The following is a 288,358-nucleotide window of genomic DNA, read 5'->3' on the forward strand; positions in this document are numbered from 1 at the left end:
GCGCTTATTCCATTTAAAATTTACTACATTCCTGAGAAACACCATTTTTCCTGCTCATACTTTCTACCATATAGCATCTTTCTGGGTGTGAGATACCAATATATTTTTATATGTATATATAAAACATTTAGAAAGTTCATGCTCAATATCACTGTGTACTAGTCGATGCTAAAGAAGCAACTTCCAACTTTTCAATGCAAAATAAATGAGGATTTTCTGCTGTAAGTAGTATTTTCTGAACTGTAAACATTGTAAAGCAATGGTGTTAGCATTTGCCAGAGTCCCTATAAGGGACTTTTTAATTGAAGAATGTCCCTTATTTCAGGAAATACACATTAAAAGTCACTTCAACTATTTATTTTAATCCTGGTAAAACCTGTGTTACCCACCCCCACCTCACCCTACTTAGGAAGGTTAAAAAAAGGAGGGTTTTCTCTAACACTACAGTCACTGCAGTTGCAGCCCTGTCTTTGAAGTTTTACCAAGGTGGTCACTCCCTGCTGCCTACCCCTCAACTCCCTACCGAGAAGCCAAGAGATTGACTTAATGTCGATAACTCAAAAACAGGTCCATGGGACAAAAAGGCATAAATCAGTCATGTTTCAGATCATGCTCTTTCACATTATTAACCATGAGTCCTCCACTCATGTTGAAAAGCTCCACAGAAACAAATCATGTTTCAAGGTAAAAATAAAGCTTCCAGTTTTCTTAAGTCAGAAAATTCAGTTTTATTACACTCATCACATTTTTATATTAAAATTATGGAGAAGGATGTCACCTGTGAGGTGAGGGGAAATGGAAGCAGCCCTTTTCTGGAACTGCTATTAAGTGTTTCTCCCGACGGATGTACTTCATTCTTCTTTTTTTAAAAAAAAAACACCTTTATTCCTTTCCCTTGATTCTTGTTTTCCATTTTTTTTGTGGTGTGACTTCACCTGTCATCAGGGAGGCCCAGATGCGCTGAACAGCCATTCAGTAAGAAACACTGTGACGTCTGAATTTTGAAGATGATCTTAGACTCTTAGGCCTGCGGTCTTGCATATCTGAATTCATGCTTTTCTTAATCTGAACTCCGAATGGAAAGGGTGTGGAGAGTGAAGTATGTCACATTCTTAACCCTTTTAAATTCAAATTATGTATGTCATAACCTCTCTTATTTGCAGAAAGTGTGGGAGGCATACGTGTAACTAAAGAGCTAAAAGTTCAGAGAAGGAAATAATATATAGACTAAAATTTTAAATCTAGATTGAGAAAAAGGGTGAAAAAGATGTGAAATGATTAAACTCAAGGAGTGATCTGAAAATCACCTCTCTCCTTAATTGTAATTGACTTTTTTTTTTAAAGAGGAAGTTCTATCTGTTTTGCTGGTAAGTCCACTTAAAGGCAAACAGGCTTTTGAATACAAGGCAAAAAGTTTGCTTCAATCTCTGAAATGTATCTGAAAGCTAGAATTTTTTTTATTTCTACATGAAAGCATTATGTTAAAAATAGCGTAGAAAACTGGTTGTGGTTTTTAAACAGCCCCTTCTCCATTAGTTGTTGGCATAGCAAAATAGGCATTTTCAGGAGATATCTTGGAAATGCTGAAACAATTAAATTGAATCTATATTTTAAAGAATATTAACAAAATCTACTCATGATGAACAGAGTTCTTTGTAAAGTTACAGGCTTGAATAAGATAGGTGTTTTTAAAACGGGAGGAAAGTACTACTTATTTGTTCCAATTAGCAGCATGTGACTAATTTTGGGAGCTGCTTGACAAGTGAACTGTTAAGCTATTCTTGGTTGTAAGTTCAGGGCAGTCACCTTAACCTGGGGCGTGCCATCAAGGACAACAGGCATCTGGAATGGGCACTACTAGGGAAAACCAAAACACAGGACAAAAAGCTGAGCCTACAGATGTTACAAAAGCCCAGGCATTTATCTGACATGGTTTTTCAAACACCTCGACAGAAGTATTGGAAATCTCACATAAACACTTACGTACATTTTTCTTAAAAAAAAAAAAAAAGAAAACTCAAAGACAAAATGACATCACTTAATCTACAGCAGAAGCCAGGTTGTAAGAAAAATCTCCATGATGATGAAACCTCATTAGAAAGGACGGAGACAGAAGTACAGTTTTAAAAATCAGTATTGTAACGACAGTTACATAACCACTTGTGCACTTCCACTTGAACAAATAGACAAGACAAATGAGAAAGAAGCATTTGTAAGGCCAAAGGTGCAACATCACAGATATTAGTAGCAAATGCCTTGAAATACTCGTTTTTACAAATCACTCTTAGATTTGAAAAGTCAGGCATGCAGATCTTACAGCAGAACTGGAGGTAAACTTTCTTGTAAATTTCTGGGCAAATGACTACTGAAGGAGAGATAGTAATACATTTATTGGACTTCTTTGGCAGACATTTATCAAGCCAATTTTTGACACAAACACTTATTATTAATGTCTTGTTTAGAAATTTTGCTCAGTAAGTTGCTTCCTTAAGAAGGCTGTTTTTCCCCCTGCCCCCCAACATGTTCTGAAATCTAAATTTGGATATCAAGAGTCCCTCTAATTTACTACCATTTTACAGATTTTTAATGGTGAATAGCCTTGTGGTGTATCCAAGACACTGATAGTTACAGCTCCAGAGAAACAGCAAAAGAATACTGACCTTTTCTCAGCTGGAAAAAACACTCTGGCAAGATGCAAGGTCATTTTCAATGTCTGTTTACAAAGACTTAGCAAATACTTTAGAAAATCTGGAAGAGATGGTGTTACAGTATAGCTGCACAGTGCTTCCGTCTATAATATACATGAATCTGAATGTCAGTCAATGAGATGAGCTCAGATCCATTTCCCCTCCTTGGACCAGACTGGCATTGGTCAGCAGATTCTGGTGAAGACCTGGGACTCCCCTTAGAGATGTAGCTGAGCTGGCCTTGCAGCCCCTCAACCCGTCACCACTCATCAGGTCTCTGCTTTGTGGTATCATATGCTCTAATCACTTCAGACTGTGAGACGATTCCATTTTCATCTTGAGAGAAGGCATACCCATCTGTAAATTAAAATAGAAACGGTGAGCTTGAAATCACAGGAAGTCTCTGTTATTCTGAGTTTTGAGTGTTCATTTTCTAACTTGGGGAGCTAATGCATCCTTCCCTGCCTTTAAAAGCATAAAGACACTAATTTTACAACCCAAAACCTGTGGGACACTATAAAAGCAGTGCTAAGGGGAAAGTTCACAGCATTACAGGCATACCTCAAGAAATAAGAAAAAAGTCAAATAAATAACCTAAGTACACCTAAAGCGACTGGAAAAGGAAGAAATGGAGAACCCCAGGGTTAGTAGAAGGAAAGAAATCTTAAAAATTAGGGCAGAAATAAATGCAAAAGAAACAAAAGAGACCATAGCAAAAATCAACAAAGCCAAAAGCTGGTTCTTTGAAAGGATAAATAAAATTGACAAACCATTAGCCAGACTCATCAAGAAACAAAGGGAGAAAAATCAAATCAATAAAATTAGAAATGAAAATGGAAAGATCACAACAGACAACAGAGAAATACAAAAGATCATAAGAGACTACTATCAGCAATTATATGCCAATAAAATGGACAATGTGGAAGAAATGGACAGATTCTTAGAAAAGTACAACTTTCCAAAACTGAACCAGGAAGAAATAGAAAATCTTAATAGACCAATCACAAGCACAGAAATTGAAACTGTAATCAGAAATCTTCCAGCAAACAAAAGCCCAGGTCCAGACGGCTTCACAGTTGAATTCTACCAAAAATTTAGAGAAGAGCTAACACTGATCCTACTCAAACTCTTCCAGAAAATTGCAGAGAAAGGTAAACTTCCAAACTCATTCTATGAGGCCACCATCACCCTAATACCAAAACCTGACAAAGATGCCACACACACACAAAAAGACTAATTTTTAATGTCTGGAAATGATATGGGTTCAACTGCAAAATGAAGAGTGAGACGATGGTGGCTTAGATCCTCGGCATTCTGCTCCCTGCATGAACAGATGCTGTAGCCCTCCTCCATTCTTCCTTCAGCACATCATGTCCAAGTCCTCTAAGGTCTGCTTCCTGCTAGCAGAGGGGTGGGGGTGGTGCAGTCAAGTGGGAGCATGTATTCCAGATAGATCAGGCGGATGAGAGTGAAGGAAGAATAAGAGCGAGGAGATAAACACACACAGCTTCCCTTAGAAGACATGGTTCTGGACTCTCAGCACCTACAATAAACTCACTCATGCCCTAGCCTGGTCACAGGGGGCCTGGGGATAAGAAATGACCCCCGAGGGGATCACATCTTTAGAAAAGGCCTCCTGAAGCATAAAGAGCAAAGCATTAAACATGAGTATATATACATGAAAATAAATTACATGTGGAGATAACATGAAACAAAAGACATGTTACCAACACAAATGCATTTACTACAGGGCTTTATATATTATATTCTTTTTGAGATCCTTCAAATGTTAAGAGGGCATGATACCTAATAATTTCTTACAACTCTAAATATTCATAAATATTTTTGAAGGGGAAAATATATGTTTCATTGTGTGCTGTTTCACACACATGTCATTGTGTATGAAAGCTGAAAAGGCTCTTGCAAAGTTATTCAAGTAGAAAAGATAACAATACCGAGTAAGCTTTTAAGAGTTAAGATTTATTTCACTGGTTCTTTTTTAAGATTTAAGGAGGTAAGGGGCATGCAGAAATATTTTTTTGTGAAGTGAAAGCAGCAAGATTTTCAAATGCTCTATCTTTTCTGATGAAAGTGAGATGGCTGTGGTCAAAAGACTCTCTAAACATTTGTTATTAATATTTATATAATGTGTTGCAAGCGCACAAAATTTGTTTTAGGTGTTAATTGTAAATAGTTAAATATCCTTCAAGTCAAAATACTGCTCTTATAAACGCTATGAGGTAATGGCGGGGAATGTGTTTAAAAATCAGAACTCAAATACTTACGGAGCAGGTTTTGTTGCAGTGATTCTGACCGGTACAAGTTCACGTGGTTCTTCTTAAAGACGTTCTTGAGCAGTTGCGCCCTCTCTGTGAGGCTGCAGAGCAGGTGCAAACGTGTGAAATGAATTATCAACTCGGCGGAGACCCCAGCATGCCCACAAGACCACCAGACAGAGTCAGACTTAAACAAAAGACTATTTGAGAAATCTGTAGTCTACTGATTCTTTTTTACCCTCTTTTCTCAGACAGCAAATGGGGTTTCAAGTATTTAGACAGATACTTTAGAGGCCATTTTCCCCTACAGCTCAGAAGAGTTCTGTCCCCCATAGTGCAGTCAAAAGATGTCCCCAACCCTAGTTTTTAAGTCAAACAGAGATACAGAACCTGCACAATACAATTAACAAAAACCACAAAATCCACCAGTAGTGATAGTACCTTCTAAAATCTTAGCTGACTTACTACATATAGCAAGTATGGCATTTGAGAATTTTTTAAAAAATGAACCATTACTATACCTTTTTCCTACTTTGCATATATTCTGGTATAAATTAATTTTTTTATACAGAAAAATCCAAAAAATTATGTAAAGAAATTTCATAGACTTTTTAATTAGAAAAATTCCATTACCACTCTAATATGGCATGAAATGTGTTCCTTAATCTCATTTTAAAATAAAAAAAGCATTTTCAGAAAAGAATTTACTAGGTAAAGTGACAAGGAAAAACACTTATTTTTCAATAAACATTTAGAATAATCTTTTCTGTAGAAAGGAATCCATGTAATTATGTAAACTTCTAAAAGCAGAGTGCAAGAAATACTGCGTCTGTTTTTCTCTCCTGCTCATAGAACAGTGTTTCACACAGTGGGAAGTCAAATATCTGTCAAATAAATAAATTTGAATAATAATTCTGAAATGCACTTTTAAACATCATCAATCCTCCTAGTCATGCCATTTCTCCACTGGTTGATTTATAAAACTTTGCTTTGATATTAAACCACATAACAAGCATGAAGAGCTAATAAGTAATCCACATGTGTTGCAGCAAATGTTTATGCAATTTTGTTTTAATCACTGGAACTGACTCAGTGGACAAATTTCCATCTTTTAGCTTCCCCATTTTAAGCTTTGGTTAAACTGTTGTAAGTTATGTTGGTTCTGTATATTGCCAATTTTTTTTAGACCTTGAAATGGAACAATATTTATCATACACACAAAAATAGGATCATCTGCAAAATGAACTCATCGTAATTACAGAAACATTTAGGCTTTTGCTGAAGTAAAATATTTGGAAATGTTGACATCTGTAGTAATCTTCCACAGATATTTTTTAAAAGTCTAGGGGTGTTAACTGGTACTTATTAGACATACTTTATTGTCATTGGGAATTAAGGCAAGAAAGCTAATTAATCTTAAAACTCTAGTGGTTTTGCAAAAACTTGTAAAACTTGTTTCTGCCAGTGAAATAAACAGATATGGGGAATGAGAAAGAGCCATTTTTACAGACTTTTCTTACTCTACTCTTAAAATGATCTACCATTACAGACCTGGGGACTCAGAGGGACACTAAAACATCTAACTGCTTTGAGGAAGTCAGCAGCTTTAGCAGCAGGTGGTCTGACTTTGTTAGCAGAGCACTGTGGATGGGGTGCTGGGAAGTCTCTGGTGTTTAAAATTGAAATGACTACAGAAGACGAGAGGACAGCAATGTATCATGACGGAGCTTCTTCTTCTTAAAATATGTTTTCCAGGTTTTAGGCTGGACTTCTTAAATGCATGATCCTTTAATATAGAAGTGCCCCTTTCATATTATGGTGACCAAAATATATGAGACAATGTAATTTTGTTTTGTAATGGCCATTTAAGGCTATATTTTCACTCAGCTGTCATGTCACATTAACGTCTAGTGTTTATTTAAAGAAAAAAGTTTCTTTCTGGGGAAAGAAGCACACTACTGTGGAAAGAGCCTGGGCTCTGCAGTCTTTGATTTAATTCTGTTATTTGTTAGCTGGATTGCCGTAGGCAGCCGTTCTCAGACATCTCATGGAGTTTAGGAGGACAGTCCCTAACCTCGGGCTGATGGAGGATTCAGGAAGACGGCACTTAGGAACCACTCAGCCACTTAGAAACACTAGTTCTTCCCACCCTTACCATCCCCTAGATCCTAAGAAAACAATAACCAACCAACTAGAACAGAGATCATCACAAGACAAAGATACTTTGTGAGGATCATTTCTGATGCCTGGGTTTATATTCAACATGGACTCAACAAGAGAAGTCTATTGCTAAACATGAGTTTTAACTTATAATGCCCCCCCACTCCATTCTTTAGGAAAGCTACTAGATTTTGTTTTTTGCCTTAGCTATATCAAACCTCTTGTTTCTCATTAAGATAAACAACACAGAGAAAAGCTAGGAGAGACCACCATCACTGTCTCCAAGACCAAATTATCTGACATCTATACTTCCCGACTTTAAAAAGTTCGGGCTTTGGGCCAAACAGTGGTGATGAACAAATTAATGAGGACTGACCTGAAGATCCTGGGCTAAAATACTATTTAGTAGAGGCTGATGATGTTATACTGGCTAATGTCTATAGATATGTGTAAAAAATTATGACTCTCATTATTCATACTTGGCCTTACCATAAGATGCATTGCTTCACACACACAGGAAAGATGCCCAGTAATAACTGCCTGTCTCCAATGAGCCCAGTGTCCGCAATCCATTACTTAAACACTTTGGGGTTCTCAATTCATATTTTTGTTTTGTTTTAGGAAAGTAATATGTTACACACAATTTATGTATGTAATACTCCCAAGTGAGACCTTAGAGACCAATATCCCCCAAATTAATATTTCTGCTATAAAACACAGACATATTTACACTGCAGAAAAATAAACACTATCAATGTTCTTATATTTTGAGAACAAATTGTTTTGAAAATCCAGCAAATTTCACTATAAGCTTGTGGAAAAATTGAATTTCAAAGCTTTTTGGATTTTGGAAATGTAGATGCTTCTGCTCCCTAGTGTTGGAGCATGTCCATAGAAAGTAACAGCAAAGGACAGTTTCATAGCTTATGAGTTAGTTTCTTTACCCAAAATAATCAGCCATGGCTACACAGTGATCTGGAGGAGGAAATGGCAACTCACTCCAGTATTTTCGCCTGGGAAATCCAGGATCTTCTTGACTCAGAGATTGAACCCAGGTCTCCTGCACTGCAGGCAGATATTTTTTTACCATCTGAGCCACCAGGGAAGTCAGGATGATAATATGATAAATGGCATACTTTTTTCTATTAAAAAAAGACTAGTTCTTTTAACCAAGATGTTTTAATTTTTGAAAATGAGTAGAGATGAGAAATGAATTATTGTAAATGCTAATCTGGATACAGTGCTTACACATTAGTTTCTCTGACACAGAGAAGCTGTGTGTTTACACCTAGCTTGACTTCACAGTAGTGCTTAGTGAAGATTAAAAAACTGGGGTGATCCACTTATAAGGTCGTTCTTAAGAACTGCATCCTTCTATGACAAAAAAATAAACAATCATTACACGGGAGCTTGCTAGTTTGGGAAGTGTAACCTAGATAGTTTTATGTTCTTGTGTTATCACATTTTCCTTTACCCCAAGGTTAGCCCACTACTCAACTATCCTTTCACCTACCCTTCCATTAATGCATTTATTCTTTGGTTCATTCTCCTAACCATTCATTTATCCATTCAGTAAACGTTAACTGAGCGTTACTATGTTCCTGGCTCTGTGGTTGGTGCTGGGTTGCCATGAAGACTGAGACAGGCCTCTCCTACAAGGAGCTCCATCTAGTTGGGGACACGAGCAGACACAGGTTGAAAGACACACACTCTGGAATACTGCGGTAAATGCAGAAGCAGGAGAACACACCAAATGCAGAGACAGCGGGTGGGAATTGGTTTTATCTGTGGAATGCTGAGGTGATTGCGTTTGGACTGGGTTCTGAAGGCCAGGAACTGGATTACCCGTCTGTAAGAGGGTCTCAGCTTCTAGACAAGGGATCAGCACAGGCCGAGGCCAGGAAGCATAAAATACTGTGTGTGTTTCAGCCCTCAAGGAAGCCTGCTGTCACTCGAATACACAGAAATCACCGTTTCTCCCTCTTTGAAAAATGCAGATGGAATCAGCTCATGTTCGAAAATTTGACATGAATCTCACTCTCCAAGGTTCTGAAAACAATTCTGTCAATAAAATCAATCTGACAATTGCTAAGCTGCCTTAGAACGCAGTATGATGTGACGGCTTTGCCAACCAGTTGCTACTTTTCCCCTCTCACAGATCTTCCTCTCTAGCTGCCACTCAGCAGGGAGACACCATGGCCAGGCTGACCATCACCATCATTTTGCTCAGCGATCAGCAGCAATGGCAACATGGGGTCCATACCATACCAAACTAGGGGTTTTCGACTGGGCTATTCAGCTAACAACTAACTTAGTCCTGAGTCCCTGAAATAAACTGAACCACTATTTTAGGCAAATGAGCTGAGCAGCAGCAGGAAATTTATCAGATGCATTTTCTATGGAGAAGTTGGTGGTCATTTACATGGAATTCATTTCTTTTTAGGCTCTCTGATTTATTTAATGTAAGGGACTATACATATCACAGACTCATTGACTCTTTAGGACCCAGAGACCAGAGGTCATCACATCGAACCAGTCAGTCTGACTTATGAATTATTGAAGTCACTGATATACTATAAATGATGAAAAAGAGTATTACATGAAGGGGCTTAATGTAAGTTTTATTAACATACAAATAGAAATTTATTAAGGGCAGTAACAGTACTATCAGTGGACTTTCCCTAATAATTGTGAATATTTTTATTCATGATTCTGTGAACTATTAATATAACCCTTTTTAAAAAAAATAAACATTTTTATACTGGAGTACAGCTGATTAACAATGCTTTGATAGTTTCAGATGCACAACAAAGGGACTTGGTCATACATATATATGCACCCATTCTTTCCTAAGAGCTAGAACTCTTGGTATATCCTTTTTATAGCTAGAGGGAAAGCGAGAGTAAACATTTACTGAGGGATGGTTTATGAAAAACAGTGGGGTTGGTGCAGAGTTGGAGGTGAAGGGAAAAGATGAGGGGAAAGCGCGGGGAAGAGGCGCTACTCCTGTCATCTGAAGGTAGGTGTCACCAGCTCATCATGTGCACAGGGACGCTGACACGGAAGGGTCAGAACTGTCGTGTTACAGGCAGGCTATGTCTGGTGCCACGCCACTACACTCCTGAGTAGCAGTGAAAGGAGGCAGCCTAGTGCTTGCTTAGGGTTTCTAGACTCAACTGACATGGGCTCAAGGCCCAGCACGGTCACTTCTGACCTGGAGAGCTTGGGTCTCTCTAAGCCCCAGTTTCCTCATCTGGAAAAACCGGGGATGATGGATTTGTCCATGAATGTCACGGCGGTTCAATGCCACAGTAGCTATGAAGTGAGGGGTGCAGTGCCTTGCCCGTGGTGCCCGCCACACAGATAGATGCCAGCGCTGTTAATTTTAGGAGAGAGGCGCAGACTGGTGTATGATGTGCCCCTTTGGCCTAATGAGAGCAAGAGCAGGCTAGAAGCCAAGGTCTCAGCCCGAGTCCCCAGTCTGACACTTACTCCATTGTGTCAAACTGAGTAATGACAGTGAATCACGATGAAGGAGACAGAGACCAGGGCAAAACGTTTCCTAGGGTCGAGACAAAACGCTAGCTGACTTTGGTGTGATGAGAGAGAGGGAGAATAAATTCCTGGTATTTTCATCATAATTGTGGATTATTATAGAGTGCTTTCGAATAATTTTAGTTTCTTTTTTGTAATGCTTTGTAAAGTTTAGTAAATTCGATTAGCTTTCTAACCTTGCTTTTTTTTGGGGGGGGGGTTTGGGGGTGGGTGGGTGGTGGTGATGAAGAGGATTTGGAAGACATAACTCACTTCATATTTGACCCTCAGCTCAGTTCCCAATAAAGTACTGAACCATGAAGGTAACTGAGGGAGAGTTGACTCTATGTCAGCCTCTGACTTCGATTGTATTCTATTGCATTATGAATACTGAAGTTTCTTTTTCAGTTTAACAATAAACACTATTTGTAGCCACCATTCATTTAGTGCTCATGAAGCCCCAAGCCACCTGCTTTACTGACATTATTTTCAATTCTCATGACTGGCTGTGAGGGAGATACGTAGATGAGGAAATTGCTGGGAGGGATTGGGGGCAGGAGGAGAAGGGGACGACAGAGGATGAGATGGCTGGATGGCATCACGGACTCGATGGACGTGAGTCTGAGTGAACTCCGGGAGTTGGTGATGGACAGGGAGGCCTGGTGTGCTGCGATTCATGGGGTTGCAAAGAGTCGGACACGACTGAGCGACTGACCTGAACTGAACTGAACTGAGCACCAAGCAACCTGGCTGAGGTCACAGGCAGCTCAGTGAAGAGAGATTTGATTTGAATCTGCATCTCTCTGATTCTAAAATCTGTCAGTGACACTGCCAGCTCCACGTTAACAGATAAAAACAAGTTTAACTGCTTATTTCCAACTGCTAGCAAAAGAAAAATGTAAAGCTCACTGAGAAAAGAACATAGTGTGTATTTTACCTTTTTCCAAGCACAACTGCTCCTGGGTCTTGAGATTTTGCCTCCAGCTCCTGAACTTCATCTACTAATGTTTTAAATGCGGTCCTCTTGATACTGCAAAAACATAAAAGGGAAAGAAAAGAAAAAGTATAGAAGTATTTGTATGAAGACTTAAAACATTATAAAACAAGTTGTTACCATGCTGCTTCCAAGTACAATAGTAATCAGAGTACAAGGAATTTTTTCTTAGAATCTAAAAAATTATAGTAATTTTGGGCATTAATATAATTATAGAAACAATAGTCATAAATGGTTTAGGCTGACAGTAATAAAACTTTCATAGTTATTAAACAAGCATCACATTAACTAATGATATCTTTTTTGTGGGAAGAGAGAACATTTTAAAACTTATAGTCCTTGAGAAGGATTAATAAGATTGTGGATTCTTCTAGTCTCTATTTTATATATGTTTAGAATCAGGTAAGCAAAAATTTCCTTTCACAACTATTGTTCACTAAAAATTTATGTGTGTGTGTGTGTGTGTGTGTGCGTGCGTGTGTTTGGAGATAACAGAACTTTTTCTTCTACCTTGAAGGGGTTTTTCAGGCTGATTAATAAAAATGTTAATTGAAAGACACTGCTTTACTTCTGCTGGCTCTTTTAAACTAATATAGTTTTCTAGTTCCTCAGTTGGTCCTTTCTCCTTTACTTACATAGAATTAATTAATATTTCTAATTCCTATCTTGTAAGCTCTATATTAGAGTTGACGTTACAACTAGAGAAATCCGAGGATTAATATGCCATCTATGTTGTTATGTACATAACTGAGTATTATACTTACACCTTATACACCACATCAAGGAGCAAGGAGGCCACAGGGATAAATAACAGGCCCGTCCAAAAGACTCCAGAACTGAACAACATGGCTGCCTGAGTATCAGAAACAGTATAACTTTAAAAACCATAAAAATACATCAGTAAACACAAATTAAGTTTTTATATGATTTCAAGTAAAATAATTTTAAGAATCTCATTCTGCAAGAGGGCATAAAATAACTCTGAATTCAAACTTGTGAAATATTTGGAATTAAAAGTCTAATTTATGAAAACATGCCTTTCTATTTTTCCCTCAGTAGCTAATACAGCAAAGTTTTATCATGAACCAAATCTTTTCATATTTTTATATGAATTTTTTATTATTGTGACCAAAACATGGAGTAATAAACTTTGACCTTCTTTTATGGTGGATTCATGTCAATGTATGGCAAAACCAATACAGTATTATAAAGTAAAATAAAGTAAAAATAAAAATAAAAATAAAAAAAAAGGAAAAAAAAACAGAATATAAAAAATCATCTTTTTGAGCAAACTTCAAACATATACTGGATTAAATTCTCTTACAATACAATACATAAAATCAGTCCTAATTAGAAACTAAATTTACTATTTCTAAAATATTATACTATGCTAAAACATCATCCAGATACATCATGGATACAGTATAAACAAGTTAGGGTATCTATGAAAAATAACAATTTGATATTATATAGGAATAATACTAATTTTTGTTCAAAGATTTACATAACTTGTTTCAGTGTATTCTGAAAAATTATTTTAACACCCTTTCATTTGTATTAAATCCCAAATTGCTATATCAGAGCCTTTGGGGTTGCAAAGAAACTGATTCTATAATAAAAATTAATAAATTGTTTGTTGTTTGTGATTATAATAAAAACCCCTTTATAATGTAATTAGATTACCTAGAGCTTAAAGTGGATAGTGTCATATAAATAAATAAAACCAAAAGTAACATTTTATTTCACTTTGAGTCTATTTGTTTATCAAGAACAAATTTGCAGTACCTATTTAAATCCATAAACGTATTGTTATAACTCCGTTATATAGTAGCCAACTAATGCACACCCATTTACATCCTACTAAGCATCACACAAGAAACTTGTTTTTAAATAGTTGTGGGTCAGGAATTAAAAATGATCTAGAGTTTAATTTATATAGGTGGTTTCACAATTATACATAAACAAACAGTCCTAATCAATCCATCTGTATCAAATATAAAGACTGCTAATTTTAAGTTGTGCTTCAGATTACCTATTCATTTTGACTCTCATTTGGAAACTGGGAGCTGCTATTTAAAATTTTTCTACATTAACAGAAGCTTATTGACACCGACTCTTTGGTGCAGAATACTTCAGTATCTAGGATGAAAGAGGTCTGAACACATTAAAAATAAGAACATGCTATTACCCCAAATTTCAGAAAATAAACGTCGCCACGTGGATTCAGTGGAACAGCACCCACTTTCTGGACACCACCAAGACGAAAGATATTCACATAAAAGTCATTTTATTTTATAAGCAAAACATGATCTTCGACATGCTTGCTGACATCTTCAATAGTGAAAACCAACAATAACTGTGTAATAGGAAATGTCCATCAAGTCAGTGGGTTTTGTTTAGTTGGAAGGAAGCTTTTGAGTTAGGTAATGACTGCAAAATGCCACATTTCTTTTTCCTTTTGCAGGAAAAAGGTAAGATAAGTCTAAGTCATGTAACTGAAAATAACCTCGTTTCTTTGGTTTAATTTTAATCTCTTTTAATTTGGGGGGCAAGAGAAGAGAGGTTTATTCTCGCCTTTGCCACCTTGTATTAAATGTCCCCTGGTGGGGACAGAGGCTGCTAATTCTGACTATTGTGATGTTAACTATGATGGGGAGACTGGCGCCCACTATTCAGTCCACCAGCCTTTGGCTTTGCAAATGCACACCATGAATTGAGGGGAAAAAAGTTTTTCTGCGTCATATCTGAAAGCCTGTCAGATTTTTTTTTCTTTTGCAGAGTTAATCCAAACCTAAGAGATTTAAAGCCGACATTCGCATTAAAGACAGAGTCTCTTTGTATTTTTTGGATGAAGAGGGGGGGAAAAATAAAATCCCACAGAGGTATTTCCTTCCTTTCTGTACAAGAAAGCTCTCTCTCACTCTGTAGAGACCATTTTTGTCTCTAACTTTTCACATCTCTCCACTTGCAGGCAGGTCAGCTGGGAAAAGACGCCCGATCCACAGACAATGGGGGAACAGGGGCAGCCTGTTTGGGGCTGGGCTCAGGCTCCCGCCAGGGCAGCTTGCAAGTCACTCTTAATGTGGGAGATTGGGGCGATCACGCCAAGTGGCCCCGCCGCCCCTCTCAAGGCCCTTTGAAACCAAATGGAATCTGCCACAAAAGTGGCTCCCGGGGGACTTGAGAGGATCAGCCCAGGGAGCTGCAAAGCCGGCAAAGCGGAGGGCACAGGCCCTGCTCTGGGAACAAACAACTGCGTGTCTGCAGAGCAATGCTGCCTCGGCATCGGCCTCAGGCTTCAAAAGTGAACTGTCGCTGCCTAAAGACACAGAAGACCAGGGAATTGTTCTGAAATTTCCCTACGAACTTGCGGAGAAAGAACATTTGAGAAAAGCCTAGCTCCTGTGCAGTGAGCGGCTGGGAAGGCTTACCTTCTGACCCACAGTGAGGTGACCCCTTGGTACCCATGTTCTCACACAGACAGGAACACTTACTCTTTCACCTGCAGGGTCCTCCAAGTTCAGGCTCGGAAGAGAGAGGATTTCGATGTGCTTACCTGCCTACAAACTTTCAGCAATGCACTTCTTAAGTCTGTCCCCCCTTTTGCCCTATAAATGTCGAATAGGATGCTGATTCTTTCCTAAAGTACAGATGCTATAAGAAGGCCCCTTGGGGAGTGCTAAAACTATATCCGCAGACCCCAACTGGACCAGGGCTGGTGATAAACAGCCCTGGAAGCGGTCCTGGCTCTGTCTGTCCCGGCTCTCAGGGCCAGAGGAAGTCACTTCTGGGTCTCTGCTTCCTCAGCTGTAAAGTGGATTATAAGAATTAAACCAATAATGTTTATAAAGTGGCTGCTTTTATTACTAACATTGATTATCAACAAATGTTCTTTTCTTTAATTTTCAAATTCCTCTAAGCTCTCTAGACTTGTGTTCCTTTTAGTGATCTCTCCCATGAGCTTCAAGGAAGGAAGTGTTTTTTTATCACAACATCAAATTAAACGCAAGTTTATAAATGTCATAGTTTTCATCACATTAACATCTACTCCTCTCCAGACTGAAACTGGCCAAGTAACTGAATCTTAATAAATTGCCATTCATCTCAATTTGCTAATTTAATAAATGGAGATAAATGTTTTTTATTTCATAAAAATGTTCAAGATTGTATGGGTACTATATATTAATTTGGAAGGGAAAATTATTCAGAGAATAGTGCTGTAAAACTTGGTTAGTTTTCTGGGAGGGGGAAGGGTATAAGATAAATTAATATATTAATAAATACCAGAGGGGTTAAGAATTAATGTTAACAACAACAAAAAACAAGAAGTGATGACTAAGTGTCTAGATAAAACTTTATAAAAGGATTTTCTAAGCCTTAAAATGGTGAAAAAAACTATAGAAACCACTACAATAATGTAAAGTAATTAGCCTCCAATTACAATGAATAAATTAAAAAAAAAGGAACCTATTCAAAAGAAAAAAAAACTATAGAAAGAAATGCTTTAAAGAACTGATTCATGAACATGTAGAAGCACCACAGGTTCAAAAATAACCTAACTGAAAAATAAACGATACATAAGAACTTGGAAAACGGCTGTCAGAAGTATATGAAATTCTGCATTAATATCTGATATAAAAATAGACCACTTATTTTCATAAGAGTAGCTAAGATCCCAATAGACAGGCAAAGGATCTGAGAAGGTATTCACAAAAGCAGCAGCAAGTAATCAATAACATGGGAAAATGTTGAGCCTCTCTACAGTTGCAAAAACATTACCAAATTAGATCAGATTTGAACAATTCACAATCACACCTGGGGGAGTGGGAAGGCATGGTGAAACAGGTCTGAGTAGTAATTTACACTTCCATAAGCAACGCACTCACTTTGGGAAAGGCAACTGACATGTGTATCAAGAACACAAACATTCATTCCTGTTAACTTGGTAATTCAATTTCTGAAACTATGTGTTGAAATTTGGTACAGTTTTTGGGTAGAGGTTACTATCCCATTAAACTGTTTGTGGTTACTAGTCCTGAAAGCACTTTGTCCAAAAGCTTGTCATGGCTCAAACAAACCACAGCAGCCTCCAGTCCTGGTGAGTCACAGGATAGAGTAGCTTATTTAAGTCTTTGAGAAATCATAATAAAGAACCTACTAAATAGTGTTTTAAACCAAGGTTTCCAAGATGTATTTATTGACCAAGGAACACTTTTCCCTGTATATTGCTTACTAATATCTCAAGGAACTAATTTTGGGAATTGCAAATATTCACTGTGAGTTTTTTAAAAACAGTAGAACACCAGTGAAACTCATAGGAAAAACTACATGGACATTCCACAAGAGGTGGTGACCAAACCCATTCACAAGAAAAAGAAACGCAAGAAGGCAAAGTGGTTGTCTGAGGAGGACTTACAAATAGCTGCGAAAAGAAGTAAAAGCAAAGGAGAAAGGGAAAGATATACCCATCTGAATGCAGAATTCCAGAGAATAGCAAGGAGAAATAAGAAAGCCTTCTCAAGTGAACAATGCAAAGAAATAAAGGAAAACCAAAGAATGGGAAAGACCAGAGATCTCTTTAAGAAAATTGGAGATACCAAGGGAACATTTCATGCAGAGATAGGCACAATAAAGGACAAAAACGGCAAGGACATAACAGAAGTAGAAGAGAATAAGAGGACTTGGCAAGAATACACAGAAGAGCTATACAAAAAAAGTCTTAATGACCCAGATAACCAAGCGGTGTCATCACTCAGCTAGAGCCAGACATCCTGGAGTGTGAAGTCAAGTGGGACTTAGGGAGCATCACTACAAACAAAGCTAGTGAAGGTGATGGAATTCCACCTGAGCTACTTAAAATCCCCAAAGATGATGCTGTTAAAGTGCTGCACTCAATATGCCAGCAAATTTGGAAAAGGAAAAGTCAGCAGTGGCCACAGGACTGGAAAAGGTCAGTTTTCATTCCAATCCCAAAGAAAGGCAATGCCAAAGAACGCTCAAATTACTGTACAGTTGCATTGATTTCACATGATAGCAAAATTATGCCAAAATCCTTCAAGTTAGCTGAGAGCTTCCAGATGTACAAGCTAGATTTAGAAAAGGCAGAGGAACCAGAGATCAAATTGCCAACATTCGCTGGATCATAGATAAAGCAAGGGAATTCCAAAAAAAATCTACCTCTGCTTCACTGACTATACTAAAACCTTTGACTTTATGGATCACAAAAACTGTGGAATATTCCTAAAGAGATGGGAATTCCAGACTACCTTATCTGCCTCCTGAGAAATCCGTATGCAGGTCAAGACGCAACAGTTAGAACTTGATATGGAACAACAGACTGATTTCCAAATCAGGAAAGGAGTATGTCAAGGCTGTATACTGCCACCCTGCTTATTTAACGTTTATGCAGAGTACATCATGCGAAATGCTGGGCTTGATGAAGCACAAGCTGGAATCAAGATTCCTGGGAGAAATATCAACAACCTCATGTATGCAGATGATACCACTTTAATGGCAGAAAGTGAAGAGGAACTAAAGAGCCTCTTGATGAAAGTGAAAGAGGAGAGTGAAAAAGCTGGATGGAAGCTCAACATTCAAAAAACTAAGATCATGGCACCTGATCCCATCACTTCATGCCAAATAGATGGGAAAAATGTGGAAACAGTGTTGGATTTCATTTTCTTGGGCTCCAAAATCACTGTGGACGGTGACTGCAGCCATGAAACTAAGACACTTATTCCTTGGAAGAAAAGCAATGACAAATCTAGACAGTACTAAAAAGCATAGTCACAGCTATGGTTTTTCCAGTGGTCACGTATGGATGTGAGGGATGGACCATAAAGAAGGCTGAGCACTGAACAATTGATGCTTCTGAACTGTGGTGCTGGAGAAGATTCTTGAGAGTCCGTTGGACTGCAAGGAGATCAAACCAGTCAATCCTAAAGGAAATCAACCCTAAAATAAGTCATTGGAAAGACTGATGCTGAAGCTGAAGCTCCAATACTTTGGGCACTTCCTGTGAAGAGCTAACTCATCAGAGAAGACCCTGATGCTGGGAAAGCTTGAGGGCAAGAGGAGAAGAGGGTGCCAGAGCATGAGATATTGAGTTGGATGGCATCACTGACTCAATGGATGTGAGTTTGAGCAAACTCAGGGAGATAGTGAAGGACAGGGAAGCCTAGTACATGTGTGACTGAACAACAAGATAATATTGTCCAAGCTATTCACAGAATGTAATTATTAGGAAGCTGATTGTTTGGATGATCCCTGAATAAACAGAGAAGTGGATTATCCTGGCATTCTCTCAGGAGTCTTCTGTTATCACATATATACCCTCCCTGGGAAGGTTGACAGTTTCTATTATCTACAAGGGGATCAGTTATGGTCCCTCCCTGTGGCTCACATCTCTTGCTTCTGCTTCCAACACAGATTATCCAGTTCTGAACTTGAATGTTACATATGGTAGTTTATTCTCTAAAGTCGTGTCTGACTCATGTGATCCCATGGGCTGGGGCCCTTCAGGCTCTTCTGTCCATGGGATTTTCCAGGCAAGAATACTGGAGTGGGTTGCCATTTCCTTCTCCAGAGGATCTCCCTGACCCAGGGATTGAACTGTGGTCTCCTGCACTGCAGGCAGACTCTTTACCGACTGCACTACATAGGTACTTCAAACTTAATACATCCCCAGCACACACTGTCTACCTCCCAGACCTGCTCTTCCTTTGTGCAGTCTCTTCAGAGAACAGCTTCATTGCCACCTACCTGAGACAGACACCTGGACTGTATTCGTGAACTGTCTCTTGGTACCACATCCATCATATAGCCTGGTTCTCTTGTGTTCTAGTAACTTTGGATCTGTCTACTTCTTTCTCACCCACTGCCATTATTCCAGTCCAAACTTTGCCTGTCCTTATAGATGCATGGGTGGACTTGTCGACTCCAGTCCTGCTCTGCTTCTAGTCACTCCCCACACTGTAGCCAAAGGGATGCTTCCACAGTGTAAATTAGATTTGAGCAGTTCTTGGATGAAACCCTTTCAGTGGCTTCACACCACCCCCAGGATGGCATACAAAATTCCATAATATGATTTCATGACCTTTCCTATTTGACTTCTGATTACTTCCCCCATATCATCTCTCAAGACAGCCCTCATCTCTAGCTACACTACGTGTTTCAGATCCTGGAAGCTGCCCAAGCTGATTCTCGTCCTGAAGCCCCTGTGTCTATGATTCTTGTTGGCTTTTCAACTTTCACATTGGACATCACTTCTATCCTTAGATTTGGGTTAGCTGACTCTACTTTGTGCTTCCAATTTGGGTAACTATTCCAAAATGGGTAACTATTATCCATTTTCTAATTACCGACTATGATCCTTGTAAGAAGAGGAATACATCTTGATGAATTCTTACAATCCAAGTGCTTAACCACCAATCAGGTGTTAATAAATAATTGTTGAATAAGTAAGTTCTTACAACTTAGTGTTTAGAATGATTAAAAGCCAAACAACATCAGAGCTTTGGGACTATATTCCTGAGATGTTGCTTGGTTTTCTTGTTCTGGCATGGAGCTATTCTGGGAGCAATCACTGCTAGATATTTATGTAATTTGGGGAGAGAGCAGTAGGGCTTGATCCATCTTTTTTCAGTGGAAGTCCCCTCCCTCCCTGTTGTGCTTTCACACTCTGGCCTCATCAGTGTTTGCTCCTCCTGTCTGTGACTCTCTTCGTCCAGGGAGCCATAGGTCCTGCCCACTCCGCTCTGGTCTTTGCTCAGAGGTCATCTTCAGAGCTCTCCCACGGCCACGCCACCTGAAACAGCACCCCACCACCTCTGCAGGGCTTTCCATCCTCTTTCCTGCACTGGGGTTCTCCATAGCACTCACCATCCGTGTGCTGGAGAATGTACACTAAGTTCGCTACCTACAAACGAGTTCTGTTCTGCGAGCACATTTATAAGCCCAATTTGTTCATAAGTCCAATGAAATTAGCCTAGGTACTCAACTAACACCATCAGCTATATAGTACTGTACTAGGATAGGTTCACAATACTTTGAAAACTCCCAAAGCTTGTATTACATACAGCTTATATATCCTATCATGTGCTTCTTAGGATTTGGTCGAGTGTGGCTTCAGATCCAAGAATTTAAGTGTTTTTTTTCTGGCTACAGCTTCTCTGAAACAGTTGGGTAGAACAACTCTTCAGAGATGGTCTGTACTGTGATATGGTTTCGTGAGCCTCAAAGCCCACGACCTCCACTGTTCTCTTTTCAGAGCCATCTACCCAGTTAATAGATAGTTAAAATCCTCTTATCTCCCTGGGTTGGGAAGATCTCCTGGAGAAGGAAATGGCAACTCACTGCATTACTCTTGCCTGGAGAATCCCACGGATGGAGGAGCCTGGTGGGCTACAGTCCATGGGGTCACAAACAGTCGGACACAACTGAGCGACTTCACTTTCACTTTTCCATCTCCTCTTATGTCTCAGTTCACCCTTCCGATCTCCTCTGAGAGCATTTTCTCCATGAACTCATTTTCATTAAAAGAAAAACAGTCAGTGCTCAACTTCAGGTTTGCATTTATTGCTTCTTTTCATACAAACTTTCTAGATTTTTCCCACCGAGCTGTGGATCTTCCCTTCCTATTGCTCTTAAGTGTTTTGTCTCTGCTGTATGAGTTGAACGTTTCTTTGGAAAAGGTAGGTTTCTGTTGCTGTGTTTCACTTTCAGTCCCATCTCATTTAGCCTACCTGCATGGTTACATTCTCCTTGAGCTCCCTTTCTCAGGGGATGAGAGGAGCTAATTCACTGAACCTGAGATACAGTGATATCCTTTAGAGTCTTGAATGCTAAAGACCACACAGAAGAACTATACAAAAAAGATCTTAATGATCCAGATAACCACAGTGGTGTGATCACTCGCCTAGAGCCAGACATCCTGGAATGCGAAGTCAAGTGGACCTTAGAAAGCATCACTACGAACAATGCTAGTAAAGGTGATGGAATTCCAGTTGAGTTATTTCAAGTCCTAAAAGATCATGCTGTGAAAGTGCTGCACTCAATATGCCAGCAAATTTGGAAAACTCAGCAGTGGCCACAGGACTGGAAAAGGTCAGTTTTCACTCCAGTCCCAAAGAAAGGCAATGCCAAAGAATGTTCAAACTACTGCACAACTGCACTCATCTCATACACTAGCAAAGCAATGCTTAAAATTCTTCAAGCCAGGCTTCAACAGTATGTGAACCGTGAACTTCCAGATGTTCAAGTTGGATTTAGAAAAGGCAGAGGAACCAGAGATCAAATTGCCAACATCTATTGGATCACTGACAAAGCAAGAGAGTTCCAGTAAAACATCTACTTCTGCTTTATTGGCTACACCAAAGCCTTTGACTGTGTGGATCACAACAAACCGTGGAAAATTCTTCAAGAGATGGGAATACCAGACCACCTGACCTGCTTCCTGAGAAATCTGTATGCAGGTCAAGAAGTAATAGGGTATGGGGAGGGAGGTGGGAGGGGGGCTCAGGGGACACGTGTACACCCGTGGCGGATTCATGCTGATGTATGGCAAAACCAATACAATATTGTAAAGTAAAATAAAGTAAAATTAAAAAAAAAAGCAATAGTTAGAATTGGACATGGAACAACTGACTGATTTCAAGTCAGGAAAGGAGTATGTCAAGGCTCTATATTGCCACCCTGCTTATTTAACTTTTATGCAGAGTATATCGTGTGAAATGCCGGGCTGGATGGAGCACAGGCTGAAATCAAGATTGCCGAGAGAAATATCAATAACCTCAGATATGCAGATGACACCATCCTCATGACAGAAAGCGAAGAACTTAGGAGCCACTTGATGAAAGTAAAAGAGGAGAGTGAGAAAGTTGGCTTAAAGCTCAACATTCAGAAAACTAAGATCATGGCATCCAGTCCCACCACTTCACTGTAAATAGATGGGGAAACAATGGAAACAGTGACAGACTCTTTTTGACTCCAAAATCACTGCAGATGGTGACTGCAGCCATGAAATTAAAAGACGCTTGCTCCTTGGAAGAAAAGCTAAGACCAACCTAGACAGCATATTGAAAAGCAGACATTACTTTGCCAACAAAGGTCCATCTAGTCAAAGCTATGGTTTTTCCAGTAGTCATGTATGGATGTGAGAGTTGGACTATAAAGAAAGCTGAGCGCCAAAGGATTGATGCTTTTGAACTGTGGTGTTGGAGAAGACTCTTGAGAGTCCCTTAGACTGCAAGGAGATCCAACCAGTCTATCCTAAAGGAGATCAGTCCTGAATATTCATTGGAAGGACTGATGCTGTAGCTGAATCTCCAGTACTTTGGCCACCTGTTGTGAAGATCTGACTCAATTGAGAAGACCTTGATGCTGGAAAAGATTGAAGGCAGGAGGAGAAGGGAACGACAGAGGATGAGATGGTTGGATGGCATCACTGACTCAATGGACATGAGTTTGAGCAAGCTCTGAGAGTTGGTGATGGACAACTCTCAGAGAGTTGGTGAAGCCTGGTGTGCTATAGTCCATGGGGTCACGAAGAGTTGGACATGACTGAGTGACTGAACATCTATATTTTTAAGGCAAAATATAAATAGAATGCTTTTACTGCATCAAAATTGTGCCTTCTCCTGGCAACACTGCCCTTGATGTATGAAAACCTGATATGAGCTCATCAAAATCAAATCTGCTTTCAGGTAATACTGTGTTATTTGAATTTAAACTTGCAAAGGTTTCATATATAGGCCTGGGAAACACCATGGTGTGACAGAGGTCTCCAGGTTGTGGGAGCCTTTCTCTGAAACTTAACCCTTTCTGTCTGAATCTGTTATGGTACCTGGGCATGGGGTTGAACTCAGAGGTACATAACAAGCATCACTGGGTCAACACTAAATGGTGAATTCATCACTCTGCACTTTAATCAGAGACAAATTTCAAGCTCATGTGGACTTTGGCTTGAAGAGATGAACTTCCATGGAAGGTTTTCTGCTCATGTTGGGTAGTGAGGCTTGAAACTTCCCTCTGATAAAACCTGAAGACAGAGGAACGCACATGCCAAGTTCTATGCTCTGGTGGTTATCATTGAGATAGGTCTTTGATGTCTTATTTTAGCACAACAGCATTCTTACAAAATTTCAATTATGTGATACATATTCATGCCAAAATACAAAATTTTTAAATCACTCACTAGCTTATTACTAGCATTTATATGCCATGTCCTCTGACCCAATTTGTACTCTATGGCCTCGGGTACTTTCTAGAATACTATGAATTTCATAAAGAAAAACCATCTGCTGTGGGTTAAGAGAATGATGTAAATGATAATTGGGTAATTTTCTGTGACCTAGTCTTTGCTAAACTTTTCAGTTCTAGCTCCAACCATCCCCTCCCTTAGCAACTCCAACCTCCCTCTTTGTTTCGGGTGCTGTCTACTTTGAATGGTTTCCTTGTTTGCTCAGGTGCTAAAGAATCTGCCTGCAATGCAGGAGACCCAGGTTTGATCCCAGGGTGGGGAAGATCCCCTGGAGATGGGAATGGCTACCTACTCTGGTATTCTTGCCTGGAGAATCCCATAGACAGAGGTGCTTGGTGTGCTCTAGTCCATGGGGTCACAGAGTTGGACATGACTAACCACACACTACTTTGAAAGTCCTTCTTTCTCTTGCCTTCCTGAACAGTGTGGGGAACAGTAGTTCCAAGAAACTGTTCTAAACTCTCCAAGCTATAGCGTGCAGAGTGGCCTGTTCTGGGCCAGCCCCTGTGCATCCTGATCTTACATTCTAATGTTCTGTCGATTTGTTGGTTTGCTCACAACTCAGGCTCCATAGAAGGACTCTATTTTGTCAACTTTTGATCCACTGTCACCCAGTATAGGTCCTGATGCAGAGGTGCTCCATAAATCTCAGTTGCACTGAGCTGAATTGGGCTCTTATGCGGGATGAATTACTTTCTCCATAAAAATAGACAGGGCAGAACACCCAAAAAATAACTAAGGAGAAGGGTGTTTCGGATAAACCTCAATATGTTTGCAATTATTACCAGAAGCTCTTGATTACTCTGAGACAAAGAAAGCCCTTCGCTTGGATTATCCCAAACAAACAAAAATTTTAGAAAATATGCAAATTGTCTCAAGCAAAGAAAATCTGAGAAAACATGCAAATGAGATGCCAGTTCACAACGTTTCTGTGCTCCTTCCTCCTTGGACATTCCTGGGTGGTGGTGAGGAACTGAAGAAGGCATGATCACCCTGTGGGACTCAATATTCAATCCAGCTAAATAATGCGAGAAACAACCTTTGTATCTCCACTCTCTGCAAACAAATGATTAAAAAAGATTATCAGAGGAATAGGAGGAAGAGCTACTTGGGACCTAGATCAATCAGAAGCCAAGTGTTTTTTTAAGTAAAAGTTGACTGTGTGTCAATGTGCTGTGCTTGTGCCGTTGTGTCTGACTCTGCTACTCATGGACTGTAGTCTCCAGGCCCTCTGTCCATGGGGATTCTCCAGGCAAGAATACTGGAGTGGGTTGCCATGTTCTCCTCCAGGGGATCTTCCCGACCCAGGGATCAAACCCAGGTCTCCTGCATTGTAGGGAGATTCTTTAACCATCTGAGCCACCAGGATCAATCAGATCAATCAGAAGCCAACTTTATTTTTTTAAAGTAAAATTTGACCATGTATCAATATATACTGAGAAATGAACATGCAAAAATAGTCTTTTTTAAAAGAAATCAAGAGCATTAGAAACTGTACAGCTCTGAAACTTTTCTAGGGGTGTAGTTCCCAGAACAGTAAAAGTAATTAAGAACAGAATTTGTTTTGCTTTATTTTAATCTTCTTCACTGTGCTATTTAAAAAACTTAAAAGTACCAGAAAAATGACGACAAAATTAGTAACAAAATATTCTTCTTGCTATGAGAAATACAATTTAAAAATGTTCTGATGCTACTGGAGAAGTTATATTAAAGATAAGGTACCATATCTCAGTGCTCTATATTTTACCTGCTTAAAAGCCATCTCAAAAAAAAGGTAAAAAATCAATACCATGAGATAGGTACTATTTTATTCTCATTTTAAAGCCGAAAAAAATAAAGGAAAGTTCAAACAAGCAAAAATAAAAAAAACAAAAAACCATCTCATAAAGCATCAATTCTTTGATTACTAGTAACTCAATCTGTGAAACATATATGGCTTATGTTGCAGATGGCAAGAATTTTTTTTCTTTAAAACATTTATTTTCCTAATTTATTGAGATATAATTGACATATAACCTTATATAAGTTTAAGGAGTGCAATGTGTTGATTTTATACATTTATATATTGCAAAATCACCACCATCTAACATCTCCATTCATCTTCTAATTACCATCTGTTTTAGGAAATAATATTTTAAAAATTCAAAACTTCAAAAAAGATTTACCTATGGCAAGACATAAACTGACATATGGCTTATGTAGAAAAATTGTTGACTATCATGGCAGAGACTTCTAGTTGTCTCCTAATATGTTTCTGCTCACTTTCTTAGATGCAGCCACTTGAATCTTGAATCATCTTTTCCTCCAGCTCAGACTATATTCCTCTGGCTGTCTTATTGTAGCTAAGTATGACCATGTGACTAGCTTTGGTTAATGAGAGCTAAGTAGAAATACGGTGGGCAACGTCTAGGAAAGAACTTCAAAGAGAAAGGGTTAATTTTTTCATGCTGGCTGGAATGTTGATAAAATGGCTAGAGCTTAAGCGCCATTTTGGACTATGAGGAAGTACACTAAGGTTTACTATGCAGCAAGATAGAAGAAGTCTGGTCTTTGATGACTGTGCAGCTACCACAACAGTCTTGAACTATCTGGCTCCATTGGACTTTTTTTTTTCATATGAGAGAGAAATGTCTATCTTGTTTAATCAAGTTACTTTTTTTAACATCAAAAATATGCCATAAAATAACTTGCTTTGCATGATACACACTAGGGGGGCTAAGTGATAATTTGGAACCAACTAGCTTTCGAACTCATTGACTCATTCTTACCATATCACAGAATGCAAGAGTTGTGTCCAATTATGAGCTTTATTGAAGCAGATGGCACGGTGACATTCATGGTTTCTTTTATGAGCATTTCTGATTGTTCCCTGGCATGCAGCTCAAAAACAAGCTGTACCAGACTCATGAGCTAGAGCGCTAAGCTAGGAGTGGTGATCTACTTTCTGCCCATCTCACTGGCTCCTTTCATAGTGCTCTTTCCTACTTTTTCGACTCCAGTGACACTGACTTTTCAGTCTTCGAACACATTAGCCTCATTCCTGCCTCAGAGCCTGGGCATGAGTTGTTCCGTTAGCCCTGGAATGCTCTTCTTCACTTGAAGGTATCTCTGGGTCATTTAAACTTCAGCTTAATTGTCCCTTCTTCCAAAAGACCTTCTTGGAGCAGCCATTGCAATCCTGTCCCTTATCATATCACCCTGTTTTCTTCCTATCACTTTGTGAAATCATCTTTAATCATTCAACATTTAGCCATTTGTTAACTGATTTAGTGACTTTTCCCCTCTTATTCACTGGTCCCATCAACCTGAACACTCATGGGAATCTTGCCTAATTAATCCACTATTCAGACACCATGCCTAGAACCAACTACATACTTGATACATAATTATGGAATGAATGAATGCAAGAATGAAGTGACTCTAGAAAACAAAGAGCCAAAGTTCTGCCATACTAACAGTAGCTTTATTCTGCTTTCCATGCCTTGCTCACTATCATGGCACTTGGGGTGCACTGCCTCATCCCTCACATTTACGACATCCATATCCCATCATTAAAAACAAAATCCTTAAGGATCTTGACCAATTCCGTTCACCTGTGCATCATCCACTGCTTAACACAGAGTAGCACACTTACCCTAGACGCTCAATACATATGTGCTCCGTATTGTAGGAAAAGGCGCTGTGCCTACAAAAAGCAATGCCAGCTCTCACAGCAACTCTAAAGAGAACTCTATGCCCATGTGTGTGCCCGTGTCCTGATCTGCCGTTAGTCACATTGATGTCTCTGCTTCTCAGCATTTCTTCAAGACTTCTCTTTACAAAATGGGCTTGGAAGTGGCCACGTGGCCAGCTTCTTTAAGATCTGTGATAGTCTGCCTGTCTCATTCACTGTCAGGGCTCTGAGGATGGTGACCAATGGCACGTTTTATTGGATGGGATCCCAACTGTTGGTTGACTGAAGAACATTTGATAGAGTTTAGAGCAGTTGTTTTCCCCAGGCTACCTAAACCCAGTTATCTCGGATGAAACTCCTTCATATCAAAACACTGCCCCACCCTATCCACCAGGGCAGGTCTTGTGACCTATCAATTATTACATGCTATCTAGGTAATTAAAAGCTGAGAGATGAATAAGGACTATTTGAAACCAGGAAATTCCTCGTACGTAAAGTAACTCACTGTGTTGGTAAAATGGGCAACAGCACAATTTAGGAAAATCTTATCACTAATGTGGTTGATTAATACCTTTCCTACAGGGGTGACAGTAAAGGGTTCAACAAAGATTTTTATTGTTTTTCAGAGAGACTTTACAAACCTCAATCAAGAGATCTGAAATTCTGTAAAACACATCCTCGTTCCTTAACTCCAATTTCCTTCAGTAGTTTTATAGATCCCTCAGGCCAGGGAGAGCAGAACCAGATGGCGCTCGGGAAGACTTTACAGCGTGTGTCTGCGCGGCCGCGATGCACTGGAAAGCTCTGCCACTACTAACCTTCTGGTATTCATCGTGATATGAAATGATCCTTGATGGAACTTGCTTTTTATTTTGTAATCTGGTGTACTAATCAGAGTGCCTAAAACATTTCCTTCTGAAACTTCAAGAAATACTCAGTAACATCACTGAGACAAGTCAGAAAAAGCAGGCCAGCATATGTTTATATAACACAGCACTTCTCCCCAGGGTCTACCTTGCCCCATAAATTGTTGTACTGGTGTGAAAAAATACAAGTCAGGTCTGAAAAAAAAAAAAAGTCCTCCCCTTAAATCACAACCATATTTGTGAGAGGAGGGGAAGACAGTGACATATTTAAAGTCACAGTCAAACTTGTCATGCTATTTTTTTTCTTTCTTTTCCTTTTCTAAATAATTTCTTATTGTCTCATTCTCCACCTTTGCAGAACCCACTCTCCCCCTGCTGTGATGTCGTAATTCCTTCTTAATAGCTAAATATTTCAATATTTGTGGTACTGGAATGCTTGTTAATCATTATCATTTGAATCTTATTATGGGCAGAGATGTAGAATTACTGTAGTGGAAACAAAACTATAGGAAGGAATGTTTTCCAAATGGCAACACCCTGCCCACCAACTGAGAAGAGTCCTCTCTGGCCCTGGCTGGAGTGGCTCATGTCTGCCCTGAAGGCTCAGATATCTAGGGGATGGATTTCTGGTAAATTTCAAGCATGTAGAATGTGTTGAAGGAACGATGCCTGATTAGTGATACAGGCAGCTGAGCACAGCTGAAGATGGAAATATTATATGCAGATAATGGATGGCTTAGTTGACCAACCAGATGGAAGTAAGTACTTTGATTGGGGAACTGACATTAAAAGGCATTTATGCTAAGGGCCGGGAGAAAAATGTAGAGAAGTGAAAAGGCGAGAGAAAAAATGTTAAAGGGACAGAGAACAGTGTGTATAGTGGTAAAGGGGAAAGACTGGCTGCATTCCAAAGGCAGCTCAGAGATAACTTACAAGCTGTGTGACCTTGAGAAAATTATTTAACCACTCTCTGTCAGTGAAATGTGTGACAGGAACTACCTTACAGTGTCGCGTTAAATGTTCTCAGTGTTAAGCGAGTGAAGATATGAAAAGTACTTGTGACAATGACTGACCCTCAGTAAATGAGGTCCTACTATCATCTGAGTGGCAACTGTACATTCTCTGATGATGTGGGTTGATTGGGTTTTCAATTACATATATATATTATATATATATATTTAACGAGTGGGTATTAGACACGCTGATATTGCTAAGAGGACATGAGAAGTTGGGATACAAAGTGAGACAGAGTCTCTATATGTGTGTTGAGGGAGTTAGGTGGTGCTGAGAGGGGAGAATTAAAAATCTAGGCACTTTTAAAGAGAGATGGGAATGCTTTTATATCTGACAAACTAAGGGAAATTGATCAGGGCTCTGGGTATCCTGGGAAATAGCAGATATATCAGGGAAATCAATAGAATGCAAGGAAAACGGTTGCAAGAAGAAAAGAAAGCGTCCCTATCTGAGAGTAAGGAATAGGAATGGGCATTAAAGAGAAGGTATTTAGTTCCTCAGGATGTTAGAGCAACTGAAGGGATTTGAGAGGAAAACCTGGGGTGAATTCTCTGGGTGACTTGTATTGCTCTGCTTACTCCATAGGTTTGTGATATGGATTTAAATGAAACAGCCAAGGCCTGGGATCAAAACCAGTGCCTGGAGAATAAAATGGGTGCACAATAAATGCTAGTTCTCTTCCCTCGCCTTCTTCGTGAACAAGGATTTTCTTTTAACATATTGAGAGAAATGGCTCTGTCTCCAGATGGCTGAAAAGACACATCAAGAACACAGATTGGAAACAACTATAAAGCCCTGATCAGTGTATGAGTATGTGTCCAAGCTGAATGTAGACGCCTGAGACCCATACCTGTAAGTGGTCTAACTTGTGTATAGTTAGTTGCCTAATGTATATAATTTGCACCCTGTGCTCCAGTTAGTGCTAATTAGAGCAGAATAATCTGTGCCCTTCAACATGTACGATGTTTGTCTGAAGACAAAACACTGGAGAGAGGTCCACAGAGCACCCGAACCTTAGGAGCAGGAAGGAGCTTCACAGGTGCAGATGAGCGTGGCTCTGCGCTGATGAGTGGTTGGTTAAGAGAGGCCAGCATCCTGTTCTGCAGCCAGAAAATCTCTGGATGTCAGCACCAGGGTCTTATCTGAGCCGAGCTCTGTCTCTCTGTCAACTCTATGCCACTGTTTCTCGTGTGTTTGTTCAAAACAAACAAGCATGGAAAAAAGGAAGTTTTACTTTGCAATCATTTACTGAACACTAATGGGGCACTTGACATCATTATGTCAGAGCAGATCAGTAAAGACAAGAAGGGGCAGTGGACGCGTGAGGAGGAGGGGGCGCACAGCAGCTGGGATGCGGAGGGTGGATGGAGGAAGGCCAGGACGCCGCCATGCCCACAGGGAGAGAAGCACGGAGGAGCCACGGCTGTCAGGAAACCAGAACACAGAGATCTCCTCATCCACCCAGATCCTTGAAATAGCAACAAGGGGGAGTCCCCTCAGAATTCCTCTGAATAAACAGGATCAGAGCAGCAGCATGGGGCAGTGGGTAAGGCAGCTGACCATGGGCCACACGGCGAAGTCTGTCCTCTGTCGCTTCAGATTTGGGTATCAGACGAGGCACTTACTTAACTTCTCTAGGCCTCTGTGTTCTCATCTGTAAAATGGGTATGGTAACAGGTTTGCTGGGAGGATTTGGTGAGTTGAGGACAAGCACGTTCTAATGGTCGCGACCAACACGATGGTGCCCACCTCGACTTCTTTTCCTGTCACTTCTCACATCCAATCTGTCAGCAAATCCTACAGGGTCTACCTTCAGATTAGCTTCAGACTCTGACCCCTTTCACCACGGCTGCCCTCCTGGCCCAAACCACCGTTACTTTTGGCCTAGGTTCTTGCAATAATCTCCTAGGTGGTTCATAACACCGTGGTCACAGTCCTGGTGCTACAGCACACGTCAAGATCATGACACCCCTCTCCCAAGCCCCTCAAGAGCCTGTGACTGGACCATGACTGAAAGCCACAAGGTATGGGAAACAATGGAGTCATGGTTCTCAGTTTCTCTTGCCTGCTATGTTCTCTCCATAACACTTATATCCATCTATATTTCACTTATTTTGTCTCCTTCCAGTAGAAACATTGAGGAGGGCATGGATTTTTATTTATTTTATTCACTAATGAATCCATAGTGCCTGACCCACAGTAGAATCTCAACAAATAGCTGCTGAATCGATAGAATAAATGCATATAAAATACTCAAAGCATTCAATAGACCTTATGTATTTTTAGCATTGTTCTTCCCAGATCTTAGCTGTCTTTTTGAAGAACTTCTCTATTGTGTCAATTCCTTTTAAACCCCATAGTACCTCATCCTACAAAATACCACCTGAACCAGGATGGGGGGACTGGGGCTGCTGTTTTTAGTCTGCCTAACCATCTCTATTAATGCTTTACTATGCCGAATGGCCTTCTTATGCCTTTAAGACAATACACATGTATTTAATTATTTACTTTAGGGAGGAGCTGCCACCAAATCAAAACAGGAGAGATATGGAGTCCCAGGGGTAGGGTCCTTGGATTAGACACTCACGACCCTGTTGCTGGTGGTGACAGAAAGTTACCTTCATAGCACACCAGGAATCCTTTGGAACAGCATTATTATTTTCTGGAAAATGCCTGGGGTTGTGTTTCATTATATGGATTACGTAAAACATGTCAAGTCAGGGAATGCTAATATTTGTACTTATCCCTGTGTTATTTACAACACTATATTGCTACTTGCAATATACAAGTAAAATATTTGTAATATACACTGTAATAGTATATTGCTGTGAAAGTTAAAGGATGAACAAGTAAGTTTACTCAAGATAGTTGGCCAATGATATATGTGTGTGTGTATGTATATGTGTGTGTGTGTATATATATACATACATACAAGTATAATTCTTGGTACATAAATGAATTTTTCACATATATGCATTTGGCTACATTCTTGGTTGAAATATAGAATTTTAAGATTAAAAATGCAAATCTAAGGGTAGTTATTTCTTTTTGAAATTAACTGGATTGTAATAGAATTAGTGACTGTATACAATAAAAAGATTCAAATGCAGAGTACTGCTATAACATTTTGGGTTCTAAAACCCTTGTGCCTAGGAAACCGTGAGCATAGACTCTCTCTCCCAGAGAATGTGAGTGGTGCTCTTGTCATCTTCCTTTTCTGGAGTGGCCGTGAAGCTCATTAACACACATATGCACACCAGGACACTCTGCAAGCACCAAGTACTACATAATTTTAAAGTATTACTCTTTCCTTTAAATACATTAAACAAATTTACATCTTGGACAATTTAGCCAAGCCAACAGCTGAATTAATCCATTCTTTCTATTTTCCATAGGGCATTAGCTATTTAAACACTATATTCAAAGTATTAGTAGCAATAAAACAAGAAAAAGAAGCCCTGTTAGCACTTCCCACTGTATATGAAGTGAACAGAAATGTGATGGGGTACTGACATTCATTTCACTTTGAATTAAACACAGCATCACCGCAAATCTCAAGAGAAGATATTAAGTTTTGTGTTTGGGTAATACCAGGAATTCTATAGGCAAGGGTAGAATTATATTTGGTTGGCTAAAAGCCAGTCAAACTTCACACTTGTCCTAGAAGTAGGTGGTCAAAAACTCTGTTCTTGTCTTCAAAGCGACTGGCTACAGCTGCTCAAACTATCTCGATTTCAAAATCTTTTGTGTCATTCATTCTGAAAATAAAACATTCAGACATGAGGTAAAATGAGGTCTAATGAAAAAGGTATTAAGTTAGAATCGACCTTGGGGAAAAGCCGGTCCAATCAGACAGTGCACATCAAATAAAAACAGAGTAGGATTGGAATTTCCAGGTGGCATAAGTGGATATATGCAAGCTTTGATTTTATTCCTTCAAGAAAAAAGGATGCAAATCAAGGGAAGGAGACATATTCACAGTTATCTTTCTGTTCTCCTTAAAATACATGCTTGAGTTCACAGTCCACGTTTCAGAAGGAGCCTTCCCTTTGGTGGCAGGAAGTACATACTCCTCAATACGTCTGGTTTTGCTGTAATAGTATATAAAGCCTCTCTCTAATAAATTTAGCCACAAATTTTTTTTAATGTGTCTGCATTCTGCTAATTTATAAAAAGCAGGATGCTGTCAGATAAAATTTCATGAAAATGATCTATAAACCAGACTGTCAAAAGTGAAAGGTACTCAGGCAGTACTTAGGGAAACAAATAATAGAAGCCCCTGGAAAGGTTTCCTGTGACTGCGGGAAAACAATGTGCTGTAACGGAGCTCACGTTACCACGATTTGCAAGTTACTGTGAGGTCACAGGAAATCCTGAAATGTTTTCCACATTTTCTTTTATACATTTTATGTCAAATTTCCTGCAATTGAAATAATACACTCTCCTACTGCTGGAATCCCTTCTGTACGAAAGGCGATCTTATGACACTCCCCCACGAACACCTAATAACTCAGTTCCTACCAGTATAATGAGAAAGTGACAGATGGAATTGAAAGTGGACCATGATAAGGCTAAAATGTCAGATGGCCTAACTCTTTCAAAATGAAAACCAAACTGATGTCATTAAGGCAACTCTAAAAGTGCATTTAATACAGGACAGTAGCCTTTTTCTTTAGAACGAAAGATAACAGAAGAAAAGACAGACTGTCCCAAGACATAAACTCACCATTTCCCCAAACCTCTTATTCAAAAAGTATGTGTGGATTGATGGTCTAATTTTAAAATGGCATCTTCTGTAGGGATAGTCTTAACAGGATTCAAGCTCCTGACAACCATATTTTATTATCCCAGCAATGCTTATGAAAGGGTAAGTCAGATTTAAGTAAAATGTCCAAGTTTAAAATATTCTCTCAATTTTTATCACTCACAACTGTGGAGTTTAAAAATAGCTTTTTAAATTGGTCAATGCTGTTTTAATATAAACCCAAGCCAAGCAATTAAGGCTCATTAATGAATGACAATTTTTATGGTTTGCCAGATTATCTGTTATTAGGATACATTACCTCTCCTGACATATCAGGGGCCATCGGAACAGCAGGCCACAAAGATGAGTAGATTCCAAAAAACACCACCCAGAGTGCGATGCTGCCCCAGATGGCTATGTGGCTGAACTGTGGAGGGAGGGAATCTGTGTCAGAGACTTGCAGGTGGACAGAGGACTCACACATTGATGAAGCTTTCACAAATTTCCTTATTATTATTATTATTTTTACTGTATCCATAAATGTTATCTATGGCACTTATTAACTAAATATTTGCATGTTTTAACTGGATCTTGCATGAAATACATCTCTTCTATGATGATATAATACCTGTGGTATGTTCCTTTCCCACCCCCTTTGGTGGGTCTCACCTTTCACTCTTTTCAGTTTTATCTGCTACCATCTTTAAGCCTCCCTAGTTTTTGTCTGTATGCTCTGCCTGAAAGATGCTGACACTTGTGCAAATACTAATCTCTGTGCTAAGGACTGTCAAATCCAAATTTCTTGTGCCCACCTTTCCCTCGAACATCTAAGTTTCTTTTTGTTGACTGTGTCTCTTTACCTGGACATGAGTGTACTTCAACACTAATGTATCTAAAATGGAACTTCTTTTCTTCAGGCTGGAAATCTGCAAGTGTTTGAGGACAAATCTTCCACTAATATTAGCGGTCTTCAGAATCATTTTCCAATGGCTTTTCCAATGAGCATGTCTTGTGACATACTCTACCATGAAAAGATTCCTAGTCAATAGGTTTGAAGGCCTCCCACTTTCAGGCATATTTACACTGTACAACCATATATTAAGGGCTCTGAGAAGTCTTGTGATATATACGCTTATTTTTTACTCAGTGTTTCCAAACTAGAGTCCCCCGTTTTCCTCCCTCCAGTCCCGAACCCCCATAGAACCACCTGTGGAACTGGAGTAAAGGGACACATCAAGTTATAACGAAAAAACAACGAATATTAATGATAATGTGTAAATAAATGTGATATTCCTTGGTTGTGACGGAAGATCCTCTTACCCAGGTCCAATATGATGTCTCCAATCCAGCTTTCAAGCACACAGTTATCACCACAAACTAGAACAGAAGGGAGACGTTATTTTACTTCACAGATATGATAGGTTCATAAAATGGGCTGGTAGATTATTCACAGCTGGACTTGTACGTCCAACCAGCAAAGAAATGAGTGAGTTAGCTGATGGCTGAACATTATGACTGTGGCCGGCTGGAACTGCCACGCACAGCCTTACATTCCTGCCTCTTTTCCCTGCCTTCTCCTCATCGTCGTTGTCCGACAGTCCAGCCACAAGCCTTCTGAGCATGGGCCTGCGTGCTTCTCGTAAAATTCATGAGTAGTGATCGACAATCCTCTAAGGGGTACAGTAATCTTGGGTTCCTGAGATTGAGTTAAGTTTATCTTACATCATCTGTAGTAAAAGACTTCATTTTCTAACTTTTAAAGCTGAATTATAAAAGTCATAACACTGGCTATTTAGAAACCTGAACACTTATGCTGTAACTTGACTTCTTAGAAACTCTGCAGAGTAGCATGTAGGAGCGCGTTTACATCTCCACGCTGTATACAGCCACTGTCATCAGTGGCCATGCCATTAATCCTAAAGCAGGGCACCCAGACTTAATGAACTGCCCTGTGTCCCCCACAGGAGAGCATCACGTTTAAATGGAGTCAGACCATGTGTGCTCAAGACTCCATCACTTATTGGCTGTTCTGATAAGGAACAAGGCAGGTTACTTGAGCTCTCTGGGTCTCATCTCCTTCATCTATAAACTGGGATCTGATAAAACTTATCACTTTATAGGTAAAATACCAAGAATGGTGCTTAGCACTGCAGCATTATCTATGATTATCTATTTGGGATAAAAATAACACACTGAATACTGCTGGTAGTCAAAGGAAATCAGGGCACTTCCAATAGTTTGCCAGGATGGAAGTGCGGTGCTTGCCTAGCACTGGTGATTAGTGAGTGCTTAAGTGCACAGTTCTATTTTTGCTTACTGTAGGGTTTATACGCAGTATAGATGCTGCCCACTGGGTCATAAAGTCAGGATAAAGTGAAGCACTTGGGCTTTCTCAGCAGGATATCTAATAGCAATTCAGGATAAAGAGCTGTAGAAATAAAACATTTACTAAAATTTAAATATTTAATTTAGACTACATAAAAAAATTCCAAAATAAGAGAGAGATTTTGACACCAAATGAAGGAAATACTCCCTATTAAGACTTGGATACTTTAAAATGTCTCTGAGACATCCAATGACATCTACTGATTTATATGTAAACTTAGTCCAGCAAGTATTATTTGTTTTGCACTCATGTTGTACGAGAACAAACCACTAGGCTCCCAAATATGTTTTTCCTTTTTTTTTTTTCTTTCTTTTACTACTTGAGTGGATTGATGTCAATGGAAAGGAGAGCCGGGATTTGCCAAAACCGTTATCTCTCTGTTACTCAGTAGTCTTAACTTCCTATTAATCAGTTATTTAAGCATCACATTATAGTTTTTCCACCAACGGAATCAGCTGTATCAATGCCCGCTTAATATTTAGGACAGCACACGGTCCCCACTTGTGAAGCCGTGGACGGGGACACAGGAGAGGAGAGGACACTGGCTTGAGAATTCAGAGTTGAAGGTTGGAGGGCACATCTTTTGGAGACTAACTATATGACCTTCAGCATTAGTATCCCAGTGGAGCTTTTGACTTTAGATGAAAAAATGGTTGTAAAACATTTTTTAGCTCTTGAATGGCAGGGTGGGACTCACACTCATCTGTGCATCCCTCACAAGCGTTTATACAGTGATTTTATACAGTGGAGTCCATGTCTTGTGTGGCTTAAATATCTCAAAAAAATGGAGATTTTTTATTTTTAATTTTTTTGTCATTTTATTTTTAATGAGACTCTAGAATAATTAGCTATTAAACACCCAAGTCTAGTATGGTAGTATTTGCCATGAATTTAGGAAAGCAAGGAAATATGAGCAAGGGCAATATAACAAACCTGAGGAAAAAGGGACAAGGGAGACAAAAAGGGAAAGTGAGGCAATAAGAGTGAAGAAGGAATACTGAAAATAAGAACAACCAAAGGCCTATATAGTCAGTGAACCTAAATGACATTTTTATAACCTAATATAAGATAATCTCTTAGCAGTCAAAACATCTCATTTTAAAAGGGATGTGCGAACAACCCTTAAATACAGAAATGCACACATTTGAATTTGAAAATAAAATGAGCTCGTATGAAGTAATTCAATTTCATATGCAAACGAGGCAAATGTGCCGCACTCACTGTGTAAACAAAGTTTCCCAACAGCAGGTAATCAGAAGTCTTCCCGTTTTCAAATACAGTGCCTACATGAAAAGAAGAGAGGTTTGTGGGGAAAGGAAATAAATTCAGAATCCATTCAAAGATTAATCAATTTAGGAGTGTCGAACAAAAGGAAGAGAACCAGGGGTTACACAATGGAGCCACTGGAGTGAGTTGCCATTTCCTTTTCCAGGGGATCTTCCCGACCCAGGGATTCAACCCGGGTCTCCCGCATTGTAGGCAGATGCTTTACCGTCTGAGCCACCAGGGAAGTCCTCACATATGAGGGAAATCCCACTTCACAGAGACATGGAGTTATAAAGGAGAGAAGTATTTGATAACCTTTTCTAGTAACTGTGGCTATTTCCTGATACTACTTAAAAACTCAAGTCATTCCTTAAAGATGTGGAGATAGTTTCCTAAAGGTTAGTTGCAGTGGAATCTGAAACCGTTCTGCTGGTGAACACGCTGCAGCACATGCACAACTAGTAAAGATATACCGCTGTACACACGAAACCTACACAGTGCTCTAAACCCATGTTACAAGAGAAAATGCTCCCAACATCCCCACTCCCATACTCTTGCCTGAAGAATCCCATGGACAGAGAAGCTTGGTGGCCTACTGTCCATAGGGTCACAAAGAGTCAGACATGACTAAAGCGACTTGACACACAACCTTAAAAAAAATTCATTGGAAAAATTCATTCTGAATGGATCTTTTACTTATGCATGATTCTGTAACCTCATGGATGTAGTTGGTTCAGCTGATAACTCAAACAATCCCCCAGACACTCTAGCGGATAAAGCTGCTGCTTGTTGATGTGCGGCTGAAGTACTTTATGCATACTTCCTATTTTGTCATGCAGAATATTAGCAAGATGTGTATCAAGTTTCAGGATTTAATAAAAGTATTAGGTTTACAGCTTCTTCAAGGGTATTCTTAAGGGAAACATTTTTTTTTTTTTAATGTGGGTGTGTGGTAGTGAAGAATATAATGATTTCTAGTACAATTGTACCACTGTTTGTGTCAAGGTACCAGTAATTTTGCCCACTGCTGCTTTTGGAGCAGCAATGAAAAAGACAAATAATGTCTTCATAATATAAAAAATTTGAAACTATGAAATTTTGACCTCATTCATAGACCTCAAAAGGTCTTGAGTATTCTCAGGTGTCTATAGACCATACTTTGAGAAACACTGAAGCAAGTGAATGAATGTTTAGCCATATATTATACAACTATTTCTATCTCTTCTGTATCTCATCCTTTCAAAAGCTAAAGAAAACAAAAACTTCTTATTTAAAAACAAAAACAGGGCAAAACAAGTAGAATGTTAAAACACAATTTATGCTATATGTCATTTATCTCTTGAAAAGAGGAAGCACATGTTCTCTGGACTTGGCTAGGTTTGGGTTCCCCAGGCAGCACCCCTTGTGAATTTATTCTTCTGAGGCTGGAGGGCTTGGCAGTTCCCCAGACAAATGCAGAGAGAATCCTGGGATCTGTTTTTCTGAGGCTGGAATTAGTTGGGAATTCCTTTCAAACCTCTCATTGCTAACGTGTTTTGAAATGGCAAGGTGTTTTGGATGCTGTCTGCTTCGTGCTACTTTAAATTTTTTTTTCTAATTTAGAGTACCTAAATAGCTTCAATGATGGACATTGCTAGTTTTTCATGCCTACACTGATTTTGCATTAGGAAAATAAACTACCTAGAAAACTTACTTAAGTCCTACATTGTACCCTGGATTTCAACACCCCATGGCTCCGCAAAGTGGTAGGAATCCAAATGTTCATCAATGAATGAATGAATAAACAAAATGTGGTCTATCCATACAATGAAATAGTATTCACCCATAAAAAGGAATGAAGTCCTGATTTACGCCACAATAAGGATCACTTAAATTCTTGTATCACGACTCCATTTTATGAAATGCCCAGAACAGGCAAATCCACAGAGACAAAAATCAGTGGTTGCCAGGGGCTGGGGGAGAGGGATAGAAAAATGAGGAGTGACTGCTCATGCATAAGAGGTGATGAAACTGTTCTGGCATCAGAGAGTGGGGGCACTGGCACAGTTCTGTGACTATACTAGAAACACTGAATCATATAATTTAAAAGAGTGAATTTTATGGTATGTAAATTTTATCTAAAAAATGCTATTATGATTCTCCTGGCCCACTGGGTCAATATTTTATATTTAATTAGATTTTACTACAGCTATTTCCAGGGTCTAGTAATGAGAATCTATTCACTTTGTACTGGCAGAGCCGTGAATGTAGGAAGGAGATGAAAATCTCCGAGCAGGACACAAAGCTACTGCCTTGTCTGTGATACACATTCCCCGACTCAGGCCACAGGTTCTCATGAAGGCGTCTGTGATGGACTGGGTGCCCACAGTGAGCCAGGAGCTGTTCTAGGCACTACGGGAAACAACAGTGAACTGAACAGACAGTGCCCTGCCCTTCTGGAGCTTTGGTTCTAACAGAGCAGGATGGTAATTAAAAAAAAAAAAAAAGGCAAATATATCACACCCACTAGGCAAGCACCAAGAAGATACAAGAGGACAGGGAGAGAAGGTCAGGGGCAGAGGGCGTGGGGTTGGAGGGTCTCTGAGGCAGGGCGATCCGGGAGTGTTTCTCCAAGCACAGACCTGAGGGTGGGTGGAGGGAGCAGCTGGGACACCTGGTGAAGACGAGGAAGAGCGGATGGATGGCCTGTGGGCTGGAGCACAGCGAGAGCGGGAGGTGGCTGGGGTGGCAGAGGTGGGGTGGAAGGAGAGTCAGGTGGGGTTGGCCAAGGCTGGGGCTGTGGATTTGGTTCTAAATGTGATCGAGTCTGTGGGGTTCTGAGGAGGGAGGCACCTGGTCTGATTTACGTTTTAAGAGGATGCCTCTGGCAGCTTGGAGAGGAGACTGTTGGTGGGACAGAAGAGCTGGCCCTGCATCTTATGGGCCAGTGTTAACTCAGCCGCGAGGACAGCTAGTACCTCTGAAGGGCGCGCAGACCTAGGGTGGCCTGTGTGTCTCGTTTGAGGTACATGTCTGTGAGCTGAATGTTCAGCCGTCTTCCTCTGGATCCCAGGGCAAGGTCTGCTCCGGACATAGCAACGCCAGCTTAAGCATCCCAGGGACTTCTTCTCTAAAGTGACTACTTAATCATTTTTATGTGTATAGGAAATTCACCATGATCCCATCTCTCAAAACTGACACAATAACATCACCCCCTCAAAACAAGCAGAGATAAAAGCTTACACTCAAAGACGAACATAAAAACATACTGAAAATCTCATTCAAAGCTGCAGCTCAAGTACTTTAAAATACTAGCATGTCTGATTAGGTTCAGTATAAAGAGCTGATACAAGTCTCACAGGTATAATAAGTAGACCACATAAAATATCAGCACTATTGTCTTCTAACTATACATCAACAGAGGGGAAAAAAAATCCTAAAATTTCACTCTCTGCAAGTTTGAAAAACATGAGAAGTAGAGAAGAAAGGCTTTGCATATATTAAATCACTTTGCTCCCAAAGGAATAGTAAAAATCTTTAAAGTTGTACAACTTTTAGATGCATGTATTTAGGTTAAGGAAAAAATATCATAAAATGAAACACCGCTATAATTTTTAACATACATTGACAATGAATTATTTTTCTAAAAAAGTAAAAAGTCACCTCTTAGCATTCATATCCTTCCTACTTACCATATTGAAGGGCTTTTAGTGGAAACCAAAACAGAATAACTGAGTGGAAGAGGCCATTTAAACAATGAACCCAGAAAACCTGAGGGAAAACAAAAATCCATGAGAACCATTTGCGATAAACTAGCTCTGTGAACTCTGACCTTTCTTTTTATCTGTGAGCTAGATTCACAAAACGTGTTTCTGTCGGGCCACCACTGTGAATTAATAGAACTGACAGACACTTTCTGCCTCTTAGACCTTCATGGGTCATTTATTTATTTTTATGTTTCTCTAAATGTTTTTTCAGCTTCACTGAAATTTTTTCTACTTTCTAAAAACCAAGGATTAAAAGTTTAAATTTCTGCCTGAAAAAGAAAATAAAATTTAAAATTACTGTTAGATCATGAAATTCTTTAAGTGGGACTATTTTCATAATTCCAGACGAACAGACTTTTGAAAAGATTGTAATTTGGTGAGATCCCTACTTTTTCTTTTCCATGTGCAATAAAAGTGTAAACTTTTAAATGGTAAGGATATAGTGCATTCTCTTTTTCCATATACACCCACACGCACAACACTAAAAATAACAAGTGTAACATTTAAATTGCACAGTTCCTCAAAGCAAAGCCCTTTTACCAGGACTGACGTTATAAAACTTTCACAATTTGAAAACACCTGTCAACATCAAACTTCATACAATTATAATATCATTTAATAGTTATTGCTTTCTCATCTATTGTATTTTATTAACAAGAAAGCAAGTATCACTGGTCTTTCCTTTGTAACATGGATGTAAAAGATTAAGTTATAGAAAAACTGTTTAGAACTCTTACAGCCCTTTGAAGGGTTGCAGTTTTGTCATTCAGAAGTGCTTCTTGCAAACAAAATGTATGCTAAATAAAACTGGCATGTATTAAAATAGTTTTAAGCTGTTCAAACAACAGAAATTAAGTTGCCTGCCTCCCAAAATTTTCCACTGTGATCTCAACCTCCTTTGTTAGTTCACCCAGCCACACTGGATTGTATGATCCAATTTACGCTCCAATACATTACACATTTGAACTTATGTTACTCATTAACCTTTGTCTCTTCTCTTCACTATGTCATTACTGCAAGTTTTTATTTGACAGAAAGCACAGGTGGGTGCAAGAAAAATTAGTTCTACTTTTCCATTTTCCTGACCGATACTTATTGTCACATGTTAATCCTTTAACCCCTGTCACGACCTCAGCACCTCTGACCCTTTTTACCATAACAAACACAATCGTCATCATTCAGGGCAACAATGCTTCTACACTGGGGACCTGGAGCAACTGCTGTGTATACAACTGTGCATTCTGTAACCATTTGTTCCTGAATTTTAAAATGTTTATATGGGATTTATTCAAACAATTTTCACTGAAATCATTAGAAAACTCCATAAACCCTATAAAAATTGCTGGCAGCTTGTGTATCTATAAATATTTAAATGAATACAGAAGTTGTATACTCTATTTGGATTGATATGGTAACTTTTATAAATGCCAGGGCTTTGCAGACTATGAGATACTTTGTATGCAAGAACAGCAAAAAATACAAGGAAGGCTGCTCTCACTTTAAAACTATATATGACCAGTTACACTTTCTTACTGGCCACAAAACTTTCCAAGTTGCCATATACAAAGGGTACAAAACGATGTGACTTTCTAGGAATGGTTTTGGGTAATCCTGTGACGATTGGTTTATAAGCAACAGGAGCAAGGTCAAGGCAGTGGCTGGGAAGCTAACTCTCAAGAGACACCATGGAGCCTCAGCAATGGGAGATGGGGATGTGTGGCTGAGGTTGATGTAACTCTGGGCTGGTGAGGGTTATTGTTAGCCTGCCAGAAAGTCTGGAACCTTCCTAGCTCTCAGATTACATTTTCAAGGAAACAAGAGCTCATGGTCCATTGTATCTGCCCCAACAGTGGCTTTCTGTCACTTGAAAATACTCACCATAGGTAATGAAAAACTTTTTAGCAAGGCAGTAGAATTTAATACAAATTGGACATCAAAGGTAAATTTTTAAAAAAGCAAAAAATAAAACATTAAGAAATTAAAGCACAGACATTGCATATTATAAATAGCAACAGTTTTAAAAGACCACTAAAATACTTTATAGAACCAGTGGGTTCTATAAAAACCCATTTATTCTCCACTCTACAAAAAACCTTGTAGTTTTTTTATTTTTATTTTTAATTTAACCAAATTCAGTTATATCATTCCTCAAGTTGTATGCATCTGCACACTGGGACATGTATGCACAGTGCATTCATGAAGACCTCATCTCAGAAGATGAATAACATCCTGGCAATAAACTTAACACCATCATTTACTGTATGAGGCTAGAGGCGTTGACACACCTGTCTCACTCTATTCCCCTGGTATACTGAGAACAAATGTCATTTGACAGTTTTATGAAATAATAAAATTTAAAATATCCTACATTAGTTTCCTAAATTCAAAACACCAAATTAAGGTTACATATAATTATTGGTAACATAACATGCATGACATAACCAACATGTACCATAATAAATGAGAAAAAACTTCTGTGAAGGTGTATTTGATACTTTTATTATAGTTTCAAAATTACATCTACCTTGACTGTTAAAAAACTTAAACAAACAAACAAACAAAACTCCTCAGTTACACTGGATAGAAACCTGAATTACTAACAAACACTAGTGGAAACGCTTTAGAATACATAATTGCAGGAAAGTGAACCATGCAGGAAATAGGTATTTTTGTTGCTGGGATGAAGAAATACTGTGGATCACAAAGATGACAAAAGTCTGTGGCTTGCTATATAGGCTATAAACCGGGAATATGATTTTAGATAAAATGTTGGATATTTTATCTTATATTAAGTTTTGTGGCTTAGTAGTGATTGTAAATAATGATTATTATTGGTAAATGAGTTATCTACCAGAGATGGTATTTTTAATGCTTAATATAATCTAATATTCCAATGAAGATAAAGTTATTTCATAAAACAGAAAATGAGTAAAGAATGATATATCATCCCTCATCACTTTGTATGTGTAAATTCTGTCCATGCCAGTCTTGGATGACTGACTTCTGAGAAGAGGGAGCATTTCCCCACAAAACTGCAAAAACAGAAAGTCAGAGGGCCACTCCCTCTGCCTGCCAGGCCCACTTTACTGCTGCCTGGCAAACTCCAGTGAATTGTGGTTATAGTTTAAACTCACAGCAAAACCAAACACCTTCTCAGGTCATATCAGAACCTTAAGCAAATCTGGCCTGCCATGGTCAGGACCCTGGAGTTTCCTTGGCTTTAGAAGACCGATGCCCCAAGCAACTGGAGCAAAAAAGCAAGTCCCGCCCGGGCACTGGTTCCTACCTTGGTGTTGAAGTCCAGGGCATTCTGAGATGTTTTGTATAATTCAGGATACTTCAACATATTCTCCTTTCTGCATGATCTCTCAAATATTCCCAGAGTTAAGGGAGGCATTGCTGTAAACATCTAAGGTACACAAACTAGTCATTATACCAGGTAGCCAAACACAGGGTGAACTTCTATCTCAAAGTATTCAATAGAACAGGAGTAATTAAAAGTCCTAAACTTACCACATTATAAAGACCTATGCACCATCTCTCAAAGAGGATCTGTCCAGAAAAGCCATTCACGAAGGCAAACCAGATCTAGGAAGAAAACAATCCAAACCTCCCAAATTAGAATGCAGAAACCAGAAACTAAATGTTTAAAATCTGCTGTTATTCAACTAGTGCATAAGAGCTTCACTGACATAGTAATTTCATGATTCTCTTGAAAATGGCGTTTCTTTGCTTTACTTTTTAATTTGAAGGGATTCTTTCATAAGGTCTTTGCTATTTAGGTCAGGATTGGTTTCACTTGTTGAATCAAAGAAGAACTATACCAATAGGCAATCATAGATTAAAAAAAAATTAGGTATAATCTTGTTTCCTAAAAGACACTTTAGACAATATATTTTATGCCATTACAATTTTAGACCTTGAATTCCCCTTTAAAATATCTATTTTCTGATAGTTATTTAAAGATTTTTTAATCATAATTAAAAATTTTGTTTATTTAGAAAATAAAATAATTTCCTGTACTAATACCATCACCATTTATTGTCTTCTGCTTTGGTTATATTCATGTAGCTCATTTATATACAATCAATGATTTATCTTACTGGAAACCTTATGCAGCATCATGTCCTGTTCCTTTTCTTCTTAACATTATATAATACCTACTTTCTTAAGTTGTTACATACCCTTTAAAATGATGTTAATGGAAATGGATATATATATCCCCTACTATTTTGGATATTTAGCTTGCTTTTGTTTTTTTCTACTATACATAATTCAGAACTGAATATTCTTTCAGAAATCCTAAATATCTCAATTTCTTAGGATGAATTACTTTGAGTAAAACATAGCTTAACTGAGGTAAAATTGACATACAAAAATGACACACATTTAATGTATACAGCTTGGTGAATTTGGACATATGCATGAAACCATCTCCTAATCAAGGTAACAGACATATCCCATCATCTCCCAAAATTTCCTCCTGCTCTTTTTTGTTTTTCCTTTTAGAATGAATTCTTAGATGTAGAATTAATGTGTCAACGTATTTAACCTTTTAAAAAATTAGTTCTTGATAATTATAGCCATCACAATGCAAACTTTGAATTTATAATATTAAAAATATTTTGTAACTTAAATTTATACTTTGATTAAAAAAGTCTTTAACTAATAGAGTGACAAGTTCTTATATATTTTGCAGTTTCTTAAAAGCAGAAAACTGAACTTTGCCTACAAAATTAAGGGACAATAAAGTGAAACTTTCTCCAGCATATTTAAGACAAATGGAAAATTTAAGTGAATGTTAGTAAATCAATAATCCCTATGTTATTTAAAAAAAAGCAAGACTAAAACATAATTAAAAATCATATTGATCTGGAAGAGAAAAATGTCTGGCCCAACATGACATAAACACAAACACAAAGCCAAACTATTACAACAACAACCAAAAACCCGTTAGGGGACAGCAGTCTGGACGTACTGGTTAAGTGAATTTTTGAACTGGAGTTGCACGGACTTTGCCACACTTCACGTTTCATTTAACCTCATTATGGAAGCATGAATTGCTACAAATTCACCATTTATCAATATGTACCCAGGCTGGCCTCCCTATGAACAGTTTCTGTACACACACTGATCTTTTTCCTTTTTATAGGGAAAGGAATGACTGAGCATATATAAAAACCAATGTTGGCTTCATGAAATGGAAAAGAGAACAAAGCAGCAATAGCACATGAAAAATAAGTCCAGATTGTGTCAGGGTTGTAACATGCATTAACGGCAACAAGAACAAAAGCATAGAAATGGGAGGCAAATCTCAAATTCTCACTTGCTTGCCACATATATTTACAGAAAAGATTTGAACTTGTGCTCTCAACTAGAAGCCAGATCTTTCATTGCTACATGCAAAAGTACTTAGCATCTTCATGCGAAGTTAAATTTATTCCTTGGAGACTTCCTTTATTCCTTGCAGACTTTAAACTTTTTTTTTTTTTTTTGGAAAGCCTTAAGTAGACACAAATTGACAGGACAGACTTCAATGCTATCTATTGTGTTTTCACATTTGGCCCTTTTGAGATGTGGATTCTGTAAATACATATTTGTGATACTCTGGGTGATGGTAATGTTTTCCCTGTAGGTGACTGTGAAGCTCATTCAGATTTCTTATGGAGTGATGGTAATATAAGGAATTTTTAAACACAAACTTTCAGTTGTGGCCTGAATAGTCTATGAAGATGCAGCCTAATCTTTGTTGGTCTGAAGAAAGCTGAAGCTGCATACATACCAAATTCCTTTAATAGACATGATTTAGCTCAAAGGTTAGTTATAAATGCATTTGCAAACATCAATACTATATAATAGGAGACATTTATGGTAATAAATTTGTGTGTGAATAAACATTTGTAAATGTGAATGGTCTCCTGGCTTCTTTGCATGTAAATATGGTGATTAAAACACCACCAGGAGCTTGAAATTGAGGAATCTAAATTTGAAATTTAGGAATCTAAATCAATGGATATTTATATTCAGTTTCCAATTCAAAATAACTTGCAAATAAGCTAACATACTCGCAGTCCAAGTTTATTTTAAAATGTACTACTTAACTAATTGCTTTATGAGAAAAATGTAGACATTTTTAAGTTGAAAGCTATCAAAGCATTTTTGCCTTATTTTTCCTACTGAAAGGTATGTGAACATGTTTCTAGAGATTCTCTTCCTGTGCTTTAAAAAGTTAATATTTTAATTTTTTTTTAAAGGAGAAATGACTAGATAGGAATTGACTCTTCTAATACAGTACCCACATCTTCATATAAATATTTTGGCACTGAAGTTTACATATTTTAAAGGAAAGAGATTTTTAACAGTGAAGACATCTACCAGAAGGCTGATTCCAAGTTAGCCTGAGATTTGCAGTTTAAAGATACATTAGAAATGCATCCCATACTAAATAAATAAACAACACCTAAATTACTATTAACACATAAAAGTCCCTCCCTTGACTAAACAAAACCGTGGATGCAGAAAGAAAACATGAGTCCCTCTGGGGAGGTATCTAAATTATTTAAATTCACAGGAATCCACATCTCAGCACAACTTAGTGGGAAAGTATCACCTCATTGACTTCAATCAAAGCTTCTGGAAATCAGAAACGCTACACTGCCTTGGGATCTTACCGGAAAACCTGGATGTGACCAACTGTTTGAGAGAAAAAGTCCTACTTTGCTAGCAAGGAGTCAGGTGTTTCAGAGAAACTAAAATCTCTATAGCGAATGCCAGTCATTCCAATGAACACCTAGAGTCGCAGTTGAGTGGCCACCACAAGCAAGTGCTTTATACCGCCACCTGCCAAATCTGTTTTTATTTGTTTGGCTATATGGCAATGGAGTAGCTAGATGGTGACATTCCTGGTAGTACAGCAATGGGAAAAGCAGTTTTTACAGATAGTCTATAAAACCCATAGTGTTCCATATTATTTCTTTATTAGCAAAGAAACTTCAGACCTGCCTGTCCTGTCCTGTATTATTTTCTAACTTTCGCATCTCAGTAGAGGCGTGGCAGTTACAGCTTCACAGACATTTCCCTGACGGAGCATTTCTGCATATTAAACAGCAGCTTACAAACAGTCAATGAGCCCTCTGCTCCCACGCCTGATCAGCACAAAAAACTGAAAGAGGAGATTCGAGTCTGGCAGTTGTCCTCACTAGAGACATTCAATGATGTGTTTTCTGTCTATTCATTCACAGTATTGACATGAGCCATTAACATCTGCAGAACTTGTTTTAGCTGGCAAAAGTTGGGTATCTGGGAATTGATTTAAAAGGTCAATTCATTTCCAAGATAGTTGAATTATATTCAAAATAGATTTCCATAAACTGCTAAAAGAAAAATAACTTAAGAATGAGATTTCCAGTAAAGTTTAGGACTGACTGCCTTTCCAATGTGTAAAGAATTTGATCAGTGTTAGTTATCTCTCAGAGAGGCTTTAAATTCAAAGCCAAGTGAAATTTAGGGCTAATCAACCACAAATTGCATAACTCTGGATTTGAAACAGAGCGTGCAGATTTAGTTTTTCATTTGAGTTTGATATATTTTATGTCCCCCATTAGTACGTAATTTTGACCACTTCATTGTTGATTGTCAAATAATCTAGATTTAAAAAGTGGCAAGTTGAGTACTCATTTCATTTTACACAATTATATTTTTGCAAGCGGATTTATTGCTGCCAGTGGCTTTAAACTCCCAGATACTTCAAGAATATATGTAAATAAACTGTATAAATTGGTATTCTTTCTAATGTCGATAAATGTTGAGGGATGAGAAAAAAAAATCTAACTAGAAAAGTTAGGACTATAGAGGGGACTGAGAATTGAAAATAATTTCATTAGAAAAGAATAACAAATTTATATAAACAGAAAATATTTTGTATGATCTCATAAGCGATTTTGGAAGTGCATTTTGTTTCAAAACAGACTATTTCAGACCAAATTCAGCAGTAATGAACAATAACTAAATTCATAGATTATTCTGTTTATGTTTCCAAGTATTTAATTATAGTATTTGATTATTTTACCAAGTGGGTTGCAATCTAATTATCGATTTTTAGTGACCAATAAATAAAACTGCCTGCACACTTCGAAACTAAAAAACCCAGGGATCAAACCTGGGTCTCCTGGATTGCAGGTAGATTCCTTGCCGTCTGAACCACCAGGGAAGCCCTTCATTTTATTAATCTGACTCATAATAAGAACTATGCTCAGTCAACATTTTGATAAGAAGATAAGCATTCTGACAGGCATAAAGAACAGCTGAAGCAAACATACAGCAGTTTCCAACTAACATCTCAGCAGGGGAAATGTAAAGTCTACTGACTGTTTTGTTTATAGTGTTACTTTTGTGGCATAAAGTATGAGATATTATTTTCAAATGGCACATGGGAAGGTTCTGCCTCTTCTGATGGATGTGTAGAAGCAGTCAACTGAGTAGAGGGCAAGGTGGCATAAACAAACATGTGTAAGGGAGCCCAGGGCAGATTTATGAAGGTGTAGGCAGGTCCTCTGACAGGAGTGGAAGATGGAGGGCTTTCTTAACAAGCTATGGAGCGCTCCTTGTCGGGCTCTGTGAAGCTGCAAGAGGAGCAAGGAACTGGTAACGCCTAGGGTTCAAGTATTACGAATACAGCTTCTGATGATAAGATGGTCATATACATATATTTTTTAAATATAAAGAACTTACTTATCGCATCCTGAGTGTTCAGTTACTGGTGCTGTGCTACCCAGAGGAATAGCCGCTGGCCATGTGGTTCCTGAATACTTGAAATGTGATTAGTCCAAACTAAGATACGCTGTATGTGTAAAATACACACTAGACTGTGAACACTTAGTTATGAAGAAAAGAATGTGAAATATTGCTTTAATAATTTTTTATAGAGATTCCAAGCTGAAATAATATATTGAACATATAGAGTTAAATGAAATATAATTTAAAATTAATTTGGGCTTTAATTTTTACTTGTTGTTGATGTGGTTCCCAGAAAATGTAAAATTACACATGTGGTTTGCTTCATATTTCTATTGGCAAGTTTTTGGAGGATAGAAACCTCGCATGATTTACTTCAGTTACTGAACTAACCCTGGTGCCTGGCAGCCTGTGGAGACTGCAAAACATGTTTGCAGAATAAAATGCATCCTTTCAGAAATGATATTCCTGACCCAAGTTAAGTTTACATGTTAAAAATGATGTTATATTTGCCATATGAAAAGGAATATAGAAATTCCTTGTGATCCAGACACAGTAACCAAATTATTCTGATAAATTTTAGACAAATTTCTCATTATCTGGACTCTTGTTTCCTACCAAATCCAGACACCAAAACCGATCTGAAGAGCAAGGAATACTTCTATCCAATTACGTAGGCCTGAAACATAATAAGAACTATAAGATGACCAATACTAGCAAAACTACCTATGTGTTTTTATTGATTAGATCCCTTAGTAAAACTGACATCCTCAGTTTTACGTCCACTATTCCTTTCCTTTTTTAAAAAAATTGATTTTTATTGTATAGTTGCTTTACAATGTTGTGTTATTTTCTACTGTACAGCAAAGTGAATCAGCTATATGTATATCCCCTTTTTTTTTGGATTTCCTTCCATTTTCCCTTCCTTTTCTCCTTAAACACAGTTTTCCTCATGTGCATTCCCAAACAATTTACTGTTTTCTCTCGTATGTTTTTGAACTTTATAAAAAATGCTATGTAGATTGTAGTTTTTTAAGAACTGTACACATTACTTTATTACCAATTATAATCCAACATTTCTTACCAAAGCAACATAATGTTTTTAGCCAGAATTTCAACATTATTCTCCACAGATGACAAACTTTTTAACATATTCAGAAGTTAAAAATGTGGGCTGATGAAGGATTCATTAAAACTATGCAGAAATGTCTTCCCCAAAACGTTTCAAATATATATGCAAATGACAAGGATTTTTAGACTTAGCTTGCAATTACCTCGATAATATAGAGGACTATATTCTTGTAGAAGCAGTATAAGATACACTTGGAGACTCTGTTATAGTTCCAGGCACCATGAACCATCAACAAATTCTTCAAATATTTGAACTAAAATAAGAATGGAAAAAAATTAACATTTTCCTCTTCATAGTGTCACTTGACAAAGATGGATGGCGTGTTTGGCAGAAATGATGGTTTACCTGAGCTATAGAGTAGTCAGAAGAATTAGCTGCCTGAAGGCCTTCATTGCCACTTATTCCTACTCCAACATGTGCTGTCTGTATCATACTGACGTCATTTGCTCCATCACCAATGGCAAGTGTTATGACTTTAACTTGTTTCTTAACCATCTCAACAACTTCAGATTTTTGAAGAGGAGAAACCCTTAAATAACAACAAATTATCACCTTTTTTTCTGAAAAAAGGAATTTTAAGATGTCATTGTCTTGAAGAATAAAAGCAGCAGAAGAGCTAAATGAATAGGTCTCTGAAGAATCATCATGGAAAAGTCTTACATTTAAGTGTTTAAATCTCTGTTAGCCTGATTTGCCACTTAAAGGGAAAAATAAAGTCACAGAAGCAAAACTCTAGGTGACAGACAGAAGTTACAATGCCTTGTTAAATATTAGTTTCCCAGAATGTGTGCATAAATTTGTTAAAAGATGACATTTGTGTTCAGAAATCCCATTACTTCCTAACAAATAATATTAGGATTTCTGAGTCTTCACTTTTGAATGAGAAAGAAAGCCAGAAAGGCTGTTGAATGATAGTTCAAATACCAACTGTTTTACTATACTTTGAAAATAAAATTTTGGACCTCCATAAGCTGATCTTAGATGATTCTTATACATTTAAACAATTTAAATAAACAGTAAGGAACTGGGTAACTTCCCCACCTGTTCTCAGACACCCAGGTGAGTCAACTACGGTAAATACCAAGTACTTGATTACATAGTTCATGTGCCTGTTTCTTTTCTAAAGCTGCTGACAATGGCCAAGTAGAATCAAACATCCTTTTATATAAAGGTGGGTCAGGAATAGAGAACACCAGCATCCATACTAAAGTTGTATGGTATTAACATTAACTTTGGAGCAACTTATCATAGACTTAAAACCCCACAACAATTACAGTTCAATGACAAAATATTTATTTGCGTGATTAACTTAATCTAGTATCCATGCTATCTCGGTGAGTAGACAGAAGGAAAGGAAACTGAATAGTGACCTGGCTCAGTAAACTATTAAGAGAGTAATGAACTACTGAGAAACAACTAATATAGACAATGTTAGTAAGCAAAATAAATAACCCAGAGCTAAATTCTTTACCAAGGTTAAGTGCAGTAAATACCTGCTGGAACATCTGGTAAACCATTTATTAGCCTACTTAGAAATGAAGATCATGACTCTGAGTTTCAATACATCTTTGCACATTTTCCTGATTATTTCCTTAGGAAAAATTCCTAGCAGTGGGTATTTTGCACAAATAAGTGCCTTCAGGAGGCCCAGCTGTCCCTTCTTAAATGTTTTAGCCAAGAACAGATTCAGTCTTTATTTCAAGTTTGAGAACCATTGTGTTAGAGTGTGAGTTGCTTGCACAGTGAACAGGTCTCCTCATCTTTGTATTACTTGTGCTGATCCAGGATAAGTACTCAATAAATGCTTGCTATATGAAAGAACTATTTTTAATTCTTTCTTTGAATTTCCTTTCAGAGTCTGGCAACAGTACAAAATGACACAACTGTGAATACAGGAAAGGAATGGATGAGTATCACATCATTAACGGGCTTTTCCACTGTTAGCTCTCATTTTTCTTTGAAGCAATTTTCATTTCATTTTCACATTTTATTTAATTTTTCTTAACAGGCTATTATAAATTGGTCAGCCCACTGGCTCTAGGCCAATGTTTCAAGTATGAACTATAGCTGACATTTAGTAAATGTCAAAAAAGAATGCTCACCAAGAAATGATCTAAAAAGCAAATGGGAAATGGGCGTAAAAAGAGCGAAGAATTTGAAAACATTTGTCAAATTCCCTTTACAACCTAACAGGCTCACAGTGCAAATACATTGTGAAGTCACACTATGGGATCAATGGAGCTGAAAAACAGGTATTTTTTTTTCATAAGCTGAATGTATAATAAAGGATAAATCTCTGCATGGTGAACTACTATTAATGATTTAGAGAATCATCAGAAAAAAGCTGGAGTAAACTTTGTTTTCTTTTCTTCATGACTATTACAACTAACCACTGCTTTCTCTGCTTGACATCACAATTTTTAATACCCCCAAATTAAAACTGGCTGAGGATTTTTACCAACATTATGGATGGAATTCCAGCCAAGCTATTTAAAATCCTAAAAGATGATGCTGTTAAAGTGCTGCACTCAATATGCCAGCAAATTTGGAAAACTCAGCAGTGGCCATAGGACTGGAAAAGGACTACTGCACAACTGCACTCATTTCACACGCTAGCAAGGTAATGCTCAAAATCCTTCAAGCTAGACTTCAACAGTATGTGAACTGAGAACCTCCAGATGTCAAGCTGTATTTATAAATGGAAGAAGAACCAGAGATCAAACTCCCAATATACGTTAGATTATAGACAAAGCAAGGGAATTTCAGAAAAACATCTACTTTTGCTTCATTGACTATGCTAAAGCCTTTGATTGTGTGGATCACAACAAACTGTGGAAAACTCTTAAAGAGATGGGAGTATTGGACCACTTTACCTGTCTCCTGAGAAACCTGTATGCAGGTCAAGAAGCAACATTTAGAATGGCCATGGGACAACAGGCTGGTTCAAAATTGGGAAAGGAGTATATTAAGGCTGTATATTGTTAATGTGCTTATTTAACTTCTATGCAGAGTACATCAAGGGAAATATTGGGGTAGATGAATCACAAGCTGGAATCAAGATTGCTGGGAGAAATATCAACAAACTCAGATATGCAGGTGATACCACTCTAATGGCAGAAAGTGAAGAGGACCTAAAGAGCCTTTTGATGAGGGTGAAAGAGAGTGAAAAAGCTGGCTTAAAACTCAATTTCCTAAAAACTAAGATCACGACATCTGGTCCTATCACTTCATGGCAAATAGCAAGGGAAAAATGGAAACAGTGTCAGACTTTATTTTTTTGGGCTCCAAAATCACTGCAGATGGTGACTGCAGCCATGAAATTAAAAGACGCTTACTTCCTGGAAGGAAAGCTATGACAAACCTGGACAGCATATTAAAAAGTACTGACATCACTTTGCTGACAAAGGTCTGTATTGGTTTTTCTAGTAGTTATATATGGATGTGAGAGTTAGACCATTAAGAAGGCTGAGTGTCAAAAAATTGATACTTTCAAGTTTTGGTGTTGGAGAAGACTCTTAAGAGTCCCTTGAACAGCAAGGAGATCAAACTAGTGAATCCAAAAGGAAGTCAATCCTGAATATTCATTGGAAGGACTGATGCCGAAGCTCCAATACTTTGGCCATCTGATGTGAAGAGCTGACTCATTGGAAAAGACCCTGATGCTGGGAAAGACTGATGGGGAGAGAAGGGGGTGATACAGGATGAGGTGCTTGGATAGCATCAATGACTCAATGGACATGAGTCGAAGCAAAATCTGGGATATAGTGAAGGACAGGTAAGCCTGGTGTGCTGCAGTCCATGGGACTGCAAAGAGTCGGACATGACTTAGAGACTGAACAAACAAAAAACCAAACATGGATGTGACTCACTCAGGTCTTAAATCAGAGTATGAATTCCCTAGGCAAGAACAATATCTGTTTTTCTTTAAGAAAAGGCAACGATGTAATAAGAGACAACCCAAATTACATTGCAAGTAGCACAAGTAAGGATATCTGCTTCCATTATCAAGATAAAAGAGGACAACTGGAAGGACAATCCTTGGAAGAATATTCAACAAACAGCAGAAGCTCTGGTATCTGATGGGTTTGAAATAGTAGTTGGTTGCTAAAGAAAGATATCAGGTTTTAGCAGAGTTCATAAAACAAAATATACATACCTTATAAAATTTAACTCAGAATATAAATGTATAAGCTTTGTGATGTAAGGCGAAGAACCATACTCTGCAAAGGAGTTTGTGTTTGAAATTCTGCATATTTTTCTTACAGAAACCTCACTTTGAGGCACAATCCATGTCTTGTTTCATTAAGTGGAAACTATAATGTCATGATGCCATCCACCCCAGTTTCTTGTTATCTTGTCCCCAGCAATGTTTTCTGGGCAACTCAAAAAGTCTTTCTAGAACGCTATATTTGGCTTTCCTACCAACAATTTTGGCTAGACTATCTTTTGGTGGCTTATGAAACATCTAAGTGATGATTACTTTGAGAAGTACAATAAGAATAAATAGATTAAAGAAAGAACACCCATGGATTCCTAGTAAGCACCAAGTCAACTCATGGACGCAAAAGTATAGGCATGTACTAAAGACTGTCCTTCCAGCCCTGGGTATGCTGTGCGGTGGGCATCCTTCAGCATGTCTTAGGGAGGGAATGTGGTTTAACGGGACCCAGGTTAGTCAAGCTGAGATCAGTTAAACAATCTTCTACTATTTGTACAGCACTCATTTAAAAAATTATTTCTTGCTACAAGAGGTATTCAGTCAGCTCAGTTGCTCAGTCATGTCCAATTCTTTGTGGTCCCATGGACTGCAGCACGCCAGGCTTCCCTGTCCATCACCAACTCCCGGAGCCTACTCAAACTCATGTCTATCATGTCAGTGATGCCATCCAGCCATCTTATCCTCTGTTGTCCCCTTCTCCTCCTGCCTTTACAAGATAGCAAAACCAAATTAGAAGACATTAAAAACAAGTGTTGCAGAAAGCTTTTTGATATACTTGTCAGTACTTAATAATTTCCGAGGATGTAGAAGTTAGCATGGGTTGCAAGCGCCTCCCTTGATAAGTCAGAATTTGACAAGGAGAGGAGAGTTCATGTCAGGTAAAAGAAATAGCATACATTAAATTTCACGTTAAAAATTCTCCAGAATACATTCCTTTCCACTGTGTGTTTCCACCATATAAGAAGTCCTCTCCTTCACTCTTTAGTTTACCTTTGAAACTTTTATATACTTGCTTCTATATGTGTACAATTTTCTGAACAGTCTGGAACAACCTTACCACACAAGTTAATCTTCCCAATATCTATCAGAAACCACGAATTCATGGTTGAGAATATATGAAACCTAAATTTTATAAATACCAATAGTGATCCAAGGCATAACTCATAGACCTCATAAAAGTGCTCTGTTTTCTACCCTAGATGTATTTTTACCACCCAAGGGTCTGCATCAGTGCTTAAATTATCCATGGTTCTCTTCTCTTCCACTGTTGCTCTTTCCTCTTTAGAAGAAGTCAGAGCCTCTGAGGGAAAGGACTGCACATCAGGCATGTGCTGTAAAGTCCAGTTTTCTTTCCTGTGGCTCCACAAACAGAGGGTGGTCCTTTGCGATACAACCTAGCAGTACACCGAGTGCAGAATGCTTTTCAGATATTATCTTGGCTGCGGTTCCTGCATGTGTTATTCATTATTTTTCTTACTTGCTATGTAGTAACTCTCCCTGCCCTGTGAACATTAGTCTGGAGTACTGGAAATTTTTACCATTTAAGCTAGAACGTATATACGGTGGCCCATCTTACATGAGCCTCATTTTGCACCCTTTTAACGGGATTAGCTAAATGAATCACCTTTTCAAATGCAATATGGATAAGGATTATATGTGCATGCATATATACACAGTCATGTATTAAAGAATATTTAAAGGACTTTTTATAGGTAGCTAAAAGTATAATAATTTATCTTACTGTATTGTATATTTAGGTTAATAACCTAGAAAAATCTCATATATACACTAAAAATTAGGTCAATAATATTTTAACTTAAAAACTCATATTATAAACTTAAAAATTACTATAAAGTTGCTTTCAGAAAGTAAATTTAGAAAACACATTGAGAACACGGAGGAATACAGTATTTCTTCATTATCCTGAAGCGTTTTGTATAATGACCTTGTATTTGTAGAGCCTTTGCATTTAGGAAGCTAGAGAGCTGCTCCCGGTGACTATTTAGAGGTCAGGATCATTAGTGGGGAATATGCTGTACTTTCCTTTGCAACAAACTTCCTAAGTTTTCTCTTTGCAAATATCAGTCTATTCCCCATTGAGTCATATTCTGCTGACTAATAAAGAAATTACAAAAGGAGAAATACCTAAGAGAAAACCTTATGAGACTGAACTTAACTCTTCTTCGAACTAAAATTTGTAGGCTCATTTATAAAGTTTTGAATTGAGGAGGAGTTAAAACATGGCAAAAATAATTTGGGCTACACGTACTAAAATTATATAACCATTACAGTGCTTCCAGAAACTCGCCATCAATTTATTACTGGAATGAAAACAGCCATTTATATAGCAAATCCTAAAGATGATTCTTAGCATGGGGTACATAATGAAACATTCACCCATTACTAGGTAAGAAAGTTGGTTATTCAAATGACTGATGAGTGAGTGCTTTCCTAGTCTCCAAAAGCAATATTTGTTGATACACTGTGAAGTCAGAGCCATCGAGGGCAACTTGTAATTCAAGGATTCAGTCTACAGAAACAAAATACAGACAGATCATATTGACAGTAATATATGTTTGCATATGCATGTATGTATGTGTGTATAGGCACACTGAACTACTGACTCGCAAATATACCTTATAAAAGGCACTAAGAAGAAGATACTTCCTAGTAGAAATATTTATTATAGTATTCACACCATAGAACAGTTTGTCCACAGTGGTACTGCTCATTAAAAAAAGAGAGAAATCCATCCATCCATCCATCCATCCATCCATCCATCCATCCATCCAGATATCTGGGACCTAACATTGTACTTAGCATATAGCAGACTGCTGTAAGCAACAGGAATCAAAAAATAATACAGTAGTAGTGCCTTAAAATATTAATTTGGATCACTCAAAAGATATATACATATATACATGCCTTAATTAAAAATACTTTTCTTGCTAAAAAATGGTAACCATTATTGGACAACACAGGGTTGTTACAAACCTTCAATTTGAGAAAGCATGAAGAATCCAGTATTCTTTACTAGTTCCTCTATACTCTAAATATACAACAGGCTGCCTCCTAACTGTGAACTGTCAAATATGAAGAAGAGTCGTAATCTTAGCAAATCATGGATGAGATTATTTTCTCTTTTTTGGAAAAATGTCCATTTACTCAGTTCCTTTACTACATGGTGAAATTTCTATGGAAGAATATAAGGAGAAGAAAAGAGAGTAAATCTCAGAACCCTCCTTCTGCCCCTAAGAGATATTAACTTAAGAACTTTTATTGAGCTACTGACCCAGGAGTTAAATGTTAAGAGCCTATAGACAGTGGTTTCTCAATGGACTCTTGCTACAAGGAGAAAGAAGTTTCTCTAACAAGGGACGGGCCCAGCCACCTCTGGGTAGGAGCCTCACATGATACCATGGGTGGGCTTTCAACTGGGAAGCACATCTACTCAAGAAGGATGAGTGCCCTTCCCCTTCATGCTCTGCTCGATGGTGACCTTGCTCTCAAGAGTGGTAAGACCAATGGCTCCACCTCCCATTCACTGGATCTGTTTGGAGAACACGTGGGCACTGATTCTCTTCCCTTTTCCCATGACTCTGGGTAGGTAAGGAAAAGCTGAAGTGTCTTAGTTGTTGTTTAGTCACTAAGTCATGTCCAACTCTTGCGACCCCATGGAGTGTAGGCCACCAGGCTCCTCTGTCCATGGGATTCTCCAGGCAAGAATACTGGAGTGGGTTGCTGTTTCCTTCTCCAGGGGATCTCCTTGACCCAGAGACTGAAACTGCGTCTCCTATGTTGCAGGCAGATTCTTTACCACTGAGCCACCTGGGAAGCTAGAGCTTCTTTAAACTTAAATAAAATCAGCTTGCCCATCTTTCTTTCCTTCCTCCACCTCCCCACTCCCTTGTTTTTGAATTTTCTCCTGTGTAGATGGGTTTCTCCAAGGAACCTTCTCTCAGAAAGACCTAGTGGAAGATGGAACACGTGGTAGCAGACACTACTGACAGACACTGAAATAAAATCCTGAAGATGCCATGAATTAAAGAAGGAATTCACTAGATTTCAGAGTCACAATTACCTGTCAACATAAAACCTGAGAGTCCTTTGGGGAAACAGGAAATGTTGGATGACTATCAGAAGATAAATGGCATGGAGAGAAAGAGTGGTGTGCCAGAAAACATAGAGGAACAATCAGGTGGGGAAAGCTCTCCACCCTCTCTATGGTGCCCTGTGCAAGCCTGGGGTAACCAGTGTGATGGGGCTGAGACTGGGCTGGATAGAGCTAAGCGGTTCCTCTCTCTTTGCAACTGTGAACTCTGGCTTAGGCTTAGAATCTCTGGAAACTCAAAGTCCACAAAATAATGTGAAAAACAAAACATGCCAATTTCAGGATTGCCTCCAAGGTTCTAAAGCTAAAACCTCAGGACAATTCTAAACTCTTGCCTAGGAAGAAGAAAGTCAGACCTTTCTCGTCAACCTCAGGGCGTGAAGCCAGGCAGGGACAGGTGCCAATATTATGGATGTGCTGAGAACCCTTGAATTTTACCTAATTAGGGTAACTCCATCAGAATGTGGCTGCCTCTAACAAGAGCAGTGCTTGGGTAAACACACTGGGGTAAAATAGGGATTCCCTAAGCCAAAGCCTTTGACTGTGGGGATCACAATAAACTGTGGAAAATCCTGAAAGAGATGGGAATACCAGACCACCTGACCTGCCTCTTGAGGAATCTGTATGCAGGTCAGGAAGCAAGAGTTAGAACTGGACATGGAACAACAGACTGGTTCCAAATAGGAAAAGGAGTATGTCAAGGCTGTATATTGTCACCTTGCTTATTTAACTTATATGCAGAGTACATCATGAGAAACACTGGACTGGAAGAAACACAAGCTGGAATCAAGACTGCCAGGAGAAATATCAATAACCTCAGATATGCAGATGACACCACCCTTATGGCAGAAAGTGAAGAGGAGCTAAAAAGCCTCTTGATGAAAGTGAAAGAGGAGAGCGAAAAAGTTGGCTTAAACCTCAACAGTCAGAAAACTAAGATCATGGCGTCCAGTCCCATCACTTCATGGCAAATAGATGGGGAAACAGTGGAAACAGTGTCAGACTTTATTTTTTGGGGCTCCAAAATCACTGCAGATGGTGACTGCAGCCATGAAATTAAAAGACGCTTACTCCTTGGAAGAAAAGTTATGACCAACCTAGATAGTATATTCAAAAGCAGAGACATTACTTTACCGACTAAGGTCCGTCTAGTTAAGGCTATGGTTTTCCCTGCGGTCATGTATGGATGTGAGAGTTGGACTGTGAAGAAGGCTGAGCACCGAAGAATTGATGTGTTTGAACTGTGGTGTTGGAGAAGACTCTTGAGAGTCCCTTGGACTGCAAGGAGATCCAACCAGTCCATTCTGAAGGAGATCAGCCCTGGGATTTCTTTGGAAGGAATAATGCTAAAGCTGAAGCTCCAGTACTTTGGACACCTCATGCAAAGAATTGACTCATTGGAAAAGACTCTGATGCTGGGAAAGATTGGGGGCAGGAGGAGAAGGGGACAACCCAGGATGAGATGGCTGGATGGCATCACGGACTCAATGGACCTGAGTCTGAGTGAACTCTGGGAGATGGTGGACAGGGAGGCCTGGTGTGCTGCGATTCATGGGGTCGCAAAGAGTTGGACACGACTGAGCGACTGAACTGAACTGAAGCTTTGGCCACCTCATGTGAAGAGTTGACTCACTGGAAAAGACTCTGATGCTGGGAGGGATTGGGGGCAGGAGGAGAAGGGGACGACAGAGGATGAGATGGCTGGATGGCATCACTGACTCGATGGATGTGAGTCTGAGTGAACTCCGGGAGTTGGTGATGGACAGGGAGGCCTGGCGTGCTGCGATTCATGGGGTCGCAAAGAGTTGGACATGACTGAGCAACTGAAATGAACTGAACTGAAGCTCAGACTGAACCCTATTTGAACCCTTCCAAATTTGCTTCAACTTAGGACCCAGCTTTCATCTTTCCTCCAAAAGGAATATTACTGCCCCATAGGGCAAATGGGGAAAAATAGTCTCACAGGGATATTTATAAGACAGGAGAAGCTCATGAACACAAAGAAATACAGTAACTTATAAGAGAACAGAACTTGTAAAAACAAACCTAACAAGAATTTAAAAGAAGTATGAGGGGGAAAAAAACCCTGGAAAGATATGGGAAGATCCTGGACATGTGAGACTGGAATAAGCCGTTATAAAGAAGGAGTAATTAAAAATGTGTTACATAAAAATGTGACTGCTAAAACAAAGAAACCAATAGGAAAGTGATATAACCTCAAAGTGTAGATTAAAAATTTTCCCAAAAGATACCAGGAAATTAAAGGACAGATTGTGAGAAAAATTAAATGAAGGAAAAAAGGTGACTACACATATATAATGGGAATCCAAGAAGAGAACAAAAAAGGATAAATGAAAAGAATGATGAGTAACTTCAAAGAATTAAAGAAAGATCTATATCTCCTTAGACTGAAATGACTATATTAATATAGCACCAAAATGTAAGAAAAAGTTTCCTATCACCAGACATATTATGGTTAAACTAAGATTAAGAAATATTTCTATAGCCTCTAGAGAGAAAAAGTAGATCACTTACAAAATAAGTAACCTGACTAATCCCGGATGTATGCACAAAATTACTTTAATATCTTCAGTTTTGTCTCTATGAGGGAGGGGAAGGAAAGACATTTTAATACATACAGACTATAAGCACAAGTATGGCTATCAGAACATTAGAGATAACAGCACAGTATTGATATAGATTGTAAAGCTTTCAAACCAGCTAAAAATTTTTTTATTTAACTTGTATGCAGAGTACATCATGTGAAATGCCAGGCTGGAAGACTCAGAAGCTGGAATCAAAACAATCTCAGATATGCAGATATCACTCTATGGCAGAACGCAAAGGGGAAATTAAGAGCCTCTTGATGAGAGTGAAAGAGGAGAGTGAAAAAGCTGGCTTAAAACTGAACATTTAAAAAACTGACATCATGGCATCTGGTTGCATCACTTCACGGCACATAGATGGGGAAAAAGTGAAAACAGTGACACATTTTATTTTCTTGGGCTCCAAAATCACTGCAGACAGTGACTGCAGCCATGAAATTAAAAGAAACTTGTTCCTTGAAAGAAAAGCTATGATAAACCTAGACAGAGTATTAAAAAGCAGCGACATCACTTTGCTGATAAAGGTCCATATAGTCAAAGCTATGGTTTTGCCAGTAGTCATGTACGGATGTGAGAACTGGACCACAGTGAAGGCTGAGTGCCAAAGAATTGATGGTTTCAAACTGTGGTGCTGGAGAAGACTCTTGAGAGTCCCTTGGACAGCGAGGAGATCAAACCAGTCAATCCTAAAGGAAATCAACCCTGAATATTCACTGGAAGGACTGATGCTGAAACTGAAGCTCCAATATGTTGGCTACCTGATGTAAAGAGCCAACTCACTGGAAAAGATGTTGCCACTGGGAAAGACTGAAGGCAGGAGAAAATGAGGACAACAGAGCATGAAATGGTTGGACTGCATCACTGACTCAATGGACATGAATTTGAACAAATTCTGGGAGATAGTTAGGACAGGAAAGCCTGGCGTGCTGCAGTCCACAGAGTCAGAAACAATTTAGTGACTGAACAACAACAATGAAAATCTGTTTCACACAGTGGAAGTTATGGGGAGAATAAAGAAATAAAAAGCACAATAAATGGAAAACACAAAATAAGACTAAAGAAATAAGGCTGAATATGGCAATAAATATAATATGTATAAATGGGTTAAATTCACTGATCGACAACTTATTGACCAGATATGTATCAATATATCTTATTTTGTTGTTGTTGATTCTTTTAAGATTCAAGGATGATTTCCTTTAAGCTTGACTGGTTGGATCTCCTTGCAGTCCAAGGAACTCTCAGGAGTCTTCTCCAGCACCACAGTTCAAAGGCATCAATTCTTTGGCACCCTGCCTTCTTTATAGTCCAACTCTCACATCCACACATGACCACTGGAAAAACCATAGCCTTGACTAAACAGACCTTTGTTGACAAAGTAATGTCTCTGCTTTTTAATATGCTGTCTAGGCTGGTCATAACTTTCCTTCCAAGGAGTAAGCGTCTTTTAATTTCACGGCTGCAGTCACCATCTGCAGTGATTTTGGAGCCCCCTAAAATAAAGTTAGCCACTGTTTCCCCATCTATTTCCCATGAAGTGATGGGACCGGATGCCATGATCTTAGTTTTCTGAATGTTGAGCTTTAAGCCAACTTTTTCGCTCTCCTCTTTCACTTTCATCAAGAGGCTCTTTAGTTCCTCTTCACTTTCTGCCATAAGGGTGGTGTCATCTGCATACCTGAGGTTATTGATATTTCTCCCAGCAACCTTGATTCCAGCTTGTGCTTCTTCCAGCCCAGTGTTTCTCATGATGTACTCTGCGTATAAATTAAATAAGTCTTAATGTACTCCTTTCCCTATCTGGAACCAGTCTGTTATTCCATGTCCAGTTCTAACTGTTGCTTCCTGACCTGCATACAGGTTTCTCAGGTCAGGTGATCTGGTAGTCCCATCTCTTTCAGAATTTCCCACAGTTTATTGTGATCCATAGTCAAAGGCTTTGGCATAGTCAATAAAGCAGAAAGAGCTGTTTTTCTGGAACTCTCTTGCTTTTTCGATGACCCAGCAAATGTTGGCAATTTGATCTCTGGTTCCTCTGCCTTTTCTAAAACCAGCTTGAACATCTGGAAGTTCATGGTTCACGTATTGCTGAAGCCTGGCTTGGAGAATTTTAAGCACTAAGCAGTGCAAATTTAGACAGGACAGCATCCTTAGCCACTACATTATACAGAAAGATGGAGGATTTAGAGGGGAAAAAAAGACAAGGCCATATGAAACAAAAGAAGGCCAGGTTAGCAACTTTAATATCAGTATAGAATTTAGTATAGTATAGAAGAGTCCATACTACTCAGAGAAAAATTTTTATATTCTTATCAGAAATGATATAAAAGTAAATTTGATAGGATTTCTAAGAGAAATAATTTTAATAATAGATATCAATGCACTGAGTATATATATTAACATTTATTCCTCAAAAATCTATCTATAAGAACAATTATTTTATCTCTATTTGTTTTCTCTTATTTTATTGGCGTTTGATTGGTTTACAATGTTGTGTTAGTTCCCGCTGTGTGACAAAGTGAATCAGCTATATGTATCCATATCTCCTCTCCCTCTTTATCTCTATTTCAAAGATACAGAAAACTGAACCGGAGAAGTGAAGCAGTGTGTTATTTAGCTAATAAGAGGTGGAGCCTGAACTTGAACCCTGGAAAGTTTGGCTCCAGAGCTTGAGTTCCAGATCGTATGGCATAATAATTAGAAGGAAAAGGATGGACTGTTCGGTACTGGGACTGAACCCAAGACTGTTCAGGATTGGGTATTGTGAGAATTTGCTTCCTATGTAGAATGAATAATATTGGATCCCTTCTCCTTCACACAACAAATATACATTAAAAATAAGCTTAAAGACCTATCCAAAAAACATAAATGTGTCAAGTTAACAGAAGGAAATATAGGAGAGTATCTTTTTAATTGGGAAGTTCTTACTATCGCAAAACACAAATCATAAAGGGAAAAGCTAATGGAATTTAACTGTCTCAGGGTCAGTTATTTATGCTCAAGGAAGAACCACAGACAGAAGTAAGAGGGAGCCAGATTAGAAGATATCTGCCATATCTAGACTCAACAAATAATCAATATCCAGAACACACAAAGAATTCTTATATGAAAGCAGAAAGAAACATAGGAAACACAATTAAAAAACCTTCTTCAACGAGAGAAGGAAATAGCAACCCACTCCAGTATTCTTGCCTGGAGATTTCCATGGACAGAGGAGCCTGGCGGGCTACAGTCCATGGGGTCTCAAAGAGTCGAAGATGACTGAGCGACTAACACACACACACACACACACACACACACACACACACAACCTTTTCAATGTCTTACTTTTCTTCACAGCAAGTAGAATCACCGACTTTATGTCTAATATATAACAAATCATTACCATTCACAGACACACAGTAGTTATTGCCTTTTGAATATGCATGTGTGTATTTATTTTATTGAGTAACAACTATAATGTGAAGGCAGGGAGCATTTTTTTTTCTTCTGTCATTCACTGCTCTGTTTATAGCACATATAAAGGTGTCTGGCACATAATGGGTTCTTTGAAAACATCCCTTGGATGAATGAAAGAAAAAAAGAAAGAATGAATTCACTTCAAAAGCAGAAATCCAGAGAGGTAAATAGTTAAATAAAGAGCTACTCAATCTCCCTAGCAATCACAGAAACAAAAATTGAGACAAAGTGCTACTTTTCAAACATCAAATTGGCAAAGTTATAAAATAAGGAAAGCCAAGTGCTGGTGTTAAGGTAGGGAAATAGCAGCCTTCCTACATGGACTGGCAGTACACACTAGTACGGCTGCTTTGGAGCAATGAGACAATTCTGACTGAACTGATATCACAGCCAAGCATTCCCATTGCAAGGTATTAAGCTATATCCTACTGTGTGGGTTCATACATTGGGTATTCATTTCAGCACTTTCCATGTTAGCAAAGATTTTGGGGCAACCCATGATCACTACGGGAACAGATAAAATGGTGTTTATACGTTAGAGCAATAGTTAGCAGTGGTGCACAAAAATAAACTTGTTCAACATATGGTAAATGAAAAAGGTCTTGGAAACAGGTAGAAAAATAGAAAAGGTAAAAAATTTATGCAGGTTGTCATTATAAATAAGTGTCTGTTCTTCAATTAAAATCACATATAACAATATTATATATTTTTCAAAGCTACTGCTGCTGCTGCTGCTAAGTTGCTTCAGTCGTGTCTGACTCGGTGCGACCCCATAGGTGGCAGCCCACCAGGCTCCCCCGTCCCTGGGATTCTCCAGGCAAGAGTACTGGAGTGAGGTGCCATTGTCTTCTCCGTTCATAGCTACACAGATACACAAATAAAGTATCACAGATAGATAGGAACATACTAAATGCGAATGTTTGTGTAAAGAGGAGTGAAAAGTGACTGGGAATGCCGGGCAAACACTAAAGTAATGTATAAAGATCCAGGAAGAACTTCCTTTAGTTTAAGACTCTACGATGCTTCTAGCTTAGGGAGAAGGTGGGAAGCAATTCAGCCTGACTCCTTTGTTGCTCTTTCCTCGCAGCACCTTGCTGGCAGTTTTCCTTAAAACAGAGGGAGGGCCCTGAGGTGACAGAGCAGGATGCACGCGTGGTCCTGGGTTCTTTCATTTCCTTCTCATGCTTTCAGCTGTGCTGTGTCTTCGTTGCAGCGTGCGGCTCTTTTCTAGTTGCAGGGAGTATGGACTGCTCTCCAGTTGCAGAGCACGCGCTCTAGGGCTTGCAGGCTTCGACAGTCGCCACGCATGAGCTTAGCTGCTCTGTGGCGTGTGAAATCTTCCTAGGCCAGGGATTGAACCTGTGTCCCGTGCATTGGCAGGCAGATTCTTAACCAATGTACCACCAGGGAAGTCCCAGTCCTGGGTTCTTCATATATCTCTTGGCATTCACACTTCATTTTGAAACAGACTGACGTCAGGACATACCTAGTTTTTAAGGGGTTTGCTTCAATCCAAACACATGGAAAGATTGAATGGAGATGCCAGACTGTCACCACAGAATGTGGTACAGCTGTCACCACAGAAAGAACACCAGTCATTTTTGAGGAATCAGGGAGGAAGGGAAATAAGCCAGGTGAGAAGAGATGGGCAACGTCTCAGCTTTCAAGAAAAGAAAGAGCCTATAAATTACAGACTAGGGAGTCTGGGGTGAATTCCATCAAAATTACAGGAAAATTTCTGTCAGAATCAACTCCCTCTACTGCTCATTTATGAGCCACAGACACCCCCTACAGAGCTGGCTGACTATGGTCCCAGGGTCAAATCCAGGCAGCATCCTATTTTTGCTTAAATTCTTGAGAGAATATAGTTACACCCATTCATTTACATATTGTTTAGAGTTCCTCCCAAGCTACAACGTCAGAGTTAAGTTGTTGTGACAGAGACTGCATGGCCAGCAAAGCCTAAAATACTATCTGGCTGTTTACAGAAAAAGTTTGCCCACTTTTGCTCCATAAAATATTGCCTTCTGGAAAATGCTACCTGGAACCATCTCATCTTTCATGCTTCAATAAAAAGTCCGTTGTATGTTCACGTCTTTCTTCTCTCACTGCTCAATGCTTGGCAACATGCTTTTCGTTTTCCAGTAGGATGCTGTTTCTCTTTTATCTTCACTCCATGCCCCACAGCTTCTAGACTGCCACGACCTACTTACTATTCTACCTGATCTTGGCTCCTGGAACCCTAGTCTGGCTCGAAACCCCAAACCTTTAACTTGCCCCAAGTGGGGATCACTCACATAGGCTTATTCAGTTCAGTTCAGTAATTCAGTCATGTCCGACTCTTTGCAACCCCATGAATTGCAGCATGCCAGGCCTCCCTGTCCACCATCAACTCTCGGAGTTCACTTATTACCAAAAAGGTAATCACTAGAATCCATCAAAGGTTCAAGGAGAACCAGTTAAATCAAACTAACTCTGCCCCACATGGTGCGATCACTAGTTTGACAGAAATGCCGTAGGTTCCATATATCATGTCCTTCGTAAACTGGAAAATGAAATCCTTTCATTCTCCCATGGTAGACCTGAAGGAGAACTGCAAGTCATCTCTTTGGTGGATCTGTATTTGACTGAAGAACACGTTAGAGTACTGATTTACTGACTGATGCAAAGCTTTAGGGAGGCCTTTAGTGGAAGGCCTCAGAGCTCTGTATTTAAAACTGCTCAACAGAAAAAAGAATTTGAATATAGTTATGGAAGACATACATTTATTCCAAGTAAACAAGATACAAAACAGACTGAAATGAGTAAGATATAACTTAAGAGGGATGGTGACAGAAATCAAGATAGCAGTTATCCTTGGAAGGCTAATAAAATAAAGATAGCATGAAAGGTCATCTGGGGTGTGGGTTATGTTTATTGACATGGGAGTATGTTCACTGTGTAAAAATTCACTGAACTTCACACTTATGCTTGATGTACCTTCCAGGACAGTCTAACTCTGTTTTATCACAATTATACAACCTGTGGTTCTAATTACTGTGTGTTTATGTATGTATATTGGTGTTGGTGGTTTGAGTAAATTGAGTCACATCTAAACCTATAAAATGCTGTATTATAGTGGGATGCTACAGCATTAGATTTCTCATAAATTTTTAGTTATTTTACCATCTCATATGGACTTCTCTGATGACGTACATTATAACTGGCTACCAGGTTGTAATATGGTCATGTAGTTCCTTTAACATTACTCAGTAGAGGTAGAAAAGCAAATGAGATGATAATATAATGATAATATTATTATATTAAAGCAAAATATATGCAGTTATGAAGTTATAAAATTTATTCAGTGTGTCCTCTTTTAGCCATGTATGAAAGAAATTTTCTCTCAACATTTCCAACATTTATTCATATTTCCTTGGAAGCAAATATAGGGTTGACATTCATTAAGAATTTGTAAGTCTTCTCAAAGCCAGACATCTGCTTGGCATTCAACGTGTTCACAAACTTCTTTCTTTAAAGGAATGTCTGTTGAGCATTTAGTAGCTTCATTTGTGCTTTATGGCTACCCTTTAAGTAGAACATTTACTTAGGGAAATCCTTAAAGTTTAAGACAATCCCCAAAGATTCGAGAAGCAGATCTGTCTTGACCCTTTACTTAACATACTCAAGCAATGACAAAAAGTATTCAAGGTGTCCCTTTAGACCTCTTCTTGGAGGGCCCTTTGATCAGACTAAGGTGAAAGGTTTTGCCTGGAATGCCACTCCCGAGTGACGACACTCACTGAAGTCAAGTGTTTTTTTATGCACGATGGGGAAAATGGCCTAAGAGGGGGTTAAACTTTGATTAGAGATGTTGCAAGTAGGGAAAAATGCTTACTTCAATTTAACTTCTGCTTCTCAGAAGACATGAGTACATAAATTATGTAGGAGAACGGTGATTACTAGACAGTCTAAAAGCTTGGAGGCTCTAGGCCAATTTTCAACCAACTGTCACAGAACATAAGTTTCAAAATATGTTTAAACTAAACTGACAACTACAGAAAAAAATGTAAGATTCTTTGAAAGGCTGACTTATGTGAACTGACGAGGATCTCAGAAACCACATGCCATTTAACACACAGCAATAACTCCACTGCAACGTTCCCACTCTCTTCTGGAGGGGATATTAAAAGAGGTTGACCAGATGCTTCCCTGAATTAAGCAGTTCCAAGCAGGAGACAGATTCTTCCTAGCATAGAAGTGGCCAACAGAGGTACGGTTCATCCAAAGTCTGACAGGGCAAGAAGTCGCCTGGCTCAGTGGCTTTCATGTTGGAAGGAGCTGATCCAGGAAGGGAGCATGTGTGCAGGGCCCTCACACCTTTCTATGCCAGAGAAGCTCCAATCTTAGCTGCTGCAGACATTTAGGGTCCCTGGAAGACTTCACCGCTATATGGCAAGTTCTCCATTTTACAAGTTACAAAACCAGAGAGAGGTTCCATCAGGTATCCAAAGTGCCAGAGAAGTAAAGTTGGAATAAGTATTTCATGAATCCCCAACTATACAAGCTGTAAGACCGTAGGGCATAAAATACTGGTCATTGAGATGAGAAATTATTACCTGGTACAGTTAGTTTGCAGAATACCTCTTGCTTTTAGCTGTGTACACACATGTCCGTGAGTCTTGGAGCAGGCTTTTCCCCTCTACCTATCCAAGGAGTTCCAGGGAGCCTGTGAAATCTCTAACATGGCAAATTCAATTTTACGTGTTTGTGTAAAATTGGTACAGACTTTTCATTTGTTCTTCAAAAGTATCTGTGATCACACTGAACGGAAAAAAAATCAATGTAGGGAACAGAAGGGAAGGACCACAAGAGGAGTAGTTTATAACCAGGAAAACTTACCTTAGCATAAGATGCACATTTCCTATTGAACTACTCAGGTTATATGGGTAAATTTGCACAGAGGTAAAAGCAAAAACTGCATGTGGCATCTAGGAAAATACAGTACTTGGTAGACTGATAAAAACAGATTTTATTGTACTTCTTGGGTTTTCCATAATTGAAAAAATTATCTGATGTAGAACATGCAACTTCATTCTGTAAACCAAAACCAGGACTCCAAAGCCCTGAATAATTTGGGGGCCAGGGGATTATTCCTGTCTCTGAGTATTCCCTTTAGAAAATGATGGTGAGTAAGAGATGTAATGACAGCTGACAGAGAACAACTGTTTCTTTCAATTCAGCTGTAGACTCTTCAGGGAAAATGCTCATCTTTATAACTGTGTCAATTAGGCAAACACTAAAAACTGCCTCCTGCCCTTCATGCTGATAATGTCAGGGAAGAAAGTGGCTGATGTAATCCTGAAGATGGAACTAATGGCCAGAGCCTCATTATCCATTAAGGGAGGCTTTTCCCTTATTTCACTCTAGCAAAGAGAAGATGGCAGAGGAAGAGCAGATTCTGAATTATCTTCACCTGTGGACTGACAAGAAATAAACTGTAGTTTAAGGGGAAAACCCAGAAAGCCATCATGAACGTAAACGAATTTGGGAAACAGTGGCCCACAGTATTTTGAAATAATATTCGGTATTTATGTGGAGGGTTTCTTATAATGGAGTGAAATAGAGAATTTCCTGAGGCAAGGAGATTACAATCATCTGAGAAACCAGGAGCGAGAATGCATGCATTCAATTTCAAAGAAGGATCTATAGAACCGCCCACCTACTACTCCTCCCAGTGAGGAATCATCACGGAAAGGATGCTTCAAGGTCAGTAAGCGAAATAACAAGAAGATGGTCTGTACCCATAGTTTAAATGCCAAGAGGCACCAGGCCAAGAAGGTGCGCCGACATAGATCGGGCAGTGGCACTGATGTATTGATAATTATGGGCTCAGAAGAACTCCCAAAGCCAGATGGGAAGCTGAACCACAGTCCTTATGGGAAAAGACAGAATATGATGGTAATGAGAAGAAAAAGGCAGAGGAAAGCGATTTCACTTTTAAAAAGTCCCCTAAAACTCTACATAAAACTCTTAGTGTCTGCCTAGGGACCTTCAGAGTCCTCCAGCATGCATAAACCAGGACGGAGAGAGGAAGGGGTCACACACATCTTTATAAGTTCAGTGTCAGAGCTGAGCTGCACGTTCAGTGCAGAGTGCGAGTCCCTCCCAGGGGGCCTGGGACCTGGAGGAGCCCTGAGGTCCCTGCGACTTGTGAGCTTTCAGAATAAGGATCTCAGGAGGGAATTTAACAAGCACAGAACATATTTTTTCCTCCCTTGATTCTGCTTTCTAGTTTTTCTCTCCCTCTGCTATTGTTTAATTTTGTGGTTCGACTTTTTGAAGAATGGTGGGAGGTGCCGAGTTAAGCAATACTCTAGGAATGAGGCTCAGCTGCGATGAAACTGGCCTCCCACATCTTTCAAACCGATTGTGAGTCTGTTTAAAACAAAAGGCAGACACAAACACGAAGGAGAGCAGGCAGGATGTCTTATGCATCCTTGTATGTGTAGCATCCTCGCCCGGCACACAGTAGGCACAGAATGAATGCCGGCTCAAGGGAACTGGTCCTTTTATCCAAACAGCTCTGTGTTCTGTTTCTGAACAGAAGCCAACAGCCACGTCACTTAATGTGTTTTTGAGCCATCTTTTGTTGATCCTTGTGATCCTGTTAATGAAAGCGATTAAACAACCAAGTCTGGAACAAAATTATCCTGATGTGAGAGTGTCAGAGTTGAACATTACTGAGACTTGGTCAAGAGATCGGCAAGGAACCAAGAAAAGTCACTGGAAAAGCAGATTTAAGAAATCATGAGTATCCTCATGCTTTTAAAATGAGACAGGCAAGATAAAATAATTTCTATATTTTTTCTTCATGGTTAAGCTGAATCTGATTATTATTAATATTAAATACCTAATACAAAATTGCCTAAAGCTTTAGAATAAATAATATTTATTAATACATGCCATAGACATGTAAAAATTAAATGACTGATATAATTAGATTTCTAGGAATAGTAAAGGCTTCCCAGGTGGCTAAATGGTAAAGAATCCGCCTGTTAATGCAGGAGACTAGAGAGACTCGGGTTTGATCGCTTGGCTGGGAAGATCCTTTCTGGAGGAGGAAATGGCAACTTGCTCTAGTATTCTTGCCTGGAAAGTTCCATGGACAGAGGAGCCTGGCGGGCCATGGGGTCACAGAGTTGGACATGACTTAGCAAAACTCCAATACTTCAGCCACCTCATGAGAAGAGTTGACTCATTGGAAAAGACCCTGATGCTGGGAGGGATTGGGGGCAGGAGGAGAAGAGGACGACAGAAGATGAGATGGCTGGATGGCATCACCGACTTGATGGACATGAACTCTGGGAGTTGGTGATGGACAGGGAGGCCTGGCATGCTGCGATTCATGGGGTCACAAAGAGTCGGACACGACTGAGCGACTGAACTGAACTGAGCAACTGAGCACAACAACAGGGATAATAAGCAACTCTTAATGCTCTGAGTATAATTTTATAGGCTGAAATGATACTTATCAGGGAAACTTATTAAGTATGAGTTAAACTATATTTCACAAAAAAACCCCACTGAAATTTAGGAAATATCTATAATTTTGGTGACAATATCATATTTAGGATATTTAAATAAAGAAACAAGTAAAGCCTGGACCAAAAAGAAAAGTTTCAAAGCAGAAGAATCTTTTATTAATAAATATATTTTAAAAGAAAAATAAAGGCCAATAGTACAGTTTTCAAGATAATGTTAAGAGCACAGATTCTGAGAAATTCTTTAGAAGTCTTGTGAATCTCCCCTTCCATTAAAAGAACGCAACTTGAGAAAATGCTACCCCAGACCTAGTCTGACCAGCTGGTTAGACTCACCAAGTGGGTCCCAAAGAGGAAAATCTTTGCATTTCACGGTAACCAGAAAGGAAGAGACTGCACATGGGCATAGATTTACTTTACATTTTATGAAGACATGAGAGAGGTTCTTTGACAAAAGTTCAGGAAGCACTGGAGCTAAACAGTTCACAGAAGCACAATTCTATGGAGTAGGCCTTGATAACTCAAAACAGACTTTAACTTAGGATATATGCAATATTACAAATTAGAGGGCAGAAGATTGTACGGTCAATAAATAGCCTTCAGAAAAATGCTTGGCTATTTGGAAAATGACTCAGTTAGTGCCTCCCACTATGATTTCCCCACAAATAAGTCCAACTCACAGAATCAAAGATATAAATGTAGAAAATAGAACCTTTAGAGAGACAACCCCAGACAGAAATGCAGATAGTCTTAAACACAGAATGGCAAGAAACCTGCTGATTCAAATTGTGAACAATTATCATTAATGACGGGCTTCCAATCAGGACTCACTTTCAAAACAGCACCTTAGCTAAATCCATTCTCTCACAGCTCCAAGTCAGTGAATGAGCCTCACCATTTCTGCTCAATGAGGGATTCCTGCCAGACAATCCTGCGAATAGACCTGTCCATGGCTTGGTCACAATGTTCTCAAAGCTATCCCAGTTTGTGAACCCTGAGTCCTGAATGAATGAATTAACAAATAACTGACATTTACAAGTTCGAGATAAAATAACTTCAAGGAATGTTAAAAATCAAGAGCTCAGGATCTAGTTGCTCTTTACTGAAATCTGACAAATCCCAGAGAACTTACCTGCAGCAAATAACAGCTTTGCACGACAAAGCTAAGTCCAGGAAATACTGCCTTACTCCAAAAGTTAAGGCATATTTGAGGGTTTTCCCGTCAATTATAAGAGCAAAGTCATTCTCCTTCCGAAGAGCATCACCCAGGGTAGTGCAGTGACGACTGAGAGTTTCCCGTGTTCCCTGTAAAATTAAACAAGAAATGCCCTCAACACTTACTCCCATTTGTTCTTTCAAGATGTCTTAAGGTTGTTCGGCAACTACACTTAGTTATTTTTAGTGCTTTTTATGTTTCAAATTGCTTTTACATATCTCCATTCATTAGATTCTCACAAAAGCCCCATCAGAGAATATTGGACAAACATTATCAGAAAAGTAAGTGACATCTTTAAAGTCATACCCTGTTCCTCCCAGGGTTGGGATCAGATTACATGTCATCCATTCCCCTGCCATCTTTGTACATTATTCCAACCACATAATCAAAATCTTGTGAAAATATTTTCAGTACAGTATCTTCTTAAAGCACAACAACACTGAACTAGTCAAAAGTGCTTAGCTATGAATCAAGGACTGATGCTGTAGCTGAAGAGCCAATACTTTGGCCACCTGATGCCCACTTATTAGAAAAGACTCTGATGCTGGGAAAGATTGAAGGCAGGAGAAGTGGACGACAGCGGATGAGATGGCATCACCGACTCAATGGACATGAGTTTGAGCAAGCTCCGGGAGCTGGTGATGGACAGGGAAGCTTGGTGTGCTGCAGTCCATGGGGTCGCAAAGAGTCAGACATGACTGAGCAACTGAACAACAATAAATGAATCAAGAGGAAACGTTGGAGAATATAATTTAAATAATTAATGGGTTTTCTTTCATAAGTATTCAATGCGATTGAAATTAATTCCCAGTAACTCAGAAAAGCAAGGGCAGTATCTATAATCTCTTGCCACTTCATGAATTGGCATCTGTAATTTCAATCATGATTTCATGATGCTGTATTTCAGTTGGGGAGGGTGACATGTGGCCCTAGTAATCTTGGCAGATCCAATAAAAGAACCCATTCCATCAGTGAAGTGTTCACTTTCAGGCAAAATAAAAACCTTTAGTGTCAAGGAAGGCTTTGTTTACCTCAACCATACAGAGGGGTTGTATCTCTCTCCCTCTGTTAAGAATTACTGCTTTCCCAGCTCTTCAAAGGCAAAAAGTTTTAAGATACTTCGTATTTCTTTCCAAATCCTGTTCTCTTCCTATAACCTAATAGGGACAGCTTATTTCAATAGAGCCCTAAACATGATTATTATTATTTTTTAAAAATTACTTATTTGTTTATTGCCCTGTCGCATGTGGATCTTAATTCCCTGGTTAGGGTTCAAACCCATGTCCCCTGCATTGGAAGCGTGGAGTCTTAACCACTGGATCACCAGGGAAGTCCCAAGCCTTGACAATACAAAGAAACAGGACACACACTCTGCACAAGGAGGTGTAAGAAACAATTGCCTTCCTATTAAGAGTTTTGTTCTGAGTGCTACAGTTTTGTTCTGACTGCTAACTGAGTCTCTAGTTATTTATATAACAAATTTAACAAATCCATATTTATAGAATAAAATATACCTATAGTAAAAACAATGCTTATAGAATTTTTGTTATACTCATGGGAGATATAATTATTGTTCCAATTTAAGACTGTGGTACACTTATCTGAGTTATCTTCACAAAGAGGGAAGCAAAGGCAGAGGTAATTAAAATTTTATATTGCGGATTTCTGAAGGTGGTTTTGCATTCGTATTTCAAATGTGGTTCACACTCTGTTCTGGAATTTCAGAATCTGTTTATCAAAATAATAGAACTATGCTGTACTGTAAAGTAAGACTGCCCAATCCTCCCAACACTGGGACTTTGTTTAACACTTCCCCTGTTCCTTGTTATACACAGTGACATGAAGGACCACCATATAGCAGCATTCTTTGCAAAATTCTCTGTTCACACTTTATATCAGAGGTGAAAGAGCTGTTTTAATTTACAGACCTCACCCTCCTATTTCCTGCTGGAAATTTTTGGCCCAAGAGAATTTAAGAAAATGAGGCAAAAAAAAAAAAAAGTCAGTAAAATTTTGCAAGCAAAATTTACCAATGACTATCCATAGCTGATTACTCTGGATTGTCTTAAAAGCAAACTCCCATAGAAATGAACAACCAAGCAAATTAATGCACTGATAAAAAATGAAAATAAAATAATATTTAGCATGTACCACACACCAGTCATGATTCCAAGGCACACAGATACAACACTTCAGTTAACACTTATTACACACCTATGCAGGAGGTATAACTATTGCCCCATTCTGCAGATGATAAGCCTGAGATTTTAAAGTTCCTTGCCCCCAAACACATGGCTACTAAATGGTGAAACCCAACTGAGAGTTAAATTTCTGTGCTAGCTTGTCTTTCTCTACATTATCCAGCAAAAACAAAACCAACAGTACCAGGCATAGCAAATTATAAATGGAATCCCCAGACCATTCCCTCTGTCGTCTCCCCCGAGCCCTCATCATCTGTCTCTCATCTTGCCTTTACCGCCAACAGCGACTTCTCTTCACAAAACAAGCCTGAAACACGAATCATGCCTCTTTCTGCTCTCAAATTTTTCAATAGCTTGCTTCTACTTACATGATAAAGTCCCAAACCTAAGCCCAACTAACTTTCGTTGGCTTTTCTCTTTACAACCTTGACTCCTTTATCCCCTCTCTGGACCGCTCTTTTCTCCTGAGGATATCCCACTCTCTCTTAAACCAAGCTTACCTTCTCAAACCCTCCCAGATACACTCCATGCTACCAAGTGTAAGTCCCTCCATGCTACCAAGACCTTCAGATCCTTGAGCGAACAGACAATGTCTAATCTCGTTCCCAGACACAAACACAGCTCCTGCAACTACAGATGCTCAGGAAAAGTCATGTTTATGGAATGAGCACTGATAAATTCTGATTTCACCCTACTCACAGCAGTCCATTTCCCCTCTATTATCACTTCTGATTTGAGAGAAAGAGAGAGAGACTGACAGAGAGAGAGGTCAGACTTCTCTTTCATGCTTTTTTTCTAGAGAATAATCCCTATTACTTCAACTGTCTTTCAAACCAAGGCACTGCCCACTAAAATGCAGGTGTGTGTATTTGTGAATCTATTTGTCTGCCTGCCTATCTACCGACTTATCCATCCATCCATCCGCCAGTCTGTGTGTGTTTTTTTAAGGTTTTGCCCATGTCCCTCTTGATCTGAAAAGACAAATGAAATCTCAGATACACCTAAGGAGGGCTTCCAATTTCCTTACAGACCAGCTGCAAAGTGAGACTGCAAGGCAAGTGAACTCCTGAGTTGTGCAAGCTCCCTCATGAACCAGCCTGAGGGCCACAGTCCTGGGCGCCCAGCCTTCCCTCCTTCCAGGGTGTTCTCTAACACCGTAAGATGTGTTGAGAACTTATTTGTGGCGTCAGGACCCCTGGGTTTGCTGGGTGATTATCACAGATCTTCGGCAAAATCGAAAGGTGTCAGGAGATGTGCTAGAGGTCACAGTTCAGAAGGTGAGTCAACGTCTTCGCACAGTGAATTCTTTAGTCAGCCCACCTCGGGTGCAAGGTAACAACCACAGAAAAGCTGCAAACATTTTCTTATTTTAGTTTACAGTTTCCTTTTGTAAGCAGATCTGTCGTCGGCTGTGTGGTGCCAGTTACACGTTGCATTTGACCCTTATTTATACTGCCAGGAGTATTTTAAAATTCCTTTATTTATGAAAGCTTATTGCTTCTCCCTTAAGCCTAGGAGCCATACTTTATGGCCATATTGCATTGGAGCTTATCTCCTGTAGCTAGAAATAAATTTATTACTACATTAGCTGTTGCTTTGTTTTCTTTTCGGCTACTGAAGGGGGAAATGTTTAAACATTTAAACTTAGTGACATGTGAAAGTGAAAATATATAAATGAAAAGCTAACTCAGAAAAAGGATAAAAGACCACAGAGTACAACAAAATAAGAGCTCTGTCTCCCTTATGCTACAAAGTCTTATTTGTGGGTGGAAAGAAAAGGCGCATCTGTTGCTATAATCAGGGAGAGTCAGAAGCACAGGCAGTTTGGGGAGACAGGCAGGGGTCCAGGCGTCTCACCAGATGGGGATCCAGTACGGGAGGGAGCTGCAGGGAAGGTGAGATCTGCCTGCACGGCCTGCAGACTGCATCCCACGTGGACATGCATTTAAGCACTCAGCTATCTGCTCCCTGCTAACGACCTGCCCCCAGCCAACTGCTCATCAAGGCCCTTAGGCGCTCCCTCCATGCCTTCCTGCTTTGGCAAGTCACAATCCAGTCCACCACCCACACTTCTCTGCTCTTAGTTCCGACCCCACAGAAAGAAAAGAAAATCACCTCCCCCAGAGGACAGGCTCTAACCAGCTCTCCTCTTTTCTATGCGTGCTCATTGCTACCGATTGCTCCTTTCCCCCAGGTCTAGCCAATTCCACTTTTTCTTGAGGCTGCCCCAGACTCCAAATTTGCCCCTTAATACTACAGCTAAAAACATTTACAGTTAAGAAAGAATTCTCTTAACTTTCCTCTCTTAACTTCAAAAACTTCCCTTTCCCTAATCCTTGCTGACTCCTGAGCCAGGTAGTCAGGTGGTGGGGGAGACTGACTTTGCTCATCTCTGTTCCTCCCTCTTCTCCCTTGTATCTTTATTTTCCCCCACTGTCACGCTCTAAGACTACAGACTGAAAACAAAGAACAAATAAACAAACTGAGACAAGTCCTTCTGCCTCTGTCCTTTGAGTCCTCCAGGTGAGATGAATACCTCCAACTTTCAGACTTTCTAAATACTTGTTTCTACTTACATAGGGCAGCATGATGTATAATTGCTTATCTGTCTGTATCTCTAGGTCTCTTTGGGACTGAGGCCCTTGATAAAGAGATGAAATACAATTAATATGAGCTTGGTGAAAATGGAATAACCAAATTATTAACAACTGGAGAATCCCACGTGGGATGTTACAATCCTTTGTTGTGTGATTATTCTGAGGATTGTTTTTTGCTGCCCGTAAAACTCCTGTGTAATCTTGGCTACTCTTAATTAGAGCAGTAAATAAAACGTTAGTGTGTTTATTTTATGACAGAGGAAATGGAGAACAAAGTGATGGTTATGATTGAGCATCTCCTTCTATCTTATATAACATAAATTATCTAATGAATATAATGGAATCAACACCTAGACTAGCTACTTAGTGATCAAGCCAGGTTATATAACAGTAGATTGATGAGAAGAAAACAACTTGTATTTGGTTTATAAGAAACATACTTGAAAAAGAAAAAAGAAAAGAATGATGCTTAGCAGATAATTAGATCAAGCAGAATTTTTCATAAAAGATAACTCTGACCAAAGGACCCTAATAAATTTCTATGTGAATCTTCAGGGTATTGCCTGGCCCAACAGATGGCATGTTCATATAATACCTACCACGGTGGGGGAAATTTCCCACTCTCTCTTTCTTGAGTTCTTTTGGCTGGTTTAATAATTAAATTGGCACAAGAGAGATTAACGCGGGAGAAAACCCCTCAAATTAGTATATATGGAGGTCTCTAGAAATGGGACCTAATAAGTGTCCTAAGCATGCAGGTTTTATGCTTTTTAGAAAAAGAAACAATAAATTTATAAAGACTTGACAAGATAGAGAAGTTTAAACTTTGGTAGTAAATTAGTGAGGAAGTAACAAGTTTTGTTTAAACAGCCTTCTTGGCCCTAAATTTCCTATCTCTGGTGATAAGGATGTCTCTATCTCCTGAAGCAGAGAGGCTACCTTCCAAATGGGAGATTTATTTCTTGCTTTCTAAGACACAGGAGGGTCAGAATGTTTTTCTTGGATTGGATGGTTTTTCTAGAGTAACTTTAATTCAAAATATTTGATATGCCAGTCTGGAATATTTTGAGAGGGTCTACCCTGAGCCACAACATACCCTCCAATGAAATAAAATAATTTTTTAAGAAATCAGAGACTGGCAGCTTTATGATAATGTTTTTAAATATTACTTTTACATGACCTTTGCCAAGGAAATTCTTGATAAAAATCACAGCGGGTACCCTAGACAATGAATACGATTTTACAGTGAAATAAACGGAAAGCCCTGACTTGTCTGGGAAGTATCCTAGCATGCAAGATGTCGTTTTCATTCTGGCAAAAACTCTGCTTGGAACAGCCTAAGGAACCCAGAGGCCAGATGTGCAAAGAACATTTTAGGCCACCTAAGAGCTATGTTTCTGATGGCCCCAAATGTAACGTTGCAGAAAGCACCTGCATAAAAATGGCCCTTTTCAGCTTCTGGCTTTTCTTTCTGATTCCTTTCAGGGGTTTATAGAACAGTTAGTCTTACTTAGGAACATATCCAGGAAACACCCTAGTAGAGAATGTGGCAACATCCCTAAGCAGAGGAAAATGGAAGCCTCTTGTCTTTGACTAGAAGACTACTCTATTCCAGTCTATTTCCAGCAGAAATGAGGTGAAGATTACACACAGTCTAAGATGTAACACCTAAATGTCATGGCTCCCACACCCTGCTCCAAGGCTGCAGTTACTTACAGCGACAGAAGGAAATGTGTGATCACTCATCTTATCCTAGAGGTGTCATCAGCGAGGCTAAGCCAAACAGCTAAAGTTAAAAAAGTATACATATATACTTATTGAGTTCAAACTATCTGTTGGTGTGTGGGTCTGAATACAAATAAGAACTCAGCACCTGTAGTTTTCCTGGGAATCTGTTAAATGTGTGCAGGTCAAATGGTAAACTTCTGCTTACCATCATTTTATCATAAATTCACCACCAGTTAAATGAAATAAGCATAGCGTTTTGGCTAATCTTGAATTACTTTTGGAAGACACGCAACTCTGACCCTTGTCGGAAAGGCTTGGTTAAGTACATGAAGCCTGTGCTTTTCACTTTAGTATTAGCACCTGTGGTTTCGGTTTTCACTTACTTTCCACCAAAAGGGCAAAAGTCAACATACTATTACAGGAAAGTACCTTTTTGAGCAAGATGGGGACTCTGATGAAATAAGACCATTTACCAGAGGTTGAGTCACTGTAAAATAACTTTTCAGAGCTTGTCAGCTGATGTGCACCAAGTCATCAGTCAGTGTAGAGAAGGCAGCTATCAACATACAACAAATGAAGGGAAGGGAAGTCGCTCAGTCCTGTCCAACTCTCTGCGACCCCATGGACTGTAGCCTACAAGGCTCCTCTCTGTCCATATTCTCCAGGTAAGAGTACTGGACTGGATTACCATTTCCCTCCCCAGGGGATCTTCCCGAGCCAGGAACAAATGTGTAACCATAAAGAATGGGGCTTCTTTAGTTAGAAAGTCAAGAATGGCCATGAGGGTTCAGATCATGCTTCTGGGCATTGATAACATTGACGCAAACAATGGAGCCACATTGCAAAGAACTTAAGTTTCATAAGATGAAACATACATCGTGGCTAAGAACTCAAGGTATTCCTCAACTTTTGGTAGTTGCAGAGTATAAGGTGAAAACAAGGTAATCAAACATTTTTCATCTTCCTTGGAAAGGAAATATTTATTTTGAAAAAAGTTCCTTAATGATGTGAAAGGAAAAAAACCAAATGAAAAATAAGGAATAGTTTCAACCACTAACAAGTAAAAAATACCAAGAAGTCCAAAATACTTTCAGATAAGGTGGCTTCTAGAAAGGATTATATCCCACATCACATGTCACAGGTAAGTTCATTTCATGGTGGTCAACGACCTTTTTGCCAGGAGTACATGTATATTCCAAACTACCTCCTTATTTATTTTTTCATTTGACTAACTCTAGAAGGCAATCAGGGGCTTCCCAGGTGGTATCAGTGGTAAAAAGCCCAACTTCCAATGCAGGAGACATAAGAGACACAGGTTTGATCCCTGGGTTGGGAATAGACCCTGGAGGAGGGCATGGAAACCCACTCCAGTATTCTTGCCTGGAGAATCCCATGAACGGAGGAGCCTGGAGGGTTACGCTCCATTGGGTCACAGACATGACTGAAAAGACCTAGCGTGCAGGCATGCAGAAGGCAATGATATGGCATCAGAATGGCTTGGGTTGGATTGTTGCTGTCCCACTTTAGGCAAGTTACTTCTCTGAGTCTTTTTTTTTTTTTTTTTAATAAGATTGGGTTAATATCTCTTCCTAGGGTTATTGTTGTGACAAGATGTGCTAACTCAGGTGTCCTGTCCAGTGCTTGGCTCAGAGGTGACATCTGAGAAAGATTAGTTCTTTTCCTTCCTCTGACATCAGATCTAACTGTATTATCAACACATGATGAAGAATGAATGCTCTGCAACTTGTCAATCACCACATAACATCAGTGCAAAGCAAGTGGTATATTACTGAGATGATTTTCAGTTTCCTTTTGAAATCTCCTAACAGCAATTTTTTTTCAATCGACTTTTTGATTACTAACACTCAATTTACTAGCTATGACTTCTTTTATGTAAAAACTATCTGGAAACCTGTCTTTCCTCAATCATAGAAAAGATAGCATTATCCCTTCCCATATGATATGTGGCTCTTGGTAGAGAGTAGGAGGACAAATATTTATCAAGTTAACCTAGACTGTTTTTCTCTATCTCTAAATTTCTGTCTCTAACCTGAGATAATTCTTGAGCAGAAAATAAATTGAAAGTTACAAACTGACTGGCATGTCTCTCTTACTATCTATGTTTTTTGCAGATGACCACATCAATATATGTTAGACTTTAAGCTCCCATAAAGAATATAGAGTTTTATATATATATATATGTGCAGAGTAAATAGCATTATATGTAAATGAGACCCTCAGAAATAGTAGGTTGAAAACAATGATAAAGAAAACAGTGAGGACTCACTTTGCTGGCATATTTTTCAGCAGTCACACCATCACCTTAACTTCTTAGGTACTGATTATTTTTTAAACCAGATTTATAAATATTCATTGGCAGGGGGAAACCTTAGTTGACCTACTTAGTTTTAAAACCTATTATCAATTAACATAAGATGTCAAATAAGAGGATATATATAAGAATCTTAAACTAACATATTTCATTAGCTGTTTTGGTGGTTTGTGGCCCTATCTCATCACCATTTATGACATGAGGTGTTTATAAATTTATGGCCAAATAATGTTTCATTCTTTCTCTATTTTTACACTCTCAGTATTCACAACCTAAAATTACAAATTAACAGAGTATTCCAAGGACATTCTTAATAATACATTATGACCATAACAAGTATGGATAATGTTAGCATGTTCTTAAAGAGTAAGTTATGACTCCCATAAGAACAATGTGGATAAATCATTGGGTATTATTTTTTGACAATGTGTTATTGATTCAGAGAACTACAGGACATTCCATATACCCCCATGCAACACATATATCAACTACTTCTTTACTGCAGGCTGTATGTTGTACGTTTAATGTACTGCAGGCTGTATGTTGTACTGATCTGTACGTTGTAAAGATCATATACCTGGGAGTAAAGAGAAACTATATTTATATACAACTGGTCCATTTACTATTCATCCCAGTCAGGATCACTAGCTCTCTTGGACAGTTTCTAACCAAAAACATGGTGTTCTAAACTCCTAGGCTATATCAGAACATAACCTTCAAAAAACATATTCATATAGAATCAAACCAACTTAAAGTAATGTTTCCAAAATGGGTAAAGGCAGATAGAAGGTGAAATCATGGACTATGTGGGAAAAGGGGAAGGTGGGATGATTTGAGAGAACAGCACTGAAACATGTATATTACCAAACGTAAAACAGATGACCAGTGCAAGTTTGATGCATGAAGCAGGGCACTCACAGCCGGTGCTCTGGGACAACCCAGAGGGGTGAGGTGGGGAGGGAGGTGGGAGGGGGGTTCAGGATGGGGGGACACATGTACACACGTCGCTGATTCATGTCGATGTATGGCAAAACCCACCACAATTCTGTAAAGTAATTAGCCCCCAATTAAACAAATAAATTAATTTTAAAAACATATGGTCAATGAGGTCTTCTAAAACAGCTTAGTGGAAAACAGTCAAGTGAATGAATTTAATCAAAACATATTGCTAAACATAATGGAAAGGGAAACAAAAAGATCTTGCTCATGCTTTGCTGACATGCAGATATGAGCTTTCCAGGGCAGGTGTAGATACAAACCACTATAATTGAGGAAATGGTCCAATCTCCCAATAGGGTCACGCCATGTGAAAAAGGTCAAAGGTTACAGGATGGAAGAAGGTAGGAAGAGGAAGTTGTAGAGCTGGGTAAATTGCTCTTGGCCCCTGGGCAGAGGTTTGGGATTTGGGGTTATGATAGGTTCCGTCAGGCAAATAACTCCTTGTGAGGCATCTAGTCTCGTTTGGGGTACCCTAGAGAGAAAGGCTGAGAAGTGTCTAATCTGGGTCCAAGTCTGTCTTGCAGTGTAGGATGGAGGCACCAAGCAAAGAAAGACAAACCCCAGGAAAGGAAGGAAGAGTGAGGCAGGGGGTATAATTATATAATTTAAATAGTTCTGTGGATAAAGGCTTTTACCAAAGCCCTCATAGTAATTATTTGAAACCACGACTGAAAGCCTCCTAAACACTTATTTTGAGTTTGGTATTAAATATTCTCCAGCGGCGGCAGTGACTCAAGTGCAGGAGGAAGCATCCTGGAGGAACTGGGTGGGCAGACATCCAGTCTCTCATATGGCTTTCAATTCAGCCAGAAGAGACTGCTTAGAATATACAACCATTTTTTTTGAAAATAAGCAAATTACCAAATCAACGGTTTGGAGAAAGTAACAACTGGTGTCTGTGAGAAGTTCTTACCAAGAACCACAAAGAAAGCTAAGGTTGGGTCTATTTTCCTAATGATTTGAATTAATTCATGTAGGAATACAGAGGAATCATTATCTACTGTTGTTTTCTCACTGCAAATTCCAAAGGCACACCATTTCCATTATTTTCAACATCCATTAAAAAAAAAATCCATGTAAAACTGTCATAGTAAAATGGAATATAGGGTCTTTTGTAAATTTCATAAATACAAGATACCCAACATCACCAATTCCTAGAAGAGTACTCTTTCCCAGCTGCTCTGGAGCCTTGGTGGTGAGTAGGAAGGGAGGCAGAGACAAGTTGGAAAATCTGGTAGGGGGGCTCCCAGAAGGCTTTTTTCTGGGACTAAGGCCCTGTTATTTCTGGAGAAGGAAGGGTTGTTTAAAAACAAAAGGAAAAACAATTTTGGGATTAAAGTCATCTAGGTCAAAATTCAGGATCCCACATTTGCTAATCCTGTGAACGCACAGTCTCCATCTGTAATTGAGACAAACATCATCATTCATGTAGGAATGGAGGCAAAAAGCAACTATAAGCCAATAAAAAAGTAAAAATGAAAAAAGGGACAGAGGCGAATGCATACAGACACACCTGGGACATAGCTTCCTGCAAACTGTCAATTTTATAACTCATCAAAAGATATGGGTGGCAGAGATGCAAAATAGTCCCAAGGCACAGCAGTCTGTTCCCCTCAAAACTTCCCACAAGCTGTGAGGAAATGGCAAGAGGGTAGACTGGTTAGAAAGGATTTATCGGTAATTCTAGGTCTCAGAGAGCTCTTGAAAGAGCTCAGATGTTTAGCCAAAAAAAAAAAAAAAAAAAAAGAGAGAGAGAGAGAGAGAGAGAAAGAGGGATAAAGACTCTTCAAGCTTGCGGCAGGAAGAATTTCTCAAAACAGAAATACTATGAATTTGTGAACAACTTCACTTTGGGTTCTGCATACAAGCCAAGATTACTGAATTTTGTTTAAGAAAAGGGGACACATATAGTTTTTCTGAGACCAAACAATGGATTTGATGGAACTTTTTCAACCACAAACTGGTTTGTGGCAGACACTATCTTAAATCAGAGGAAAAGAGAATAGATTATTTGTTCATATGTTATTTTCAATTTTTGTACTGTTTACATTTTTTTTTTAAACTAACCTATTTCTCTCAAATGTAACAAAGTTCGCTTTCTTCACTGAGTGCTACTTGAAGCAAGCTGTGTGCCAGACAGTATTTGAACAATCATCCTGCAATGGGACATTACAAAAACATATCTTTGCTTCTGATAGGGACACATTAACACCTTAAAAGTTAAACTGAGCTCTTAAACATTTTCAGGCCAAAAAGCTGAAACAACTTTGCTAATGGTAACAGAGAATTCACAATCCTAAAGGTCCAAAGCTGGCAGTGGAAGAAAATTCACTGTGGTTTAAAACCTGCCTGAACTATTTTTCAAAGCAATACAAAATGTATTGTATTAGACTCATGGGACATATCAAGGCAAAACCTGAAGTAGCCTCAATTCTCCTTTTCCCCCTTCTTTTTCTGGAGCCAAGTCAATAACTTGCTTATTCTGGATTTCTTTCAGAAGCCATTCAACAGTGATTGGTTTCCCAAACAGTAAGGTTTGTCTGCATAATAATGTAAGATGAGCTTAAAAGGGTACAGATGACAACTTTACCATTTATGTCATGAATGCTTGTAAGTTATATTTGAAGCTTACATGGTGTTATAAAACCAAATTTAGCTAGAAAAAAATACACAACCCTATAAAGGGCTTTCTTTTACCATGGTGTTGAAAAATATATATTATTATGCTTGTTAATATCAAATGTGGTTAACAATTCATTTTCTGCAAAATATACGGGTGAGAGAAAACACTGGTATCCATAGTCAAACCTAGGCTGGCTTAAGTTCATATTTGCAAATTAAGCAGAGAAATTTAAGTAGTGAGGAGGACGGCTATTTAAAATCACCTCTTATAGCACTTGGCAAAACGAAACTCCCTCTACCCCCAGGAACAAAGATGTTAAAAGAAATAATAATGATGATCATGAGAATGGTTCATAGTTCTTGCGTGCTTACTAAATGCTAGGCATTGTATTTAAAATGTATTGTTTTGTTTAAGCCCCACAACACCCTAGAGATGGGTATTATTATTACTCTTGTTTTACAAGTGTCACTGGAAACTTAGGTTCCATAAAATTCTATTCGCGTAGACTCCAGAATCCAGTGACTTACATACATCCTCCAGAGTTTGCTTAGCACTAGAGGTCAAGTTTCCTTTCAAGATTGGGCATAATGGTGAAGTGAAAGTCACTCAGTCATGTCCAACTCTTTGTGACCCCATGGACTATACAGTCCATGGAATTCTCCAGGCCAGAATACTGGAGTGGGTAGCCTTTCCCTCCTCCAGGGGATCTTCCCAACCCAGGGATCAAACCTGGGTCTCCAGGTTTCCTTAACAGCTGAACCACAAGGGAAGCCCGGGCATAGTGGTATCTGCCTATTAATGTTTTCAGGTGTAAATGTGATTGTCCCTGTAAAATCTTTAGCCCAAATATAAGCTAGTGTTTTCTTATGACTCTATCAGCCATGCATAGAACCCTGCAGGGGCAGCAGAGCTTCCTCTTCACATAGTCAGAAGCCTGCATTTTTCTTTGGGATCCATACTCTGCACTTCCCATATATTGGGTACTGACTCCTCACCAGGCTAAATGTGAATATCAACAGAAGCAGAAACTGAAAAACAACTATACCCAGATGATCAGAAGGAGAGGCAGGCAGGGTTTCTCAGGAGTTAAATTTTGGAAGACTGGAAGCCTTTTGACTCCAAGTAGAGGAAATTTATTTCTGCAAATTCCTCACATACATATTTAACCATCATTGCTGTTGATTCCATAAATATAATTTTCCTCTCTGCCCCTTTCTTTTTCCCAGGGAATCCAGACAGTAGAAAAGAGGAGAAGGAACAATAAGAACAAATTTAAGGTCCAGCGCTGCCTCCCAGGACAGATCCCACAGTTGTCTTAGGAGGTGCTAGAAGGAGGAGAGGTCAAGGTTACAAGTATATCATGCGAGACTCAAGAAAGATCATTTGGACACCTACAGAGTTAATGGCTTGAGAAATTATGGTTCCTTCCACTTACCCAGACTTGACAGATGAGGGTAGTGAAATCCTGAGCTATCTCAATGAAATAGTCTTCACTTTCTCTCTACCTTTTACAGAAAGTTAGATAATATCCATTAAAAAAATATTCTGGGTCACCTGAAGTATTTTCAGAGATTCACAGAATTAGAATGCTATGGGGGATTTGAATACTATAATCATCACACTCCTTAACATAACATAAACCCATTATACTACATTTTAAAATATGTTAATTAGACAATGGCAGCTAAAGATAGGTCACATGGGAGATTCCCTAGTTCTTAGCTCACATTTTTAGATGTTTCCAGTTTTAACAGATATATTTTGAACAAGTTACTTCATGGCAAACCAAAAGTATAAAAGAGATGCTGGAGGATAAACTGGGGAATTGGAATTGACATATGTGCATCACTATACATAAACCAGATAATTAATAAGGACCTGCCTTACAGCACAGGGAAGGCTACTCCCTGCTCTCTAATGGCCTTTATGGGAAAGAGTCCAAAACCCAGTGGGTCTATGTGTATGAATAACTGATTTACTCTGCTGTACAGCAAAGACTAATACAACACTGTAAAAAAACTGTACTCCAACAGAAATTTAAAAAAAGAGGTACTAGAAGAATCTGGATCTAGGTCATCAAGCCAAAAGGTTTTCTGAGAATTTAATGGGATCATTTCTGGGCATTTCTGTAGACTTAGGGAAGAAGCACAAAATATTCTTTAAGCCAGTAATTTAAAATTCTTGCTTTAGCAGACCCTTAAGAAAACGTCTCATATCAATATCATAACCAGAACCCTTAATAAAACGGCTCCAAGTTACATGCTAAAAAGTTACACGTTATCTAAATTATCTGCTTATTATAAATATCTAACAGATTTTGACCAACTCTACATGATTATTAAAGATGCTTACCCATAAAATTCTTACTTTCTAAATTAAAAGCAATATGATCAAGCTCCCTAAGAACCTCTTCTGCTGACACTGTCAGCATCTGGCAATAGTTGGGTAGATGACTGAGTGAGAACCCCCAGCTCTGCACTCAGGCATCATGCTAGCGGGGAGTGCTGCTCTTTCCGGGAAAGGAGCTAGGAATGTATGGAGGCAGAAAAGTCAGATTTCCATATTAGGTCTGTAGAGCAGGATTTCAACATGGGCTATTTTTCTACAAAATTTTGTAACATTCATTTTACATGTGCTGTGCTCTGTGCTAACCATACCGATCCTATGCCAAGGGCAACATTATCATTACCTCAGAGGCAGTACAAGTGGCTTAGAGAAGTTCTCTGATTTCCGTTTGTCCACAGTCTGCCACTCAGGTGGGGCAGAACTGGGCCCTGAACCACTGTGCTGCTGTACAGAGTGATTTGAGTACATTCATCAAAATTGTGATTTAACAACACTTTGCACATCTACAATTTATTTCCTATTATATTATTTCCTAAGGCGGTGTGTTTCTAAGTTCATTACCTGAATGTTAATTATTCTTTGTGCTGATGGAATGATAAACGTTTTATTATTATCAGTACAAATGTGAACACAGAGGATGCTTTTCTTTTCCATGGCAATGAAAAATAATGATTTCCCTAGACTCATTCTAATGATTTGCCTGAAATCTCAGCCGTGGGTTGTATCACACAAGACCTGGAGGAGCTATGATGCAAAGTGGGGTTTCCTTTCCTGCTGAGAAGCAAATGAGTTCACCGCAGCAGGTCTGACCCCAGACAGCCAGATCTGTTTAAAGTCACCACTTAACGGCCTGGGAGAAAAAGCCTCCTCCAGACACCAGTGCGAGAACCAGAGGCAGTCTGATGCTGGACGAATCAGTGTCAATCCGCTCAGCCATAGCGTCTGCCTGTGGTCTTTCACACCAAACTGACACAAATTGTTAAGGCCGTTTCCAATCACTTTGCTCTTTAAATATCTGCTGTGATCGACTATTTAAAACTGATATACAAATTTTTAAAACAGGGAGCCCTTAATTAAACATTATTCAGTAACTCATTTCTCAAATATTTGTGGCTCAGTGGTAAAGAATCCGCCTGCCAGTGTAGGAGACGTGAGTTCGATCCCTGGGTCGGGAAGATCCCCTGGAGAAGGGAATGGCAACCCAAGCCAGTATTCTTGCCTGGAGAATTCCATGGCTACAGGAGCCTGGTGGGCTACAGTCCATGGAGTCACAAAGAGTCAGACACGACTGAGCAACTGAGCACGCCCACAACAATGTGCTAGGCAACTTGCTGGAGACCGACAGAGATCGCAAACCAAAACAGACAGAAGGGGTCCTTGCTTTCATTGAAACTGAGCATTCCCCTGAGACCATTTATGTTTGCTCTTGCAGCAACACAAAGTGCAAAAACCTTTGAAGTGTCTATTACTTTTGAGTTACCATCTTGGAAACTTCAAAATGAAAATAAATGCCTCTGTCTTAACAATACAGGATTCAGTGCACAGAATATTTTCGGTATTTCAGTTTTCTCTGTTTTTTTTTTTTTTCCTTGAGATTACTGTTTACATCATTTGACACTAAAAACACTTCAAGAACATTTGGATGTGTTTATCCAAGAGTTGGAGAAAAAATGGTGAAACAGATGGAAACAAAAGGAGCAATGCCAGCACGCTCTACATAAGGTGAAAGCCTAAATCCAGACAAAAAGGAAAGGATGTCAAATCAAGCATGTGATCAACCATGCTTTCACTTCAATCTCATAGGCCCCACTTCTGATTTCCTTCAAGTGTCAGAAAGTCTGTTTATCACGTTTAACCTATGACGCTGACAAAGGCCTAAAGGTCTACAGGGATTATGGAAACGTTCACACTGAAGTTTTTGCAAGGTTGTGAACAAATGCAACCCAGTTCTGGAACCACCTTGGATGGCTCCTTTTCCAGGGACCTCCCCACCCTGCCATGGGGATGAGTATCCTGAACTTTATATCACATCGCTGGCAGGGTCCCCATTTCCTCCTCCTGACTCTTATCCTGGTCCCTTGTTTGCACCCTTCCAACTTGCCAACTGCTTCTATACATCACACTTCTTTTAAGAGGCTGATGAAGTCACACTCCTGGCCTATGAAGGCAAACTCTCAAACCTGGCCTAGCTCTCCACAATTGACCTGAGACTAACTCTCCAGGTTTAACCCCCTCTGTCACTTTTTAATGGGTGCCTTATAAATACTGTGCCCACTGTTAAAATGAATTGGGTAGCTTCATACGGACCATTATAAAACAACTGCTAAGATATATTAAGTGAGAAAAACAAAGTGCAGTATCAAGGAGTGTGGACAGGATGCTGTAATGTGTGTTTAACAACAAAGGATGTGTCAATTGACATGCACATAAATCCCTTAGATATGGCAGAACCTCTCTGGATGAACACACAAGACTGGAACTAGTGGCCACCCCTGGGGAGGTAAACTAGTAGCTTGGATATAAAGGTGGGAGATTCATAAACAACAAGGTCTTAGTATATAGCACAGGGAACTATATTCAATATCCCATGATAAACCATAATGGAAAAGAATATGAAACAGTATATATATATATATACACACACACACACACACATTACATACATACATATATGTATATGTGCCTATACATATATATATATATATAAAACTGAGTCATTTTGCTGTACAGTGGAAATTAACACAACATTGTAATCAACTATACTTCAATAAAATAAACAAATAAAGGTGAGAGATTCACTTTTTACCATCTATATTTTCTCTTTTCATAACTTCTAAGTTTTACATTCTGTGCCTATATTTATTCAAACAAAACATACTTAAAAAACTATAATCTTGTGTTCAAGTTTAATATTCCTCTTTCAGGCCCCCAAAGAGGAACTTAATTTGCACTAACTTTCTGCTTCCTCTCCTTTTACTCAGTTACTCAAGTTTTACTCACCTTTATATAACTAAATACCACTTATTTTGTAAACAGTTCCTTAAACTTCATGATATTTTCACAGCAAGTTATCTACCTTACTTACCTATTTGTTTTGCATTATTACTTGTATGCAATTTACTTTTCTTAATATCTGTAAGCTTTTGGAGGGCTGGCTTTTTGTTTTTGTGTTTTTAGGATTAAAGCCTGGTTCACAAAAAGCACTTCTCCAATAATTAAAGGCATAAGCAGTTCCCATGATTGCAAAATCATATATTATTCCTCAGGCTACAAGGTGCTCAAAGATTTCACAAGAAAGGGAAGCGCATCACAAGGATTGTTTTAAGCACAATAATAAAGAAGAGATCATCATTCCAGTTTAAAAATCAGAAACGAAGTTCTTTTTACATGTAATTCCCTGTCTATACCCAACTTCTAAACATCTACCTCTTCACCATCCCTTCCACAGAGCTGGCCTCTCAGCTTCTCCAGCGTCCCTAGTTACCAGGTTTCCTCTGTTCTGCTCTTTGTGTCACAACGGCTATTTCAAGCAGCTGTATATCACCTTTCCTGTGCTGTCTTCCACCTTAAATGGCAAACAGTCATCTTTCCTTTGAAATATTTACAGGTCATCACCTACATTTTGGGGGGTTAACTTTTATCTTTTATACTTCTAAAAAATCTTTCCCTCTTTTCCAAATATAACTTCATGCAATCATAGTCATGAAAAAAGACATCCTAGGAATTTCTATTTTAGCTCTGAATTTCAGACATTAAAAAAAAAGTTGACTGTTGGCTATTTGGTGTTGTTCAATAGCTTTCACATTTTTTAAAAAAAGAAGTAAAATATTAATACTGAAATATTACATATATAATATGTATGTAATACTGAAATATACAAAATAGGCAGAAACAAAGAAGCTGTAGTCACTCAGCAATCTCTTGATATAATGCTTTTGTAAAGCACCTTTTTGGTCTCACAACGATTAGCAATTTCTTTTAGCTGTTAAAGACACAAAACTAGCATCTATTTACATCAGTGATTCAAAACAGTGTACGTTTGTTCCAGCAGAATGATAGTAATAAGGCACCTTTCAACCCAGGAAAACAAAATATCTCAACAGTTAGCTGAATATAAAATACAAGGAAAGTTACTAAAAGTCTTTCAAAAAGATAATCTTACTTACATCAAGAGAACCTTCATTTATAACAATCATTCCCATGTTCTTCCTCAGAAGTTTGCAGGAGTGTCCTATGTCCAAACAGAGTAAATTGGTTGACACAATTAATTTCTCTAGAGAAAGAAGATGAAGATGTTAAAATGCTAAAACTACAAAAATTCTGAATTTTATCTATATTATTTGGTAAAATTAAAATGCTATCTATTTTAACAGGAAAGATGGCAGTCAGCTGTCTTCTAGATCTGCAGAAGTTTGAAAAAGAAATACTCTTGCTTGCTATAAAAGAGGGATACAATACAAGGACATCACCTGACAGGTTAAGGCTGCCTTGATAAACGAACATGGAAAGAGAGTATAGTAAGGATTCTCAATGTTCTGAAAACTGATAAACGCATATGGCATACCCTTCATGGTGACCAACATGTAGAGCAGAAGATGGGCCAGTGGTTGTTTGGGAGAAGGATGCAGGAGGTCGTCTGGGTTTCTCTTAGACCATTGATCCCACCACTATCTCCCTGCCCTTGGACTGTTATCACATTTTCTTTTCTCCCACTCTCTCTTGCTTTGCTGTACTTGGTGCAGGGCAGACTCACCTGCTGATCAAACCAACTCTGCCCACTTGCACTTGTGTACCTATAGCTGAATGTGGCTAGACAAAAACAGGCAACCTTTTTGGCCCAGCTCACATTTAAAACAGTACTGTCTATACTTACTCTTTTTGTGATCTCATTCCTCAGTTTTCATTCCAATCCCAAAGAAAGGCAATGCCAAAGAATGTTCAAACTACCGCAAAATTGCACTCATCTCACACGCTAGCAAAGTAATGCTCAAAATTCTCCAAGCCAGACTTCAACAGTACATGAGCTGTGAATGTTCAGATAGTCAAGCTGGATTTAGAAAAGGCAGAGGAACCAGAGATCAAATCGCCAACATCCGATGGATCATCGAAAGAGCAAGAGAGTTCCAGAAAAACATTTACTTCTGCTTTATTGACTATGCCAAAGCCTTTGTCTCTGTGGATCACAGCAAACTGTGGGAAATTCTTCAAGAGATGGGAACACCAGAGCAAATTACCTGCCTCCTGAGAAATCTGTATGCAGGTCAAGAAGCAACCGTTAGAACTGGACATGGAATAACAGACTGATCTCAAATAGGAAAAGGAGTATGTCAAGGCTGTATATTGTCACCCTGCTTATTTAACTTATATGCAGAGTATATCATGAGAAATGCTGGGCTGGAGGAAGCACAAGCTGGAATCAAGATTGCTGGGAGAAATATCAATAACCTCGGATATGGAGATGATACCACCCTTATGGCAGAAAGTGAAGAAGAACTAAAGAGCCTCTTGATGAAAGTGAAAGAGGAAAATGAAAAAGTTGGCTTAAAGCTCAACATTCAGAAAACTAAGATCATGGCATCTGGTCCCATCACTTCATGGCAAATAGATGGGAAAACAGTGGAAACAGTGTCAGACTTTATTTTTCTGGGCTCCAAAATCACTGCAGATGGTGATTGCAGCCATGAAATTAAAAGACACTTACTCCTTGGAAGGAAAGTTATGACCAGCCTAGACAGCATATTAAAAAGCAGAGCCATTACTTTGCCAACAAAGGTCCATCTAGTCAAAGCTATGGTTTTTCCAGATATTCATGTATGGATGTGAGAGTTGGACTATAAAGAAAGCTGAGCACCAAAGAATTGATGCTTTTGAACTGTGGTGTTGGAGAAGACTCTCGAGAGTCCCTTGGACTGCAAGAGGATCAAACCAGTCCATACAGGAAATCAGTCCTAATATTCATTGAAAGGACTGATGCTAAAGCTGAAACTCCAATACTGTGAGTTTCCAGTACTGTGAATAAACTCCAATAATGTGAAGAACTGACTCACTGGAATAGACCCTGATGCTGGGAAAGATTGAAGGCAGGAGGAGAAGGGGATGACAGAGATTGAGATGGTTGGATGGCATCACTGACTTGATGGACATTAGTTTGAGCAATCTCTGAGAGTTGGTGATGGATAGGGAAGCCTGGCGTGCTGCAGTCCATGGGGTCGCAAAGAGTCGGACACAACTGAGTGACTGAACTGGACTGAAATGTTGACCATTCTAGAACTCATAAATCCCTCTTTCCTGAACTCTGGACTCTCACATGGCAGGGCCTACTTAATAGCAGACATTTAGATGTAAAATAAACATCTTCAACTTAACACATCTAAAATCAGGCTCTTAATCTCCCTTTAGAAGGAAGGAAATTTTCCCTCCAGAAAACATGTTCCTCCTTTAGTTTTCCTCATTTGTTTAATGGCAACTCCATCCTTCAGTTGGTAAGGCTAAAGCACCTTGAAGTTACCTGGGATTCCTTCCTTTCTCCCATACTGTGCCTAATCTATCAATCAATCCTGTTGGCTGTACCTTCAAAAATACATCCAGAATCCAACCATTCCTCTCCACCTCTATTTTACCACCCAGGTTCAAGCATCATCGTGTCCTACTTGGATTATTACTTCAATAGCCTCTGGCCTTCCTGCTTCAATACTTGCTTCCCTTTGAGTCTACTCGGAGTCTAGCAGCCAGACAGATACATATAGTTTTTTTCTTTTTTTAATAGGAAAGTCAGATCAAGTGTTTCCTCTGCTTTGTTCAGTATCATGCAGTGGTTTTTCCATCTCACTCAGAGTAAATGCCAAGACTAGACAACAGTGTAGGTGGCTCCATCCAACCTGAGCTCTGTTACACCGCTCACCTCTCCTCCTCCTCTAGCCCTGGGCATATCCGCTCTTTCTGTAGGACAGAAGACAGCTCTCCCCAATCATTTGAGGGACAAGCTCCCTTTCTTCTCATAGGTTGTTTCTGGGTTTTCACTTTTTCAATACTTCTTCCTGACTTCCTGATTTAAAATTGAACCCCTCTGTGTAATGCCCTATTCTCCCTTCCCTGCTTTATTTTTCTTTAGAACAATTATTGCCATCAAGTATATTATGTGTTTTTCTCATTTATTTTACTGTCTGTTTCCCTGACCAGAATCTGAGTTCCGATGGCAGAGGTTCTGATATGTTTTGTTCTGTGTTCTTAACTGATACCTGGTACCACAGGCACCATAATCATTTGCTGAATGAATGAATCTTACTTTCCTTTTTCTAGGAACAACTTTTAGGATTCTAGAAGTTGAGTTACTAGAAACTACCACCCTTCTCTCCTTTTCATAGGTATTTTCACACTGGCTACATATCCAGGACCATCCTGAGGACTGTTCATCTTCCCTACAGATCACTCTTAACCACCATACCTTCCCCCTCTATCTGCCGTTACACTGCTTATTTATTTGCATTTGCACTTATTTGCATTTATTTGCGTGCTTATCATATTTGCATTTTCCAGGTCTCCTGATTCTAAAGAATTCTGTATTCTCATACATCTTCTTTTCATTTTGTCTCTAACACCAGTGATAATTTTTATAATCAAAATTAACAACTTGCTTGGCTTGTAGGTTTAAATTTTATTGGCTAGATTTCTTTTCTTTTTTTCCCTGTTTTTGGCTGTTCCCTGTGCCCTGCAGGATCCTAGTTCCTTGGCTAGGGATCAAATCTATGCTCCCACAGTGGAAGTGTGGAGTCTTAACCACTGGATGACCAGGGAAGTCCTAGTTTTCTTTTAAAAATTAATTTTCCCCTATTAACATGAACTTACTATAAATTTATAGTATTCATACTATTTAATATAAATACTGTATTTATAAGTATAGTGTTTATCACAGAATATACTCTTTGATTACTCACATTTCTAAAAGGAATATTAGCTAAAATCTTTTATTGCTTCTCGGCCTTTTGGCTGAGATGGCAGATGGTAAAGCATCTGTCTACGATGTGGGAGACGCGGGTTCGATCCCTGGGTTGGGAAGATTCCTTGCAGAAGAAAATGGCAATCCACTCCAGCACTATTGCCTGGAAAATCCCATAGACAGAGGAGCCTGGTAGGCTACAGTCCATGGGATCGCAAAGAGTCGGACACGACTGAGCGCCTTCACGTTCACTTTTTTTTTTTACATAGATGATACTTAATGACTTTCAAAAAATGTGGTTTTAGTTTGTGAATACTCCTGAAATGGTTTCTTTAATTTTGAGAGAGTTTTGTGTGTAATTTGTATCATCAGTATCATCCAGAGGTTGATGTCAGGGTTCACAGTGTCAGGCAACATACTACTGCTGAATTTGGGGGGAAAATGACTATTTTTCTTGCACATTATTGATACTACAGGCCTCTACCGGCAAACATTACCTTTCTCCTCTGTTACAGACTGACTTGTGCCCCCACCTACCAGTTCATATGTTGAAGCCCCAACCACCAATGTGACAGCATTTGGAGGCAAGGTCTTCAAAGAGGTAAAGTTAAATGAGATCATAAGGGTGATCCCTCATCCAACAGGACTGGTGTCCTTATAGGAAGAGGACAGAACACCAGGCGCTCTGTGAGCATCCACAGGGAGGTCAGGTGAGGACACACAGGGATGTGACCATCTGCAAGCAAGAGGGGGGCCTCGGGAGAAACCAACTTGCTGACATCTTGATGTGGGACTCCAGCTCCTAGGACTGTGAAGAGATAACTTTCTGATGCTTCAGTCACCTAATATGCCATATTCTATTATGGCAGCCCGAGCTGACGAATATAACCTCTTTCTGTAAAATCAGAATTAATTGTTAGATCAATGAAAACTGGCAAAACCTTACTTCCTATCTTAGAAATAATCATTGGTCACATAAACAAGTGTCAGTATACATGCTTGCCATAATCCTAGTCTCCAGACTCTGGCAGACAACTGCAGAAAGTTCATCCCCGTGTGTCAATTATGGAGGTGAATTAGCGGCAGGCAGAGTTCAAAGGTGAGAGAGGGCACTATGTGGCTGCAAGAGCTAAAGTTTGGCTGTATACATCATCACTGCATCTTTAAAGGGGGCTCTGGGGCCATAAGTAAATAGATAAGCTGAGTGGAACTACAAATAAGGAAATCTCAAAATACTAAATCTTCCAAATCTTGAAATATCTCAAATCTATCTTCTAAAATGTATCAAAACATGTTAAAAAGCACCATGACAAACAGTTTAAACTAGGTGAGTTACCAATGTTAATGGCAGTTTCCTGCTTGTCTCCTGTAAGGATCCAGATTTTGATGTCTGCTTTCATTAGAGTTTCTATGGTTTCAGGCACTTGATCTTGTAATTTATCCTCAATGGCTGTAGCTCCCAGTAGTTGAAGATTCTGAAGAAAAAGAGCAGCAACATTTTTAAGATTAAGAAAATGGTTTCGAGTTGTTAAGAACAAAACATTAAAGTGTTTTAAAATCAGAGACTAAATGATAATCCATGAATTCAGTGTGAATTCCAACTATCCCATGGAGTTTTTTTCTCTCAAGGATCCCTAAATCTCATCCAGTACTTCTGACAGAAGACTGAAGCTATCTTCCTCCCCTCTAAGGTAAGGAACTGATTCTAAACAGACACACACACACACACACACACACACAGGTAGGAGGGAATCAAAACCAGTTAAATAGGAGCAGGCAGCTACCGAGAAAAAATAACACAAACTATGGAAGGTCACCACAGTGAAGAATAATCCAAGTGACCTGGTTGAAAAAGAGTAAAGTTACATGCTGACATTATTAAATGACAATTGGATACAGTGTCAGGAAATGTAGACACACAATACAGTTAGGATGAATAAAGGCGCAATAAACAAAGTGACAGCATTAATCTCTGAAAGAAAGAACAGGCTGAGTGTTTTTCACATGGTTCCATGTTTGTGTGGTGGAAGGTCGGAGTCCATTAAAGATCTCTTGCTTATTTGATGGTATCTTTAAGACTGAACACAACCAAAACACTCTGTGGAAAGCTGTTCCAATCTCGGACAAAGAAGAATGGTTTCTTCTCTCAACTTCCTAAATGGAGGGAAAGGGAGAGCAATCTCCTGGCTGCTAGGGAACCCTGGCTTGCCAAATGGAAACAGGTAATGGGGTTTTTGGTCCTAAATACATAGGTATGTGCAACGACGGACTAGGATTTAAACCTGTCACGTGACCAGGCACTGTCACCAGTTGGGAACCCTTCCCAATGGTGTTCTTCAAGCCACAACAAACTAATTCCTAGTCTTAGGCATTTTCCCCATAACCTAACCTCCACAATGAACTACTTCAGCATTTATCTCTCTTCTCAACCTTTCTCTTCCTGCTTGCCTTCATGTTTCATTCCCACTATCAGATAAGGACAGAACAGATACAAGGGAAATGATTGCAAGGGATAGTGTCTGGGTTGGTAATAGCGAAGAAGGCATTCCACTTTCTATTTTTTCTCTAACATTAAGTCCTATTTACTTTTCATCAAAACCCAAGTCTAAAAATAGCCCCAAGTCTTGGTAGGTATGGAAAATAAAGTTAAATACATATACAAACATGTAAAATTGAGAGAGTGTGTGTGGGTATAGTTGCTGAGTCTATTACTTAGGAATGTTTTTGGCTATAAATAATAGGAAAATCTGACTAAAAGTAGCTTAAGTTCCATATTTCTTACATCATTAGTACTGAAGTGGGTATTTTGGGCAAAAGATGGTTGGCTTGACTATATTTCCACTCATTCTCTAGATCTCTCTCAATGTCTCAATGTAACTGTCACAGCTACAACCACCACTGTGAGACAAGAATGAGGTGAAACCAAATGTATCCATCTCTTATTTGAAGAGCAAAAGGGTTTATAACATTCCTCAGCGTATTTCCAAATATAGCAACTGGCCAGATGGCGCTACCTGGCCATCCCTAACTATTAACATTTAACTTTTCTAGACTTAGTGGAGGTGGCAAGGCAGAATGGGGATAGGAATAGGTAGTAAATTAGCCAGTTAACAGTCTCTGCCACAATGCTCAAACACAGATGTGTGCACATGCATTCAGTTCAGTTGCTCAGTTGTGTCCAACTCTTTGCAACCCCATGGACTGCAGCACGTCAGACTTCCCTGTCCATCACCAACTCTGAGAGCTTGCGCAAACTCATGTCCATCAAGTCAGTGATGCCATCCAACCATCTCATCCTCTGTTGTCCCCTTTTCCTCCCGCCTTCAATCTTTCCCAGCATCAGGGTCTTTTCCAATGAGTCAGTTCTTTCCATCAGGTGACTAAAGTACTGGAGTTTCAGCTTCAGCATCAGTCGTTCCAATGAATATTCAGGACTGATTTCCTTTAGGATTGACTGATTGGATCTCCTTGCAGTCCAAGGGACTCTCAAGAGTCTTCTCTAATACCACCGTTAAAGGCATCAATTCTTTGGCACTCAGCTTTCTTTATAGTCCAACACTCACATCCATTCATGACCACTGGAAAAACCATAGCCTTGACGAGACAGACCTTTGTTGACAAAGTAATGTCTCTGCTTTCTAATATGCTGTCCAGGTTGGTCATAACTTTCCTTCCAAGGAGTAAGCGTCTTTTTATTTCATGGCTGCAGTCACCATCTGCAGTGATTCTGGAGCCAAAAAAAATAAAGTCTGACACTGTTTCCACTGTTTTCCCATCTATTTGCCATGAAGTGATAGGACCGGATGCCATGATCTTCGTTTTCTGAAAGTTGAGCTTTAAGTCAACTTTTTCACTCTCCTCTTTCACTTTCATCAAGAGGCTTTTTAACTCCTCTTCACTTTCTGCCATAAGGGTGGTGTCATCTGCATATCTGAGGTTATTGATATTTTTCCCAGCAGTCTTGATTCCAGCTTGTGCTTCCTCCAGCCCAGCATTTCTCACAATGTACTCTGCATATAAGTTAAATAAGCAGGGTGATAATATACAGCCTTGATGTACTCCTTTTCCTGTTTGGAACCATCTGTTGTTCCATGTCCAGTTCTAACTGTTGCTTCCTGACCTACATACAGGTTTCTCAAGAGGCAGGTCAAGTGGTCTGGTATTCTCATCTCTTTCAGAATTTTCCAGTTTATTGTGGTCCACACAGTCAAAGGCTTTGGCATAGTCAATAAAGCAGAAATAGATGTTTTTCTGGGACTCTCTTACTTTCTGGATGATCCATCGGATGTTGGCAATTTGATCTCTGGTTCCACTGCCTTTTCTAAAACCAGCTTGAACATCTGGAAGTTCACGGCTCACGTACTGCTGAAACCTGGCTTGGAGAATTTTGAGCATGACTTTACTAGCGTGTGAGATGAGTGCAATTGTGTGGTAGTTAGAGCATTCTTTGGCATTGCCTTTCTTTGGGATTGGAATGGAAACTGACCTTTTCCAGTCCTGTGGCCACTGCTGCGTTTTCCAAATTTGCTGGCATATTGAGTGCAGCACTTTCACAGCATCATCTCTTAGGATTTGAAATAGCTCAACTGGAATTCCATCACCTCCACTAGCTTTGTTCGTAGTGATGCTTTCTAAGGCCCACCTGACTTCACATTCCAGGATGTCTGGCTTTATGTGAGTGATCACACCATCATGGTTATCTGGGTCATGAAGATCTTTTTTTGTATAGTTCTTCTGTGTATTCTTGCCACCTCTTCTTAATATCTTCTGCTTCTGTTACTGTTTGTCTATTCAGTTCAGTTCAGTCGCTCAGTCATGTCCAACTCTTTGCGACCCCATGAATCGCAGCACGCCAGGGCTCCCTGTTCATCACCATCTCCCAGAGTTCACTCAGACTCACGTCCATCGAGTCCGTGATGCCATCCAGCCATCTCATCCTTGGTCGTCCCCTTCTCCTCCTGTCCCCAGTCCCTCCCAGCATCAGAGTCTTTTCCAATGAGTCAACTCTTCGCATGAGGTGGCCAAAGTACTGGAGTTTCAGCTTTAGCATCATTCCTTCCAAAGAAATCCCAGGGTTGATCTCTTTCAGATTGGACTGGTTGGATCTCCTTGCAGTTCAAGGGACTCTCAAGAGTCTTCTCCAACACCACAGTTCAAAAGCATCAATTCTTCGGTGCTCAGCCTTCTTCACAGTCCAACTCTCACATCCATACATGACCACTGGAAAAACCATATCCTTGACTAGACGGACCTTAGTCGGCAAAGTAATGTCTCTGCTTTTGAATATGCTATCTAGGTTGGTCATACACGCATGTATTTACATGTATACTTATGGACATAGATACAAACATATCCCCCACTGCCCTGCTCTGGCTCACCCTATAAGTTCAAATTCAAAAGCTACTGCTTTTTTGAAGTTTTCATTTACTTCTTAACTCAAGTTTTTCCCTCTGCTGTGCTCTGATAGAGCTTTGCCATTTTTACACATCTTGTAAGTAAAAGTGTGAGTTGCTGAGTCGTATCTGACTCTTTGCAACCTCATGGACTACAGCCTGCCAGTCTCCTCTGTCCATGGAATTCTCTAATCAAGAATACTGGAGTGGATTGCTATTCCCTTCTCCAGAGGAGCTTCCTAACCCAGGGGTTGAACCTGGGTCTCCTGCATTGCAGGCAGATTCTTAACCATCTGAGCTACCAGGGAAGGCCTTAATTTATCATATTAAGGTTAGCTGCTTAAATGTATGACTCTGGTAGTTTTGTTCAAAAGTAGGGACCATGTCTCCAAGCTCCTTGTTTTACAACTGAGGTGACAGAAGCCCAGATAGGGGCAATGATAAACAACAGTGACATACTGGGGTAAGATTATGGAAGGGCAGGGCTTGAACCAAGACTGCCTGTATTGCCCATCCCATTCTTGTCCCTTCGGTCAACGATGGTGCCCAGAACAACAGTCAGCTCTCAGTCTCATAAATGTTGGCTGAAGTAAATGAAATGGGCATCAGTGTTTTAAGGGCTAGTACTGACTTCTTTATTCAAGTACTTCTCTACTTAAGTAATATTAAGGAGAGGAACAAATTGAGCTGTCGCTCTGGTTGCAGGCTGATGTCTCAATTTGGCAACAGGGAGGGTAGGGCCCTGTCTTGGGCATATTCCTTGTAAGAATGCTGGCCTGAGCACTAAGTGCTGACTCAAGGGAGACCCTGTAAGCCCAAACACTGAGGTGATGCTGAAGAAGGGCTCTGGGGAGTCTTTTATAAAGAAAGTGAAGTTTTAAATTGAAAGAAAAAGCATGGACCATGTCTTATTCATCCTTATATTGTATCCCCAGAACCTTGATAGTCAGAGTTTGATATATTTGCCGAGAGTGAATGACAAAGGAAAACAAAACAAAAAACAAAAACACCCAGATCCAAATGTTCTAAAGTACTGTTGCACTCTAGACCATTTTCCCTTCAATATACTCCAAATAACTTATGCAGCTATTAGATGCACTTGATGCATGACTTCTTAGTATATAATATATACGACAGGAAGGCAAATTTCCTTCTTTAAAAACATGGCATTACTTTATTATCTTTAATGGGAAGCAGATTTGAAATCTATCAAAACCTGATGAATAATTATCATCAAGAAGTTCAAGAATGAAAAGGAAGACCAGTTCAGCATCAACTATGCTAGCCTCACAATTGATGAATTTCAACGCTGAGACAATGATTTCATCAATTCTTTCAGCTACTCTTAGGGCATTAGTAGCTAAATCATTCTGGCCCACATCCCAGCAAAGACCAGGACAGAGCTGTTTTCAAATGTTAGATATTCTGCAGAAGGCATGATAAGATTTTTAAAGGATCCCATGAAGATAGTTGAGTAATACATGCTCTCAAAAATTTTAAACCAAAAAATTAAAATTTTTTTGGTAATATTTTACAAAACCCTGGGGTATATAATATGAAAGCCAAGATGTGAATACATTAATTAGAAATAAACAAATATATTTGTATATTTTCTAGTTCTACTCTAAGGGGATAAATGAGCACAGGAAGTACATGGGTATCCACTGCTGTGAACAAGCCTAATAAAAATAAAATGACTGCACGGGGGAGGAGATTGTATGGAAAGCACATTTGAAAGAAGGAAAGCAGCTGGTTTTGTACAGGTAGAAAGGAAACATTTTTCAAACCAGGCAAAAATAAAGTACCAAAGATGTAGGGCCAGCAATGTACATGTTGAGAAATGTCATAAGCAAGCTAATGTGCAGTGTGTTGGTGGCTATGAGAACAGGAATTTCTAATGAAACATTTCTGAATATTCAGCAAAACTGCAGCGGTTTACTTTGCTGCCTGTAAATGAGACACTGCATCTGAAAGCCTGTTCATTTCCCCTGTATCCTGAGAGCTCCTCGAGCAGGGCACTTACTAATTTTAGTGGATGGCTCTGCGGCTTCCTTTCCTTTGGCTTCGATGTCATTTGTTGTGAGATTAGATCTTGAGTGATAGACTGTTCAGTCTCTGGAAATTAATATCTTTAGCTACATAACCATCATTAGGAAAAAAGATTTGAACTTTGCGTGCTTTTCCTGATCTTAACACAAGAGTGTTTAGGCCGTAATCAATTTCATCCCAAACATGTATTACCTTACACAGATGGCCACTAATGGTCACTATGGGAATTACATATTCAGCAAGTGTTGAAACGTGATAAAATTCCCATGGCCTTTACGGAATTAAAAAAAAAGCCTAAAACACTAATTTTACTTTCAAAATGTAACTGGGCCAAAAGTTATAAAGGTTTCAGTTGATACCTATTTGACATAGATTTAGTTATCACTGAAAGATTATGAAATAATATTTATTTACCCAGTAAAGTCCTCAACAATCTTATTTTCTGTTTTAGATGTTTCTGATGTAATTTTTTTAAAAAAGATAAAAGTATGAAAGTTCTACCCTAGTAAAAATAAAAAGCTTCATGCAGAGTACTTAAAAACTATGGCAAAATGTATTATGACAGATTTAGAAATTATATTTTGTCCTCAATACATGTATATTTTACTATATAACAGAACCTCAAAGTGATTTTTTCCACATTAACAAATATTGTCTCAGGGTTTAGATCTATTTTGGATTTTTTTTAAAGTTTGTGATATGTTCCTAAATGAGAAAAAGCATAGTAACTTGGGCTTCAGATTACAACATGGACTATTTGGCAGAAGTTTCTTTGAAGACAAATAAAAAGAAATAATACTGACAAATAAATGTTATCACTGGAGTAAATATGGATAAATACTAGTAACATTTGGTAACCTTTATTACAACATAAAATAAGACTGTGATTCGGAGAATGAAGAAACATTTCCATAGCTGAGAAATATCAGATACTGGTAAGTGTTTACACTGATTCCTTCAGTTAGTGGGGAGGGTTAGTAAACTATGCAAGACTGACTCAGGGTACAGCTGAGCTGGGAGGGTAAGAACAAGATACCAAGAATAATACACATCCCAGGGCAGGGAATGAGGAGTGAGACTGAGATTAAATGAAAGTTAGAATCTTATATTACTCGTCACACTCTGAAATATCTGTCTCTGTTGCTCAGTTCTTAGTACTAATCTGTTTCTATGAAGGGGTTTCAGCCTCAGTCCTGTTTTCCACCTGTATGCCCCAGACTCACACTCTAGGACGGACTCCCTTCCAAGCACACACACATGCCTGCATTCACACACCCACCCACCCATGCATGCCTGCAATGTCTCTCTCTCACACACCTACACACCCTTGCCGTTCTGGGCAAGACAGTGGGACACAACCAGAGTCCCTTTCTTGGGGTTTGTGCTTCAGAATCTGTTCTTTGGGTTGCTCCCTGCCTTGTCTTCTGACTGTACCCTCCTTGCTTTACAATGGTATCTGTTTCTCCTAGCTTCTGCTGCCCGGCAGTCATCAAGCCCCAAGTACTTAGCCACAGGAGTAGGAATGGAGAGCAGGGGTCTTCATATTTTACCTGAAGGGCTTATTACACAGATCAGCGGACTCTATACCCAGAGCTTTTCTCTGAGTTCGTCTGGTGAAACCTGGAAATGTGCGCTGGTAACTAAGCTGCTGGTTTGAGGACCTAACTGCTCATCTCCAGCAAGGCTGACAAAACTCCTTCTATCAAGTGACAGATGGTAAATATTTTCAGGTTTGAGGGTCATACACTCTGTGCTGCAATGACTCAATTCTGTCATTGTAGAGACAATTTGTAAGCACATGGGTGGAGCTGTGTTCTAACGAAACTTTATTTACAAAAACAGGTGATGGGTGGAAGTGGTTCTTGGGCTGGAGTTTGCAGACCCTTGATGTGGAATAGTGGCGAGCAGCCCATCTCTGCATTGGCCTCCACTCTGACTGATCAGCTCCAACCCTTCTTCCTTAGCCTGGCCTTAGGTCCTCTGGTCCCATTTCTCTTCTCTCCTTCCAATCCCAAACTACAGACAAAGCCTCTCAACTGTAATATATGATTACCGTCAGAGAAAAACAGTACTCTCCCTAAACAATCACATGACTATATGCTATATACGATCTTAAAAGTAAACACAAAATTTTCTGTGAGTACAAAAGATAAACACAGGAAATAAGTATTTTCTTAGTCTGGGTGGCTCAAAAAACCCATCCAACATCAGTTAACATCTGACCTTAAATCCTAAAGAAGAATTAAGACTTAGCCAAGCACTAGGGAGAGGTGGGGAGGGATGGATGAAGAAATTCCAAACAGAAGACATCACATGTGCGAAGACATAGGTATGCTAAAGCATATTGTGTTTGAGAAGCTGCCATTTAGTCAATATGGAACCGATAAATGAAGGGAGGCATGTGATGATTTAAATAACATTAATTTAATAGGGTTGTTCTGATGATAAAATTGAATCAGTCATCTCAAACTCTGAAAAGTAAGTTAGGAAAACGATGAGCCTGGAAGAGCTGGCAGGGAATGAGAATCAAAGTGGTTATTTTTTTATGTTGGGGATTCCAAAGGCACAGGGCATCTGGAGAAGAATTTCAGAAGGGGAGGGGCAGGATCAGATTTATATCTCAGAAAGTTCACTGGTGGCCAACTGGGGATGGAATGGGAAGAACGGAGGGTGCAAGACCAGTTCAGAGGTTAAGGCAGTCATCACACTTGTTAGCTTTAAAATATGGAAGCTCTGGAATACAGAGTCCCTGATGGCCATGGGCCTCTCAGAGGCATTCCATAATGCTGGCTCTCCAAGAATGCTGCATTCCACTGGACATCATTCACTCTTGGGCTTCCCTTCTCAAAATCACTTTGCACGCAACAAAGTGGTTGCATTTAAGAGAAGAGAATCTTGTACTTCTGTCCTTTCAGCTAAAGCTGGGTTAGACTAAGAGCGTTAAATCACTGGCATGCCTCATTGACCTGGTTCTGGAGAAATCGTGCCACCCAGGCCAAGAAGGAATTTTTATCTTGGTGCTTTTTAAACCACAGTAATCATATTTGAACTCTCACACAGCCAAGGGCTTGCCAAATAAGGTCAGAATTCACACACCCAGCTGAAAAGAATCAGGATTTGAGAGGCCATTGGGTGTAGCCAGCAAAAACAACACATCCATCTTCTCTGAGTGAGAAGACAGCAAAATCCATTGTGGAAAGTCTACCGCAAAGCATTCATAATAAGGGTTTGATCGCCAGAAAGGAGGAGCGTAGGATTAGAGATCTAAGGGAACACTAAGTACTTTCAGTAAGAAGACTCCAAAAGACGAGTTGAGGGAAAATCATGACAAGCAAATCCCCACCTTCACCTTGAAGGAGGATAGAGTATATTACATCACATAGGGCACACACAGCTTGTCTCATTTCCTAAGCGGACGGGTCCTGAACACACCATGTCTCCCAATTCCAACAGCTGATTTCATGATGACTCAACTATATGAGTGGCTGCATTTTATTTTTCAAGATGCCGATGTTTTACATACATTCTTGCTTTCTTTTAAACCACTAGCAGAATAACATATGGATTAGGAACATACAATTTGGAACTAAGACCGAACTGCGATTTGAATCCCTGCTCAGCCAACTATTGGATATGCCGCCACTGCTGCTGCTTGGTCACTCAGTTGTGCCCGACTCTTGGCAACCCCATGGAATGCAGCCTGCCAGGCTCCTCTGTCCATGGAATTCTCCAGGCAAGAATACTGGAGTGGGTTGCCATGCCCTCCTCCAGGGGACCTTCCCAACCCAGGGATTGAACCCTGGTCTCCTGCATTGGGCTTCCCCGGGAGTTCAGTCGGTAAAGAATCTGCCTGCAGTGCGGGAGACCCAGGTTTGATCCCTGGGTTGGGAAGATCCCCTGGAGAAGGAAATGGCAACCCACTCCAGTATTCCTGCCTGAGAATTCCATGGACAGAGGAGGCTGGTGGGTTACAGTCCATGGGGTCGCAACAGTTGGACATGACTTAGTGACTCACCTCAACTCAACTCACTCCCATATTGCAGGCAGATTCTATACCACTGAGCCTCGAGGGAAGCCCACTTAGCAAGACAAGGCTAATAAGATGGCTGTACTAGAGTTAGTATAAGGATGAAAACTGACTGTTTATCTCAACTTTCTCTCTCTCTTTTTTTTTTAATTTGAGCAGTCAGGTAGGAAAAAATGTTGAGTACTTACTTAAGACCTAGGGATGTCTATACTTTTTGTATAACCCAATTGCTTTGTTAATATTAACAAATTATACATATTGCAAAATGTAACAACAAATTGTAAAAAAAAAAAAAAAAAAAGGTGAGATAAAACATAAGTAGAAACACAGGTTATAACATTTTCTTGCTTACCCCAGTGGCTCATTTTGCACACCCTATGTTAGAAGCCCTGGAACTAAATAATCAAGTTAAGGAGCAGAGGAGCAGGGGACGTGGAGCTTAGTAAAGTCTCTAAAACTGGCAGGTCCCCTTAGTAGATAAGCTGACAGACTGCAAATGTTCTTAAGCAAACAGTAAAACAGGAAACTACTGGAATTTGAAACCACGAAATCACCAGTACATCATGTAAATTTTCATCTAGTACTTTTCAGTTTTTAGTACAAATGAAAGTGATATTGGCAGCTACTAAGAATAGAACTGGGTAGTTTTATCTGAAAAAGCATTCAATGCGAATACAGAAGTTACTGTGAATTTGGCAGTCATAAATGTTCAGGAAAAGTTCTGTTTTTCATTAAGCTTTATATTTCTCTAGGAATCCTCTACACCACTCGCCGCCACACGTTGGGAAGGGTGCTGGACTGCTGTTAGTCACCAGAGTGTAATGGTTGATCTATATTACGCCACATCAAGGCAGGCTTAAAAAAAAAAAATCCCAGAAACGTCAACCATATGTAGGGGGAGGAATCAAGGAAATAATGTAAAAAGATCACTAACTACCTCGCTGTTCTAGCTCAGTGCCTGTCACAGCACCCAGGGTCCTAGGTCCTGTCTGCCATGACACCTTCCAGTGTTCAATACTACCTCACTCTCAGCATTGAAATGAAGACAAGGATTTTTCCATCCTTATTCCTTTCTATGCCCCCAGAGCCCACAACAGCACCTGACAAGCGCTGGGGCATGGGGCATTTGTTGTTGAATCTTTCCAACCATGTGCTTCCCACATTTATATGTTAAATAACTTGGAAAACAGGGTGTTAAGTTTTTTTTTTTTTTTATGACTGAGTCTAAATTTGTAATGAATGGATTCTTTTAAATCCTTATCTGTCTTTTCTAACACATTCTTAAAGTCACATCCTTAGTGACAACACATTTGAAATCAACATATTCCACGTGCAGAAAGCACACACTATGTGGGTAATAGAAGGCAGGCTTTCGTTAAGCAAACACTAAGTAAATTTAGCCTTTGAATTAATTATTTAATTGACTCATTCATTTATTCATCAAATATTTTTTCAGTGATTAATACCAGCCAGACGGGCAGTTCTTGGAGCCACAGAGACAAATAAGATAAAATGACCCTGCTCTCATGAAGCTTCGGTCTAGTGGAGGATAGATATTAATTGTGAATTACAAAATTTGTACATATAATACACAACATAGCTTGATTCAAAGGGGAGCTAAATGCTGCCAAAACTGTAGTTTCCTGATTACTATTAAGTTCAAAAATGATCGTCTCTGATCCATAATTAACCAAAAAAAAAAAAAAAACCAACAAACTTTGGCAGAAGCATAGCATAAATTTTCATTTTTCAAGAAGCATATTTTGCAATTTATGCCTCAAAATATAAGAAAACAAGAACAATGTCATCATCAGGGAAATACTGTTTTGATCATTGCCCAATCTAGACATGTATTATATAATATATCTCACTATTTTCTGCAATGCTCAAGATAAATAAGTTGCTTTTGTAAGCATCTCAAATGACTACAAGGCAATTCACATAATGCTAAAGATATAATTGCATTTTCTATTGAAGCAAATAAATATAAAAATTTTTTCAAAAACTCTATTTACCATGAAGGAATACCTTCATGTTTCAAACAACGGTTTAATTATAAAATATTCCCCATAGGTAAGATCAGACCCCTCTGTACTACTAGTTTTCAAAGGAACTCATCAGCACATTATGTGTATGAGGCAAATAAATTTTGTCTTAGAAATACATGTGAAGTAGCAGATCAATCAGAAGGTGAGACATTTCAGAGAAACCATTGCTAAAGAAGTATAAGGCTTGCTAATTATTCTGTTGTTTATTTGCAATTTCTCCATGACAAAATACAAATAAATAAATTCTTAACTTAAAAAATAATCTAATATTTAAAGACACAGACCAACACTATAAGTGGTTTCATAATCTAAATTATAAATCCAAATACACTGCCCTTCAAAAGAAAGAGGCTAAAGAAGGTAAAGCAGGTCAAGTGTGTTGTCTGAAAAATGAAACAACGGTAAATTTTCTCAAGTGGTGATAAACAGAGAGGAAGGTGTTTCCTGCCCACAAAACCCAAGTGATGCTACAATTATCCTCAAACTGGGTCAAGACAGCTCAAGTATATGATGTGATTCTCATAATCCCTTCTGCATTTTAACTATGCGAGCCTTCTTGTTCCTGAATGTCTTGGGTTTCCCGGTAATAAATGTCACCTTCTTGACCTTTATTTAGTAATAGAAAAAAATGTTTCAGGAACATCTTGAAACAACTCATAGCATTAGAAATGATCTCTTTAATCCTGAAAAGTCTAACATCTGAATGAAAGTGCTGGAGTCCAAACTATCCAACCGTGTAGCAGAGATGTTGATGACATTATACAGATGGATGTAAAAGTCCTAAATCCTCTAACTATGACTGTCACTAGGGAAAAGTCCATCAAGAGCATTTTGTCCAGCCTCCCACATTCTCTCTCCTTTACTGTACCCTGGAGGTGAAGGGGGACCTTCCAGAGCTCACATGCGCTGGGCAGAAATGTCACAAAGCACTGCCACAGGACAGATGGCATTATCTCCTGGGAGGCTCTTGGCCTATTTGGACATATTTTTTCAGACTATGCTAGGAGTCAAAGCCCCCAAGGGAAAAAAGGCTTTAACTAAAATTTGAAAATGGAATTACTTGTTTGAACAAACACTGGAGGGATAACATAGAAAGCAGGATGTAACCTTAAAGATATTATAAAATTGTCATTCATTTTGTAACATTAAAATACATTCTTGTTTTCAGGAAGAGCTCTACAAATCTTTTGTATTTTGAATGTTTTTAATGTAATGCCATAATACCATTAATTGGTCATCACTATTTCAAATATGTCCAGCAATGTCATATGTATGACCACAGGATGACCTGATCTTTTGTTGAAAAGTGAGAGAAAGTATCTATACCAATTTTGAGAAGCATGTTTCCTAAAAAAATTTCAGAAAAGAGGACTATCATCTGGTTTCCAAACTGTGCTCCATAGTCTCAAAGTCCTGAAAAGCCCCTCATGGACCATGATGAGGGCAAGGTAGGGTTGTCAGGGGTGAGCCTGTTTGGGGCTTCTCCCCACTCCTCTACTTGTTAACCAGCACAGCTCTGCTTTTATATATTCTACGTATTAAAAATATGTAAGTATATTCAGGCACTATTTACTTTGGGAAAGAGGTTCTACTCTTTAAAAAAAGAGAGACTTGAAAATAATTTGAAAGTCACTAGCTTACATGCTAAAGCCCAATATTATGGTCGATATAAAAAAATAGATCCTAATCACAAGAAAAACAGATCACATAATAAACAAGTCTCATTTAAAGTAGCCAAGGAAGAAGCCCAGATGGACGAAACTAGGGCTTCCCCTCGTGGCTCAGAAGGTAAAGAATCTACTGGCAACGCACGAGACCCAGGTTCGATCCCTGGATCAGAAGATCCCCTGGAGAAGGAAATGGCTACCCACCCTAGTATTCTTGCCTGGAGCATTCCAAGGACAGAGCAGCCTGGTGGGCTGCAGTCCATGAGGTCACAAACATTCGGGCACAACTGAGCAATGAACACTTTCACTTTCAGGACTATGACAGCTAACTTTATAGTCAGTGACACAGCAGCAGAATCTGCTCTGGTATGTTGGAACCTGCCTCATTACCACGTGTGACAGCAGCTCCCCACAGCTTCCACTGAATACTAACCCCAGCTGATTTTAATAAAGAATGGAAGCTCAAAAGGGAGACATGCTAGCACCCTGACTACCTACAGTTCCCAAATGATCAGGGTTGGGAAAGTCATTTTTTTCAGAAAAGCTTTTACTTGCAGGGACCCCTCTGTGTTCTTGTTCCTATTCATTTTCTTCTAAAAGACTTCTGCTCATCTTCAGTGGGTAAATAATCTTTTGAGGCTGATTTAAAAAACTACCACCTTCCTGAAAGCTTGTGGGTCACTCCTGGATTTCCTGGAGGAATTAGTTCAGACCATGACACTCAGAGTATTCCTTATTTGGTTGGGCATCCCTGATAGCTAGCATTTATCAATCACCTAATGAAAGTTAATTAAGTTAATTACTGAAAGAAACTATAGATTCAGGGGATATAGTCCTTATTCAGAACAAGCTGGCTGAACCAATCTCTATCTTTCTGATTTTTCAATAAAAATTAAGAGAGCATGACTTATCACAAAGTAAAAAAGGAATTAGATATAAATTCTCTTTTCATTTATTTTAGGTAAGAGGTATTAAGAGAGACTTCTGTATCTGTAAACTAAAAATATGTAAATATATGTAATGGATTTCCCCAGGCAGCTTAAATTTCAATGTGACTCACTATCGCCATCTGCTGGAAGAAAGGTTGAATATCTGTTTTAGTTAAAAGAGGGAAGTCAAAATTTAATAACAGATATTAAACACACACACAACTGTTAAATCTATAAAATTCAACCTATAAATTCTAGGACATTCTCAGTAAAAACATTATTCACATTAAACATTCAACTCCAGAATTTGTTCCAGAGTGTTTCAAGTAGAAACAAAATTTAATGGTTAGAATCCACTTAAAATATATTTATTGTTAGTTGTTATATATTAATTCTATCATTGCCACATGAGAAAAGTCTAAATTATATTCAGGCTGTGTATGAAAGGAGACAGGAGGAAAAGAATCATCTCCAAGCAGAGTAATTTTTTTAATTTCTCAAAAGATTATGTGTGTGTGAGTCACTCAGTTGTGCGACCTAATGGACTGTACCCGGCTGGTCAGGCGGCTCTGTCCATAGAATTCTCCTGGCAAGAATACTGGAGTGGGTTGTCATTCCCTTCTCCCGGGAATCTTCCCAACCCGGGGATAGAACCCCAGTCTCCTGCATTGGAGGCAGACTCTTTGCTGTCTGAGCCACCAGGGAAACCCTCTCAAAGAGTAAGAAAAGCCAAGATTAAAATTTAGTAATACTATTAGTGCTTTTAAACAATTTGTGACTTTGGAAACAATGAAAGAGATTATGGTCATGGTCTCATAAATAAAATATTATTTTATTTCACTACATGATATTCCAAAGTCGTAAGCAGATATACAATATTAGAAAAGAAAGAGAGAAATTCAGTAAGTGGATTGATAACAAGTCTCCTGGTGGGTGTACACATCTAAAATTGGTGGTGGAGGTGGGGTTTATCAACTTGGAAGGTTTCATACATTCTATCCCAAGTCTTCTGAGGAAGAAAGATGATACAGAATAAGTTCAAATATAAGGGAGGGGCGAGGAACAAACTAGCTTCTAGGGGGATCTCAGTCTACTGAGGAGACAGGAGGGCAGTATTGAGAGTCACAGGTAACCACATAGCAGAGAACACCAGCTCCAGGTGGAGCATTCCGGGCCTGGGGTTGCACAGAACAGAGGGCACGTGGGGAGAGAGGGGTCTGTGGGGAGAGCCCAGGGACGCATCCATAGTGCTGGCTACCACTCGGGACAGGAAGGACCAGGAAGTGCATTGACGGAGGAAGAAAAAAAACATGTCAGCCACGACTCACCTGAAGCTGAGATCAACTGTGGCGAACAGGCAAAGCCTGAGTCTACGCCTCACAAGCAGGAGTACAGCTGGAGGAGTTATGTAAGTAGCAAGTTATTTAATGGAAACTTATAGAGCCTGAACTTGAGCCAGAGTAAGAATTCTGACTTATATTCTTATGTGCCGAGGAATGTCCTCTCCGGTGCCTTGATTTCTCTATTTATACAGTTGCGATAATTAACATTACCTACCTCAAAGGAATGCTATGAAGATTAAGCAGGTTTTTAATTAAGTAGGTTGAAGATTCAAGTGCTCCAAATAGCACCTGGCACACAGTCAGTACAACATAAAAATGTTTGCTGTTCCGAATCCAGGAAGCAAGCTTTCTTGCTGTTTATGAAGCATCAATCACGGTGTATCCATGGCTTTTTGGCTGAATAGCCTTGGTTTCTTTATCAGTAAAGAGAGTATATTTATAGTTGTGGTACAAATGATGGATGTATCTAAGTGAACAATGACAGGCCAGGTATAAGCACTGGATTGTTCACTTGTACATTCTTTATTATTGGTTATGGAGTAACACAGCTGTATACTTATTACATTATTTTATATTATATATTATGTGTTTAGTTGCTCAACTTTGCAACCTCATGGACTATAGCCTGCCAGCTCCTCTGTCCATGGGGATTCTCCAGGCAGGAATACTGGAGAGGGTTGCCACGCCTTCCCTCAGGGGATCTTCCTGACACAGGGATCGAACCTGAGTGTCATGCATTGCAGGTGGATTCTTTACCGTCTGAGCCAGCAGGGAAGCCCACTGCATCTATACACACTTATATGCAGCTTTTATGCATGTTTGTGTGTGGGGAGAGGGCGTGCGATGAAGGTGCAATGGAAGATGTTGGCAAGCAGCTTGCTAGACTGGATCAACCTCAATTTGCTCCAAAACTGTGAAAAGAGCTAAAATCTATACCAAGTAAGTCCAGAGAATTTTTGGAAAACACTGAGTTAGTGCTTAGACCAGAGGAGATTCAACAGTGGTGTGGCAAGATACTTTGATTTTTATTTTACTGGCCCCCTGAAACAAGGCTGGAGTTTTCTGGAAATCAAACTTTCCTCACAAGCAGAAGAGTTGTACCTTTTCGATTAACTCGTAGCTCTCTTCGAGTTTGAGCAGCCTGTTCTGCACAGATGTGGATGCACGCTGATAGACGGCTCGCCACTCCTGAAAGTCGCTCTCTGAAATCTCAGCCACGGCAAAACACAAGGTTCTTAACCCTGAAAAAAGGGAGCATGCCCCCCGCAACATCAGATAAGATTTTGTTCAGAAATCTGACACTTGCATTTGTTTTGAACAAACTCTCACTTCAAAAACACTGATTCAGCATGCTGAAGTCTGACTTGAGTTTGATGGAACCTTAGTGCCAACTGTGTATCAACAACAGTCCTCTGGCCTTTCCACCGGCACCTGGCTTTTAATTCCCCAGCTCTTTCAATCCCCCCTTCATGCCTCGAGTAACTTTTCTAAAATCCTAATCTGTTAAGGTTATTCCTTTGCTTGAAGTCTATTAATCATTCTCCAGGATGAAGTTCAAACCCTAAAGTCTGGCTCAGTCACTACATATCAGTTGCCCTCAACCTCACTCTCTGCCGTCCACTTTCCATGGTAGGGTCTTTGCACAACTTGATCTTTTTTTCCACCCCCTCCATTCCACCCTCCCTCATCCCCCTCCACTGCCTGCCTTGCATCTACTTTAAGACTCAGTTCTGAAAATCATTTCTTTGAAGCCTTCTCCTCTCACCCAGACCCCAACACTTCTGTAGTGTGAAGGACAATGTTTCGTGCTTTTTCTGTGATCTCCTACATGAGCTTGAAGCTTCTGGAGTCCCAGGGTCCTAGAGTTCTTCACACCTGTAACTCCAGCACTGAACACAGTGGCCGGCTCATTAATACGGGCTTCATAGATGCTTATGAAGGAAGGAATAGAGGGACCCCAATGGGGTGTACTGGGAGAGCCACCTTCCTCCAACTGTATTTATTACAGTGGATTTGTAGTATAAAGAGTCTAAAAAATTGAGGGACAGTGACAAAAAAAGAATACCCATCAGCAACACCTGGGCAAACAATCGCAGCTGATGTCTGAAGTGACCTGCTTCCTGTACTCAGAGCCTGTCAGTTTTCTAACTCATTTGGAGGTGACCCTGAGGCAGAAAAAAGTTTACAGACTAGAAAAACGAAGAACAGAAGATTTGCCAGCCACGATAAAAGCAGTTAACTAGGTTACCAAGACGACAGCGTTCTCACTCAAGGCCGTTTAGCTCTCAGAATAATTAGGTGTTAGTGATCAAGACAAATCAAATACGGCCAGGACCACGTCAGAAAAAGAAGCAGAGGACACAGGACATAAAATGCCCGGAAGACTCCACGTTCCAAGAAAGGAGTACACTGTCGCTGCCACACCACGGCAAGTAGAACTTAACTCTTTGGGCCATATTAGGGATATGTGTTTCCCTTCTGGACACTTGGCTGGGGACTTGAAAGTGAAAGTGAAAGTCACCCAGTTGTGTCTGACTCTTTGCGACCCCATGGACTGTAGCCCACCAGGCTCCTCTGTCCATGGGATTCTCCAGGCAAGAATACTGGAGTGGGTTGCCATTTCCTTCTCAAGGGGATCTTCCCGACAAGGAACTGAACCCAAGTCTCCCGCATTGCAGGCAGATTCTTTACCGACTGAGCTATGGGGGAAGCCCGCCAGCTGGAGACTTACTCTGGGGTAGCCATGGTACACGAGTGCTGCTTACCCAGGGCCAGAGAGAATGGGGTGGTGGTGGAGGCCAAGCCAGCTGGAACTGGTCTGGGAGCTAGAATATCCTTAACATCAGAACGAGAGAAAAGGAAGATGCTCCTCCAACCCGCTCCTTCCTCAATAAAGGAGCCTGCAATATGTGCTAGCTTACGCTGTACCTGCCGTCCCCTAGGAAGTTGTACCTCGTGGAATCTGAACTCAACAGATGTGTGGGTCTCCATGCGCTTCCATTTTTCGAGGAGAAATGGTAGAAGGTTCATTATGTCCCCGCTTTTCAAAGCCTAGTGCTTTAAAAGAACATTCCTATCATTTTGCTGCTTGGATTAAGAGGAAAAGGTTTGGCTCAGAGGTCAGGCTTGGTGCCACCAGCCACAGTTCCGGCAGAAGCAGACCAGAGTGAAAACTTAGATGGGAAATGCAGATACAGTACTGGTGACTTTTGTTAAGTTTAGAGATAAGATTCTACAAATTCCTGTAGTAACTGACCCTGATGCCCAACAACTCTCATTTCCTTTCATTTAGGTACAAATAGAGCGTCAGGACTATTATGTTTACCACGGATTCTCAGGCCTCACATGGAGCCTGGCATGAGGCCGGGGCTTAATAAAAAGTCCTGAGTTAATGCTAAATTGAAGAACTATTTCAGTAGTTATAGAGGTTTATTTATTTCTTCTCCACTTTCTTACTCAGATTAGACTATCCAGTTCTTTAACTCTTGTTTCTTTCCTTCTTCATTGCTGGAGATGTAAAGTATTTAAACTGTAAATGGTATCCATTCTAAAAAGCAAACAGATTTATAAGCCCTACATCTCCTTAAATGTGTGGACAAAGTCTTTCAAAATGTTAATAAATACAGGAGAGCAAAATAAAAATAACAGCTAGGGACACCATATAGTAAGATCTAAATGATCAACATTTATTATTATCTTACATTATGAATCTCCAAGTAAAATAATAAGAATAATCCTATATGATAGTAGTAATATATGATTTCATTTCATTTGAGTCATGTTTACTATTGTATTACACTCACCTTCTGTAGCAAACTGCTCCAAATGTTTTAGGGTAATTTCTTTGTATTTTGAAGTTTCTGCCAGTCGGTCATAAATTACAGTGTCCTGGAAAACAAACAGAAGGTATGATACGCTTAAACTAAGCATTTTGAATTGACTAAAGTTGATGTTGGCAACATTATTAGCAGCGAATGAGTATTTAAAAAATCAGTTTAGCTGCTGGAGAGGGTATGGAGAAAAGGGAACTCTCTTACACTGTTGGTGGGAATGCAAACTAGTATAGCCACTATGGAGAACAGTGTGGAGATTCCTTAAAAAACTGGAAATAGAACTGCCATATGACCCAGCAATCCCACTGTTGGGCATACACACTGAGGAAACCAGAACTGAAAGAGATATGTGTACCCCGATGTTCATCACAGTACTGTTTATAATAGCCAGGACATGGAAGCAACCTAGATGTCCATCAGCAGATGAATGGATAAGAAAGCTGTGGTACATATACACAATGGAGTATTACTCAGCCATTAAAAAGAATACATTTGAATCAGTTCTAGTGAGGTGGATGAAACTGGAGCCTATTATACAGAGAGAAGCCAGAAAGAAAAACACCAATACAGTATACTAAGGCATATACATGGAATTTAGAAAGATGGTAACAATAACCCTATATGAGAGACAGCAAAAGAGACACAGATGTATAGAACAGTCTTTTGGACTCTGTGGGAGAGGGCGAGGGTGGGATGGTTGGGGAGAATGGCATTGAAACATGTATATTATCATATGTGAAACGAGTCGCCAGTCCAGGTTTGATTCATGAAACAGGGTGCTCGGGGCTGGTGCACTGGGATGACCCAGATGGATGGTACAGGAAGGGAGGTGGGAGGGGGGTTCAGGATGGGGAACACATGTGCACCCGTGCTGGATTCATGTCAATGCATGGCAAAACCAATACAATATTGTAAAGTTATTAGCCTCCAATTAACATAAATAAATTTATTAAAAAAATCAATTTAGCATCAGTGTTGAAGCACAAAATATTTTTCCTTAATAATACTGCTTTCCTGTGGCACTAAGAAAGATGGTCTAGTCCTATATTTTCATCTTTTCCTTTCTGAATAAATCCAGTTACTCCAATGTTCAAAATCTCATATTCTATCAATACTTCACTTACCTGTCATGTGCCGTTAGATCTCCCCTCACTGCCCCCCAAAGATTTTGCAGAATGCTTCAGCATTCATCCATGCTTTGAGGAAGAATGGTCCGGAACTCAAACAGCATGGGAAATGTCAGAACAAAGCTAAAGAGCACGTCCTGCTGCAGTGCCTCAGAGCCTTCAAAACGCTAATGCACACAGTGGCTCCAAGGGAGTGGGCTGATAGATGCCCAGACCTAACTACTGAACCTTTTAGGACTTAGGGCATCTAATGGGGTTGCTGTCCACAAAGGAACAGACTCTGAGAAACACATGTTAAATGCATGGAGCAAGCTGGTGGCTATGGCAGGGAGGACATTGGACAAACTAAGCAATGCCTTACAGCTGAATATTTCTGATTGTGTCACTTTAGCTTTAAAAGTCAGTTTACTTGGTCTGTAAAATTAAATTACTGGATTATCTTTAAAGTCCCTTTCAGCTTTAACTTGAGGCATCACTGCATGTCTCTAATTTTTGCCCCGTTATAAATGGCCTATTGTTCCTTTAGTTATTCTTTAGCTTGGGTTTAATGTTTTAAGAATTTTAGTATTTGGCCTTCATGGTTTTATTAGACCAGGAAAAAATAAATCATTTACCTGCAATTACTTTCTCAGTGGTATTACCCATTTTGGGGTCTCAAGTCTCAGAGCTGAGTTGGAAGCAGACTAGTGAGGTATGATTTAGAACCCTTGAGAGAAACAGAGCTTAGTGACCTCAGAACAGATGCAATATTCCAGGCTCCAATTATGAATTTCTTTTCATTTCTCAGTGGTGAAATGGGAAGCGGGCAAAGCAAAAGGAAATGATAATTTCCCCTCATGGGTCCTTTCTGAGAATGAGAGTTCTGTGTAACTTACAAACTCTGTTTTTTCCCAGAGGTTAGTGAAATTTTCAGTGAAATTAAAATAGGCCATTTAAACACTAAGAAAATACTAAAAAATTAAAATCATGAAAACAAAAGTGATGAGTAATAAATAAGGCTAGGGAGATTAAACTCTCAAGGTAATTAAGCATTCTAGTGGAAGAAACTGACGGTCAGACTAGGGGAATTTTCTACCTTCTCTGCAGTATCAAGGAAAGCAGGGGGCAGAATGTGGCCTTCTGCATGGACTGTAATGTGTTTGTCTCTCAGTCATGTCTGACTCTTTGCAACCTGATGGACAGGCTGCTAGAGCTTATTTCATTGGTTGATGTTTTCCCCTTAATGTATTTATGATTTCTAATTTATCTTACATGTAACCCATTCTCCCCTCCCTCAAACTTCTTTTTGATTAAAAATAACTGTAATTTTTTATCATGTTGAGCTCTAACATCCTCTGTTAGAACAGTTTATCCAAATGATTTCACCTGGAGTGAGTTCACCCTACAGTTGTTTACGTGCTTGTTCAACAACCAAAGAAACTCTAAAACTAAATTCATGAGACGTCATGAAATTATTCTCTTCCAATCTTTTAAAACCAAGGCATTAAAAAATTATGTTCTGAAGCATTAAAACCAAGGTATTGAAAAACATTCTCAACAGGAATTTAAATAATAAGCTTGGGCTTCTAAACAAGTTCATCTTTCAAGTTCCATGTAAGAAAGCAAGACTGTTGACTATATTCAAAATTGGAAAGTTCTAAGTTTGTAAGTTACCTGACTGCTCCAAGTATACACTATGTAGACTGAAAGGATAAATCTGAAGGGAAATATTAACTAATTTCAAGAATAAAAAAAGGCCCTGGAGAGTAGACTTCTTATTTTTCCATGAGCATAAACATATTTTAACTAGGGAAATTCAGTTAGAATGACAAATTACTGTCCTGTCAATAAAACCTGCCAAATACAAAAGCCAACCAATAGTTAGAAATGCTGTTATAATTAAAACAATGCAAATATAATACAAATGGTAATCACCACATGAAGAAATTACAGCAATAACTGCAATCCATTCCCCCCCATTTCTATGGCCTTTAAAAAATCAGATTCAAATTGGTATAGGTTGCTACATTTCTAATTTAATTTTAAAATATTTTCTGTATTATTGTCTTCTAAAATATTTATAATATATAAACCTCAAAAAACTGAATTATATAAATAACCTCGGCCAAACTTTTTCAAAGCACCCAATTTACCCAGAAGGAATTCTGAATTTCACCAGAAGAGGCTGAACACTATGACTATAAAACACCTCCAAAAGTGGATGTCAGCAACTTCAGGCTAAACATCTGTGTTACATTTCCATAGCAGAATGTTTAACATATACATTATAAACCATCATAAATCAAAATCATAAAAGACAAAAATACAAACTTACAGCTCCTTTGCAGTAAAGTCGTAACTTCCCGGATGGAGTGCGAACGATCACTGACATTCTTTTTCTAGCGCTGAAAGAAAGGTTTTCCACAATGTGTCACCATAGTGAGAAGATGCATCTATATGTTTGTCATGTCTCACATATTTTAATGCTCACACTGAAAAAATAAATTTGACCAAGTTATGAGGCTGATCCCTCCACATACACAAACCATTGCCTGAGTGTGTAGCTGAGTACCTTTGAAAGTCACATTATGTTTTTTAAGATATGTGGGTACCATCTGCTGCCCTAAAGGATTTACCAAGTAGCTCCCAAGAAACCTGCAAGAGTTAATACCCACCAGGGCAGAGAGAGAAGAGTTCTGGTTCAATGTTTTCAGATTTAGAAAATATTTAAGCCAGAACCTTTTATGATGAATTATTAAAAAGAGAAATGATAATCAATTTTAAGTATACACCCAATCAAAAGGCATATACTAGCACTTTAAAAACTTACTTAAGCCTTCACAACTATCATTTTTTAATTACTAGCAAACCACTGGCATCATTTAAAACACCTAATTCATATTACAAACTCTAGTTAATGAGCACAAACAGCTTAACATTGTGTTGGCGATACAGACTGATAAAAGTTCTTAGGCAAACATACACATCTTTCAATGGATTAGCAAAGAGACTACAAGTTAACAAGGAACAGAATAAGCACGTATGGCATTGCACAGGATAAGCCTCACTTGGAATCAAGTATGCATAAGCATTCTCTCCAGAAATAAGGGGCAAAAAAGACTTCTCTAGTGTCAGTGCCTATTCATGTTACCTTATAATGTTCTGCAGCTAAAAAACGGAGATGAATCCAATACAGTAGTTAGATATAATGTAGTTGCCTTTAGAAACGTCTTGGACTGTTTAGTCCTCTCTTTCTCCATCTTTTATTTCCGCTGCACTAGTGTCTCTGCTCATCCCTGTGCTCTAGGATTGGGCCCCCTTTGTAACGTCTCTGTAGTCTACCTCAGCCCTTCCTGATTCATGTTTCTCCTAATCCAGCTTCGATGGCCTGGTCCCTGGTTCATCAACTTCCTTGCTCTTTTCTTCTCCTGACAAAACTCCCAAATCACGGGTGAACAGGAATGCCTTCTGTGGTCCAGCGGAGTAAGTGGACACTGCTGGAGAAAAGCCGCCCTGTCACAGGTTAGTAAATACCTGGTCCCAGGGTCACAGAGTGCTCCACACTGCCTCGTCACCTACATTTCTCTAATGACCCTGCTCCCATCTCCTCACAGGACTATGAGCATTCTCTTATAGTCTCTCCATTCCTCAAGTCTCCAATATGCCCGTCACTCCAGATGCAGGATTTTTGCAATCACTTGGATGGAAGCTTCCAACAAGAAATTCCTATTCATTTGGCCACGAATAGCTGCACGTTTATCCACTGCGGACCATCCCTTCTGTCTCTATTCCTACTATATGCAAACTAGTTTTATACCTAACAAAGAGATGAATATGAGTTTCTGAAATCCCTAGGACAATTAGATGTTATAATGAGCACATAATTAGAATGGCAAGTTCCTGACTCTGATTCACTTTAATTCTACATAAATCTTGGTGCCCCTAAGTATAATGTTTTCTGATTCACTACCCGGGCCTGTACCCTACAGTTGTGATGCAGATTGTTATGTTCAGAAATATCATTACACCGCCTCTAGAAGACATGCCTTACAAGTCTCTGAAGAGAACAGTTTATGATTTTCTTACAAATGACAATTAAAAATTGTATTGAATATTTTAACTTAATATTGGGTCTAAATAAATTTATTTAAAATAAATCACACTTTCTTCTTATTTAAAAGGGAAAAAGTTTAAATGGAGGGAAATGTATGACATGCACACAAACCACAGAGCAGATGTTTTACCTGGTAAACTCCAAGACATTGAGCAATTCATATCTTTCTTCCTGCCCCAGCTATGAAGAAAAGGAAAATATGATTATATACAGTAAGAAGTAGCTTTGGCTCCTTGGAAATAAACTCCAGTCATGAAGTTTTAATGTAAAAAATGTCATCACTAATTGTCCTTTCTAAAATACTTCACCCTTAATTGAATTTATTAACTTTTCAGGTTAAGATGGAAGATTGAACAAACGCAATTACTATCCATCATTTCCAAAGCCCCACCAAAACTACAAAAAAAAAAAAAGAAAGAAACTTACAATGGCAGGAAAATAGGAAAAGAGAAAATGGTATTAAAAATTTGGAAGCTAGAAAACAGATAAGTGAGATATGCTTGCTTAGCAGATGCAAGAAGTAGCAAATGCTATTATATACACAGTGGTAATGGGGAAAAGGTGAGAACCAGCCTGACCTGTATTGAATAATCCCTAAAAGGCCTAGGGAAGAGGAATAACAGGTAGTTCTAGAACTGGAAGGTAAAGGAGTGCACTAAATGGGATGACTAGGGAAAGAGCTGCTGTTCTGGGTACTGGCTCTTCCTGCATACTGGCGGAAGACCAGAGGCTCTGCTCTATAAAGTTTCTTTTTTCTAGAAGTTGGCACACTTGAAGATATAGTATTATTGTATTTGTACTAAAGCCTAGGCCCCAATACCACAACCTACTTGGCCCCCTACATTCTGGCAACCAGATCTTTCCTGGCAGAAGGGTGGAAGACTGTTCTCTCGGGAATCTATAAGCCCAGGTTGAGTCCTAAAGGTACAGACAACCATGATTTCCCAAACAAATCCCACCAGACCACCACACAGTGAAGCCCAATGTTGACAAATACCCTCTTAGAACTGCCATATCAGATTGCAAATTCTTTACTCTTGACCATAAGAAAACCAAAGATGAACAGATATCCAAGGACAGCTATTATCATGGATCACAGATACCCAAAACAAACAGATAAGAGCAATTTGGAAGAAAGAGAATTCCAAAAGAAAACACTGGTGTCGGCCTGGGCTTCCTGACGGGCACAAAGGGCTGGTCGACAGGTCCCAGATGCCTCTTCACTCCATTTCCACACCAGGATGAGGTGTTTTGTCATATGCTTTCTTGTGGGGCATTTTCTGTTGTATCATTGGAACTGGATGGGTGTGGATTCCTGGAGGCATAAAACCTTCTGCAGTGTTTTATACCCTTGGAAATATTGCTAGATCCACCAGTAAATGCTTGTTAATGGGACCCATGAAAAAACAAAGACAATGTCTGAGATGAAAAGCTGCCTGTAACAATGGTTATGCTTCTGTGAGTAACATTCACATACTGTGCTCTCTTTGGTGGCATAGGAGGAGACTGGCCTTATTTCTCTGCATATTGCAGCTCTCATCAAAGATCGTGCATAGCCTATTACGCATCCCATATGCAAGTGGTGCAGTAATTAAATGCTCTTTTCTCCTAAGTAGAGAATGAGAAACTCCAGAAAAGAATATGTGAAAGTTGATGTTTAATTTTTGGTGAAGTATGCTTCTCCCAGTGCAATAATCAAAACAACTATAATGACAGCTTAATACCATTTTATGTTCCAATAAAATGATATGCTTATTTAAACTCTCTATAACTTTTTAAAAAAAGAAAACATAAAAAAGAAAACTATCATTTTTCCTTTCAGAGAAGTAACATAAGTACACCTATGAAGGAAAAACAGGATACTATTAAAAAAAGAAATATTGAGAAAACAATAAAAGCTTCTGGAAGCTAAAACATGTAATATCAGAAACAAAAAGAAAATCAATGGAAGTCTAAGAAGAGAAAAGAGGAAAACTTCCAAAAAGTAGAACAAGAAGGCAAAAACATGAAAAGCAGGACAGAAAAGTTAAAAGATGTGCTCAGGAATTCTAAAAAGAGAGAGCAGAGAAAAAAGCAGAAGAAAAATGAACAGACTCATTCAAGAAAAATTTCCAGAATGGAAGGATGTAGATTTCCAAATGGAAAAGTGTCCACTCAGTGCTCAGTACAGTGAGTTAAAATATTCTCACTGTGGTACATGGTTGTGAAATTTCAGAATTCTTGGGATAAAGGAGATCTCGCAAACTTCTTGAGGGAGGCCATGAGCAAGTCACAAAAACTAGAGTCCCAGTGGCTTCTGACTTCTCAATTAGGCATACAGGAAGCCAGGCAATAAAAATTCCTCAGGAAACTGATTCCCAGCCTGGAATTCTCTATTCAGCAGGACCACCAATTAAGTATAAAGGTCAGATAAAAATGTTTATGCTTACAAGCGCTAAACAACAAGTAATTTCCCATGCGCCTTTTCTCAAGAAGCCAATAAAGAAAGTTCTCCACAAAAACAAGCATAGGGCAAGAACAAGGAAGACACGGGACTCAGGAAACAGAAGATCTAACACAGGAGAGAGTTAAGGAAAGTCCCCAGGGAGACAGGAAAGCGCTTCCTCTCGAGAACCACGAGTGAGACTGAGCTGTGCACCAGGGCAGCGTGGAGCCCTGAGTCAGGAGCTGGGCTTGTTGAGGGCTGTCACTACTGTGACTTCTGCTTCTGTGACACCTTTTCTGAAATGGACAGAAAACATGTTGTATCAATGACAGGTTCTAAGAAAGAAGTTTTGACTTACAGGAAATAGCAAGTCCAAAACAGGAGACAATCAAAAGGCATTCCAAGTGCCATAGAAGCTGACCTCTGAACAAAACTGGCCCAGAGTAAGGAGAACAGGGGCGGGGTGGGGCGGTGGGTGTTTCAGGAGGAACGTCTCAAGGGAAAGAGTGTGACTGCCCACTGGCCAGATTATCTGGTGTAACTGTACTGATAAAAGTGCACCAAGAAGTTACGAAACAATTAGAACAATTAGTAATAGGTAGAAAGAAAATGCTGCACTTGGAAAAAACATAAGAGATTTATTTTTAAGAATTAAAGAAAAAAAATTATTTTCAGGAGATAATTTTGTATCTGAAAACACAAAATTAAAAACAAAGAAAATAAATACTGAATAAAACAATGTTTTGCTAGGAATATCAATACAGGCATAATAACATAAACACTAAATAAAAATGCTTAATGAGATATAATTTATATACAATACTGTACATAGAGCTTAAATATGTAGTTCAATGAAAATTCTATGGTTTGATACAGGTATACTTGGTGTAACCACCACCCCAATCAAGACACAGAACATTTCCACTGTCCTATAAATTCCTTTGGCCCCTTTCCCAATCTCCCCCCTGATGTGGAGACAACCACTGCTCTGAATTCTAAGACCATAAGTCACTTTTTCCTGATCTCAACCTCGATATAAATGCAGAGTATGTAGCTGTCTGTGTCTGGCTTTTTTTCCTTTTTTTCTCAGCCTGTTCCTGAGACTTATCAATGCTGGTAATGAATCAATCATTTTCCTCTTTTTTTATTGTTCAGCTATTCCACTGTGTATCACGATTTGTCGATCCATCCTCCTAGTGATGGACATTTGGCTTGTTTCTAGCTTTCGGCCACTCTGAATACAGCTGCTATGAACATACCACGAAACGTCTCTCTGCAGACAATGCTTTGACTTCTTCTGGGCAAGTATAAGCACAACTGCTCCATCAGGTACATGTTCACCTGAACTGGAAAACTCTAAAAGGTTTTCCAAAGGGGTTGCACCATCTTACACCTCTACTAGCAACATATAGGTGAGCCCCTTGCTCTGTAGTTTCATTAACATTAGGTGCTGCCATAATGTTTTTAATTTTACTTTTCTTGGTGGGTATGTTGCAGTGTCTCACTGAGACTTTAATTTGCATTTCCCTGATGATTAATGATGTGTTTTCATGTGTGCACTGGCCATCTGTATATCTTCTTTCGTGAAATGTTTGTTTCAATCTTTTGCCCATACAACATCTGGGTCCAAATACTTGTTTAACCAAGCATTGTAATATAATTATACTACTACTGGAAAGGGATGGTGAGTCAAGAGAAATAATCCCTCATTTAACATAACTGAATAGAAAGTCAGTAGATATGTCTAAAACTGAAGAATTGAAATATATTTCATTCATCAACACATTAAAAAAGGATGTATAAATGTCTGAAGAAACAGCTAAAAGAAGGGAAAAGTCATTGCTTCTGGAGAGAACTAGAGTAGGGAACCTCTGTTTTTATTATGAGCTTTTTGGTATTATTTTATCTTTGAAGCTTGCATAAGCATTGCTTTGATAAAAAAGAGAATTAAATAACTTACTGAATCTATAATCACTGAGTCAGGCGTTCTTCCAGTGAAAACAAAATTCAGGTGCTTGGCTGCTCTGACCAAGGCTCCCTCATCTGTTTTAGGCAAACAGAAAAAAGCAAATACATGGTGAAAAAATTTATCCCAAATATGAGAGTGAAAGAAAAGTGAAAGTGAAGTCTCTCAGTCGTGTCCGACTCTTTGTGACACCATGGACTGTAGCCTACCAAGCTCCTCCGCCCATGTGATTTTCCAGGCAAGAATACTGGAGTGGGTTGCCATTTCCTTCTCCAGGAGATCTTCCTGACCCAGGGATTGAACCTGGGTGTCCCGCACTGTAGGCAAACACTTTACCATCTGAGAGTAAGATATCCCAAAATATGAGACTAAGACTGCAATACAATAGTCTGCTTAACTTTAAAATGAATTAAAGTTCTTTTTATTCTGACTCCTGTTATTGAAATCCATTTCTTTCAAAATCATATGACAATGCCCAGGGTTTAAGTAGAATGATCTTCAGAATCTGAGACATGTATAGATCCCAGAGGCATATTCTTGAGGGCTAAGTCTCACTGTTAGCCAAGCAGACCTAAAAAGGATAACTTCAAAGTAGGTCTTGGTCCAGCATATTCTCCACAAAACTTTTCTTAAAATAAATGATATGTATAAATGAGGAAACCCCATAATAGCAACAACATGGATAGACCATGAAGGCATCATGCTAAGAGAAAAAGTCAGACAGACAAAGAAAAATACTGTATGATCTCACTTATATGTGGAATCTAAAGAAAAAAGAGAAGAGAAACCCACCCCCCTCAAACTCATATAAAAAGAGATCAGATGTGGTTATCAGAGGTGGAAGGGTGGTAAAGGGGAAGTGGAGAAAGGTGATCAAAAGCTACAAATTTCCATTATAACATAAATAAATAGTAGGGATACAGTGATGTATATCAATTATTTCCTAAATTGGAAAAAAACAAGTGGCACAAAAGTGCCTTCTTAAGTTTTATCCTTTTCCTCCTAAAATGCTGAATATAGGAAAATTATTAATAACACTATGAATATTGAGGGGTCAGATGGTAAAGCATCTACCTACAATGTGGGAGACCCAGGTTTGAACCCTGGGTTGGGAAGATCCGCTGGAGAAGGAAATGGCAACCCACTCCAGTACTCTTGCCTGGAAAATCCCGTGGACGGAAGAGCCTGGTAGGCTACAGTCTATTGGGTCGCGAAGAGTTAGACATGACTGAGCGGCTTCACTTGAAATGAACTGATGTTTCATTGTATTACATATTATTTACTCTTATCACCATGTTATATCAAAACTTTTTTGTTTTTGAGGGAAGGGTGTGAGACAAAACATCCATACAGTGTCTATCTTAATGATAAAGAGTATATCTCATGGTTTTTAGGAATCTGGTATATTCTACAAGGTTGCAGGTGCTGGTTTGTAATACAGTTTAAAACAGGGAGAGGGGATAGTTAGGAAGTTTGAGACTGGTCTGTACACACTACTATGTTAAAAATGATAACCAACAGGGACCTAGTGAATAGCACATGGAACTCTGCTCAAAGTTATGTGGCAGCCTGGACGGGAGGAGAGTTTGGGGGAGAATGGATCCATGTATATGTATGGCTGAGTCCTGCTGTCCGCCTGAAACTATCACAACATTGTTAATTGACTATACTCCAATACAAAATAAAAAGTTTTTTTTTTAAGGAAACTTATAAAAAAGTTCCCTAAAGTGTGTTCCTTCTTTCCTGAAATCTTAGTCATCAAATTGGCTATTTACCCAATTTTACACTGAAAATAAGTCTAAGTATGGAGTCTCTTCTCTAAGTGTAAAGCTCTTCTCATTCAAGTAAATACACAGCAAACTCCTTGATTATCATTTCCAAAAGAAGAAAAGCTTATATTCTAAAATCAACACTATTCAGGGAAACGGATCTTCCTTTTCCTGCCAGCTTATGTGAAAAAGCAGCTTATGACCAATAGTTTTTTCTTAATTATTTATAAAGAAGGTAAAACTTACTATGCACATAGATACCATTTTTTTTAACTTGTATGAATTTTGTTATTCAAATTTCCATGTAACATGTTATGTAACAAATATTATAGATTTTAAAATATATACAATTTTGAAAGCCAACGTTTCTAATTAGTAAATAACATTTTTAATCTGAAACTAAAGTGACTTGGTTGTTTTACTTCTTCAAATTAAAATTTTCTGAACAATCTCATATTTCAGAACAATTTTCAACCAAGAAATACATCACAATTGCTTCATTTGTACCTGGAGATGCTGCCTGGTAAATAATCTTATCACCTTCCCGCTCTGGTACTGCTGTGTGACACACGGCCATCATTGTAAGAAATTCACATATTATTGGTGCAGTGGGCTGTAAGAAATAAACACATAATTTAGACCCTTTCATTTAACCATTATGACACAATGATAGTAGTATTACTTCATGTATATTTATTGAGTACAACTGTTAAACATTGAGGGTGAAAGCCAAGAAATCAACACTATGAAGAAAAAATATTTTTCACTAAAATCCTTCATTTTTGGAACCTCTTCATTCCTTTTCTAACCATTTATATAAGGCCACTTTGTCTTGTTAAATAGAACAGGCACAGTGAAAAAGGCAGATATGGTTGAATCCTGTTATCAGAGGACAAGAGAGGAATTCTAAAATGTTCATTTACCTAGTTCTAATTCCTGATCAGAGTTAAATCTTAGGCATCTAATCTTACTGCGGGTTCCACTACTTTGGGTCGCGGTGATGATGGCAGAGGATTCCTATAGATGCTTTGGCTGCTCTTTCCAAAAACAACCACCATAACCTGACTAGTGTTCTACTAAATAAAAAAGGATTGACTGAGCAAGTCCTGTGTAGTTATGGCCTGAGGAAGACAGGATCCTTTCTGCAAGGAGCTTTTGAGTTTATAGGAGAATAGCAACCAGATTTTTGAAATTAAACATCTTTTCTGGTTCCTGATGAAGAAAAGTGTCACTCGAATTAATAAAGGAAAAAAATTCCTCCATGCTCTTGGAACAAAAAACTAAAATGACTGGAAAGGTACATCAAACATTATTTGAAAAAAAAAAAACAAAACTGGTGTTCAGGCTAGAACAGCAGACAAATCAGACAAGGTCCCTGCTTCATGATGCTTTGACTTGTGGGAAAACAGAACATAGATAAACAGTACACAGTATCATTTATTTATGGGCTTCCCTTGTGGCTCAGCTGGTAAAGAACCTGCCTGCAATGCGAAAGACCTGGGTTTGATCCCTGGGTTGGGAAGGTCCCCTGGAGAAGGGAACAGCTACCCACTCCAGTATTCTGGCCTGGAGAATTCCATGGACTGATAGTCCATGGGGTGTTGCCAAGAGTTGGACACGACTGAGCAAATTTCACACCATTTATTTATACTGTGAAGAGGGTTACAAAGGATAAAATGTGTGAAAATCACACAATATTATTTGGGTCAGTTTGTGGTTATTCTCAAGACAATGTGATCTTTAAGCTGATGAAGTTTTAGCCTCATGAAGTACTGAGCACAGAGTTTTCCATCAAGCAGGAATAACACATGACTGAAAAGGTCCTAAAGGAGGAAAGAATGAAGCATGTATGAGAAAATAAGAGAAAGCCAGTATAGTCGGAGGAAAAAGAAAGGGAGGGTAGGTCCAAGTGAGGCTGGTGACTTAGGCAGAGGTTGGATCACGCAGCTTTGTAAGTTGAGAGGGAAGCCAGAGAGTTGTTTTCAGCAGGGGTGTGTTGGGACTTAATTTCCACTGGCATCATTCTAGCTGCCATGTGCAACAATGATGGGAAGGGGTGAAAATGGAAACCAGGAGAATGGTTAGGAGGCTGTTGTGGCATTTTACCTGGAGGATGCTGGTAGTCTTGACTGGGGTAGAGAAAGTGAGAATGAGGTGAAGAAGACATTTAGGACATGTTCTAGAAAGTCATGGGCTTCCCAGTGGTGCAGTAGTAAAGAATCTGCCTGTCAATTCAGGAGGCGCAGGAGATGCAGCTTTGATCCTGGATGGGGAAGATCCCCTGGAGGAGGAAGTGGCAACCCACTGCAGTGTTCTTGCCTGGGAAATCCCATGGACAGAGGAACCAGACAGGCTACAGTCCATGGGGTCGCAAAGAGTTGGCCACAACTGTGCGACTGAGCACATGCATGTGTACACAAACACAAGAAAGTTGTATTGACAAGGGCTTAGTGAATGGACTGTGAAGAAGGCTGAGCACCGAAGAATTGATGCTTTTGAACTGTGGTGTTGGAGAAGACTCTTGAGAGTCCCTTGGACTCCAAGGAGATCCAACCAGTCCATTCTGAAGGAGATCAACCCTGGGATTTCTTTGGAAGGAATGATGCTAAAGCTGAAACTCCAGTACTTTGCCCACCTCATACAAAGAGTTGACTCATTGGAAAAAACTTTGATGCTGGGAGGGACGGGGGGGAGGAGGAGAAGGGGATGACTGAGGATGAGATGGCTGGATGGCATCACTGACTGGATGAACGTGAGTTTGAGTGAACTCCGGGAGTTGGTGATGGACAGGGAGGCCTGGCGTGCTGCGATTCATGGGGTCGCAAAGAGTCAGACACGACTGAGCTGAACTGAACTAGTGGTTCATTACAGATCTGGAGATGGAGAGAACAGAGGTAACAAAGCAACCCTAAGCTCCTAGATGGAGTTATAAGATAGTTGATTGTGTAACTGAACCTGAGAACACAGGAAGGAAGTGGTGGGTCTAGGTCTAGATTTTGTGGATCCTGAAGCTCATGTTTTGTTGAAAGCAAAAATATCCACATGAATGCACTGCTAGGGCCCTGCCCAGGGGCAGGGGTGGCAAGGCCACCACTGCTAGGAAGGGACTAGTTTTGGGGTGATGAGCGTGAGTTCAAGTTTTGACGCACTGAGCTTGAAGTGATTGTGAGAAAAAGTTGCGGATTTAAACCTAGGTGTGCTCAGTTGCATCTGACTCTTTACAGCCCCATGGAACTGCAGCCCTCCAGGCTTCTCTGCCCATGGAATTTTCCAGGCAAGAATACTGGAGAGTGTTGTCATTTTCTCCTCCAGGGGATGTTTCCGACCCAGGGATCGAACCTGAGTCTCTTCTGTCTGCTGCACTGGCAGGCATTCTTTACCACTAGTGCCACTTGGGAAGCTCTTAAACTCCAGAAATCATATCCTTTGATCAGATGGAATTTTAGTAAGTATCAGTAACTTTATAAGTGGAATACTCACATTGGGTGGCAGATGTTTAAAGTTCTTATTGTATAGATTTAGTACTGGCCTATAATTTTGAGCAAGTAATTAACTTCTATAGATATTTTGAAATTGTTAACAATGAGTTCTTTCATGTAAATAGAGCTCTAAATTATATAATATTTTTAAAAAGTAGAGCATCGATAAATAACAGTGTTAAAAGTAAATTTCTAAAAATCACAGATTTGTATTGGCCAAGTAAAAATAATTTAGAGACAACAGATTTTTGTAATTATTAAAAATGATCATGAAAGTAAAAAATGGAATATATAAGCATGGAAGGTAATTCAGAGAAACACTCATTAGTTTTCATTTATTAATGAAAAGATAATGGTACTATGTTTCTTACATGATTATTTTGGAGGTTTTCCAGCAATGATGAATCACTAAATGTTTTTTCATCTCCAAACTGTGAGTTCTGCCTAAAGGGGAAAAAATGGAGCATATTTGATTCATTTATACAAGCCTGCGAATCTATCTGTAAGTTACTTTTAAAATAAATCATTATGCCTACAAACTCTTAATAAATTAAATCTAATAAATTAAGTATAATTTAGTCCACATTTCAAATAAGATATCACATATTTCATGATTGAATCATAAGATATTTTCAAACATTATAAAATGTGAAAGCCTTTTTCTGTGTTAATAAAAAATAGCATTTTACCATTCATTTTCCTGGAGTAAAATTATGTCGTAGCCATATGAAGTTTAAAAAAAATTTAATTAAAAAAATGTAACAAAACTGCTAATATACATGGAATTGAATTTTTCTACTTTCATAATTTTTCCAAGGTTTAAAAATTGTGAGAATTAATGGAGTTATTATAAAAATAATACTTTAGCCATGAAAATTTATTTGAAGTAATATTATATGATTACCATATGAAACAAAAATATGAATAAACTGATTACACATTACATTAACATTTATCACTAACACATATATTATATATTATGTACATGTTACTCTGTAAAGGAGAAAAAAGCCAGAAAAGTATACATGTGGTTTTGTGTTGTGGCTGTCTTCAGATCAGCAAACTTGAACTCCAAACAAATCAAATGAGAATTGCCTCTATAATCTAGCTATTACTAATCTCATAGCCATGCAATTTAATATCAAAATGTTGAGATTCAAAGGAAGGACAAGGAACATTTAAGTGGAAATGTCAAACCCTAAAAGTATACTTATTACCGTTCAGTGAAAATATATAGATCTAAAGCTTTTGTGCACAGAAGGAAATTTCAGAAGTCGTTGAGGAAAAAATAGTGTGTTCAGTATTAAACAGCTGTAATCCAAAAAGCTTTTCATCATAATTTTTACAGGTTACAAAGAGAATTATCAGTGCCAATGTGCCAAATATCAAGAGTTTCATATTTTAAAGCCAGCTGTTTGAAAGGAAGGAGAAATCATGGAAGAAAACAAAAGAATGTAAAATAATTTAACCTAAACCAGATCATCAATATATGTAAATATCTTTTTAACCATACACCATAAAAGGAAGTTAGAATTTTACAGTAAAATACATCTTTATTAATGTGCAACACTTTGATCTATTAATTCTCAATATTACAATGCACCTTTATTAGCACATAGATTAGAATTCTCAAAAATCATCATCACTAGGAAACAGAATGAACACCTTTTATTATTTTAATAATAAATAATTTATTTATAAAATAACAAATTAATATTTATTAATTAAAACTCTTCCTCTTCTTAGTTTTAAAGAAGAAAAGTCCAAGAACTTTTAAACAACTTATCAATTGGCAGGCAGAAAAAATTAACATACATTTCTCCTCTAAATATTATCATTCTCAAAAAGTTTATTATTCAGGGCTCTATAAAGTCTCCCTATTATTTATAAAATGTATTCATTATTGGTTCTTAGTTATATTTTCCCACTTATTTGTTAGATAAATTGAAACGTCAAGGAATATTCACAGTAACATCTTGCATGTGGAGGTCTATCTTCCTTCTAAAGAATTCTGGACTAAACGCTTTTACAAATTTGAAGATGTGTCTTATTAATCTCACCAGTAATTCTTTCACTTCATAAATCACAGTTACCACAATTGATAAAACTTTCAAAATGTATTTATAACAAATAACACTAGATATGCAACTGAAATGTTTACACGGACACATGCTGCCCTTCATTCACCAGTGAAACCTTCTGACGTGGAAAATGCTAACTCTTCTCCCAGAAAGGAGCTTCCTTTCCAAGATCATAAAACCATTGGCATTTCATCTGCTAATTACACAGCTTGGTCTGGATAACTCAGACATGGTGTTCTCATCACCCTTGTCTGAAATCTCACAAAATGTTCACTTTTAGTAAAAGTAAACAGATAAAATTGGAAGCTCAAAAGTCATTTCAAAATAAGAACCAATAAATTGCTAGCTGACAAAGCTATTTGAATTTGCAAACATCTACATTCTGTTAAAACTTTCCATAGAGTTTTCAAGTGACACTTTGCCTTATAAGGAGACAAAGAAATTACGGTGTTTTGCAAAAAGCAATAAGGCAGGGTGTGTAACAGTAAGATAAAGTGAAAAATGAGCAGTTAACCCACAGTGTCATATAATTTACTGCTTCTTGTAGGCTGATTTAAAGACTATGATACATTGCAAATAATTATTTCCTAATCATCCAAAAATGAAGAATCCTAATAGCAATAAAAAATGAGAAGATTCAGAATTTTATGGATAAACATAAATTACAATAAGTGTGGCCTGATCAGTATTAGGAACCAGAGAAGATCAAATTGCTAACATCCTTTGGATTATAGAAAAAGCAAGAGAGTTCCAGAAAAACATCTATTTCTGCTTTCTTGACTATGCCAAAGCTTTTGACTGTGTGGATCACAATAAAATGTGGAAAATTCTGAAAGAGATGGGCATACCAGACCACCTGACCTGCCTCTTGAGAAACCTATATGTAGGTCAGGAAGAAACAGTTAGAACTGGACATGGAACAACAGACTGGTTCCAAATAGGAAAAGGAGTACGTCAAGACTGTACCTTGTCACCCTGCTTATTTAACTTACATTCAGGGTACATCATGAGAAACACTGGGATGGAAGAAGCACAAGCTGGAATCAAGATTGCCGGGAGAAATATCAATAACCTCAGATATGCAGATGATAGCACCTTTATGGCAGACAGCAAAGAACCTAAAGGGCCTCTTGATGAAAGTGTAAAAGGAGAGTGAAAAAGCTGGCTTAAAGCTCAACATTCAGAAAACTAAGATCATGGCATCCGGTCCCATCACTTCACGGCAAATAGATGGGGAACAGTGGAAACAGTGACAGACTATTTTTTTGGGCTCCAAAATCACTGCAGATGGTGACTGCAGCCATGAAATTAAAAGATGCTTGCTCCTTGGAAGCAAAGTTATGACTAACCTAGACAGCATATTGAAAAGCAGAGACATTACTTTGTCAACAAAGGTCTGTCTAGTCAAGGTTATGGTTTTTCCAGTAGTCATGTATGGATGTGAGAGTTGGACTATAAAGAAAGCTGAGTGCCAAAGAATTGATGCTTTTGAACTGTGGTGCTGGAGAAGACTCTTGAGAGTTCCTTGGACTGGAAGGAGATTCATCAAGTCCATCCTAAAGGAAATCATTCCTGAATATTCATTAGAAGGACTGATGGCTGAAGTTGAAATTCCAATACTTTTGGCCACCTGATGCGAAGAGCTGACTCATTTGAAAAGACCATGATGCTGGGAAAGATTGAAGGCAGGAAGAGAAGGGGATGACAGAAGATGAGATGGTTGGATGGCATCACCGACTCAATGGACACGAATTTGAGTAAACACTGGGTGTTCGTGATGGACAGGGAGACCTGGCATGCTGCAGTCCATGGGGTCACAAAGAGTCAGCCATGACTGAGCAACTGAACTGAACTGAACTGAATCAGTTAATTTCATACATGACAGTGTGGACTATGAAATCGTGTCAAATGAAGAGATAAGTAACAATTTTTATTTAACTTAAAAAAAAATTTAGGAGTAGAAAGGCCTAATATTCAGAAAACAAATAGAAAATATGGTCTGCACAAAGCTAAAATACTTCTGCATAGCAAACACTATTACAAGCAAGTCAAAAGCGAAATGACAAACTGGGAAGAAAACTATTTCCAACACATAAAATGGTTACTTTATTCAAAATGAAACGTTAATTCACTCAAAATAAAAAGGGCTTATAGAAACTAACACTGAAAAGATCAACAATGCAATAGAACAATGAGCAGAGGATATAAACACTCAGTTCACAAAGAAGAAATAGAAGTGGTTTTAAATATACATTCAATCTTATTGCATGATGAGAGAAATGAGATTTAAATTTATCAATGTGGCAGAAATAGTTTGACAACTCTGCTGCTATAATCTTGGAAAAACAGTTAAACCATCTATCACTGATGAGAATAAAAATTGGTACAATTTCTAAAAAGGAATATTGGCAGTGAAAGTGAAAGTCACTCAGTTGTGTCTGACTCTTTGTGAGCCCATGGATACAGTCCATGGGATTCTCCAGGCCAGATTACTGGAGTGGGTAGCCGTTCCCTTCTCCAGGGGGAATCTGCTGAACCCAGGGGTAGAATCCAGGTCTCCCACATTGAAGGCGGATTCCTTACCAGCTGAGCCACAAGGGAAGCCCAGGAATACTGGGGTGGGTAGCCTATCCCTTCTCTAGCTGATCTTCCCGACCCAGGAATCGAACTGGAGTCTCCTGCAGTGCAGGCAGATTCTTTACCAACTGAGCTATCAGGGAAGACCTTGATATTGGCAATATCTAACAAAATTTAAAATCAGTATAATCCTTTGAGATCCAGAAATACCAGTTTTTGGAATTTCCGTCTATTCTATACTTACACTGTCTGGTGCAAAATGCTGTATGTACAAATTCATTCTTTGCAGCACATATTTAACAGCAAAAGGTTAGAACTAACCCACAGTCTAGGACGGTTGCTTAAAAAGACTAAGGTACATCCATATAATAATAATGGAACACTATACAAAAAATAGGAGGCTGTCCACGGAATATGGACAAATCTTATAGATGTATAGTCAAATGAAAAGCTGGTACCAAAGTGTGTACAATTGGTTTCACTTTTGGTAAAAATGAGAAAGAAAATATATGCACACATAGTAGAATAGATCTGGAGAAATAAACCTGGAATGGGTTACATTGACTGCCTTCAGGTGGGGAAATGGGGGGTCAGAGATAGGGAAGAGATGTGTTACTGCATTACGAACTTAAATAAATAAAATTTAAAGATTAAAAACCAGAACAAATCCAATTATGAGCTGAAACATACATTCTACAAACAAACTCAATGTATAGATTATGTACACACAGATGCTACACACGTGCATATATGGGAAGACAAAGGCAGTGTGACTGAAAACACTGCTTTCTGAATGGATTTGTACCTTCTGGTTTTGAAGAGTGCTACTGTTCCAAATCAAACTTCCTAAAAGGGTGATTTAATTTTAAAAAACGAAATTGTTGTTCAGCATCAGGTCAAGTCCAAGAACATAAACAAGTGGTTGAGTTCAATAATAATACTTTTTTCTTAGACACTAGTTTTGATCAATGTGGTCTGCTTGTCTGTGTGGTTCTAAAGTATTTCTAAAGCAATTACAAAAGAGGAGCTCCAAAAACATTCTGTGAAATGGTCACTTGACTGGAATAAATAAATTACTTGTCAAAGTGACTACTCTGAAGACTAGCTAATTTGGATGTGTTAGATTTCGTTACTATACAGTCACACCTGGAAGAATGTTTTAGTGAGCCCAGTGATGGCAGCAGAATAAATAAATACCACTCATTTCATACATAAATACAGACCAAAATGAAATGAGAAAAGAAGACCAGAAAATGGTACTATCCAGTGATACTGTGCTAATACTAAAAACCACAGTAAAATGACTAAGCACAGAATACTTACTCAGGGGTTTTCCTCAAAATAGTGGGGGAAAATACAGATGAACTGAAATTGGCTTTGAGTACATATTACTGAAGTGAGTGAATGAGTACATCTGTTTTCTACTGTTATTTATGCTTGAGATTTCCACCAAAAAAATCGGAAAAAGAAAAAAATGTAACAAAATATATAGCTTTGGAATATAATCATATCTTGGGGCTACACAGATGCTTATAATAAGCAAATATTTTTGTGCAATTCTCCAAATATTGATACTGTCTAAAGAATGGTAAATTTTAATAGAACTGAATTAACCTTCAAGGTTATACATCAGCTGATGGTACTTGGCAATAACAAGAAAACCATCCCAGTTCTGGAAGAAGTGGCTACTGGTTGGGAAATGATTTCATCTCTGTAAACTGTATTTATAGATTTAAGCGAGTAGAGTTACAGCCATTATCCAATTATTTTTAATGTCAAAAAAGTGTTTTTGAAACTGTCACTGTTACACTTTGCCATCAAATTGACTAAATGTAAATAATCTACATATTCCTGTTTAGTTGCTGAGTTGTGTCCAATTCTAAAAATCTACATACAGTTATGTGTTAAATAATATGTACTTTTTAACTTGGTATTTTTGTGACAAATATGGTTGGAGAATGATAGTAAAATACATGGTATAGGTCACAGATTTTATCTATGGAATCAATGAACTTCACATTGAAAGGTGAAGCTGCTGACAGTCAGACAAGAATCAACTTTCAGATTGTGGATTTACAGTCAGCTGTACTCTCCAGTTTACCCCTGAGGACCAGCAGCAAGAAGATAAAGCCAGGTTCTTGAAGCATACATTCAGTCAGGCCCACGCTTTCAATCTTGGTTTCACTGTCAATATGAAATCAAGTGGGTCAGATCTGGCAAATGCCAGATTTAGGATCGGGCCAAGTTGTGTCCCCCCCTGCCCCCCACCCACCGGCCGAGGCCAACTTTTCTTGTCAGTCAAACTATACTTGCTCTTGCTACCTTAACAAAACGAGAAAGAAAAAATGAAATGACAAATAGTAAGGATATCTTTTCTCTAAATGCAGATATTTCTGAAGCTCTTTAAAGTCTACTGGATGTGATATAACCAGCACCTACTTAATATCCAGGTTGAGCAAAGTTTTAACTTTGTCTCCCATGTTTACTGGTTGTATACTTTGAGGGAAGTTACGTATTGGCTTCTCTGCCTAAATTTCACCAGTTTTAGAAGGCTCATGTCAATTACAACTCCTCAAATATGTCTTGAGGATTAAGTGAGAGGCATCAGAGCTAACACTCAGATATTCTTCTAAGCACTTTAAAAACAGAATTCATTTAATCTTTGCAACCTCCCTATGATGTCTACATTCTACCCAAAGAGGACCCACAGGCAAAGAGATTAGGTACGTGGCTCAACAGCAGCATTAGGACCTGGATGTGAACCTGAGTGGTCAGAATCGAAGTTTGCCTCCTTGACAACTGCTCAGGACCCAGGACACAGCTAAAGTTCAAATAGTAGTAGTGTTCCTTCATCTTTGCGGCATATAGGTAACCACGTGATAGATGAGGAAATCCAAGTAGATATTTAAAATAAAGCTTACTTTATTAAACAGTTGGCAAAAACCTTCCCTAGGGTTTATTTCTTAAAATATCATTAATATCTAAGTTTATATGTAACTGCAAGTGGAACTATATAAACATTTATGAAAAAGCTGACATTGTAAATTTGGAATTACCCAGTTTAGAATATCAAGTTTCCAGAAAGGGTGTTTTACATAAAAAACTTAAACAGATAAAATAATGTCTCTTCCCAATAGTGATAAAAATCATGAAACAACCTCTACTGAAAGTAGAATATTTTAAATGACCTAGGTAAACAACTGTTAACATTTTCATCCAATCTTAATAAGAATATGGTGAAGGTAATTTCCTTCTCAGGAAAAAGTGATTTATCTTAGAAAAAACATACATTCTAAAAATAAACATATATATTCAATTCTATTGAAAAGCAACAAGTAAAAAGATATAATCAAAATTTTAACTACATTCTCAAAAGATTAAGTAGAAGAGAATATCTACATCATTACACTTGAATTATCTACCAACAGTAAGACGTTTTGGCACATTTAAAAGACAATTATTCAGTTGTGGATAGGTGTAGAAATGCATGCCACTCCAAGCAATGAGCTTAAGTGCAATGAATCATCAGTTATCACATGAACCAAACAGCTGCCTCTGTCATTAACTCCAGGTAGTGTGAGGCTTATTGCAAATTGTTACCAAATCTCCACTTTATTGAAATAAAATCCAAGTTGAAAACTAAGGCTTAATCATAAAATACCGTGTCATCTGAAAATAGAAAGTAATCACATATAAAGCCATACTGTTTTTTTACAGTTATGAGCATTAAAGAAATCTGCTTTCTGAGATTTCATTTGCCACCAGATTGCAATGAATTATTGAAATAAACTCGTTGTTCTAAATGAAAATGTAAACCACGGCGAGGATTTTAAAGTAAGACAAAAAACCCAATATGTACTGAAATTAAGCTTATAAAATGTTATTCAATAATTCTAAAATTAATTATATTCCTGTTAACCCTAGTTCTTGGTAGCATACTTTTCCAACATCTGTTCCAGATATTTCATTAAAAAATGTTTATGTTATAGCCTCCAAACAGATTTAGCAAATTAATGAAAATAAATGTAAAGGAAGTTTACACTGTGTGGTTATGTTTCAGTAGCATTTTTCTGTAGCTCTGTAGAGTATACAAACAGTGGCAGAAGGTGGCAGTGCTGAGCTAAAAAAAATAAAATTTATGGAGCTGTCCCTGAAATCTTAAGTAGTCCACAGACCAAGGACTCTAAGTTGATTGTTATAGATTTTATTATAGATACATAGCTGCATAAAATCAGCAAGCCTAAACTTTGAACTAAATGTTCATAAAATGATTAAAGGTTATTCAACAGGACATCAGGGCTATTCAACGGATTTGTCTGTTTTTATTCAGCAGATTTTAAGAAATATTTTACAGCATTGTTATCCTGCCTGATTAGTAAATTTTTTTCAAAGTAGTGAAATGCATCTAACAAAACAATAAAATGCAAACCTTTTAAATGGATCAACGAGACAGAAAGATCCATGCAGCTTACCATTCATCAGGAGAGCAGCCATAATCCTCAGGTTCAGGGACATGGCTTCAGAAAGCAAGAGGAGGGACACAAAGAAAGGAGAAAATAATCAAAGAAAGGCTGGAAACACAAAAGCATGAATGAGGGAAGAACTGAGAGATGGGTCAGTTAAGGAAATAAACTTTTAGCTGATCTGGAAAGAATGGCAAGTTAGTACAGAAAGTATAATTTATGGCAACTAAGCAGATTTACTAAGTTGTTCTTTCGTTGGATAGCCAACTTGCCTCTTCACCATGAAATTTCCCAATTTTATGCACAGAAACCAGTATTCAGTAGAAAATATTAAACTTAAGAGCTTAAACACAGGCTAAAGCCAATGGAAGATTCATCACACAATGCATAATGAGAATAAAGTGTTTTAATGAAAAAAAAAAAGCATGTTACTAAGAACAAACTGTCACACTGATAAAGTCTGCCAAGTGCATTTCAGAAACGTATCTGACTGCCATGCAGGGGTGGCTCTTTACACAGGTATAGTAAAGTAAAAGTTAATCACACTGCTACAGCTAAAGAGCACCACAGTGTGAAAGATAAGCATTTTAAAAGATACTCAAAAATGCTCACTTAAACCATAACTCAGCCGTTAAAACAACTTATTACGTCAAAAAAGAAAACACAGTCATCAATACTTCATTTTCGTCCATCAGCTCATCGGAGCACTGGATCTATGAATAGCTTCCATTTCAACCAACCAGTGATGTGACAGAAGGGGTCCGTAATACATGACGGAGCAGATTTTATTTTACTTATTTATGTTTATTTACTAAAATTTTCTTTTTATTGTTTAGATTTTTTTTTCTCGCTGTCTTGAGACATACAACGCTGTGCAAGTGCAAGGTATACAATGTGATTTGATACTAATATATATTGCAAAGTGATTACCATTACGTGCATGTGGGCTAAGTTGCTTCAGTTGTGTCTGACTCTTTGTGGCCCTATGGACTGTAACCCCCCAGGCTCCTCTGTCCATGGGATTTTCCAGGCAAGAATACTGGAGTTGGTTGCCCTGCCCTCCTCCAGCAGATCTTCTCGACCCAGGGATTGAACCTGCGTCTCTTATGTCTCCTGCAAATCATGTTTTAGCTAACACTCCCACCCATCACCTATTTACCATTTCTTTTTTTTTTTATGGTGAGAACACTTAAAATCTACTCTCTCAGCAGCTAAAACAGATTTCCTTATCTCTCGTTTCTTTCATTATACAAGGTCATTCAATAGTTTTCCTTTAAATTAAATATATTAGATGTAGGTAGAGTTTAAAGATGCAGAGTTCAGTATAACATCACTGTTTTTGATAAATATACAATGTTCACTGAAAACTGGGGAAAATCCTCTCACTTCCTAAATGGCCTATATTTCTTACCCTTCCACCAAACTGGCCATGCACGGACCTCATCACTCTAAGGGACCTCCACCTTAAAGAGCACCACAGTGTGAAAGATAAGCGTTTTAAAACATGGTCTCTGTCTCTGGTGCAGGCTCCACCCACCACCTTTACTCCAATCACAATTGGGGCAGTCTCCTTACTCACTGCCCTCTCTTCTACCAAAGGATGTTTTTAGATGCTTGAGGGGAAGGACTAAATGAGCCCTCAGTGAGCCCAGAAAAAGCCATGGCCTCCTGCCAAGCTCTGAAAACTAGCTGCAGCCCAGTGCTCTAGGCAATCACTTCTCATCAACCTCAAGGCTTAGATGAGTCCCTGAACTACAGCAAGGGAGGGTCTGATGCTACCCAAGCAAAAACACGGCACCAAGGTTCTGCCAAGTTGCCCTGGTGGTGTACAGCAGCCCTGGATCTCCTACTGGGAGAGGGGCTGGAGCCTCAGAGCTCAAGGCTCAGGGCTGCACTCCCCGGGTGTGGTTCAACCTTGGCAGATGTTCAGGGCTATTCTGAATGAGATGAGCAGCGGATGATCCATACATCTGTTACTTTATTCTGTCTGCATGAGTTTCCCCAAGATCACGGCTCTAGTAGCTCTGATATGTACCTTCTGTCTGGTTATTTGCCATGGGAGGTCAGTGCTGTTACATCTGCTTGGGAAGTTCTTAAACTCATTCTTGATCTCAGTGTTAAGCATCCCAGTGCCTGGTCTCAGTGATGAGATCACACCCCTCTACCCTGTCCCCAATCACAGCCTCAATAGACCTTTGTACTGCATTCTGATTTTATAATTGTCTGCATGGTGATTTAATTACATCCATTAATCTCCAATTAGACTATAAACTTCAGGGCGGTGGAAGCCAGGTGAACTTTGGCTTATCATTAAATCCCCAACATCTAACAAAGTACTACATGGTGTACATAGAGACGAACACTTGTTGAGGCATGAGAATAAATGAATGGTTTTTACCCAGCTTTATCCACCAGTCACAGTGAGAAGTGAGATATATTTATTGGTTATAATATAGACCTTGGGGCAATGTTGATAATTGTGAAGTTTCTCATGGTGAATTTCCTCTCAGACTTAAAGAAGCTGCCCACTCTTTCAGCAAACATTGCTAAACAAAATACTGTCAAGTAAAACTACTCACATGCTATTTTCACATGTAAATAAAGATTATTATTAGGAGCATTTGGTTTTCACTTAAAGGGAAAAAGTCAATGAAATGTTTTTAATACTGATTAAAATGACTTGCCCATATGAAAATATAATATTAATTTGCTTTACAGTCTTAAAAAAACAAAACAAAAAACTTTTCCCAGTTCATCAGCTCATTCTAATAGTAAGATTTTAAATTATCAACAAAGACAGTACTTAGGACTATAGCCGAGAATAGTCACTGTGTTGAGAATTCTACCCACTGAACATAAAAACCTCATTACCTATTTCTGGCTTTCAAGTAACTGTGATAAAACTGAATTAGTATAAGAAGTAATTTGTTGAAATTATGCTTTAGTAAATGTTTAACAGCAGAATTTCTAGTTTGTAATAAGTTAAATTTATAAATATGATATCACAATTTATTTACATTTAACTAAAATCTAATGAAACAGTCTAACAAGTTTAATTATGGTGGTACTTCTGACAAAGTTAATCTTTACAAAATAAACATCATTGCTAAGTGTGTACTAGGTGTGTACAAATCTTTTATTTCATTGACCATCACGAATCCAATTTAGGGCCAAAGTTAAAAGAAATGAGGGAAAACTTACTAAGACTAAATTTTGGAGCTTTGTTTTAAGTGTTAAATATCTTCTTCCTACAAATCTATAAAATGCACTGAATGAGGTAAAGATTATACTACCAAGAGACTTCAAGTCTTGTCTTTCAAACTGATAAAAGCCAACAGAACTCATCTTGGACTCTAAGGTAGAAAGATATTTTATTTTCTTAAAAAGTGCTTAAGAAGCATCAGCTCTGAAATCATAATCCCAAAGGCATTTGTTAGTATATAAAACTATGTGTTATTTTCCTTTGTTTGGCTAAATTCTGAGGAGACAATCTCTGTTTTCTTCTTCTGGAGGTGAAAGTACATATGTGTATTAATAAGAGCTTCCCGTGTTAAACAATGCAAAACACTTCCATGGGCAGACGGGACAGTATAACCATGTAATGGTTCCTTTAACCCAAGAGCATCCAGACGAAATGCCCACAGAAAGGTGGTTTTCAGTCATTACTTTTTCCTGTGGAGTTTGACAGAATTAAGCAATAGCTGTGTGTCTCTCCTATCGTAGTCAACTGAGTAGTCTAAAGTCTCTGTTTCTCTAAAGCTTTCATGTATCAACAACTCTCTGCAATGCTGACATCCCAATTGTCCATCAGAAATGCTTAGGGGAGGGGATAGGACAATTACTTCTGGTGTCAATAACTTTATGAGTTTTCTAGTATTGTTTCTTAAAGAAAAGGAGCCTCTGTACTTTTAAGTATTGTATAAATTTATCATATTGGATGACAGTCTGAGGTTTCTGAACTGGAAATTTCCAGAACATCTATATCTCTATGCAGGTACCATAAGTATAAAGTAGTAAAAGGAAAAAAAAAAAAATTCAATCAGGGTTAAGGATCCTATAAGCACATATATGATTTACTGGAAGTAGTTTAACAAGTTTCACTCAATAAGGCTCTTGGTATTCTTGAAAATATGATACATTATTCAAAGAGAAACCCATTTTTATTTCACAGTTAAAAACTGCAAATAAAGGAATCCCTATTTTTAAATTTCTAAACATCACAGAATTTCAAATCTGAAAAGAATCTTGGAGATCATCTGGTCTCACCATTCTCATTTTAAAGAGTTCGGAATATTTGAATGGAACTGTCTAAGGTCATACAGTGAATTAATGACAAAGCTAGGACTATGACTCATGTCTTGCAACTGCAGCTCAATGTTAAGAGATGTGGATTTTCCCAAGAGGAAATTTGTTTCATTGGAAACAATCTAAATCATGACAATACTTAACTCTCTTTAACATGTACCCGTCTCAAACCCATTCTATCATAATACATAATACATGTGTTCATGACAGTATCACCTAGACACATAAAGAACATTGTTCTTTAGAACTACTGCCTGTGAGTGCTTAAGAACTTGTTCCAGGAATAAGAAAAACCTTGTAAAATGCAAAAGAACACCTAGCTGTTATTCTGGTTCTCTGTTCTGATAGGTTCACAATCAATAATTACTAATTTGAAGAACTTGCTTATTCAACTGAACAAAATAAAAAACGGATGTCAATTCCCAAAACAGAACCCTCTAAAAATAACATTTTTGAACGCAAGCAGAATGTGCATAAAAACAAACATCACCATAAATTTGTCACCCAGTTTAATATGACAAACTCTAGAATCACAGTAGGCTCTTCCTTCTCTCATCAGGGATGACTGTGGGTCAAATACATAAGTGCAAAATGTCAGAGAGTGTGGCACACCTCTTCTATACCAGCATCAAAACAAAGAGGCCTGAAGCAACTGGGGGAGGAGAGAGGAAGGTCTCTCTTGTTTAAAGGAACTGGGAGATCATCAGATAAAGAGGGAAGATGCAAAAGGGTATCCTGCCCTGGAAATAGATAGTAAGCATGCTTCTTAAATTAGCAGCTTGTCCTTACAGTGTAAAAAAGCCATTGGGTCAAATGTATTTTTAGCTTCACTTACCCACAAAGTTTGAAGTTACTTTCAGTCATCCTTTCTACTAACCCAAAGAACAGGGATAGCTGCCTCCTTCTATTCCTCTTTACAGACCATGTAGGGGAGTAATCACATGCTGTCAGAATTTTTTACCAAGTGGTTATTTATTTATGCTTTTACCTAAGGGCATTTTCATAATTCAGTACACTATTTTTATACTAGTTTATTGCTTAGAGACAGAGCAGGAGTGGGGAAGGGGTGGGTACAAGCCAGCAAAACCCCAAAGCAAGTGTCCTTGCTTGCGTGATTAAGATACCAGTCTTTCGCTGGGAAATTTGATAAAAGGCCAAGATCAATCAACCAGAAGGATGTTTCATCTTTGATCATGACTCTTCAGGAGATATAGAAATTAATTTTCTCACATTACCCTATAAAGTGTTTCAAAAAGGAAGCTTTTGAAGTTTAGGCAAGCATACCTAGAAGTAAGAAAAAAAAATGGGTACTCAACAAGCACATTCTAAAGGATAGATTCTATGACTGCAAAGAGGAGAGGTGATAAAAAGAAATTGAAGGGCTAACTTTCTCAGAGAAACAATGTGCTTTAACACAGGCAGGCCACATGGTAAGTTTATGGCAGTGGAGAGGGAGTGTATTTATACCTTATTACCAGCATCAGATGGAGATCTGCAGGGCAGCTCTAAATACTAAAAGATTATTGGGTAGGGAGCCTACCTCATAGTAATTCCAAATGAAAAACAATACCAAGCTATAAAACGTACATGTATGCTGAAGTCAAAATAGCTGCTTTCTAGATTTAAAAAAAAAAAAAAAAACCTTCCCTAAAAAGAACTCCCCTAATTGTACCAAACTGTTAACACTAATTAAACGTGTACATCATAACTCTGATTAAAGGGAAAAAACTCACCCATAAGCCACTCCGGCTATGGTGCACTTCTTAAACTGCATTACATTGCACGTCAAAGTACCAGTTTTGTCAGAAAATATATATTTTACCTAAAAAAATTAAAAATTTCTCATTAAAATTTCAGAGATCATTTTAAGTCAGTCTTTTATTGAAGGGCTTTGGAAAAAAAACACACCCTTTCATTATTTTTCTTTAATCAATTTTGTTACACTGCAGGGTCACAACGTACTGTGCTGTGCTTAGTCACTCAGTCACGTCTGACGCTTTGCGATCCCATGGAATGTAGCCTGCCAGGTTCCTCTGTCCATGAAATTCTCCAGGCAAGAATACTGGAGTAGGCTGCCATGTCCTCCCCCAGGGGATCTGCCAGATCCAAGGATTGAACCCAGGTCTCAAGCATTGTAGGCAGATTCTTGAATGGTATTAATTGAATACTTTCTGCACATCATCAAGGAATATTTTCAACTATTTCTTCTAGCTTTTTAGCAGTGAATCATATATGAAATGAAATTCTCTCAAGCTAGTAGAGAAACTACAGCCATACAGAAATCTGTCTTAACAGTTTGAATTTGCACTAGTAAGTGGCTCCATCGTTACTTAACATGTGCTTTTCTATTTGACTCTGCGACCCCATGGACTGTAGCCCTCCAACTTCCTCGGTCCATGGGATTCAGAGCACTAAAATCTCTTTCAACACCTCTCAACAAAACAATTATGGGATTGGTGATGGCTTGCTTGATTAAAAATAACTTCATACAACATCTGAATTGGTAAGGAAAAAAAAAACAGCTTTGGTTTAAATGCTACCTTAAGAGTAAGACTTAGCAAATGGCAATGGCACAGGAAAAGTAGAATCTTTTCTTAGCTAACACATATAAATGAATTACAAATATATGCATATATGTGAATATAGTGTGAATTATAAATTTGAAATTCCTGTTGGACTTGTACAACTTCATTGATAAACTTCCTTTTCTTCCCCCCTTCCTTTCTGATCAAAAGCTATGAACAATTTTAATACTGGGAGTTTACAACTCAAAAGCAGCCAATACTCTACATACTAATCAGATTATATACTAAAGGACATCTCTCTGTGAAATACCTTATCCTGAGAACAGAATATTCACTAAAAATGAAAATTGACAGTTAGGTACTAACATGCACTTATTTATGCCAATCATTCAAAAAATGGAAAAGCAGGAGCTGTCAGTTCATCTAAAGTTGTCACATACAGCAGAAATTACACCAAATCTGACTTCCAATTCAACATACCAGTAAGAAATTTAGTTTACCTGGCCAAGTTCCTCATTCAGATTAGACGTTCGAGCCATAGCAGCAGTGTCGGTGGGTTCATAGCGCATGTCAAGATCCTTAAAAACAGAGAGAGAGGTATCATCAAATACAACTCATAATAAGAGATTTGAATACAATTTTATTTAACTGGTGAACTATGGATGTAACACTCATCTCTTGCCATCTCTAACCATTTCATTATTTTCTAAAAAAAACACTCAATACAAAATACCATATTTCTCAGTAAGGGCAGACCAGATGGTAGTCAGAGCATGTCTCTGGAATCAGGCAATCTTAGGTTACTACCATTCCACCATTTCCTAGATAAGCGACCTACGATAAGAATTAAATTAGATAATGGAGGTAAGGTGCCTCCTCTAGTGTCTGACACAATGCTTTATGTGAGCTAAAATAACAGTAACTAAACACTGCTCAAATAATTAAGAATTCAAATCCCTGAAAAAATTACCAAAGGAATTCCGTCTTGTTGTACTGTCTTGACCAAGTTTCTTCTTACACTGTATATACTTGAAAATAAAGTATATACAAGCCAGGGTTTTTATTGACAAAGCCAGGGTTTACTGATTCATATGTCAAATGAAAGGACCAAATCTGATCTTCCCTACATCTGTACTTCAGGCTAATCAACATCAGTTCTGGAATAGGCACCTCGTTTAAAGAAGGATAGTAAACAAATATGGGCAATGTTTAGAGAGTGGTGACCACAACAGGGATTAAGATGGAAATCATGTCAAATGAAGAACTGGAAGGAGACAGAGAATATTTAGTTGGGGGTGGGGATGACAGAATAGGCATGGTAGCCAAGTTCAAATATGTTGTAAGGCTGTCATCTAGAAACGAGATTAGCCATTTTCATAAAAGATCGATTGGGTAGAACCAGACGAAAAGGAAGGCAGTTACTCATCTCATTTCCACCCAAGGAAGAAGCTGCTTGGTAAGAGAATATCTGTCAGGAATGTAAGAAAAATCTCTGTATATCAGAAAAGCAGCTGAAAAACATAAGCCTTTTAGGTTCATTCAAAACTAAAATTATGTAATTATTTGAAACAAATATTACTTTTGAAAATCCAAATTTAAAAAAGTGACTAACTAGTTATTTGATTTTCATAATGAGCTACTTTATTGTTTCTATATGTGGAAGACCTTCAATAAGTTTTAATTGTACTTATACAAATTTTATTGTATAATTTTTTCAGCAACAAATTGAGCTATGCCTCCAACTCACTACAGATTTCTAAATTAAGCTGATCTTTTACCAATGAATTAGAGATGAAAGGTTGAAGTGGATCATTCACCATTGGAAAGACAATGAACAGTTGCAAAAGTAGCATATTTTAAAAATCCTAATATTGTTCATATTGAAACTTTCAAATGATTGAAAAATCAAGACACTAAAATTTCTCAGAATAAAAAGTTATACTTTCTGGTAGACTATGTTTAAAGGCTTAATTTACACAAATTTATTAATTTTAACTTTGGTGAAAATAACTGAACTTTAGTTGAAGAAGAGTAACATTTTATAAACAAAATACTTAGGAAACAGATGCCCAGAACACTTCTCTAAGATTAGGAAAAAATAAGAAAAAAAATTAAGAATACAAATTCAAGCACAGCTGAAACTGTTTATAGTGTGGAAAAATAAACTACAAAGATGAATTAAAACATGATACACAACCTGGTTGCTGTGAGAAGTTAGTAACAACATTTTTTCTATAGTGCTCAATTGTTTATAATAATGTTGTCTGCTATGTAACAAGAGTCCCTTGATCTATATAAATATTGTGAGATGCAAGTAAAGCTTGTTTTACTATTCCCATGTGATTGGCCAAGAAAACAAGTCTCAAAGAGGTCAAGCAGCTTGGCAAAGTTCATGCAGCTAGTGTATTACAGAATTAGAACTAAAATCTAGTGTTTTAACTCTAAACCCTATGGGTTTTCTCAACCACAGACCTATTTTCCTGAGCATGTCTGGTCTGTAAACTTGTGTAATTCTGAAATGAGAGATTTTTGTTACAATTTTCACACATCAAACAAAATTTGTTATTGTTAGATTATAATTAGGCTTAAAAATATTTTGAAATGCAGTCAATAAAAAGTAAGGTATAATTAAGATATTTTTTCTGAAAGATCAAAAGATCCTATCAAGAAAGAAAAGATAAAAATATACGTTGAGCATAACGAAGAACAATAGTAATTAATATTTACCCAATTTATGAAGTATGCCTGGGTAAATTTCACCACTTCTAATGTCACCAGCAAGCTGATAGGAATGAGGTTATTGAAAAGAATGATGAAGGTCAAGAAATTCAGTCCAAAATTATTAGCACCACCATCTATTGGGGGAGGTAGAAAAAAGGTTATTTACAGTTTTATATTTTATTTGTATTAACCAGAATTTTAGCATAATAAGAATTTTTCATATTCTATATTTAGAAAGTTGGAGAGGGACACCATACTGATAACATATTTGTATTATCAAATACAGTCTTCAAGATGGAATAGCATTATTTGTATTCAAGATGTTGTGAACCCTATTAAGAACTGCATAATGGTACTGAAAAGAGAAAGTACTACCAAATATTTCAAACTCATTCCAAACATGAAGTTTAGAGGTATTAGGGACGTAGAAGTTTAGAGATTTTAGTTGAGGTAGAATCTCAACTGGGTAGAACAAATTTTTGAAAAGCATTTCTAACTTGAAAGATGTCTTAAAAGCAAACAAACAAAATAACAGCAGCAAAACCAACCCAAATAGCAAAAACAGTGTAGGTCTGAACCCTAGGTAAATTATATTCTTATTCTTTAATAATGTAAATAAAAGTTATCCCAGATAAATTGTAAAGTATATGAAGAAACAAAACGATGGTAGTCTGAGCAGTTCTAATGTTGAAATAGCAAACCAATGACTTATTAAAAATCCAGACCCTTGAAATAACTACAAGGCTAAATCAATATAATAAAGGAGAAAAAAAAAACAGAAAAAAATCTCTTTTGACATAAAATTTTACTGGAATCTGTTTACACACTCTCGGAAATTAAGTATTTATTGGTTAAGTGCTCACCAAAAGGAAATGTAAACTTATTTCCCAGAAATATTCAGTAAAAAGATAAATGCTAGAAAAGGAAACTATTTAATAGTACTTTCCCTAAAAATAGATGAATATCAACACAGAACTCACTGTAATTATGAGTTTAAATGAAAGTACATTAAACATTTAAAAACATGTAAAATACTTTTTGATGATTTAAATATACTCAATCTACTTTCTTTACCAGATAGCTATATAACCACTTGTGTTAAAAATAAAAGAAATCAATAAATTTAAAATAACATTAATAATATAACCATTTTAGAGTAACCACTATATTTTTAAGGTTTATGAAATTTTAGAGATTGTAACATTTTACTTAACTTTTACTGGAAAGTGCACTGAAAAATAAAGATTAAATGTCCTGTTATCTTGGCAACAAAGTTTTCTTTTCAGAAGCAGAAAATTCCAACATCAGTTGTGGAACAAACACACGTTTTCATGAAAGAAAAAATAAGTACAATAAACACTTCAATGCTCACAGTTTAGATTGAGATACCAGTCCTTTCCAGAATGCCTTCGATTCCAAATGGCTGAGCCCACAGAACAGACAAGAGACATGGCAATCAAGATACAAAATAAAATCAAAATTTGTACATTTGTAATCCTTTCGACATTTGAGAGTTTAAGTGGTGGACTTGTTGAATTCTGGAAAAAGAAAACAAAGATGAGTAGTAATGAATGGGTACCAAGAAGCTAGTAACGTGTATCTAGTATTTTGGTGAGCATGACAAAGTCACAGCTCAAAATGTACCTACGGTTCAACACATGAGATTTATATGGAAAACAATCAGATGTAATCAGCTGTCAAAAGTTAACCACCTCTTTTCCTATACTACATCATGCAGTCCTTTTTCTATGACATAAAACAATAAGAAAGAGGAGAAGGAATAACATGCCTTTTGAAGACATAGCTTTTGCATTGTAGCAGGTAAGATGCAACAATGCATCACTTGACTACCTAAGCCAACAGGGTAGACAAAGACATCTAGCATTTCAGCTCCCAGAGAGAGGCAGAGAAGGGGACCTATGAACCATAGCCAGAGATGTGGAAATTCCAAACTATGGAGACACTCTGGTGTCCAGGTTTTTTGATGGCATTTAGTAATTGTTTTACTTAGCACAGCAGTAATCTAAGTAGTGCTGGCTATCAAGAATCATTAACAGCAGTCCTGGCTTGCCTGTGGATAACATCTTTGTGCCTTTACAAGGAAGCAGATTTTCATTTAGTATCTTAGGAATGAATTTTCCACACCCATGTAACCACTGAACACTCATGATGTCTTAATGTAGAGAAGGAGCACCCACAGTCCTGTGTAAACATTATAAGTGCCAGGATTAAAGCTGATTAAAAATGGTTTCACATAAAAATGCTGTGAAAAAATAGTCAACATCTGACTCACAAGTTTTTCTTTCAATTCTATTTTAAAAAATAGAGTAAATTCTAAAATTTGATCATTGTAATAAAATTGTAAGATAAACGCTTTAATGCAGAGCACTCATTATTAAACAGACAACTTTTGCCAATCACTGCAACTGTTAGTAAATGCTGCCAATGGACTGGTATACAAAATCATTACGCGTTCATGCAGTGAACTTTCTAGTCTTCTTGCATAGAGTAAGCCATTTCACAGCCCCACCCATTGAAGAATGAGATCTGGATGCAGAGTGTAGGGCTCAGGTATCGATAACAGATGGTCCAGTGCATTTAATAGGACTATAGCACGGAGAGCTACAGACAGTCATTTTGAAAACACCTAGGTCCTTAAGGTTTTCATAGATAAAAACCTCACCTGCATTAGCTTGGTGTCATGTCCAGTGTAGACAACTATTCCATGAACCCACTGTGTATTTCTCAATTGAGCACCTCGCAGAAGAATCTGGTCTGCTCCCAGGGGAACAGTGCTATGACAGATTATATTGACATTAGAAATGACATTTCCCAAAAGGCTTAAGAACTCTACAGCCACTATATAGTTCTAAGAAAGTTTCTGTTATGACAATAACCCTTTTCATTCTTACTTTATTTTTAGAACAGAAGTAATTTTTCTACCAATAAGAATAATTTTCTGTATGGAGTTCAGAGGCTCATTCTCAAGCCTGTTGAAGACTTTTCTTGATTTAGCAAGTCCATTTAGGTTTCTGAGATATTTAGGAGTGGCAAGATTAGGGGATCTGTTTCCCTTCCCTCACCTTCCTTCAAGTTAAAATTGGCTTTGTGCAAAATAAAGGTACAAAAAAAATACACAAGGTAAGAAAATGCGTGGATCTCATCGGATACTTTGTATTGCCATCCACACCCCCCATCCAGAGATGACGTTTGTATTAAAATCTCTAGACCATTCATCTATTGTATTTGAAGATCAGTCTTCTGAGAACTATGAACACATTTTCAATAAATGGTAGCATCTGAAAGTTTTAAACACTCCTTTGAAACGACAGCAAATTGAGATTCTTCATTCCATAGGACTTAAGCCACATTTTTTTTGTGAATAAGGGTCAAGCTGGGTCTTTTGTGGATTTTTTGCAAGGTATCCACTTGGTAAGTTGTGGGTTAATTAATACAACCTCTCACAGAGCTATCACAAGGGTACAAGCTATCACAAATACAGTGGGATTCTTAATGGAAATGTACTGCATAAAATTTAATGACTCAAAGATTCCTGTTATTTTTCTTCGTTTTACTGATTAAAAAAAATTAAAAAAGGTCAAATATAATGAATAATTCATAAAAAAAAACTTCCAGAGAAAGAAGGAAGCCATTTCCCCAAGAAAAGTCTCCAGAAACAAAGAATTTGTTTGTCAGAGAAGCAAAGTGAGACTGAAGCTTTCATTTCTGGTGAGATTTTATAATCCTGTAGGGGATCCAGTTGTAGTTTGGGGCTGGGACCTACACAAATGTCACTGGCTCAGTTGAAATCAACCCAGATGGGTGGGTAATAACAGCCCCTGAAGCCATCTACTTAAGTGAGCACATCCTTAGGAATTTGTATTCCAACTTAAGAAAAGAACACAGCAACTATAACTCTCATTCCTTATGCAAAACAACATGCCTTTCAGACCCATTTCAAAGGCTGGGGTGCACTTCAGAGGTGGGAGGGCCCTTCAGGCAGGTCTCCATGAAGCTCTTGGGAAGCTGCTGGATTATGCGCTAGGGCACATAAATGCTACTGTTTCTCATGTATCTAGGGATATGACCTGGCAACTGTCAGCTCAGCATTTGTGGTATAGACTGAGTGGAGTGAGAGACAAACTCTACAAAAGCAAAAACCACTTTTCAATTATAAGGACTCAACAAGAATTAGTTATTAGTTTTCATCAGAGCTGGAATTCTGAAGTTCCTAGCAATAGACAATGACCTTTATCCTTAATATGATCAAAATACATTCATTCCAAACTAAGGGGGCTCTGAGAACACTAGGTAATTATTGTTAAAGTCAAATGTGCTACAAACACAAAGATGTTGAAAATCTATGTCCATATTTCATGTAAATTGAAGCATATTATATAATTCTATCTGCACTCCAAATCTTGGCACCATCATATAAAGTTTCTCCTTTGCTGTATGCATTTGCTTGGCATCAATTTGCTGGGAAACAGATAAGAAATCGAAGCTGGCCAGTTAGGAACATCAGACTACAGAAACTTCACTTGCATAAATAGCCAAATCTATCATTAGTCTATAACCATATATTCATGGAAAGATCACTCTGTGAAAAATTTAGAACAATATATAATTACTTCAAAACTTACAGGAAGACTAGGGGATCTGTTCAGGGTATTCAATTGTCCTTTATATTTCAAACACTGTAATACTGGAACTACAAAATCCTGAAAGCACTGATAATCTCTCAGGCTGGCGGGGTGAGCTAGAGCATTTAGCTACATTTAGTTGGCCACTCCAAATGCCTACTAGAAAAGAAGGAAGGCAGAGGAGACCCCACCCTTCCTGCTAAGTTCTGCCTCATTTCTTTGCTCCCCTTCGTAACAAAACTCCTTGAAAAAGTTGTCTATTTTTTAACTCCTTCCATTATCTCAAACTAACTCTCATCAGGATCTACCAGTCCTAACAGAACTCAAGGATTTTCACTTGCTAAATCCAGATGTAGGTTCTCAGACTCACTGTACTTGATTTCATTGTCTTCAGTCACCCGTCTGCCTTGAGATGGGTTTCTTCACTCTCTTGGTTTCTATGCTACCAATTTGATCACAGTCTGTTTTGCCAGTCTCCTCTCAGTCTTAATGCTGTCCTAAGACAGCCCTCCCCACGTTTCTAACTGTACCCGTTCATCCTCAGTGATTTCTTCCAATCCCATGGCTTTAAATATCTATGCCAAATACTCTTAGATTTATCTCATGAATCTGGAACTCTATCCAAAATTTCAGGCATACGTGTTTTAACTGCCTCCTGATATCCCTGTTTGGACATTACAAACTTTTTAAGTCCACGACCAAACAGCTGATATTGCCCCTCAAAAAATGCCAGCTGTTCCCCATTTCACTCAGTACAACACCCTTACAATGCCATACAAAGCCTAGTATGACCTGGCCCACTATTACCTCTCAGTTCTTCTATTACCCTCTTGCTCAGTCATTCCACTCCAACCACACTGCCATCGATGACATACCATAATCAATCCAGGTACTTTCCCTCTTTCCAATGATGTAACCATACAGAGGATAATTTGTAGTTTCTATTCCTTCTATCTAGAATCATCTCCCTTCAGATATTCAAGTGCTGACTTCCTTATCTCCTACTCACCTTTGCCCCAGTGTTACCTTTCCAGTGAAGCAATATTTGCCTTCCTGCAGCCATATTAACTAAAAGTGATTCCCTCCCAAGAACTCCTTTGCCCTTCCCTTACTGCAAGAAAGTTGTTTCTCAAGGTCAGGCAGATTTGTCTGCTTTTTCCATTGTGTCTCCTTAAAATCTGCAACTGACCTGGCCTCCTGGATACAGGGTGACTGGATGAGGGAAGAGGCAGGAAACAGGAGGGGAAAGAAAGAGATGGAGAAGGGCAGGAAGCAGGTATAAAGGTGACTACAGATAAAATGGCCTAGAAAAGGGCATATGCAGTTACTCAGAGAAGACAAGAACCTATCCAGCACACTGAAACCCTGTGGGTAGAGTCTGAACTCCTTGAGGCATTAGAGATTACAGGAAGGGACCCAGGTTATAGAGAATGACAGCCAAGTCTATAAGTATTCTGGCCAAAGAAGAAACCACTGAACAACGTGCCAGAAGCCTGGCATATCCAGGAAAATATCCAACTCCTTGGCTGACAGGAACCCTGGGAAGCCTTCAGCTATATGAGGTGTACAGGGTTAAGAGCACTTTCACAAAAGAACTCTGGGTGGAAGTAATACAAAATGTTTAAGAAAGAGAGTTTGAGTTGTCAAACTTAGAGAATAAGAAAATATGTACCTAGGTCAGTAATACCCTACAACAGAGTGACTTGTGTGTTTTCATGAAGACCAATTTACATACCTGTGTCCATCAAGCCTGATGTTTCCAACAAAATCATAGAGATGTCTGTTTGGACTTTCACACTCAATTCTGCCAGAGAGTCTCATCAAACTGTCAATGTCTTTTATATCTGATGTTGCTGGTAAGCCCTGTTTAGAAATTTGTAAATTAGCATAGAGTATATTAAATAAGTTGTATGTGGGAGGGAGCAGGGAATTCTGAATTTATCCACATCTTAAAATCTAGAGATCCCACTATTTTAGAACAATTATTCCCCCCCTCTCTTTGTCAGATCAAAACTAGTGGATATCTTCCTCTCAACTTGCATGTAGGTTTTTTTTTTTTTTTTGAACGTAGGTATTTAGGGGAACAGGGCAGATTTTGCGAAAATTCTAAAATATCTTAAAGATATTATAAACTAGTCTGCAAGGATATTTTGAATTAAAGTCTTCAAAGAACTGTTTGCTTCCAAAAATAAGATATTTAGCATTATGCAGTCTAAATCTGTCTGCTGAATCTCAGAAAGGGAATGTAAAACAACGAGAATCTATGCTAAGAGAGTAGCTGTGTTTTCATTCTTTCAGTCCATGGAGAAGGAAAACCCGTAAACAGTTTCTCCCTCTGTCCACCAAGCATTGGCGGGCACTGAGCAGCCTTCACTTCCCGTGGCAGGTTGAGTTCAGGTGCTGTGATGAGCCTCTGCCTCGACCACAACCCAGCGTTCCCACGTCATTTTCACCATTTGTCCAGAACCCAAGAGGATACTTTCTTTAATGCCCCTTTTAAAATTTTAAAAACCTTACAGTGACTTTCTATTAGGAAAGGTATGAGAAATAAATACAGAAATCCAACCAATTCTCTGAGATTAGGGAGCCTTTAGGAATCTTTTACATATGGCAAAACCAAATATGGGCCAGATAAAGGGGAAAAATAAACAAGCTAACACATTTAAAAGCACTTAGAACTACTAATATTATCATCAGAGTATTGGTTTTTACATAAAATATTACAAAATCGTTCCTATCTGATGAATCATATTTAATTAGGCAAGTAAAACTGAATTTTCCATAATACTTAACTCTTCCAGTTTATAAAACCACTTCATTGTGGCTCAATGAGAAAAGACTTGCAAGTGAACAGAACTGCCTCAACTCGAGACAATAATATTAAGAAATAAAGCTATAGGGGTTCAGAACAAAACTCAAAAATGTTTCACTTTTGCATGAATTATTTTGAGCTAAAGGTTGTGGAGATCCTGAGGGTTCAAGAGAAACTACTGTCCCTCCCTTAACTATCCAGAAGAACTTAAATTATGGGTTTTTCCCAGAGAAGAGTTATTGCCAGAGATAAACTTTATTTAAAGTGGGCCCATCCATCTGGCAGGACACACATCTAATTACCAAACATCTGCTCTTCTTATCATCCTGTAAATGACCCTCAGGGCTGAGTCTCTCATGTATGTGGGATTCCATTATGTGTGAAATTAAATTTGATTTTTCTCCTGTTAATATGTCTCATGTCAATTTCATTCTTAGACCAGCCAGAAGAACCTAGAAGAGTAAAGTTTTCTTCCTCTACAAAAAAGTTCTCAGTTCCATGTAAGAGAACAGTAATAATTCCATAAACCTATATTTGATCTTACCTGTCTAATTTTCAGGTTTGTTTCACCATCTAAGTTGGATGTTTCAATGTAGCACATGGCCTGGGGCTCACTGTTTTTTTTTTTTTAATGGAAAAGCACAAAGAGTTAGTTGGGGAAGGAAATTATAATAATAACTTATTTAAAATGCTTAGACTCACTGAAGCCTTTCATTCTAAACAAAGGTTTAGTTACCTAGTTTCCTGATGTCTTTCATTCTAACCACAAAATGCTGCGAGGCAGAACCCATGCATGACAACCCATGGATCAGATGTTCAGCCAGAGGACCCCAAAGCAATATCCTGACAACAATCAGTACTGACCTTCAAGATCATATAAACAATTAGATTTGTCGCACTATACTTAAATCTTTCCTCATATAGACACAACACAGACTGTATCTGAAATGTAAAGCAGCTTTGTGTCATATCTTTAGCTCAAAAATACCAAGTGAGATTTCATGCTCATAGCCCACATGTAAATTAAGAGATGGATTAGGAAATTCCAGATTGTCACTTCTATAAACCTGCATTTGCATGTTTGGATTGTATTATACTGCATCTTTAGAAAAGATGAATAGGCTTATGTGGACCATAATCTTCAAATTTTAAGGCTACTTTAAAAAACTGTATGAACATATTTTACAATGAAAGTGGATATACACTTTCTTTCCCTTATTTTTTCTGTTCTATTTCTTAGACTTGCTTCAGAGATTAGTGAGGCAGCAAAAAATCAGCCAACCTGGCCATGACCTGAACCTAGAAGGTTCACGCTACGGGTCCCCACATAGTCTAGTGTGCAGCGGCTGGTGTTAGGGGCCCCTGTTCTCTAGTGTTCTCACAGGCACACTCCCCTGAACGACCCGTCATCTGCCCCTTTGTGTGCTAATCTTACTTGCTCAGCAACTACAGCAGGTGAGTCTGCAGCCCCATTGTATAATCTGATCCTCAACTATAAGGAAAAGCATTTTGAAGTTAAATCAATCTTAACAGCACTTGCTTATATGAAAAGCCAATCAGTTAACATCATATAGTAACTATGAATGTAATTTCTGATAAGTCTGTATACTCACAGAAATTTCTAAGTCACAAACACCTGGAATTTTCTAATCAACTTCCAATTTGTACATGTGTAAAGCAGAAGATTCTGAGTTTCAGACATGAGCACACTGCTTAGTTTTACGGCTTGAAGACTTGTGAAAAGTACTGAAATTCGTGGTCATTAATCAAATATTTTACAGATTCATTTTAAAGTAAACTCACAAGTCCTTTAATTTCTCTACGGGCTTTTTTTTCTTCTTCCATAAAGCTGATACTTTTTTTCCCAACTGGGTAAGTTTTTCAATATCTATATTTTAACTTTATCAATTAAGGTTTTATTTTTTATTACTGTCACAACAGTAATTTAGTTCTATCACTTGCTCCCAATTTGTCATTTACTTATGTATACATTCAAATTAAAAATGGTTTCTAAAATTTTATAAAATGTATCTTCTGATAATACAGAAGGATGACAAATGCTAAATGACCATTGCCAATTCCATATTTTAACAGTGAAAAGCATTAAATTTCTATTGATCAATATAGCCAAGGCCATTCTCATATCAAATGAGAATAATGGTCTATCTTTTTTTTCCTCCCATGAAACCACTTTTCTAGAACCTTAAATGGCAAGCAAGTTAGAAAGTTAAATGGCTGGTTTCTCTGTGAAATGGGGTAAATAAAATATATATTCAAATTCAGAACATTCTTAATCTCTTAAAACTACTGTTTTTGCAGGAGTTCTTGACAATGTTATGAAAAGGCAGCAAGAAGTCTCAGATAAGGAATCATGCTAGATAATTATTATTTCAGCAAATTATGATGACACTCAAAACACAGACTACCGAAAGGCAAAGCAGGCTTTTAGATTAGTAAGTGGAAAGATGAAACAAGATGCTTATCACAATACAGACACTAGTAGACAGCTGAAGTTGATCAGAGTAACGTGCACTTTGTCACGAGTTACAAGTGGGATAAATACTGATCCCAAAGCATGCAGTATCAACTGTACAACATCCAGCTTTGTGCAGGGGGTCCTCTGTAAGCCCTATAAGCCCAAATTATAGCCACAACTGCGATGGGATTCTAATGAACTTGTAGAAAATCTCAAATACATGACAAATGTTTAAAATTATAAAAATTTCTCAGTAACAGTTTTTCATGTAAATCTTAACATTGTTCAGAACAGTATCCTGGAGAGGTACTAAATGAAGCCTTAGTATTTGGGCCAGTTGTTAAAATGAATATATAGTAATGATGCATAGGAGATTAAAATCTACCTTTAGTGGCATGCCTCATGGACTCCGACTCCTGTTGATAACAACAGGAGCTGAATTTGCCCACTGGAGGGATGAACATCATTCAACAATGTATTCATAAAAGGACTTTGAAACATCTGTGAAATATCCATCACCAAGAAGTATAAAATGTTTGTGTTTTCAAGGAAGAGAGACAAAGCTCAACCATCTTTGGGTGCAAGCTGCTTTCTGGTGAAGGGTGAGGATCCACGTACACACATCCTGTACAACTCAGCGGTTCTAACCTTGAGGACAGGCTGATGAGATCTGCTGGGAGATGCTCCCCATTGGTCACTTTCACTATCTCCCCTACTGCCACCTACAGGTCCCAGTTTAAAATAATTAAAACAAAAAAATGAGTAACAGAGGGGGGGAAAAAAACAAACAAATGGACAAAAGAGACAGAAAGTTTGAAATTATTATAGAAAATAATACATGTTAATAAAAATGTCTAATGCCAATTTTTTTCAAAACTTATTTGGATCAGGTCGAAAGGCACAAGAAAATGGAATATTTCAGAATCACTTATTTGCTTGTATGCCCAATTTTCAATTTTTAATACAGAAACTTTTGATTTCTAAAATTTTACTCATAAGCATATCTGAGCAAACTAAATAAAAACATGTTTTTATATAGAGAGCTACTTTATCTAATAGCTTTTCCTTTCTCCAATTCCTCACTCTCTTGCCATCTATTGTATATCCACTCCTATTCAAGAAGAAAAGAAATAATGGTGAAAACTACTTTTAGGCTTTTGAAAAACAAAGTATACTGTACTATCTCTCCCCCTACACACATACTAAAAAAATCTTCATTAAAATGTTCCGATTCCAAAACATTTTAAAGGTTAATTGCATAAACAGCTTAATATATGTAATGTAAACCTATAAAGGCATGGATCTGGGAAGTTATAATTGTAGACTTTTGAATTATTTACTAATAAAGTTTTGGTAATGAACAGTTTGGGAGAACAAGTCTTTGAATCTAGGAGAAATTTTTCAGAGAAGGTATGAAATTGATATGGCAAGAATCTGTCAGAATTTGGATTAATAGCTTGGTTTATTTTAATGTATTTTATACTTTGTGAACCCATGTATGTGTTTTTGTTATATGCTAAAATTTCAGTTTCTTCATTTCAAAATGAAAATCAATGAAACACAGGAACTTTCAACCATGTTCATACTTTAATTTCAAATTGCCTCTAAGAAGATGTACTAATAAAATTAGTACTAAATTAAAAATTTAGAAATTAGAATATTACAAGCTCTTGTTTTGCTTTTTGCTAAATGGTGCTCACTTGCTGATGAAAACCAGTATGTCCTTATTTTGATAGGGGACAGGGTAGTATAATGAGATGCTAGATTAGGAGTTAGGTATTCCAACCCTGACCCAGTCAGTGGATGAAGCGAAATGACTGAAAACAAGACAAAGTCAAAATTCATCTTTCTGTTAATGGTGGCCAAAGCTACCTACTTATTGAGGCTAATGTAGGTTCACAAGAGCCAAGTAATGCAAAAACAGTTTGAGGAAAAAAAATTTAAAAAGCAATAAACCCCCCTAGAAAGGTGGTATTTTGTTACTAGGTAGAAATATTTAATAGCACAAGCTTTATACTTTACTTTGATTCCATTCAATAACAAACAGCAGTGAATCAGATAATCTTTTTAAAAGTAATCATCTGAAGGAAGTTAATCATAGTAGATGTATATTAAGATACAGAAACCATTTTGATCTACCAATATTGATAGCCACCAATAAATGCTTTTAGTGCTGAGGAAAAAAACCCTGTAAAAATGTCCTCAAGTTAAAGAAACACAAGCATATAGCTTATTAGGAGTTTGGATTGGATAGAGACAGATGAAAAATATTTTAAAAACTTTCAACTTAGAATTAAATATAAATTCGAGATAGCACAGTCAATTATCTTCATATTTCTGAGCATATAAAAATGAAAATTGTACTTAATGTTTCAGCACATGATGGTTTCTATGATGTTATGTCTCTATAATAAGTTTAATCAGGAAAATATCAGAAGTTTCCTGAAGTGCTGGAATGCTTCACTATCCTTTTGAACTTTGTTGTATGACACTCAGATGGTCCATCATTCATTACATCTATCAAACTTTTGCTTAGTGCCACCAAGTGTGTATCATTCTGCTGGTTAGCCATTCTTAAAAGACTATCAGCTTAAACTGAGAGCAGAATCTGGGAATATTAAGAGTCTGATCACTTAATCCATCTTCCTCACTTTGAAAGATGTGAAGTCAAGGTTTGAGACAGTAAGTTTCTGGTTCAAAATCACCACGCCAAGATAAGAACCCTGGGATTTGTTTTCTAAGCAAAGCTCGCTAGGACTGACAAGGACAGTACGTGTACTGTTGACTCATTCTCCAGGGACTGTTACCAGCCTCCTTCAGTTTTAGAAACTTGCCCTGATAAAGCTAGAAGCAAAGGGAACTAAAAGCATACAGGGTGATTTTAAAAGCTATTAATTTTAATCTTTCTGGAAAACAAAACAAAACACACCAATAGGTATGTGGCACCAAAAGCTCCCAGATATAAAATACAAAAAAAAAAAAAAAATTACTATAGTTACTTCAACTACCTGTAGACTTCTATAAATATCTTGAAAACTCTTATTGCTCAATTAAGTTTTCCTAATTTGTCATAAATTCAATCAGTTTAAATAATGACCTGATTAAACAGATTTTGAAAAAAGGACACTGTCCGTATTTATATGTGGATTTTACAAATAAAACTGTCCAAGGAAATGATGATAAACAACCTCTAAAATAGTAAAAACATTTTTCTTAATTTATATTAGGACTAGCTTTACAGTTTTTAAGCCTAAAGCCATTTGAAAGTCACATTCTTTAAAGGGTAACAGTGCAATATGACCAATTTATGACTATCTTAAATACGAGCAAAACAAAAATTATCTAAACTCAGTAAGAAAGAACTTAAAAGAAAGAAAAAAGTGCTTTAATTTTTGTTGGAAGAGTATAATATTTCAAAAGACATGATGACAAAAAAGAAATCATTTATCCATTTTCTTGTACCAATGCACCATAAAGATCAAGAAACTTTGGAGGGATACATGGATGCATCATAAAGGAATTTATCATGAACAAAGATTGCAAGATAAATCAACAGTACCCAATCCATGTATTATATAAAATAAGTGATAGGAAATCTTACAAGAGTTAGTAGTCTATACAAACAGACCTGAACACATTCAGAGGGAGAGTAGACTCTTAACTGTAATTATAATTTCTGAATTTTAAAGCATAGTACCTATCACTTATTCTATATGGCAAACATGAAAGAGTCTTTTAAGTCCAATCAATCTTTTTAATGTTTAGTTCAAAATCATTAGAGAGGCTTAAAATTCTTCGTTTATTCCTTATTTCCTTGGAGAAATCACAAGGTCAATGCAGGGTAGAGAAACCATCCTCTACAGTGTTTGAGCATCAGTAGGTATCTCTACCTTGATGAGAGAAGTACAGTGTCAGCAGGTATATACTCTTTCCCTTTTATTATAACTATATCTCCAACATTTACCTGAAAGAAAACTGGGAATTGGTTAATTATCTGCATTGAAAATAGTTACAAATACACAACCCATTTGTATTTAAGCAGAGAATACAGTAAAAAATGCTTATTGGCAAATAAGAACCACTTATCTTCACAAAATGGCATAAAATTATCTAGAAGTGAGGCCAAGGATGGCACAATCCTTTAAATAGAAAAAACAAATACGGAATCTGTATTGTACCACTTAAGTAACATAGCTTAATAAAAATAAATTTCATCCACTCTGGTCACTTAATTGACATCTCATCTTCTCATGATTCTCTCCCTATGACATAAAAATAAAAAGGAGGAATTTTCCAAATGAAATCATTACCCTGTTTAAGGGAATCTCAATATAACTGGAAAAACTATGTATGTATATATCACTACTCCTCAGATGATCTTAGTTAAAACTCACAATTTAGAGAGGGGAAAAAAAGAGTTTTAGATTTTCAGTTATTTCCCAGGATCATACAGGAAGAGCTTAGACTCAAACCCACATTGAGCCGTCTGCAAAGTCTGATTTTGCATAAGCAAATATAATGAAATGATCACTGCATTTTATATTAAAAAAGAAAAACCATTTTAAGTCTCTTTCTTATTTTACTACCTGTTAGCATTAGTGTGAGCACCATCCGAAGACAAGTTAAAGATTTACTGTGTCCAGAAACTTAGAAGTAATTTAAAGGCTAGGTTTGTCACAGAGCTTTTGGCAAACAGAGTAACTCCAACTAAGCAGCAACTTGGTGTGCTGGCCAAGTTGAGCAAATTACACTGATAGCCATGAAATTAGACCTCACTCTTAGCAGCCAAGAAAACCTAAAAGTTTTACTATTTAATCAAGAGAAGAAAAGCCCTTTTTCTTGCTGGGGGCGGTGTTAAAGCCTTTTTGTTTTCTCCCCTCTCTGCTTTTCCTTGAATCCCAAAATAATACTTTTCTGCGCAGGCCAGGGGGAGGTGGCGGTGGAGGGGAGAAACTGATGTCCTCAGTGGGAATCACAATAAGAGACAGCCCACTGTGGTCTAGTATATACCGCTGGGGAGACAAGTTAGGGAAGGCTGGAGGAGACCTTCTCATCTATGGTAGGTATGCTGGTTATCCAGGTAGGGGAACTCTGAATACCTTGATTCCAAAGAGATTTGTTTCAAATGAAATCTGGACTATCTGAGATTGACAAACTGTCAGGGACCTTGGAATCAAGCATCCCCTTCCTTAAAAAAATGGGGAAACTGGGAAAATAAAAAATAGCATGCATAGGTATATACTGGCCCTTAAAGTAATGTGTTGTGACAGTACTCTGATAGCACTCACTAAAAGCAAGATAAACAGAACAAAGATCTCTGCAGCCAGAGCACCAGGAGAGAATTCTACACAGGTAACCATTTAACTGCTGCTTAATTATCTCCTGTGTGTTAACATTTGCTCTTCAATCAAACTATATTCGTCATAAAGTCAGAATCACATTTGCCTATACTACAGTGTTAGGAATTTTTGTAAGTCTGTTAGACACTAACAAATTGCACTATTTTCCAAAATCTTCATTCATCGTAAGACCAATGAAAGGCTTATAGTTAGTAAACTGAAAACTAAAAGAAAGTATCAGCCTCTTACATGGTCTAACATGGCTACCCCAAAGGTTTAGGAAGACCCAGGGCTCAGTGAATGCTAAGGTCGTTTTCACTGCACTGCGAAGGGACTTACTCCTTCCTTCTGATGTCTAGGTTTTAGCTCATTTTCTCAAACACCTCTTTCCTAATGTGCCATTCATTTCTGTTTTCTGTCTGGTATGTGCATAGGAATAGACAGAACAGAAAGTCAAGATGCCAAAAATTCTTTGACCACATTGTTCTAGTGAAAGTTATCATGAGAAAGCAGTTTTAGTCTCCAAAATACTTGAGTTTAAAAAAATACTTAGGGCTTCTGGCCACTACCTTGAGCCTTCTCATGTGATTAACATTAGAGATTATAATTGAGGATTATGAAAAAGGTTATCAGACTATAATAGACTAACTGAAGATCTGATATGTTCAATTGCAGTCTCCAGCATATTTATATTTTTACTAAGGAAATTTCTGAAGATATGAATTCTTAATCCAAAGAACTACATTTCATGGTGGAAACTTCAGGCATTAAAGCAGCTGTACAGAGTGATTTTGCAGGGGCATATGGCCCACTACTTCATGGTTTTCCTTAAAGCCTGAAAAATATGTTGATTCTAAGATTCTTCACTTAATTTTTCTGCCTGCTACTATTTCAAAAACATGTGAACAGTCTCAACTGCATCTTAAACCTTAAGAACTGATCTCTGTGGTTAAGAGTAAAGAAGACAGCTGTTGACTTTCAAGAGTGGGGATGCAACACCTTTTTCAGGGCTTTGTGACTGTAATATTTTCTTAGAAAACCAGATACTGGCAATTTAACCTTGTGCAACAAAGAAAAGGTTTCCAAACAAAAACTGGAGGGATAAACTGCGAGTGTTTGAGAGCTGAAATCTGCCCATCTATGAATGACAGGGTGGACACTGTGCAAATTTGTAGGTCCTCTGAGAAACATTAAAAAGCAACCGCAGCAGCCACACACTCAGAAAGGCCAAGAAAGAAAGAACCCTGAACTTAAAGCCCATTTGCACTAAAGTTTATCATATTACGCTGGCAAATGGATTAGACTCTTGGTTTTGCTTTATTGATTTTATTTTTAATTGCACAAAATATCACATAAGCTAAAGAAAAGACTTGCCTTCCAATCTGGCTAACACAACAGCCAGCCTGTTTTCACACCAGTTCACTTAGTGTTCAATAAATCATTTCTACATCACCAGCATCTTGGTGTACACCATCCTATTCCTTTCGCCTCTGATTATTCTATGACACAGTGACTCTATTGTAAGCCTACTGCTTAGCAGATATATTCAATAAGTATTTGCTGAGTGATGCTATAAAATTTTTGTGTGTTGACACAATATTTGAAATTACAGCTTTTACTTGTCACAAAATATACCAGAGTATAGAATGCCATAATTTATTTATAAAATGCTTTCACTATTTTTGGTTATCCATATATTGTTAACTTTTTGCTATTATAAATAATGTTAAATGATAACATTTTCTTGGGATAAATTCCCAGAAATCTTTTTTCCCCCCTTTTTTTGTGGTTGTCAATATGAAGACCTAAATTGCTAAATCTACAATATTATGTGAATAAAAGACTTCATAAAAATTCTGAAATATAAAAATTTCTCCTTGATAGCAAATAAGACCTCAATATTGTTTAGATTTGCAACTTGTATTATTAGGTTGAATATTATACTGAGTCTGGTTGCTTATTATATATTTCTTGTTAGTTTTTGCCAACTTTTATTTCCTATCTAGATAACAACAATTTCAATCTTTTGTTATATTTGGTGCAAATATTTCCATAATTTCTCGGTTTATTTGCGTGTTGCATACTAGATTCAAATTTTATGTAATCAAATTCCATAAATCCTTCAGATGATGATCTTGTTCTTCTCCAAATATTAAGATTTTTCATTCTATTTCTATGTTTTACAAAAACAATATTTTAAGATTTTCTTCTAGTCAGTCGAAATTTATTTTAGCCTAGGCTATGACTTGGACATAAATTGTACTATTCTTGAAACTGCTAATCTGTGGTCCTGACATGATTTATTAAATAATCCTTTTATAGGTGATTTTCCCCCTTTTTTATTAAATAGGCTTTAGTTCAAGGCATTCTTTTTTTTTGGTTTTATGCTATTCATCAAAGTATATATGTGCAACAGATCCACACTATTTTAATAACTTTTCATTTTATTTATATTTAATCCTCACACACTGTTAATTTTCCAAAACAGTTTTCTATTTTCTCAACTGTTTGTTTTTGAAGTTACAATGAATAATTTAGTAAACTCCTGAGTAAAAGGAATGATAATTTCCCTGAGGTTATGATATATCATTACTTTTGAAGAAGTGGGGCTTTGTTTTTCTAGGAATATGACACATTTGCCTATTTATGTGAAACTTTAACATTTAAAGTTTCAAGGTTTTCTTTACAGTGGTCATATATATATTTCAAGCTTATTTGTAAGTATCCCACATGCCACTAGGAATGAGATCTCTTTTTTCACTGTATTTTTCTAAATTGTTATTGCTGAAAAAAGTCATGTCAATTTCTGAATATTTATCTTGAATTCATTACTGAGCCAACTTTTATTAACTCTAGTTAACTAAGTGTCTACTTCCAGTTATTAAGTAATATCAGTTCATTCTGGCTGGATAACTTTTTGCAACATGTTAAATTCTACCCCTCTGTTTCTCAAAGTGGGATATCCAGGGAAGGTGTGGCATTGAACTCCAAGACAACTGAGAATGCTATTAATCATGGGCTGGTAAGTTAATTTTCGGTCTGTGAAAAATTGGAAAAGTTAAAATAATCTACTCAGTCTTGGAATAATGACTGCCCAATAGGAGAATAAAACATTAAAATGAATTAAAATTAACTTTAGGGTGAGGTAGTGGATGGTTATCTCCTGACTTTACAACTAGTTTATTTTCTAAGCAAGCACTTGAGGTAAGAAGAAATTGTTATCAATTTCTTTGGATATGCATTTATGTTAATTACCCTGACAATCCTAGTAAATGAAATATATTTATAATAAAAATCAATTTATCGTACTTGACTACATTCTACTTGGCTTCTCTCTAGTGTTTAAATCCATAAGTACTATACAAGAGCATAAAGGAAACTTCTTTTGAAACAGTAAATTGAGCTGTTTTTTCTATCTTGTGCCTCTGAAAAAGAGGTAACTGATACAGAAATAAGGAAAAAACAAAGTATTTTCCTCTTTGTTACTTTCATGTCAAAAGCCAAAGACAGGGAGACTTTTCAAATATTCAGAAAAGGAGATGTCAATCTTTATTCCGGCCACTGATTTACAATCAAAATGCAATTAGTTCAGAGGGATTCCTGTTACCTGGGAGGATGCAAGGTGACTGTGAATGTCACAGGGCAGAATCAAGGGCATGGCCTTTAACTGGGAAATGCTGGAGTGCAAATAAACTGAGTGTGGTTACACATCTGTTGTCCTAGCAATATCAGAAAACAAGGTCCCTGGGTGGAGTGGCCTTGCTCCAAAAAGTCTCTTACAAAGTTAGGAAGGTTATTCACTTGTGGATGACTGAAGGTTAAATGGTCTTTCAGAACTAAAGGAGAACTAACAATCATAGCTTACCTTTTGAAACTGGGGTGTGAAAAGCATATGAACATTTGGATAACACTTGCTAAATTGTGACTCAACTCATTAACTGTCGTGTTAGAGGTCCTATGAGCAAATTAATTTCTTGATGTTATGGAACTGATTTTTAGCTAGTTAAAAGATGATATTTAGTTAGTAAGACTTAGAAAAAAAGTGAATTAGCAATGTGTAAATGTGATTAGCCACAATAAATGAATTTGAAGTAAGATATACAAATGTGAACTATCAGAATCTAATTTTTGTTTTACTTGGACAGTAGATGATTAAAGCAAAAAAATTACAACACAAAACAGTCCATGGTTAAATGAAATCTATGAAAACAGTACTCAAAATATACTATGAAAGAAACAAAAAAGTTCTAAATGTAACTTTAAGATAATAGTCTTTCTAATATATTGCAGAATTATTAAATGGAAATGACTAACTGAAGAAGATTCCATGTATGTATACATTACTTACTAAACAGCTTTCACATCACTGGAATCCTTGACATTTGGTTATACCATACATAAAAATTACATCTACTAGAGTACACCTCTATGCATGTCTCCTCCTGTAACAAAATAAAAACCAATGCATACCTTTTCCCAGTGCACAATTTCCCAAGCACCATTTCTCAAAACTGGAAAGAGAAAAGGTGATAGTTTTAAGAACATTTTTATTACTCATCAAAAGCCTACCTCTGATGAAATGATCATTTTTAAATGAATAGTTTCAAATAAATGAACTGGTAACAATTTTTTACAGGTTTAAAAACTAATTGTGACAGCAAAGACACATAAAATTATACAAAGAAACAACCAATGTACCTTTTATATCTCACAGTAAAATATTACTAACAAGGTAATCTTTCGCCAAGGGCTCTCTTTAGCACACAGAAGAATTACAGGGCTTGGCTGGAGAAGAAAGCCACAAAAATGCTTGAAAAAGGGAGTGACAAGCTTAAAACATTTCAGAAGCCAGAATAGTAGCAATGCTAAAAAAAAAAAAGATTTACAAGCATAGAGGAATGGATTTCAAACTAGGTAGTAAAAATTTAATACATAAACCAGTAGATTAAAAAAAAATCCGTACTTTTAGCTTTAAAATAATGGAAAATAGCAAATATTTGTATATTTGGTTTACTGAGAAGAAACAAAAGAGGGCTACAATTAAATTATGATTGAGGGATTGAAATTTCTCAGAGTTTTATTACTGGTTTGCAACAGTCAATTTACTCGGTTTACTTTTCTTTTATTCCTACAATGCATCTGTGGCATAATACTGAATATACCCATAGATACTAACAGATAAAACAGAAAAGAGAATGAAGTGAAGCAGATAGCACAGCATGGAGTTAAGAGTAAGTCAAGGTCAGTCAACAAATTATCCTTACAGTAAATTCCATGAGGGCAAAGCTAACATTTGCTTTGTTTAATACAATATTCTCTGGAAGCAGTACAGTCCTAGTGCTAAGTAGCTGCTGGGTAAATATTTGCAAGATGAATAACTTAAAGGCATGAAAACATTAGATTCAGTTTCTTTTGATGTTAGAAGCGATGAAGGCTGAACCTTCTTAAGTAAATCACAATGATAATCTCTAAAATGTGCAATAGCAAACCTAACATCAACTACATACTCACAGGTCTGAAAACCAGTGCTATAATATAAAATATTCTAATCTAAATATAATCTTTTAGTATTTCAAAATGTCCTGAACCCAGGGACTATGTCTTACTCGTTTATTTATCTCTAGCACTTCGCATCATTCCTGGCACGTAAGACACTCCAGTGTGAAACAGATGAGTAAGTGCAAGGAGGAGTATCTTACAGTGAATTTTGGTGAATCAACTTCATTAATTTAAATAATTCCAAGATGAAGAGCTAACACTAAAGAATTTCCAGTAACTATATGAATAAGTTTCAGTGTCTACAGTCGGGGGTGAAGGATCTGAGCCCCAGCATCTAAAACTGATCCCTATACCCTAATACACAAGACTCTAAGGCCTGCAGAGTTCACCCACACTGGTGGCGCTAGTGGTAAAGAACCCTTCTGCCAATGGAGAGACATAAGGGACACAGGTTTGATCCCTGGGTCAGGTAGATGTCCTGGAGGCAGGAATGGAAACCCACTCCAGTATTCTTGCCTGGAGAATCCCACGGACAGAAAAGACTGGCGGGCTACAGTTCACAGGGTTGCAAAGAGTTGGACACGACTCAAGTGACTTAGTACAATTCCACCAGTAAAACTGCCCCTAGGGTACAAGGGGTTCAGAGCACAATGCTTAAGAGTAAAAAAGTCCTGGGTTTAGATGCCATCTCCATCAGTGTCAAGCAATATCTTCCGCAAAATCAGTTGTTACAAAGAATAAACAAATGAGAGCATTTTGCCCTTAATCACAGTGGCAATATTACAATATTAAGTACTCAACAAGGAGCGCTGGGAAAGTGCTGTTCAAATGTATATAACTGAATGATGGGGCTAAAATCTGCATAGATTTAAATTAGAAAAAAAAAATCCTGTTCAATAGTACTATTGTCATTTATTTTCTTCTAACCCTATCTCAAATAAGTAAACATTCTCCCACTGCAATACCCCACTGTTTAAAAACCAGCATCCAGCATTTTTAAAATTAAGAGGTTTGACATGAAAATGAAGACTTCAGGCTCATCTAGAAGCCTGGTCAATCCCTTCACTGTGACCTGTGCCTGGGACAGCAGGGGTCACCACTTTCGATGAGGCTCACGACTCTATCACCATGCTTGTGGTTTCCCACTGCTGGACATACAGCCTACTTCCCTTATTTAGGAGACCTGCCAGGCTCACACACATGAGGTTTTTCTATCCTTCACTGAGGTAAAACTTACAACCAGCTATATAGACCTTACGTGTTCTGATCAATGAGTTTTAAAAAACTGTAAACATCTATGAACCCACTACTTAGAACAAGATATAGAACTCCAGAAAGACTCCTTGTACGCCTTTACCATCCACCCATCCTCCCATCCCCAGAGGCAAATATTAATTATTCACCATAAGCTAGTTTTGCATGTCACATGCAAAGAATTACACAATATTTTTGTACTGAAGTTTCAAACAATGTATCTGAGATTCTGTTAAAAAAAAGTTTATTTCCACCATTAAATTGACATGGTACTATGGGGGACTGATTTTTGGATTCTGTATTTATGCCACTGATCAATTTACACATTTTTCATACCAGTATCTACCATGCCTTGATCACTGTAACTCTATAGTAAGTCCTGAATTTAGGTAGTCTTCCCACATTGTTCTTTTCCAATATTGTTTGGCTATTTTGAGTTCTTTGCATTTCCATGTAAATTTTAAAACTGAATTGTCAATTCTGAAAAAAACAAAAACTCTAAACCCACTTAAGACTTTGATTTAGGGCTCAAGCGTTTCAATCCATGGGAAGCCCGGACAAGCTATACCTTTCTATTAACTTGTCTTCATAAATTTTATCCAATATGTTTTTGTAGTTTACAGTGCATGGATCTTTTATTAGATTTACTTCTTGATATTGGATGACTTTTTTCCTTATACTGTAAGTTGTCTTTTTTTTTACTACATTTTCCAATTAGTCATTGGTGGTATACAGAAATGCATTAAACTTTCATACAATGACCCTGTCACCATTAATTTTGTTAATTTCACTTATTAGTTCTGGTAGGATTTTTTTCTGTTTGTTCCATAGCAATACTTTCTAAGAAAATTAATTTCAGTTTGTTAACAATGCTGTATTATTTTTGGCAGTTTTATTATCCTCATATGCCTCATTGTTCATCTTATTTTTAAACTTCTGCTCTTATGCAAAAAAAAAAAACAAGAAAGAATTTCTTCCCCTAGACTCTAAGATCTGGGACTCAAGAACGTTCTCTTTCCGTTCACTGCTGTATTCCCAATGTTTCCATGCAGCAACACAAAGGTGCTCAGTCAATACTCACTGGATGGAAAGTGGATGCACTGATGTTCTTACGTGTTTGGGGCCACATAAAGCCATAGTAGTAGATTTACTAAAGATACAACCCTGCTCCCTAGTAGATTTCCTGTTAAAAATATACACACAATGTTTAAAAAACAGCTGCAAAGGAAAACACTTTGGCATCTCCTTAGAGCTATCATGAGATACAGAAATTTCATACCTAAGTGTATATCCAAGAGAACTGAAAACATATTCATACAAGAACTTGTGCACAACTGTTTACCATATCACTGTTCATAATTAGAAAGTAGAAACAACTGAAATCCCATACACCAATGAATGGTTAAACAAGAGGGGTCTATCCACACAATGGAAGATTAGTCAGTCATATAAAAGGAATGGAGTGTTGATACACGTGACAACTGGATGACTCCTGAAGATAAGCCAGACACAAAAGGCTACCTATTGTATGGTCCCCTTTATGTGAAATGCCCAGAGAAGAGAAATCCATAGAGACAGACAGTAGATTAGTGGTTGTCAGGGGCTCATAGAAGAGGGCAGTGGGGACTGACTGTTTATAAGTCTGGGGTTTCTTTTTGAGGTGATGGGAATACTCTGGAATCAGATAGTGGTGATGGATGCTGTGAATATATTAAACACACTGAACTGTACACTTGAAAATAATAAGTTTTACAGTATATGAATTATAACTCAATAACAAACAGCTACATAAAATGATGCCAATGAACTATTTAAACATTTGCTTAAAATAACCTTCTCAGCTTCAGAAGTTCCTAAAATGATTCCAACGCGAGCAGCTGTAAACGGTTAGGCAACCAGTAGATGCACTAATGTTCCTGTGTGTTTGGGAAAGGAACGTCCTCTGATGTCAGCTTTGCGCCACCCCTCAGCTCTGTAACTTAACTAACCCTCCTTGAAGTGCTGCCACTTGGAAGAGGTTTGTCAGCTCACGTCCCGAAATAGCTCTGAACCACTCCACTGGGTTCCCCTTACAGGCTGGAAGAGTCACAACAGGCTCGCCAGACTCAGCAGACCATGTCAGCGAGTCTGCTCCATCAGGGAGGTTAGAAGCGTGGCCACTTTCATGGAAACCTGGAAAACCATGTGAATCTGCTTCAGTTCTCCATCCTCCCCAAATACTCATCCCCTTCAACCTTGCTTGGATGGTTTCTCCACGTACATTTGAACCCATCTACCTCCTCGACCCTTCTACCTGACCCTTCTGCAGCACCTTCCCTCTATAAACCAGCCAGTTCTATCATCTCATAGGGAATGCCCGCCTCTACCAGAACAGTACATCCGCCTACCCTCTTCCTTCCTCCTCTCCATCCAAATGGTTCCTCTCTATTCATCACTGGAGACACACTGGAAAATATGTCTTACTACAAAAACTGACACACCTGAGAAACTTTTAAATACAAATTCAGGTGGTAATGTTTTCTACCAAATCACAGAATCAATGTATTACTATCCAAGCCAACTGGAGTTATATAAAATGAAAAGTTGAACTTCTCTCCTCATCTCATGCCACTTTCTCAAGGTAAAGAACGCTAACTGATGCATCCTCAAGTACTTTCCTCTAGACAAGCATAGCCATATGCATGTTTATTTTCTTTCTTTTCAGAAAATGTATTTCTCTGCAACCTGGTTTTCCACTTAACATATACTTTCAGAACAAAGCACGGAGACAGTCTATTTTTTGAAAAATAATCCCTTGTATCTTTGCATCTGTTACAAATGGATTGATAATTTGAACAGACTCACAAGACTCCACAGGGTGCATTCAAGAAAAGTTTTAATCGAACTATAGGATGTGGTACAGCTGGAAAAAGAATGGTAGCTTAAAAGCCCAGGCAAACATCAGGAGCCTAAGATACTTCTAGGCACAGGGTTTTTTCTCATTCACTGAGGACATGGATTTAAGCTCCATGATATGTAGGATAAATCTTAACTTCAGGGAAGCCTGGGAAGATGTTTCTAGGGGATCTTCTATACCCCCTGGTGGCTCAGAGGTTAAAGCATCTGCCTGCAATGTGGGAGACCTGGGTTTGATCCCTGGGTCCGAAGATCCCCTGGAGAAGGAAATGGCAACCCACTCCAGTATTCTTACCTGGAGAATCCCATGGACGGAGGAGCCTGCTGGGCTACAGTCCACAGGGTCGCAAAGAGTCAGACACGACTGAGCGACTTCATTTCACTTCATCAATTAGACAAGTCAGATTATGTTACAGGTTAAACCAGGTAAGTTACAACTCAGTTAAGCTACCACTCTATATACATCCTTAAACCCAGCAGAGAAGCAAGTTTTGGGTACCCCAGGGAATTTCAAACCCTGCAAAGCACCTTATAATTCACCAATTAGCCCATCTTGTCCATCTCTTGGCCAAGTTTCAGCATCACAATTCCAGGTATCCCTGAGATGAGCAGAGAGCTATTTCAGCCCAGCTGTGAAACAACTCTTTTACATAACAACTATATCATAGTGTATTCAACTATCCTCCTCTCAATGGAAACTCTGACTTTTGCTTTTTCTGCCACCTCAAACAACACTGAAATATCTTTACATGATTGTATCCTATGGGATTCCCAAAGGAGCACTACTGGCTCTAGGGTATTTATGTTTGTACTTTTTTATCAGATACAACCAGATTCATTCCTACTGCAATCTATACCATCATTAGCAATATATAAAGTTCCACTGACAATAAACTTAGACAAGCACAAATTGTTATCAGTCATTTGAATTTTGTCAATCTGATGAGCATTTGGTATTTATTCTGAAAGTTACAGTGGACTGGATTAATACAATTGTAAATTACCTTAATGTCCTACACTGACTTAGAATTCTAACTAGGTAGAGAAACACATCTTTGGGTGTAGTACAGAACCTGGGTACTCAACAACTGGTCCAGAGACCTATATCATCAGCATCATCTGGAGGCTTTTTAGACCCTGGGATGTTTCTACCCTTTCTATATTTTACCCCCAATTTCATTTGTTCTTGCATACAAAACTGGAATACAGAAATAAAGGCTGGATGCACAGTTTCTTCAAACTTGAGGCTAGACCCATTTTAGGATATAGAGAACAACACAGAATTCTGGTGAAGTTAAAAATCACAGCTCACAATATAGCAAAGGTTTCTGTACAATTTAAGGCTTGAATACTGGCTGAGTATAAAAGTCAGTCACAATTCATTACTGTCTTTACTTCTGAACTGGTTCCTAAAATCCAACCACAGAACAATGAAAATAAACCATATCACATGTATAGGCTGGTGACTGAAACAGCAGCCTAGTTATTTTTAATCACTGACCTCCTCTGACCCAGCTCTAGGCAGGTTTGGGGAAGCAAGAAGTGACGCTGGGTCCTTTGCTGAGCTTTCAGCTTTCCTGAGCCCAAAGTAAACTTACTTTATAACCCTAGAGACAGTGAGTCGTGGAGATGACCAGTGATGCCTGGTGAAGGTGACTGCGAACAAGCTAGGACAGAATTATGCCAATGGCCTGTCTCATGATGCTACAACAACTCATTCTTTTAAATGCAAACCTCTTCCACCTCTCAGTAGTTCCCCAAACACACCTGTTATAATTTCCACATGGGCTAATTAATTAGTCTGACAATATGCATGGCAGAGCTCAGATTTTAAACAAACACCTCAAATGTCACCTGATTTTACTGAGCAGGATGCTACTTAACAGCTTTTGTTGTAATGGGCTGTCTTTTCTGAAATGAAAACATTCTGTTACAGTCCCTTGGGCATTCTCTAATCAAAGGCTCTGGAGAAACTGTCCATCTTTCAGGACTTGATCAACATGTGCAGGTACAGGTGCCGGCTCACCTAACTGGTAAGAGAAGCCATTACCGCAGCCATCTAACTGGTCTACCACAAGGACTGTTGGAGAAAGAGTCACTGGGGTATCATGGGGTGCCTGCTATTCCTGGGCAATCAAGCCACTTCTTGAAGCAGGTAACAAAAGGCAAGTTATCCAAGGGGACAATGGGCACTACCACTGTCACAGAAAATAGAGGAACCACAGCAAAGGCAGCATGCTGCAACTCCTATTCGGGAGTTACCACTGAAGAGGAGCTTTAATGCACTGAGAAGGGTAAGAGTGCTTCTGAGCTGATGGTTTTGAACTGGGCAGAGAAGGAAAACCAACATACACAAATTAAAGCATCAATTCATTCACTGCGTAGACCCTTACTTACAAAGATGAGTTGAAGGCAAAAACCTCTCGTGGCACAACCTGGCAAATGCACAAAAGTCTCCTGCATAAACTTGCCCAGAAAGGTCAAAGGAAGCAACAACCTGCTTGGGGTGTATTGACACAAAGGACAAAGGGAACTTTTTGAGTTCTACTCTCATCCATATTCTTTTTAGAGAAACTAATTGATATGACTTTTATCAACTTGCTTATAGATAAGGCAAAAGCGGAAACAGTGGCAGATTTTATTTTCTTGGGCTCCAAAATCACGGCAGAGGGTGACAGCAGCCATTAAACTAAAAGACACTTGCTCCTTGGAAGAAAACCTATGAGAAACCTAGACGGCATATTAAAAAGCAAAGACATCACTTTGCCGACAAAGTCTGTATAATCAAAGCTATGGTTTTTCCAGTAGTCATGAACGGATGTGAGAGCTAGACCATGAAGAAGGCTGAGAGCCAAAGAACTGATGCTTTGAACTGTGGTGCTGGAGAAGACTCTTGAGAGTCCCTTGGACAGTAAAGAGATCAAATCAGTCCATCCTAAAGTAAATCAACCCTGCATATTCATTGGAAGGACTGAAGCTGAAGCCAAAGCTCTAATACTTTGGCCACCTGATGTGGAGAACTGACTCACTGGAACCTCCTTTGCTCAAAATGTTTTCCCCGATCCTGCCTAGAGTTATGAATCATTTGCATTTTCCCTCACATAACTGAGAAATTCCTTGAAAGAAAAATCTCCCTTCACTGCTTTGCCAATCATTCATTCCACCCTTCCCTGTAGCCAGGCTTCGGTCCTCACGGACTCCCTGGTTACTCTCCAGTTTAGAACTAGAACTCCAGTTAAGAATTGTGACTTTTTTTTAACTCAAGCATATCTGACTTACAATACTGCATTAGTTTCAGGTATAGAGTACAGTGATTCAGTTTTTTTTTTTCAGATTATATTTCATTCTATGTTACTATAAGATATTGACTGTAATTCCCTGTGCTACACAGTAAATTCTTGTTGTTTACCTATCTTCGGACTGCTTAAATGCTCGTTTTAGTGGGTATCACTGTCCCAGTCCTCTATTAATTCAGCAGCACTTGGTGTCTGATGGTTTTCCCCTCTGGTGGCAAGTCCGGTTGGACCTATCCATTGTGTATTTCCCTTTGACTTCTCATCAACACCTCCTTATTCCTCTTCCCTAATTAATTAAAAGTCAGTCTCCTTTTGTGTCTCACACCACCCCTCCCCATACAGCTGTCTGTCACCTTCTTTGTTCAAAAGTATGACTGGGAACCTAGCCATCCCTTTCAGTAATTCTCTTTAAGTTCTTCACTCTGGTTTTCAAAAGCCTCCAAATTATGATTCTATCTTGTCTCCCCATTCCTGTCCCCACTGGTCCCTGTCATGTATCCTATGCTATAGTCTAAAGAGATTACATTCAGCCCTGCCCACTGCCATTTCCTTGGGTTCTGCATCTGAGACTCACCAAGTCATTTTGTATAAGGGACTTGAGCATTGGATATGGTATCATGGGGGTCCTGGAACCAATCCCCAATGGATACTGAAGGACAACTCTATTTGCTATTCCCAGAATATACCTCACGCCTCCCCATTTTCTCCTGGATCCCCCTGCAACCATCCCAACAGCTCTGCTTACTGAAAGGCCACTTGTCTTTATGAACCTTGCATGTGACATTTCTAAATCTCCACCTCTTTCATTTGGCTTTTATTAGTTTTTCTATCTTGTATTGTAATATCAGTGAGCATCTTACCTTCCCTACCAGATTCTAATTTCCTGTAGGGCAGGCACAAAGCCTGATTTCTTTCTGCATTTTCTGCACTGGGTCTTACACAAGGTAGATATTCAGTAAGACTTACTGAAGTGAAATAATAAATAGTCTAACCTGGAGTCACACCTGTTTTTTTCCTTTCACTTTATCTATGGCCCTCAATTTCCTCAGTGGGTTTTTTGTTTCTTGGTGTGCAACTTTTATTTCTGGGACAAATGAAAGCCAATCCAGGGCTGTACTTCTCCCCAAATAAATACATCCTTTTCAACCAGAGCTTCTGTTAAAAATATCTAACAAGTTCAATTTATAAAATCCTAAAATGTTTAAATTTTAATTTGAAGATATTAATAATCTTAGAGATATCTGAAAACATTCTTTGGAAAATAGTGCTCAGTTTTTAAGTCCACATCTTAAGCTCATGGAAACAATATCATCTGTGAACTATTTATAGGTAACTTATGTACACATGGCAGATTACAGGTCCAGACTTAGGGATGGATCAGACACGCAGATGCCTCCAGCGAGACAAAAAAGCTGCACACTGGCTTTTTGCAGAAGCCAGGAACATGGTGCTATTTTAAATCCCTTAGCACGAAGTTGAACTCAACCAGATGGATTTAGCCCTGGTAGTAGGTCACCACAGCTGTAACAACCTAAAACAAGTTCAACCCACACCAACTCAATGTCTTTTTCATAAAGGACTCTAAAGATGAAATAGCTTCTAGTAGGAGATAAGCAACTATGTGCTCTGCAGGGATGTAGCCTGCTAGGGGTTATCAGCTGCCACCTGCTCAACTCCACTTCTGAAGAGGCAGATGAGGCTCCAGGGAAGAATGCAGCAGCTGGAGATGAAATCTAATTTTTAGCTATGTGCCTAGTTAAAAAGAAATTGCTGTTGTCTTTTCTCCATTAAATTAAAATAAAGCAAAACTGCTTTATTAAAGATTTATTCTAATCCAATAGCTATTAATACCTACTAATAAAATGAGGTATGAAAACAAACAGTAGTAATGGTGACCCTCATTCAAAAGCAGTATCCAATCAGGTGACTGATAGGCTGACACCAGATGTCACAGGCCTCTCCCAGACATTCTCGCCTGCAGACTGTATGCACACCATCCTTCAGGGAAGATATCCAAACCTGGGATTTTAAAAAAGCAAATCTACTTCCTTAAGAGGCTTATTTCATTTTAATTATTTAGATCTCCATCCCTTCCCAGGCCTCTTTATTGTGATTTTATGTGAAACTGTCATTCCACTTGAAACACTGGCATGCCAGCTATAGTAGTTTCCCACAAAAAAATAAAAGCATATGCTTATAGTTTAAAAAGAGAACTGGCTCAACCACCAGAGCAAATTCTTATAGGGACTGGTTTCAATATATATATTATGATGATAATTACAAATGTATCATTTACAAATTTCTGCAGCACTAAATTTGGCCAAGAAAATCCAATTAAGGATGTACAATGAGAAACTGGCTCCCAAGTGTATGTAAACATGGAATAGGGTACATCAGGCACTGTGAGTTCAAATACTGAGGAAGAAATCAGAGAAAACAAAGCTAAGTGTAGATGTCAGGGAAACTGGGTAATCCCGAATACGGCAGTGCTCTGGGGCTTTGGGCAACGGAAGTGATAAGTGGAAACAGCACTGTGCTCACAGGAGACTGAGCAGAGTGAAATAATGGCATAACGACTTCAACAGACAAAGTAAAGAGACAGCAAGAACTTCCACCAGAGTAGTTTTTCATCAGTGCCTGCAAAACAGTCTGGGACACAGTATTTTGAAAATATGGCTTTCCACTTTGCTCACAGCCTAGATAATGAATTTTCAAGGAGGCTCCTTTCATTCCTAGTTTCTTCTTGCTTCCTTATCTGTACGAAGTATCTAAAGAGAGAGAGGTTCCTTTACTCACACAGAGCACCTTTTAAGGATGGGCCCCTGGGCTAGAGATGTGGGGACACAAAGATGAAGAAGACCTGCCCTCTGCAGAATCTAGAATTTAATCCCTGCTTGAGTTCATTCACTGGTGAAAATGAGGCATCAGATAAGTATCAGTCCACAGTTAAATGGCTAAAAATGCTGTAAATGAAATCATGGATTTGTGTTTCTGAAGTCACTAGGGAATGACAGAGGGAAATTGTCACCTCTGTTGCCTCAATGCAAACTAAGGGGAGAAAATATTGATTTTGCTAAGAATACATAAAGATTAATATTTGGATCTGAGGGAAAGATGTCCTCTTATACATTACATGGTAGTGGTAACACCGAGAAAATGAAATTAAATACTTCAAATGTCTGTCAAAAATTATCTGTAAAAAATAACTCCCTTCCCACTCCTACATCCATTCCTGCCTTTCAACTCAGGAAGGCAAATCGAATTTCAGTCTGGCCTAATAACAGATGGCTTTCATATAAAGTAATTTGAGTCCTTTGACAGCAAGTGGTATCCTACTCAAATGTTTCTGTTAACTCTGATCAATTTCAAAATCAAAGATGACCACTTTTCAAACTGGGCAAAGAAAAAAAAAATGGAGACAATTCTCTTAGAAAATATTCAAGTCAAATTAAAGACCATAATTTCTTGGATATGGGCTTTCCAAGTATTCTGCTGACTTACAATGGTTTTTATATGTAAGCCCTGAGTACATGCTAAGTCGCTTCAGCCGTGTCTGACTCTTTGCAACCCTATGGACTGTAGCCTGCCAGGCTCCTCTGTCCATTCTCCAGGCAAGAATACTGGAGTGGGTTGCCAGGCCCTACTCCAAGGGAATCTTCTTAAACCAGGGATCAAACCCACGTCTCTTATGTCTTCTGCATTGCAGGCGGTTTCTTTACCACTAGCACCACCTGGGAAGCCCATATGTAAGCCTTAATATTTTCTTTTTGACACGAAGGGGCTACTACAGAAGCCTTTCCTCTCACTTTTAACCTACAGAGTTAATCCTATTAATCCAGAATGAATAGGTGAACCAAGAATATTAACTAAGACAGAATATTTTTCCTGATTAGTAAGCAAAAGGGAATTTTTTTGGTAGTAGGCAAGTACCTGGAAAATCAGAGAACTGATCAGTACAGGGTGTGGTAGCCTAAAGCAGCAGCTATGATAGCTACTCTCCAACTGTACAATGTTGAATTCTTGGGCCAAGGCTTGAAAATAATTAACGGAGATTATGACCCCTCTGCCATAGGATACATTATGCACTGGAAAAAACAGTTAAATATTTCTGGTTTAAAAGCTGTTGCTGAACTTTCTGAGTAACATGACAACAAATGCAAAAACTGCACATTGCAAAAAATACCCATACCTGAAACATTTGAGCTTTTTCCCCTTTTCAATATCTATGGCTGTCCTTCTCTGACTAAACTCCTCGAGTAGCTTAATCCTCAGGCTTCTAACAGCCCCCTGTTGAATGACATTCTGCTCTCCAACTTTAATCTGCATATTTATCTTTTCTCTTCTTGGCTTGTAAACTTTCTCCAGCTACTCAGCATACATAAGAAAAGTTGGAATCCCCTGGCTTTGCACTCAAGGCCCTGTAAATTTAACCTACTTTTCTCACTATGTTGGCCACCTGATGAGAAGATCCAACTCACTGGAAAAGACCCTGGTGGTTAGAAAGACTGAAGGGAAGAGAAGAAGGGGATGGCAGAGGATGACGTGGTCAGACAGCATCACCAACCCAATGGATGTGAATTTGAGCAAACTCCAGGAGATAGTGGAGAACGGGGGAGCCTAGCACGCTATAGTCCGTGGGGTCACAAAGAATCCGACAGGATTTAATGACTGAAGAACAACAACAACCTTTCTGATCATGTCTTTGCTTCCCTTTGCTATGAATGGTCTTTCTCCATCTGGCACTCCAGCAGTGGTTCCACAAAGCAACCCAACAGCTGTCTTCATCTCTGTTCAGAAAACCTCTCTTCTTCCTTCCTCACTCAGCACAACAGGCAATGCCCTTCCCAAGTGCCTCTGTTTATCCAAACTTTTCCCCAAATTCAAGATCTAGCTCAAGTTACCCCATAATTCTCTCTCCTGCTTTTGAATCTGTAAAGCATTTGACACAGAAATCATTATTTGTTACAAAAATCTAGGGATCACGTAATGCGAACCCTTCATTTTCCACACCAGACAATTTTTCACCTTTACAGAGTTCCCATCTTATAGTTTTTAATGTGTCCAATAATAAGTATAATCTCAATAAATGTTTAACTTCTTAGGTAATGCTTTAATAAATGTACCATCTTCGAATGCATCAACTATAAGCAGATAATTCCTTTGGTAGGTGGTGAGAAGAGAAATGAGGCATTTTGACAGAAATCTACAAAAAATCACAGCTGTATAAAAATACTGTTTTTAATTACCAGCTAATTTTGGCAGACATGGCTGATCCTCACCACAACAGGGAACTTCAGAGAGAGATGATATTCTCAGATGGGGAAAGCTCAGGGATGGGGTAAGATGTCTGTTTCATACGTCCCTGGGTATTTTTTTTTTTTTTAATTGAAAGCAACAGTGATCTATTTGCTTGTGTTAAAGGTCATCTGGGTTTCAACTCCATCAAAATGAGACCCACAGTACAGAGCCACATCAGTATGCCATGTGCTTCCCAGAAGCTGGCTTGGTTCTACTTATTTCTGAAGCATTTATCACCTGCAAGTACAGGATAACTCAAAGTGCTTCCAACATGCCTTTTGGCCAAGTAACATCACACCTGACTATTTTCTATAAATCTTCTCTAAAGTAACATCTATAGATCTCATACACACACACACACACACATACACACACACACACACACACACATTTTGTAGCATTTAACACCAATAAAACAACTGCAGATTTTATGGACAGGACTTATGAGTACATTGCTATGAGGCACTTAAATGTATTAAAAACTTTACTTTTCAAAAATATTACATTACCCCTGTAAATCACTCTAAGGTGAATTTAAATGTCAAGCTAATAAACACTACAAAGCAAAACTTAAGAGATAACAGTGTTCTCAGTTGAATTATATTTAATTGAAGTGATTGCTAGGTATCACCATTAGTGTTTTTGACAGATACGAGAAACAAAATGTAAAATTCCTACCTTGCGTCTGCTTCTTGTTCACCGCATTATCAGCTTTATGTCGTTTCTAAAGTTTAAAACCAAAAACAAAAACTGTGAAAAAGTGGATGAGATTAACAAAACAAGATAGCACCTGTAACAAAAGTCAGATCTTTTCCCTTTAAACTTACGTTTCTCAAGGCTTTTATCCTTTCACACCCATATCAATTTTATAAGTAAGCCCAGAGTACGGTGATGGGAACAATCAGAGTATGTGGGGATTTGAAAATGGAAAGTGTAATCCATAGTATCCTTATTCCCTTTCTAGGAGTACAGGTGTGTGACCTCAACAAGACCTTACATTATTGCACAAGCAAGATTAAAATTTTAATGTATTAGAAAAGACAGAGCTAAAAGACTGATTCAGACTTTTGCTTAAATAACTGACTTAAAAGGAAGACTGCCCAAGAGAATTATCTGTAATAACTACCATTGAACAATGATACCAAAATATTTTCAGTTTCTTATGAAATTCATTATCTAATTAGGCTGAGCACATCTTCTATAATTTAATGATGTGCCAATGTCTGTCAACAACGAGAACCAACACATCTACCATTGGCACAACACTGCCTCTACCCACTGGTCCCAACAGCCCCTCCCCCACCTTCAGAAGTCACTGAATCTCCTTTTCTTTCCTCCCAAAGCACAAAAAAATTGAGCATTAAACGAGTGAGTTAGTCTACATCTAGGTGGGTGAATCTGAAGAGCCACTGAAGGCAAGACTGTATAGCAGTAAGAGAAAAGGAAGGTCAGAGGAAAGGTGAGAATCTGAGTGGTCAGGGAGGCTAACTTCTCTACAGTTCAACAAGAGTTTTTCCAGGGCTTCTGTCTAAACTTATAGCACTGAGTATAACACAGATGCCTCTGCTGATGCTGCAGAAGTGTTAAGCGTAACTGACTCTGAGCTCAAAGATTTGATCATATAAAGCCCAACAGTCAGGTTTAGCTACCCATATTTGATCACAAGGTGGGTTGGCATGAATGCAAAACAAATGAGTTAAGAAAAAACATGATTTTTGGACTCACAGGGCACAAATGAAAACATTTTTCCAGACAAAAGCCTGGGCCTGTAGATGAGGACTCCTAGACCCAGCAATGCTCACGAGGAGTAGCATAATAGCTGGCAGTGTGAGCTCAGTTCATCCAAACAATCAGCCACTGAACTGCGCAAAATGCAAATTGGGCATTCAGAACGCCTCTGCGGAAGGCTTGCTGAAAATGATTCTTGCCACATCCACATGTGGGAACACACTACAATTCTCTCCCATAATAAAACACTCGCTAATGAGTGTCATAACGCAGACTTTAAATAGACGAGTTATTGCTTCCAAAAGTAAGCGCATGATTTGACAGCAAAGGTTCTCAAATAAATTTTTAAAGTTCTGTTAACGTTACACCATCAGTGGAGAATATTTTATGATTGATAAAACTCTAAAATACTTACTCTTTTTTGTTGTTGTTAAAAATGATCTTAGAAAATTAGGAAGCAACCCAAAATAAATTTTGGCCCAAAATAAATTTTGGCCCAAAATAATAGTCCAAGGGAAATTTAGATATTTGAAGGTGGTGCCAATATTTTCAAAACAACGCACATCTATGACAGACAATGGTTAGATTTCCAACTGAGGGAGACAAATAAAAGCTAATTAATGAAACATTCCACTTAAACTGGAAATTTAATCTTAGTGAAACTTAAGGAGATCCTGAATATTACTTTCCATCTGCAGAGAATTCTTATACATGAGCCTCTCCTTCCTCAACCTTCCAACCACACAATAAATTAGGTTACTTGTCGAGACATAGTTGTGTTGAATATACGTAAGGATCCAACCCAGATAGATTCTAATCATATTACTACAAAAAGAAAGTATCTTTGTTTCCAAAGAAGATCCTATTCCTTTTAAAACTTAGTTTGGAAGAAATGTATATAGCTATTCCTTAAATTAAAATACCTCTATTGTGTTGTAATCAGAATTCATTTAATATCACTAAGAACTAGTGAATGAGTTAATATTATCAATATTTGATTGACAGTGCTCCTATAAGCTGTACTGTATAAACCGTGTCATGAACTTTACGGTACCTAAGTATGCAGTGCTGACCACCCCTTCATTCTGGGAACACTTCCTTCACAAGGCATGTCTTTAGACATCAAGCCCAGGTCCTCTACTTGGACCTTGGCCCTTTCTTCTTTTTGATTTTTATTTATTATTAATATTTTTTCTTTACTTTACAATATTGTATTGGTTTTGCTTTCTTCTTTAGCTCTCAGTGATGGATTTCCTCAAGGTTTACTCCCTGCCTTCTCTGCTTCTCCCTCAATACTCTCTCAGCTCATTTGTAACTATAATTTCAATGATAATCATTATCAAACATACCAGTCAAGACTCTTATCTGAGCTCCAGAAGGTTAGATTCAGTGGCTTCCTTGATAGTTTCCTTTAAGACAGTCTTAAGTGCATCTCAAACTACGTCTAAAGGGCAATCTCTGATTTTATCCCAAGTAGCAAAACAAGACTTGCTACTTGTCTCAGATACGGAACCATATAGCAGCCACTTACACAAACCAGGAACTTGCGATTCATAAGTACTTTCTCTCCTTTTCATTCCCATGCAATCTATTTCTTCCTTCAATAAATGTTGGCAAAGCACTGTATCAGATCCTATCACTACTGCTGATATGGCAATGAACAAAAGACAAAACTCTTGCACTCAGGGAACTTACACACTAGTGGTCGGAGATGAAGCAGTAATAAAACAAATAGGATATGCAGAATGTCAGATGGTAATATCTTGTCAATTTTATTCTTAAATATATATTGAGTTCATTTTTCTATATTTCTTTATCTTTACAACACCACTTAATCTAAGATACTTTGTTTTCATACTAACTGTTAACAAAAGCGTTAATTGCCAGTCATTTCCAACTTCTTGGGAACTCATGAACTGCAGGCTGCCAGGCTTCTCTGTCCATGGAGTTTTCTAGGCAAGAGTGCTGGAGTGCATAGCCATTCCTTTCTCCAGGGGATCTTCTGGACCCAGGAATCGAACTGGAGTCTCTTGCATGGCAGGCGGATTCTTTGTCAGTTGAGCTACCAGGGAAGCCCAATATCTAGTTCTCCTCTGTCTCCATGGGCAGGGCTTACCTGGTGGCTCAGCAGTAAAGAATCCACCTGCATTGCAGAACATGCGGGTTTGAGATGTGGGTTGGATCCCTGGGTTGGGACGATCCTCTGGAAGAGGAAATGGCAACCCACTGCAGTAGTCTTGCTTGAAAAATCCCATGGACAGAGGAGCCTGGCGGGCTGCAGTCCATGGGGTCTCAAAAGTTGAAAATGACTTAGTGACTAAACAACCACAAATATCTACAGACACTGAGATTACAGCCCTCTTTTGCAGTATATTGTTCTAATATCATGCTGTAAGCAGATGAGATATGTGCCATTTCTGGGCCAAAATGTACAAGTGAGGCCCTCTGTTCTCTCTCCTTCTCTGCTCTGGTGACCACTGATATCCCCCAAAGCAGAGCCCTGATTCAGCTGCATTCCTAAGTGGCTACATGAACAGTGGGCTCCCCTCCCTTCCTTCCTCCTGGACAAAAACCTGCAGTGTCTTCAAGTACATGAAAAATCAACTTATGTTAAAGACACTGACATTTGGGACATGATTTATCACTGCAGCAAAAGTTTAACACATCCGAATACAAATCCTAATGAATGCCTGGCATCTAAGCACTGCTTCATACATTTTTGCTGAATGAATGAACAAATGAATGTATTAATAATTACTGATAAAGATACTCTGTCCAACTATCTAGACTATTATTTGATTGCTTTTCCTTCTCTAGAAAGTAACACTTCAATCTTCCTATTACCTTACAGGTTGATATAAACTTATTAAACCACTCCTACAGAACATTTTTAGTCAATTTCTTAAAAATGCTTTTACTGGAAAACTACTTCACATGAGGCTCTTTTTGCCCACAAAACTATTATTACACCCTTCAGGAATTGCCTGGTTAGCTGCTTCCCAAGAGTACCCAATTATTACGCTATGCCAATAAGAGTTCTGTTAAAAACAAGCAAACAGATTTCTTGCCTACCATTTTATTTACCATATATTTTCATAGAAAGGGATACTAGAAACAATAGCTAGAGAACTTGCAGTTTTTCTAGAGAAAAGGGGGGAAAAAAAGGAAAAGTAGCTTATAGCAGTGATTATAAGGAAGAGCTCGTTGGAAGCAAACTGTCTTATTTGATTTCTGACAGTCTCAGTTATTAGCCCTGTGACCCTGAGCAAGTTACCCTACCCCTCTGTGCCTCCTCTCCCTAATCTATAAAACAGCATTAATCTTTCGAAGGAGGTTATGTCTGTAGTGTGGGCTCTGTCATGCTAGACTCTCTGTGACCCCCTGGACCATCACCTGCCAGGCTCCTCTGTCCAGGGCATTCTTCAGGCAAGAATACTGGAGTGGATTGCCATTTCCTCCTCCAGGAGATCTTCCCAGCTTAGGGACTGAACCCACGTCTCCCCCATCTCCCTGAAGCTAAATAAATGTTGTCATTATTATTGTTGGTGACTCACCACACTAATACAGAGGAAAAGCATAGGATAGGATGGAATTCCGATTTTAACAGTTTCTTGCACAAGTTACACACCCTCTCTAAGCTTTGGCTTTTTGAACTTTAAAATGAAGCTAAAATCTAGCTTTCAAAGTCACTGAAGGAATTAAATGAAAAAAAAATGCAAAAACAACAGCACAATACCTAGCAAATAAGAGGTACTCAATGAAAATTAGGCTAAACAGAGGAAGAAAGGGGAGGGCAAAGAAAGACAATTGTATTAAAGACCAATTCTCAAGGACTGCCAAGTGCAAGTCAAGGAGTGTAAGACTGCGCAGAATGATACAGGCAAGAAGAGAGTCTCATGAATCTTCAGCTAGTGGTCACAGTAAGTAAGCCATTTTCAACTAGAGATCATGATGGTTTGTACGCAGGCGCACGCACACATACAACCTCTGTTTGTACTCCTAGATACTTGGACGTTTTTGAGGCTGCTGATCTCTGTGGTCAGTTGACCCATTTCTAATTGGCCTAACAATGCTACAGCTCATGTGTTCTTCATGAGATCCCAATTTGATTCTTTACAAAATAATATCAATATTTGTACAACTTTACATTGGAGCTTTCTAAAGAATGTCTCAGCCTTTCTTCATTTTACCATCTGACTTGCCTAAGGCTTGACAGATGGTCATTTCAGACAGCCAATGTATTTAAAGGGCATAGGAAAAAAAACAAAAACAAAAAAACACTAGCTTCCTCAACTGAAGTAGCTAAAATAATGGTGAAACAGAGGAAAAAGAAAAGCCTAATTTTATCTTGGGCAACTTATTTTATCAAGGGGAAACTGACTTACTTCCCCTTTTCTTTACTACTACAAAATAATAAAAATAGCAAATTTGCTGTTACTTTCCTTACTAAAAGGAAACTGAGAACTAGTTAAAAAAAAAAGATAAAAAAGAATCAAAGGTGTTTAATGAGGTGAAAACTATGGAAAATGGAAAAATAAAAAAATATAAAACACTTTTTACCTTTAGATGACTTAGAGGTTATGGTGTTTTAACTTGAAATAACCTTCAAATTGAAACTGAGCATACTTGAAAATAATGTTCAAATATAATTTTCTCTCCAAGCTAATTACTACATTCAAATTAATTTATTTCATCACAAAGACACAAACTTAAAAGATCACTGTAACAAGCATTCTGCAGTATAAATCCTATAGAAATCAAGAGGAATTAACTCCAGGAATGGGAGCATTATCTTAAACACTTTTAAGATGAATGACTATTTTAAACAGCCTGTATCAAGAATAAAACACTTAGGAAGAAATTGATATTTTAAAATATGTACATAAAATAACAGTGTTACATTTATGAAAAAAACAAGTACTTACAATATCTTCTATTATCTCTTTGATAGCTGCCACAGCCAAAATAAATAAGAGAGGAACCAGTGTTGTATAGCGACCTGTTGGTGATACATCAGGTATTTGCTATTTGAAGGAAAAAAATAAATAAAAATGGAAGAGAAATTCAGTAAAACTAGCAAGTTTATAATACATTTGAAAACAAAAAAGTCTTAATGCTTCTTAAAATACACTTCATCGATTTTACTAACTTGGCGGACTAACACCAGGTGAGGCAATTTGCTCGAATCGAATAAGCAGCTGGAAGAGAGTATATTAGTTTCATGGAAGCAGTCGTGTGTAGGACTAACACCTCCTAAGGGGGACTGGTTAACTAAATTACAGCATATGCATTCAATATTCAGTTCAGTTCAGTCGCTCAGTCGTGTCCGACTCTTTGCGACCCCATGAATTGCAGCATGCCAGGCCTCCCTGTCCATCACCAACTCCCAGAGTTTACCCAAACTCATGGCCATAGAGGCAGCGATGCCATCCAGCCATCTCATCCTCTGTCGTCCCCTTCTCCTCCTGCCCCCAATCCCTCCCAGCATCAGGGTCTTTTCCAATGAGTCAACTCTTTGCATGAGGTGGCCAAAGTATTGGAGTTTCAGCCTCAGCATCAGTCCTTCCAATGAACACCCAGGACTAGTTTCCTTTAGGATGGACTGGTTGGATCTCCTTGCAGTCCACGGGACTCTCAAGCGTCTTCTCCAGTCAGGTTGGCCAAAAAGTTCGTTCGGATTTTTCCATAACACCTTATGGAAAACCCTGAACAAACTTTTTGACCAAGCCAATAAAATTTCATAAACCATTAACAATGGTATTTTAGAAATACAATGAATTATATGGAAAAAAATATCCATATATTACTATATGGGTAAGCAGATAATAAAATAGATATACTTTACAATCCCCCTTTTGTAAGTCAATTAACAATGCTTGGGATAGGAAAAAAAAAAAAGACCAGAAGGATACACACCCAAATTTTAAGAGAGTAGCTTTGTTTTCTTGGTGATGAAATAATAGAGGTTCAATTTTTTCTTTATGCTTTGTTGTATTTTCTTACTCTTTTTACATGAACATATAGTACTTTTTAATAAAATAAACCTTTCTTTCTGATTACAACTAACCCAAGTTCAAAACAAAAAAAGCTTTAAAATGGAACTTTTGCATTCTAAAGTTCTTAATTGACAATACTGCTGTTCCTAAAATAAATGACTATTTTGAGAAAAAATCCTATCCCTCTTCACCATCCACAATGAAAAGTCCTTGCCGTACTACTTTACTTTACTTCACTTTAAAATAAGCTGATGACAATGAATCAAAAGGCTTGAAGAGGTAGCAGCAGTATTCTGACTTGGCTTACAGCAGGAGCCAGAAATGCCCACCCAAACCAGCTTATCTCTCTGCATTTGGATAAGCTTCAGAAGACTGGTTATGGGCTTAAGAAACACATTTATTAATATCTGACACATTACTCTGAGCTAAGGTTTTACAACATGACTTTACCTGGAGCAGTGCAATAAAGAGAAAAAATGAATTAGCGGCTCTTCTGAACTGAGAGTAGAGAAATCTTGGAAGGAATGTGATTATGTTGTATTTTGCAGTGCTAGAAAACAAAAATGAAAAGTAGCATAAAACTTTACTCCACAAATAGCACCCACATTTACAAAATTCTATTATCACCATATAAAAAATTAGATGATGAATAACTGCCCTTTGTTTTAAACCAGAAGACTACTGCAAATGGTCATTAACCTCAGTGAAAAGGAGTGAAAGTGTAATAAGAAAGAATCTTTTGTTTTCAATTACAATATTACAAGTTAATCACTAAAGGGATGTTTCCTATAAGCTTAAATGATGCATTATGGCCTGTCTCTTTGAACCCTACCTCCTAGGTAATGAGCACTAAGCTAAAATACCTTTGTTTAGCTCACAGGAAACATCCTGACCATGACCACTTGTAAATGCCTGCAAGAAGAAATTAACACATCCTCTCTGAGGATGATGGGAACCAGGAAGTATCTGACTTTAACTCCCTCCACTTTCAGTATAAAAGCCTCCTGAATTCTAACTCAGGCAAGACGGTTCTCTGTGAGGGCAGGAGCCTACCATTTCAGTTGCTGATTTTCTGAATAAAGTCATCATTCCTTTTTCAACCACCTGTCTTTCTGTTACTGGCTTGTCCTGAGGCAAGGAGCACAAGCTGAGACTCAGTAACAAAAGGAATTGTCTAAGTAGTAAGAGTTTAATTTTCTGCATAGTTTCTTTTGTTCTCTTTGGCCAATCCCCTTGTTCTCATTACTAGCAATGGCTTACAAAGAAGAGCAACTTTAGCTAAGATAGTGTATAATGTGTTAATAGAAAATAAAATCTTGCCCTCCAAAATCAACAATTTGAGCAGGACCAGAAATATAACATCGAGATGGCTTCCCTGGACCGCTTCAGTGAAACAGGGAGTTTTCTGGGAGTCTGAATTTTCTTCACTGCTGCTCTAGAAACTTGAATAGGACTCCACACTGAACACATCAGGTGTGTCCATAATCAGGCAGATACCATCATTTAGGCCTCAGAAACATCCAATCTTCCTCTTGTTAATTAAATAGAAGATTAACCACATAACACAAGCTCAGAAAAGTTACTCTAGAATTTGAAGGTGTAAACATTAATTTTAAATGGCCATGTCACAAATCTAGGAGTTCTGCCACCAGGAAACCACTGGGCTGGCATGTGGTAGTGATGGGGGGTGGCATTCACTTGGTTCCAGGAGCCACTCAGTGAACAGTGTTTCTAAGAGGTATACTTTTACATACTGTTGGAAGGAAAATAGAACAGTGAAGGAATTCTCACACCCTGCGTTCCTGGACACCACACTAAATTTTGCGAGCATCAAAAGTCAATATTTAAAGACTATTTAACGCAAAGGAGTTCTAAGAGAATTGCAAAGACTTATTTTAAAAGGTGAAAACCTGTTCATCAAAAACAATAGTTCACAGGTCTATTAACAGGTTTAAGACAAACACACCTACCCATGAACTGCTTCCATTACTCAGATACTATAAATAGAATCGGCAGCATATGGCTGCTTAGCCTTTATGCTCTTTCCTACTTCTAGATTCTTATTAACATCTCTTTATTGGCTAGAAGATAGAGAAACACTGTTAAATATTAAACTGATTTAATGAAAGCTCCTTGCAAGTATTTTCATTTCAGCCGAGCCAGGGAGATGCCCACCCAAGTTCTGTTGTGCTGGCTGGTCCCAATCATTCTCTGGTAGTTCCTACCTGACATGGTTATTGCAGAATTTTGTCAGCTGGGGCTGGTTGATGAATATAGTCCTTATTTCCTCCTGGTCAGCCAGTGATGTCTTCTCCGAAACATCATCCGTCTTCTCATAACCTTAGAGAGAGAGAGACTCTTCTTATTTGATAAGAAATGCTTCATTGTATTATCCAGACCAAAACCACATTTCCTAACTATCATAGAGCCTAAAATCTGTTAAAAGCTATATGAAAGTGTAAGTCACTCAGTCATGTCCAACTCTTTGCCACACCATGGGCTATACAGTCCATGCAATTCTCCAGGCCAGAATACTGGAGTGGGTAGCCTTTCCCTTCTCCAGAGGATCTTCCCAACCCAGGGGTCGAACCCAGGTCTCCTGCACTACAGGCAGATTCTTTACCAGCTGAGCCACAAGGGAAGCCCAAGAATACTGGAGTGGGTAGCCTATCCCTTCCCCAGAGGATCTTCCTGACTCAGGAATCAAACCAGGGTCTCCTGTATTGCGGGTGGATTCTTTACCATTTAAGCTATTGGGGAAGCCCATATGCTCCCCCTTTATTGATGTGTTTCTGTTTTAATAAAAAGAAACCCCCTCCCACATTGAACATTTCTACTACATTTATTAATAAAAGGCAGCATTTAAGAGTCATGTCAAAGCTGACCCAATTCAAAAACAGTAACATCCATTTTTAATTTGTACTCTTCCCCAGAAATGTTCAACTTAGTTCTTTCATTACATATAAACATGTCCAAAACAGCACAAAATTCTAAAATGGTTTATAGTTTTAGACAAGACTAACAACACAGAGGTAATGACAATACATTCTGAAATTTTAAACATACCATTTAATGCATTTCTGGTTTTTGTTCTTTGTGGATAAAGACAGAGACAAAGATGAACAGTAAGGCTTAAACAGGTAACCACCACAATGATCTAACTCACTATGATCATCTTAATCTTTCCAGTAATTAGAATTTATGTTCACAGGTGAATTTAAGTTTCTTAAGATTATCTTCAGTTACCCCACAGTCACTAAAACAATGTAAATAGATACAGGCAATTTCAACTGGGTAACATCTTGCTGCAATGTTGACAACACTCTTACACACAGCTAAGAGCAGAGCAGGAAAAAATTAAACTACTTATTTTACTCTCTAGTGAGAAATAAATAAGACTGAATTAAATCGGTCCCTTACTCCTTTCCTGGAAAGAGTTGCCAACAATACTTTATCTCAAAAACCCACTTTTCTCTCTTCTGCCTCGCCAGTGCCAACTCCTCCCAAAAGCCCTGCCAATGGGAGGTCTCTTCTGAAGTATTCTTTGTGTTAAACGCAGCGAGCCCTCCCTGTGTTCCCACAGGCCTCTGTACCTCCCTGTCCCTTGAGGCCGCCTCCTCGTTCAGAATGCAACTCCCCAGGGCAATTACTGGCTTGTCACTCATCTTCTAACACCAGTACCAGCAAACAGCAAGTACCTAATAATTGTTTGCTGAATAAAAACCTAAGGACAAAGGAGTGGTTAGGAGGCCATTTTGAGAGCAAGTCAATTCCTCTCCACCCACTGATAAAGTACCAATCACAGTTAAGTGCTGGTAACTACTCGGCAATAAAAGCTTGCCAGTGGGGCTTTGTTACTCTAGTGTTAATTGCTCAGTTGTGTCCCACTCTTTGTGACCACATGGACCGTAGCTCCCAGGCTCCTCTGTCCATGGGATTCTCCAGGCAAGAATACTGGAGTGGGTAGTCTTTCCCTTCTCCAGGGGACCTTTCCAACTCAGGGTTCGAACCTGGGTCTTCCACATTGCAAGCAGTTCTTTACCGTCTGAACCACCAGGGAAGCCTTTGTTACTCTGTGAAACCAGAAAACATTTTGGGCTTCCTACAAAGTGGAGGGAACGTAGCATAAGGACCAGGAGGGAGAGAAACAGCATCATGTGTGCAGATCAGTGCAAACAGGACAAAGCTGCTGAAGAATTCACAAAGGGCAAAGTAAAGACCGGTGAGACATGGCGCTGAAGAAGCACGGAGGCCAGGTTTCAAAGGACCTCTCAGGCTTGTCAAGAAGTGTGGGTGGCATCCTCTGGTTGGCAGTGAGCCACTGAAAGCTTTCTACATAGAGAGATACAATATGACAATTACATTGTATACTCATCACTCTGGAGGTCACATGGTTCCAAATCAGATACTGTCATGCTCATGGTACAGTTTTAGACTTATTAGTAGCTTTGCCCATCCATGGTCACACAGTTAATAATTATCAGTCACTATGCCATGTTTTAAACATAGTGGATTTTTCTCCCTAGTGTATACAATCAAAATTTCATATAGGGATTGTCTTCTCCAAACACTCATAGTTTGAAACCCTAACCCTGGATGTGATGTTATCAGGAGGAGAAACTTTTTCAAGATGATGGTGGGACCATAATAAGAGTTAAAAGTTACCCTTGTAAAAGAAGCCCAGAGAGATCCCCTACCCCCTCCACTTGTGAGGACACAGCAAGAAGATGATCCTGTATTAACCAGAAGGTGGGCCCTCACCAGACACCAGATCTGCTAGTGCCTTGATTTTCGATTTCCCAGCCTCCATAAAGGGCTTCCCTACTGGCTCAGACGGTAGAAAATCTGCCTGCAGTGCAGGAGATCCAGGTTCGATCCCAGGGTTGGGAAGATCCTCTGAAGTAGGAAATGACAACCCACTCCAGTATTCTTGTCTGGAGAATTCCATGGACAGGGGAACCTGGTGGGCTATAGTCATGGGATCGCAATGAGTCAGACATGTCTGAAAGACTAACACACACACACACACACACACACACACACACACACACACACCCTCCAGAATTGTGAGAAATAAATTTGTTATTCACAAACTAGCTAGTCTATGGTATTGTGTTATAGCAGCCGGAACAGACCAAGTTATGGATTATCAAATAGAGACACAGCAATATTAAAAGTTTTAAAAATCTTTCATTAGATTTTCCCTGAAGACAGCACAAAGACCATAGTGTACAGTTGATGGTACCTTGCTAGACAAAGAGCCTCAGAAAACTAGCTCTCCACTCTGTCCTGAACTGATATTCTCTAGTTGTACTTACTTTACATAACTGGATATTCTCAGCTGAGGAGTTAGGTATCACTCCTTACTCTGTAATTGTTATTGCATCTGCTTCCCCTGTTTCACTGAGAGTTTTCTAAATAGCATATCCATGGCTTAGAGTAAGTACTCCATATCTGAAGAACTAATAGATGAGCAAAAAACATATTTAACAATATATCAAAAACAGATCTTTGTCTTAGATGTAGACACAGGTTATACAAGCCTATAAGACTGACTCATAAATTCAAAATGACAATTAGTAAGTTTATGATGAGAAATAATTGCCATAGGAGCTAGAGTAATTGAAGTCCCACAATCAGTTGAACTCTCCCCCTGTTGGCCTATGCAGAAAGTCCAATGACCAAGTGATGGTGTCTGGTGAGTATATGAAACAACCTACTGGTAGCTAGATGACATGAGCCAAATGGTGTTCAGCCAGCACGGCTTGATGCACTCACCTCCCCAACGGGGGTCAATGCACTGTAGGACCAAAAAATTCACAGCCTGTCAGAATACCTTGGCAATGGGGCTAGGATACCAGATCTGTCGGCCAACGCGTCTCCTCTCCTCCAAAGAGCTAAGGAGAGTACTGCCAGTTTTTTAACTCCATGACTCACTCTTCCAGACCATCTCCATCTCCAAATTCAAACTGACATTTAATCTGCCAGTGGGATTACCATCAAAACCTGCAGGCCTAGGAACAAATGTGCCCCTCGTGCAGAGAACTCTGCTCCTAACAAGTGTCGATCTTACACAGAAAAAGAAGGCGAGCTCATTTTCCCCTTTGCAAGTTGGGAGCAACTCAACACGGCCCCCATGTACACAAGCCAATGATGACCATGCCACCAAATACACAGTCCTTTTTCACATTTTGGATTCTCCAGGAGAATCACTCAGGCATTTGCCCCACTGTCCTCAGTGTCAGTCAGGCATGGGACCTCCACTAAAGCATCATTACTCTTCTGACACTAACAGTTCTACAGGGCAAACCTCTGCAGCCACCTTCACATAGCTAACTCTTAAAGGATTACAAATGAGCAAGGGCTCGATAGTGGCTTCTGAAATACCTCAGCTTATTTTGATGTGATCCTCCCCAAAGTTTACAATGTCTTTTTGTTTTCCTTTAGTTTTACTATTTAAAACAATTTTTACTTTATATTGGTGCAAAGTTGATTAACAATTCAGGCGTATAGTGAAGTTATTCAGTTATACATATATTATACACGCATATATTCTTTTTCAAATTCTCTTCCCATTTAAGACCAGCAAGAATCAAACCAGTCTCCCCAAATAAACTACTCTGGGCCAGCTTTTATTGAAATAAAGGAAAAGCCAAACAGTATAGACAATGATTCTCTAGTTCAGAATTCTGGATATGCTGAACATTTCATATTTTGTGTTTTCAATATCCTAACTGATTATTTCCCCCAGCAGAAAAGCAGTTGTTTTCTGAATTATAGTTTATTTCAATTAATGATAAAATTACTTAGTATTTCCTAAGCACATATCAACCTGGGGATTTTACTAGACCAAATTCCGCATTCTTGGTTATAAAATGACCAAATGCTACTTCAAGACTTTTGAAGGATCAGTAATTTCAGTATAAGGAAACAGAGTCACACATGATTTTTAGTTACTGAAATGTACTAGATATTACTTTGTATTACTAAATAAGGACATAGAAGCAACAACCTCCTGCAGACTACTTCAATTTTGAAGAATAATTTTCATTATTAAGAAAACATAAGATGATTGTGGGACAGCATCTCAATCATGGCCCCGAAGTGAACGCTTGGTTCATCCTCCCCTGACAGCATTTATTATTAAACTCACTCAGTAGTTGTGAGGTGAGCTCTAGTTCTTCCACTAAGGACTTACGTGATCCTGTGCACATAATCCCTAGGGGCTATTGCCTTTCCTTGTAAAATGAGAAATGTAAGCAAATACAGTAAGTCCCCTACATATGAACCCTCAAGTTGCAAAATTTCAAAGATGTGAATGTATTATAAACCTATTACAGTACAGTACTGTATGCCCGACTACCTTCTTCAGCCCTATGAGCAAACTGAACTTACGAGCACTCTCTCCAAACAGAATTTGTTCCTATGTAGGGACTCACTGTAATCTGACACTCTCTTTCGGCATTAAAATCCTGTGAAATTAGAATCTGCTGAGCACCAAGAAGAAAACAGTGAATACCTCATTTGTTCAGATGAACAGGGAAATTAAAATAACAATCTCCCTACTTGAGGCAGATGTTTTAGAGTAACAGCTGCTTTACATAATCAGCAGCCGGAACACAGGCACAGAGTCAAATGGTGCTTTGTACTCCCAGGTGAGTCTCCACATTTGAAAAGATAAGTAGTGACTATCATCTGTTGCCAGCACCCACCTGGCACCCACCCACTGACCAGTGTCTACTGCGTGACCAAGTATGTTGACACCTAGTTTTCCTTTCTTCCTCTGCCCAGATATACCGTCATGTGCTTAAATGCACACAGTATATTGAGAAGAGAAGAAGAATGCTTAACAGCTAAGGTGAAAGACTTTGCACCCTCTCACACAATTACAGCAAAAGCACATCTCTGAAAATTTCCATTTCTTGTCATAAACATCATGACCCAATTTGTTCATTCATTCATTCAACATAGTTAAGGGCCTACGATGAGCCAGGCACTTTTTTTTTTTTTTTAAAAAAAAGCTTAAGAAACAGCTTAAAAGAAGGTTCCCTTCTCTTAGGAACTTACTTTCAAGAAGAAAGCAAAATAACTATAGATCATGATATGTAGGATGAAGGAAGTAAAACAGGTGATTGACAAATGATGGACAGAACTCTCTGTGCCTCAGTTTCACCATCAATATAATGGACTTGATAATAATACCCACCTCAAAGGAGGGTTGTGAAGGACATGGCAGTTTATAGGTATAGAGAGCAATGCTTTGCACTCAATAAGAAGAGCTCAGTAACTACTAGCTGTTCTCACTGTTGTTGCTGTTGTCATTACTGCTACTGGAGCTTTCTACTGAGCAGCAAGGGAAGGCCTCTCCAAGCAGAGGCTGAGCTGAGCCCTCAATGAGAAAAAATAAGACAGTGTGAACCAAACCAGGGAAGAGCAGGAACAAAGCCAAGGAGGCAAGCATAGCCTTGGCATTTCCAGAAACAGGAGGACCAGTGGTTGTGGACAGGGGGAGCCATCAAACACGAAGGGACAGAGCCAGACTGGCAGAAACAATAAGGAACTTGAATTTATATCCTTCGTGTGGTAGGAAACCACAGAAAAGTTTTAGGTAGGAAGATCGTTTTGAGGCCAAGTTAATTCAGTAAGACGATGAGGAGTGGGTGAGACCGTGATGACAGGGATGAAGTGGATTATACTTGGCACTTTTTGTGCGGTGGAGCTGGTCTGCCCCTCACAGCCTCTCCATGTCTACCATCCTTTCATCCTGTTTAATGTCACATGTACCCACTGTCTGATGCTCCAAACCAAAGCCCAAGACTGGAAAGAAATTTAGGACTTTAAATACACCAAGTGATTAACCACTTCATAGAATTCTCTTTGCAGTCAGAAAACTCTAGCCTTAGATAGCACACATCTTTTTCTAATTATATCAAGTTCAGCAATAATAACAGAAATACAGTCTAATCAAGGAAGGCATTATAGTGCTTGGAGGCACATACCGTGGAGTCAGAGAGATGGTTTAGGTCCCTAGTTATGAGATATGGTTACCTTAGATGGATTACTTAGCTCTGACTGCCTACCTTCTTTCACAGGGTTTTGTGCAGACTAAATGAGATAATGGATATGTAAAAAGCACTCCAGACAATAAGTGCCTGGCTCTTCATGCACACACAAATAGTCCAGCCACTATTTTTCCTGTTGAAATAAAAAAGGCAGGCTGTGGGGAGAAGGAACAGGTTTTCTAGTTAAGATCTGTGTTCAGATTTAAGATTACGACACTTCTATATAGCACTGGGCAAATTATTTTATATCTGAGCCGCAGCCTCCTCACATAAAATAGGGTTCACATGAGGATTAAATGATAATGTTAGCAATGTAGCACAATACTATCATCCAACCGGTCCCTGTCACCCTATCCTCTATCCAGAGATTATAAAGATACTCTCTCCTTCAAAACATTTGAGATGAGAAAAATGCAAGTCTTAGGGACCTACTGAGGTAGGTACTAATGTTTAAAATTTGGGAGGATAACATTTAATAAAAGTTGGGACCAGTGAATAAATCTAGAGAGTAAAATAACAGATTTTACCCTAGGATTTTATAAATTAATATCAAATAAGTACATGCTCTCCTGAAGTTGTCATCTGTATGGGGTTATGCAATAGAAGCAGGGGTGGGTAGGTGGGAGGGAGAAGAGAACAAGACACAAAGCCATTCTGTTGCCTGGCAATATGGTTCTGAACCAGTATGCTTTTGCAGGCTTGACTTTATCACAATTTATAAGCAAGGCTGTAAATGGAATCAGAACATATATATGGCCTCCTAAACATATTCGGGAGAGACCAACTATTAATATATATCCTTTTACTCAGTGGCTTCTAATATTAGACACCAAAGAGACCATATTGATTGCTTTCATTTCTTGAGCTAGAATGAAATCTTTGGATGACAGTCTAATATAAAAATACTAACTAGAAAACTAGCCGGAGACATTAAAGGCACAGCTGCAGAATTTAGGTGTGACTAAAGTTAGGTGCTGCTCAGTAGGAAGTTATGAGTGTTACCCATGGTCCTTTCCAAGGTTTAATAGGTTTTTATTTTGTTCGCTGGGGAAAATAAAAATAAATTAAAAGTTCTCATTTAATAATTTTTTGTTTTTGGTTCAAGCGTCTGGAGTAAAACAATCTTTGGTTGAACAATTTAGACATTTGTATTTTAGTTATTGTGTTTTTAGTGGTTACCATATATATTGTTTATACGATTAGAAATACAGAAGCAGTTACTAGAGCTACAAAAGAGACTTGAAGTCCCATATTCTGCATTGTTGGGGTGGAACAGTCGTTTCAAACATTCGATTGTGAGCCTGACTGCAGCTGTTTCCAGACAGAGAGGGAACAAAAGGAAAGGAACCACTACTCTGGCAGCAATGAACTGGGTGCTTTAAAGGTTAAAATGTACATACTACAATTTCAAATATGGCATTGAAGAAATAAACACCTCTGAAAGCATGGAAATTAAATAGAAGCTACTCAGCAATGCGTCTCTAATTTCTATACCATGACTACAACAGCCAGAGGGGAAATGAAATTTTCAATTGCGTCAATACACCTTCTTGTTCCGAAGATTGATTCAGGCTCTATGCAGTGAACATCTGCTGATCATTCCAGTTCAGCGCCTGCTTCTCCTGAAAAGAGCTGTTGGTTTTCCTTGGAGAACTCCCTTCCCCCTACCGTAGGCCGTGGGACTGGTCCCTCAACATACAATTCCCCTTTTTGACTTAAAGGTGGGCACATGACCCATGCTAAGCGAATCACAGGCAATTTGCCATCTTGACATATGAAAAGGCTAATAAGCACGGATAAGATGGATTCTGAGGCCTGTCCTTTAGTCCAGCTGCTTTGCATGCTCCTTGATCTTCCTGGAAAAGCTTTTCACTTGATTCTGGGAACTATTCTACCTACTTGAATATTATGCTTAGCTTCCATAGTATGAATTTAAGCAGAGGCATTTCGGTCCTCTGCTAGAAGCCAAGTCCTGTCCCAATGTCCATTTAATTATGTAGGTGGGCATTGACACTGGACCCAAACCTGGCCTCTCTTCTTCAAGGAGCTGAATCCTATTCTCTGTTCCCCAGCCAAGTTGGCTTTGCTGCTTTGCATGGAACAATGACCTGGAACCACAAGCAATTACCCTGCCCTCCTCAAATATCATGAAGCTGCCTGGAACCCTTCCCAATACACCCTGCTTGTTGGATCAGATCTCCTCTGATGTTAAGAGCTGCCCTATCCAAGTCCTGAGTCCAGTACATTCTATAGGTCTTTCCACCCTAAGGAGCTTGCACAACAGTCAAAAAGCTTCCCACACACCCAGCTTCTTCTCATTTACCCTCTTGTTCATGCAATTGTGAATTTAGCTCATTATCTTCAAGCCCATTTAGGTTATAACAAAATGCCATAACAAAGAATATCCATTTACCCAGATGATGTAAAATACAGTTATCGGCTTCAAAAAATTGTTTTTCATGTTACAAAAGAGTTCACTCCCCACTGCCAACAATTCTTCTCAAAATGATGAAGAAACTTTGCTTCTCATATGGAGAACTGCTGATGGTCAGAGGGCCAGTGAATTGAGAAGCCAGGATAACATCTGGAAATGGGTTAAGTCCAAGTCACTTCTAGAGCTTTAACACTGATGGATGCATTTATTCATTCAATAGTAAGGCTTGACCTAACCTCTCCCTCTGACCCCATTTCTCCTCTACTGGCCCTATTCCACCTCAACATAGTTTTCCCAACCATGACTTTCTCCTACCTCGTGGGTACTATTAGATGTCAAAGCAGTCTCCCTAACCAATCTTCCCTGAAGTATCATCTGAAAAAGCTTTGAATATACAGTGGTCTTTTGACCACTCCAATATTAATTGGTTCACCTATATCCTGAGATATATGTCAACTGAGAATAATAATACTAGATATTACAGATGTACCTGACTTAAACACTGAGGACAGCACAGGCATGAGGGCACATGTCTATCAGGTATGCTATTCTAATATGGAAAAGTAGCATAAATAACACTTCAAGACAGTCCCTTCCATGCAATGAATGTTTACTAAATTTTCTATATTATTATCAAGCATCTAAAAATTCCCAGAATTTTATAGTCTTATCTCCATCCTGATACCCATGAATATATCTTCCTATCAGGACCTATCATTACCATACATGGTTAAGTGATATTTTTCTTTAAGTGTATTTTTGGGAACTGATCTCAAAACAAACAAGTGTGAAAATCGACATTATTTCTTGTTTGAAACAGGAAAAAAAAAAAGTGGTTTAACACTCCCTGTATTCATGCTGAACTGCAACAAGCTCCAAAATAGCACAACAAATTCTGAGTGATAGACATTGAAAAAAGTATTCCTGACGTTCAGAGGAAAGGCTAATCTTAAGCAGTATTACATGGCAACCTACCTATGCATGCCTAGTGTTGGGCCTCACACATAGTAAGCACTCAATTTCTGTGGCTCCCAGCTTTGGATACTAACCTAGAAAAGCAATCATCTTGGGCATGCTGAGTTACGGCAAATACTAAAGAAAACACAAATGCCAAATCATACTTAATAGGAAAAGGAGAACAATGAAAGATAAAAGAAATGTAATGATATCCCCTTAGGGATATTCCACAGATCCTTCGGTCAGACAGAAGAATAAGTGGTATATTCCCAATATAGATTAAACATTGGCACAGAAACGGACTGAACTAGCAATGAAGAGTTTCAACCACCAGACACACATCCGGCATCTCCTAGAAGCCTCAATTAGCAAAAAGCATCATTGACTTGTCTTGGCAGCAAACTTATCACTTGAGAAGGTACAGGAAATAAGATGAGGAATTGTTACCATGGACTGGATTCCAGTCCATGCAGAAGTGATAAGGTTTAGAAAGCCTAACTGTACCAAGGAACTTTTGGTAGTTGGAGGGGAATACCAGGCTAAGCCAGACATATCTTCTAGATTAAGAGGATGTATTTCAAATTAGTATCAAAACCCAAAAGGGGCAGAAGTCCGGAAAGCTGAAGTAACATGCTGACTAATTGTGAAAGGTCTTGGGAAAAAGAGAGGTGTGGTCAGAGACCACTGTTGCAGCATAACATGGCCTTGGACAAGGAGAAGTAGATTAAAAGATCACGGGAAAGGTTGGAAATGGGCTCACATGTTCAATAGCAAAGAACAACAGATGCACAGACACCTAAGAATGGAGGAAAAGTGTTTTAAAAAATGTTAAAAGACTACAAAAGCATTTCCTTGCTTCCTTTGCAATACAGTAAATTCATGGGATAGGTCCGCTGCCTGAAATGGATGGTGTGATGTTAACAGATCATAAGAAGCAGAACTCCTCAATTCCTACTTCTCCTCCTTCACTTCATTTCACATCAAGGATAATTATCCTAAAACTGGGAAGGTTAGAATGAATGGTAGTTGGAGGAACTAATGCAAAAGAGATGGTAGGGAATTATTTTAAAAAGAAAAAAAGACAAGGCAGTACCCAGCTGCTCTAAATATCGGTAGATTCATATTTTGTAGTGTGTGTGTGTATACACATATACAATGTTTTTAAATCTATAAAACTGTGAGAACTTGCAGAATAGTTAAATAAAGTGTTACTAATCACAGAAGAACCATGGGAAAGGGCAAAGTGTTTAAAAAGGAAAGTAGATGGATTCTGTACATTATAAACTACTGTTCATGAAAAGTATAGTCCACAGTCATGCTTTCAAAGTTCACAGATTTTAATCATGGGATCTACAGCTTCTGAAGGATTTATGGTGATTTCTAAAAATAGTTAATTTGCAAGTCAAAAGGAATACTTTCCTTTTGCATTGAGAATTCAGCTAACATTGAGTAGAGGGTCATTGTTTTTAAAGTGGTGTTTCTCATACCCAAAATGTATAGTCAGAGATTGAAGGGAATTTTTTTTTCCCTATAAAAAAGGTCCTTTGTGCTTGTGTGCTAAGTCACTTAAGTCGTGTCCAACTCTTTGAGACCTTTATGTGCTGTAGCCCGCCAGGCTCCTCTGTCCATAGGATCCTCCAGGCAAGAATACTGGAGTGGGTTGCGGGACCCTCCTCTATGAAAAAGGTCCTTTGCACTACCTAAACCTGAATAATAATGTTATTGGCCAAATCCTTAGCATTCTGTACTTCAACAAGACTAGACTGTCCTTAAAAAACTGAGACACTGGATCGCAAGATTAGGTAATGATGTAGATTCACTATTGGTTGACAAACATCCATAAAGGGACTTCTACTGGAGCTGTCCTTTGGTTCCCCACTTCTTTCAAGCCCTCCTGATGGAGCCTTTCCTGGGTCACCCTTGGCTCCTGCCCCTACTCCCCGCTCCTGGCTTAGTTCTCTGACCCTGGGTATCAGGGTCAACAGGGGCACCTGACTGCCAGGGCCAGTTGGACTTCTTTCTGGGAAAGGGGACTTGTGGTCCGGAGACACTAGCAGACAGACTTGGCACTGGGCAGGGACCAGGCTGGGCATGGAGAGTCAGGGAGTCAGGCTGCAGGGGGTGATGGTCCTCCCCACACCCCCACCCCCATGAAGCCACACGGATGGCAAAGATACAAAGGCAATGGAGTAGATGTACAGAGAACAAACAAGGGCAACTCTGGACAGAAGAAGAAACCCCAAAGCCTGAGTTCCATGAGGCTCTTCTATGATCCAAGGGGATCCCTGGATAGTTCAAGTAGATGCATAACTTCCTGAGGGATCTGGAGCCAGACTGCCTGGGTTCCAATGAGACAGGATAACATACTGTCTCATACTGGATAACATACTGGTACAATTAGTAAATATGCAAATGACATGAAAGAATCAATTCAGGAAGATTGGGGGAGATTGAGCAAATTGAAGATCCTACACTAACACCTAAAAGAATCAACTGTGTAAATATAATATGGAGCATATTTGGCCCAGCAAGACATGTAGGAGACAAATGGTTTAATCGCTTTTATTGCTTTCTTAGCAAGAAAGAACTTGCTAAGAATTAGAACTGTCTGAGAGTGGAAAGGGCTGTTTGACAAGGGGGTGTGACTCCTGTCACTGAGGGCTTTTCGAGCCAGAGCTGGATAATCAAACGGCAGCAGGCTATCTTAGGGACAGTGCACACAGCTTCCTCCAACTCCAGAATTCCATGATGTCATCTTTAAAAAAAAATTTTTTTTTTAAAGACAGTTATGAAGTCATCAGAGAACCACTAAGATAGTGTCAATGCACGAGCAAGTTTTAACCATTTTGTATATGGAAAAAAATTTGTTGAATTAGTTGGTAAAAATGCTTGCAGAAAGGTAACCCCATTAATTTCACCACAACACAATCATAGGAAGACAGAGCTGAATTAAAGTTCTGAATAAGTCAGTCTTTGAAGCATATTGGAAAAAGGAATAATAAGCAATCATGAAGTTATCTGAATTATTACAACTTTTATTTTTAGAGCTACTGATGCATTTTACAATAGAAAAACAGGTGGATAGGCTAATAGTCTTCTGTTTCCAAGGCTAGCTCTCAATTTATAAAAAGAAACAAAAGCACCCATGTACCTCATTTTGCTGCTGCACTGTTTTCAGAATAAGTCAGTGGGATTTGATGGGCACCTGCTTATCTCCATTGTGCTTTTGCAAGAGAGAAAAATATAATTCACCTTTATTTTTTAAACATTGTCTCAAGTGTCAGAAATACCCAGTGAAGAAACTAGAGCCTACCTGCTAATTTGTGGTTTGGGAGCAGTCAGCACAGCACACCCGGCACCATGAATCACCATGAGCAAGAACAGCTTTTTACGCTATAGAACTGGATACTACCCAGCATTAGGAAAGAAGTGAACCTTTCCTCTGCCTGTTGATGACAAGCTGTGTCACAATCGGGCATGTGAAATATCCAACAAGTCTAGGAACCCAGCTGGAAAAACAGGGCATCCCTAAGGGGGCACCGGGGAGCTCCAGCATGACCCCGAAAGCATGGTGTCTGTCTGACAGTGGAGTGGACCCACAAGTGGCTGGGGGTGGCTTGGCTGCTGTGAGCGCCGTGGGGGTGGTATTAAAGAACCCGCCAAGACTGGTTAGGCAAGACAGGCTCAGGGAAACCAGAGTCAGCGCCACAAAAGCGCGGAAGGCACAGCTGCCTTCGGTTTGTCAGGATGTGGCTCAAACAGGAGAGAGAAACCTCCTCTAAGCAGATTATACCGCAATGTATGAATGCCAGCAGGTGGGCTGCAAAGACTTCAAAGACCAAGCTCAGTGCTGGTTGACATTAAAGGATACCTACATATGTGTGCAGCTGCCATCAGCCCTACTCAACTCACAGGCAGAACAGGAACGATGAGAGGCCAGATTGCTTCAGGATGCTTCAAGAACCTCCTGACACCATAAATAAAAACCACCCAGTGCAGAAAGAGCCTCTAATGCAGTTCCTGTGCCTCCACATGCTACCACCACTAATTACAAATATGAAATCAGCCCCTTAGGACTTCCCTGGTGGCTCAGGGGTTGAGAATCCACCTTCCAAAGCAGGGGGTACAGGTTTGATGCCTAGTCAGGGAACTAAGATCCCATGTGCTGTGGGGCAACTAAGCCCATATGCCATAACTAATGAGCACTTGTGCTCTAGAGCTGGCACTCCTCAACAAGAGAAAGGGTATGTGCTACAACAAAGAGCCAGCAGTCAAAATAATGAATAAATTAATAAACATGAAAAGCAAATTTTCCCCATGTCTTTAAAAAAAAAAGAAATCAGCCCCTTAGATCTTCTGGAGTACCTGCGGCCATTGCTGAGCAAAGTGCAATGGGCCTAGACATGATAATAAGAAACTCCATGAAATTTCAAAACCATGCCAGCATGTTAAAAGCTCAGCTTCCAAAATCTGAACAGCTTGATCTTATCCCGATCACTCACCAGATGCAGATTCAAGTAACATTTGCTTAGCATCTACTTTATAGCAGGTGTTTTAATTTTGCACTCTGAAAGATGTTCCTGCAGTGTGGAATACCTCGAGAGCCAAAAGAACACAATGATGATATAAAGACTATTCTCATCAACTCTGATTATGGAGTGAAAAGTCTCTGCAACAGAATGATCAGTTCCAGAGAGATGAATCCATAGAGTTCCTAGGTGTCCAAAAAAACAATAGAGTGATCAGTTCCAAACAGATGAATCCATACTGCTCCCAGATGTCAAAAATGCATAGAAACAAGGAATGGGCCCTGATAGCTCAGCTGGTAAGGAATCCATCTGCAGTGCAGGAGACCCTGGTTTGATTCCTGAGTCAGGAAGTTCCCCTGGAAAAGGGATAGGCTACCCACTCCAGTATTCATGGGCTTCCCTGGTGGCTCAGCTGGTAAAGAATGTGCCTGCGATGTGGGAGAACTGGGTTCAATCCCTGGGTTGGGAAGATCCCCTGGCGGAGGGCATGGCAACCCATTCCAGTATTCTTGCCTGGAGAATTCCATGGACAGAAGAGCCTGGAGGGCTACTGTCCATGGCGTTACAGAGTCAGACACAACTGAACAATTAAGCATAGCACACAGCACAAGATACTAATAGCTATGTTTACTGAATTTCTAAAGAAAACTAAAAGAAAGGAGGATAGAGGAAGGAGATTGAATTTAGGATAAAAGCAATCCTCTTTCCAAGAAGAAAAAAAAATGTACTGAAACATACCTATTTTGGCACACATAGATCAGTCCACTCTTTTCTAAGATGCAAGGAGGTTTTTAGTCCTTTATCCCAGAGTTTTCTATTTTAATAAATGGTGCCATCATTTTGGGTTTACAGCCCCAAGCCTGCAACATCCTTAACACTCTACTTCCTACCCACCAATAATCTGTTAGATCTGCGTTCAAACTATACTATAAATCTGACCACATCTGACCACAGATACCTAGTAGTTCAAGCCACAATCACCATTCTTTGATCAGCTTCTACTGCCAAGATGAAATCAGAATCTCTTGGGGCAAAATCCAAGGCTCAGCTATTTTGAAGCTCCTCAGAAGATTCCAATGTGCAATCAGGCTTGCTCTACTCTCTAGCCAGGAGACAGATGATTTATGGGTAGGTTTTACTGTATTTGGGGAAGGCGAAACAGGAGTCTTAGAGGGGTTATATGACTTGTCCAAGGCCACAGAGCTCAGAAGACCCCAAAGTCAGATATCACTCCAGGCCCTTTGGAAGCCCTGAGTGCCTTATTTCCTTTTCTGTCCAGTCAATTATTTACAGAGCAGTACCTTAAGATACTTAGGGAAGTGGGACAGCATTAAGTGAGTTAGTCTCCAGTTTCGTTTGTATCACACAACAGATGCACTCTACTCTTTAAGTGGCTACTATGCCAAATAGTAGGGTACCAAACGGGCTAAAGACATATGAGGTATAAACAGTAAAGATGATGATTCTATTAGTTTGAGTCAATAGAATTATTTTAAAAAGATAATTCCAGCTGAATATATGGGAAAATGTCTGATATCTTATAAAGAAAACTATCAAACTATCCATTCAAACTGAAGACCTTGCTATTCAGACTTAGTTAAAATTAAAACATAGGAGAGCAGTTCACTCACCCGAAAGTCACTTAATAAGATCAAGAGGAATTCAGCACAGTACTGGGGGAAATTAAGAGGAACTTCTTCCTTCTTTGCTAATTACGTTCACTTAGAAGTCAACAAAAGGCCAACCCATGTAATCTTTCACTGAACTTTAAACCAAAATACACGAATGAGCTGCCATCTGGGGTTAAACTGAGCCAGTGATTCAGAACTCCATCCTGCAATCAAATTCTGGCTTCTTTTTAAAAAAAGATTTCCATCTGTGGAGTACAAGCAACATTATCACCTAAAAAAGAAAAGTCTAAATGCAGAAACGATAAGGATAGAAGAAAATTTAAAAAAAAAAATCCCATAAAGGTTGGACACAATACACTTCCGGGCAGACGCTTTAACCTGAGCCACCAGGTTAACCTGACCTAAGGCACAATAGGGGCTTAATTGATGGCTCGGGGGTAAAGAAGCCAACTCCCAATGCAGGAGATGCAGGTTCAGTCCCTGGTTGGGAAGATACCGTGCAGAAGGAAATGTCAACCCACTCCAGTATTCTTCCTGGGAATTCTCATGTACGGAGGAGCCTGGCAGGCTACAGTCCATGGGGTTGCAGGAGTCAGACACAAATTAGTGACTAAATAACAAAACAAGGGACTGTGGAGTTTGTTTTTCTACTCCTAGAAGTTTGAAATCATCACCATCACATCCTGAAGCCAGACCCCAGCACCCATCCAGGAGGCCACAGAGAAATCATACTGGCTACATTAAGAGTTTCAAACTGCGTTTCATTTTAGAAACCAGGGAAGGCAGGTAAATTGAGGTTTGTGGTAACTTTCTGTTTTCTTTACACTAACCTGCGAAAGATCTATTAACACCGGAGTGAGATAAATTAATAATTGTAGACTAAAGAAAATAAACCCCTTGAAAAGAAAAGAGCCACAGAAGTTTTGGAAACTTTTACTGATTTGTTAAGGTATTTCTTCCAGGTGCAAATAACTACACACATGTAGGCTATAAATATAGGGTGAATGAAGAGATGAAGTACAACAACATACTAAAAGTAAGTAGGTTAGCAAAAACCAGAAATGACATTGCAGAGAGGCTCATATTCATCAAGCTCCCAGAGTAGATATAGAACCAGCTAAAAATAAACGGGACGTGTTTACTCTTCATTTGGTAGTACTGAATTGACTGTTTAATCCGGAATTTTAAAGAAATTCTTCAAAACCAAATAACTGAGTATCATCATACCAGCTTTATCATTTCTGACAGGTGAAATTTAGAGAAGTGCAATTAGACCCATTAAGTAACTGGGCAATAGACAAATTTACCCACAAAAATATCCATATGCTCTTGGTTTCTTGGCTGGCAATCTAGATGACTTTATATAATCTATTCTTCTCTCCACAAGCAAGGAAATTCAAAGATCTACATCAGTATTTTTCAACACTGTTGGACATCATAATTATCTGGAAGATACAATATCAATGCTCAGTCCATATGCCCGATGGCCCAGACTGATTCCATTGGTCTGGGGTGAGTCCAGGCATCCAATCCCCATTTGATTCACTGTGCAGCCAGGATTGAACACCACCGACGTACACTTGACGGTAAACCTGCTGACATTACACAAGCCTCCCACTGCCCTGACCACACTGGACACACTCTACATTAAAGATGGCACAGTCACTCTTCCTCAAGTCATTTCTCTAACCCTTACTCACAACTGTGGGGAAAAAGTTATGAAAGTTGAGTGAGTCCACCTGAGAACATTCATCACATCCATTCTGGCATCAGAGTGGACTGAATCCAACTTAAGCTTAAGGTATAAAACAGCACATCAAATTTGGGTAAAATCTGTAGAGAGAGATTGGTTTCATTTCTTTGGTCAGGGAGAGGACAAGGCTTGAATTTAAAAATGAAAGTAGAATGAGACAGACTAGAAGGGGACTGGGAAGGGTCAGCTAGTCGTTAGAATGGCAGTGTGGTGCTAAGAAAAATGGTCCTGGACTATAGGTGCGCTTAGAACCAAAGCACTCCAGCATGGGGCAACAAGCTTGTCCAGAAGGGCTGGCCAAGAGCACCGAGGGGGAAAGTGAAAGCAAATGATACTCAGAGCCCCCGGCAGCTGGCTTGGCATCCAAACTCCTCACCCGGGCAGAGTGAGGGCAGAGTGAGGGCAGGCTCCTCCCCCAGAGTCCAGGGTCTCTTTCCTCAGACAGGCAGGGCCGCGAGTACTGGAGCTTTAGTTGCTGCAACAAACAGTCAGGGTCAAGGAAATGGTGACAGGGTGGTTCAAGCCACATCCTCCTACTGCTAAGGTTTTCTAGACTGGGGTAGGGCTAAATCTACATGGGGGTAAGGGAGGGACAAGGGGAAAAGACGGGCTGCAGATGCTCAAAGGAGATTTCCTCTACAAGTTGGCTTTAAGACCAGAGTTAGCCACAGAGATCGACGCTAATTAGAGAAGCTCAATTATTCTAAACTGGTGTCAGAGCAAACCATCTCTCTGATTCACCCTTGCAAATAAGTTTGCTTGCTTCATTCATGAAGATTTATCTTGTATTCTAAATAGGTCTGGCCCACTAAAGTGGTTTTCTGGTTCAAAGCCTCCATTGCCTTTGACCTTAGCAACAGTCTCCACCTAAGCTGCCACATGACTAACCCAGTCTCCTGAAGTACAACCCTGAATGGATCAAGACAAGTCATCTTCAAAGATGGGCTTACGCAAAACAATGAAGAGGCTCAATTCAAAACAGCCAGTTACCTTTGCCCAGTTCATTCAATGTGTAAATAACCCAGTAAGCCAAATTCCTTAGCCCCTTAGATTAACAAAATTGATGGCAACAATGTATATAAAGGCAAACTACCCAAAGTTACTATCCTATGTTCACACATTTCATATTAACATTCAAAAGAAAACCAACAGGAAGGTTCTGTACAGTGGTCTTATCAAATCTTTTCAAAAAGAATTACATTTAATGGGTCCAAAACAACAGGCTTTAAAAGATGCCATGATGAATTTACATGAAACCTCAAATTGCCGTGAGGGGTGTCACAAGCAGTATTATTTAAGCACTAATACATTTTGTGAGGTTTTATGAGGACATTTGAGAAGGCCTTCTGTTGGAAGGAAGTAAGGCTTAGTCTCTACTTAAGAGAGAAATATATCTACACATGTACTTTTAATAAGCTGACTTTGAGCCATCATTTCTGTTATAAAATTTTTATATTCTGAAAAACTCTGCTGCTGCTAAGTCGCTTCAGTCATGTCCGACTCTGTGCAACCCCATAGACGGCGGCCCACCAGGGTCCCCCAGCCCTGGGATTCTCCAGGCACGAACACTGGAGTGGGTTGCCATTCCCTTCTCTAATTAATCCTTAAGTCCAAGCTAGAGATATAATCTAGAGCTGTGCTGACCGGCACAGCAACCACAAGCCACACGTGGAAACTGAGCATGTGAAAGGGGACTAGTTTAAATTGAGACGTACTGTAAATACAAAATGCACAGCAGAGCTAGAAACTAGTACAAATAGAGTGCAAACTATTTCATTATTGATTTTTATATCATAGTGAAACGAGATTTTGGATCTATTAAAGAAAACATATTATTAAAATTAATTTCACTTATTTATTTTTTTATAGTGTAGCTACTAGAGTATTTACAAGTACATATGTGTCTAGCGCTTGTTGATCACTTTATTTCTCTCAGTGCTGATCTAAGATCTGAATGTCAATTTGATAGGAGTAGATTTTACAAAACCATTAGTTAAATCTTCAGTTCAGTCAGTTCAGTTGCTCAGTCGTGTCCGACTCTTAGCTGGTCTAAATTCTGACCTCTAACCCTAACAAAAAGGATAAAAAAGATCAGTATCGTGGCTACTGTGTAAGGGTTACGTGAAACCTTAGAAGCAGTAAGTTGGAACCCAAGTACATAAAACTTCAGCACATAAAAATGAACAAATCTTACTGGAAAAATAATGTAATCAAAATATACCTGATCAAATCTAATTATAATTGAAAACCTTGTAGAAAAACACCTTATGATGTATAATTTTAAAACCTATGGAGATGAAAATTAACTGAAAAACTATTTAAAATGAAAGAATTCAGACTGATGGTTAGTTTCAAAATCAACAACTTCTACTTTACATATTCTGACAGCCATGAGCAAAAACATGATTTTAGGAAGGATTTCATTTACAATGTCTTCATAAAACATATGTTATCAGAAGAATGGATAAGAAAGCTGTGGTATATATACACAATGGAGTATTACTCAACCATTAAAAAGAATACATTTGAATCAGTTCTAATGAGGTGGATGAAACTGGAGCCAATTATATACACAGTGAAGTACACCAGAAAGAAAAACACCAATACAGTATACTAACGCATATATATGGAATTCAGGAAGACGGTAATGATAACCCTGTATGTGAGACAGCAAAAGAGACACAGATGTATAGAACAGTCTTTTGGACTCTGTGGGAGAGGGAGAGGGTGGGATGATTTGGGAGAATGGCATTGAAACATGTATAATATCATATAAGAAACGAATCGCCAGTCCAGGTTCGATGCATGATACTGGATCCTTGGGGCTGGTGCACTGGGACGACCCAGAGGGATGGTACAGGGAGGGAGGAGGGAGTGGTGGTTCAGGATGGGGGACACATGTACACCCGTGGCAGATTCATGTTGATGCATGGCAAAACCAATACAATATTGTAAAGTAATTAACCTCCAATTAAATAAATAAATTTAAATTTAAAAAAAGAAATCACTTAGTTTTGTAGTTTTTTTGTAATTCTTTTTCTCTGCTTTGGTTATGTTTCTTCTGAGTACATCTATTGAAATTTTATGTAATTTTACATGTTCATTGAACCTGACGATAATAAATTAAGCTTGTCTTTAAAAAAGAAAAAAAAATAAGCTATCTAAAGAACAAATCATTAAAATGGATAGGATTTAAGAAAACTCTCCCCAGTACATAAAAGAAAAACCAATAAATGGAGAGTAAAACAAAGCTTAAATGACTCAGTATATAAAAGATATGAGTTCTCTCAATATAAATTTATAAAATTAATGCAATATCAATAAATATTCCAACACATTAACTGTATGCAATGATGCACTCATTAGTTCAAGTGGAAAAATAAGCATGAAAGTAGTCAGAGAAAAAGTTAGAGGAAAGAACAGTGATTAATTGTAATAAAGGAATTTGATAGAAGGGGCCAAAACAAACCAAAATACAGAAGAGAGGCAAAGAAGAAGGGGAGAGACTGACTCCAACCATGACTCAACTATGTATGTGAATTTAGCATATAAAAGAAACATCTCAAATCAGTGAGGGGAGAACAGATTATAAAATGTATGGTTATCATGTCAGATAGATAACAAATTGAGAAATAAACAAAATTAGACCCCTACCTTACATCTCACAACAAAATAAATCCCATAGGAATTACACATGTAACTGTTTAAAGGTGAAATCTAAAAGTATTAATACTAAAAGAAGAGCATAAGTGAAAAATTATCATTATCTTGACATAAGAAACATGACATTAAGCCAGAAATTCTAAGAAACTGAAAGATTATACTTTACAAAAATTAACCATGTACATGAGAAAACATCAAAAAAGTTAAAAGATAAACTATTAACAAGGAAAACAGTTCATGTCAGGAGCATATGATAAGCTCTTAAAATTCAATACAAGACAATCTTCATAAAGGAACTTACAATGAGGAAACAATTCAGACAAAAATAAAAATAATTACTAAAACCAATCAAGCTGTATTCAATCTTATAAGTAACAGCAATGTAAACTTAAAGGTTTTTTTCTGCACTGTATATTCAAAAGGATAAAGAAAGACTATCCATTGGTGGAAAAGGAGTAGTGGAGTAGGACCTCTGGTTTTTCAGTCAGGGTGCAAACGTGAATAATCTTTTAGCATTTTTTTGCCATTGTAAAAAAAAAGATACATACTTTTGCCCCAGAAATCCCTTTTCTCAAAGAATTTTCAAAGAAATAATCAGAAAAGTGTACAAAGATATATAAAGATGCTTATTTGTGTTTTTTTTGAAAATACATACTGGAAATGATCTACATGCCTACCCACAGAAGATTCCTTAGTTAATTATTATGCAATAACATGTATAATGCTAAGCTGCCATAAATCTGTGCATTCAACAAATAATTTTTGAGACTTCCCTGGTGGCTCAGATGGTAAAAGCATCTGCCTACAATGCAGGAGACTTGGGTTCGATCCCTGGGTTGGGAAGATCCCCTGGAGAAGGAAACAGCAACCCACTCCAGTATTCTTGCCTCAAAAATCCCATGGACAGAGGCCCCTGGTAGGCTACAGTCCCTGGGGTTGCAAAGAGTCGGACATGACTGAGCGACTTCACTTTCACTTACTAAGTGCCAGGCAGTGCTCTAGGCACTGAGGATTTAAACAGTGACAGTAGATAAAAAAATTTCTTTCCATGGGTGAAGGTGGTCAAAAGTACAAACTTTCAGCAACCTAGATGTCCATCAACAGATGAATGGATAAAGAATTTGTGGTACATATATAATGGAATATTACTCAGCCATAAAAAGGAACACATTTGAGTCAGTTGAACTGAGGTGGATGAACATAGAGCCTGCTATACAGAATGAAGTATTCTTTCATTCTGTGTAACAGAATGACAAAACAAATATTGTATATCAACACATATATATGGAGTCTAGAAAAATGGCACTGATGCACCTATTTTCAGGGCAGGAATAGAGATGTACACACAGAACAAAGTAGTGGACACAGCAGGGGAGGGAGAGGGTGGGGCAAACGGACAGTGTAACATTGAAAGGTATCCATTACCATATATAAAATAGATAGCTAGTGGGAAGTTACTGCGTAACACAGGGTGCCCTATGGCAACCTTAAAGTGGTGGGGTGGTGAGATGGGATGGGAGGCGGGAGGGAGCATGGAGAGGGAGGGGCCTTATGTATACTTACAGCTGATTCATGTTGCTTTCCTGGTGGCTTAGAGAGTAAAAAAATCTGCCAGCACTGTGGGAGACCTGGGTTCGGTACCTTGGTCGGGAAGATCCTCCTGGAGAAGGGAATGGCAACCCACTCCAGCATTCTTGCCTGGAGAATTCCATGGACAGACACGCCTGGTGGGCTACATTACAGTCCATGGGGTCGCAAAGAGTCAAGACAACGACTGAGTAATTTACACTCTCACGTTGTTGTATGGCAGAAACCAACACAACATTGTAAAATAATTCTTCTCCAATTAAAAATAAAATAACCTTTTAAAACACAGAATTCAAATTACAAGCTAAATTCTGAAGATGTCATCACAGCCTGGTAACTATAGCTAACAAGTGTTCTATATATTTGAAGTTACTAAGAGAGTAGATTTTAAAAGTCCTTATCACTACAGAGGACATCTGTAACTAGGTGAGGTGATGAATATTAACTAAAATTTTTGTGATCATTTTGCAATATAGTATATACAAATATGTTTCACACAAATATAATTCAGTTCAGTTGCTCAGTTGTGTCCGACTCTTTGTGACCCCATGAATTGCAGCACGCCAGGCCCCCCTGTCCATCACCAACTCCCAGAGTTCACTCAAACTCATGTCCATCGAGTCGGTGATGCCATCCAGCCATCTCATCCTCTGTGGTCCCCTTCTCCTCTGCCCCCCAATCCCTCCCAGCATCAGAGTCTTTTCCAATGAGTCAATTCTTTGCATCAGGTGGCCAAAGTATTGGAGTTTCAGCTTTAGCATCATATCTCAATAAAACTAGAAAAATTAAAATTTAAAATCCCATCCTTTCTGGAAGAAAGTGTTAGTTGCTCAGTCATGTCTGACTCTTTGTGACCCCAGGGACAGTAGCCTGCCAGGCTCCTCTGTCCAAGGAATTCTCCAGGGAAGAATACTGGAGTGGGCAGCCATACCCTTACCATGAGATCTTCTCGACTTAGGAATTGAACCTGGGTCTCCTGCATTGCACACAGATTCTTCACTATCTGAGCCACTGGGGAAATCTTTATGGAGTTTACATAAATTTACAATATATTTCTCTTCTGGAAAATTGTTGGAATGGATATCTATTCAATGATAATGCATATTAAATGTATTAAATTATATTAAATGTATATTAAATTATATTTCATGTATATATTAAATGGTTATATTTAGATGGCTTAGTTTGGGGTGATTTTTACTGTCCTCTTAACATCTCTGCACTATGAGTTTTTTTTCCAATGAGAAGCTGTTGCTTCTGCAATCAAGAGAACAAAACTAAGTTCTGTCATTAAAAATAAAGTTGAGTTATCTGTTCATCTGACAAAAGCTGTAAGTGCAAGAATACAGCAGTGAACAGGTAACGCAAAAAATCGCTCCCTTTTCAATGGTCAGGTTCCAATTAGGAGGGTATCAAGTAGGTCTGATTATAAGGCAACTATAGGTCATTTCATCTTTATTTAGGTCACAAGATTCATTTAAGTCAATCCTACTATGCCCTAGGCAATGTTCTCAGTACATCAGTAAACAAAACAGACAAAAAGAATCCCTGCCTTTAGGGAGCTTACTACCCAGAGGATGAGAACATTGAAAGATGTGGCTTCCAGGGAGTAGTGAAGAATGAATCTGCTGCCTTTACAACATTTACATTGTAATAAAATTATGTGATTAGAAATCCAACATAGCAGCAAATATTTCACTAACTTCAAAAGCACAGTCTTTATCTATGCAAACTTTCCTTAAGCCTGTAAGGTCGGTATGAACTGATTCAGTTCTCATTGTTTTTGAAATTATATAAGTGAAATAAAAGAATAATGTACTATAGATTAAAAAGACTAAAATAATTTAGTTTTGCCACACTTAATAGCTCCAGGATTACACTAGGCAAAATAACATGTTTTGGGAATTCCCAAATATTGACCACATGAAGCATCACTATACTCACATATCTACTCTGTGAAAGAATGTCATGTCAGTTATAAATCTATAACTCATTTTCATGATTTCTTTGGGGAATCCTTCATTCGCTATACCTTTCTATCCCACCATCCAATTAGCTGGCACACAGCAGGTGCATAATACATGCTTGTTAAAGGAAGAAGGCTCTTAGCCTTCTTTTACCTGGACAAATGAAATAGCCTCTTAAAATTTTCTTTTTAACAATTTTTATACAAATTACCTCCACGCTCCTTTTGTTGCATTTTAAGTAAATAAAATGTAGTATTTTTTATAATTACAAATACTTTAAAGGTGCCATTTACACAGGTCAGTTTAGGAAAACAATCCCTAGGACAACTTCTAAATTTATCACTTAGTACATGTTTTACATAATCAAATGAATGCCTTACATTTTAGTATCATAATATTCAATAGTGTAAAACACAAACCATTGGATTGTGGTTGTAGTTGTTCAGTTGCTAAGTCAAGTCTGACTCTTTGCGACCCTACTGGACAGGTATGTGGTGGTTTTCTTTTTTGGTGTGTATTTCCTTAGTTTTGAACAATGGTCATTATTTTGTAACTCATGAGCTCTAGAACACCTCTTTTAATCAAGCAAAACCTCTGACAATCTGACAGTGACAATGCCTGTCAGCTGCCTATCCAATAACAATTTTTCCTTTTTCTTTTAATAATAAAGCACGCCAACTAGAAAACTCCAGCTTTCCTGGCAGAAGCGAGCCAATGCAAAATAACCATTAGTCTTGGTGTGGTACTTTCAAGAAAAACCTTTGGTCTCACACTCTTCTTCATTTTTCTTCTGACCTGGAACTCCTATACACTGGCTGGTACCCCAGCAACCAGATTACGACTTTAAGGAAGTTATACACTTAGGATGATGAGGCAGAAAGGCATAAGCAGCCCATGTCCCTTATGACTTTATTTGGTAGGCACAGGTGACCTGGACTGTCTTCATGCTAGTTTTACAACTTCGAGAAAAATTCTGTTCTGTGTAGACCACTGTTATTTCAGTCCCTGTTTCTAGCATTTTTAATGCTGTATTTAGAGGCTTATTTGATTTAGCTGCAGTAAAAGTGAAGGGACATATGATTCTTAGTCTTCTGCGTTATTTAGCCTTGCTTTCTGGCAAACTTATCTACCAGGGTTTCAACGATTATCTCTGAACCAGAGATTCTGATTTGCTCTTCCCTACATCTAACCTCTCAATTTCAAAGTATCTCAAAACATGTCCATTTGGATGTCCCTCAATTACTTCAGAATTTGAATTTATATTCTCTTACTATATTGAAACTCCTTCTCAATTTCCTTATGTTTTAATATCTTTTCCCAATCAATCAGGTTGAAGACTGTAAAGCAGAGATCCTTAAAATGTGTTTCACCTACAGTGGAACATTCCAGCAGGTCATGAAGAATGCAGTCCCATGGCAGATCCACTGAACAGATCTTCATGACGCAGCTCAAGAAACAGCAGTCTTGATGAGATACCTGGGATCTTGTAAACATTGAAGTCGGAGAATCTCCTTTTATTTTAATGTTTTTTGTGGTGTATTCACTCTATCACAATGTTCTATGACACGACCTTAGTCACCTCATTTCCTACTATGTTCCCCTTCTCCCCTGACCCGCCCGCCACCGGATTCCTCTAACACTCCTAACTCTTTCCTGCCTTGGGGCCTCTGCCTGGAACCTTCTTCCCCCAGATTCCCAGCAGGCTTAATCCACCTTCTTCACATCCACTTTTCAATGAAGGCTAGCCTAACCAACCCATTTAAAGTTGTAATTCATCCACCAACCTTATGCATCTTACCTTCTCTTTATCTGTCCCATAGCACTTATCACATAATAAAGTCTGTAACTTGCTAACTTTTTGTGTTTGTTTTGTCTCTTGCCTCACTAGAATGTTAGCACCTCCAGGGCAGGGCTTTTTCTAAATTCTGTTTGCTCACTGATTTATTTCAAGTATGGTACTTGAAATTTCAGAAATTTCAAGTATGGTATTTATAGGAGTTCAATAGATTATCTGTTAAACGAGATAATGATTTATTGAGAAATAGCTCTAATTCCTCCCTTTCCAGTCTCACTGCTCCACTCCAGTACTAATCCTGGTCTTTGTCATTTATAGACCTTAAAACACACACACACACACGTCTATTTACATTTCCTACAAACCATCCAACATACTCTGGGGATGTCACTTCCCTACAGTGATTTGGCTCCTAACTGGCCCTTTTGGAGGTATTTTACTTTGATCTCATGCTTGAATGAGAACTGGATTAGAAGAACTCTAAGGTCCTTTTAAAATATTTCATTCAAACTCCAAATGACTCATCCTGGTATTTAAAATACTCTATAATCTAGAAGTATTTATTTATCCAAATGTATGCTCTATTTCTTCTCAGTTTCCCTCTGTTCCTGGCCAGTTTAAGAACTCTCAAGTAAGCCATAGACATGTTCAGCAGTTTTTCAGTTGGTTACTCTCTAACCTCAGCGCCCTCCTGACTACTGAAATAGATGGCATTATCTTAGAACCTTGGTATTCACACCGTGACTTGCAGGCCATCACCCAGCATCACCCACGAGCTTGTCAGAAATGCATCTCCAGCCCTACTCATCTAGAAGCTGCATCTAACAATATCCCCAGGTGATTGGTGCACACCTTAAAGTTTGAGAAGCATTGTGTGAGGACTCATTTCAAAATATTTCTCAAGGAATGTTTCCTCACAGGCTTCATGTTCTTATGTCTGATCTTTCACAGCTCTTTGTTACCCACAGCAAGCACACTGTTCAATTAATAACATCCCCCATAGCAAGCACACTGTTCAAATAATAACATCCCCTCCTTGACTATTTCTTACTTCATGGACGTTCTTTCTCCTCGATTTGGTTGTAAACAACCTGCACACAGAGCAGCCATGCATCTGGCCAATCTGGATGCAGGGACTAGAAACCCATTCAAATCGCTTAAAGTAAAAATAAGCCTGTTCTAAGGCTACTTGTTGAATTGGGACAAAAAGAGTCAGGGGTGGGGGGGGAGGGCGGGGGGGGGGGGGGGAGGAGGTGCTCTAGAGTGGTGGGGGGAGGTGCTCTAGAGTGGGGGGGAGGAGGTGCTCTAGAGTGGAGGGGGGAGGTGCTCTAGAGTGGGGGGGGGAGGTGCTCTAGAGTGGTGGGGGGAGGTGCTCTAGAGTGGGGGGGAGGAGGTGCTCTAGAGTGGGGGGGGAGGTGCTCTAGAGTGGGGGGGAGGAGGTGCTCTAGAGTGGAGGGGGGGTGCTCTAGAGTGGGGGGGAGGTGCTCTAGAGTGGTGGGGGGAGGTGCTCTAGAGTGGGGGGAGGAGGTGCTCTAGAGTGGAGGGGGGAGGTGCTCTAGAGTGGGGGGGGAGGAGGTGCTCTAGAGTGGGGGGGAGGAGGTGCTCTAGAGTGGGGGGGGGAGGTGCTCTAGAGTGGGGGGGGGAGGTGCTCTAGAGTGGGGGGGAGGAGGTGCTCTAGAGTGGAGGGGGGGTGCTCTAGAGTGGGGGGGAGGAGGTGCTCTAGAGTGGAGGGGGGGTGCTCTAGAGTGGGGGGGAGGGGGGGAGGTGCTCTAGAGTGGGGGGAGGAGGTGCTCTAGAGTGGAGGGGGAGGGGCTCTAGAGTGGGGGGGAGGGGGGGGAGGTGCTCTAGAGTGGGGGGAGGAGGTGCTCTAGAGTGGAGGGGGGGTGCTCTAGAGTGGGGGGGAGGAGGTGCTCTAGAGTGGTGGGGGGAGGTGCTCTAGAGTGGGGGGGGGAGGAGGTGCTCTAGAGTGGAGGGGGAGGGGCTCTAGAGTGGGGGGGAGGAGGTGCTCTAGAGTGGAGGGGGGGTGCTCTAGAGTGGAGGGGGGGTGCTCTAGAGTGGGGGGGAGGAGGTGCTCTAGAGTGGTGGGGGGAGGTGCTCTAGACTGGGGGGGAGGAGGTGCTCTAGAGTGGGGGGGAGGAGGTGCTCTAGAGTGGGGGGGAGGAGGTGCTCTAGAGTGGGGGGGGAGGTGCTCTAGAGTGGGGGGGAGGAGGTGCTCTAGAGTGGAGGGGGGGTGCTCTAGAGTGGGGGGGAGGTGCTCTAGACTGGGGGGGAGGAGGTGCTCTAGAGTGGGGGGGGAGGTGCTCTAGAGTGGGGGGGGAGGTGCTCTAGAGTGGGGGGAGGAGGTGCTCTAGAGTGGAGGGGGAGGGGCTCTAGAGTTGGGGGGAGGGGGGGGAGGTGCCTAGGGACGGGGCCGCCCTCTTTCAGCACCTGTGTCTCTCTGCCTCATTCCTTCCATCCAGGCCACTCTCTCCTATCTTTCTGTGTTCACGTGCACACTTTCTGCTTCCTCATAGGAGCAGCATCCGCACAACCTAAGGCAGCCAGCCATTCACTCCCCCACCAGCCTATTCTCCTCTGCCCCTTTCTGCTTCAACCTTCACTCTAAGTCTCTAAGCTCAACTTTTCCCATGGGAGAGAGGATCACCACAAAGCCTTGGCTTTTAGAGCCAAAACCCAAGGTTACAAGTGTTGAGCCACCTATGGATTGTCTGCTCTTTGTCAGAAGCCTACCCTGGTCCAACCCACTGAAGCTAAGGAGGCTGCAGTTCAGAACAATGCCATCAGGCAGCAGGAGCTGTCAAAAGAGATTATTCTTTAGGAAAGAAAAGTGTGGGTGGAGCAGGCAATGAGCCACATCGCCAGCCCACAGCATCATTATCAATGTCCTCACCACAGTCCCAAGCAAAATGCTGAGCATATAATAAACTGACCAACCAATATGGGGGAGGGGTCATTCACTGACTGCCACTATGCCTCTGACAATGTACCAAGCACCTCAATCACTTGGGACACAGTTTCATCAACTATCAGATGGGACCATCTTCACCAAACTTCAGGAGTGCTGTAAGGTCCTATACGGCAATCTTTGTAAAAATGCTTTGAAAAATATACATGTCAATCAAAAACAATACTGTTGCCTCTCAGATAAAATCCTCTGATACAGTAGAAGTTTCACATAGTTTTCTGGTCCTTTCTCTTTTCCCATTTCACACGATATGGAATCCAGCAACTGCTATTATTTGAAAGCACAATCCCAACTATTACCACTATACTTTCATACCTTCATGGCTCACTCAAATGATGATTAAGAAAATTCATTCATTATTACCAAAAAGACAACAGATAACAACTGTTGGTGAGGGTGAAGAGAAAAGGGAAACGTCATGCATGTGTTGGGTGGAAATGTAAATTTATGCAGCCACTACTGAATACAGTACAGAGGTTCTCCAAAAAATTAAAAACAGAGCTACCATATGATCCAGCAATTTCACTCCTAGGTATTTATCCAAAGAAAACAAAAACACTAATTAGAAAAGATATATGCATCACTGTGTTCATTGCAGCAGTTTTTCTAATAGCCAAGACATGGAAGCAAGCTAAGCGCAATCAATAGATGAATGAATGAAGACGATGCAGTGTGTGTGTATATGAATATTACTCAGTCATAAACAAAGAATGAAATCTTGCCATTCGACAACATGGGTGGATCTAGAGGGTATTATGCTAAGTGAAATAAGCCAGGGAAAGACAAGTGCTGCATTTCACCTATATGCGGAATCTATAAAACAAGTGAAGAAACATAGCAAAACAGAAACCGTGTCATAAATACACAGAACGAACAGGTGGTTGCCAGTGGGAATTGGTGTGGGGAGGGTAGAGAAATAGGTGATGAAGATTAAAAGGTACAAACTTTCAGTTGCAAAATACATGAGTCTTGTATATGAAATGTACAGTGAGGCAAATATAGTCAATAATTATGCAATAACTTTGTATGTGGACAGAGGGTAACTAGACATTATGCTGATCATTTTGAAATGTTTAGAAATATCAAATCACCATGTTCTGTAACAGAAACTAACATATTCTTATAGGTTAATTATACTTGAAAACACACAAACTCAGAAAGAAGATGAGATTGGTGGTTACCAGAGGGGGAGTGTGGGGGAGAGGGTGAAGGTAATCAAAACATACAAATGTCCAGTTATAAGATAAACAAATACTAGGGGTGTAATGCACAACATGATAAATATAATTATGTTTATATATGAAATGTTAGAAGAGTAAGTCTCAACAGTTCTCATCATAAGGAAAAAAATTTTTTCTGTTTCTTTAATTTTGTATCTATATAAGTTGATGAATGTTGACTAAACTTAATATGGTAATTTTTCATGATGTATGGAAGTCAAATCATTGTCATATATCATAATACCACATGTCAATTATAGCTCAATAAAACTGGAAGAAAAAATAAGAGAAAATGTATTTTACTCAGAAGTGTAAAAAAAAAAAGAATGCACACATTTTTCACTGTGTACATTTAAAGACAGTGTGCATCTAAAAGGTGCCCTGTATAATTTTCATTACATTACAAATGCAAGAAGTATGTATGAAATTCCTAAGCAGGACACAGGTTTTCTGACTCTTGTGTGGCCTTCTCCCCAAAGTGCTGTAATCAGAAAATCAGATCTATGAGGGCCCCACTCTTTGTGACCTATGTACTATAGTCCTCCAGGCTCCTCTGTCCATGAAGTTCTCTGGGCAAGAACACTGCAGTGGGTAGCCATTCCCTTCTCCATGGGATCTTCCTGACCTAGGGACTAAACCCAGGTCTCCTGCATTGCAGGCAGATTCTTTACTGTCAGAGCCACCTTGGAAGGCCATTAGAGCCCAGAGGCCCCATTTTTAAAATCAAGGCTCAGAGGAGGAAAATAATAAAATGGCCCGTCTCAAACCCCTGCAATCCAATTCTCCTAACTTCTATAGCTTTTTTCCTAAAATCATTTTACCAGTTGCCAAACATTAAAGGGTGGAAGGGGTGGGGGTGAAGGATGGACACCAGTGACCACAGCCAAGTTCTCGAAAACAAGTTATGAGAACCTAAGCCACCCTTTTGCAGGATTCAAGTATGGGTTTATGGGAGAGAAAAAAGAAAACAAAGCTCAAGATCTGTACAGTCTTGGCTTCATCATGAACAAAACAAAACAAACAAAAAAATATTTACGAATTGACGGCCATATGCTGGGCAGGATGCTGAGGGCTCCTCAGAGGATGAAGAGTCTCAGCCCTCCAAAAGTGTATTTGCCTTTACCCTCCGGCATCTGTTGCTCATTGCTGACAAGTGCAGCCATTCAACAACTGGCCCTGGGTGGAGCAAGAGAATAGCTTCCACCTTGCTAAAAAGTCAACGCAGCTGGGCCAAAGTGCAAGTATCAGGTAAACGGAAAAACAAAAACAAAACCTCGGAATGGAGCTGGGTGAGACACCGCTGCAAGAGGCAGAACTGCAGAGACTGTAACGCACAGCACCCGCTGAGCGCCCAACCCCAATCAGGCTCCTCCCGCTCCGAGTGGCGAGGGGCTGCGGATCAAACGATCCTGCATCCTGGGAAAGGCAATTTCAGTTCTCGGGGTGTCGTGATGTGGGGGCTGCACAAAGGTGGGCGGCGGGCTGGGGATCTGCAGTCCTAGAATGGAGAAGCAGAGTGGAGACCTAGAGGTTTGTGCGATAGTGAGGAGAGAGGTGGGCAGGGCGAGAGCGCAGAGACCGAACAGTCACGCTGCGGCGTATAAAGAGCCGTGGGGATCCCACCGAGGACACCAATATCCGGGCTCTGCAGCCGCGAAGGGGTCTGCGAGGGCGCCGAAGACAGTGCAGGGAGAAGGTTTCGCCAGGGACCAGGCACAACAGCCAGACATTCCTGGGGGAAGGGGTGGGACGGGCATCTCTTCCGCGACATACACAGACACACACACCGCCCCACTCCCGGCTGGCTCCGAGTCGCCTCCGTTCGCGCTCCGCACCCAGCCCGGCGCTGCGGCGGGCACTTACCCTCGGCGCGGGACCGGATCTCCGACACGGTCCTCCGCATGGTGGGCATCGCAGCAGCCGCCGCAGGTGCGTCCTTAAACCAGACCCTGCACCTGTCACGGCGCCGCGCGGGCGGGGAATCTGCCTTCCCTGAGCCGAGCGATCAGCAGCCGCGCGGGCCCTGCCGGCCACCCAGGGCAGCGCCTCGGCCGGGAGAGGCCCTCGCACACCTGCGGAAGGAGGAAGAGACCACGAAGGTGTCCGCAGAGCCCAGCGAGATCTGCCAGCAGCCGCGCCGGGGGCGGCTCGGCGAGGGGCGGAGCTCGGGCCCCGGCGCTGGCGCCGGGGGAGGGATCGTCGGGGCGCGCGCTCACTTGCTCCGGCTGCCTCGCGACAGGGAAGGCGGGAGAGGGGCAGGGTGAGACCTGGCGGAGCCTCTTGTCGCCCCGCCCCGCTTTGGACTGTACCACCTGCGGGGGACGGACCGGGGAGCTGCTGGCTTACTCCACCCCGGGCGCCCTCTTTCCACCCCGTGACTTCGGCTCTTCCGGTCCTTCCTTAGTAGCTTTCAGATTTTTCCAAGACTTGGCCAAAGACAAAGGCTGCTCTGGCTCCTTCATCCTTGCAAATCCTCTTCTGCCACCCTCTGCTTTTAATAACAGTGGGGTCGCCCGTGGTCCGGAGAGTGGGTTTGGGTCTGAGTCGGCAGGAGAGAGGCTACAGGGGAGAAAGGGCTTGGGCGCACATGGCTAAGTTCCAGCCTGAGCGTTGGAAGGGGTCTGCGTGCTCGCCGCCTGGGTGGAGTTCTAGCCTCCCTCACAGCGAGCAGCCCTCGCGGCCCGAGTCGCACCTGCTCTGTCGTCTGGTTCGCAAGCAACAGGCTCTGAGGCCGGGGTCCCTGGGCGCTGATGGCTCCTCCTCCCGCCGGTGCTCCGGGCCGGCCTGCCAGTGGCCCGGTGCCTCTCGCTAATGCGTGTTCTGCAGCCTGACAAAGCTCTGGACTTGGCATAAAATCCAACTATTGGGCCAGGTGCTTCAAAAAAGGACTTTTTTGGTTTGAGGTTTTTTTTTTTTTTTTTAAGTCAAACCTTCAGGAAGTTGGGAGCAGTCGTTTTACCCAAAAAAGGGAAGAGGCATCCAAGTATACAATCCATGAGTACATTAAATTTTATTTTGCTCCGTATTCTAGAAATCACCGACTCAGTGGACATGAGTTTGAGTAAGCTCCAGTAGATAGTGAAGGACAGGAAAGCCTGGCATGCTGCAGTCTATGGGGTTGCAAATAGTCAGACACGACTTAGCAATTGAACAAATCTTAGAAATAATCGTAACCTCATTACCTTTTATTTTGTATACAGAGATCTATATTAACAAGTTATCAAAACAAGTACGATATTTATTGCTGATTTCATCTTTTGGATGTAAGGTTTTGTATAGATCCTGGTGAGCGGCTAAAATAGCAAGAAAGGAATAAAGTGTTAGAAGCTCCTTGCCCTCTTCCTCCAGCACTGGGTGGAAGAGGGCTTTACATGGAGTGAAAAAAGAAAAAAAGTGAAGTCGCTCAGTCGTGTCCGACTCTTTGCGACCCCATGGGCTGTAGCCTACCAGGCTCCTCTGTCCATGGGATTTTCCAGGCAAGAGTATTGGAGTAGGTTGCCGTTTCCTTCTCCAGAGTACTCTGGAAAGGTCTAAACAGAGATATAAGTGATTATTCCCAAGCCTCAGGAAAAAATAAAACTCTGCTAATAGTATCATATCTCCATTTGTGGTATTTTTTCTGCCTCCTGCAGGTAGCATTTGCTAATCAGCCCTACCCTTCATTAATTCTGGATCAGGCAGTCGATGCATATTTATGAAGAACTCACTCTAGTTGGCTCTGATTCAGAGGCTGGGGTTAGAACAAAGAAAATATAATTCCAGTGTTCATGAAACATTGCAGGACTCAAAGGTGTTTTTTTCAGTGATGGTGTTGATCTCCAAGTATGGTCTTCTAAAAGTAAGAAATGAGCGCACAGCCTTTTTAGGACAGTCATCACTGGCCCTTCTTACTCCTTCCAGGTCCAAGATCTTGTATAAAGGCGACTCTCCCTGGCTCAGTGAACACAAATCTGAAAAAAATTGAAAAGGTAAGTACAACAAGGGAATAGTTGAAAGAAAGAAAGAAAGAAAAATCAGTTCTAGAAGTTAGTGAACAGAAACCTGAGAAAAGGCAGTGCTTTTGTGATTACTGATTTAGGTGTAATTTTATATAAAGCCAGAACCCGTTTTTAGTCAAAAATAATGCACAGCAACATAACAGTATTTGATTTATGAGCAATAACCTTTGTAATTCCTGTGCACCACCAAATGAAATTCAGTTCTTATTTGTAAATAAGTTCCAGAGATTACCTCTGTTTTCTGTAGAACAATCTTTTTATATATGTCTGTGTGTATGTGTGCTTCCTATTAACAACCCATAAGCAAAGTCGATACCGGAAATAACAGTCTTTCATACAAAGAGGAACATTGCATGACCTGGTCAATAACTTACCGTGTGTTTTCCCAAGTTATGCTATCACTTTACCCATAATAGCAAGATTAGCCTACCTAACTCATTTCTGAACAACAATTCATTTCTGATTACTAGACATTACACGTGTTTTTATTGGTTCAGAACCCTGATTGAAGTTCAATATTGTACTGACGACATATTTGTGTATGTGCATTCAGCCATTCAGTCATGTCCAACTCTTTGTGACCCCGTGGACTGTAGCATGATAGGCCTCCCTGTCCCTCACCATCTCCTGGAGTTTGCCTAAGTTTGTGTCCATTGCATTGGTGATGCCATCCAGCCATCTCATCCTCTGTTGTCCCCTTCTCCTGCCTTCAATCTTTCACAGGATCAGGATCTTTTCAAATGAGTCAGTTCTTCACATCAAGTGGCCAAATATTGGCGCTTCAGCTTCAGCATCAGTCCTTCCAATGAATTGATTTTCTTTAGGATTGACTGGTTTGATCTCCTTGCTGTCCAAGGAACTCTCAAGAGTCTTCTCCAACACCACAGTTCAAAAGCATCCATTCTTCGGCACTCAGCTTTCTTTATAGTCCAACTCTCACATCCATACATGACTACTGGAAAAACCATAGCTTTGACTAGACAGACCTTTGTGGTAAAGTAATGTCTCTGCTTTTTAGTATGTGTGTAGGTTGGTCATAACTTTCCTTCCAAGGAGCAAGCGTCTTTTAATTTCATGACTGCAATCACCATCTGCAGTGATTTTAGAACCCAAGAAAAGAAAATCTGTCACTGTTTCCATTGTTTACCCATCTATTTACCATGAAGTGATGGGACCAGATGCCATGATCTTAGTTTTTGAATGTTGAGTTTTAAGCCAGCCTTTACACTCTCCCCTTTTACCTTCAACAAGAGGCTCCTTAGTGCCTCTTCACTTTTTGCCATAAAGGTAGTGTCATCTGCATATCTGAGGTTATTGATATTTCTCCCAGCAATCTTGATTCCAGATTGTGCTTCATCCCGTCTGGCATTTCATATGATATACTCTGCATAAAAGTTAAATAAGCAAAGTGACAGTAGACAGCCTTGACAGCCAATTTGGATCCAGTCTGTTGTTCTACGTCCGGTACTAACTGTTGCTTCTTGACCTGCATGCAGATTGTTCAGGAGGCAGGTCAGGTGGTGTATTCCCATCTCTTTAAGAATTCTCCACTTTGTTGTGATCCACACAGTCAAAGACTTTGGCGTACTCAATAAAGCAGAAGTAGATGTTTTTCTGAAACTCTCTTGCATTTTCTTTGATCCAATGGATGTTGTCAATTTGATCTCTGATTCCTCTGCCTTTTCTAAATCCAGCTTGAACATCTGGAAGTTCTCCATTCATGTACTGTTCAAGACTAGTTTGGAGAATTTTGAGCATTACTTGGCTAGTGTGTGAGATGAATGCAATTGTGCAGTAGTTTGAACATTCTTTGGCATTGCCTTTCTTTGGAATTGGAATGAAACTGGATCTTCAGCTTCAGCATCAGTCCTTGTATTCAGGGTTGATTTCCTTTAAGATTGACCGGTTTGATCTCCTTGCTGCCAAAGGGACTCTCAGGAGTCTTTTCCAGCACCACAGTTCGAAGGCATGAATTCTTTGACGCTCTACCTTCTTTGTAGTCCGCCTCTCACAACGGTAAATCACCACTAGGAAGACCATAGCCTTGACTGTGTGGATCTTTGTCAGCAGAGTGATGTCTCTGCTTTTCAACATACTGTCTAGGTTTGTCATAGCTTTCCCGCCAAAAAGATGTTCTTAGGAACACCAAGAATTAAGAATTTGCCCTACTTGGGAGGAACTCATAACTAACTAGGTGACAGAGGCATGCTCACTAATTTACTACTTTATGATATACCTAAAAGTGCTTTGGGAACTCATGGCCTGAAGGTAGTTGGAGATGTTCCTGTGAACCCTGCTTCAGATTGAGAAGGAGAAATGCAAAGTTGAATATGATACTACCATGGAACACAAATGCTGGACAGGGCTGGCTGTTATACTCCAAATCCTTTTGCAAAAATACAAAATAATTGGGTAAATTAGACTTAACATTTAGATAATTATTTCTTTTTTAGGGTGTTAGTTCTAGAAGATCTTGTAGGTCTTCACAGAACTGTTCATTTTCAGCTTATTCAGCGTTACTGGTTGGGGCATAGACTTGGATTACCATGATATTGAATGGTTTGCCTTGGAAATGAACAGAGAGCATTCTGTTGTTTTTTTGAGATTGCATCCAAGTACTGCATTTTGTAGTCTTATGTTGACTATGATGGCTACTCCATTTCTTCTAAGGGATTCTTGCCCACAGTAGTAGATGTAATGGTCATCTGAGTTAAAGTCACCCATTCCAGTCCATTTTAGTTCGCTGATTCCTAAAATGTTGATGATCACTCTCGCCATCTCCTGTTCAACCACTTCCAATTTGCCTTGATTCATGGACCTAACATTCCAGGTTCTATGCAATATTGCTCTTTACAGCATCAGACTTTGCTTCTCTCACCAGTCACATCCACAACTGGGTGTTGTTTTTGCTTTGGCTCCGTCTCTTCATTCTTGAGGACTCTTAAGAGTCCCTTGGACAGCAAGGAGATCTGACCAGTCCATCCTAAAGGAAATCAGTCCTGAATATTCATTGGAAGGACTGATGTTGAAGCTGAAACTCCAATACTTTGGCCACTTGATGCAAAGAACTGACTCGTTGGAAAATACCCTGATGCTAGGAAAGATTGAAGGCGGGAAAAGAAGGGGACGACAGAGGATGAGATGATTGGATGGCATCACTGACTCAATGGACATGAGTTTGAGTAAACTCTGGGAGTTGGTGTGGACAGGGAAGCCTGGTGTGCTATAGTCCATGGGGTTGCAAAGAGTCAGACATGACTGAGAGACTGAACTGAATTATTTATTTTACTTTAAAATGGAGGTTAAGATATATCACAAAATTCTGTCTAGTCACAAACCAGCTGATTATTTTAAGAAAATATCTTGTTACCTTTGGTACATAGTTGATATATTGATTCACTGGATGGTGAAGATATTATTATGGTTAAGATATTATTATGATATTATTATGGCATGGTTAAGATATTGTGTTAATTGGAATTTATGTTATTGGACTTGTAAGCCCTTTTTCTCAAATCTTCCCATCTTGATTGCTGTTTTTCTGTCATCATCCCTTACATGCACCAATACCCCTCCAATGCACTAATATGTTCTTTAACACAGTTTTAAAAATATGTCTTACTTCAAGCCATGTTTCGTCTCCATCTCTGTTGCCCTTATACAGGCCACCATCATCATGCACTTATAGTAGTCACCTACTGATTTCCTTGCTTTTACTTGTCACCCATTCATAGTTATTATTTTAAAACAAATGAATTAAAAATTTAATTCCTTTGAAACACAAATGAGTTTATGTCATTTCTTTAGACTTCAGTGGCTTCCAATAGCACTTGGAATGAAACCCAGGGCCTTTCTGATCTTGCCCTTGCCTGCCTCTCAGGCTCATCTCCTTCTACCTCTTATTTGGTCATTTGGGCTCAGGTTATTCAGTTCCCACCCCTGCTGCCTCTAGCCCCACCGTAGCTGGTATTGAACATGTTCCCCAGTGCCGGCCACCACCACATTGCCTTAGTCTGTTTTCCTCATAGCACTTATCTCTGAAGTTGCCTTGTTTGTTGGTTTCCCTGCTTATGATAAATAGGTGTTGCTCTATTGTCTTATTTATCACAGTTTGTCTAACTTTAAAAACACTGCCTGTCATGTGGCTTGGGATCAATAAATATTTGTGGAATGAATGAATGTGCTAAAAAAATGTGTGTACTGTGAATGATCTGGTTCCCTAACATTGGAGACTGGAAATAAGTCAAAGAATAGGTAGTATTTTATTTGAATAGGTAATAAATCATACCCTTCATAAGCATATATACTAGAATATATTACTTTGTCATGAAATGATTTAGAACATATTTGCTCTGACGTACTTGATACCAGAAAGTGCTTCTGAATACTGTATTGACTTGTTAAAATCAAGTGATCAAAATTTTAAAACAGTAGACCGAGTGGAGTAGCTTGTTCTTGCTGGACTGAGTAACAAAACACATATAACACTAAGATGTACATTACTCCTGTTTAAATGAAATAAATTTTAAAATGTAAATTTGTTTTATATAAAAAGACTCAATAGAAAAACATTTTTGAATATTCTCTGGTACATTTAAATTGGTGTTTGATTCACACATAATTTTTTGGAAAAAAAATTTATTGAATTTTTTCTCAAAAAGTAAATGAGCATTCAAGACAAAACAGGCCTTGTATTGAGATCTTGAATTCAAACTTATTTCAAACTGATAAGAGGTTGAGTAAATGGCCTGATTTTTACTTTAAAAATTTCCATCTTGCAAGAGCCAGGAAGTGAAAATTAATGTTTAATTTAGGAGTAGTGTTTCTTTTCCAAAAGTTAACAAACAAATTTCCAATAATGCTGAGCCTTTATAAAATATTATTGTCAAATATACTTCATTGATAATACATTTAGTGTGGCATTTTCACGAATTCTGACATTTTTAAAAAGCAGCTTTATTGAAGTGTAATTGACACACAATAAGCTTAATATCTCTAAAGTGTAGAATTTGACAAGTTTGAGCATACATATGGACACCTATGAAGTCATCACCACATTCAAGTTAATAAACATATTCATTACTTCCAGAAATTTCCTATTGACCCTTGGTATGGTTGTTATGTATAACTAGAGATACGTGCACGCTTTCTCTTCATGCATTCAGTGCAGTTAATTGAGTGCAGACCATGTTCTAGATACTGAGCTGGGTATTTAAGATTGAATGGTCAGCTCAACCAATAGGTTCTGGATCAAAAAAAATTATGATCAAATAGTTATGTTCAGTTCAGCTCAGTCACTCAGTCATGTCCGACTCTTTGCGACCCCATGAACCGCAGCACGCCAGGCCTCCCTGTCCATCACCAACTCCTGGAGTCAACCCAAACCCGTGTCCATTGAGTCGGTGATGCCATCCAACCATCTCATCCTCTGTTGTCCCCTTCTCCTCCTGCCTTCAATCTTTCCCAGCATCAGGGTCTTTTCAAATGAGTTCAGCTCTTTGCATCAGGTGGCCAAAATATTGGAGTTTCAGCTTCAACATCAGTCCTTCCAATGAACACTCAAACTGAATTTCTTTAGGATGCACTGGTTGGATCTCCTTGCAGTCCAAGGGACTCTCAAGAGTCTTCTCCAACACCACAGTTCAAAAGCATCAATTTTTCAGCACTCAGCTTTCTTTATAGTCCAACTCTCACATCCATACATGACCACTGGAAAAACCATAGCCTTGACTAGACAGACCTTTGTTGACAAAGTAATGTCTCTGCTTTTTAATATGCTATCTAGGTTGGTCATAACTTTCCTTCCAAGGAGTAAGCGCCTTTTAATTTCATGGCTGCAATCACCATCTGCAATGATTTTGGAGCTCCCCAAAATAAAGTCAGCCACTGTTTCCACTGCTTCCCCATCTATGTACCTTTGTAATATATCTGAAAATGTACATAAAATTTTTGTTTCTACTGGATGTTATGGTTTTTATCTTGAAAATGGTGTCATATTTCTTATATGAAAAGGATAGCCAGTGAAGACAAGAAGTTTTATTATAATTTATTTCTTTGATATTTACCAGAAAGTCAATATCAGAAATGAAAACACTCCTAGGAAAATCTCAATTTCTTTTTCTTGCCATGTCATATTAGGTGTTATTTCAAGGGAGGCAAGGTGATAATAATGAAGTAAAAGTATTGAAAGATAGGAATGTTTACTAAAAATTGAATATAGCTATAAATGAGAAAAATAATTATGCTTATGTAATATAATTTTTCCATCACTTTTAATTTGGAAAGAATGCCAGCCTTAAATAAGATGGTTTCCTGATGAATTGAAATAAGCCATAGCTTTCAAATATGACATATTATATTTGCCAATTGTACTTGGGCTTCTTGGATAATATATCCTGTGCTCAGGTTCATAACTCACTGCAGTGTTTAGCAGATGTATTGGAAAATCACAATGTTGTTGTTGTTTTCCCTCTGACCCTAAAAATTCTCAGAAACAACATTTGCTGGAAAGAGGAATCATTTATCACTGTAGATTCTTGCCAACTCTGAACTGTGAGGAAATCTACCAAATGGTGAAAGAATCAATAGTTAACCTAGTATTATATTTTGGTATTCATCCCAAAGGAAGAAGCCGCGGGGGAAAACACTGTAAAGAAAAGGCATAAAGAAGGCAAACCAACTGTAAATTCAGGGCTTGTGGCAACTGAACACATCAGAGGCAAGAGCATAGTGAGACTGTGCCAAGGCTGAGAGCAGAGGCTTGGACCACTTGGGGAAATCTGCTTGCTTCTTCCAGTCCTGAAATGTCAGCCCCTCTTCTCTGCCTGTGTTCTCTTATCTATTTTTCATTTCGTCTGACCTCTTGAAAGTTGACCTTTGCCTGTTAAATGGAACCTCTTTCTTCCTGCTCCTAATCCATTCTATTCTAACCCCTGCTTGCCTCCTAGGCTTTTAGCAGCTTTATATCATCTAATTGAAGCAGCTGAGATCTGTTGCCTGCATAGCCCCTCACAGTCTGCAGTGCTTGTTGCTTTGATCCTGTGACTAGATCTGGTACCTTTTGGCTTCTCAGTTGCTCGTGTGTGTGTGTGTGTGTGTGTGTGTGTGTGTGTGAATTTCTGTTGTACAGAAGAGTGATTCTGTTATATATATATATATATATATATATATATATATATAAAATATTTTTTTCATTATGGCTTATCACAGGATATTGATTGTAGTTCCCTGTACTAAATAGTACAGGTAGGACCTTGTGGTTTACCTGTTCTATACATAATAGCTTTTATCAGCTAATCCTAGCCTCTCACTCCATCCCGCCCCAACCTCCTCCCGCTTGGCAACCACAAATTTGTTCTCTCTCTCCCTGAGTCTCCTGACTCACTCCTGATCTGATCTAAAATAACAGTGAAAGAGGAAAAGGGAAACCTGTAGGTTGAGAAATACTGAGAAGTAAGTTTGAATCTGAGGGAGAAATATCAATAACTTCAGATATGCAGATGACACCATCCTTTTAATGGCAGAAAGTGAAGAGGAACTAAGGAGCCTCTTGATGAAGATGAAAGAGGAGAGAGAAAAAGCTGGCTTAAAACTCAACATTCAAAAATCAAAGATCATGGCATCCAGTCCCATCACTTCTTGGCAAATAGATGGGGAAATAATGGAAACAGTGACATATTTTCTTTTCTTGGGCTCCAAAATTAGTGCAGATGGTGAATGCATCCATGAAATTAAAAGACGCTTGCTCCTTGGAAGGAAAGCTATGACCAACCTAGACAGCATATTAAAAAGCAGAGACATTACTTTGCCAACAAAGGTCCATCTAGTCAAAGCTATGGTTTTTCCAGTAGTCACGTATGGATGTGAGTGTTAGACTATAAAGAAAGATGAGTGCCAAAGAACTGATGCTTTTGAACTGTGGTGTTGGAGAAGACTCTTGAGAGTCCCTTGGACTGCAAGGAGATCCAACCAGTCAACTCTAAAGGAAATCAACCCTGAATATTCATTGGGGGGACTGATAATGAGGCTGAAACTCCAATACTTTAGCCACGTGATGCGAAAAGCCAACTCATTGGAAAAGATCCTAATGCTGGGAAAGGTTGAGTGCAGAAGAAGGGGATGACAGAGAATGAGATAGTTGGATGGCATCACCAACTCAATGGAGATGAGTTTGAGCAGGCTCTGAGAATTGGTGATGGACAGGGAAGCCTGGTGTGCTACACTCCTTGGTGTTGCAAAGAGTCAGACATGACTGAGCTACTGAGCAACAGCAAATGGAAACCAAAATTATGGAGGACCATGCATATAAGCAGAGGTGTTGGAATGAATCATGTGTTCATGCTCAGTTGCCAGTCATGCCCAACTCTTTGCAACCCCTTGGGACTGTAGTTATCCAGACTTCTCTGTCCATGGGATTTTCAAAGCAAGAATACTGGAGTGGGTGCCCATTTCCTCCTGCAGGGGATCATCCCAACCCAGAATTGAACATGCGTCTCCTGCATTGGCAGGTGGATTCTTTACCACTGAGCCACCTGGAAAGCCCCATCAAGCCAAAGGGGAGGCAGGTAAATTTAGTTTATATTTAGGCAGCAGTGTACCTATGTTTTTTTCAAATTATGTTTTTAAATATAAGGAAAAAGAAAAAGAGTTTGCTTCATTTTAGAAACAGTCTTGATGAAGCAGGTTTTAAATTCTGGGGCTTAGGAAAGAATTTAATAAATACTAATTGAACTTATATTGAATTGAGTACAATAGAACATAGATTAATTTGATAATGTAGAAACTTAGGTATTAAGCTGACTTTTTGTTTGAAAGAAATAAAATGTAAACATTTATATACAAACATATTGGACAACCTAGAAGAAGTGGATAAATTCATAACATAAATACCACTTACTAAGACTGAATCATAATAAAATATAAATCTGAACAAACTGATTATTAACAAGAAAGATTGAATCAGTAATCAAAAACCTCCAAACAATCAAAAGTTCAGTACCAAACAGCAAGGCTGGTGAATTTTACCAAACATTTGAAAAAGAATTGATACCAATTCTTCTCAAACTCTTGCAAAATATAAAAGAGGGAGACTCTTCTATACATATTTTAGGAAGCCAAAGTTCAGTTCATTTCAGTCGCTCAGTCGTGTCCAGCTGTTTGTGACCCCATGGACTGCAGCACGCCAGGCCTCCCTGTGCATCACCAACTCCCAGAGTTTACCAAAACTCATGTCCATTGAGTCGGTGATGGCAGGCAACTGTCTCATCCTCTGTCGTCCCCTTCTCCTCCTGCCTTCAATCTTTCCCAGCATCAGGGTCTTTTCAAATGAGTCAGCTGTTTGTATCAGGTGGCCAAAGTATTGGAGTTTCAGCTTCAGGATCATTCCTTCCAATGAACACTCAGGACTGATCTCCTTTAGAATGGACTGGTTGGATCTCTTTGTAGTCCAAGGGACTTTCAGGAGTCTTCTCCAACACTGCAGTACAAAAGCGTCAGTTCTTCGGCACTCAGCTTTCTTTATAGTCCAAGTCTCACATCCATACATGACCACTGGAAAAACCATAGCCTTGACTCGACAGACCTTTGTTGGCAAAGTAATGTCTCTGCTTTTTAATATGCTGTCTAGGTTGGGTCATAACTTTTCTTCCAAGGAGTAAGCGTCTTTTAATTTCATGGCTGCAATCACCATCTGCAGTGATTTTGGAGCCCCCCAAAATAAAGTCAGGCACTGTTTCCACTGTGTCCCCATCTATTTGCCATGAGTGATGGGACCGGATACCATGATCTTCGTTTTCTGAATGTTGACTTTTAAGCCAACTTTTTCACTCTCCTCTTTCACTTTCATCAAGAGGCTCTTTAGTTCTTCTTCACTTTCTGCCATAAGGGTGGTATCATCTGCATCTCTGAGGTTATTGATATTTCTCCCAGCAGTCTTGACTCCAGCTTGTGCTTCATCCAGCCCAGGGTTAATCAAGATATACTCTGCATATAAGTTAAATAAGCAGGGTGGCAATATACAGCCTTGACATACTCCTATTTATTTGGAACCAGTCTGTTGTTCCATGTCAAGTTCTAACTTGCTTCCTGACCTGCATACAGATTTCTCAAGAGGCAGGTCAGGTAGCCTGATATTCCCATCTCTTTCAGAATTTTCCACAGTTTCTTGTGATCCACACAGTCAAAGGCTTTGGCGTGGTCAATAAAGCAGAAATAGATGTTTTTCTGGAACTCTTGATTTTTTGATGATCCAGTGGATGTTAGCAATTTGATCTCTGATTCCTTTGCCTTGTTTAAAACCAGCTTGCTGCTGCTGCTAAGTCACTTCAGTCGTGTCCGACTCTGCGTGACCTCATAGACGGCAGCCCACCAGGCTCCCCCGTCCCTGGGATTCTCCAGGCAAGAACACTGGAGTGGGTTGCCATTTCCTTCTCCAATGCATGAAACTGAAAAGTGAAAGTGAAGTCGCTCAGTCTTGTCTGACTCTTTGCAACCCCATGGATGGCAGCCCACCAGGCTCCTCCGTCCATGGGATTTTCCAGGCAAGAGTACTGGAGTGGGGTGCCAAAATTCACACTTCATGTATTGCTGAAAACTGGCTTGAAGAATTTTGAGCATTACTTTGCTAGCATGTGAGATGAGTGCAATTGTGCGGTAGTTTGAGCATTCTTTGTCATTGCCTTTCTTTGTGATTGGAACGAAAACTGACCTTTTGCAGTCCTGTGACCACTGCTGAGTTTTCCAAACTCTCTGACATATTGAGTACAGCACTTTCACAGCATCATCTTTTAGGATTTGAAATAGCTCAACTAGAATTCCATCACCTCCACTAGCTTTGTTCATAGTGATGTTTCCTAAGGCCCACTTGACTTCACATTCCAGAATGTCTGGCTCTAGATGAGTGGTCACACCATCGTGATTATTTGGGTAATGAAGATCTTTTTTGTACAGTTCTTCTGTGTATTCTTGCCACCTCTTCTTAATATCTTCTGCTTCTGTTAGGTCCATACCATTTCTGTCCTTTATTGGGCCCATCTTTGCATGAAATGTTCCCTTGGTATCTCCAATTTTCTTGAAGCGATCTCTAGTCTTTCCCATTCTACTGTTTTTCTCTGTTTCTTTGCACTGGTCACCGAGGAAGGCTTTCTTATCTCTCCTTGCTATTCTTTGGAACTCTGCATTCAAATGGGTATCTCTTTCCTTTTCTCCTTTGCCTTTTGTGTCTTTTCTTTCCTCAGCTATTTGTAAGGCCTCCTCAGACAACCATTTTGCTTATTTGCGTTTCTTTTTCTTGGGGATGGTCTTGATCTCTGTCTCCTGTAAAATGTCATGAATCTCTGTCCATAGATCAGGCACTCTGTCTAGATCTAGTCGCTTAAATCTATTTCGCACTTCCACTGTATAATCGTAAGGGATTTGATTTAGGTCATACCTGAATGGTCTAGTGGTTTTCTTGTTCAATTTAAGTCTGAATTTGGCAGTAAGCAGTTCATGGTCTGAGCCACAGTAGCTCCCCATCTTGTTTTTGCTGACTGTATAGAGCTTCTCCATCTTTGGCTGCAAAGAATATAATCAATCTGATTTCAGTGTTGACCATCTGGTGATGTCCATGTGTAGAATCTTCTCTGGTGTTGTTGGAAGAGGGTGTTTGCTATGACCAGTGCATTCTCTTGGCAAAAGTCTATTAGCCTTTGCCCTGCTTCATTCTGTACTCCAAGGCCTAATTTGCCTGTTACTCCAGGTGTTTCTTGACTTCCTACTTTTGCATTCCAGTCCCCTGTAATGAAAAAGATGTCTTTTTTGGGTGTTAGTTCTAAAAGTTCTTGTAGGTCTTCATAGAACTGTTCAACTTCAGCTTCTTCAGCATTACTGGTTGCTCATAGACTTGGATTACCTTGATATTGAATGGTTTGCCTTGGAAATGAACAGAGATCATTCTGTTGTTTTTGAGATTGCATCCAAGTACTGCATTTTGGAGTCTTTTGTTGAGTATGATGGCTACTCCATTTCTTCTAAGGGATTCTTGCCCACAGTTATAGATATAATGGTCATCTGAGTTACATTCACCCATTCCAGTATGTTTTAGTTCACTGATTCCTAAAATGTCAATGTTCAGTCTTGCCGTTTACTGTTCAATGACTTCCAATTTGCCTTGATTCATGGACCTAACATTCCAGGTTCTATGCAATATTGCTCTTTACAGCATTGGACCTTGCTTCTATTACCAGTCACATCCACAACTGGTTGTTGTTTCTTCTTTGGCTCCATCCCTTCATTCTTTCTGGAGTTATTTCTCCACTGATCTCCTGTAGCATACTGGGCACCTACCGACCTGGGGAGTTCATCTTTCTGTGTCATATCTTTTTGCCTTTTCATACTGTTCATGGGGTTCTCAAGGCAAGAATACTGAAGTGGTTTGCCATTCCCTTTTCCAGTGGACCACATTCTGTCAGACCTGTCCACCATGACCCATCCATCTTTGGTGGCCCCACACGGCATGTCTTAGTTTCATTGAGTTAGACAAGGCTGTGGTCCATGTGATCAGATTGGCCTGTTGTCTGTGATTGTGGTTTCAGTCTGTCTGGCCTCTGATGCCTTCTCTCAGTGCCTACCGTCTTGCTGGAGCTTCTTTTCCCTTCGACGTGGGGTCTCTCTTCATGGCTGCTCCAGCAAAGTGCAGCTGCTGCTCCTTACCTTGGACGTGGGGTATCTCATGATGGCCACTGCTACTGACCTTGGACATGGGGTATCTCCTCTCAGCTGCTCCCCACTGCAGCTCCGTGCAGCCCCTGCTCCCCGCTACAGCACTGCATAGCCAAAGTTACCCTGATAACAAATCTGAACAAGGATGCCACAGAAAAGAAAATCATAGGTCAATATATTTGCTGAACACATACGCAGAAATCCTCAGCAAAATATTAGCATAAAAATGTTAGCATTCTGAATTCAGTAATATATTAAAAGGATGATACATCATGATCAAATGGGATTTATTCCACTGATGTAAAATGCTTTAACAACTGAAAATCAATGTGGTATACCGTATCAACAAAATGAAGGCTAAAAAGCATATGATCATTCAATAGATTCATAAAAAGCATTTGACAAAATTTAACCTCCATTTATGATAAAAACTTTCAACAAACTGGGCATAGAGAACATACCTCAACATGATAAAGACCATATATGACAGTCAACAGCTGACAACATACTCAACAGTGAAAAGCTGAGAGTTTTCCAGCTAAGATCTGGAACAAAACAATGCTGTCCACTCTCAACACTTTTATTCAAGATAGTGTTCGAAGCCAGAGCAGTTAAGCAAGAAAAAGAACTAAAAGGCATCCAAATAGGAAAGGAAGAAGTAAAACTGTCAATATTTGCAGACAACATGATATCATATATGGGAACCCCTGAAGACTCCATCAAAAAGTGTTAGATCTAGTAAATGAATTCATTAATAATAATCTATCAGAAAGAGAAGTTAAGAAAACAATTAGCATTCCATCAAAGAGAATAAAATTCCTAGGAGTAAATTTCATCAAGGAGGTGAGATACCTGTGAATTAAAAACTGCTGCTGCTGCTTAGCTGTGCTAGTCGTGTCAGACTCTGTGTGACTGCGTGGACTGCAGCCTGCCGGGCCTCTCTGTCCATTGCATTCTCTAGGCAAGAGTACTGGAATGGGTATTGAAAACTACAAGTTATTAAGGAAAGATACTGAAGAAGACCGATATAAATGGAAAAGCATTTCATTCTCTTGGAAGGACTAATATTGTTAAATTGTCTGCCATATTCAAAGCAAAATACAGATTCAGTACAGTCTCTATCAAAATCCAATTGTACATTTCAAAGAAATAGAACAAATGAGCCTAATATTTGTATGGAACCTCAAAAGACCCTGAATAGCCAAAACAATCTTGAAAAGGAAGAACAAAACTGGATTGACTTCAAACTGAATTATAGTAATTAAAACAGTATGGTATCGGCATAAAAACAGGTCAATAGAGCAAAATAGAGAACCTAGAAATAAGCCCACACATATATGGTCAATTTATGACAAAGGAACCAAGAATATACCATAAGGAAAGAACAATCTCTTTAATAAATGATGTTTAAAAATTGGACAGCCACTTTTAAAAGAGTGAAACTGGATCAGTGTCTTATACCATACACAAAATTTAACTCAAAATGAATTGAGCATAAGACCTGGACTGATAAAACTCATAGAAGAAATTACAGGCAGTAAGCTCCTTGATGCAGGTCTTGGCAATAATTTTTTTTGAATCTGATTCCAAAAGCAAGAGCAACAAAAGCAAAAATAAATAAGTAGGACTACATCAAACTGAAAATCTTCTGCACAGCAAAGGAAACCACCAACAAAATGAAAAGGCAACCCATTGAATGGGAGAAAATAGTTGTAAATCAGGTATCCAATAAGGATATCCAAAATATCCAAAATACCAATGAACACTCAGTACCAAGAAAACAAACAGCCCAATTAAAAAGTGGGCAGAGAATCTAGTTTTTTTTTTTGATCATGGGATCAAAAGAGTCGGACATGACTTAGTGCTATCTTCTTTTGAAACTATCACAACGTTGTTAATGGGTTATATTCCAATATAAAATAAAAAGTTAAAAAATTTTAAAGAAGCTCATAGATTCTGAGATCAGACTGCTGGTTGCAAGAGATGGGGTGTTGTAGGGGTGGGAGAAATGGGTGAACATTTTCTTTTGTTTGCTTAAATAAATTTAATAAAACATTGTTTTTACTATTTCAATTTTTTCTTGTTTAAATCAGGAAAGGGAAAAATCAGAGAACAGGTTTCTGAAGAGAATTGCTACTTAATAGGATTTTAGAAGCATCCCTCTCTGAGTTGTGTCCAGACTGTGTCCAGGCTATGAGGGAAGAGGTCCAGATTACATTAAGGGGCTACTGTGGGCATATGGTTGATGGTTATTTTAAGACTAACCAAACCAAACTTTATTTTTAATATTTAATATTCAGTGTATTAAATTTATATATTAAAAATATAGTTTTTTGAGCTTTGAAATTCAACTTAATCATTTTATTCTACTTAAAAAGGTAGCAAATTTTAAGAATTACTTTTAAGGAGGTGTTAATGTTTGATTCTATTTCTAAGCTAAGACTCCCTTAAACATTTTAAACTACTCTATGAAATCAATGCATTTTGTTTTCAAGTCCTTTACTCACCTGGAAGAACCTTCCAAGTACTTAAGTAACCATTGTAATAGGACAAATTTAACTTATAAAAATGAGTCTTAGGCTTTCTTAAATTTTCTATTACTGATGTATTGTGGGGCCCTAAAATGAGAAACCTTGAAAAAAGAAGGGCTAGCTTTGTGGTTTAGAGCTAAGATGGCGCCTGGCGGAAGAGATGGGGGCGTGGTGTAGGTTGTTTGTTAAAACTTTTGATTGGCTCTCTTGATTTCTGTGCACGTGGACAGCATGTGATCACCATAGACTCTTGTTACAATGAAGCGCCTTATGACTTGACCTTTAATGTGATTGGTGCAACTATGGTATATTAAGATTTGACCTTTAACATGATTGGTGCAACTATGGCATATTACAATTTGACCTTTAACGTGATTGGTGCAACCCTTGCAATCCCCCCCCCCCCCCCCCCCGCTTGCCTATATAAACCAAGAGTTTGTGGCAATAAAGCGGAACTGCTTAGACAGAACGTCTGTCGTGTTTGATTGTCTCACGCTCACGGAGGGGCTGGGTTGGCGGACAGCAGGCTCACCTCTCCTCGGGACCCCTTGGCTTTGCTGAGGGAGGTTCTGCTGCCTCTACCTTTCTGCTGAGCGCCCGCCGAAATGTATTGCAACATAATTCTTTAACTAAATCAAGTACTCAGTCCTGTCAATGTTTTTTTTGAACCACAAGGTTGAAATATTTTTATCAGAGGCGAATTTATTTTAAATACATCATTTCTAAACTTTACTAAAGAATATTAGTACTATAGAGGTTTGATTTACTTTATCATATATATACTTAACTCCCCAGGTTTAAAACATAATTTTCTTGGAAACAATTATGTCATCCAAACAATCTTAGGATTAGCATTGCAAGCACTGATGGAGGTTACATTTCCAGTTGGCTGAGGTTGAATATTAACTAGAGATGTCATTTAGGACATCCGAGCTGCAGAACTGCAGATACCCTTGAAATTTTTCTCACATCTGTCGCTATCAATGGGACTCCTCCTCCAAATTCAAGTCATCCATTACCTAATACTTCTTTTCATATACAGCAGTCCACATTTCATTCATTTGATTAGTTTCAACTGATCTATTGCAATGTTACTCTATTTTACATTGTTTTCATACTTTTCCTTACCTGTTAGCATTAATGTGTACTTAATGGGATTGGATTGGATTTCATTTATTTTCCAATGCATTTTCTGATTGGTTCCTTTCAGTTTTAAGGTCTGAGCTTATAGTCAAGTTCCCCTAAATGAGGTTGGTGAATTGGAATGGAAACAAACAAATGGAGAAATGGAGAGTTATCCTGAAGAGAGAGTAGAGAGTAGATGTTAAGGTGGATTCTTAGAAAAGAAAACCGTGAATAAAGACCCCAGAGATGATGTGGAGCCCCCAATTCTGATACTTCTTCATCCCTCCAATTCCCATGACTCAGCTGTCAAAACTACATGAGAGGTATTTTGTTAAGAGTTTTGGGATTACTGAAAGGGATTATATAAAATGAAAAATACGATGTTTCTTTTTAGGTTTATGTCATTTAAGAAAGCCTTTTCTGCCAAGTGATTGACCTAATGACTTTCTTAAAAAAGACATTGAGGCAGTTTGTCCTGTAGACCTTACAGATTCTTTCCCTTTTGTTATGTGGGAAGCTTAGTTCCTGCAGGAGGTCAAAGTCCCTAATCTTAACAAATTCTTTTATCACACCTAAAAACTAATATTGATTTCTTAATATTATTGCACATCTAGCAAAACTCAAAGTTATTTAACTTTTAGCTATTCTTTGTAGATAAGTTGAATAGAAAATTAGGGGAAATAGTCTCATTAGAAAAACTCTGTGTTAGAACAAATGAACAATCATAGTGAAAGGGCTTCCCAGGTGGTGCAGTTGTAAATAATCTACCTGCCAATGCAGGAGGTGCAGGAGATGTGGGTTTGAGCCCTGGGTCGGGAAAATCCCCTGGAGTTGGCAATGGCAACCCACTCCAGTACTCTTGCCTGGACATTTCCATGGACAGAGGAGCTTGTTGAGCTATATAGTCCATGGGGTTGCAAAGAATCAGACCAGACTGAGTGACTGCACACGCAGGCAGTGAAAGGAAACATTTTACTCATCCTATGAGAAATCTTGTTTCTTCTAGTATTTCTTTGTAGTTGGTGGAAAATTTTATAGAGTAAACCATAGGTATTTCTTTTTCAATGTCTGTTTCCATAACATATTAGACATTCAGGGAGAGTGTTGGTAATTGCCACTTTCAGCAAGAGGGAACGGGAGGTATAGCACACTTACTGAAATTTCCCTTCTGCCAAAAACCTGGCCCAATGCATGTCTGACCCTCAGAAATAAGGGGGAAAGCTCATCTCACATTCTCTCAATTTCATTGCAGCTTGTTTTCTGGCATTGGGAAGTAAATAGGGAGTTTTGCTTTTGTTTCTGTTTTTCCTTATCATAGCACAGTATTTCTTAGAACAGTGGGCAACTGAGAATGTTGAAACTGAGGGAATTTTTTGGATTGGTCATCTTGAAGAAGCCTACAGGATTTGGCAGGCATTCAAAAACCAGACTCTGAAGGAGTTAAGGGTAAAATTGATCTGTTTTTCAGCTTTCTGTCCAAAGAACTACTTCCTTTTGTTGCAGCTTTGGAGTCTGAATTCTCTTGTTTAGAACACGAAGAAAATTTGCAAGCCCTGACAAAATCTATCAAGCAAGGTTGAGGAAACTGCTTCATCCCTTCCATACGCAGGCATCCAGGCAGCTTGCTAAGGCATGCAGAGAGCAACTTAGAGCAATCAGCCCGTTTCCCTTGAGCTCTGTTCTCTTGTTTCCTCTTAGCACATTCAGCCATCTGAGCATCTGACTCAGACATAGCAGAGACACTGTTGCTGCTGGAGGGTAATAGTTTGTTCTGTTATCCTGAAATGCCCTTGCTCTGAGAACATTAGAAGCTGGGGAACTGGATGAATTTTCCCACCATGTGCATTTCACTGGCTCTCCCTGCCTCTTATTTCTTCCTACCATCTTAGTGGAAACAGCCATCCCATTTTTCAGGCCACCTGCTTATCTATGGAATCAGTCAGGTGCATTTAATGAATACGGAAGAGACGATTACAGAGCAGGTAGCAGAAATGAGAACAGAGAGTTTCATTTGTCCAGTGCCTTGGAGAATGAGATATTTCATGTAAGTGTATTTTCCTAGACGGCTGAAACTTCTGCCCTAAACATCAAAGTTTGTTTTTAACTTAGGGGAATGGTATAGGGTAGGGTTAAGTACATACTCTAAGACTCTGAGACAGATTGTCTGTATTTAAATGCTGACTCTCCCCCTTTCTAACTTGGTAACTTTGGACATTGTACTTAGCCTCTCTAGGTCAGTTTCCTCATCTGTAAAGTGGGAGCAATAATAGGCTCTGTCTTAGATTTGTGAGGATTAAATAATTGAAAGTGAAAGAGGAGAGTGAAAAAGTTAGCTTAAAGCTCAACATTCAGAAAACGAAGATCATGGCATCTGGCCCCATCACTTCATGGGAAATAGATGGGGAAACAGTGGAAACAGTGTCAGACTTTATTTTTTTGGGCTCCAAAATCACTGCAGATGGTGACTGCAGCCATGAAATTAAAAGACGCTTACTCCTTGGAAGAAAAGTTATGATCAACCTAGATAGCATGTTGAAGAGCAGAGACATTACTTTGCCAACAAAGGTCCGTCTAGTCAAGGTTTGAAGGTTTTATGTACTTGCTGAATTTCATGCATCTAGAAGCAGACAATTTGAGATACAAACTCAGAGCTGGTGCTTTTAGTCACCTAGCCACACTATCCGGTGGCTAGGACTCCTTGCTCCTATACCGGTGTTTCTTAAACTTGAATGTGCATTAGAATCACGTGGAGCCCTTGTTAGAACATTCGCTAGAGGGCTGGTTTCCACCTCAGAGGCTGAGAATTGGCATATTAAGTTGCTACGTGATGTTGATGCTGCTGGTCACAGATCAGTCATACTCTGAGAACTGCTGTCCTACCCTGACTCTAGACTATTTTTAATGCCATTTTTAAAAATTGTCTTTTTACCATCAGTTGCCCCTTGAGGCTAGTAATGTGTTCTTTTGCTTTCAAATACTATAACACACATTTAGCTGTTTTAAAACCCTCTGTGACCCATTGCCTGTGGTGTTGAATTTGTAAATTTTATGCAGCAGCTGCCCTTTGAAAGTTTCTTTCACTTGCTGCTCAGTTCCCTGCGGCATTTGGTTCTTCAGCTTTGCTAGGAGCTTGGTTTATTTCCTTGCATGTTACTTCTTTATATTTTAATGTAGGAAAAGTGTTGAATGTTTAATGGATTTTCCCATCACATGTCACTTTCTCTCCTTTTCAATGCTGAGGGCTTTACACCATCAGAAGTGAAAGTGAAAGTGAAGTCACCCAGTCGTGTCTGACTTTTTGCGACCCCATGGGCTGTAGCCGACAAGGCTCCTCTGTCCATGGGATTTTCCAGGCAATCGTACTGGAGTGGATTGCCATTTCCTTCTCCAGGGGATCTTCCCAACCCAGGGATTGAACCCGGGTCTCCCGCATTGTAGACAGACACTTTACCGTCTCAGCCACCAGGGAAGCAAGAGAGATTATTCTATAATACAGCTTAGTAAAGTTTAACACATCTGACTTGGGTTTTTTAGCCTACTTAACAGGAATCCCAAGGACAAAATGCTTTGTATTTATTTCTCCATATCTAGTCCTGTCTTTTATCAATACAGTTCTAAAGTCTCGTGTGAGCCATGAAATCATCACAGAATTTGGTCTAGCAAGGTTTTTTTTTTTCCCTTTGATAAATTGTTTTTCCTCTTATGATAAAAGAATACGTAGATCCTTGATTCCTGAGCTGTCCCTCTATAACTTAACAGTATAAGACAGAAAGCTTACAATTCTGGTTTCCTCCAATGGGATTCCTCCCTTTATTAAAGCATACGTAACTTTGAGTGTACATCTATGACAAACTGCATCACAGGAGGGAGCTATAGTGACTCACTTGTTCCCTTGATCTCATATTTATCTTTTGCATTGCTTTTTTGGCTGTTCAATGGTAAACTGAAGTAAACAACCTTAAACATAGCTCATGTCATCATTCTAGATCAAACTTTGTGGCCTGGCTATTTCATATGCTCTCCCAGTTTCCTATTATAAACACATATTTTTATTTCTAGATTGCTTTATACTTTAAACATCGGCTTTTCTGTATTACCATGTGTTGGTCATCTTCCAACCTCACTATGTACCTACCTCTGGACTTCATGTTGAAAGAGAAAAATAAAAATGTATTAGTTTAAACCCCTGTATTGAGGTTTCTTTTACTTTTAACTGAATACATCCCTTAGCTAATTCTCTTAGCAGAATTCTGTCAGGTAGGACTGTTTTACGTGCTAAATTGATTCAGTCATGTCCGACTCTTTATGACCTGATGGACCGTAGACTGCCAGGCTCCTCTGTGCAGCGTTAGCTAATGCAGTGGCTCAACAAAATCATTAGAAACCATGATGCTTGCCATCTTTCTACTTTTCTGTTTCCTGTGCTATGCAGATTCCTCACTGTTGCTTGGTGACTGCAGCGGTGCCAGACATTGCAAATGCTGATATGTCAAGAGGAAGGGGGAAAAGGCAATCTTGATCTTAGATCTCTTTTTAAGAGATGGAAGCTATCCCTCCAAAGCCTCAACAGACTTCTCATGTCTCATTGGACAGAATTGGGTCACATGTCCAAGCAAACCAAAGCTTTGTAAAGGGATGAGACAACCATGCTGGGGAGGGAGATGGATTTTGTCTTCCCTTAAAAGGAGTGGCTACATGGTAGACAATGAATAAAAGCAAAGTTCGGTTAGGAAGAAGTGCAGGTGCTGAGGTAGCCACGGACTGTCACAGAAATACAACTGATCTCTTTGTAGACCACTACCACTGAGGGGGGATCCTTAGAAAGATACAGAATATTCTGGTAACCTGACATAAGGGAACTAAGACTAGTTTTTATCTGGACAAGTTAATTTAATTAGAAAATGGATGTTATCATATGATCTTATAGAATAGTGCAGGGTGATAAACTCTTATCTAAGAGAGATACACTTAGAGGAGGTATTCTGTATCAAAAGCAATCATTAAAGACATGCTACAAATTAGCTACCCAATTTTATATAAATATCTGCATAAAATTGACTTTCTCTGAGGTAGATCATTAATTTTTCTATCAATCAGTCAAAAAGTGATGTCGAAGTTTATATGGCCTTTAGAAGGACATGGATCAACCTGAAACAGCAATTCACAACCCAAGTACTCAGAAGTTTGCAAATATGAAATAAAAGAGAGTGAGCAACACGTTTCACATTTATGCTGCTCCTGAGTCTTTGTGATATTCTGACTAACTATAATCCCCACACTTGAAATTTAACTCATTAAATGTTTGGCGTAAGAACCTGAAAAATATAACTGTGTGCTTTTATAAATATTCAATTAACACTCATTTCATCATTTTGAGATTTTTGCCACTAAATAAAGATGCTTATCCTGCAAAAAAAAAAAAAAAAAAAGACATGCTACAAAATAGTCCATAGGGCAGACTTACTTTCACTTTGTTTTTTGAATGGCTTTAGCTTCTTGGAGAGTAATTCCATTCTAAGGCAGGTACATTAATACAAATACCGGAAAAATGAGAGGCTGCAAGGAATGAGAAGAAACTATGATGATGCGACTTCCTAGCCATGGTTTACTTCTGAGGTGAAGGCTTGAATTGATTCTTAATTAAGTTTTGCAGAACCTTGCTGAGAAATTTGATATCAGCACCTGAGATTTGTTCCCAGCAGGGGCTCATTAGCTTCAGTGGTTTTGTAAGGATGACTGAAGAGTCTGGCAACCTACGAACAATGAGGACTTGGTTCAGAAGAACACAGAAGGACCCTGGGGTTTTCTCATTAGAAGATAATTAAAAAGAAAAAATTTAAAAGTTAGATAGCTAATGGGAAGTTGCTATATAATACAGGGAGCTCAACCCGGTACTCTGTGACAACCTAGAGGGTTGAGGTTGGGTGGGAGGTGGGTGGGACATATATATACTTATGACTGATACATATTGTGATGGCAGAAACCAACAATACTGTAAAGCAGTTATCCTCCAATTAAAAATAAATTGAAAACATTAAAAGTGAATAGAAATAGGTAAATATATCATGAATAGGTAGGTCAATCTAAGCAAAATTACAAAATGGTAATAGACTATTACTACAAGATGGTAATAAACTATATGTGTGTTTTTGAAGATATCCACTCAAAAAGATGGGCATATTGAGTCCAGCTATTGCTCAAGGCAGAATTAACAATAATTAATTTTTGCCTCATTAAAAGATTATCTTCCTCCTTCTTTGTGGTTCTTGGTAACAGCCTGTATAATGTTCTTAACGATCTGCATTGGCATGTTTAGTATAAAATGTGCCCTGTCCCATTTGTACATAGCTATGGAACATTAGGAATGGGTTCTCCTTTTCAAAAATCATTTTCTTTTTCTTCAGTATTTATTGTTTGGCCAAATAGCTACAAAATGATTTTATAGTCTAGACCAACACAGCTCTTAAAGCATTTATCTGTTTATTTCTTCACATTTTATAATTTTATTTATCTACTGCTAGGCTGCTAGGTCACTTCAGTCATGTCCGACTCTGTGTGACCCCATAGATGGCAGCCCATCAGGCTCCTCTGTCCCTGGGATTTTCCAGGCAAGAATACTGGAGTGGGTTGCCATTTCCTTCTCCAATGCATAAAAGTGAAAAGTGAAAGTGAAGTCGCTCAGTTGTGTCCGACTCCTAGCGACCCCATGGACTGCAGCCCACCAGGCTCCTCTGTCCATTTAATATAAATATTAAATATTTTATAAAAAATTTTATAAATATTTAATATGAGCTTGAAGTCTAACCAATAACACTGAAAAAGCAGATAAAATTTGATTTTGTCAGAGTATGTGGACAAGAAACGGATTTGTTACTGGCCCCTGTTATAGCCCCAGTTACTCTAAATATTTAGTTCTCCTTGAGACCTTCTACCAGATGTTGTACTTCCTGGCAACCTAATGCTAGGGCACCATAATTTTCTTCCAATATTAAACTATAATCTGTATATGAATCTTGGGCTCAAATTCCAGGTCTGCCACTACTAGATGACTAAATTTGTAACTTGGGGCAAGATACTTAGTCTCTCTGTGCGTCAGTTTCCTCACTTATAAAATGGGAGCTGCTGCTGCTGCTAACTCGCTTCAGTCGTGTCCGACTCTGTGCGACCCCATAGATGGCAGCCTACCAGGCTCCGCCATCCTTGGGATTCTCCAGGCAAGAACACTGGAGTGGGTTGCCATTTCCTTCTCCAATGCATGCAAGTGAAAAATGAAAGTGAAGACGCTCAGTCGTGTCCGACTCTTCGCGATCCCATGGACTGCAGCCTACCAGGCTCCTTCATCCATGGGATTTTCCAGGCAAGAGTACTGGAGTGGGGCACCATTGCCTTCTCCAAAAATGGGAGCTAATAATATTAAATATATATACACACCCACACATATATATGTGTATAAATCTTAGAATGGTTATGAGGACTGAATTAGTTAACACAGGTAAAGTAATTTAGAACAGTGTCTGGTCTAATAAGCATGCAATAACATTAGTTAATATTATTCCAATATTTATTTAGAAAACACTCAAAAACAATTCTTAATCCTTGAGAGATATCAAGAGTCTTTCAAAGATTTTTATGGAGAAAATTATAAAACATTTTAAAAAAAATATTCAGTTCAGTCACTCAGTTGTGTCCGACTCTTTGCCACCCCATGAATCGCAGCACGCCAGGCCTCCCTGTCCATCACCATCTCCCGGAGATCACCCAGACTCACGTCCATCGAGTCGGTGATGCCATCCAGCCATCTCATCCTCAGTTGTCCCCTTCTCCTCCTGCCCCCAATCCCTCCCAGCATCAGAGTCTTTTCCAATGAGTCAACTCTTCACATGAGGTGGCCAAAGTACTGGAGTTTCAGCTTTAGCATCATTCCCTCCAAAGAAATCCCAGGGTTGATCTCCTTCAGAATGGACTGGTTGGATCTCCTTGCAGTCCAGGGGACTCTCAAGAGTCTTCTCCAACACCACAGTTCAAAAGCATCAATTCTTCTGCGCTCAGCCTTCTTCATAGTCCAACTCTCACATCCATACATGACCACAGGAAAAACCATAGCCTTGACTAGATGGACCTTAGTCGGCAAAGTAATGTCTCTGCTTTTGAATATGCTATCTAGGTTGATTGTAACTTTCCTTCCAAGGAGTAAGCGTCTTTTAATTTCACGGCTGCAATCACCATCTGCAGTGATTCTGGAGCCCCCCAAAATAAAGTCTGACACTCTTTCCACTGTTTCCCCATCTATTTCCCATGAAGTGATGGGACCGGATGCCATGATCTTCGTTTTCTGAATGTTGAGCTTTAGGCCAACTTTTCCACTCTCCTCTTTCACTTTCATCAAGAGGCTTTTTAGCTCCTCTTCACTTTCTGCCATAAGGGTGGTGTCATCTGCATATCTGAGGTTATTGATATTTCTCCTGGCAATCTTGATTCCAGCTTGTGCTTCTTCCAGTCCAGCGTTTCTCATGATGTACTCTGCATATAAGTTAAATAAGCAGAGTGACAATATACAGCCTTGACGTACTCCTTTTTCTATTTGGAACGAGTCTGTTGTTCCATTTCCGGTTCTAACTGTTGCTTCCTGACCTGCATGCACATTTCTCAAGAGGCAGGTCCGGTGGTCCTGTATTCCCATCTCTTTCAGAATTGTCCACAGTTTATTGTGATCCACACAGTCAAAGGCTTTGGCATAGTCAATAGAGCAGAAATAGATGTTTTCTGGAACTCTCTTGCTTTTTCGATGATCCAGAGGATGTTGGCAATTTGATCTCTGGTTCCTCTGCCTTTTCTAAAACCAGCTTGAACATCTGGAAGTTCACGGTTCACGTATTGCTGAAGCCTGGCTTGGAGAATTTTGAGCATTACTTTACTAGCATGTGAGACAAGTGCAATTGTGTGGTAGTTTGAGCATTCTTTGGCATTGCCTTTCTTTGGGATTGGAATGAAAACTGACCTTTCCCAGTCCTTTGGCCACTGCTGAGTTTTCCAAATTTGCTGGCATATTGAGTGCAGCACTTTCACAGCATCATCTTTCAGGATTTGAAACAGCTCAATTGGATTTAATGAAATAAAAATTTAAAATATTTTATGTTAATTATTTTATATATGTAAAATTTAAGACCTGAAAATGGACAGATGCCATGTTCATAGATTCAAGGAATCCCATAGAATAATGATGCAAATAAAATTATAAATAAATTCATTTCCAGGCAAAATGCCAATTAGGTGTTTTGCCATGAAATTTGATGTTGATCCAAAATTTATATGGAAGAAGTAAGATCCAAGATTAATGGACAAAGGAAAATATTGGGAAATTGCCTCATTTTGGGTATCTAGTCTCATTATAAAAAGCTGCAGTAATTAAAATAATGTGCTAGAAGTTAACTAGAAATAAACTAAAATTTACCTTACTAAGAATAAACTAAAAAGCTAGAACAGAATAGAGAATTCAAGAGGCACTAAATAACATAAATGGGAATTTTCATTTTTAAAAAAAGTTACATTATAAATTAAAGAATGAAGAATAAACGCTGTAGGGACCATTGACTATCTATATTTAAAAATTAAACTTTTTCTCTCCTCAAATTGTGTAAGAAAGAATAAAGATGAATGGAAGATCTAAATGTAAACATATATTTAGAAAGAACTGAAAGTATCCAGCTGAAAGCCATGATTATGGAGAGAGAGAGTGGGGGTAGAGAGTTAGCATAGACTTCAGTTATCTCTAGATTGATTTCTATTTATAAGACTGGAATCAGTTACAAATAGCAAGAATAGGGATGTTTGCTATCTCAGTAATTATATTTTTGTGTTTCCAAAATTTATCAGAAAAATGTAAAAAATACAGAAAATGACATCTTGTAATTGCTGAAGAAAATTTTCCTGTTTTTTGGACTGAATTTTTGGAGACTTTAACACAGAAAGATGTGGAGTACTCTGCACATAGCATATCAACATTTATACCAGAAAAAGCTAGACCGTCATGGATTTGAAATGTCTACCATAAAAGTAGAGAGTTAGATAATAAGAGCAGAGTGGTGAACTAGGGCCAAGATAAAAGCATCAACATAGTCATTCCTAGCTAAGAATTTCATCTTTGATATTATAAGAGGAATTCATGCAAATCCTATCATCATCTTGTATGCTTTCATGTATTCAGTCTCTTGAACACATATTTGTTGAAAATCTTTTCTGTATTAGACGTGAAACTAAATGTTGAGGATTCAACAGTGCAGGACAAGACCCTGCCCTCAAGGTTAATCTGTAGTGAGAAAGACATGTTTAAAATAATAATTACCCAGAGGAATATGTCATTATAAAATTTGATCTTGTTATGAACGAAAACTAATGACAATTGTGTGTTATCTGGAATTCATCATCAAATTTACTGAAGAAACACTTTATAGTTAAAATCAATTCTTTGTCAGTTATCAATTTATTGCCTATCATCTCTAGTTTCATGCATCATAATCCTGTATACTATTGTGAATAAAAGTCATTATATCTTTTCATAGTTTTTGATTCATTAGGAAAAAAAACCCAGTATGATTCTTGGTTTAAAACTTTATTTCAGAGTTAAAACAATGTCTGTGTGGTAGGTTGAATAATGGCCCCCAAAGATATCCAGGTCCTACTCCTTGGGAGTATACTACTCACAGGAGTATAACATTATTTGGAAATAATGTCTTCACAGATGTAATTAAATTAAAACAAGATTATACTGCCTTAGAGTAGGCACTAAATTCCTTAAAAGAAGAGAGAAATTTGCAAAAGGAAATTTCAAAACACTTGCAAACTAAACAGCACACTATAAATAAACCCATATTCTAAATATTCATAGAGGAAGTCTCAAAATGAAATGAAAAAATGGAAATGAAAAATTGTATTCCTCCAAAAGGAAATGAAAAAATACATTGAACTGAATGAAAATGAAAATGTACCATATTAATATTTGTGGGACATTACTAAAGCACCTAGAGGGAAGCTTATAGCACTCAATGCGGAGCTTACAGCACTCAATGCATTAGAAAAGAGGAAAAGCGTCAGATCAATAGCCTGAAACCCTCACCTCAAGAACCTAGAAAAAAGAGCAAAATAAACTGAAACCAAACAGAAGGAAGAAAATAATAAAGATAAAAGCAGAAGTCAGTGAATTGAAAATAAGAAAATCAATGAAACAAGGTGCTGAATCTCTGACAGGGTCCATAAAACCGACTGTCTTCTAGAAAGACAGAAGTAAAAGAAGAAAGAGCATAGATCACCAATATCAGGAAGAAAAGGGGATTATCTCTAAAACCAATGCAGGCGTCAAAATGATGGTGAGGGAATACTGCAAACAGTTCTACAAGCAGAAAGTTTTCATTTTGATATTTTTATTTATTTGGCCATGCCAGGTCTTAGTTGAGGCATGCAAGATCTTTAGCTGTGGCGTGCGAACTCTTAGTTGTGGCATGTGGGATCTAGTGCCCTGACCAGGGATAGAACCTGGGCCCCCTGCCTTGGACGCACAGAGTCAGCTCCTGGATCACCAGGAAGTCCTGATGCACAGAAATTTGACAGCTTAAATGAAATGAACCAATTGCTCAAAAAAACACAAACTACTGCATCTCACCTAATATGAAATAATTAATTTGAACTGTCCTATGAATATTACATAAATTGAATTTGTAATATAAAACCCTCAAAAGAAATCTCCGAGTCCAGATTGTTTCCCTAGAGAACCCTACAAACCACTTGAAGAAGAATTAATACCAATTCTACACTATCTCTTCTAGAAGACAGAGGCGATTATTTTATGAAGCTCATATTACTCTGATACCAAAACCAAAGACAGCACAAAAAAATAATAAAGAAAACCATAGACAATGTTTCCTATGAATATAGATGCAGAAATCCTTAACAAAACATTAATAGAATTCTTAAATATATATTAAAAATGACATTCCACGACCAAGTGATTTTGTACCAGGGATACAATAAGAAATCTAGAAATCCAATGAATGGTTTTATTTTTTGAAAACGCTTGAGCAAAGAATGAAATATAAAACTGTGGAAAAATTTTTTATTTACTTATTTTTGTTCTTGTTCTTTAAACACAGAGTATGCTCCATAGCTCCGTGAAGTGCACTATGCTATTTAGTTATTATGTGAGCTGCATACAACCAATAATATAATCTATACCGTTGATTCCATTATCTTCTACTAGTTACACATTTCCTTTAAGGCAAATTTATAACAATTTTGTATATTTTCATAGACAGCATTTATAAGAATATAACATTTTAAAGAGGACTATAGTTATAAAATTGTTTTAAAAATGAATATCTAAAAACTGCATTGCTTTATTAATAATATGTATATTTGGCTTGTTAAAAATCATTTCTTAGTAAATGATTACACTTACAAATATAAATTTAGGTGAATAATTGGCTCTACTGAACAGTGATCAAGCATTGTCAATTTCCAAAGGCTCTTAAAAGCAGTCTTTTTCCTACTCTCTCTTAGAAACAAGTTATGAAAATTAAAGGACATGCAATATATTTTTATCAAATATGAAATGAAAAAATCTCTAGAAAATTATTTTTAATATTTTACAGAGCATCTTATGAGATCCAGGTCAGAGCTCCTTAATGGCTACATTAGGGTGTAATGGGCCAGTACCAAGCATCAACTTTATTTTCCTGTGTATCTGTGTAGATATTATTTCTAGATGTTTGGATATTTTTTTGTAGTAAGATTACTAGAATACATCCCAGTAATTAAACCATAATAAAGACAGTTTATATAGCTGAGTATTATCATTTTTCAATGGTGGGAAATATAAAGCAGAATAGAATAACAAAAGCAAACAAAAATGACAAAGGCAACAACTAAAAACATTTTTTAAACCTTAAAAATTACATTTATGAAGCCAATAATTATTCTTCATAATTTTACCTGGCAATAAATATAATATTGGTAGGTAGTAATGTGTAGTAGTTTATTATTGAGTTTAATACTCCTTTGTATAAAACAGTATTATCATTCGTTTTCATAGGACCACAGTGGTTTTTATTTTTATGAAGACCAAGTAGCAAGCACATTTATAACATGGAAGATTTGGATTCAGTGCATTTAAATAAACACAACCTCATGCACAGAGCTCATTAATTTATCCTCAATTGATGTATAAATTTTTGAACCAATCTTAATTTGCCAGCTGAGTGGCATATGAGATCTCAACAGGAAATTTTTATTAATTTTGATGAGGACTTCATATATTTCTACCCTGCTTCTGAAAGATACAAAAAGGAAATTGCAGTTTTTGTAGTTAGTTAAGGAATGAACACAATCCAGTTTACCCTAAACTTCAGAGCAGGAGTTGAACTTTAGGATTTCTTTTGTTGGCTTACCTCCAGCTGCCTCATAAGAAGATGATTTTTGGTTCATATTTGTATTTTCATATGTTGACTCATTCCCTTCTTTGAAATTGTCTTTTTCTTTAAGAAAATACCCTTTATGAATGATTGGATTTTAGCCTCATGCATCTATTTGCTCTGTCTCCTGATTTTACAAAGTCTTTTTCTAGAAAATGACATTATGAGATTACTGGCGTATGATTGGATTGGCAAATGATTCAGGTACATGTGAAAAAATATCAATGAGAAATCAGAAAAATTCAACATATATATGTATTTATATATATATAAAACAATACCAAGTGCTCATAAGAATGTAGGGGAAGATGAAACCATATTGAATGTTGGTTGGAGTGTAAGTTGTTTGATGACTTTGGAGAGCAATTTGTGAATACCTTGCAGAGATGAATTTGCACCTGCCTCTCCATCCTACCATTATACATCTTTACCCTAAAAAACCCCGGGCATTTGTGTACTGGGAGAGTCTTTGAGCAGGTTTGTAACAAGGGAGATAATCCACTTAACAAGGAATAAATGTATAAGCCATTGTTTAGCCAAACAACTACTAAGCAACATTTAAAATAAATCTTCCAGATCTACAAGAGGAAGTATGGTTAACTTCAAAATGCAATGCTGAATAAAAAGCAGTAAGTTGCAAATTATACTTAAGTATAATTCATTTATGTAGACTTTAAAAAATAGTACTATTTATGGATGCTGCATATGTAATAACGTAGAAAAACATCATAAATATAATACACACCATCATTAGAATAGTGGTTACCTCCGGGCATGAAGATGGCAGCTTGAGGATAGAGATGAAGGTGTAACACTTCATTCCTTAGTAAACAAAGTGAGAGAGTTGAAGTAAAGAGAGCGAAATATTAGCATCTGTTCAATCTTGGTGTTTTAGCATTGTCACATTTACACCTCACATTGCCTTTTGTACTGTTACATGTTTAACTGGTTTTATAGTGAATGGAAAAAATCCTGATCATCAATTGCAAAGGCTAATTAGCTGAATTCAGGTGAGTTCAACCAGGTGAATGTAACTCTCATGAGGTCAAACCAACAAAGCAGGGAACTGAAGTTTTTCGCCAAAATGGCCCAAGGGAATAGCAAGAGGAATCAATTTGTCAAGGAATGAACTTTGAAAATAGATTAGGATAAATTGCTATTCTCATGGAAACTTAATCTTCTCTGAAGTATTCTTTAAAGAAACTTTGAGACATTAACTTCTCCAGTGCTTGTATTTTCTCAATAATAAAAAGAATGAGAATATGTTCAAGCTGGTTTTAGAATAGGCAGAGGAACCAGAGATCAAATTGCCAACATCCGCTGGATCATCGAAAAAACAAGAGAGTTCCAGAAAAACATCTATTTCTGCCTCATTGACTATGTCAAAGCCTTTGACTGTGTGGATCATAAGAAACTGTGGGAAATTCTGAAAGAGATGGGAATACAGGACCACCTGACCTGCCTCTTGAGAAACCTGTATGCAGGTCAGGAAGCAACAAGAGAACTGGACATGGAACAACAGACTGGTTCCAAATAGAAAAAGGAGTATGTCAAGGCTGTATATTGTCACCCTACTTATTTAACTTCTATGCAGAGTACATCATGAGAAACGCTGGACTGGAAGAAGCACAAGCTGGAATTAAGATTGCTGAGAGAAATATCAATAACCTCAGACATGCAGATGACACCACCCTTATGGCAGAAAGTGAAGAGGAACTCAAAAGCCTCTTGATGAAAGTGAAAGAGGAGAGTGAAAAAGTTGGCTTAAAGCTCAACATTCAGAAAATGAAGATCATGGCATCTGGTCCTATCACTTCGTGGGAAATAGATGGGGAAACAGTGGAAACAGCGTCAGACTTTATTTTTTGGGGGCTCCCAAATCACTGCAGATGGTGACTGCAGCCATGAAATTAAAAGACTCCTTGGAAGAAAAGTTATGACCAACATATATAGCATATTGAAAAGCAGAGACATTACTTTGCCAACAAAGGTCCATCTAGTCAATTCTGTTCAGTTCAGTTGCTCAGTCGTGTCCAACTCTTTGCGACCCCATGAACTGCAGCAAGCCAGGCCTCCCTGTCCATCACCAACTCCTGGACTTCACTCAGACTCATGTCCATTGAATCCGTGATGCCATCCAGCCATCTCATCCTCTGTCATCCCCTTCTCCTGCCCCCAATCCCTCCCAGCATCAGAGTCTTTTCCAATGAGTCAACTCTTCGCATGAAGTGGCCAAAGTACTGGAGTTTCAGCTTTAGCATCATTCCTTCCAAAGAAATACCAGGACTGATCTTCTTCAGAATGGACTGGTTGGATCTCCTTGCAGTCCAAGGGACTCTCAAGAGTCTTCTCCAACACCACAGTTCAAAAGCATCAATTCTTCGGTACTCAGCCTTCTTCACAGTCCAACTCTCACATCCATACATGACTACTGGAAAAACCATAGCCTTGACTAGACAGACCTTAGTGTGCAAAGTAATATCTCTGCTCTTCAATATGCTATCTAGGTTGATCATGACTTTTCTTCCAAGGAGTAAGCATCTTTTCATTTCATGGCTGCAGTCACCATCTGCAGTGATTTTGGAGCTCAAAATAATAAAGTCTGACACTGTTTCCACTGTTTCCCCATCTATTTCCCATGAAGTGATAGGACCAGATGCCACGATCTTTGTTTTCTGAATGTTGAGCTTTAAGCCAACTTTTTCACTCTCCTCTTTCACTTTCATCAAGAGGCTTTTTAGCTCCTCTTCACTTTCTGCCATAAGGGTGGTGTCATCTGCATATCTAAGGTTATTGATATTTCTCCTGGCAATCTTGATTCCAGCTTGTGTTTCTTCCAGTGCAGCGTTTCTCATGATGTACTCTGCATATAAGTTAAATAAGCAGGGTGACAATACACAGCCTTGACATACTCCTTTTTCTATTTGGAACCAGTCTGTTGCTCCATGTCCAGTTCTAGCTGTTGCTTCCTGACCTGCCTATAGGTTTCTCAAGAGGCAGGTCAGGTGGTCTGATATTCCCATCTCTTTCAGAATTTCCCACAGTTTCTTATGATCCACACAGTCAAAGGCTTTGGCATAGTCAATAGAGCAGAAATAGATGTTTTTCTAGAACTCTCTTGTTTTTTTGATGATCCAGTGGATGTTGGCAATTTGATCTCTGGTTTCTCTGCCTTTTCTAAAACCAGCTTGAACATCAGGAAGTTCACGGTTCACATATTGCTGAAGCCTGGCTTGGAGAATTTTGAGCATTACTTTACTAGCATGTGAGACAAGTGCAATTGTGCGGTAGTTTGAGCATTTTTTGGCATTGCCTTTCTTTGGGATTGGAGTGAAAACTGACCTTTTCCAGTCTTGTGGCCACTGCTGAGTTTTCCAAATTTGCTGGCATATTGAGTGCAGCACTTTCACAGCATCATCTTTCAGAATTTGAAATAGCTCCACTGGAATTCCATCACCTCCACTAGCTTTGTTTGTAGTGATGCTTCCTAAGGCCCACTTGACTTCACATTCCATGATGTCTGGCTCTAGATGAGTGATCACACCATCATGATTATCTGGGTCGTGAAGATCTTTTTTGTACAGTTCTTCTGTGTATTCTTGCCACCTCTTCTTAATATCTTCTGCTTCTTCCAGGTCCGTACCATTTCTGTCCTTTATCGAGCCCATCTTTGCATGAAATGTTCCCTTGGTATCTCTAATTTTCTTGAACAGATCTCTGGTCTTTTCCATTCTGTTGTTTTCCTCTATTTCTTTGTATTGATTGCTGAAGAAGGCTTTCTTATCTCTTCTTACTATTCTTTGGAACTCTGCATTCAGATACTAATATCTTTCCTTTTCTCCTTTGCTTTTTGCTTCTCTTCTTTTCACAGCTATTTGTAAAGCCTCCCCAGACAGCCATTTGCTTTTTTGCATTTCTTTTCCATGGGGATGGTCTTGATCCCTGTCTCCTGTACAATGTCATGAACCTCATTCCATAGTTCATCAGGCACTCTATCTATCAGATCTAGGCCCTTAAATCTATTTCTCACTTCCATTGTATAATCATAAGGGATTTGATTTAGGTTATACCTGAAGGGTCTAGTGGTTTTCCCTACTTTCTTCAATTTAAGTCTGAATTTGGTAATATGGAGTTCATGATCTGAGCCACAGTCTGATCCTGGTCTTGTTTTTGTTGACTGTATAGAGCTTCTCCATCTTTGGCTGCAAAGAATATAATCAGTCTGATTTCAGTGTTGACCATCTGGTGATGTCCATGTGTAAAGTCTTCTCTTGTGTTGTTGGAAGAGGGTGTTTGCTATGATCAGTGCATTTTCTTGGCAAAACTATATGAGTCTTTGCCCTGCTTCATTCCACATTCCAAAGCCAAATTTGCCTGTTACTCCAGATGTTTCTTGACTTCCTACTTTTGCATTCCAGTCCCCTATAATGAAAAGGACATCTTCTTTGGGTGATAGTTCTAAAAGGTCTTGTAGGTCTTTATAGAACCGTTCGACTTGAGCTTCTTCAATCTTACTGGTTGGGGCATAGACTTGGATTACCGTGATATTGAATGGTTTGCCTTGGAAACAGAGATCATTCTGTTGTTTTTGAGATTGCATCCAAGTACTGCATTGCGGAATCTTTTGTTGACCATGATGGCTACTCCATTTCTTCTGAGGGATTCCTGCCCACAGTAGTAGATATAATGGTCATCTGAGTTAAATTCACCCATCCCAGTCCATTTAAGATTGCTGATTCCTAGAATGTCGACGTTCACTCTTGCCATCTCTTGTTTGACCACTTCCAATTTGCCAGTTCATGGACCTGACATTCCAGGTTCCTATGCAATATTGCTCTTACAGCATCAGACCTTGCTTCTATCACCAGTCACATACACAGCTGGATATTGTTTTTGCTTTGGCTCCATCCCTTCATTCTTTCTGGGTTTATTTCTCCACTTATCTCCAGCAGCATATTGGGCACCTACTGACCTGGGGAGTTCCTCTTTCGGTATCCTATCATTTTCCCTTTTCATACTGTTCATGGGGTTCTCAAGGCAAGAATACTGAAGTGGTTTGCCATTCCCTTCTCCGTGGATCACGTTCTGTCAGGCCTCTCCACCATGACCCACCCGTCTTGGGTTGCCCCGCGGGCATGGCTTAGTTCCACTGAGTTAGACAAGGCTGTGGTCCTAGTGTGATTAGATTGACTACTTTTCTGTGAGTATGGTTTCAGTGTGTCTGCCCTCTGATGCCCTCTTGCAACACCTACCATCTTACTTGGGTTTCTCTTACCTTGGGCGTGGGGTATCTCTTCATGGCTGCTCCGTCTAGTCAAGGCTGTGGTTTTTCCAGTGGTCATGTATGGATGTGAGAGTTGGACTGTGAAGAAGGCTGAGCGCCGAAGAATTGATGCTTTTGAACTGTGGTGTTGGAGAAGACTCTTGAGAGTCCCTTGAACTGCAAGGAGATCCACCAGTCCATTCTGAAGGAGGTCAGCCCTGGGATTTCTTTGGAGGGAATGATGCTGAAGCTGAAACTCCAGTACTTTGGCCACCTCATGCAAAGAGTTGACTCATTGGAGAAGACTCTGATGGTGGGAGGGATTAGGGGCAGGAGGAGAAGGGGATGACCGAGGATGAGATGGCTGGATGGCATCACTGATTCAATGGACGTGAGTCTGAGTGATCTCCGGGAGTTGGTGATGGACAGGGAGGCCTGGCATGCTGCGATTCATGGGGTCGCAAAGAGTCGGACACGACTGAGTGACTGAACTGAACTGAACTGAATAAACACTTACATTCAGATTCTGCTAAAAGATTTATACATTTTTCTCATATAATCATCACAATGTCTCTATGAAGTAGGTATTGTTATAAACCACATTTAAAGATGGGCTAAGTACTTTCCCTGTTCATACAGCAGAGCTAGTACCTTGCTAGTAAGATTAACCATTAGAATAATTTACTCTACAGTGGGCTTCCTAGATGGCGTGAGTGGTAAAGAACCTCCTTGCCAGTGCAGGAGATGTAAGAGATCTGGGCTCAGTCCCTGGGTGGGAAAGATTCCCCTGAAGGAAGGCATGAAAACCCACTCAAGTATTCTTGCCTGGAAAATCCCATGGACAGAAGAGCCTGGTGGGCTACAGTCCATAGGATTGCAAAGAGTCAGACACAACTGAAGCGACTTAGCATGCATGCACTCTGCAAGTACAACAAAGTAATATCAATCAACAGAAAATTAAAGGTGCATGAATGGTTCTTTCAACATCCCTCTGCTCTCATTTTATGGGAGACATTCCTTCTGAGTTGCTACCAAAGTAGTTTGATAGTTAAGAAAGATAATGCAGATGTACTGACTTTGTACCATCTTTTTTGCATCTAGCACTTAACAGAGTTTCTGTTTGTTTCAGTGTTAGGAGCTTAAAAACTACTGAATATGAATATATGAATATTTGAATATGTATACATAAGTTGATACTACCAATGGCAGAATCAGGCGACCTCTGGGATCTTAGTTCCCAGACCAGGGATCAAACCCCCACCGCTTGCAGTGGAAATGTGGAGTTTTAACTACTGGTCCACCAGAGAAGTCCTAAGATAGTGCTGCTTCTAAATTTCCTTCCAGCTCAAAAAAATTGTTCGTATAGTTAGATTGTTTAGATATTGATTCTATTCCTGAGAAATAATAACCTTTTTATTAAGAAATAGGATTTGCTCATTTGAGCATTACTATACGGTCCTGTGAAGAAGGCTGAGTGCCGAAGAATTGATGCTTTTGAACTGCGGTGTTAGAGAAGACTCTTGAGAGTCCCTTGGACTGCAAGGAGATCCAACCAGTCCATTCTGAAGGAGATCAGCCCTGGGATTTCTTTGGAAGGAATGATACTGAAGCTGAAACTCCAGTACTTTGGCCACCTCATGTGAAGGGTTGACTCATTGAAAAAGACTCTGATGCTGGGAGGGATTGGGGGCAGGAGGAGAAGGGGACAACAGAGGATGAGATGGCTCGATGGCATTACTGACTCGATGGACGTGAGTCTGAGTGAACGCCGGGAGTTGGTGATGGACAGGAAGGCCTGGCGTGCTGCGATTCATGGGGTTGCAAAGAGTCGGACATGACTGAGCGACTGAACTGACTGAACTGATATAGTCCATGGAATTCTCCAGGCCAGAATACTGGAGTGGGTAGCTGTTCCCTTCTCCAGGGGATCTTCTCAACCCAGGGATCAAAGTCAGGTCTCCCACGTTGCAGGCAGATTCTTTACCATCTGAGCTACCAAGGAAACCCACTTGAGCATTAAAATATTTTAAAATTGAGAAATTGAGTAGGTAGAGTTTTGATAGAATAAAATCAAGGCAGAAAAATTGTCTGAAATAGTCCTTAAGTATATTTATTTCTCTCAGAAATGGGAGAAAGCTGATGATGACAGGATGAGATTTTGTACTGGATAAAAAAAGCTAAGTTTCTGAAGTTATTTTGGTAGAGATCTACATCATATTTTAGAATTAATTATTGAGCCATCAGATGTTCTAGTAAGTAATTACTATTTTTCATGAACTGAACTGTGCTGTTTTACGAGTAGGATCTCATGCAGTCCTGACAACCTTATATACTCATTTTGCAGATGAGAAAACTGAGGAGGTGAGAGAAGGAGTAAAGGACTCAAGGTCACACAGTTTGGAAACAGTAGAGTCATGGCTCAACCTAGAGTAGGATTCAGATGCACTTAGGGAACTCTGCTTTTCTTCCATCTTTAGGTTGTTAAGGGGTCCCAGCGCAAAAATTCCCATAACTGACTAGCTTTTGGGAAAAGCAGGTGAATCTGAACTCTGAAACCTACAACCCGTGCCGCCCCCCTTTTTATGGCAGGCTGAGCATTTTCCGCTTGTTTATGAGAAACAGTCAGTAATAAGGGGAGTAACATAAGACACCTCAATAAGGGAATTCTTTAACATAGGATAAAGTTTAATGGAAACAGATGTTCTGCTTGGAAGACATGCTAGGGAACCATGGATAGTATTTTTTCTCCTTTTTAGCCATAATATGATTAGAAGTCTAGTAATCCCCTCAGATATGCAGATGACACCACCCTTATGGCAGAAAGTGAAGAGGAACTAAAAAGCCTCATGATGAAAGTGAAAGTGGAGAGTGGAAAAGTTGGCTTAAAGCTCAACATTCAGAAAACGAAGATCATGGCATCTGGTCCCATCACTTCATGGGAAATAGATGGGGAAATAGTGGAAACAGTGTCAGACTTTATTTTTGGGAGCTCCAAAATCACTGCAGATGGTGAATGCAGCCATGAAATTAAAAGACGCTTACTCCTTGGAAGGAAAGTTATGATTAACCTAGATAGCACATTGTAAAGCAGAGACATTGCTTTGCCAACAAAGGTCCGTCTAGTCAAGGCTGTGGTTTTTCCAGTGGTCATGTATGGATACAAGAGTTGGACTCTGAAGAAAGCTGAGCACCGAAGAATTGGTGCGTTTGAACTGTGGTGTTGAAGAAGACTCTTGAGAGTCCCTTGAACTGCAAGGAGATCCAACCAGTCCATTCTGAAGGAGATCAGCCCTGGGTGTTCTTTGGAAGGAATGATGCTAAAGCTGAAACTCCAGTACTTTGGCCACCTCATGCAAAGAGTTGACTCATTGGAAAAGACCCTGATGCTGGGAGGGATTGGGGGCAGGAGGAGAAGGGGACGACAGAGGATGAGATGGCTGGATGGCATCACTGACTCGATGGACATGAGTTTGAGTGAACTCCGGGAGTTGGTGATGGACAGGGAGGCCTGGCGTGCTGTGATTCATGGGGTCGCAAAGAGTCAGACATGACTGAGCGACTGAACTGAACTGAACTGACTGAACTGAATCTGAATTACTTTGCAGGCAGAGAAACCGTAAAAGACTTTGAAAGAGAAACAGAATTCAGAATGTTGTATTTTGTCTTTTATTACAAAAGAGATACATGCACATGGTAGAAGATTAGAAAATGCTGGCAATCAAAGAAAAGAGAAAAGTTTACATACGAAATCTGTATCATTGAGTGATATACATCACTATTACCTTGGGGTGCAGAACTGTATATATGTTCTTTAAGAATCAAATTATGTTGTGAAACCTGTTTTGTTACTTGATTATAGCTTTTTAAAAGGTTAAAAGCATTTACTTTCATTCTTTAGGGCATAAATGGAGCCGCAGAAATGTGAATGCAATAAGTGTATATTCATGAGACCTTGAACTACTTTTCATAAGTCTGGCTTGAATGCAGTGTTAGTTCCTTCTGTGTTTTTACTCAAGGTGATTCATCGCAATTATGATATAGTTCTTGAGGCCAGCTATTGGGTGACTCTCGGGACCTTCATGAATGAAGCTATGAAACTGACAAACCTATATGTCAACTATGATTCTTCTTCCAGGTTGGAAGAGTAATCCAGGGCCAAAATTAAGACAGAGGTAGCCATAATTTTTGAAAGGTAAAAGAGATCCTACAGAATATGTGTGTATTTCACACGTGAGGATAGAGAGAATTCTGAAACACTACCCAAAGTCATACAAGTAGTTATTGGTGAGAGATTGCAACTGAAATCCAGCTGTTCTAACTTCCAATCCATTGCATTTTCATCCATTGTACGTGTCTCTCACTAAGGATCCCATCTATAACACTGCAGAATAGAGCGCTGTGTTGTTGTTCAGTTACTAAGTCATGTCTGACTCTTTGTGACATCATGGGCTGCAGCATGCCAGACTTCCCATCCTTCACTATCTCCCGGTGGTTGCTCAAACTCATGTCCATTGAGTTGGTGATGCCGTCCAACCAGCTCATCCTCTGTTGCCCCATTCTCCTCCTGCCCTCAATCTTCCCAGAATCAGGGTCTTTTCCAATGAAGAGCACTGTATGGTCTGGTTTATTAGGGGCAATATTTCCAACCCCCGGACTCATAACCGTACATAAGGAGAGGGTCCCTGGGAACATCTCTACCATTAAGAAATTCCAGGAAGCAGAGTAATTGTACCCATTAACTCTTTAAGTCCTTTCTATCAAGGGAAGAACATAATGTCCATTCCCATATCTTAGGATTTAGGACAGCCATTGGAAAGAGTTTTTAAATTTAGCTTCTCAGTCCTATGAGCTATGAGGCGTAGTGGGATTTAAGATGGAGGGATAAATGTGTGAAAGAAGCTAGCCAGAAAATAGCCACAGATTTAACTTCACCAGTAGGAATATTTTTCTTTTTTGTCCTCCCTTTGTCAGTTGTCATCACTTCTTCATCATCACTATGACTTAAAAAAAAATCTATCTCACACATATGATAGTCAGATACTGAATTCAGTGTTTTCATATGCATTATCTCATTTAATTTTATAAATCAAGTTATGTTATTTCCATTGTATAAATTAGAAAACTGAGGCCCAAGAGACCTTAAGTAATTTGGTCAAGGGTTTTCTACCTAGTAATCAAGCTAGGATTCTAACTTAAATATTTGAATCTCTAGAACCCATGCTCTTTGCAATCTATTATAATAGATTGTTCTTCTGATAAACAGATCAAATTGCCAACATTCATTGAATCACAGACAAAGCAAGAGAATTCTAGAAAAACATCTACTGCTTCATGGAGTATGCTAAAGCCTTTGACCCTGTGGATCACAATAAACTGTGGAAAATTCTGAAAGAGATGGGAATACCAGACCACCTGACCTTGCTTCCTGAGAAAACTGTATGCAGGTCAAGAAGCAACAGTTAGAATCGAACAGGAAACAATGAACTGGTTCAAAGTTGGGAAAGGAATACATTAAGACTGTGTTTTGTCACTCTGCTTATTTAACTTCTATGCATAGTACATCATGCAAAGTGCCGGGCTGGATGAAGCACAAACTGGAATCAAGATCGCTGGGAGAATTATCAATAAGCTCAGATATGCAGATGACACCACCCTAAAGGCAGAAAGTGAAAAAGAACTAAAGAGCCTCTTGGTGAAGGTAAAAGAGGAAAGTGAAAAAGCTAGCTTAACACTCAACATTCAGAAAACTAAGATCATGGCATGCAGTCCCATCACTTCATGGCAAATAGATGGGGAAGCAACAAGAAATAGTGACAGACTTTATTTTCTTGGGCTCCAAAAATCACTGTGAACAGTGATTGCAGCCATGACATTAAAGGACCCTTGCTCCTTGGAAGAAAAGCTACGACAAACCTAGACACATATTAAAAAGCTGAGACATCAGCATTGCTGACAAAAGTACATATAGTCAAAGCTATGGTCTTTCTAGTAATCATGTACGGGTGTGAAAGTTGGACCATAAAGAAGGCTAAGAGCCAAAGAATTGATGTTTTCAAACTGTGGTGTTGGAGAAGACAATCCTAAAGAAAATCAACCCTTAATATTCATTGGAAGGACTGATGCTGAAGCTGAAGCTCCAATATTTTGGCCACCTAATGTGAAGAGTCAACTCATTGGAAAAAACCCTGATGCCTGAAAAGACTGAGGGTAAGAAGAGAAGGAGGAGGCATAGGATGAGACGATTGGATGGCACATCAGTTTGAGCAAATTCCGGGAGATGGAGAAGGACAGGGAAGCCTGGTGTGCTGCAGTCCATGGAGTTGCAAAGAGTCAGACATGACTGAGCCACTGAACAACAACCGATAAACTTCTGTGAGTGTTGAGATCCAAAAACCCCAGTCAGAGTGCAGAATAAGCTTGAACATGATCTGAAGAGTGGCAAAAATGAGGTCTAAGCTGGGGCACATAAGGTCTGTGGTGGTGAGCTTTCTGGTTTGTACAGTTTAGTACTAGAAATTTGATTTCTCTGTCTATCCTTGAGGTCATGTTGGGAGCCTAGGGGTTAGAAAGATCTAACAAGATCAGGCTGAAGGCCACGGGTGAGAAAGATCTAACAAGATCAGGCCAAAGTCCACAACTGTACTATTTGTGTAACAGGAAACATAGATAAAAATTAGGAATCAGGGCAGACCTCCAGCTGGGTAGAATGGCTCTGGGATTTATGCTAGATGCTCATGAAGGTACCACAGGGGCACAATTCACTCTAAACATCCTACGTCAGGCACTGATATAGCATGCTAATTCCAGAATAGGCTAAATTTTTTACATATGGCACTTGTTACTCAAAAAGAAACTTTAGTGGAACTAAGTGCAGCTTATGTGTTATTTTCAGTTTTTGGCTAATGAGACACTTATGTGTGCTCTGGCTGAAGACCAGGATGGGAATGGTGAGGATCTCCAGCTAGAGAAAATAAAATACAGATGATCGTGGGTTGGTGAAGGAGCCAACTCAAGGTAATAGATGTCACTCTGAGAGGTAGAGGGACGGATTTCTCTCTCTATTAGAGGGTGTGCACATTTTCCAATGTGAATATCTATAGCAGTAATTCACAAAGTGTGGTCCCTAATAGGTAGGACAACAGCATCAGACTCACATGGAAACTCACATGAAATGTGCATTCTTAGGCTCCATCTGAAACCTAGTTAATTAGACACTCTGGGGGTAGAGACAAACCTTCTGGGTGAGTAGGATCCAACTGAAGTTTGAGACCCACTGGCTTGCGCATTACAGCATTTATTTATCAGAGCAACCACATGAGTTAAGTATTATCATCTCTGTTTTGCACAAGATAAATCCAGGAGATGACAATTAATGTGAAGTATCATACCCAAGATTACATAACTAGTAAATAGTAAAATTGAGATTAAACTTGACTGTTGCATGGCTAAAGTTATGTGTGCTTCCCGATATTTTAAACTGTTAACTGAATTTAATCTTTTGGTTAATATATTTGGATATTTTCTTCAGAGGTGATTATCATATCATGAATATCATAGATCATACCATGACATGTCATATATCATGACATATGTACTGGATTGTATTATATCAACTCTATATATTTTGCCTCTAACATAGCATTTAGATGATATAAGAGGAGCTACAGTCTACATGGAATTATACTGAAGAGCTTCCATATTAACCAGCTTCTCCTCCTCTTCCCTTTAGCTCTTTTTCTTCCACAATTTATTTTGAATTTCAGTGCTATGAAAGTTGAGAATAGTCCAATAAGCAACAGTATATCTTTATTTAGAATGACCAGTTAACATCTTGCCACATATGCTTTTTCTTTCTGTGTGTGTATAATCACATGTATCTCACATACATATATTTTCCTGAATTATTCAACGTAAATTGCAGATAGTTTTAACAGTTCACCTTTAAATAATTTAACATATAAGCCAAGGACAGAGGCTTTCTCTAACACAACCACAAAACTTCTAGACACCAAATAAGTTTAGCATTTGTTCTGTAATACAATAAAAATATATGGTCTATATTCAAATTTCTCCAATTATTAAAGAAAAGCTTCCATATGTTTTTAAAGTTCAAGATTCAATCAAAATTATGTAATGCATTTTGCTGCCATGTCTTTTTCATCTTGTCTAGAGCCATGCCTCTTTTTGTTTGCTTTTATGCCACTGGCATTTTTGGAGTGTGGGCTAGTTGTCTAAAAAATATCCCACTTCCCACTTGTGTACTTCCTGTTGCATCACACTGGGAAGCACATGATGTCTGTTTGTGCCATTCTTGATGAGCAGTTTGGTTATTCAGTTAGGTGATGTCTGCTAGGTCTCTGCAGCAGGGAGATACTCCTTCCTCTTATAAATCAAAAGTGGCATGTGGGATGGGATCATGGGATGGATTATCCTGCTCTTCAACAATTTTTCACTCAATGGGTTTAGCGTCTATGTGGATCCTTGTCTAAATCATATATCACACAAGGGGTTGCAAAATGGTGATTTTTTTGGAAGGCAGCTATGCTCACCACTGTATGACCAACGCTGCACAAAATGGTGATTTTTTAAAAAAATTCTACTACTTCTACATTTATTTTCTAGCATTCTTCTAGAAGGAAGGATCCCTTCCTCCATCATTTTCCCATTTTCCTCTCTTATTTTTGTATGTACTAAGTATTATGTATGTATGTGTTATCACTATTTACTTTGATTATATTTTCTTAATAATGTCTTTAAATTCATGTTTCAGGTTGATAGATCTATTATCTTTTAATGCAGAAATACATCATAAGTTTTGATTTATGATGCTAACTATATGGTCACTGGATTTATACCTAGATAGAATAAATAGAAAAGAGATTAGATAATTTGTGTATCAAATGGGTTGGTTCAGCCCTTTACTGTTCTAGTTGTTATTACTCCTTAGGACTTCTTTGATGTATTTTGGGCAAGAGGGATGGCCAGAGAGAATCACTTATATTTGATTTTTAAAAAAATTCCCATAATTATATCATACCTTTAAGGGAAATATGCTTTGAATTTGGGTCATAGACTTGGTTTCTGGTGGGTTTTTACATCTCTGTGAGTTCAGTAGTCTTTTCAAAGTATTTTATATACTTGTTAATGTGACATATTAACATGTTTTATATATATACATATATATTTAATTTTTATAAGAAGAGGTTCTTTATATTTCTTCTGGTGATATGAGCCATGAATTTTTTTTTTTTTATCATTTTGGAACTTTCTAGATTTTTTTAAACTCAATTTTTTAATTGACATCCAATTGACTTACAATATTGTGTTCATTTTTACTATACAGCAAAGTGGTTCTGTTATACATACATATATATATACATATGGATATATTATTTTTCTTTTTAAAATTTAATTTTTTTATTGGCATATAATTGCTTTATTGTGTTAGTTTCTGCTCTACAACAAAGTGAATCAACTGTATACATATACATATATCCCTTCCCTCTTGAACCTCTCTCCCACTAGCCTCCATCCCACCCCCTAGGTCATCTCAGAGCACCGAGCTGAGTTCCCTGTGCTAAATAGCAGCTTACCCCTAGTTACCTGTCTTAACATGGTAGTGTATATATGTCAGTCCTACTTTTCCAGTCTGTCCCAAATTCTTTTCCATTATGGTTATCACAGGCTATTGAATATAGTTCCCTGTGATATACACGAGGACCTTGTTGTTTTCCCATCCTATATATAATAGTTCAAATCTGCTAATTCCGAATGTCTAGTCCTTCCCTCCTCTATCCCTGGTTTCCCCCTTAGCAACCACAAATCTGTTCTCTATGTTTGTGAGTCTGATTCTGAATGTTTCACAGAGAAGTTCCTTTGTGTCATATTTCATATTTCACATATAAGTGATATCACATGATATTTGTCTCTCTTTCTGACCTACTTCACTTAGTATGATAATCTCTAGGTCCATTTATGTGACTATACATGCAATTATTTCATTTTTTATGATTGAGTAGTCTTGATGAAAGTGAAAGAGGAGAGTGGAAAAGTTGGCTTAAAGCTCAACATTCAGAAAACGAAGATCATGGTATTTGGTCCCATTACTTCATGGGAAATAGATGGGGAAACAGTGGAAACAGTGTCAGACTTTATTTTTTTGGGCTCCAAAATCACTGCAGATGGTGACTGCAGCCATGAAATTAAAAGATGCTTACTCCTTGAAAGGAAAGTTATGACCAACCTAGATAGTATATTCAAAAGCAGAGACATTGCCAACAAAGGTCCATCAAGTCAAGGCTATGGTTTTTCCAGTAGTTATGTATGGATGTGAGAGTTGGACTGTGAAGAAAGCTGAGCACCGAAGAATTGATGCTTTTGAACTGTGGTGTTGGAGAAGACTCGTGAGAGTCCCTTGGACTGCAAGGAGATCCAGCCAGTCCATTCTAAAGGAGATCAACCCTGGGATTTCCTTGGAAGGAATGATGCTAAAGCTGAAACTCCAGTACTTTGGCCACCTCATGCAAAGAGTTGACTCATTGGAAAAGACTCTGATGCTGGGAGGGATTGGGGGCAGTAGGAAAAGGGGACGACAGAGGATGAGATGGCTGAATGGCATCACTGACTTGATGGATGTGAGTCTGAGTGAACTCCGGGAGTTGGTGATGGACAGGGAGGCCTGGGGTGCTGTGATTCATGGGGTCAGAAAGAGTCAGACATGACTGAGTGACTAAACTGAGTGTTCCTTTGTACATAAACCAAGTACCACATTTTTTTTTATCCGTTCCTCTGTCAAAGGACATTTAGGTTATTTACATGTCTTGGCTATTGTTAATAGTGCTGCTTTGAACATAGGGGTGCATGTATCTTTTTGAATTATAGTTTTGTCTGCATATATGCCCAGGAATGGAATTGCTAGATCATATGGCAACTCTATTTTAGTTTTTTCGGGAATCTCCATACTGCTTAATAGTGGCTGTATCAACTTAGATTTCCACCAACAGTGTAAGAGGGTTCCCTTTTCCCCACACCCTTTCCAGCTTTTGTTATTTGTAGACTTTTTAATGATGGTCATTCTGACTGGTGTGAAGTGGTACCTTATTGTGGTTTTGATTTGCGTTTCTCTAATAATTAGTGATGTTTTTGGCCATCTGTATGTGTTCTTTGGAGAAACGTCTGTTTAGGTCTTCTGCCCATTTTTCGATTGGGTTGTTTGTTTTTGTTGTTGTTGTTGAGTTTTTATTGAGCTGTTCATATATTTTGAATATTAATGCCTTGTCAGTCACATCACTTGCAATATTTTCTCCCATTTTGTAGGTTGTTTTTTCATTTTGTTTATGGTTTCATTTGCTGGGCAAAAACTTGAAACTTTGATTAGGTCTCATTTGTTTATTTTTCCTTTTATTTCTATTGCCTTAGGAGACTGACCTAAGAAAACATTGGTATGACTTAAGTCAGAGAATATTTTGTTTATGTTCTCTTCTGAGATTTTTATGATGTCATATCTTATATTTAAGTTTTAAGCCATTTTGAGCTTATTTTTATGTGTGGTGTGAAGGTGTGTTCTAACTTCATTGATTAGAATGTGGCTGTCCAACATCTCCAGTACCACTTGCTGAAAAGACTGTCTTTTTTTGCATTGTATATTCTTGCCTCCTTTGTCACAGATTAATTGACTGCAGGTTTTATAGATTTATTTCTAGGCTACCCGAGTCATCAAGTTTTAATATTGCTAAAAGGAAAAAAGAAATGACTAAGATTTAGAAAATCTGTTCAGTTTCTTGAATAAAAATTACTAAATAGATCACAAAGGTTGGCAAAAACTTTTAGAATGCAAAATATAAGCATGATGAATTGTGATAAAATAAAATTCAATTTGTGATATAGTGGATGAAAAGGTCATAGATTACATTCACTAAGTTAAAAAGACTGAACCCATTATTTAAAATGTAATGTTTTAGATTTTAAAATGCCATCTTAAAATTTAAAAAAATAGACATAATCATTTAGACCTAGTCCTATGCATTAATATTATATATACTTTTAAAAGTATGTATAGGAAAAGAAAAAAAACACCTTAGGAAAAATGATGTAGGATTTTCTTTAAAGTGGAGATTTAGAAAAATGAAACTAACTGATGTATTGATTTTCCAGCTGTGCTTCTTCTGTTTTTCTGGTAAATTGTGCCCTCTCAGTGCTGGGAAAACTCAGAAAGTACCCAAATTAGTGGTTGGATAAGTGAGTCAAATATTAGAAGTGCATTTGTAAAAGTTCTAAACAAATCATCTATTCCTTCAAATAAAGCTGCTTGGAACTTACTTCTTCAGTCTCCCCCTCATTCTTTCATTGAAGTATACATACCTCTGGGAACATCTGTCCTGTGCAGTTCACTTAGGGGGAAGAAATTTCCCAGAGTTTTCGCTTCAAAAGAATTTGCGACAAACCATCTTAATCCTTTAGGTAGACAGGGCTACCAAGGACTGTTGGACTAGTTTGCCCTGCTACAGGGCTACTGTCCAAGAGGAAAGTGGGGCCACACTCTGATTGCTAAGCCATGTGCCCTGATAAGGATCAAGAGGCTTCAGTCCAGAAGAAAGAGTGCCTTTGTATAATTTGCACAAAGAATACGTCTGTCTAGGTTCCCTAACCCTGGTGACAATGTTGATGTAATTTGGAGCTTTTCTCCTCTAAGTGCTGTTCCCACATGATTGTATCAGAAATGGGAAGGCCTAAAGGGTACTCTCCTTGATTAAAATGACAGATATTGATTATCATCCTTTAATCTTGCTGATCTCTCAGAACAGGAAAATGATATTTCATGTCTCTTTATGATTAAAAAAAACCTGCTTAAGTTTTAAGAACTATTTCCAGTATTTGAAGTGAGCAACCCATTATTAATGACCTCTTAGCTTGGGGAATTTCTACTTGATCTTTAGTTTTAGCAATTAAAATTTTGAAGAAAACCATGAAAATATTCTTTATGGTAGGTTTTAGCTACCTTAAAATTCTCATTCTTTGTACTTACTTTCTGAAATCATGGTAATTTTTTCCTGAGAGTTTTTGAAAATTATTGCTTTTGGAAGGAAGCAAGGCAAGACAACAGTTAACTAGTCTCTTTTGTTATCAGACTTATCTTAGTAATTCAGCAATTATCATATAAATTTATATTACTATTATTGTTCTGCTCCAGTGAGCGTTGATATATTAGTAATTTAACTAATAGTGCATGGAAGTCAATTGTCTTTATATCACTTATGGAGGAATCTGGGAAATGATGGTGGTGATTCACTGAAAATAGCAATTGCCTTATTTCTTTAGATATGTCTGTTGAACTAGGTTTTTTGCTTATGTATGTATGTGTGGCAATATTTTAGATATAGGTCATTCATAGGGAACCAAGTTCCTTCCATCTCTTGAAATCTTTGTGCCCTTCACTAGCTCTGTGTTTCACTTCCACTCTCTCTCACTGTATGCCTCATTACCACACCAGCTGTGGCAGATGGCTTGTTTTGCTTTGATTTTTAACATGCTACTCTGGAGACTTGCCTAAGTAATATCATAGTTTGTAATAGTTTCCCATGGTTCATTCACCTGAGGTAGACACATACATGTATATATTCTTTTTTTCTTTTTTGCATTCTCTTCCATTGTAGGTTGTCATAAGATACTGATGTAGTTCCCTGTACTTTAAAATAGGTTCTTGTTGATTATCTCTTTGATATATAATAGTGTGTATATTTTAATCCCAAACTCCTATTTTCCCCCCCTCTCAAGTGTAGAGTCTAGGACATGGATACACAGCAGCTCCTTCTCACACTGTCCAGCTGGGGCACGGTTTCCAAGTGACAGAAAAATATTCAATACATTTCAGTTCAGTTCAATACAGTCACTCAGTCGTGTCCGACTCTTTGCGACCCCATGAATCGCAGCACGCCAAGCCTCCCTGTCCATCATCAACTCACGGAGTTCACTCAGACTCACGTCCATCGAGTCAGTGATGCCATCCAGCCATCTCATCCTCTGTCGTCCCTTTCTCCTCCTGCCCCCAATCCCTCCCACCATCAGAGTCTTTTCCAATGAGCCAACCAATGAGGTGGCCAAAGTACTGGAGTTTCAGCTTTAGCATCATTCCTTCCAAAGAAATCCCAGGGCTGATCTCTTTCAGAATGGACTGGTTGGATCTCCTTGCAGTCCAAGTGACTCTCAAGAGTCTTCTCCAACACCACAGTTCAAAAGCATCAATTCTTTGGTGCTCAGCTTTCTTCACAGTCCAACTCTCACATCCATACATGACCACAGGAAAAACCATAGCCTTGACTAAATGGACCTTAGTCGGCAAAGTAATGTCTCTGCTTTTGAATATGCTATCTAGGTTGGTCATAACTTTTCTTCCAAGGAGTAAGTGTCTTTTAATTTCATGGCTGCAATAACCATCTGCAGTGATTTTGGAGCCCCCAAAAATAAAGTCTGACACTGTTTCCGCTGTTTCCCCATTGATTTCCCATGAAGTGATGGGACCAGATGCCATGATCTTAGTTTTCTGACTGTTGAGCTTTAAGCCAACTTTTTCACTCTCCTCTTTCACTTTCATCAAGAGGCTTTTTAGTTCCTCTTTACTTTCTGCCATAAGGGTGGTGTCATCTGCATATCTGAGGTTATTGAGATTTCTCCCGGCAATCCTGATTCCAGCTTGTGCTTCTTCCAGTGCAGCATTTCTCATGATGTACTCTGCAAATAAGTTAAATAAGCAGGGTGACAATATACAGCCTTGATGTACTCCTTTTCCTATTTGGAACCCGTCTGTTGTTCCACATTTCAGTCTGGGCCAATTGCTGGATTTGGTATGGTGCTGTGAAAGTGAAAGTGGTAGTCACTTAATTGTGTCTGATTCTTTTTGCAGTCCCATGGACTGTAGCCCACCAGGCTCTTTTGTCCATTTCCCAGGCAAGAAGACTGGAATGGGTAGCCATTCCCTTCTCCAGGGGATCTTCCTAACCCAGGAATTGAACCTGAGCCTTTTACACTGCAGGCAGATTCTCTGGTCTGAGCCACCAGGGACGCCTATAAAGTTTTACAATTGGATTTTTGAAAGTAGCTATATTTAAAATTTTCTCATAACGTAAGAGGCTAAGTTAATTCTTCACAGTATACTATAAAATAACAAACACTGCTTTCTTAATGAGTCAGCAGAGAGCCTATGACTGAGAAACTTTCATGGATCACAGGATTTACAATTCAGATATCTAAAAGAGGAGACAAAAAACTGGCATTTTTGGGGTACTGTGAATGTTGCTGACCTGTGAGACTGACTCCTGTGTTAAAATTTTTTAATTATGCATTTATTTTTCCAGAGTAGTAGATTTTATATTGCTTATATTCTCTTCTGATATTGTTGGGAACATAGAACAATGTTATGGTTTTGATCTTTTTAACATTTAAGCTTGACCGGAGGCCTGAGGTAAAAGTGGGTTAAGTAAGATAGGAGTCTGTTTCTCTTTCTCATGAACAGAAAGAAGAAGTAGGAAATCCATTACTAATAATGAGACTCAGCAGTCATGAGGAACTCAGGCTCCTTCTCTTAGGTCGGTCCCTCTGCTATCTTTTATTGTGGGTTTTCCTGTTTAAAAATTCTTTGAAATACAGTTGATTTATAATTTTGTGTTAGTTTCAGGTATGTAGTAAAGTGATTCAGTTATATATATATACACATACACATATATATTCTTTTTTTACATTCTCTTCCATCATAGTTTCTTATAAGATATTGAGTATAGTTCCCTGTGCTTTAAAATGTGTCCTTGTTGGTTATATATTTGATATATAGTAGTGTGTATATTTTGGGCTTCCCAATTTTTGCTGGCAGTAAAGAACCTGCCTGCCAATGCAGGACATATAAGAGATGCAGGTTCAATCCCTGAGTCGGGAAGATCCCCTGGAGGAGGGCACGGCAACCCACTCCAGTATTCTTTCCTGGAGAATTCCATGGACAGAAGAGCCTAACGACTATGGTTCATAGTGTCACGAAGAGTCAGACATGACTGAAGTGACTTAGCACACATGCAGTGTATATTTTAATCCAAAACTCCTATTTTCCCTCCCTCTCCCTTCCCCTTTGGTAGCCATGAGTTTGTTTTCTATGTCTGTGAGTCTATTTATATTTTGTGAAGAAGTTCATTTGTATCATTTTTTTTTTAGATTCCACATATAAGTGATACCATGTGATAGTTGTATTTGTTTGGCTTACTTCTTTTAGTATCATGATCTCTAGGTCCAACCGTGTTGCTACAAATGGTGTTATTTCATTCTTTTTTATGACTAAGAAGCAGAAGATATTAAGAAGAGGTGGCAAGAATACACAAAAGAATTGTACAAAAAAGATCTTCACGACCCAGATAATCACGATGGTGTGATCACTCATCTAGAGCCAGACATCCTGGAATGTGAAGTCAAGTGGTCCTTAGAAAGCATCACTATGAACAAAGCTAGTGGAGGTGATGGAACTCCAGTGGAGCTATTTCAAATCCTGAAAGATGATGCTGTGAAAGTGCTGCACTCAATATGCCAGCAAATTTGGAAAACTCAGCAGTGGCCACAGGACTGGAAAAGGTCAGTTTTCATTCCAATTCCAAAGAAAGGCAATGCCAAAGAATGCTCAAACTACTGCACAATTGCATTAGTCTCACATGCTAGTAAAGTAATGCTCAAAATTCTCGAAGCCAGGCTTCAGCAATACGTGAACCATGAACTTCCAGATGTTCAAGCTGGTTTTAGAAAAGGCAGAGAGAGGAACCAGAGATCAAATTGCCAACATCTGCTGGATCATGGAAAAAGCAAGAGAGTTCCAGAAAAACATCTATTTCTGCTTTCTTGACTGTGCCAAAGCCTTTGACTGTGTGGATCACAAGAAACTGTGGAAAATTCTGAAAGAGATGGGAATACCAGACCACCTGACCTGCCTCTTGAGAAACCTGTATGCAGGTCAGGAAGCAACAATTAGAACTGGACATGGAGCAACAGACTGGTTCCATATAGGAAAAGGAGTACGTCAAGGCTGTGTATTGTCACCCTGCTTATTTAACTTATATGTAGAGTATATCATGAGAAACACTGGACTGGAAGAAACACAAGCTGGAATCAAGATTGCCGGGAGAAATATCAATAACTTCAGATATGCAGATGACACCACCCTTATGGCAGAAAGTGAAGAGGAACTCAAAAGCCTCTTGATGAAAGTGAAAGAGGAGAGTGAAAATGTCAGCTTAAAGCTTAACATTCAGAAAACTAAGATCATGGCATCTGGTCCCATCACTTCATGGGAAATAAATGGGGAAACAGCAGAAACAGTGTCAGACTATTTTTTTGGGCTCCAAAATCACTGCAGATGGTTATTGCAGCCATGAAATTAAAAGACACTTACTCCTTGGAAGAAAAGTTATGACCAACCTAGATAGCATATTCAAAAGCAGAGACATTACTTTGCTGACTAAGGTCCATTTAGTCAAGGCTATGGTTTTTCCTGTGGTCATGTATGGATGTGAGAGTTGGACTGTGAAGGAGGCTGAGTGCCGAAGAATTGATGCTTTTGAACTGTGGTGTTGGAGAAGACTCTTGAGAGTCACTTGGACTGCAAGGAGATCCAACCAGTCCATTCTGAAGGAGATCAACCCAGGGATTTCTTTGGAAGGAATGATGCTAAAGCTGAAACTCCAGTACTTTGGCCACCTCATGCAAAGAGTTGACTCATTGGAAAAGACTCTGATGGTGGGAGGGATTGGGGGCAGGAGGAGAAAGGGACGACAGAGGATGAGATGGCTGGATGGCATCACTGACTCGATGGATGCGAGTCTGAGTGAACTCCGGGAGTTGGTGATGGACAGGGAGACCTGGCATGCTGCGATTCATGGGGTCGCAAAGAGTCGGACATGAATGAGTGACTGAACTGAACTGAACTGAAATATACCAAGAAAAAATAATATATATTTTCAACCTATTATTCTATCTTATTGGTGCCAGAAATGTTTTTGTAGCAGAAGATTTGTATATGATGAGAAATTTTGTAGGTTGTATTTTTTTATGTCCTTACAGCACAGTTAGTCCCATTTTGAGCCTGGAGACAAAAGCATGTTTTTTTTTGTTTTTTGTTTTTTTTTAACCATGTGAATTTAGAAAGTGCTTTTCTACATGTATGGCCTGTGGGCACATCAGACTCAGTATGGCCAAAAGAATGCTATTATTCATGGCTCCATTACAACTCTCCTCTTCTGATGTTTCCTAGTGTGGTCAATGGCATAGCTTTCATTCAGTCTGCCTAGCCTCAAACCCCAGCGTCATTTCTGACTTTTCCCTCTTTATTTCACTCCACGTGCAGGTATTCCCTAGTGTTTTCTAACTCTGTCCTAAAGTACCAGTGGAATCAGTTCTTTCCCTCGGGTTATCACTGCCTCTGCTCTCAGGGCTGTGCCATCTCACCGCTGGATAACTGAGAACAGCTTCATGTTCTTGCCTCCAGCCTGTTTCCCTTCAGCATAGGTACCGCTTATCTCACAGAATTACAGATCCAGGTGTTGCAGGAAGGGGGACTCCATCCACGGCCTGAGAGTGGGTTCTTGTCTAACCCTTGGAAATGAATTGTCTGAGGAGATACATGAGCTGAAAAAGCAAGAGACTTTGTTGGAAAGGGTGCCCAGGCGGAGAGCAGCTGAGTAAGAGAACCCAGGAGGACTGCTCTGCCACGTGACTCACAGTCTCTTTCTTTGGCCAATCATTCTGATTCAGGATCCTTCCTGGTGGTGCACACATTGTTCAGCTAAGATGGATGCCAGTGAGAAGGATTCTGGGAGGTGGTAAGACATGTGGTGCCTCCTTTTGACTTTCCTTGAACTCTTTGGTTGGTGATGGCTTAGTAATCCTGTGTTCTTTACCAAGACCTCCTGTTATAAAATAACTCATGCAAATGATTCATATGGTGCCTGCCAGGGTAAGCGTTCAATCAGTGTGTTTCCCCTAACACAGGCACCTCATTTCTTCTGTTCTTAATCTTTGGGTGGCTTTACATTGTCTTGAGAATAGACTTCAAGCTCATTAACATGGTATTTAAAGTTGAACAAAAGGTAGATCTTCAACTAACTTTTCCTTTTCAACTCCCTCATTCCTGGTCACCCATGAACCTTGTGTTTCTGTCCCTTTTATTTTCAAATGTTTATTTCCCTTGGGCTGTTTTACTTATCAATGCCTTTCTCACTCTGTTTTCATAATCCTCTCTCTAAGTCTCAGGGCAAATATCACTGACTCTGGAAAACTCCCTTTATTCAGTCAAACTTAATTGCCCTGTACTCTGTGTTCCTGTTGAATTTGTGTACACATTTATCATAGCCCAGATTTCTTTCTGAATTATTTAAGATGCAGTATATCTGGTGAAACTCTACATTTTAAGGGGACCAAAGCGGCCATTTGTCTTTGTAGACAGAATATATAGCAGATTTTCTTCTTAGTTTGGCATGATGGGCTTGTGAAAGCAAGCTAAAGGAGATAAAACTTTAAAAACCAAAGCAGAAAGGATAACTGCAGCCTCTTCAGAGGTCTGACCTAGCAAGGATGACTTAGCAGCCAAAGGTGAGGATCCATCTTCAATAGTGATGCCAGGAAGTGGGGACAAAAGTAATGAAAATTATAAACTGAGGCTTACAACTCACCACCTCATTGATAAACTGATCGAACTCTCTAATTTTGTCTTGTGTACTTCAAAGTTTCCTCTTTGAACCAAGTAAATAGTTCTGCCCCCAGATTTCTGCTGGAGAAAATGCTTAGTAATTCAGGCATGGGGCAATTGGATTATTAAAAGTGTGACCGTATTTGTACTACAAGCTGGATAGGCACGTTATCCAGGTTACACTTGGTTGCTTCTCTGCAACCACAGTGTAAATATCTGCAAATTGGGGCTCTTGTTGAATAATCTTTTTACCTCCCTGGTGATGACAACAGTGATTTGAACAATGTAAATATTTGAACTGAACTGTTTCTACCCCATGTTTATTTTAATGTTTATAGCTGTAATCATAAAACATTTAACATTTTAAAGTTTTGTAACAGGGAGGAGCTAATGTAGACTCCATGTTGGATCTGTTTCTTCAACTTTAACCCTTATTTTTCCCATTTTTGTTGTTATAACCATGCATAATGGCCTGCCTTAGAGAACCCTGCCCACTTGGCCTGATCTAAAGCGCCTTTGTTTAGCTCACAAGGAGGATAATCTGACCCTGCCCATCTATGAATGAATGTAAGGAAAAGAAACTAACATATTCCCTGCCTGCGGCTTGCCATTCTAGAAGATATTTGCAAGAATGAAATGGTCTTTTTACTTTGTTCCCTCACCTCCCCTGATCTCTGATCCCTAAAAGAACCTGGCATCTTGAGATGGTTATTTTGAGATGATAGTCTGACATCTTCTTGGTCAGCTGGCTTCCCAAATAAAGTCATATTCCTTGCCTCAACACCTCATCTTTCAGGTTCACTGGGCTATCGTGTGGTGAGTGGAGCAAGCTTGGACTTGGTAATGATTTTATTTACAAGTGTTTTGCATTTGTAAATATTCCTATAGAAGATATGGGCTACCTGGAATAAAATGAGAAACAGCGCTGCCTCGGCATTTTGGGATCTCAAGCTGTAGTTACTACTTTAAGAAATTCAGTCACTATTGAAGTATGTCATTAGCATTATAATAAAACCCAGAGAGATACAGCTTCATGACATTTTTAAAAAAGCTATTTTGTCTACCTAGATTGGTGCTGGAGAAGATTGCCCCACACAATCAATTCCCAGTTCTCTAATTGACAGGTTTGGCAAATTTGCTTGGTATTGCTCTCTTATGTAGAAATTGGTTACCCTCCATCTCAATTTAAAGTATCATTTTTCTTATTTAGAGAAGAGGTCTCTAAGTGCACCCCTGCTATTGGAGAATGTTTATGCTGACCACCTGTAATTTAGAATGTATAACTGCTCCTAGGGACTTGTGCTGGCTCAGCCTTTCCCTCCAAGTCTTCAAATAATCTTTTGTGCCAAGCCTACATGGTTTCTATTGCTAGTTCCCTTTCCCTACTATTGTCTGTTTATGTACAAGGAGGTTCAGTGAATTGTTTTGTTTTAATTTTCATGCCCTATATGAAACCATGTGTTTTATAATCTAATGGGAAATACACAGAGTATGTAGTTGTTTAACTGAAAGTTGAAAGAATTTTTGTTAAAATACAGAGATATTTTATAAGGAAAGTTGTGTTGATTTATCTACATGTCTCTGTACTGGGCCTCCCTGGTGGCTAAGAGGTTAAAGCATCTGCCTCCAATGCGGGAAACCTGGGTTCGATCCCTGGGTCGGGAAGATCCCCTGGAGAAGGAAATGGTAAACCATTCCAGTATTCTTGCCTGGAGAATCCCATGGACGGAGAAGCCTGGTAGTCTACAGTCCATGGGGTCGCAGAGAGTGGGACACGACTGAACGACTTCACCTTCACCTCTGTATATAGGTAAGGAAGTGTGTATGCATATATACATCTATCTATTTATCTATCGGGCTTCCCTGGTGGCTCAAGGGTAATGAAGCCACCTGCCAGTGCAGGAGACACAGATTCAATCCCTGGGTGGGGAAGATCCCCTGGAGGAGAGCACTGTAACCCACTCCAGTATTCTTGGAAATCCCATGGACGGAAGAGCCTGGTGGGCTACATTCCATGGGGTCACAAAGAGTCAGACATGACTTGGCAACTAAACAAATTTATCATCTGTACACTGTCTTCTACTGGTGTGCTCATACATGTTTAACAATAGGCTCTCCAGGAAACAAACAAACAAACAAACAAACCAAAACTCTTGTTTTTAAGTTTTGCCTATTTCCATGGCATAAATTCTCCCACCATGGCTCATTTTAAGCTACTGATAAGACATTGTTGAATACAGAGCTGGGAAGTGATATAAAGAACATTTTTATGTAATATTTTCACCATACAGAAATAGTAACTGTAAATAACTTCAAGAGCATAGATAAGTACAAAATATAGCAAAAGGACTAGGAAGCAGTCAGTTTTGAGTATTTGCTGCTGCTGCTGCTACTGCTAAGTCACTTCAGTCGTGTCCAACTGTGTGACCCCATAGACGGCAGCCCACCAGGCTTCCCCATCTGTGGGATTCTCCAGGCAAGAACACTGGAGTGGGTTGCCATTTCCTTCTCCAATGTATGAAAGAGAAAAGTGAAAGTGAAGTCGCTCAGTCATGTCCGACTCTTTGCGACCCCATGGACTGCAACCTT

The 288,358-nt window shown here is 38.9% G+C and overlaps 1 protein-coding gene across 1 annotated transcript; it reads right to left on the bottom strand.

Annotated features, from left to right (window-relative positions):
- Window positions 1-2,392: 2,392 nt before the first annotated feature.
- Window positions 2,393-228,890, bottom strand: ATP8A1 (ATPase phospholipid transporting 8A1). Its single transcript, XM_052641830.1, has 37 exons — window positions 228,849-228,890; window positions 195,648-195,762; window positions 193,873-193,972; window positions 192,352-192,450; window positions 186,377-186,422; window positions 171,927-171,967; window positions 162,766-162,839; window positions 160,186-160,255; window positions 158,565-158,692; window positions 154,870-154,981; window positions 153,559-153,724; window positions 152,193-152,320; window positions 149,966-150,043; window positions 148,674-148,762; window positions 142,645-142,689; window positions 133,886-133,958; window positions 130,543-130,648; window positions 128,261-128,343; window positions 124,006-124,055; window positions 122,097-122,166; window positions 118,626-118,710; window positions 115,924-116,063; window positions 98,703-98,841; window positions 93,597-93,661; window positions 74,521-74,693; window positions 51,816-51,999; window positions 51,613-51,723; window positions 45,119-45,193; window positions 44,892-45,014; window positions 41,531-41,609; window positions 37,815-37,876; window positions 35,528-35,584; window positions 34,527-34,634; window positions 12,416-12,504; window positions 11,595-11,687; window positions 4,973-5,064; window positions 2,393-3,044 (listed from the first exon to the last, which is right to left on the bottom strand). The coding sequence occupies exons 1-37, from the start codon at window positions 228,886-228,888 to the stop codon at window positions 2,947-2,949; spliced, it is 3,486 nt and encodes a 1,161-aa protein (XP_052497790.1). The 5' UTR covers window positions 228,889-228,890; the 3' UTR covers window positions 2,393-2,946.
- Between the last annotated feature and the right edge of the window lie 59,468 nt (window positions 228,891-288,358).

Source organism: Budorcas taxicolor, chromosome 6 (assembly GCF_023091745.1).
Source record: "Budorcas taxicolor isolate Tak-1 chromosome 6, Takin1.1, whole genome shotgun sequence".
NCBI lineage: Eukaryota > Metazoa > Chordata > Mammalia > Artiodactyla > Bovidae > Budorcas > Budorcas taxicolor.

What these genes read in the sequence shown, in the direction of transcription:
- ATP8A1 (XM_052641830.1), bottom strand. Translation starts at nt 228,888, where the DNA reads ATGCGGAGGACCGTGTCGGAGATCCGGTCCCGCGCCGAGG. An exon ending in GACTTTACTGCAAAGGAGCT is followed by an intron (nt 118,711 to 122,096) that starts GTAAGTTTGTAT and finishes TTTGTTTTCCAG; the next exon opens with GACACTGTAATTTATGACCG. An exon ending in TAGTCCTCTATATTATCGAG is followed by an intron (nt 45,194 to 51,612) that starts GTAATTGCAAGC and finishes TTTTCTTCCTAG; the next exon opens with ATCTGGTTTGCCTTCGTGAA.